The sequence below is a fragment of the Manis javanica genome, chromosome 9 (assembly GCF_040802235.1).
Source record: "Manis javanica isolate MJ-LG chromosome 9, MJ_LKY, whole genome shotgun sequence".
NCBI lineage: Eukaryota > Metazoa > Chordata > Mammalia > Pholidota > Manidae > Manis > Manis javanica.
The window spans coordinates 62525955-62814312 of NC_133164.1; the positions used below are offsets into that span (position 1 = coordinate 62525955).

Consider the following 288358-nt stretch of genomic DNA (forward strand, 5'->3'; position numbering starts at 1 on the left):
TGTCCATGGCTCCTTTATCAAATATTAATTGACCATATATGTTTGGGTTAATTTCTGGGGTCTCTAATCTGTTCCACTGGTCTGTGGCTCTGTTCTTGTGCCAGTACCAAATTGTCTTGATTACTATGGCTTTGTAGTAGAGCTTGAAGTTGGGGAGTGAGATCCCCCCTACTTTATTCTTCTTTTTCAGGATTGCTTTGGCTATTCGGGGTCTTTGGTGTTTCCATATGAATTTTTGAATTATTTGTTCCAATTCATTGAAGAATGTTGCTGGTAATTTGAGAGGGATTGCATCAAATTTGTATATTGCTTTCGGCAGGATGGCCATTTTGACGATATTAATTCTTCCTAGCCATGAGCATGGGATGAGTTTCCATTTATTAGTGTCCCCTTTAATTTCTCTTAAGAGTGACTTGTAGTTTTCAGAGTATAAGTCTTTCACTTCCTTGGTTAGGTTTATTCCTAGGTATTTTATTCTTTTTGATGCAATGGTGAATGGAATTGTTTTCCTGATTTCTCTTTCTATTGATTCGTTGTTAGTGTATAGGAAAGCTACAGATTTCTGTGTGTTGATTTTGTATCCTGCAACTTTGCTGTATTCCGATATCAGTTCTAGTAGTTTTGGAGTGGAGTCTTTAGGGTTTTTTATGTACAGTATCATATCATCTGCAAATAGTGACAGTTTAACTTCTTCTTTACCAATCTGGATTCCTTGTATTTCTTTGTTTTGTCTGATTGCCGTGGCTAGGACCTCCAGTACTATGTTAAATAACAGTGGGGAGAGTGGGCATCCCTGTCTGGTTCCCGATCTCAGTGGAAATGCTTTCAGCTTCTCGCTGTTCAGTATAATGCTGGCTGTGGGTTTATCATATATGGCCTTTATTATGTTGAGGTACTTGCCCTCTATTCCCATTTTGCTGAGAGTTTTTATCATGAATGGATGTTGAATTTTGTCAAATGCTTTTTCAGCATCTATGGAGATGATCATGTGGTTTTTGTCTTTCTTTTTGTTGATGTGGTGGATGATGTTGATGGATTTTCGAATGTTGTACCATCCTTGCATCCCTGGGATGAACCCCACTTGGTCATGGTGTATGATCCTTTTGATATACTGTTGAATTCTGTTTGCTAATATTTTATTGAGTATTTTTGCATCTACGTTCATCAGGGATATTGGTCTGTAATTTTCTTTTTTGGTGGGGTCTTTGCCTGGTTTTGGTATTAGGGTGATGTTGGCTTCATAGAATGAGTTTGGGAGTATTCCCTCTTCTTCTATTTTGTGGAACACTTTAAGGAGAATGGGTATTATGTCTTCTCTGTGTGTCTGATAAAATTCCGAGGTAAATCCGTCCGGCCCCGGGGTTTTGTTCTTGGGTAGTTTTTTGATTACTGTTTCAATTTCTTTGCTTGTAATTGGTTTGTTTAACTTTTGTGTTTCTTCCTTGGTCAGTCTTGGGAGGTTGTATTTTTCTAGGAAGTTGTCCATTTCTTCTAGGTTTTCCAGCTTGTTGGCATATAGGTTTTCATAGTAGTCTTTAATAATTCTTTGTATTTCTGTGGAGTCTGTCGTGATTTTTCCATTCTCATTTCTGATTATGTTGATTTGTGTTGACTCTCTTTTTCTCTTAATAAGTTGGGCTAGAGGCTTATCTATTTTGTTTATTTTCTCAAAGAACCAGCTCTTGGTTTCGTTGATTTTTGCTATTGTTTTATTCTTCTCAATTTTGTTTATTTCTTCTCTGATCTTTATTATGTCCCTCCTTCTGCTGACTTTAGGCCTCATTTGTTCTTCTTTTTCCAGTTTTAATAATTGTGATGTTAGACTATTCATTTGGGATTGTTCTTCCTTCTTCAAGTGTGCCTGGATTGCTATATACTTTCCTCTTAAGACTGCTTTCGCTGCATCCCACAGAAGTTGGGGCTTAGTGTTGTTGTTGTCATTTGTTTCTATATATTCCTTGATCTCTATTTTGATTTGTTCATTGATCCATTGATTATTTAGTAGCATGTTGTTAAGCCTCCATGTGTTTGTGAGCCTTTTTGTTTTCTTTGTAGAATTTATTTCTACTTTCATACCTTTGTGGTCTGAAAAATTGGTTGGTAGAATTTCAATATTGTGGAATTTACTGAGGCTCTTTTTGTGAGCTAGTATGTGGTCTATTCTAGAGAATGTTCCATGTGCACTTGAGAAGAATGTATATCCTGTTGCTTTTGGATGTAAAGTTCTATAGATGTCTATTAGGTCCATCTGTTCTAGTGTGTTGTTCAGTGCCTGTGTGTCTTTACTTATTTTCTGCCCGGTGGATCTATCCTTTGGGGTGAGTGGTGTGTTGAAGTCTCCTACAATGAATGCATTGCAGTCTATTTCCCTCTTTAGTTCTGTTAGTATTTGCTTCACATATGCTGGTGCTCCTGTATTGGGTGCATATATATTTAGAATGGTTATATCCTCTTGTTGGACTAAGCCCTTTATCATTATGTAGTGGCCTTCTTTATCTCTTGTTACTTTCTTTGTTTTGAAGTCTATTTTGTCTGATATTAGTACTGCAACCCCTGCTTTCTTCTCACTGTTGTTTGCCTGAAATATGTTTTTCCATCCCTTGACTTTTAGTCTATGCTTATCTTTGGGTTTAAGGTGAGTTTCTTGTAAGCAGCATATAGATGGGTCTTGCTTTTTTATCCATTCTATTACTCTATGTCTTTTGATTGGTGCATTAAGTCCATTTACATTTAGGGTGACTATTGAAAGATATGTACTTATTGCCATTGCAGGCTTTAGATTCGTGGTTACCAAAGGTTCAAGGTTAGCTTCTTTAGTATCTTACTGCCTAACTTAGCTCGCTTATTGAGCTGTTATATACACTGTCTGGCGAGTCTTTTCTTCTCTCCCTTCTTATTCCTCCTCCTCCCTTCTTCATATGTTGTGTGTTTTGTTCTGTGCTCTTTTTAGGGGTGCTCCCATCTAGAGCAGTCCCTGTAGGATGCCCTGTAGAGGTGGTTTGTGGGAAGCAAATTCCCTCAGCTTTTGCTTGTCTGGGAATTGTTTGATCCCACCATCATATTTAAATGATAGTCGTGCTGGATACAGTATCCTTGGTTCAAGGCCCTTCTGTTTCATTGCATTAAGTATATCATGCCATTCTCTTCTGGCCTGTAGGGTTTCTGTTGAGAAGTCTGATGTTAGCCTGATTGGTTTTCCTTTATAGGTGACCTTTTTCTCTCTAGCTGCCTTTAAAACTCTTTCCTTGTCCTTGATCCTTGCCATTTTAATTATTATGTGTCTTGGTGTTGTCCTCCTTGGATCCTTTCTGTTGGGGGTTCTGTATAATTCCATGGTCTGTTCGATTATTTCCTCCCCCAGTTTGGGGAAGTTTTCAGCAATTATTTCTTCAAAGACCCTTTCTATCCCTTTTCCTCTTTCTTCCTCTTCTGGTATCCCTATAATACGAATGTTTTTCCTTTTGTATTGGTCACATATTTCTCTTAGTGTTGTTTCATTCCTGGAGATCCTTTTATCTCTCTCTATGTCAGCTTCTATACGTTCCTGTTCTCTGGCTTCTATTCCTTCAATGGCCTCTTGCATCTTATCCATTCTGCTTATAAATCCTTCCAGGGATTGTTTCACTTCTGTGATCTCTTTCCTGACATCTGTGATCTCCTTCCGGACTTCATCCCACTGCTCTTGCATTTTTCTCTGCATCTCATCCCACTGCTCTTGCATTTTTCTCTGCATCTCATCCCATTGCTCTTGCATTTTTTTCTGCATCTCTGTCAGCATGTTCATGATTTTTATTTTGAATTCTTTTTCAGGGGGACTAGTTAGGTCTGTCTCCTTCTCAGGTGTTGTCTCTGTGATCTTTGTCTGCCTGTAGTTTTGCCTTTTCATGGTGATAGAGATAGTCTGCAGAGCTGGTACAAGTGACCGCTGGAAGAGCTTCCCTTCTTGTTGGTTTGTAGCCTTTTCCTGGGAGAATAGCGACCTCTAGTGGCTTGTGCTGGGCAGCTGTGCGCAGACAGGGCTTCTGCTTCCTGCCCAGTTGCTTTGGGGTTTATCTCCACTGTTGCTGTGGGCTTGGCCTGGCTGGGGCTGTTCCTCCAAAATGGTGGAGCCCCGTTAGAGGGGGAGCAGCCAGGAGACTATTTATCTCCGTAAGGGGCCTCTGTGCTCCCTGCTGCCCAGGGGGTTAGAGTGCCCAGAGATCCCCAGATTCCCTGCTTCTGGTCTAAGTGACCTGTCCTGCCCCTTTAAGATTTCCAAAAAGCACTCTCCAAACCAAAACAACAACAGCAACAATGAGAGAGGGAACAGAAAGGAAAAAAAAAGAAAAAACACGCGATTTTTTTTTTTTTTCCTCAGGTGCCGGTCCCAGGCACCCGCGCACTGGTCCTGCTGCCCTGTCTCCCTAGCACCAGGGTCCCTGTCCTTTCAAGGCTTCCAAAAAGCACCCACCCACCGGTCCCGCAGGGAAGGAACGCTCAATATTCTTTGTCCTCAGGCACTGGTCCCACGCACCCGCTCACCAGTCCTGCCGCCCTGCCTCCCTAGCACCGGGGTCCCTGTCCCTTCAAGGCTTCCAAAAAGCACTTGGCAAAAAGAGAGAAAAAAAAGGGGAAAAACGCGCGATTTCTTCCGTCCTCAGGTGCTGGTCTCAGGCACCCACCCACCGGTCCCACAGGGAAAAATGCGGGATATTCTTTGTCCTCAGGTGCCGGTCCCAGGCACCCGCTCACCAGTCCCGCCGCCCTGCCTCCCTAGCACCGGGGTCCCTGTCCCTTTTAGGCTTCCAAAAAGCACTCTCAGAAAAGAGAGAAAAAAAAAAGGGGAAAAACGCGCGATTTCCTCTGTCCTCAAGTGCCGGTCTCAGGCACCCGCCCACCGGTCCCGCAGGGAAAAACGGGGGATATTCTTTGTCCTCAGGCGCCGGTCCCAGCCACCCGCTCACCAGTCCCGCCACCGTGCCTCCCTAGCACTGGGGTCCCCGTCCCTTCAAGGCTTCCAAAAAGCGCTTGCCAAAAAGAGGAAAAAAAAAAAAGGGGAAAAACGCGCGACCTCCTCCGTCCTCAGGCACCGGTCTCAGGCACCCGCCCCCAGGTCTCGCAGGGAGAAACGCGGGATATTCTTTGTCCTCCGGCGCTGTTCCCAGGCACCTCCTCACCGGTCCCGCCACCCTGCCTCCCCAGCAACGGGGGCCCGTCCCTCTAAGGCTTCCAAAAAGCGCTCGCCAAAAAAAAAACTGCTCCGGTTTCTCTCCACCCGCCGGGAGCCGGGGGGAGGGGCGCTCGGGTCCCGCCGGGCTGGGGCTTGTATCTTACCCCCTTCACAAGGCGCTGGGTTCTTGCAGGTGTGGATGTGGTCTGGATGTTGTCCTGTGTCCTGTGGTCTCTATTTTAGGAAGATTTTTCTTTGTTATATTTTCATAGCTCTATGTGTTTTTGGGAGGAGATTTCCACTGCTCTACTCACGCCGCCATCTTGGCTCCCAGCCTTGTAATGTCATTTTAACTTGATCTCACCTGATATGATAAAAAGGGATACTAATTTATAGTGTGGCAGTGTAAGGACCATCATATCGCAGTAAGTATCTAGGTAACTGTGGTCACACCTGCCCAGGGAGAGAGTAGCCCAGGAACAGTTAATTTCCAGGTTACGCATACCTGTGGAGGCCGAGAAGCTTGCTGTGTTTATTAGCGTTGCCTGGCGCTCCTGACGCCCTAGACCCTGAGGTCTTTACCCTGAGAATGCGAATGTCCGCATAGGAACTACAGGTGAGTGGTGGATCCTGGTTCCTGGGATTCCTGGAGTACCAGCCCATATTGGATCAGGTGAAAGATGTTCTCTGCAACTAAAAGAAAAAAACATATAAATACATATGAAATTTAAATATATATTATGCATGCATGCACAGGAGTCATTTTATTCCCATCCTAATCCCAACTTCAGGGAAAAAGATTTTCTCTCAAAATCCAAATCTCTGATCCCCAGAGTTGATATCCAACTGCTCTCCTTTCCAAAGAGGCCAAACTCCTTACCCTGGCTTATAAAACCTTCCATGATAAAACCCTAAATTTTAATACAGGTCATCTAACGCTTTCCCTGTATGCATCATAATCCTGGTCAAACTGAACTATTCAGGCTCCAGAGGAAACCAAGATGCTCCGGATGCTTACAAGTCATATGCACCACCTGTAATATCCTAGCTTCTAACTTTCCCTGTTAAAATCCTACACAGTGTTTAAGATGAAATTCAAATACACTTACTTGGGGAGGTATTCCCCAATTCCCCGACCAGGAGGTTTCTAAATTCCCATAGTAATGGAAACATCTTTCTCAAATACACCTCCTCCTCTTCCTTCAAGGTCAGAGAAAAGCAAACTTTAACGTTCAGATGAAGAAAGCCATAAACTATAGCCCTGGTAGTTGCCCCACAACTATCTCACTTACTTCTCACACAATCACACAAGACAGGTATTATCCTCATTTAATAGGCGATGAAATTGAGGCTCAAAGAATTTCTTTTTTTCCAGCTTTATTGAAGTATGGTTGACAAAAAAAATGTATATATTCAAGGTATACAACATGATATTTATATATATATATACATATTGTGTAATGATTACCACAATCAAGCTACGTAATATACCCATTACCTTACTTGTTTACCATTTTGTGTGTGTGGTGACAACTCTTCAGATCTATTTTCTTAGCAAATCTCAAGTATGTATTATTATTAACTACAGTCACCATGCTGTACATTAGGTCCCCAGAAGTTATTAATCTTATCTGAAAGTTTGTACTGTTGGACCATCTCCCCCTTTCCCCTACCCCCCAGCCTCTAGTAACCACCATTCATTCTACTCTCTGGTTCTATGAGTTCCATTTCTAAGATTGCACATGAAGTCAGATCACACAGTACTTATCTTTCTGCGTCTGGCTTATTTCACTTAGCATAACATCTTCCAGGTTCATCTATTTTGCTGCAAATGGCAGGATTTGATTCTTAAAGGCTGAATAATATTCTCTTACATATATACATCACATCTTCTTCATCCATTCATTCATTTATGGACACTTAAGTGGTGTATCATATCCTGGCTATTGTGAATAAAGATGCAGTGCACATAGGGGCTCAGATATCTCTTTGGAAGAGTGGCTTCATTTCTCTCAGCTGCATACCCAGAAGGGACGTACCCACTGTTTTCCACGGTGGCTGCACCGGTTCACATTCCCACCAACAGTGCCTGAGAGTCCTTCTTTAGAGAACGTCTTTGAATGAAGCTGTTGTCTGTCAGACTTTAAAGTGCACGTTTTCCTACAAGCAACTATATATGCCACATTCTTGTATTATACACCTTTTAAGAATGTTGATATCACATATTGCCTTGAATCTGGTTCTTCCCAAACATTTTTTTCTCCCTTACTGAATCAGACATTGTGTCATTGTTATAATCATTGCTGAGAGAAGAAGCCAGCTTTATTTCCCCTCTGCTCCCCTGCCCCTTGCACAGTAAATTTCTTGCTCAAATGTTTGTTTAATTAATACACAGTTTTTCAGAGGGAAAATTTTTCAAAAGAAAAGGATAAAGAGAAATATCTCAAGTACACTGAAAAGAAAGTAATAAATCTTTCTTAGAAATTTGGCTATTTTGAAATTACAAGAAGAGAGCAATTATTTTTGGAAATAACAGCAGCTTCTGTTTTTTAAACGCTGATTATGTGCCAGACACCAGACAAGCATTCTTACACTGATGGTGAAGTAGATGGCCTGATTTTCATCCTACAAACCAGGACCCAGAGAGAGAGAGAGATTAGTGAGTAGAACCAGGATTTAAACACAGAAGCTTAAGGTGACTATAGTTAATAATAATACATACTTGAAATTTGCTAAGAAAATAGATCTCGAGTGTTATCACCACACACACAAAATGGTAAAAAAGTAAGGTAATGGATATATTATGTAGCTTGATTGTGGTAATCATTACACAATGTATATATATATATATCAAAATATCATGTTGTATACCTTGAATATCTTGCTGTCTCCCCTTGGCTTCTACTGGCCTATTTACTATTCACCCTCAGGCAGGACCCCATTTCCTCCCTGCCTCCCTTCAAGAAAAGGTTTTGCTCTCCAATGACATCTTTCTCAGACCTGTTCTTGTGATTCCTCAAATAATGTCCTCTTTGAAGGACAGAAGCCGTGACACTGAGTGAGGAACAACAGTGCTACCTTCTTCCTCTATACAGTAATGTGAATGCAAATAACCCACGGGAATCCTCAATCCTCCCCACACTACAATCAGGACTTGCCCCGTGTCAGCAGCATGCCTCCTAGTGGACACCGGTGGTAAGTATCTAGGTGTTTGCATCGATACAAACCAAGCACAGTGGTTTGTTTTAATAGGTGGAGAGAAATATAAGCCAAAATGCTATACTTACAGCTCTATTAATTAAGGGCTTCACATATTTTTGTTGACTATAAAACATGAAGCAGAGGGAAAAGTAACAAAATACAAAATGTATTTTATGTGTTTAAATTATTAATGGAATTTATCAATAGATTAAATACGTCAACACAATACCTTACCAGATAATATCCAGGAACCAATTCTAAAGTGGGTTTTATGTTTTCTTTCATTTACAACCTTTGGCTTCTAGAGCTCTTAATTAAATTCTTTCCATCTCCGACAATATTTCTTCAACAAAGATAACTTGTGCAAGAACGCTTTCAAGAAAGGATTAAAAATAGTGAGGTTGGGACATTTTCAGTTTGTCTAGATAAAATACTCTCGTGAATCCATCATTTTAAAACATCCCCATCCACACTCAATGTTACTTGTAATTTCACTGATGTTTAATTTATTTTACTACGTAGTACAGTTTAATTAACCACCAGACAGGAGCTTCCCTGGGGTAGTTCCTTCTTCCCACCCAGCAGCGCTGAGGTCTTGTACCTGGCAGGCTACACAAAAAGGGATAGTTAAACGAAGAGTGACCTCCATTTCATTTCAATATCGTCATATTTATTTCCTTTTTATTACCAACAATCTCTATGAGTCCCGCATCTCTCAACTTTTTTTCTAAAAAAAGTAAAAAGTAATTCTTATTAACGGTGGTGGCACCTGCACTGGGCTAGGCAAATCTGGTCACCAGCAGGCCCCCCTGCTGTTTTACTCGACTGGCAACATGCTCCCAACCCTGCCAGCTGCTCCCGCTTTGTTTTTCCCTCCCAGGCAAATAAGAACTTCGTGGATGTTTAGAAATTCTTTCTTCTGAACTAAAACTTTGGTTTCAGAAAGTAGCAATGAAATTCACAACAGATGATAAATATTTATATATGTATCTAATTACACAAGAAATACATGAACACGCTGCCATAAAAATGCACACATTACAACAGTGTCTAACCCCTGAAGACCTTTTTATATCCCACCTCCTGCCCCTCCCACTTCTCTCCCTACAAAGCCTCCAAGGTGGGGACATCCTCTGCAGAGAAGTGTACAACCAACAACTTTATTAAAAACAACCATTTGGGATCCCTGGAAAATTACCAAAGAAAATCAACTCACAACATTAGTTACCCTTCCCTCCCATCCTTCATTATAAACACGAAAAACAGCTTCAGTTTTTTTCCACTTTACAAACAAGGAACCTTCTAAATACATTGCATTACAATTGTTCTCTTGCTGAATGTTACGCACTGACAAGAGTTCCATGTGGGTACCGTGCATCCCTCTCGTCTTTTTTAATTGTGCAGCATGAAACAATTGGATGCATCACCATTTACTGGGTCCTTTCCCTGTTGATTTAAGGTTGTTTTTAACATTTTCTTATCACAGACAATAAGGCAATGAACACCTTGAACTATCTGGTTGGACATATGAAGTATTTCTGTTGGCCGGATAACTGAAACTAAAACTCCTGTGCCAAAGGATGGGCTAATACTAAATTTTGGACGACAGTGCCACATTATGTCAAAAAGGCAGAAATATTTAAGAAGTTACGAGGATTACAAATTACTAAAGCTTATGCAATGGCTGTGACTAGTCCGAGATCATGCAACCAGACTCCAGCCCAGGTTTTCTGGTTTCCCAGCCAACTTGCTTTGCTACAAGGTATCTTATGGAGCAAAAATGAGACTTGAATTTTGGAGTAATACTTCCCAGCAAAATAGAGACATTTTACAAATAATTAGAAACACGTTTTCTTCCATTGGATTTTTCAGTAGTATTGAGAACAATTAGGGTTTGTGTTATAAATCAAACATTCACAGTGGAAATATAACTGTTCAAAGCAGTCAAACAAGTAGATTCTACATTGGATACGGTGCTAGAAGTGAAACATGCAAACGGAATCTGATTTCCTTATTAAATGATGTTAGGAAAGGAGGCTGCAGTTCTATCTTCAGACGTCCACTATTCATGAAAAGTATTCCAATTGCCATGCTCAGCTTCTTAAATTACCTGCTGTTCATAACAAATCACCTCAGACTTCGTGGCAAAACAAAGACCATTTTATTATTTCCCTAATTCCATGGATCAGGAGTTTGGGAAGCGGACAGCAGGTTTCTTGTCCTCGCTATGCTGTGTCTGGGGCATTCATGCCCACGTCTGCAGGTGGGTGGGCGCTGGCTGCCATCATCTGGGATCCCAGCTGGGGCTGCTGGCCAGAGCCCCTACACATGGCCTCTCCATATGGCCCCTGTGCTTCTTGACAGCATAGTGACTGCGTTCCAGGGGCAAATGTCCCAAGACTCGCTTTCCAGAAGAGCAGGAGAGCACTTGGCAGAGAAATAAGTATAAAACTAAGCAACCTTATCAGAAACAACCAGTTCAGGTCACTGCAAAATAATCAAAAACAGACAAAGACTTGAGAAGTGTTTACTCATGGAAACAGCCACTACATTGGGTAAGTTTGGGGACTCTGTGGCTTTCTTGCCTAGGGGTATCCCCAGCTCAGGCGATAAAATCCAGCTTTACCTGCTGCAGATGTTGGTCTGGGTTCAAGATGGGCAGCGGACTGTCTAGAATGAGGCAATACTGGAAGTGAAAGGAGGCAGAGAGAAAATCTTTGCACACCACCAGCTGACTGCAGATGCACATATGCTCAAAGGAAGCACCAGAGACCCTCACTAAAACCACAAGTCCAAGGGCCGTGTATGGGTAGGGTGGGAACTTAGAGGCCATCAGCACATCCCTCACTAAAGGAACAGGTAAATAAATACACTGTGTACATGCAACAAAATGGATAAACCTTAAAAGTATATTGGAAGGATAATCATAATTCTACTAACAATATCAACTAACACATGGAAGCTACTAGGGACTTTTCTAATGTATTTCTATATATTAACTCATTTCTTGTCACAACCTTAAAAGGCAGTGTATCAGCCAGAGCTCAATGAATGAAGTGTAACCAATAAGAGATATAGATACCAAAAGATATATTCTAAGGAAATGACTGACACAAATGTGGGGGCTGGTGTAGCAAGTCTGAAATACGTAGCAGGAGCACCAGGAAGGGAGGATCATAGACAGGCTCAAATTCACACATGAGAAGAAGTTCTCATCACCTGGAAGCTGGAAGGAAGGGTCAGAAGCATCACAAACAGAAAGGAACCCCATGGATGGGCTGAAGCTGTCACTCATAGGCAGAATTTCTTCTGCAAGAGTGTGGTAGGCAGAATTCTGAGAATGACCCCCAGTGACCTTCATCCTTGCACAGTCACCCCTCTTCTGAAGGTGGAGGAAATACATGAATGTGGCGATATCGCTCCTGTGATGATGTCATGTTGCCTTATATGGCAAAGGGGAGATTCTCTGGGTGGGCCTGATCTAAGCACATGAGGTCTTTAGAAGCAGAGTTTTCTTTCGCTAGTAATAGAAGATGAAATAAGAAATTTGAAGATGAAAATGAAGTCCAAGATGACTGCTGACTTTGACTGCAGAGGAGACCACCTGTCAAGGAATACGGGTGTTCTTTAGGAGCTGAGAAATGCTCTCCTGCAACAGCCAGAAAGAGAGTAAAGCCCTCGGTCCTTCAGCCACAAGGATCTGAATTTAGCCAGCAAATTGAATGAGCTTAGAAACAGATCCTTCCCCACAGCCTCCAGACAAGAGGCCAGCCCAGACAACACCTTGACTTCAGCCTCGTGAGACCCTAAGCACAGAATCCAGCCTGTGCTGTTCACCTGAAGGACTGCGAGATAATAGATGCGGAGGTTTTAAACTGCAAAGTTGTGACTATTTATTTGGCAGCATTATGGACTGGGTGTTTGTGTCCATAATGTGTCCATTCTCTCCCAAAACAGAAGTTGAAGCATGAACCCCCAGTGTAGCTGTATTTGGGAAAGGAAGTGATGAAGGCTAAATGAGGTCATGAGGGTAGAGCCCATTAGTGGCCTTGTAAACCACCAGAAAGCAAATGCTGGTTCTCCTTCTCTCCCTGTCTCTCTCCCTGTCTCTCTCCCTCTCTCCACCCCCTTCCCCGTGAAGACACAGCAAGCCAGCAGGCTGCAAGCCGGGAAGAAACCTCTATGATGGCTCATTTTATGTGCCAACCACAGGGTGCCCAGATATTTGGTTAAATTCATTCTGGTTAAACACCTGTGAGGGTGTTCCTGGAAGAGATTAACATTTTAATCAGTAGACTAAGTAGATTGCCCTGCCCAATGCAAATGAGCCTCATTCAACGCACTAGAAGCTTGAATGAAGCAAAAAAGCTGAGTGAGGGAGAATTTACTCTCTGCCTAATCTCTGAGCTGGAACATCGGCCTTCTCCTGCCTTCAGGCTCAGACTCAGAATAGAACTGACACGTCAGCTTTGCTATTTCTCAGATCTTCAGACTGGACCTATAGCACTGGCCCTCCTGAGCCTCCAGCTTGCTGGCTGCAGATCTTGGAACTTCTCAGCCTCCATAATCATGTGAGCCGATCCTTTATAGTAATATCTAGATATAGATATAGACATAGATTCAGATTTCCTAAATGTATATATGTCACTCTTTAATCAAAATGGCAAAGCAGACATCCTTGTCTTTTTCCTGATCTTAGAAAGAAAGCATTCGGTCCTTTATCATTAAATATGATGTTACTTTTAAGTGTTTCATATATACTCTTTATTAGGTGGAACAAGTTCCCTATATCAATCTTCTTATTTATCATTTGTAGTTCTTGTCATTTATTCCTGTTTATTTGAGTTACCATATGGTGTCATTTTACACCAATACAACTTTGCTCTCACCCACCTTCTTTGTGCTATTATTGCCAAATATATATTACATTTTTCTATGTTATAAGCCTAGTAGTACAATTATATATATATATTATCTATTATCTATTATATATTATATATACATATATAGTTTATACCATTGCTTTTAAATAAATTAAGTGAATTAAGGAGAAGAAATACACTTACAGTGTCTTTCATAATTACCGACATAGCTACTTTACCTATTTCAGGACACTATCTTTTCGTGCAGATTTGAAGTACTGGCTGGTGTCACTTGCTTTCAACCCTAACCACTTCCTTTAACATTGCTTTTAAAATGTGCCTACCACAATCGGATTTTTGTTTATTTGGAAATATCTTTATTTCACCTTCATTTTTGAAAATGTTCCAGAATTTTTTTTGTTTTTTTGGTTGACTGCTTTTCTTTCATACATAGGGAGTATGTCATCTCACTGCTAACTGGCTTCCATTGCTTCTGATGAGAAAGTAGCTATAAATCTTATTGGGGCTCCCTTGAACATGACACATCATCCTTCTCTTGCTGTTTTCAAAATTTTCTCTTTGTCTTCATCTTTCAACATTTTTACTATTATGTGCATTGATTGGAATCTCTATGTTTATCCTACTTGGAGCTCATTGAGATTTGTTAATGTGTAGCTTGATCTTTTTCATCAAATTTGGGAAGCTTTCAGCCATTGTTTTTTGTTTGTTTTGTTTTTTGTTGGTTGGTTGGTTTTGTTTATTATATTTTACTGAAATGTAGTTGACATACAGTGTTATATTAGTTTCGGGTATACAAGATAGTGATTCAATATTTATATACATAAGAAAGTGTTCACCTTGATAAATCTAGTTGCCATCTGTCATACAAAGTTGCTACAATATTATTAACTATATTCTCTAGGCTGTTCATTGCATCCCCATGTCTTCTTTATTTTATCACTGGAAATCTGTACCTTTTAATCCCCTTCCCCTATTTCACTCATCCCACATCCCCCTTATTTTGATTGTTTTCTGCCCTTTTCCCTTTTGCCTCTCCTGTAGCGCTGCCATGTTAGTGTGCTTAATGATGTTCACATTTCTCAGAGGCTCAGTTCAGTATTATTTGTTCTTTTTTCTGTTCTTCTGTTCATTGATTCTTTCTTCTGCCATCTCATGTCTACTATTGAGCCCCTTTGGTGAATTTTTCATTGTAGTTATTATACTTTTCAACTCCAGAATTTCCATTTGGTTATTTTTATGTAATTTCTATTACTATTGAAATTTCCTATTTAATAAATCCTTGTTATTATACCTTCATTACTTCATTAAGTACCAGTGCCTTTAGTTCCTTAAACATATTGATAATAGTTGATTTGAAGTCTTTGCAAGTCCAATATCTGGGTCCTCTCAAAGGATATTTCTGTCTCCTGCTCTTTTTCCTCCATAGAAATCACACTTTCTTGTTGCTTTGCATGCTCCATCATTTTTTGTTGGAAACTAGACATTTTAGATTATAAACTGCTGTATTTTCACACATTGATTCCCCACAAACACCTCCCTGCGTCTTGTTTTTATTGCTGTTGCTCATTTATTTGTTTAGTAACTTGATTGGACTATTTCTAGGAAGTTTATTCTCCCCACAATGTGCAGTCTCTAATGTCACTTCTCAAAAGGCACAGTGTTAGACTCACTTACAGTGAATCTGAAGTGACAATTGTTTTACCAAGACTCTCTTTCATTGTCTCATTCCTTGATCTCCCTTCTTGCTTCCTGTCCATCTGCCTCTATTGATAGCACACCTAGCTATGAGCCTCCACAAATTGCTGGCTGATTTTCAACAAAGCTCTGTGCCACTAATTGCTGTACAGTCCAGTCTAATTAAATTCAGACCTCTTTGTAGGGACAGTCCTTGTAGGGCCAGTCTTTGAAGCTTATTCCAATCCTAGGAGAGCTCTTCTTAGTTGTCATATTTTTTCAGTTATACTTCAAGTTGTTCTATAGTTTAGCTTGTTGCTGTCATGGAGTTGTCAGTCTCCTCATAAGTGTTTACTACCAAAATCCCCATTGTTTTTCACAACACTGTTAGGTCTTAACTATACTTATTCTCTATTCCAAATAAAGGCAATGCCCTTAGGGAGAGCCATGGCGCTCTCTGTCCTTACAGCCCGCCTCTGTCTGGCAAAGCCTCCGGGCCACTGCTCCAGGGCTGCTTCTCCTGGAGTGGCGTCCCTGCTGTGTGAGCTGGGCTTTGGGAGAGAACAAGAGACTTGGGCCTCACGGCTTGCTTTTCCTGAATCTTAACCTCATGAATGAGCAGGTCTGAATGCCCCAGTATTTTAAACAAGCCTGGCATAGATCTTCAGTCTGAAGCTGGAAAAGGCAAATGAGAAATTCTGGCAGCTTGCTCCTCCAAGAAGAAACTGTACCCTTAGACTGGGAATCGGAGGGAGTGGGGGCCCTTCTCGGCCACACCCACCTGGGATAAGCTTCTGTCACACTGAGTTGGCAGGAGGTATGATGGCCTATGGCCCAAATGTCCCAGACTCATGGTTCTTATAGAGATTTGGTAGGTTTTCTTAAATAAATGTTTCTACATTTGCTCTAAACCCTTAAGACAATTTATGGAAATTTTAAATATGTTTAAATTTTTCATGAGTTAGAGTTCTATAACTGAGATCAGTGGAATGCCTCAAACTGCCATTTTAAAAGTGTTCTTTCTATAGTTCTTTAACAGATAAGGTTTTCCTAAGGCCAAGGCCCAGGAGAGAAACTTAGAAGAAATCTGCCAAAACAGAAGATTCAAAGAGGAACCCAAAGTTGGAAGCCACCAGGAATGACCTGCAGAGTTGTGAAGACTGTGTAGTCTGCTCACCACACTATGTTCCCATGGACCTGTGTCAACCCAGAAGTAGCACATTTTTCTAACACATGCAGGCAGAGAGACATGTTTTTCTAATTCACACAAAAGCTCCGATGTACTTGCACAGCCACAGAAGCCACAGAGACTCCAGCTGACGGGTTATGTAGGATGAGTCAACCATCCAGAGCAGTAGTTCCCAATTTTGGCTGCTCATTAGGATCACTTTGGGAGCTTTTGCAAAATACCAATGCGAGGGTCCCACCTAGACCGATTAAATCAGACTCTCCAAGGATGGGGCCCAGCCATCAGGATGGTTAATAGCCCCTCGAGGTACTCTAATGTACAGTCAGGATTGACAACCACTGATCTAGAGCCTGGAGCCAAGGGAATGGGATTCTCTGTGCCCAAATACCTCAAGAGGATGTAGGCTGATGATGGAGTTCCAGGGCTGGCAGCCATAAAATGCTCTAAGCAAATAGGTTTAAATTGGCAGAGCAAAGTAAGTCAAATTACAGTAATTTCTGTCCTAAAAGAAATCACTAAAGTTATCCCCAAGTAACAAAAACAGACAGTGACACTGTATACAGGGTTTCTACACCCCCCACTATCAGTCTCAACTGGCAGGGCTCACCCGAGCCAGGTTGCGACCTTGTGCCATGATGTCTACAGTGCAGACTTTACCCACTCCTCTGGCCAGACTCTACCCCATGCTGTTCCTGGCACAGAAAGGATCAGAGGCTGTCTCTAAAGAGGCATTAATTCCCAAATGCCAATAAATACAGTACCTTTCCCCCAGGGATAGGCTGTCCTGCTTTAACAAAAGGGACTCTACTTAGGTCCCAGAATGTTCCGCCCAAAAAATACTCACTACTGCACAGAAACAAATAACTTTAAAAAAAAGAGAGACAGAATTTATGAAATGTTGGGGGGATTCTCTAGGTCATTTGTGACCCTGCCTTCTAATCTTGGATATGCAGGCTTTAAGGAGTCCTCTTTGTGCTCCATAAATGTTTTGTGGCCCCCTTCTTTCCTGCAGAGACCCACAACTCACCCAAAAAGGACCATAGGACAGCAAAAGTGGAAAGCTTGGTTGGAGAGATCTTCTAAAGGGAAGGCATACACATGGTTTATGTGACCCACTCCCCCATCCTTTACTGCTTCAAATATCAACAGTTGGCTCACCACAAACAGCCACTCTGGAGTTGGAACACGAGTAGAAACTTCTTTGCTGTGTCTGAATCAAACCAAAGACAACTGGGTACAGTGGGAAGAGTTTGACCTAGAATCAGACTTGTGTTCAAATTCTAGCCTAACTACTCCAAACTGTAGACTCTAACAAGTTACTCTCTCTCTCTGAATCTTGTCAGTGATATGGGAGAACTATTGTCTACCTGGGTTATTGGATTAAATCATCTCAAAGACCCACCTCAAAGTGCGCCTGGCTTACATGTGGTATTGATCCCCACCTGCACACACACACACACACACACACACATGCACACACATACACACACATGCACACAAGCTCCTTCGCAGGAGAAGAAAATGAATGCAGCCCTAGGGATGAAGCGACTTATTAGTTAGGGACACACTAGTCAATGACAGTTTACTAGGATTCAAGGAAAGGGACTCAACTAATGAAAAATGACCACCTCCACTCAGGATAAATAGCTTTTAAATGTTACCTGGACTTGTCTAATGAAAAATACGCTCTTCCAATGTGCCCATATCATTTTTAATGCCCTGGTACATCCCACACAACTGCGCATTCAGAGAATCACACTAGAGGCCATTGTGTGGGAAGAGCCTGGACTGTGCGGGCATTGCTTGTACAATACAGAGTGTGCACTGGATGTCTGGGCCTGGCAACAAAGCTTCTGGGAAGGAATGTGGCACTCTTCAAACAATTAAAAAAGACATCTCTCTCAGCGGCCTTTGCTGGGCCTCCTCTCTTATCTTTCAGAGCGCCTGGTACATAAGGCAGTGCCCCCAGGAATCCTAAAGTCACCAGGAGACCCGCACAGATCTGAGAGCAGCCTTCCCACCCTCGTCCCCTGCCTTACCCCCTGCATTTTTCCAACTCCCCAGCCCTCCTGTTTTCTGCATTTCTTAAAACTTCTTCATATTTATTCTAGCAGTAATCTGCCATACGATAAAAGAATGGGGGGGGTCTCATTAAAATTATATCAAAAGGAAAAAGATGGAGTAGAGCTTGAAATTCCTGCAATCTACACACAATAACCTAATCACCTAGAACACACAGGTTAAATGCAGTCCCCCTGATGGTGAGCCTGGATGATTAAGCCCCCTCCCAGGGAATTGCTACCTTAGGGTACCTAGTGCTAAGCCATATTAAAATGCAGCCATGAAAATACCTCACATTTTAGATCACTTCTAACCCTACCACTCACTTTCACAACTATTTATCTTCCTGACTTTCTGCACAAGGGCCCTGGGATGCAAGAAAAGCCGTTTCTGTTATCCCATTTTGATAGTTAAGGCAAAGGAGTCAATAAGGGTTCTCTGAAGTCACCTAGTCAGTGATGCAGAGGCCAGGCTGAGAGTTCAGTCTTGGTTAAAATGGGCCCCGGCCAAAAGAGATCAGATGACTGACCTCAAAACTGTGCTAGCATCTTCCTGTCCCCCACTTCTTGTGTGAATTTGACACTGGCCTGAGCAAGAAGCAGAACACAGTGTTTGCTCAAACGGAAGGTCAGGGGCCTTAAATCCATCTTATCCTGGAAACACAGGGCTAACAGCAAGATCAGAGATCCATATTACAGCGCCACTGTCAGTAAACTGAATAAATACACGTTTTACTAAATTTGTACTGACTCTGCTCAAAGTTAATTCATCCTAGTTTTGATCAGGGCATTTTTTCCCAATCAAAGAATAATTAAAAGTAGAATGTGTGGGGTGGTAGGGAGGCTTGAAATTTTTTTTACATTAAAAAGAGGCCCAGATCCTAAAGGGTTGGAAATCACCACTTTAGGCTATTTCTTTGCCAACCCTCCACTCAAAATTCACCAACTCTGGTTTCCATTTCTTCAGGGGCCTGATCTCTGCTTTAATGATAATAAGTTAATATGTTAATATAATACATATTAATAATTTAATTCTTACCCTTCCTCAGTAATATATGTGCATTTTTAAATGAGCCTTTTTAGACAACACACTTTAATCCAAAGTAAACTTTCAAACCAACAGTTCTCTAGCTCTGACCTCGCACCTGAGTTCCTACATGTTTTCAGCTTACCAAATATCTCCACTTGAACTTCCTGGAGGCCTCAAAACTCAATATGTTCAAAACTGATGCTCCACTTCTATTTCTTCTTTCAGTCAAGGACAGCACATTTATCAAAGTTACTCTAGGTTCTATCTCACCCCACCCCCAGCCAGTAGCTGGGTCAATCTACCTAACTCAGCATTTCCCATATTGGGGTCTATGAATGTCTTGCCCATAGACAAAATAGTTTCCTTCATCAAAACAATTTTGAAAACACTAGGTCAGAAAAAAATTAAACCTTTATTATAGGACTTAACAGAGTTTCGAAAAGTTGCCTTGCATTATAAATGTCCAAAAGGAAGATAGACCACCTTGTGTTTCCCAAACTCACTTGCCCAGGGACCACTTATTTTCTTTCAGGACCTAAGTATTATAGAACGTACTTCAATAAAGGACATAAGATATATTTGAAATAAGTTTTACGATCATGAACTCATGCTATAAACAAGCTCAGGCAATTTCTGTGATACAGATGAGTAGTGTCGTACCCATGTCCACATTAAAAAGGAAAAAAAAGGAAAATGCATTACATGATTTGAAAGCCAAAAATGTATAAGAAAATATGTCTTTCAACTATTTTTTGAGAAATCCTAGTCAAGCTATCATTGATATTTTGGGGACACTTCCTCATGAAATGTGTTCATGCATAAAGAATAGCACAAAGTCCCAAAGAATGGATGCTCAACAGAGAGCTAAGAGGAGTGACTTCTGCGACGTGTTGTCAAAGGAAGAGGGGGAAGTTGTGAAGCCTTATTTTCCACCTGTCTGTATTTGACTTTGTTATAGTAAGCACATGTTACTTTTGTAACTTCCTGAAAAATCAATACAGAAATAAACAAATAAACAAAGTGCCTGGTATAGTATTATTTTTAAAAATCAATCTGAAAGATTAAAAATGCAAGAAGAGCCAAGACATTCCTTAAAAAGAATAATGTGTGAGACCTTGTCTTCCTGATTATTATAATGCCCTTAAACCACAGTCATTTTTTAAATGAGATGGTGGCACAGGTATTAGATGAGTGAAATCAAATACAAATTCCACAAATAAAATCAAGGTGATATGAAAATTTCATGTAGGATTAAGGTGGTATGTCAAAGCCGTAAAGAAAGATAAACTCAGTAGATTTTATTAAACCAATAGATTAGCAAAATAGCTAATGCTAATATTAATTTCATGCTTGTATTTTAATGCCTGTATTCCTAACTTACTTTTATACCAAAATAAATTCAGTGTGGATCAAAGATTTTAAAGTTATCTATGAAGCCATGAATATGATAGAGAAAAATATGGAAAACTCTGTTCATAATCCTTGATTGAAGGAAGGCTCATTAAACTTATATAAAAGCCAGAAATGATAAATATCAGAAGATTTTATTTACAATCAAAACATTATACATCTGACAACAGAAAAATTCTCCAAAGCAAAAATCGTTGCAAAGTTAAAATATGAATACATAAGGGAAATGTTTGCAACATATATGAGAGAGGGCTAACATCTGAATGGGTAAAGCCCTCTTGTAAACACTGAGAAAATGTTGATTACCGGTAGATTCCAAAAATTATAAGCCCTGATTTCTTAAACCTAGCCTTAATTAAAACTGAAGTTAAAATCAGAGATCACATGTTTTTTACAGCAAGAATGGTGAGAGAATATTGAGAAAACAAATCTAGAGCAAACCTTTAACATTTTATTATAAAGATAAGGAAAAAACTGCAGGATATTTAAAACTCAGGTACTTACATTTAAAACTCAGATAAAGATAAGGAAGAAACTGCAGGATATTTAAAATCCAGATACTTATGTTCAAAACTCAGATACTTATATTTAAAACTCAGGTAAATTTATATTTAAAACTCAATTGTTTATATTTAAAACTCAGATAAAGACAAAGAATAAACTGTGGTATATTTAAAACACAAAGAAATAAAAGAATATAAATGCCATCCAGATAGGAATGAAGGTTCTTTCTTCTTTATACTTAAACAGTGTCATGTTATTATAAAATTGAACCCTGGAGAGGCTGTTTATAAGAAGCTTTCCTGTGAGGTTCTAGTTTATAAATAATATTTTATTGTTATGTAACTTTTAATCTTGAGATTAATAAGTATATTTATTTGCTTATTATAGGAAACTTTACTCACGTTCCTTTGCTATAAGAAAATTAATTTAGATTAATTCAACAATATTTATCTAACCCACTGATTTTGGCTTTACTGACATTATTTTAAACACAGTTGACCCTTGAGCAACATGGGATTGAACTGCACAGCTACACTTACACAAGGACTTTTTTCAATAAATATATTGAAAAAATTTTTGGAGATTTGTGACAATTTAAAAAACTCACAGATGAACAGGGTAGCCTGGAAATATAGACAAATTTTAGAAAAAGGTATGTCATGAATGCATAAAATATACCCAGATACTAATATATTTTTTCACTTCCTGGTATAAAATATACATCCATCCACCAGAGGCAAGACTACTTCATGCCACTGTAAGCCTCAGGGGGCTTCTCATCACTGCTTGGCTCCAAGATGGTGGGTCCGGGGGGATGGGGCCCCTGGCTCAGTCTGCTCCCTTCCTGCTCAGCTGAGGCAGGGTGGGTGCTGGTACAGGAGGCGAAGAAACTCTCACGTGGATTCTTGAGTCTCATAAGTCAAGAAGCCAAGAGTCAAGAGTCAGGATCAGAATCCATCTCCTTTGCCAAGACCCACTCAATTGCTCCTCAGTTTTGATATGCCAGCTATGGTCCTCCACCATCTGCCATGAAGAACACACTTTGTTTTCCTATAAGAAAAAGAAAAAGAGGGGAATTTGTATCCCCATATTCTTGGAACTATATTTAAGATACTGCCCTTCCAAGGCTGGGCGGCACTTCTTCCACAGACCCTTCTGCCCCAAGGCACATCCTCCCGGCTGACAGGCCCCCAGGCCTCTGCGGGAAGGTGTGTGTCTGCTTAGGTGTGCATGCTGGGCCAGGTCTGGGGAAGGAGGATTCTACCTGCCTTCCCGACAAGTCTGAGATGTGTCATTTGAGGCTTGCCTGTCAGGAACTGAGCTAGAGCTACATTCACTTCTCCCTCCCTGTCTAGAAAACTCTGCTAGGAATCAAATAATTTAACATTTTCTGTGGATCCTGACAAGACACCCTCCTTCTACTTTCTACCCACCACAACCCTAACTCCCCTTCCTCCCTCTGCTACCTCTCCTGGGTCTGCCCCTGAGGGCTAAAGCAGTCTGTGACACTCTTTCTTAAACTCGGTTTCTTCACAGTCCCCCTGTACTTCCAAACTGCATCTTTACTTCCAGGGTCCACCTCATGTCCGTCCACCAACCCCCTACCAGGTCAATTCCCTCCTTGCTTCAAAATTATTGTCCTCCAGGCTGGGGCTTTATAATCAGACTCCCACACTAAGCTCTTTGGAGGCATAGAAATCCTGGATCTGGCACCACTCATGGAAGTACAAATTCTGGTTTATAACTCTATTTTTATAAACTATTTATTTTTATATTAACTCACTTAATTTCTGTATTGATACAACATTCTTCCAGGGTAGTAGAAACTCAGTCCCACTCAATTTGGAATCCACCCTCTTTCCCCAGGGCTGCAATTAAATTCTAAGGAGGCCTCAGACAATGCTCACACGTTTGGTCCACACGGGAAGCCAGAAGTGTCTGGTCTTCATCCCTCTGTGCCTCAACCAGCGCTCTCCACAGCTGCCCCAGCACTGGCTGGGGTGCAGGAACCCTTTGCTCTTCAGGCGCCGCCTTGTGGCTCAGGAATTTCTGTAAAGCTGTGCGCAGTCTCTGAGGGCTGGCAGTCAGGCCACCTCACCCAAGAAGCAGGGCACAAAGTCCTCCCCCCAGCACCCCCAACAGCTCTATTCTCACCTCTCCCCCAGCCCTCTCCTCCACTCCCTGATCCAAGGGAATCTCTCTTCAGCTGAAGGGAAAGCCCAATTTCCTCACAGCCTATTCTGCCAGCTCTACCTATATCCCAGTCTTCTCCATTCTTCCCAGGGCTTAGATTTTAGAAACCAGAGCCACTTCCTTTTTATGTTTTTGACACCTTGTCCTCCCTTGAGGCAATGACTTTAGAGGACTTACTTAATTGGGTGGGGCAGAAGAGGGAAAGGTGAGAAAAATAGCCCGAAAGCCAGGAATTCCACTGCTAGGAATTTATCCTAAGAATGCAGGATCCCAGTTTCAAAAAGACATATGCAGCACTATTTACAATAGTCAAGAAATGGAAGCAACCTAAGTGTCCATCAGTAGATAAATGGATAAAGAATATGTGGTACATATACACAATGGAATATTATTCAAATCCTACCATTTGTGACAACATGGATGGAGCTAGAGGGTATTAAGCTCAATGAAATAAGCCAGGCAGAGAAAAACAAGTACCACTCATCTGTGGAGCATAAGAACAAAGCAAAAACTGAAGGAACAAAACAACAGCAGAATTACAGAACCCAAGAATGGACTAACAGTTGCCAAAGGGAAAGGAACTGGGGAGGGTGAGTAGGAAGGGAGGGAGAAGGGGAATAAGGGACATTATGATTAGCAACATAAGGTAGGTGGGGGGATGTGGAAAAGGCAGTATAGCACAGAGAAGACAAGCAGTGACTCTATAGCATCTTACTACACTAATGGACAGTGACTGTAATGCGGTATATAGTGGGGATTTGATAATGGGGGGAATCTAGTAATCACAATGTTGCCCATGTGACTGTATATTAATGACACCAAAATAAAAAAAAAAGAAAGAAGAAAATATTATGGAAAAAAAAATAGCAGGACAGGAAGAAAGAAAAACACCAGTATTTTAAAATGCCATCACATTTGCATCTGTTATTACCTGATTCAGAACAGTCATGCTCTTAAATCTCAGAAGACATTTGTGATTGACAGATGCCTCCCTTGCAGGCTATTTTCTTAAGTTTTCAGATTATGAGCCTTGCTCTTTGCTATTCTCCATCCTGGAAGTACATCTTGCACCATCACCGACAAGCCTGGACCCAGTTTTTATAGCAACCACCTCTGCCTCCATTATTCCACGTAGGCATTCTTCTGCCTACCGCTCCTGAACCACTTCACATTTCATTAGGTGCTTCCTCTGTAAGGAAAGAAAGAAGTGGGGTAGCTCAAAATGACGGCCTTCATTTGCTGATTTCTTTGTTTTGCACCAGAAAGCATTTCTGCGTCTCAGTTGGAGAATTCAAGCACAGTCCAGAAAAACCCCTCCTGTCTGTTCCAATTCCACTCTGCTTACTGGTACAACACAGTTGAATGAGCTGTTTAAGTGGGGTTGTAACGAAATGAAATGAATTTTGAATTTGCATTATATATTCTTTCAATTATTTATGGGTTGGGGCAACCCATATCGATGACTTTTCCCCTCTACCCTCCTGAATCATAAAGAGAAAGCAGAAAGGAAAGTAACAGCACTTTTTGCAAGGCCTGAAGGTGATTACTGCTTACTGTGTGGAACGAATCTTCATTAAAGGCCCGTCCTGGGCCTCCTACACTGCAGGCTTTCAGACCTTTGAAGATCTCTGGGTCCAGGGCCACCACCCCATGGAGCTAGAGGAGATTGTAAGTGATTTGTAAGGCCCCACCAGGTTCCAGGTATCCTACTCTCCTGAAATCCCCATTCTTAAAGTTGTTTTTTAGGCTGCTTTTAGAAAAAGTCATAATTCATCACTGTTTGAGTGACTCTTTGGGGATTGGAGGCATGGTCCCCTTAAAGGTCACTCACTGTTAGAATGTGTATTTGTAGCCTTCCTGCCATGGAGAATCTTCCCTAATTTTCTCTCATTATCAGTTTAGCTAACCATCACGTAGGAAGGCTCAGAGAATCTGGCCCTGCAAGGGAGAGTTCTTGTGAATAATCTCAGGACTATACTCTCGATGAGAGTAGAGGGGTTGACTCTCCGTTATTTGGTCACCTATTAAAGTTGATGCACAGACTTTCGAGAATATATAAAACAGGCCCTTACTGTAGAAAACAAACAAATTGTCTGCTCTTCAGTTAAACCTAGGAGGCTAAGAACAAAGGGGTCATGGTATTTACCCCCCATTCCCATGGCTGAAGCCAGTTCCCAAACCCATTTTCCAAAGCCATGCCTCTCCTGATTTCATTCATTCTCATATCACTTGCTTCCACTGAAGTTTATGCACCCTTTTGTGATTCTCTTAGTTTGGCTTTTGGGTGTTTGTGCGTGTGTGTGTGTGCGTGTGTGTGTGTGTGTGTTTAAATAAAGAAATATATTGAAAAACTGGGGTGCCATATCATTAAAAAACAAATATAAATTTATAAAGAACTGATATGGTAACTAGAAGTAGATTACAGAATAAAAGCCCAGGGAATATTGTTTTAAAAAAAAATACCACTGAGTCACTTTTAAACTGACTTTTTCAGCCATTCGTGAGTTGGTCAGCATCCCATCTAGCAGGTGGAAAGGAGTTCTGGGGAGCTGTACACAATGGAAGGCTTTTATAGGCAGAAGGCGGTTGGTTGTGGCAAGATCACCTTTCTTTAGGGGATGGTGTGGGCTGGGGGTGGGGAGGGTTCCATAGGGCAGATTACCTCACTAGTACTTACCAGTAATTCCTGATTAACTAGTTTAAACTTCCATTCCTGGGAGAAGCCAAAACTGTAATTAAGATGAGTATTAAGTCTGGGTTTGGTGACATGAGACTTAGCATCAGAAACTCCATTTTGGGCCTGTTGTCTTGCTTCTAACAAATGAACATAAACAAAACTAAAGGGCAGCATTTGTAGATCCTTTAATTGCATGGTAATTGGGAGTTAAAGCAGAATCTATTTAGAATCCACAAAGCCTATTAGGAGTCCAGAGGACCAATAGCAAGTCAACTGAAATTAAGAAAAGAAATCAGACTTTAATTGTAAACAGAAGACTAATCATTAGCTGCTCCCTTTCCCAGGAGAAAGTCATGGATAGTTGCCTGACATTTTACATTTTACTTTAAGTAAAAAAAATTACACAAGTGGCCAACTCATTACCAGGTTTTTCTGTGTCAGTGACTATCAGAAATGCAGCTAAAATCCAAGATTTAAAAAATATCTTCCTACTTACTGTACCCTAACATACTCTCCAAATTCTCCTGTATCCATTTCAGGTTGACAATTGCCAACAAAGAACCTCCCTTTGCATATGCACTTGACAGCTCGCCTGTGGCTTCAAACCCAGTCACACCTGCCATGCAGACCAATTACACGTGCACTGAAAATAGAGTTAGCCCAAAGACTTTTAGAACTGTGCTTCACAGCTAATAGCAAAGAATTCTGTTCCATAGCTGCTACATTCATATGATAGAGGTAAACAAGGTCAGCAGAAGCCATAGTTACATACATACTGACACAGGATCAGATGATCCTGAAATTGGTGACACCTTTTAATAACCATGCTTGTTATATAACAATCAAATATGATTTCTTGGTACTGAAATTCAACTGCCACGATGCCTTTAACTGCATGAGGGCTCCCCTAGCCCAGTGCATTCAACCAACCTGTTGCTGAGTGAGAAAAGTAATTATGACAGACACGGTTGAAATGGCCAATTATGCTGAAAATTGCCAACTGCTAATTAATAGATACCCCAATCTCTTAACCTTATTTGATTTTACTTTAAGACCCTACAACCCCTTTGTCAGATCCATATACAAACCTGCTCCATGTAGATTCTAGAAACATTTCTATGGTGTTAAAAAAAAGAGAAAAGAAAGGAAACATATACTTGTTAATTTTAGTTTACTAAATATTAAATTACTCATTAAGTAAGGTTTTCAACCCTTTTACTTGGACATAGAGTTCATATCCCAAGAGCTTCATGTTACACAGCTTAAAAATGACAGCATTAAGCCTTTCATCCATTTAATGAGCACACAGTTGGCATAAGGTGTGGTGATGGGCGTTGGAAAGACTACAAAATGTAGAAAGTGGCACAGGACTAATTCAATAAAACAGATGTCACAGGAGCACAAGGGAGGAGAGATGACTTCCAGGGAAAGGATCAGGAAAGACTTCACACAGGTGACAGGACAAGAACTAGGCAGAGAAGAGCGAGAATCGTTTTTGAGAGCAAGCAGACACTCCATTCATTTAATTCATGTGTGCTTGTTGAGCCCTAATTGTTCTGGAAATGCCCTGGGTGACAATGTAGAGGCAGGTGCCCTCAAGAACACTGACGTAGGGGACTGGCTAGTTACATGCAGTAAGTTTAGGGCTGTGAGGAGAGACCCAGCTCTCAAAACTGGATGGATGACTCATGAAAGGCCTTGAGGGTGGCCAGAGGAGTCTGGGCTTCCATTTTGGGCAACAGGAAGCCCTGAGATGTTTACAACCAGGAGACGAACATCTGCTGCTGATGTAGCTTGAGAGATACTGGAGTCAAAGAGAAACAAGGCAGAAGCCTCCTGGGATTGCCTCTGGGCACCAAGGCACATCAGAACTAGTGTTACCGATTTGGATGTTGTTCGAAGCCACATTTGCAAGAGATTATCTAGAGAGGAAGATCAGATCACAGAGACTAGAGTAACAAGAGAGTAAGATCAAGAGACCACACTGAACAATACAAAACTGAAGCAGTAAGACAGCAGTCAGAAACAGGAGGCCAGAAGGAAAGGGGGTCTCGGGCACCCAGAAGGCAGTTGCATGAAATGGAGTGGACAATGCAGCTTACGTCTCAGAGGCCTCACAGGATGGAAACTGAAATGAGCAGTTAGGAGCACTTGGTGAACCAAATGTGAGCAGTTCAGTGGTTTTGTGGGGGCAGAAGCCAGAATATTGTGAATTTTGAAAAGTGAGTTCAAGACAGCAAGAGACAGAAGCCAGACACAATACTCTTCCAAGAAATAGAGTGTCTTGCCAATGGGTTTCAGCCCTAAGCAAGTTCGTTATGGATTCAACGTGACCAAAGAAATTGACAGCAAAACATTCTTGGGGTGGAAGGGTTATACCCAACTTTATTTCCAGGTGGCAGGTCAGTCACTAAAATCCCATTCACTCGAAGCGAGTCTGCATGCAGCAAGCCCATCTCTACCTCTGGGCTCCTCTGCCTGCACAGCCATCCTCTGGCCCTCTCTGCACAGCCGTCCCGCACAGTAACCCTCTGGGCCTCTATCCTCAGCGGTGCCACCACTCTAGCCTCTGCTCTCCTCTCCTGCAGCCTTGCAGCTGTGCCAGCATGTCACGCCCAGAGCACTGGGCGGAGCCCTTTATGTAGAGTCAACAGCCATGTGTTGCCCACAGGTGTACAGTGAGCTAGTCAACCACAGCCAGGTGAGAATCCTGGCCACAGGAGCTCTCATTTTATCCACATAGGGCTATAATGGGCTCTAGCAAGGGAGCGCAGTATCTTGGCCAAGGAAAGAATCACTCAAGATACAGGATATCTGGGAGCATTTACACATTTTAGGGAAGGAGCCTGAGAAAAGGAAAAATTAAAGATACAGAGAAAAAATAAAAGAATCAACTGAAATGGTAAGAATGTAAGAATGTATTACATTCTTACTAGGAAGTACTCTCTAAGAAGTCGTAAGGAGAGGACAGGTCTGTGGCTTTCCAGGACCAGTACAGCCCACAGCCAGAGTCAGGCCAGATGAAGCAAACAAAAACAGGGAATTCCAATCAGGGTCAGGAATATAAGAAACGAAACACAGCATGTCCAGCATGAGAAACCTCACTGACAGTGGCCTGAAGAACAATTCAAAAGGATGTCTCTAGGCACACCGATTGCCTCTCCTGCCAAGGCCCCATGGATATTCCTGACAATGAGCTGAAATGGACATTAGCCTGTGTTTTCAAAGACTGGCCCTTGTACATTCCCCTTGAAAAAGGGCAGGAGGAGTTTCCTGGCTGTGGGGTGGCAGATTCGGCCAGGTCTGTGGAACTCATAGGAAGAATGAGGAAGGGGGCGTGTACACCAAAAAAGCGATAAAAGGTAGGCTGCCTGGGTTTGGCTACACTTGGCCTACAGTGGTGTATTTCATGATGGCATTTAAATTAAGCAGAGGAGAATTAGAAAGAGCAAGTAAAATTTAGCACATTACGCAAATGACTTCTAGGAAATTCAACAAGTACCCAGAAATATTTCACTGAGAGAGATGCAGATCTCTCTATCAAAGGAAGTATCTGTTGAATATCTAGGGTGAATGCTTTGAGGAGAACACTGGCCCCTAGGAAACCTCCAGTTGCTGCCACTCTCCGAAGGGGCATCTCCCCGCAGACCACTGAGCAAGGTTATGTTGTCAAAGACTCAGGCTGAGGAGGGGCCTACAGAGAGAGCTACAGGCACTCTCAATTATCACAGGGCCTCTTGGCTTTGCCTATTAGAAGGTTAATCCTAATTCCTGTAAACGAGCCAGATTGGAAAATAGGTGTTTAGGAACAGAAGCGGCCCCAATGCCACGGCTCACAAAGCAGCCGGGCAAGTAGAATGTTCAGCCCACCGTTCAATGATAATAGGTTTACCAAGCAAAATAAACGCTAAAGTGGGGATAGGGGAGAGCATTTTACCCTATTTGACCTCTTAGGAAAGTCACCTAGGGTGTCCTGGGGGAAGCAGAGCAGACAGGAGGGAAATGCAGACTGCCCTCCTCTGAGTTGATGATCCCTTATTACAGAATTGAAATAGAAAAAACAAAGTTTCCAGTCATTTTTACAATTATTTTATTTGTTTCTGTTTTATGTATTGCAATGAGTCAGTGTTCGTCAAGTTCTCCAGCCCAGTCTCCACTATTTGGACACAGGGCTGTGCAGCGGAGCCCACAAACACTGTAGGGTAGCATCAGCTCCCCCAGATCTCTCCCATCTCCCAGAAGCCATCCTCTGTCCCCACAGACCAGAGATACACACAGACACACTGAGAATCCTGCCAGCTATTCTCAGCAAGATGCTTGGTGGGAAGGATGTGGCTGGAATAAGTCATAACACAGAAGGTTAAGGGGTTCCACATGACATTGTATTGTTTACTTCACCCCCCCCCCAAATTCTACTTATAAAAAATGTTTGCATCAATCTGCCTATGGAAAGAGAATTATATGGATTATTAATTCTGTTTATGCCTTTTTGCATAAAAAATCACTGGGTTTTCAGGCCACTGGTTCTGCGCAAGCATACACACATCACATTTTAGCAGGCTGCATGCATTCCTTTGCACATGCTAATGTCTCTTTGTTAATGGGAATTCTTAGAGTGGGTGTATATACATACACTATATAGTTTCATAGCAATTTTTGCCTTCGTGATTTCATCATTCTCTAAAATAATATTTTCCCTACTTGCAAATGAACGCATGTTTATTATAGAAAATTTAGAAAGGAAAGGAAAGCACAAAGAAAAAAATAAAAAATCATTCATAAGCCTCTGCCAAGGGATAAACACTCATCATTTTGGTGCATAAACTTTTAAGCTGGTATTCAAGGCATTAATATACATTCTTTCCTCCATAATAGTATTACACTATAGACTATTTTATAAATAGCTTTTTTAACTTAATATGTCACATATGTTTTTATTCTCCCAAGCATAATTTTTAAAGGATACATAATATACCACACAATACATATACCTAAAGTTATTCAACCATCCCCTATTGTTGGATATTTAAGTTGTTGCCAATATTTTGTTATCATTAGCCAAATTATGTTGAACATCCTTTTATCCTTGCTTAAATCCAGAAATATTTCCTGAGGGTAAAATCTTATAAATTGAGTTGCTTAGTCATTGAGATTAGGCAATTATTAAGGCTTTCTATAGATTGTACAATTGCTTTTCAGAAAGATTTTACCAATTTACATTCCTACTAGCAGTATACCAAAGGGCATTGTTCCCCATTTTCCAACATTCGGTTTCCTGTTATTTTGACATTCTGTCTTTTTGGAATAGAAGTTGTACTGACCATTGTCTCTAAACCAACCAATGAACGGCACGATATGAGCTAAACATGTTCCCAGGATGTCTTTCATGAACCTGTCAGGGAAAACTGATCAACCTATTAAATGTGACCACTGAACACTGTCCCAATATGGCACCCATATCCTCACTTTCTATGGCTAATCTGTTCTTTCTCATTCACACAAAACATTTCTGATCAGATATCTAAATGCTCTTAAGTAAAAATAAAAGCAATTTCAAACAGTTGAGGATAGAGATTCCAAATATGGTTCCATAACATGTAATGAGGTTTTGAATTGTAGAGCTCTCAGTTGAGGAGAGAGTCACAATGACTGTGATACTAAACAGGAAGATCTAAAGAGTAAACAACCCAGATCCCTGGACGGACCTGTGAGGAATGAAAGCTGGGGAGCAGCTAGCAGGAGTGAATGGAACAATATGAGAGTAAATAGACTGTACCGATTGCAAGTGATAAGGCTGATGAAATCCAGTGTAGCGCTAATATATCCCACCCATATAGCTATATAAATAGGATTGTGGAAGAGAGCTTATGGAAATGTGTGCCCTGAAAAGAAGAAAAAAGAAAGAAAAAGAAAAAAGAAAATAAAATAAGGCTATGCCAGCCCATGGCGTGGTCTTGCTTTATATAATGAACAATCTCCCCAAAGAATCCCCCTAAAACTGGGTATGAGCCTAGAAGGGTGATATAAAATGAGACTGACTGAAAAAAATTTTTTGAACTGCTAATGCTAATACATATGAAGTTAGGGTCAACATCCTATTTCTCATCTAAAACAGTTTGGAACTCAATAATTAGGGTGAAAGGTAACTTCTTGAAACATGTGACAGCGAAAGCCATTATTTCTGTGTGGGGCTGCCACCTGGCCTCCACGTCCAGCAAAGAAGTAAATGAGTCCTAGAATGCTTAGGAAAAGCTGACACACTGAACTGGGCTTTAATTTACTGATTTGCTACCTCATGGAAGAAAGTAGTATATCAATAATTGACTTTAGTTAAGAAGTTAAGGTCCAAGAAGAAATGGTGAGCACTGGCTAGACTACATTGAGCACACCAAGGTTTACAGAGAATAAAATAGGAGCTTCTGGGAGAAAACTGATGACACAAGAGCATCAAACAACATAAACTTTAAGATCAACAAACTGAAGATCTATTTTATAATGTCCGTCCTTTTTTTTCTGCTTTCTTATTTGTACAAAATAAAAAACAACAGCAATAAACTGGAAATTTTCAGATAAACTAATCTAAAAACAGTAAGTGGAATAAATAATTTAGAATTCTAGGATCCAGCAAAATATGACTTTGTAACTTATGGCTTTGCTTAATTATAATGATCAATTAAAGAAATCTCTGTATGAAAATTAAAAATAGGGAATCCTAAAATGATAAAACTAAAAAGGAAAGTAAAAGAGAAAAGGCAATGATGTAAAATTAAAATAATCCTTAATTCTGAAGATGAAAATGGTCCCTGAACATATTTAAATTACTTCTTGCTCTTGGAGTCTTACATTACTCTTTCCTAAGAAATTGTACAATTTTCCTTTATACCAAGAGAAAATGTTGCAGAAACACATTTTCTGAGTGTCTATAATATGACATATTAGTTACTTGGAGATGTGCAAAATTATTATTTCTTCATAATAAACATGAAAGTTAATTGTGAATGCAATTCTAAGTGAATTGTACAAATATACATGTGGTATGATATTTGAGAGCTTCGATTAAAAAAGAGCAGACTGACCGGTGGTGTCATTCCTAGCACAATGATTAAAATTTCTGTATATTCCTCTCTAACATTTTTTATTCAAATTAATGTTTGTTATACAGTAGTTATCATAGGGTACATAAAACTGTGTATCCCTTTTTCATTTAACAGCACTTCAGAAGCATTTTTAATGTTTCTGCATGACAGCTACTAAGAAGTCCTCCCAATGTGTCATAGTTTTTCATTGTTGGACATTTGAATCATGTGTATGTATCATTACGTTATAAAAACCACTGTGATGAACATGTTAATTCATACTGTTCTAACTGCCCATGCAGACTGGTTGCAAAAATGCCAGCAGTCCTTCCCCTTCCAATGTCCTTGCACGCCTGCCTTATAGCTGTGAGTGCACTCCGCTCTGACGCTGATTGGTCATGTGTCTTGCTTGACTAACAAGATATTAGCGACCCTGATGCACTCAAGTGCTTGCACATTGGAGGGAGCCCCCTTGATTTCCTGGGAACTCTGTCACCACATCAATAAGCCCAGCTAGCTTGCTGGATGCTGAGACACATGGCTCAATTGCTCCCGTCCCTTCTGCAGACCTACCAACCACCAGACATGTGAGTGAAGCCATACTAGATCACCCAGCCACCAGCAAACTCACCAACTGAACAGAGATATGAGCAAGCCTTGCTGAAACCAGCAGAGCTGACCCAGACAAGACAAAACACTAGCAACTCATAGAACTATAAGCCAAAGAGATGGTTATTATTTCAAGCCACTTTGTTTTAGAGTGGTTTGTTATACAGCAAAAGCTAACTAATACAGACTGTTCTGTATTTCCTTATGCCACTTTCCCAGAAATGAATTTCCTAGGTGAAGGAGCAAGCACATTCTTCAGTTATCACATTCAGTGATAACAAATTATGATAAATAGTCTACCTTATCAACATTCAGTAGCCTCCAGAATGGATCAGCCATTATTTATTTAACTATTATCTGAGTGGTTGCTATAGTCTCTAAAGACTCTTTCCTTCAGTGAGCCAGAATGGGATATTTGAGATGTCAGTGGGCTAGAGGAGAGGGCTTTGCCACGATTTCTTCAAACCCAGAATTTGAACCTCTAACCCTGGAAAAAGATACATGTCCCAGGTCCCAAATGCACTAGTAATATGGGAGTTTACTGTCCTTGGCCATCCTCTCAGGCCTGATGGGGTTTACTCTGAAAGAGTGAAGCCATTCTAGGTCTTATTTTCTTTTATGCATTCATTCAAAACAAATTTACTTAGTTTATTAGCTAATGAATCAGGTGTTGGGAGGCAGCAAGAACATGGTGCCTACCTTCAGGATGCTTATTTTTCTAGAGAAGGGGGGAAATGTCTAGCTACACAGATCCTGGCAGCAATCTCTGAAGTTTCTTTGAAAATATATCCTGAAACACACTCTGTTTATATCCACCCAGCTCTTTCCTTGATCCTTATTTCTTTTCTCTTGGCTTTGGTAGTAAAGTAGAAGTGATTTAGAATAAAAATAACTTTTATATTGATTACATGTTGAAATGATAAGATCTGGGATATATCAAATTAAATAAAATACATTATTAAAATTAATGTCACCCATTTCTCCTTATTTTTTAATGTTAATTTTAACATGTTAGAGAAAATTTTAATGTATGGTTCACATTTGTGGCTTACATAATATTTCTATTGGACAATGTTGTTTCAGTTTTTTTTAATGCCTGGATGAAAAGTATGCTGATTTAAACTGAACAGTAAAGAAATTAATTGAATGCAGTTAACTGCAATTTGGACAGAGCCAAAGATACATAAAATAACAGGGTTGGGTCAAGGTATGGATTTGAATTTCTCCCCCTGAGAGCTCACCCACTAGAGAGAATCTTCTAATGGGTATATTTTCCATATTGGGAAAGGCTAGGATGAAATATAAATATAATGAAATAAACAAAATGCATAGAATTAACAATTTTATATTATATTCAGGAAAAAGTTTTATCATTAGGACAACTAGTATGTATCTTATATTAAAGTATTTTTAAGAGAATCTGGCATTTTAGGGGTTCTGACAGGTTATTAAGCTTTGTGATTCCAACATAAAATGTATAAATAAAGTTAGAATTGCTTTGAAAGCATTAAGAGAATTTTTACAAAACATAGTAAATAATATTGATCTGATTCAGAGACTTTGTTTATGCTTATCATTTGTTTTACTATGGCTGCAAACTTAATATCATAGATTTTCAAGCTTTTAAAGTGCCTGGAAGTTTCCCCTTGTTAGAGTCAATAATTTGCCCTGTCAGACAGTCAAAGTTCTATGAAAGAAAATAAAATCTATTAAATATATTGGTGTGCTTTTAAATGCTTAAGGAATTTAATTAAATTAGATCTGTAAATAGGACTGGTTGTTTAAGGACTTCTGATCTTTTCAACTTAAGTTAATTAAATAACTAGTCTAAGAAAAAGTGGAGTTGTTTGTTATTTTAATCAGTCTTTATACAGAATACAAGATTTTTAAGTTAAAATGAAAAGCTTAATAAAATAGATTTAATATTTCCAAAATTTTATAAATTGTTCATTTAAAACTCAAGTATTATAAATGGTTCTTTCTATGCACAAAAGCCCCACTCAGGACAGGAAAAAATCATGCACAACCACAAAGGAAGGTATCCAAAATTCTGGGGGGAAATCCAAGTCCATCCTTGTGTTGAAATTATACATGCTTCTTTGGTAATGTTTCTGTTAGAGAGTTAAAAGGTAGTCTTGTATGAGGTAAGAAAGTTGTGACTGACTGTCACTTCAGACTAGAAATCCCCTTGGAAGTACTTGCCTGATCATGCCCAAGAAAGGCAGCTGGGGGTTGTGGGAGAGCCCTCTGTGGGCACCCCTTCAACCAAGGGGTCATGTTGGCTCATCCTGGGAGGCATTGCCTCTTCCACAGGGTCTCAAACAGAACCCTCATATTACCTCCAACTGGAATTAAGGAGACAGCAAAAACCAAGTGAGGGGTCTCTTGAGCCCTGAAATTTCTGTCTCATTATTATTAAAAGAACCACAGTTGGGCCTATCCCAGAAAGAGACCTCATTCCTAACTCTGGCAGTTCCTAAAATACCTTCCGCATGCCCACACTGGCAGCCATGTGGAAGTGCTGGCCCAGTCACACATTGTACTTGGAGACCCCATACTTCCCTTTCAGAGAGAAGGAGAAAGTAAGGCTGAAAACATGGTGTGGGGCCAAACAGTGGAAAGTCTTAAACAAAGACCAAAGGGCATTTACTGTACTTAAAAGGCAGTAATGAATTAGCCAAGATTTTAAAGCAGATGAGTAAATTTATCAAAAAAAAGTACTTTGAACAGATTAATCTTTTCTAGTAGATTAGAAAAGGAGAGCCTAGAGGTAAGAGACCAGTTAGGAGGAATTTCAAGAGTCATGCGTTATGTGAACTAGTGTTGTGTTAGTTGTAGGGTGACTATGTAAGTTCTGGTCCTAACCAGGACATTTTGTGAGTGAAAGAAGGTGTTACCAGAATGGGGTGCTAGGTGTAAATCCCACCTGTCTGAGCCAACTGGGGTATATGGTCACTTTAGCTGGTGGGAAGGCAAAGGAAGGAAAATGAAAGAGAAATGTGAAGGAAAAAAGCTGACATATCAAAAACTTTAGAGTCTGAGAGCTCTCAGAAATAAAAGGGTTTATTGAGTCTTTGCAGATGGTACCAGAAAAACGATGGAGTCCTGGGACAGGAAGTTTCTGTTTTGCCAGCAGACTCAAGAAATAGGGCACATTAATGAGGGTCTGTGGGGAAAACTGAAGTTCCTATGGCCAGGATCCTCACGTGATCCTAAACTACTTCATGATATAACTGGTCCACTGCTAAGCTACTGCTTCCACAGCCATAGGCAATAAACTATTATTGACTGAATCACTATGTAAAGAGCTCTGTCCAGTTCTCTGGGCAGAAGCAGAGATGAAGGAGAATTAAACAAGACCTGCAGACTGTTGGATGCAGACGTGATTCTAGTCTTCAACCTATCACTGGGAGAAGAAACCAGGTAATAAACCCTTTTACCCCAAGAACTTTCTCCATTGTCATTCCTAGGTCTCACTGAATCCATAGCTAACTTGCCCAGGGCTGAAACCCATTGGCAAGACAATTAGCAACTGAGGAACAGAACAGGCTGCCCTTGTGGGAGGGGTACTTCAGCGGGCTGCCTCTATGAATGAGGAGAGAGTCGATTGTCCCCCAGTGGTTATGTGATCTGAGGTGGCTTGCCTCCTAGAGGGCTGGGCTCCACCCCAGCACTGGAGGCAAGTGGAGGTGACACCTGAGGCACTAGAGGTGGCCCTTGGTATAATGAGGTCCTTTGAGAAAAAGAGTGCCTGTGAGGCAGCAGGAACTGTAGGATGGTGTTTTCTTACAGTATTAAAAAGTCTACAGATGGGAACATGCTCCTGAAAGAGACACAAGAAATGGCAGCACAAGAACATGAGCCATGAACTGCTGTGGATTCATTCAAGAATGAAATGGCATTGAAACAAGAGGAGGCAGCCCAAGAACACTGGCTGTGAGGTGCCATTGAGGAGGTAAAAAATTTGTTGATAACTGAAATGCATCACTATGGTACTGTGGAAGAAGTAAATGCCATGAAGAAGGACAGACCCCTGCAAAAAGCACAAGAAGAGGCAGTGAGAGAACATGAGCTGAGAGGTATTGAGGTGAAGGTAAGAGAGCTGCTGAAGACTGAGGTAGCACTGCTGTGAGGCACTGTAGAAAAGGTAAAGGGTATAGCAGAGCAGGCACTCGGGGGAGTGGAGAGAAAGTGCCATCAGCCCCAGAAATGAGGAGCTGGGAAAGGATGAAAGCATGCCCAGCAGTTGTAAAGAAAATAAAGACATAACAACAGAGGGTTCCTCTGTGAGTGGTGCAGCCCTCTCCCCAGGTCATGGAGCACGGTATGCTCCACCCCTATACTCAAGCTGAGCTGGTGGATTTGGGCTCCCGGTTTGGGCAGAAACCCTCAGAGTCAGTATCAGCTTGGCTCCTGCATCTTTGGGATTTAGGGGTGGGTGGAATGGCTCTGTCGGGATCAGAGATGGGAAAGCTGGCTTCCCTGACAGTTCATCCTGCCTTGAGGCAGCAATTACAAAATGCACATCAGACCCCAAGAAATCACTTCCTCCTTGATTGGCTTATGGCTGCACTTCATGTTGTGTGGCCCAATCAGGGTGATCTACCATCCTCCCTTGTTAGATGGAAGACATATGCTGAGCTCCAACAAGTTTTATGGGAGCTAGGCATGAAAAATGCCATCTATACTCCAGAGAATGATGGCCCAAATGAGGAGCATTTTACTGCAGGGATGAGAAATGTTGTGCTTCAAATGGCTTCCACACTCCTCTTTGGGTTTCTAGTAGCCGTTCCTGCCCCTCACTTAGGGCAGCCCATAAGTGAGGTTACCCATACAGTAGCAGACTTGGGAGAGGCTGAAGCAATGAGAGCATGGAAAGAAATAAGGTCTGCTACTCAGAGGAAGAATTTAAAGGGCCATGTAAGGGTTACAAGGATCCAATGTAGGTTGATTTAATACAGGCAGGAGTAGACAGAAGGAAATTAGATGGCAAGTAAAATAGAATATTACTGGAGCTGTGGCAACAACTGAAACCAAAGCAGGTCCAGCCACTAAGAATGAAGAGACAGAGGCCAGAGACAGAGCCACAAGTCTGGCCTGTATATTTGCAAGACTACCTGCTGGAGAGTGAGCCAACCTCACCTGGACCCACACAGAAAGATGATTGGGGGACACGGTTTGATTGAGGGGAAGGTCAAGGTACCTGCCCTAAGGGACTAGGGGGAAACTGGAGGCCATATGTTGAAATAGGTACCCATTGGTCCCCAGTGAACATACAAAGTGTCCCTGCACCAGTATACACAAGGGCTGAATGTTCACTGATTTGTGGCACCCCTGAGCAGTTTCCTGGGAGCCCCAACATTATAGATGGATATGAGGGTAAGGCTATCAGAGTGAAACAAGCCCAAATCCTTTTGGGAATAGGGTGTCTACCCCCAAAGGAGTATACTGTGTATGTCTCTCCCATCCCTGAGTATATTTTGAGGATTAATATCCTGCAGGACCTATGGTTGCAGACCACTGCAGGTGAGTTCACCCTGAGGATACATGTGGTGAAGGCAGTTCTGAAGGGCCATGCTAGGCACCCACCCACAGCTTTGCCTGTGCCTTGGTGGGTGACTAATACCAAATAATACAAACTGCTTGGAGGGCATGAAGAAATTAGAGAAACCCTCCAGGAACTAGAAAAGGTGGGTATTATAAAGCCCACCCATAGTCCTTTCAATTCCCTAGTGTGGCTAGTAAAAAAGCTGGATGGCTCCTGGCTGTGGATTCCAGAGAACTGAATAACCCCTATGCATGCTGCCATCCCCTCTATTGCAGACCTGATAGATACCTTCAGTCACAAACTAGGAACATATTATGTTGTAGATCTTGCTAATGCCTTCTTTTCCTTTGACACAGAGCAGGAAAGTCAGGAACAGTTTGCTTTCATGTGGGAAGGATGGCAATGGACTTTCACTATCCTCCCACAGGTATACCTCTACAGCCCACCACAAGCTGGGCCATCTATCAGGGCTTAACCCTGTGGCTACTGACATAGTACCATGCCAACTGGATGGTTGGTCACCCACCCCTTTGGGGGCAAGAATTGTGGCAAGACTTATGGGCCTGTGGTCAGACTAAAACAGTTACAGTATATCATGTGACAGGCCATTTGCCAGTGGCATCCCCAGGAAATGATGGAGCAGCTGAATTGGCCCAGGTACGCTGGCTAGAAGCAAAGCCTGCCTCTGATGTAGCCCAATGATTTGTTGCATGCAGGGCAAAAGACACTGTGGACTTGACCTTCCCTTCTCTCTCCCTCATTCTCTGGCCCTTATGTCACTTAATTTAGGACATTTCAGAATTTTTGCCTTGTCAAAGCAAGGACAGTTACTGCTTTACCAGATTCTAGAGGTTAAGAGGAAGGAGAGAGCTGAATACAAGGCTGAGCTCTGGATAACTTGAAGAATTCTGGTACCATTAATAGAAACAGGGCACACCTGGATGCCAGGTAGGGGGAGGGCATGGAGATGTCGTGCAAATAACAAATGCTGGATTAAAGCCTGACCAGGTCACAGTCTATAAATACAGAATTTAATCTCCATAAGGAGGGAGGGAAAAGAAAACATAAAGACCATCTTGGAAAGACATTCATTGTAGACACTCATTGTAGGGGGAGAAGGGAAAGGATAGTCAGTGAAGGTCAACACGAGGTTCAGTTACACACAGGAAGAAAATCAGGCATTATCACCAAAACAAAGTCATTCAGGTGAGTTTGAAGAAGACAGGAGAGCAATGGTACCAGACACTGCAGAAAACACCAGGTGGAGATAAATTGTGTCCAAGTTACTGGATTAGCATCAGGGAGTTACCAGGGAACATCAAGAACATCTCCCTGGAGTTGGGAGCTGAAGCTGTGTGTCTCGCAAGGAGATAACTAGTGAGTGGAGGTGAGAAAATAGAAACGCAAAGTCTAGACTATTCTTTAAACATTTGATAGTGAAAGGAAGGAAAAAGATGGAAGGGTGCTGGGGAATCACCCAACCTTGTACGGAAAATGTGTTTCCAACAGCAAAATTCTAAAACTAAATTCCAGTCCTACCCAAGAGAGAAGTAGGTGAAAACCACCCGATTCTCTTGGGCTCTGTCTATTCATTTTGGAGAGAACCCGACAAAGCCCATATAATAACCTACCGCGTGTTAACTTTTGTCTGAAGTCTCTCACTGACTGTAAATTCGGAAACAATTGCTTTGGCTGAATTCAAGTTAAGTAGTTCTTTGTGTTATTGGAATTTTTTCAAACATCTCTTTTCTCATTCTAATTTCCATCTTAGTATTATTTAGAAAACAGTCAATTTAGGTATATTCCATCTTAGAAATAATTTTAATTTGTAAGTCACTCAAATAAAGGTTTACTTTCACCTTAAAAAGGTGGAGCGAGGATAAAGAGAGATGGGGTGGGAAGAAAATAGAATATCTTCATTGTATTTTATTAATAGGTAGATAGATAATAGAGATGAAAGTAAATAAAGCTCGTTTGAAGACTTGGTCATTACTCAATACTCCAACAAAACTGAAATGCGTTTACATTATTTATCATCCTGTATCCCGCTCCCTCACCCTCAATCTCTAACCCCCACTCACAGTCCCTTTGCAGCCACAGCTGAACCCCTTTCCCGCCACTGCCCTTCAAGCTGGGTTAGGATAACGTGTCATGTGTGACTTTCATAATCCTTGACATCCTTTATTGCACTTCTTTGTTTACTGATGGCCCTCCCTACCAACCGACAGTCTAAGATGTTGGGGGCCATGGCTGTCTGTGCACAGCTGCATCAGCTGGTTGTGTAGTGCCTAGCACAGTGTAGGTGCCCAATAATGCTGAATAAATAAATAAGCACATAAAGCTATGAAAAATGTGATCATCTACCAATCCACCTAACCAATCCTAAAGCATTAGTTTTTTAATTCATAGAATCAAAGGTCATAGCACTTCAGGAGAACAGTGACACTTAAAGATGATCAGGTTTAAACACTTATTTTTAGCAACAGGTCCTTTTTTTTCCCCAAAAAAACACAATCTTATAAAGGCTCTAATGTCCAAGTGAGGGTACAGGAGAGATGCTGCAGTCAAGAACCAGAGCCCTGGCCGTTCTGCCTCTCATTTTTAGGGAAGTGCAGCCACCACCTCACACAGCTCCACAAAAGCCTGGGGCTCCAGAGATGACAGTTTGAAAACCATGGGACTGAATTAATATGCACAACTGTATAGAAAATGAAAGTTCCTATGTCCAGGATTGTCCACTTGCTCACTGCACACGTGTGGGCAATATTATGTTATTATTGACTCTATATAAAGAGCTCCGCCCAGTGCTCTGGGCTGCATGGCTACGGGGGAGAGCAGAGGCTGGAGCGGTGGCAGCGCCCTCGCCCTGAGGCAGACAGGATTCTAGTGCTTGACCTGCCACTGTGGGAATAAGGTTGGGTATACACCATTTACCCCAAGTATGTTCCATTGTCATTATTCGGTCTCACCAAATCAAGAGTGAACTTGCCTGGGGCTGAAACTCACTGGCAAAACACAAATATATTAAAAGCACCTGGAGATCAATAAGAAAAGATATTGTTATTATCAAGAAGATGAGAAAACACTGTTGTAGAAGTGGAAATTGAGCCACAATTCCAATTTTAAATTGAATTTGCCCTTTGATCCAGAAATATTCTAAGAATCTATTCTGCAGAAATTCTAAACATGTGTATAAAGAGAAACATCTTTGAACATACCTTTGTGCGCTATTTTTAATTAAGAGAAATTGGAAACAAACTCAGTGACCATCAGTAGAAGAAGATTTAAAGAAATTATAACATTCATACTATGGAACGCTATGAGGTAGCATAACAACATCACAATGATAAACAACATCACAAATGATAAAAGTAATAGCTAATGTAACAGAATGTCAAACTGGATGCTTTAACTGAGGCACCAAGATGCTGCATATCAAAACCAGACACCGGTTGAATTCTCAATGAAAATAATCCCAAAACCTATTGCTGAACTCTGAAACATCTCTCCCTATTCCAAGATATAGAAGGATCAGTTTGTGAGAAATTAAGAAGATTTGAAGAATACTTTGCTGAAACCGTTGATGTACAATGAGCACCACCAGGGGGAAGGACGTGAGGTGGTCTGTGTGTATCCCAGGCTCAGAGAGAAGGACTCCAAAGACTCAGAGGAAACAGGCCCTGGAGGTAAGGGGAGGGGGAATATGACGCAGTGCGGTCTGATCCCATCTGAGAAACGGAAAAGGAGAGGCAAGCTGTTGATCACTGATGGATGCATGGTGGAGAGGCAGCTCAGTGATACCCAGGAGCCCAGTGGGGGCTGTTGGGGAGAAACAACCAGTCTGATGTCTTCTTGGGGCCCACTTGGGGCAGGCAGACTGGACTCAGCAAAGAGAAGCTGAACGTAGCAATGTATTTCTAGGGAGTGCACAGTGAGAAAGCAGCCTATTGGAAGGCAGTTCGTCATTCTTGTCAAGAGAAATACAGGCGGGAAGTCCCAGTGGCTGACGATATCCCAAAAGAAACATCCATGGAAGGAAGCGTCCATTGTTAAAAGCTTCTGGGTTCAGAAAGCGCAGAATCACCCAGCCATGAAGTTGTTCCCCTTGCTACTGTTCCTTTCTGCTTCAGCCCCAGGAGGGCCAGAGACCACAGAAGTTGCCAGAAGTGGGTGCGAGCATAACAGAAAAAGAGCAGGGAGAAAGACCTTGAACTCCATCCACCTTTCCCAGGAGAAAGCTCCCCATCTACAGCCGATTTAGCTGAATAAGGGAAGAGGCCTAAGGTTTAATTGTAAACCATGCTCAGAGTCCGATTTCTTAGATGGTCCTGGACATTCTAATTTCTGAATTGATGATGTGTCTACAACTTAAGGTGACTTTAGGAACTTCTGTTACCCGAGGATGATCAGAAATGTTGTGGGACTCCCAGAGCTTTCACCCAGAAGCAAGGGAAAAAAACAACACCCACTGGATAAACTTTAATGGTCAGGAGATAATAAACAACAGCTTTCTGATGGTAGTCCTGCATGTTCCATGTATGATGCATTAACATTTATCAGGTGTTAATTTTGCCAAGTAGGGCACTGAATACTTCGTTGCATTTTATCAGTTAAACTGTAGATACTTTCGTGTCAAGTGAATGGATACACCACTGTCATTCAGAAAACACCAATACAGTAAACTGCAGAGCAATAGAATCCCATTTAAGTGAAAAACAAATAAATAGAACAAAGTGTGCATGTGTGTGTATTTATGAATATTTGAAAACATTCAGGAAAATGATGAGAATGTGTATTAGAAATACACATTGGTTGGTTCTCCAGAAAAACAGAGCCAACAAGATGTGTGAATGCAGAGAGATTTATTCAAGGAATTGGCTCATGCTATCGTGTAGGCTGGTAAGAGCAACATCAGATGGGGAGCTGGCAGAATGGAGAATCGGGGAAGAGCTGCCATCTGAATCCAAAGGCCGTCTGCGGGCAGAATTCCTTCTTGACTGAAGATGTCAGTTTTGTCCTATTAAGGCCCTCAACTGACTGAATGAGGCCCATCCACATTGTAAAGTGTTACCTGCTTTACTCAAAGTCCACCAATGTAAAGAAATATCTTCACAGAAAACATCCCAAATAATACTTGACCAAATATCTGGACACCATGGTCCAGCCAAGTTGCCATACAAAATAAACCATTAAGGAAGGAATAAGAATCATACCAAACTACTGATAGTGAGTAGGTACCTCTGGGGTAAGGAGTGAAAGTGAAAAGAAATCAGCCAGGATTTTCACTTGTTTCTCTATGTATCTGGGCACACTATTCACCCTTAGACCCAGGGAAGGAGGGAAGCATACTGCTCCTGCACTGTAGGCAAGCCCACTCTGCCCCTTCTCTGGCTGTGCCCCTCCAGGGCTAGGAGCATTCAGGGACAAAGGTATATGCCTACCCAGAGTCCTTGCCCACAATACTGGGCTGGGTGCTGGGCACCTGGGGCTCTGGAACGCCCCATCCAGGGGCCGGAGCCTGTGCAGGGCTCTCTCCGAAGACTATCCTCTCCAGGGCTACACTACCCACCTCGTGCACCCCCAGCCCTGAGAGGCAGCGAGGGGAGGATGTTTGTAGAGCTGGAGGATGGGGACTGAGGATGGAGCTAAATGTTCCCACACATATGCACGTGGGCCCTTGCAGTGGGAAGAGAAGGAGAGGGGGTTGGGCCAGGGCCAGTTCCCACCATGCTGTGCTTGGACAGAGAAGTCTCAAGGGTCTGAGGTTTCTTAATTGACACTCGTCTTCCAATTAGTTACGGTGGTGTACGTGTCAAAGGGAAACAATTTAAAACAAAATCTTCTCCCAACCAAGAAAGCCTTTCTGAAAGGTAGTAAAGAAAGAAAACACTTAAGTTACTGAGTAGGTATTAAACCAGAATGTGATGTGCATCACAGGCAATGTGCTATGAGATTGAAAAGATGGAAAGAAATGTCGCCATTTTACACAGCCAGGCAGGTACAATACACGCCCACATGTTCTCAAGGCAAACAGTAGCTAGTCCTCCAGTGAGAGGAATGGACAGCACCATTTATTACACATATTTCATCCTAATCTCAGCAGGTCATGGGGGTAGCCATTTGTGTTGACTAACAAACTCCTCCTATGTTTATGACATAAGATAGCTTTGCAACTGGCCACAGGTGCCCACTAAACTCAGGCTCCCACCCTCCCACAGAAACTGGGAGACGGGGCGCTGTCTTCCTTCATGACTGCACTTCAAAGAAATGACTCCCGGGTCCGTAAGGAAGACACTCCTGGGTCATAAAAAGACTCACAAGAGTCTTACTTCACTTCTAAAAAGATGTATGTACATCTCAATGAAACAGAGAAAGAATTTGAATCAAAAATTCTCTAAAATAAATGCTCTAAGAAAAAATGAGGGGAGGAAAACTTCGTCTCATTTTTTTTTTTGAGGGCATCTCTCATATTTATTGATCAGACGGTTGTTAACAACAATAAAATTCTGTATAGGGGAGTTAATGCTCAATGCACAATCATTAATCCACCCGCAGCCTAATTCTTGTCAGTCTCCAATCTTCTGAAGCATAACGAACAAGTTCTTACATGGTGAACAAATTCTTGCATAGTGAATAAGTTCTTACATGGTGAACAGTACAACGGCAGTCATCACAGAAACTTTTGGTTTTGATCACTCATTATGAACTATAAAGAATTAGGTCAAATAGGAATATTCATTTGATTTTTCTACTTGATTTATATGTGAATCCCACATTTCTCCCTTTATTTTTATTATTATTATTATTTTAAATAAAATGCTGAAGTAGTAGGTAGATGCAAGATAAAGGTAGAAAACATAGTTTAGTGTTGTAAGAGAGCAAATGTAGATGATCAGGTGTGTGCCTGTAGACTATGTGTTAATCCAAGCTAGACAAGGGCAATAATACATCCACGGATGCAGAAGATTTCTCTGAAAACAGGGGTGGTGAGGTTCTAAGCCTCACCTCTGTTGATCCCCAATATCTCACCTGATGGCCCCCCTGCGACTGTGCCTGTCTTAGGTTGTTCCTCCCTTGAGGAATCTTACCCGTCTCTGGCTAACCAGTCATCTTCCAGGGCCATACAGGGAAATGTTAAGTTGGTAAGTGAGACAGAAGCCATATTGTTTGAAAAGGTTAGCTTTTTACTTTTTTGCAGATTTATGCCCTGTGGCTTCTATGCCCAGCATTTGTCTTGAGGTATCTTTACCACTTGGAGGAGTTATGATACTTGGTGAATTCTATATGAGGCACAAATTCTATTTAAGGGCTGTAATTAGGAAGGAAGAAGAAAAGCTATAGAGGTAGCAGATGGAAGAAAACATGGGAAGATTGATTATTTCTTTGACATATCTTCTTGTAGAGTAACTTAGGCATGTATAGGTTTTAAACTACTAATTAAATTGCACGCACACATTAACATAATAGGAATACAGTTACATAACCAAAGCAGATCTATAATAACCAGCCATCTCCAGTGAAGCCAAGAAAACCAGTTAGGCACCCTAGGCATTTTTGAAAATTTGTCTATGATATAATGGATATTGTCCAACTGTACTTGAACAGTCTGAGAGAAATCAGACAAATTAAAACAACCCATTCCTGGGAACTGTTCACATCCCATATGTTCTCTTACCAGTAGATAGTCTGTAGTTGTAAGATTTTGGAGCACTATAACTTGCACTTCTCCTAATTCTTGGTTGAGTTCCAACAGTATAGATCCAGTCAAATTTGTTGTTTTACTGTATGCACAGGCCAGCTTAGATATCTCCTTCTTCATTCCAATGGCAAGTCCAGAGAACCGGTGGGATGGATGCAGCTACAACTGCAGCATCGCCTGGATCTTTGTTGAGGTTTTTTGATGATCATCTTCTGGTATGTCTCTTCCAGAGAGTGCTGATGTTGGAAGTTCTTCTTCATATCATATCTTAGTTCATTTTCTAGGTAACCAAATTAGGCTTTGATCCTCTGTATAAACACGAACAGACCCTTTGCCCACACTTTGATATACCCTTTATACCATAGTGTAAAACTCATTGGAGGTCACCACACCGGAACTGCTTTTTTTTTTTTTAAGAGAAAGGAATATTATCAGAAAAGTGTACATCTATAGCTGATCATCTGACACCCTTTAAGTGATCAAAATTGAGGATATTTAAAGCATGCATTAATCATTGATTTACAGTTAGTTTTATCCTATCAGGGCGTAATCCCCCTTCTCTTTCTTTTTTTTTGTTATCTTTAATCTACACTTACATGAAGAATATTATGTTTACTAGGCTCTCCCCTATACCAGGTCCCCCCTAAAAACCCCTTTACAGTCACTGTCCATCAGCATAGCAAAATGTTGTAGAATCACTATTTGTCTTCTCTGTCTTGTACAGCCCTCCCCTTTCTCCCACCCCCCAATGCATGCTAATATTAATACCCCTCTTCTTCTCCCCCCCCTTACCCTCCCTACCCACCCATCCTCCCCAGTCCCTTTCCCTTTGGTACCTGTTAGTCCATTCTTGGGTTCTGTGATTCCACTGCTGTTTTGTTCCTTCAGTTTTTCCTTTGTTCTTATACTCCACAGATGAGTGAAATCATTTGGTATTTCTCTTTCTCTGCTTGGCTTATTTCACTGAGCATAATACCCTCCAGCTCCATCCATGTTGCTGCAAATGGTAGGATTTTCCCTCTTCTTATGGCTGAGTAGTATTCCATTGTGTATATGTACCACATCTTCTTTATCCATTTATCTACCGATGGACATTTAGGTTGCTTCCAATTCTTGGCTATTGTAAATAGTGCTGCGATAAACATAGGGGTGCATCTGTCTTTCTCAAACTTGATTGCTGCGTTCTTAGGGTAAATTCCTAGGAGTGGAATTCCTGGGTCAAATGGTAGGTCTGTTTTGAGCATTTTGATGAACCTCCATACTGCTTTCCACAATGTTTGAACTAATTTACATTCCCACCAGCAGTGTAGGAGGGTTCCCCTTTCTCCACAGCCTCGCCAACATTTGTTGTTGTTTGTCTTTTGGATGGCAGCCATCCTTACTGGTGTGAGGTGATATTTCATTGTAGTTTTAATTTACATTTCTCTGATAATTAGTGATGTGCAGCATCTTTTCATGTGTCTGTTGGCCATCTGTATTTCTTTTTTGGAGAACTGTCTGTTCAGTTCCTCTGCCCATTTTTTAATTGGATTATTTGATTTTTGTTTGTTGAGGCATGTGGGCTCTTTATATATTTTGGACATCAAGCCTTTATCGGATGTGTCATTTACAAATATATTCTCCCATACTGTAGGGTTCCTTTTTTTTCTATTTATGGTGTCTTTTCCTGTACAGAAGCTTTTCAGCTTGATATAGTCCCACTTGTTCATTTTTGCTGTTGTTTTCCTTGCCCGGGGAGATATGTTCAAGAAGAGGTTACTCATGTTTATGTCTAAGAGGTTTTTGCCTATGTTTTTTTCCATGAGTTTAATGGTCTCATGACTTACATTCAGGTCTTTGATCCACTTTGAATTTACTTTTGTGTATGGGGTTAGACAATGGTCCAGTTTCATTCTCCTACATGTAGCTGTCCAGTTTTGCCAGCACCATCTGTTGAAGAGACTGTCATTTTGCCATTGTATGTCCATGGCTCCTTTATCAAATATTAATTGACCATTATGTTTGGGTTAATGTCTGGAGTCTCTAGTCTGTTCCACTGGTCTGTGGCTCTGTTCTTGTGCCAGTACCAAATTGACTTGATTACTATGTCTTTGTAGTAGAGCTTGAAGTTGGGGAGTGAGATCCCCCCTACTTTATTCTTCTTTCTCAGGATTGCTTTGGCTATTCGGGGTCTTTGGTGTTTCCATATGAATTTTTGAATTATTTTTTCCAGTTCATTGAAGAATGTTGCTGGTAATTTGATAGGGATTGCATCAAATCTGTATATTGCTTTGGGTAGGATGGCCATTTTGAGAATATTGATTCTTCTTAGCCATGAGCATGGGATGAGTTTCCATTTGTTAGTGTCCCCTTTAATTTCTCTTAAGAGTGACTTGTAGTTTTCACAGTATAGGTCATTCACTTCTTTGGTTAGATTTATTAATAGGTATTTTATTCTTTTTGATGTAATTGTGAATGGAATTGTTTTCCTGATTCCTCTTTCTATTGGTTCATTGTTAGTGTATAGGAAAGCTACAGATTTCTGTGTGTTAATTTTGTATCCTGCAATTTTGCTGTATTCTGATATCAGTTCTAGTAGTTTTGGGGTGGAGTCTTTAGGGTTTTTTATGTACAATATCATGTCATCTGCAAATAGTGACAGTTTAACTTCTCCTTTACCAATCTGGATTCCTTGTATTTCTTTGTTTTGTGGCTAGGACCTCCAGTACTATGTTAAATAGCAGTGGGGAGAGTGGGCATCCCTGTCTAGTTGCTGTTCAGTATAATGTTGGGTGTGGTTTTAAGATATATGGCCTTTATTATGTTGAGGAACTTGCCCTCTATTCCCATTTTACTGAGAGTTTTTATCATGAATGGATGTTGAATTTTGTCGAATGCTTTTTCAGCATCTATGGAGATGATCATGTGGTTTTTGTCTTTCTTTGTGTTTATGTGTTGGATGATGTTGACGGATTTTCGAATGTTGTACCATCCTTGCATCCCTGGGATGAATCCCTCTTGGTCATGGTGTATGATCCTTTTGATATACTCTTGAATTTGGTTTGCTAATATTTTATTGAGTATTTTTGCATCTACATTCATCATGGATACTGGTCTGTAATTTTCTTTTTTGGTGGGGTCTTTGCCTGGTTTTGGGATTAGGGTGATGTTGGCTTCATAGAATGAGTTTGGGAGTATTCCCTCTTCTTCTATTTTTTGGAACACTTTAAGGAGAATGGGTATTATGTCTTCTCTGTGTGTCTGATAAAATTCCGAGGTAAATCTGTCCGGCCCGGGTGCTTTGTTCTTGGGTAGTTTTTTGATTACCGTTTCAGTTTCTTTGTTCGTAATTGGTGGTTTAACTTTTGTGTTTATTCTTTGTTCAGTCTTGGAAGGTTGTATTTTTCTAGGAAGCTGTCCATTTCTTCTAGGTTTTCCAGCTTGTTGGCATATAGGTTTTCATAGTAGTCTTTAATAATTCTTTGTATTTCTGTGGAGTCTGTTATGATTTTTCCATTCTCATTTCTGATTCTGTTGATTTGTGTTGACTCTTCTTCTTAATAAGTCTGGCTAGAGGCTTATCTATTTTGTTTATTTTCTCAAAGAACCAGCTCTTGGTTTCATTGATTTTTGCTATTGTTTTATTCTTCTCAATTTTGTTTATTTCTTCTCTGATCTTTATTATGTCCCTTCTTCTGCTGACTTTAGGCCTCATTTGTTCTTCTTTTTCCAATTTCGATAATTGTGATGTTAGACTATTCATTTGGGATTGTTCTTCCTTCTTCAAGTGTGCCTGGATCGCTTTCGCTGCATCCCACAGAAGTTGGGGCTTTGTGTTGTTGTTGTCATTTGTTTCTATATATTCCTTGATCTCTATTTTAATTTGTTTGTTGATCCATTGATTATTTAGGAGCATGTTGTTAAGCCTCCATGTGTTTGTGAGCCTTTTTGTTTTCTTTGTAGAATTTATTTCTACTTTTATACCTTTGAGGTCTGAAATTTGGTTGGTAGAATTTCAATATTTTGGATTTTGCTGAGGCACTTTTTGTGGGCTAGTATGTAGTCTATTCTGGAGAATGTTCCATGTGCACTTGAGAAAAATGTATATCCTGTTGCTTTTGGATGTAGAGTTCTATACATGTCTATTAGGTCCATCTGCTTTACTGTGTTGTTCAGTGCTTCCGTGTCCTTACTTATTTTCTTCCCGGTGGATCTATCTTTTGGGGTGAGTGGTGTGTTGAAGTCTCCTAAAATGAATGCACTGCAGTCTATTTCCCCCTTTAGTTCTGTTAGTATTTGTTTCACATATGCTGGTGCTCCTGTGTTGGGTACATATATATTTAGAATGGTTATATCCTCTTGTTGGACTGAGCCCTTTATCATTATGTAGTGTCCTTCTTTATCTCTTGTTGCTTTCTTTGTTTTGAAGTCTATTTTGTCTGATATTAGTACTGCAACCCCTGCTTTCTTCTCGCTGTTGTTTGCCTGAAATATGTTTTTCCATCCCTTGACTTTTAGTCTGTACATGTCTTTGGGTTTGAGGTGAGTTTCTTGTAAGCAGCATATAGATGGGTCTTGCTTTTTTATGCATTCTATTACTCTGTATCTTTTGATTTGTGCATTCAGTGCATTTACATTTAGGGTGACTATTGAAAGATATGTACTTATTGCCATTGCAGGCTTTAAATTCGTGGTTACCAAAGGTTCAAGGTTAGCCTCTTTAGTATCTTACCACCTAACTTAGCTCGCTTATTGAGCTGTTATATACACTATCTAGAGATTCTTTTCTTCTTTCCCTTCTTATTCCTCCTCCTTCATTCTTCATATGTTGGGTGTTTTGTTCTTTCTAGGAGTGTTCCCGTCTAGAGCAGTCCCTGTAAGATGCCCTGTAGAGGTGGTTTGTGGGAAGCAAATTCCCTCAGCTTTTGCTTGTCTGGGAATTATTTAATCCCGCCATCATATTTAAACGATAGTCATGCGGGATACAGTATCCTTGGTTCAAGGCCCTTCTGTTTCAGCACATTAAATACATCATACCATTCTCTTCTGACCTGTAAGATTTCTGTTGAGAAGTCTGATGGTAGCCTGATGGGTTTTCCTCTGTAGGTGACCTTTTTTTCCTCTCTGGCTGCCTTTAATACTCTCTCCTTGTCTTTGATCTTTGCCATTTTAATTATTATGTGTCTTGGTGTTGTCCTCCTTGGATCCTTTCTGTTGGGGGTTCTGTGTATTTCCATGGTCTGTTCAATTATTTCCCCCCAGTTTGGGGAACTTTGCCGCAATTATTTCTTCCAAGATACTTTTCGTCCCTTTTCCTCTCTTCTTCTTCTGGTACCCCTATAATATGGATATTGTTCCTTTTGGATTGGTCACACAGTTCTCTTAATATTGTTTCATTCCTGGAGTCCCTCTTATCTCTCTCTATGTCGGCTTCTATGTGTTCCTGTTCTCTGGTTTCAATTCCATCAATGTCCTCTTGCATCTTATCCATTCTGCTTATAAATCCTTTCAGATTGTTTCATTTCTGTAATCTCCTTTCTGGCATCTGTGATCTCCCTCCAGACTCCATCCCATTTCTCTTGCATATTTCTCTGCATCTGTCAGCATGTTTATGATTTTTATTTTGAATTCTTTGTCAGGAAGACTGGTTAGGTCTGTCTCCTTCTCTGGTGTCTCTGTGATCTTGGTTTGCCTGTAATTTTGTCTTTTCATGGTGATAGGAATAGTTTGCGAGCTGGGACTAGTGACAGCTGGAAGAACTTCCCTTCTAGTTGGTTTGTGGCCTTCCTCTCCTGGGAGAATAGCGACCTCTAGTGGCTTGTGCTGGGTAACTGCATGCAGACAGGGCTTCTGCTTCCTGCCTGGCTGCTATGGAGTTTATCTCCACTTTTGCAGTGGGCGTGGCCTGGCTCGGGCTGCTGCTCCAAAGTGGTGGAGTTGCGTTGGAGGGGGAGTGGCCGGGAGGCTATTTATCCCCGTAAGGGGCCTCCGTGCTCCCTGCAGCTCAGGGGATTAGAGTGCCCAGAGATCCCAGGATTCCCTATCTCTGGACTAAGTGTCCTGCCCTGCCCCTTTAAGACTTCCAAAAAGCACCCGCCAAAACAAAACGACCACAAAAAAAAAAAAAAAAAATGGCCGCTTGTTTTCTTTATTCCCCGGCACCAGCCTCAGGCACCCGCTCACCAGACCTGCTGCCCTGTTTCCCTAGTATTGGGGTCCCTATCCCTTTAAGACTTCCAAAACGCGTTCGCCAAAACAAAACAAAAAAAAAAAATAAGAAAAAAGAAAAGAGAAAAAAAGGTGGCCGCTCGCGTTTTTTTGTTCTCTGGTGCTGGTCTCTGATACCCGCTCACTGGTCTTGCTGCCCTGTTTCCCTAGTATTGGGGTCCCTGTCCCTTTAAGACTTCCAAAAAGCACTCACCACAACAAAACAACAAGAAGAAGAAAAAAAAAAGTTGGCTGCTCACTTTTCTTTTGTCCTCTGGCGCTGGCCTCTGGTACCCACTCACTGTTCTTGCTGCCCTGTTTCCCTAGTATCCAGGGCCCGTGCATGCACTGTGTCTGCGCTCTGGTCCGGATGGCTGGGGCTGGGTGTTCAGCAGTCCTGGGCTCTTTCTCCCTCCCACTCAGACCTCTCTCCTCCCGCCGGGAGCTGGAGGGAGGGGTGCTCGGGACCTGCCAGGCCGGGGCTTGTATCTTACCCCCTTTGCGAGGCACTGGATTCTCACAGGTGTGAATGTGGTCTGGATGTTGTCCTGTGTCCTGTGGTCTCTATTCTAGGAAGAGTTGTCTTTGTTATATTTTCACAGATATATGTGGTTTTGGGAGGAGATTTCTGCTGCTCTACTCACACCGCCATCCTGGCTCCGCCCCCTCGTCTCATTTTTAACAGGAAGAATTAAGCCTTTTGTTTTAAATTTTCATTTGTCCTTACAGATAGAACATATTTTAATCAGTTAGTTTATAACTTTTAGATATTTAGACGTATCACATGTAGACCTCTATTTGTTTGCTTGTCAGGACCTACCAGTGTTACAGGCAAGTCTGCCAGTATGTGGCTTGTTTATTTTTTCTAACAACAATGAATTCCTTTGGTCATCTAGCCAGTCTCCCAGTACAGCTCAGCTCTTTCCACTGAATCATGTTACTTCGCATACATAGACTGTTCGTTGTGATGCCCGTCATGCTACTTCATGCATGCAGACTGTTCTCCATGACGCCCAGCTCTCTGGATGTATCTTAAAATGTCTTGATGTGGCCTAAGAGCTGGACAGCAACAAGGACAGAAGAAAACTGTACATTGAATTTGAATACTTTAAACTTGGAAAAAACATGTTGTTGGCACATCATTGCTGTCTAAGAAGCTAGTCTTCAATCAGTACATCAGAAGAGGTCATTTTGTACCTCTAGAATCAAAGATTTTTTTTAAAAAGGATGTGTCTGCTTCCTACTCCCCACGCCAGCTCCAAGGTTCCTGTGAATCCCCCAGGCTCACTCCCCCCAGCTGCCCCAGGCCCCAACCCCCTCTTCCTCTAGCTCCCCTTTTCCCTCACCCTGAACTGCCTCTGCTTCCCTCTGCCCCACACCAACTCAGCCTGGAGCTCATCTTCTCTTCAGTGAAGGCTTCGTGCTACCCGACTTTACTGAGGGTCACCTTCTCCTTGAGATCCAGCTTCCCCTCCTATTTCTTAGACCCCTGCTCACACATGGACACATGTGTAGGCTCAAGTCTCCCATCCTCCCTCCTTGATTCTCTGTTCTCTGGCCCTCTTCTCTCAAAACTCAGATCCTCTCATTTCATTTTGCAGAGCCACATAGGTGCTCAGCGGCCACCTTCACATATCCAAGAATCTGGAGGGACTCTCTACTCTGGGACCCCAGCTGAACAGCACAAAAGAAAGAGAAGAGACTTTGTAATGTTAAGTTTTTCTTTGTCAATGGAAAGTAGTAGTCAGTATTAATTAGGATGATTTCTGCTATACATAAGAGAAAACCCACTTCAAACTGATTTAAACAGAAGGGGTTTATTATATCACATAACCAGAAGTCTAGAGTATGGGAGGTTTCAGGACTGACTTCAAGGTCACAGCCTCCTCTATCTTTTGGACACGGTCACCCTCAGCTAACTGGCTTGGTCCTTAGAGCAGTCTCCTTACGGTCACAACATAGCTGCCATAGTTCCACGAGTCAAATGCCAACACAACGTCAGACTGAAAGCGTACACACATTTCTTCCCACAAATCTATTATTACATGTCAAACCATCTAAAAACTTGGTGGCTTAAAACAACAATATACTATTATCTCTCATAATTTTATTAGTTGACTGGATTCAGCTGGCCGTTTCTGGGGCTCCCGTGTGGCTGTAATAAGATGACTGGGGCTGGAGTCTTCTCAAGGCTCCATGGGGATGGACGTTCCCTAAGGCGAGCCCCTTGCTCACGTGTGGTCCTTCAGGATCCTCCATATGGCTTCTCTCTGGCAGGGCAGCCTGAACTTCTTACATGGAAGCCACAAAAGACAGGAAGCAGAAACCGCTGGTCCTTTTTAATGCTAAGTCTGAAACTAGCCATATTCTACTATGTCACATCCTTCTGCCATATGCTGTGGGTCAAACCAGTCCAGCCAGATTGTAGAGCCTCCACCCCTCAACAGGGGAGTGGCTTGCATGGACAGGGAGGGAAGGAATTCACAGGAGCCACCTGTGGGGTCACATGATCACAGGGCTTCTGACCAGCATTCTGATTAGATAGGGACTGTGTTGACAAGGGAAAAGTGAGAAAACAGTTGTTCAGTAGGCAACCACTTCAGTGTTGTTTATTTGGACTAAATCATCTCTGAGGAGAAGAGGTGCATTTTTAATCCAGCTTAACATGCTGCTCCATTAAGGGTCTCAGACCACATGGCCATTTGTGTAAGAGCTACAGGGGCCCCTTTAATGTGTTCAGTCACTCACTCATTCAGCTACCAGGATTTTCTTTAAGTCAGAAGACAGTTTATGGAAATTCAGAGATCATTTTATCCAACAAACCATTTTACAGATTTAGAAGCAGGGATTTACTGAAATTATATGCCATATGCAAGACAACAGTTAATGGCACAGCTGGGAGAGTGACCGCTAAGCCTCCGCCATTTCTCAGGCCCTCCTTCTGTCTTCACAATCTTCAGTTGTGCAGTAGAGTTAAAAGAGAGCTGGATTCAGAGCCAGAGACCAAGTTCTGTGTCTAGCTTTGTGCAACACAGATCATTAGTGGCCCCTCAACATTCAGCCTCACCTTTTCCATAGTAAGTATTTAGGGCACATGTGTAACTAAAATACTGCATTTCCCAAACTTCCTGGTAGATAGATACAGCCATGTGACAAAGTTCTGCCCAAGAAGATTTAAGCACAGGTGTGTGCCTTCCAGGAAACCTTTTTACAGGTTGGCCTCCACCCATGGCTTCTTTCTTCCCCCTTCTCGCCCTTCCTCCATACGGAGGCCTGACTGCACACAGTGGCCTGAGCTCTGGCAGCCACTTTGGGCCACATAGAAAAGAGTCACACCCTGAAGAGGTGGAAGGAAACTAGGCTCCTGATTTTTTCACAACCACCCACAAATGATTTTATTTATTTCCCCCAAATTTGCCTCCTCTTGGCTTCCCCAGTCCCCAGGCACTGGGTTAACACCCTCCCAGACAAAAAGCTAATCATAACTGTGGCATCAACTTCAGCTCCCTTGTTCCTGTCATCAGCCAGCAAATCCTTCACCATGTCTGTGATTCCTTCATCACCACCTGATTTGGCTCTTGCCTCCTAGTCTGGCTCTGCCTGAGCAGCTACCTGCTTGCTGGTGACCATGACAACAGTAGCTAAAGTTCTTTGCCAATCTCATGAAAGGACACTCTGCTCACTGTCTTGGCTACAACCTCTGTTTTTGTCAGCCCCTGTCCACTGAGTCATTGTGTCTTCTTTGTATAATGCGTCTTACAGGGAAGGAAAGAAATGGCAGGGGGAGGCCCTTCCTCCAGTGAATGTACAGTCCTACCAAAGAGACAGTATGCCATTCATTCATTCACTCAGTCAACTTTTCTGTATTTGTTTTGTGCTGCTGCCAAAGATAGTTAAGATGACTGAGATGTGGCCTCTGCCCTCAAGGACTGCCCCTTCTAGCATGTTTAAATAGAAATGGTCATGTTTAAATAGAAACCAGAAACAAATAGCTAGGTGAACATTTATTTTCAAGAAGAAAATCCCAAAGTCAAGTTCTGTTTGGCATTCAAAAAAGAACAATGCAAACACCACCCAGAGCCTCGGGGCCAGTCTGCACATTGGGAAGAGAGACCCACAGAGCCAGTGTAATAACCAGAGTATGTAACTTCTGATGTCATCTCTCAGTAGTTGCAAAATGCCCATCTTATTGTTTTAGCTAAATGGGATTTGGGTGATTACATTCCTTCCAGCTCTAAGTTTCTGTTTTGTGAAATACATAACCAATGACAGTTATGGTTACCCAGGCACATATACGTGAGTACTCAGAGGTGCTTAGACCGATAGGAGCGTCTGGAGATCAGCAAGCTAATCCAGGAGGGTTTACCATAGGAATGACCCGCCCAGCACTGTGCAGAGCGAGAGTGGTTCCCCGCCACTCGCACCCCCACCTGAATGACCACGACCACCAGAACCCTGACTTGTGCTATGACAAAAGAGTTTCCACATGTTTCATTAGAAGAGAAAGCAATACCATTTAACAAAATGTCATGGTTTCATTGCATATGTTTATTTTCTATACTAAAAGTGGATTTGAAATCACTTACAATGAAAAACAGGAGGATTTTGTAAAAGATAAGACAACAGACTTATAACAGAAAACTAAATTAGAATGGCTGAATCAATCAGAATATTTACTTCTGAGCTTCCAAGTAGCAGCTAAGGTTAAATGTAAGACATCCTAGATTACATAGTTCTCATTCACTGATATCAAGGTCTCTTTTTTTTCTTTCCCACTCCCACACACCCACCACCCCCATCACTTCTGACAACCACCAATCTGTTGTCTGTATCCATGAGCTTGATTTTTCTTTTTTTAGGTTTCACATATAAAAGAGATCATGAGGTATTTGTCTTTCTATGTCTGGCTTATTTCACTTAGCATAATGTCTTTGAGGTCCATCCTTGTCAAAAATAGCAGGGTTTTTCTTTTTTATGGCCAAATAATATTCCATTGTGTATATGTACCACCTGTTCTCTATCCATTCATCTATCAATGAACACTAGGGTTGTATCTATATCTTGTTTATTATAAATAATGCTGCAATGAACATGCATATATCTTTCTGAATCAGTGATTTTGTTTTCTTCAGATAAATACCTGGAAGTCAAATTGCTGGATCATATGGTAGTAATATTTTAACTTTTTGAGGAAGTCCATAGTGGCTACACCTATTCACATTCCCACCAACAATGGCCAAGGGTTCTTCACTCCACATCCTCACCAACACTTGTTATTTCCTGTCTTTTTAATAATAGCCATTCTAACAGGTATGAGGTGATATCTCATTATGGTTTTGATATGCATTTCCCTGTGATTAGTGATGTTGAGCATCTTTTCATGCACCTATTGGCCATCTGAATATCCTCCTCAGAAAAAATGTCTACTCAGATCTTCTGTCCATATAATAAGCATCTCATTTTAAATTTTTAGGAGGATTTATTGTACAGATCTTTATGAAAGGGACACTGAACAATTGAAAAGAAATGTTTAAGAGCAGATTTACAGTACCATAAATCAATGCTTTATAAGACATCAAAACATAGATGCAGAACTGAGTTATAGTCTAGGTAGGATGACCTAACATAATGCTGCTGTCAACTACAGACACCTGTTTTTAGAAGGAATGAAAATCCTGTCCTAGAGACTCTTTTGTAAAAGTGAATATCCCACGTTCAGCTGCCCTCCCAACTGAGCTGCTTTTGCACAGCCATGCTTCTGTGTGACCTGGTGTCTTGCAACAGAACAGTGAGGGGCTCTCTGAATTCTCAGTCAGCACTTGCTGACCACTTGCCAGAATTAAGACCAACAATCCCCCAAATACTAGTACACAAGGTCACAAAGAACAGCCTTCCTTCTCCACTGGCTCATCCTGAACTTCTGGTGCCCCAAACTCTACTGAGAGCCATTGGCAGCACTGGAGAACCTTCCCAGATAGACCAGGTGCATTTCTACAAGGCCAGGTGACAGACCAGGGCTGCTGATGACAGACATTTTCACTCCGTAAGTGCAAGAGCAGAGATTCCTCTAGACCCCAGACAGATGCTGGTTTGGCCCTTCCACATCTCAGGCTTGGGCTAGCCCTGATCACCAAACGTCTGTCCTGGAGCCACCTGGCTTCTCCTCCCTGAGATAGGAGCAGTGGTGCTCAGCACCCAATGTCATTCCAATAGGGACTCCGAAGACCAAAAGTGTACCTTCCAAAGTAAAAAGGGATTCCAACCTGCTCCAAGCTTGGTTTCCCAAGAGTTTAATGGAGGATTTAGAGCCTACTTCTTACTCCAAAATCTCCAGGCTCCCCTAGGTTCACAGAACAAATGCAGAGAGTTCCAGAGGGCTTTTGAATTTCTTTCCCTAAATCACTCTCGGTCTCAAAGATGCAAAGGACAGCCAGCAGAGGAGCGCAGGATAAAAGGCTGGGGCAGGTCTCTCTATCTCTGCATGTGCCCCTTCCAATAATATGGACCTGCCTCTCTCTCATTCATCTGTCAAAATCCTATTCATTTTTCAAAAGCAAGGTCAGGCATTCTCTGGCTGGAAACAGTTCCCTGACAATTCTCTCTCCATGAGAATAAATTGTTCCCAAGTCTGTACTACTTCTTTACTTGTGTAGACGTTATTATTGCTTATATCTTTTCATGTACTTATCTCTCATGTTAGACTCTAAACTCCATGAAGGCAGAGATTTTTACTCCTCTTTGTAATCCTCAATATTAGCAGAGAGCTTGCTATTTAACTAGGAGTTGTTGAACTATCTGATCAAGAATTTTAAGTATGCTTAAAAATTGCAAGTGTTACCTTAGGGTCTGACCAGGCTGCCAGCTGGCCTGGTAAGGTCTTCAGGCGTCCCCTGCCGTCTACCGTATTTCAAACTAGGCTCTTAAGAGTTGTTAGAATTAATCTTTTAGAATTCAAAACGTACACTAGTGACAAGTTTGGATAAGGAAGTATTTGTGTGTTCGGGAAGTTAGAGACCATGCGGAAGGAAATGCTTTGAAGTATTCCTTTGTTGCTCCCATTTCTCCCCTTCCCTCCCAGGCTCACTGAATTCTTCTACTTATATACTTACTGAGGAGCCTCTATTCTCAGCTTTTGCTCAACAAAAGTCTCTCCCAAGAACTGATCAAGACTCTTTGCTTGACCAAACTGTAGTCATACTCCTGAGCCTTTTCCCAGGTCCATCCGTGCACATCTTTGTAAAATCTAGTATAAGCAAGTATCCTTCTAAGTCAGTCTAACTAGAACCCCCACCCTCAGTATCTGATCATCTTCAATATCAGATTGAGTTCCTCACCCTCCTCCATCCCGCGGGTGATGTCAGATCACCTTGGCCTGCCCTCAGCAAGAATCCTGTAGATAGGTTTAGCCAGAATCTGCTGTAGCCCTGATGTTTCCTCTTAGTAACTTTCCATCACTGACCTCCGCAACACCCCTTGGCTGTAAGTTCCACTTACCCAACTGTCTTCCGGGTTGAGCTCAATCTCCCTCCCATCGGGTAAATCCACCGCAAAGGTCCTGAGCTTCTCCTGATGACCCTGAATAAAATCTGCCTCATTATCTCTTCCAAGTGTCATTGAATCTTTTTTTCTTTCATAGAACCAGAAGGAAAAGCTTTAGGCACCTAACTCTTTTGGGACACAAGAAAATCTACTAACTTAAAGCCAAGGAAAAAGATTTAAATGACTATTTGCAAAGTGAGTTTTCCTATTCTTAGAAATAAGAAAATGTTCCCTCTCAGCTGGGAATAGGGGAAAAGGAGCAGCAGTCACCCTGGGCAGGCACGTTAGGGAAGAGAAACGCAGGAGCCCAGCACGCGGAGAGTCACTCCTGTGTGTGAGGTTCCCCAGCTGACAGCAGCCGACGGGTGGCCCAGGCCTCCCCTGGATCAGAGCGACTCTGGTAAGGGCACCACAACTTTGCCTGCCCTCCGTCCCCACCCCTGCTCTCACACAAAACCCTCATCCCATGAATTCCCAGGATGTTGGTAAGCTCCTTGCAGAATGGAGAGTGAATATGAGTCACTACCTGCAGGGTGATGCAGGAAAGGAAAGGGACCATATGGAATCGTCTGGAAATTCGCCACCCATCAGCACAGCAGTGGGACATATCATCCCCATTACAACAGCCTTATAATTGTGACATGTTCTGAAACATAGAACCTGACCATGTCAGGCAGCAGATGGCTCAGGGCTGAGGCTCCACTGGCCCCAGGGACTCCAGGTAAATGGTCTCTGGCTTGAGGAGGCAGCCACAGTCCATCTCCAGGTGACACGGTCACCCCTATTTTTCTGACTGAGAGGAGTCTTTTAGATCCTAACATCCCATCCGGCTTCCAGCTAATACTCTAAGCGCTAACATTTTTAGCACTGGGAGCTCACTTCAAAAATGTGCTTTAAGTTAAAACCTATCCTAAAATATACATTTTCCTACTTGGTGACTGAGGTGTGAAATGGAGTCATATGGGATAAGGAAGTGGCAGAGTAGAACAAAGAAACAATACCAACAACACAGAAATTAGTGTTTTCTGAGCTCTGGGAAACATGTTTGAGAAAGTTAATTCCCTGGGAAGTACTGGCTTCTCTGTTGCAGGTTTTTTCTGTTCTACCCCACCACTTCCTTATCCCATGTGATTCTGTTTCATGGCTCAGTCACTGAAAAGAAAATGTATATTTTAATTTTGAAGTGCGAATTCTGAAACATCTTTGAAGTGTGCATCGGTGCAACAAAGCTGAATCCCTAGGCCTGACAGATCAGCAACAGAGGTGAGATGATTGAAAAGAAAGTTGAGAGTGCAAAAAGTTGATTCAGCAAGAAAATTTTGGATGACATTAGGCGGCCAGAAGTAAGTGGTTGCTCAAAAATCAGGTAAATATTAAGACCACCAAAAATAATAATAATTCAGGCACCTCTAGCAGGCAGGCAGGTGACAGCAATCAGCAGAACAAAAGGGGGGGGGTTTGCATTGATTTTTTCTGGGATACAGGCACTGCAATGTTCAAGCCCAATTAAAAGCACCCTAATATTAATCTCTTCACTGGTAAAGATGAATACATCCAAAAGATAGGTGCGTACAATAGGTTATTGTTTTTCTAATCAGACGTACAGTGTTTTAAATATCCAGTCACATCTTTTAATGGCGAAGAGGGCTACAATTGTTTTTCCAAGACAGTTATTCAATAAGTCTTACAGTAATTGTTTGCTGTTGCAGAGAAAATCTTTGGAGAGACGGAACTGATGGTCATAGAGGCCCACAACCTGCAGAAGTTCCAACAGAAAAATGCTGCTTACTGCAACTGCTTTTTGACAGTCCTGCCCAAGTCAGTGGGCATATGGGGCTTGAATGTCACTGGCTATTTGTGTTTCTAAATTTATTTATCACCCTCCGTTTCTGCCTTTCTAAATCTTTTTATTTTTATTTTATTATACTGGGAGGTAAATTTTAGCAGCTCTGGGCTCCTATGTTATTCTGACAAAAACAACATTTGTGTTACCCAAGCAGGCCCCTCCTCCGCTCTACAATAAACTCTATTGTTCAAGCAGAGGCACGATTCCTGAGATGGTTGTCATGCTTCTGTTTGTTTATGGCAGGAGAGGAAGAAAAACTTTGACCTCTCAAGCCATCCTTGCAGAAAGTCATGTTTCTTTACTTAACAGTCCTGAATGTTATAGACTCACCTAAGTGAAGGCATGACTGGAGAAGAGAAGTCTTGGAATAAAGAGACAAAAGAATTCCTAGATAGCAATGGGCCAGCTGCCCCTCAAAAAAGGCCTTCAGTTGATAATGTATCCTTTTGAACTTTTTCAATAAACTAGCTCATGTATATATTAAACCATCCTGAACATTTCAGTAGAAAGTTTTCATTTACATCTGTTACTTAAGACAAAGTGAGACAAATAGCCTACACAGGAAAGAAAAAAAATTCTATAGCAATGCTTACTAAAATCAAGAACTTAGAGCTTTTCCCTTAAAAGTGAATATAAATTTTCAAATCATGACTTTGGCCACTTGTTTTTATTTAAGAACAGAGTACATAGCATCTGAAGAATGTACACACACAGGCAAATGGCTCAGGAACCGTGTGTATAAATTCTGGGATTAAATCCCTTCAGTGTTTCATGTATCTGAGCTCATAAACTTTGAAGTTATAGGTTTCTAGAGCAATCAGAATTTTCTGACTTCAACATAGTGAATATTTTATACTTTTAAAAATATATAAGAAAACCCAAATTGAGAGACATTCTAGAAAACAACCAATTTGCCCTCTTCAAAAATGTCTAGGTCACAAAACAGCCACACTGGAAACTCTTCCAGATTGAAGGAGACCAATGGGCCTTAACAGTTGAATGCAATGTACCACTTGGCATTTTCTCCTCCTATAAAGGAAATTACTGGGGAAACCAGCAATTTGACTAAGGTAGATAAGGTAACAGTATTATATCAATGCTAATTTTCTGATTTTGATGATTGACTATGGTTATGAAAGAGAATGTCCTTTAGGAAACATACATTAAAGTACTTAAAGGTATAGAGGCATCATGTCTGAACTTACTCTCCAAAAAGCAGTTCAGAAAAAAACTAATACAATGCATATACATGTGTACATATCCATTATACATACATATACATGGAGTGGGGGAGGTGTAAAGCAAATGTGGTACAATATACAAATCGGGAGAATCTAAAGGAAGGCTATATGGGAATTTTTTGGACTATGCTTGTAAGGTCTCTGTAAATCTGAAACAACAGAAACTATGTCAAAATAAAGATCAAGTAAAACATTTTTAAATAAAAATATATAAGATAAAAATTTTTATTACTTGAACTCTTACATGGCCTTTAGCAATATTTAATACAAAGACCATATTAAAGGGTCAAGACTCTTATATATATGAGGGAGCACTAGTTCAAGAAGGAAAGGTCTAACAAAAAGAAGTTAAAAACATTGCAGAGGTCCTGAAGAGACATTTTTCCAGAGATAACATGAAAATGGTCAACAGGCACATAAAGAGATGCCTGACATCACTAAGCATCAGGGAAACATAAATCAAAACCCCAGTAAGATATAATCTCACACCAGTCAGAATGGCCACTACCCAAAAGACAAGAAATAGTAAGTGATGGTGAGGATATGAAGAAAAGGGAACCCTCCTACACCGTTGGTGGGAATGTAAATTGGTGCATCCACTGTGGAAAGCAGTATGGAGATTCCTCAAAAAAATAAAATTAGAAGTACCATAAAAACCAGCAATTCCACTTCTAGGAAATTACTCAAAGAAAACAAAATCCCTGATTTAAAAAGATACATACATCCCTATGTTTCTTGCTGCATTATTTACAATAGTCAAAATATGGAAGCAATCAAAGTATCCATCAATGGATGAATGGATAACAAAGACTGGTACATATACACAATGGAATATAACTCAGCTATAAAAAAGAAAGAAATCTTGCCATTTGCAACAACATGAATGGATTTAGAGGGTAAGTGGAATAAGCCAAGCAAAGAAAGACAAATACCATATGATTTCACTTATTTGTGGAATCTAAAAACAAAACAGAACAAATGAACAGAACAGCAATAAACTCATGGACACTGAGAAGAGACTGCTGGCTGCCATGGGGGAGAGGTTGGAGTGGAGGGATGAAATAGGTGAAGGAGATAAGGAGGCACAAAATATCAATTATAATATAAATTAGTCATGGGAATGAAGGTACAGCATGGAGAATAGTCAACAATACTGTGATATCTTCCTATGTTGACAGATAGTAACTGCCGTTATTGAGGGTGAGCATTTAAAAATGTAGAAAGAAAGAAGCCAAAACACAAACAAACAAGAATCATTATATTCACAGCCTGGTATTGGGAAAGAGGTCTGAAAATGTGAATGGGTTTCCTATGAGTTAGCAATAAATGTACTGTATTTCAAAAGCTGAGGTTTGCTTATTTCAGAAAAAGGAAAAAATTATGTTATTTTCCCCCTCAAAATACAGTACATTCTAAAAAAGAGCAAGATTTCTCCCTACCCCCTACTATGCCAAACCTAGAGGAAGTTTGAGAGAGGAAGTTGATGGGAACGGAAGTGGCAGTGCTTATTGCTGATAGAAGTCTCAGTGCAAAAATGCACCAAACTGGGTCCTGGGCTTGGGTGCCCCGGGTGACTGCTTTCATAAATGGTTTCCTAGGAGTGGTAAGACCCTTCAACCTCCTTTACATCAATCACTGGACTCTCCCTTTTATCTTAACTCCAAACCACAGAACACAGAAAAACATGAGTGCAGATGAATGTATCTGGAACAAAGAAGTCAGGTGATGCCCTAGACAGTCTGCACAACCCAGTGGCAAAACCAAGAGGAGCATATACCTCCTGAGCTGTTTTATGTGTTTAATATTAGTAATTTGGTCAGAAACTTAATAACATGGCTGTTTTTTAATATCCCTCACTTTTACATTAATATCCTGGTGAATGGATTGGTTTCTTCACCCTCTTTGATGAAATTCTCCAGATTCAAACAAGAAGGATTCATCATAATACCTGAATAATATGACCACATTACCAATTCTTTTCTTTTTTTCAATTTCAGTAAAATTTCAAACAAAAATGCTTCTCATTTTTCAATCTAAGCATTTTATTAACATTTATATTTGCATTTAATTCTATGAATAGGGAAACTCCTCAGCAGAGAACAAAGCAAAGATAAAATTTGATGTGAATGGTGCCTTGTTTCAGCTTTACTAGTAGCTCTCAAAAGTCATGTAAATTGTCATGAATTGTCTAAATGTTTGGACACAGGCTTAAATTTTTAATAGTCCCATGTAAAAAATACATAAAGCCATCTTTCTTCTAATTCAACTTCATTTTCTTTGTCAATGAGAACTCCATTCACATTCGGGTTGAAGTTTCTGGCTTCAGCTAAGCCCCAAAAGGTCAGAGCACTTTTGTCAGGGAAGAAAGTATGTTTTTCCACCTCACATGACTTAAATACGACTAAAGTGACCCAGCAGAAGCTTTAAAAAGACTCACCAGGTGGTTTAGAAAGATTTAACCTGAGAGATGTAATGTAACCTGTAATGTAAAAGGAGACGTTTCAGTAGCATGTTCTCAAATTACCTTGATTACATGTTTATAGTAAAATATGTAACCATTTATTAAACTTAAGTCAAACTCACAAGGTTTAAGAATTTAACATGATTATTATTTGGTTTTTCAACACTCTTTTTAGAAGCAAAAACAAAAACAAAAAAAGGATCTATCAATGTATTAATAAATTAATTACTTTAAGTAAAACCATACATTTGAATAGGACCAGTAGTCATAAAGCACTTATATTTGTTTCCCACTGACCTTTAAATCAACCCTGCCTGGACCTAGTTTTTCCCACCTTCCTGGATGGAAATGTTACTGGCTGAGATGCTGTTTCCAAGGATCATGCCTCAGAGGCAATGAAGAATAAAGCCAACAGACAAGAGTGAGGGGCAACGAGCTTTTAAGGAGGAGTGAAAAGAAAATGGCTCCTGCTAATCAGGAGGGGCTCCAAGGGAGGACGCCCCCAGGGCTCAGTATCTAGGGTTTACAAGCACGGAGAAATAGACAGGACTGGCGGGTAGAGGAGAGCTTGTTGCTAGGGCCAAACTGGGATCAAAAGAAAAATCTCCCTTGTTTTTCAGGCTGAATTTTCCAGATGTCCATGTTGTGGCTTCTTGTTTATTGCAAAGCCTTGACCCTAGGTCCCTCCTGACTGCAACTTACTGGGGCCTTGAGGATTCCAGAGGCCTCGAACTCTATCTGCCCGCCTCCCATTAACACCTACCTTGAAAATCAGGGCAGGTTCTACAGCTTTTCAGGATGCTGTTGGATATCAAAAGTTCCTCTGGTGATTCTAGTTCCACAAACAGTCTCAGTTCATTAATAAAATGTTCAATTCTTGATTCTTGTAAATTTTCCAACTACTCTTCAAGTTATTTTTGTAACTGAAGTATCGTTGATGTACAATCTTACATTGGTTTCATGTATACAACACAGTGGTTCAACAGTTACCCACATTATTAAATCCTCACCACCACTAGTGAAGTTACTGTAAACATAGGAAGACATTACGGAATCATTGCTTTCCCTCCTGCTATAAGGCCTGACTCCAGCTGGTGGCAAAGATCTGCTGACTGGCTCCTTCCTTCACTCCACCTGCCCTGGCCCTCCCGTGTAAGCATTCAACTTACACCCTGCCCCACTCCACCTTAGCTGCAGCCTCAGCTCTCTCAGGCTTGGAGCAAGTGGGAGAAGGTGAGGCAAGAGCATCAGCCTGGCATGAGACTATCTCTGGCCGACTTGAGAAGCTCACTCTTTCTCTCCTGGGCTTTTCGTTGACATCATGGATAGAGGACTTCTTACCTGCAATTCCCGTATCTTAGAGGAAGCATCGTCTTAGGCAGGGGGCTTACACTCCCTCCCTCAGTCTCTGCCATGTGGCTGTACGCTGGCATCTTCCTGCCCAATCTCCTTACCTATCCAGCTCACCTTCAGGGCAGAACTGGGATAATCCCACACCAGTTCTCTCTCTTATGCAGCCCACTCTGGTTCCAGAAAAACCATAAGGCATTTGTTGCTCCACAAATCCTGTGTGCAGGCTGTCCCTTACTCAAAAACCAAAATCCCCCTCTGTCAAAGCAAGCGACCAGGATCAAGCGCCTGTGGAAGTAACCTTGCTTGGGCATGAGATGGGGTAGATGTCCCTTCCTCCTCTCCCTTTGGGATTGTAGAATATTTCCTATCCTTGCCCCAAATCCCTTGTCTCATTTCCAACTCTTCTCTTAGCTCTTATATGTTGGAGTTGGGTGATCAGCTAAGAGTTACAAAATCAGTTCTCAGACACGCCCTTTATATGTCCCACCTTGGTGGTCTGGAACTCAGAAGTGGTGGGTGCCTACTATCTTATGACCTGAACCAGAACTAAGCACATTTTTTGACATCCTGTTCTTAATTCTTTTGCCCTATCTGTTGAGACCATTAAAAATGCATGGAATGTAACAAAGACAGGATTGGAAAATGTGGCTTTAAACATTAAGCTTACACTGTTTTAATACACTATTTTAAATGTAATATTATATGTACAAGTAAATCTACAAGGAGGGAAAAATACTTATTACACTTCATACTAATATGCATGTACCTGACAGTTCCTATGATAACACAAAATTCTAGTAAAACTATGGAAAGTATCATATCCAGGTGTATGATTTCCATCCACAATTACCTCAGTGACCAAATGAATTCACATACCTCCACATAGCTCCACAGGACCACTACAAAGGATTCACAGGCCCCAACATGGCACTAAATGAAGAATTTCCTTGCCACTAGAGATTCGGGGAATGAGCACAGACCTCTGAAAACTTCTCTACTCTACATTGTCTTCTCACCCATCTAGAATATACGCAACAGAATATATTACAGTTTGCCTAGAAGCTGCCAAATGTAGTCTGAGTATTGCAAATAAAGTTGGCAATATGATTAATTACTGTAGCATAGCACAATTTGGTTCTCTATAAAGCTAGCTAATATAAACCTATTTGTTCCCTTCCATAGGTACCTTTATGTTTGTAATATTTACTTTCCTTCACTCCTATGATAGGGGAAAAATCTACTCTGTTCAAATTACTGCATGGAAATATTTATCCCTTAATTTCTCTCCATCTTACAAAGCAAATTATATGTTCTAATACTTTAAGAATAAAACAAACTTTAAGAATAATTTGTTCCAAACTTCCTGTATAAATCTCCTACTGCTGTTGTAACAAATTAGCACAAACTCAGTGGTTTAAGATAAAAGAACTGCTTTCTCTCACAGTCCTGGAGTCTGTAAATCTGAGATTAGTATCACTGGGCCGAAATCTAGGTGTCTCTGCTAGTCTGTGCTCCCTGCAGAGGCCCCAGGCGAGAATTTTCCCTTGTCTCTTCCAGCCTTTGCTGGCTGCCAGCATGCCTCAGCTTATGGCTGCATCACTCCGGTCTCTGTCTCCATGGGCACAGGCCCTCTTCCTCTTCTGTGGGAAATCCTTCTCTGCCTCCCTCTGAGAAAGACTCTTGGGATGACATTTAGGATAATCCAGGATAATCTCCCCATCTCAAAATATTTAATTTAATCACAATTATCAAGACATGTTTCCACTTAAGGTTTACAGGTTCCATGGGTTAGGACTTGATATGTTTGGGGGGCCATTATTCAACTTACTGCTCATTTTAGAAATGAAGAAATTGAGACCAAGAGAAGAGATTTTGCCCCAAAATCATGCAACATAAGAACATAAATGTCCTGATTCCCAGCTGAGTGCCCCCTTCATTACAATGACTCTGTTATTTCTTTCTTTTTTACTTTGTAAAATTACAAAATACATGTACACATGTTTTTCAAAACTGGCCACATATTGTATACACTGCTTTTGCATAAGGTTCTTCCCATACCAATGACTATTCTTTCACTTCATTTTTAATCACTATGTAGTGTTCTATTGTACCACTTCAGCAAAATATATATAGGACCATCCTCACATTGTTGAAAACTTAGCTGTTTCAAGTTTAGCTATGTGCTTTCACAATGAGTACTGTAATGAATATGCCTTGATGTCTTTGCAGTACATTTTTCTGATTGATTTCCAAAGGCAAAAGCCTAGAAACAATTGTACAGTGACAGACAATGCATATTTTTAAGTTGCAAAGGAAACTGTCTTCTAGAAAGAACAAACACCAGGAGTTTAGGAGTATCTTTTCCCCAACACTCTTAGCAACAAGAACAATGGTCATTCTTTAATTTTACTTAACTGAAAAATTAAAAATGGTTTCCTACTGTCATTTTACTTGGAGGTTGATGAAAAAAAAAATCTTTATCCACTTGTGTTTATTATTTGATGTATTGCCTACTATCTTTCGGCTTATTTTTCTATTGGGATTTATCTTTTTGATTGTGACTTATGAAACTCTTTAAGTAAGTATATTAACCCTTGATCATATAAATTGCAAGGTTTTTATTCCAGTTTATCAGTTTGCTTTCTAATGTTATTTATTATATTGCATTTTCTTCTGACATAAGGAAATCTAAAATTGTTTCTTGGTCAAAAGTATCATTCTTCCCCTTAAGGTGTCCACAGTTCTACAAGGTGCCCACATGATAGTGGGAGATAGCAACATGATGTATCTGGGGGCAAAGGGAGGTCCTGGCTCCAGCACAACCAGTTATTCACGAGTGGCCAGACACTTAGGCATTTGGAGAATGTTAAAGCTGGCAGGGTCAGAGGTTAGTGTAGACATCATGAAGTTCAATATTTTTCAAACTTTGGAAACATGGAATTCCAAAGACATGCCCACCATGGAAAAGGGGGACACTGAACACAAAGCTCAGAACTTTTCACTTCAGCTTAAAGCAGAACAGCTCAAAATTTACCTGTTTCTTATTGGGCTTCCACAGAATGTTTCATTTTTTTTAAAGAGTTCCTTTGGGAAACAAACCCTAATTGAAAACAGTTACATTTATGTACAAAAGCCTGACCAGGTGGGCTTCACTGTCTTAGCGCCTTCAATGTCTGGGTCTGTAGTAGGCACTCCATAAATGTTGGCTGAAGACACAGGTGGCTAGCGCTAAACAGGGACTAGAACCTAGAGATCTTCAGATTTCCAGCCCAGTGTAATTAATGCCATTGTCACACTGCTTACACTTATGGCCCTACATTTAATAAATATCTGCTGAATAACTATGCTAACCTTCTGTTCCATGAAAAACAGGTGAACACTTAGAGGAAAATATACTTATTTCCATCACTATGGTCAGCTGTGGCTGGCTATGGTGGCTTTCCCAAGACTTGGCTTCGAGCTGAGATAGGATAGAGGACCCTTGAAGTGGTGGAACTTGGACAGGAGTAGCTATGACAACACCTAAGAAAACCCAATTTCTGAAAGTCTTTTTATAGAGATACTGTTTATCACATATTTTTGTTTGTAAGTACAAAATTTTGCATCACCAGAAGCTCCTTTTTCTAAGGCAAGTGCTCCTGGGTTGGCCAATTTGTTCATTCATTAAAACCTCCAAGATGAATTAGAACAGTACTTCAGAAAATTGTCTGCATAGCTTTTTTCTCGGGCTGTTGCTACAAAGCACCTTCTGATTCAGTAGCTCTGGGGTGGGGCCTGAGTCTCTGCATTTCAAACAAGCTCTCATGTGCTGTAGTTCTACTAAGCTGAGGACCACTGCTCTGAGGGGTCAGCCTAAAATCAGCAAACACGTCTCCAGAAAATACCTAGAAGGAATAAAAGAGAGGCATAAATCTGGTGGCAATGAGGCTTCAGCATGAGCTCTAGATTCAGAAAGGCCATGCCTTGGGGGTCACCTAGGATGGGAGGTTCTGAATGCCGTAGGAAGGGCCTGAATGTGGTCATGAGGCACAGAAAAGGTAGGGCACCAAAAACTGTTTTTTTGCTGGAAGCTGCTTGGTTTGAGAAAGAAGAAAAAAAACCACCTCAAAGCTGGGTTCAGGCAAGGGGAATGGGTGGGGCTTAAAATGAGCCATCTATATGCCAGCACCCACCTGGGCATCGATGAGAGCCTAGAGCCCCGGATTGTTTAATCAGACCCACTTTCCGGGCTCCCTTGACTTTGAAGTTGACACCTCGCCAGGGTGACTAAGTGGTAAGTACGCACTGGAGTCACACCTGGCTCCACCGTGGCAGCAATATTATCTGGGCAGAGAGGATCTTCATAAAGGCTGGGGGACAGGAGCGTTTGCTAAGCTGGTTTCAGTGAGACTTTCACAAGGCTCCTTAAGCAGTTTGCCTCATAGCAGGCAATATTCTGTCTTCCTCCCTCTGTGGCATTAGGCAGGGGCTTGGAGCTTCATTAGCCCCAGCTTAATTTTTACCAGATCCCTGCTGAGCATACACAGAAACAATTTTTTTAATTGGCTGTTTTTTTTTATATTTTGTACTTTTCTTTCATCTTTTTTTTTAATTTACACAAATACTGTTGCACAAGGGAGATGAGTCATTGGTGAAGTCTAAAGTTTTGTTGGTTAGGACGTATTTTTTTTTTTTTTTTACTGATGGGGAAAATCTTTGTATAACAAAATGAAGAAAAACTACCTCCAAGCTATTTTCCAAACTATATTGTGTATGTAAAATGATACCATTCATTACTTTGCTAAATAAGTATAAATTTCATTTCTAGAAATGATAGTTATGCATTTTGTGCTCATCTTGAAAATGTCGTCTCGCTTACTGGACAAAAATATTATTTTAATTATTCTTCATCAAGTCCCAAACTTGAGACGAATCAGAGCTAAACTCATTTTTAACTTTCAGAGTTTGTTGACAGTAGTATGCATTTCTATCACCTATTTGGGAGACTTAGTGTTGAGTAATGGGGGTATTTCAGTTAGTCTGCAGTTAGTCCTCATCTTCACCAAAAAAAAGAAAAAAGAAAATTTGTTGGCATTCACTACATTCTGCAGAGTTTTTTCTAGCTCTGATCACTTTCCATGTTGAGAAGTCTTCCTACTTCTTTTCTATCACTGAAAAGTTAATGTTATTTTAAAATGTCCCCTGTTGCAGCCTAGATTCTCCCGAGGAGCATATTCCTTTCCATAGAATGGGCATTTTTGCAACTTAATATCTTACATTTGATTACCATTGGTGCATATTTAAGTGTTTTCTTGCTCATCTTGTTTATTACATATATGTATTAAAAACTAATAAAAGCAAAATAATACAAAAAATGAGCACTTTACTTTGGCACCGTCCCTACTACAAAACCCTACAGATGTTTAGCTGCCTGTGATGCATTTCAGAGGATGGAATTTGCAACTGTTATAATTAAGCAATACCATTAAGTCACCCGAGAGTAAATTAGAAGCTAAACTGGTGCTGTGCGCTCAGGAACCCAAGATTATGGGCTGAGATCTCTATTCAACGTATGAAGTCAGCTCCCTTCAAATTGATTTTGAAATAAAAGGTGTTATTTCTATTCCCCACCCCCCAAATACATAAGGGCATTGAACGTGTCCCTAATATTGATTTGGCATGCCAGCTATAATCTTAAATTGTAGGGGGAGAATGTTTTAGTAAACAGAGCTATTTCTATTTTGCTACTACTGATTCTGTTGTAATGGGCAAGAGAAATGTGTAGGTCTGGATTATTTCCAGGGATTTGGCTGAGATCCATGGACACAGTAGTGGTTCAAAAGAAAAAAACGAAGAGAAAGAAAGGGGAAGAAAGGAGTCCTAATCCATCCTGTGGCAGTGAGAATTAGGCAAAGGTAATGTCACGTCTCAGAGTTTTCCCTGTATAATACCATCTGGAGAGAGAAGATCGAATCTCAACAACCAAAAATACAAATTGTCAGTCATTTGAATAGGACATTGAAACTATAGTTGGCACAAAAGACAGCTTAAGCAAACTAATTGCCTCACGAAACGAAAAAATATGATCTTGAACATACCTCCACGCCAAACTCCTCTATGATGACAGTTTAAGTTGACTGAACTTAAAACATAACGGTCCTTACTACTCACTGCACAGTAAGGCCTTTGGAGCCTTCTCATTGCTATTCAGGATGTGGTCTTTTAAGCAGTACTAGGAGCATTGTTCAAGTGTAGAATCTTGGCCCCACCCAAGGCCTACTGAATCAGAATCTACATTTTTAACAAAATCCCCAGCTTATTCACTCACATCGGTAAGTCTGACAAACATTAATCCACACCCTTTGCGTCCTACCTGTTTTCAGGCAACCAGGGTGGCCCACACTCACAAAGCCTTTTAGTCACAGGGCAGTTGCATCCTTTCTCCACTTTCTCCGCTTGTCAATCACTTCCTTGACTCTCACAATGTGGCTGATCTCCCAAAAGTCACACTCCATTTTGGCAGCTTCCAAGAATTCTTTACAAATATCACCAGGCTGGTAGATTGAATCCCTTCCCTTCTGCTCAGACTTGCTTTCCATGACCTCCTCACAGAAACATTGACAAGACATTGACACTATACATTTTCAGTTTAGTCCATAGATTGATCTTTCTGCACCTGAATTGCTGTTTGGATGGATGGCTTTTCTCCCCATATGTGACCTCTGTCTCCCCTGATGTCACACTCTGATGCAACTTGGCAGCCAAGGTGTGTGAAGTTTTCTGTTCTTCTTCCAGCTTTTCTTCTACAGATACTACTCTGCTTTTCTTCTTCTTCATTTGTCTGGTTTTAATTGGTTTAGATCTGATAACCTTCATGCAAAAGGAAACTCTTTGTAAAGTGACATTTTTCCTTTATATACATGGCCAGTCAGGACAGTCAATGTGACCTCCCTAGGATGATTCCAAAGCCTCCCTCCATGGCCTTCCAAGACTCCCACTTTTTCACCCTTCCCTCTCAACAGATGGAACAGTGTTTCCCACTCTATGTGATTTTGTTGCAAGGTTGCAAAGGACACTGAAACATGGGAGCATACACCCTCTAGGGATCTTTAAGGAAAAGGAAAAACAAACCTAGCCACCTGAGATCCACTGCATCATGTTCATACAGATACACAAAGATTTAATTATGGCAAAGTTCGATTGCTCAGTCACTACGGTAACTCATTTATCAGCCCAAGGCCAGGGTCTGCTTTGTACTCCAGGCAGCCTCTCTAGATTCTTCTCCTCTGCCAAAATATACTTGCCTGTCAGCTGCCTCCATGATCATGTTCAATCCAAGATTTTACTACATAGAGATTGCTTTTATTTCTACTTGGCAATTCAGGATTGCTATAACTTCCACAATCTCAAGATCATAAATCACTTGACCAAATAACGAGCCAGAGAAAGTTCTACAAAGCTGTCTTTTAACTTTATTTTTACACAGAGCGAAGTGTTTCTTGTCATGGGACAATAATCTGAGCGACAACATCTGGCTAGATCCACTACTTGGTTTCAAAGAGCATATGGTTTTAACATGTTTGAATAAACATTCCTTTATTCCATCAATACCTATTCAGTGCCTACTATATGTAAGGAACAAAAGAACTGAGGGACAACTCTTACAGCGAAATTATTTTTTTCTCCTTTCGTCAAGCCTGTCCTTCCCAAATCCGTTCACAAGGACCTCCCAGCTAACTGAAGGGTCTCTGCGGTTCTCCCTGCTCCTAAACTCTTCACATCAGCCCGGGGAGCACTATCAGTTCAGGAGAGGCCTTGAGCACCTTTCAGCTTCCCATGGAGGCGCTCTCCCAAGCATCCATAAGAGGGAGCTCTTGATGGCAAATCAAACATAATTTTAGTTAATATGTTTCTTAGTTATCTCAGTTTAATTTTTGTCTTCCCCCCAAACGGACCATTTTTCATACTACCTCCAATGGTAACAATTTCCCAGCCTCTTGAAACTCTATGTGCTTAGCACTGTGGGACCTAATCAGGTTTTATGAGCAACTCCACGCTGTGCTCTCGGCACTTGGGGACAGTGGAAGACAACTCCAAAATAAACTGTGGGGAGATATGTTTTTCCTTCCCTATTCCCAGGTATGTTGTTGGTTCTCAATAAGTTCGCTTCTGATATAGTAGCCGGGCAGAAACCCTTATCATCATACTGAGAATCACTGCCCCCAAGATGTACCCAAAGGCACGAAGAGACTTCTTGATACCAGATGGTGGTTTGCACAAGACCAAGGCGTGGAGGTGCTCAAGAGGGCAAGTCTCCACAGGACACCCTGGATTTGTCATCATTGGCTGAGGAGAGAGATGGACATGCGCAAATACAACCTCATTTTGATGGGAGCCCACCTGGTTGGAGCCACTTGCTCCGACTCGGTTTGTTTTCCAACTGAGATGTCTGTGACTTGGAAGAACTCGCCACTCTATTTCCTTATATGTGCCCTCGTAAATTCTTCTCTTTTGCATCTGGTAAGTTTTCTGTTTTCAGAGCCTTTCCTTCTAAGTTTCTCTGGAGCTTCACACAACCTCGTTTTAGGAGATGCCATGAGAGAGACTGAATGCAAACAGAATTACAAAGTGTAAACAAATGCTGCCTGGATTCTAAAACAAAAAGCAAATAAGATTCAGCCATCACCATCTAGAAAAACAAACTCTATTAATAACAAGGTGCTGCTTCAGATACATCCCCTACTTTATACTTTGTAAATTAGTTGGCCGTTCTCATCAGTCACCCCTCAGGGTTGGCGAGAAGAGCACTAGCACCCCAGGTAATATTTTTTGGCAACCCCTTTCCAAAACAACAAAGCCAGTCCGTCACTGCTCTCTCCTCTCCATTCCTCAGGTCGCCCCATCTCTCTACTTGGTATTCATCCAAACAGGAACAGTAGCTATCAGCGCTTGATGATTAACAGCCTTGGGAGACCTTGTGCTAGCAGCAAGAGTTGGCTCTTGTATCCACCATTTAAAAGGGACGCCTGAATGTGAGACTCTTGTTTCAAAGAGGTACAGATGGATGGCATTGTGTTCCTACCATCTGAATTGGTCACAGGAGCAAGGGCTGTGCGGTGGGGGATGTACACTGAAATCCCTCTGCAGTGTCCCTCCCGATATTGCTTTATACTGGGGAGCTTTTAAAGCTTGATCTCATTCTACATCACTAGAACAGTAATAGTTTCCCTGATCGTTCAGTGCTCAGATTCCCCTTTGTATTTCAAAGGGCCTTATGATCTCCACTCACTTTTCTTCCCCACCTTGATTTTGTGCAATCCAGTCGCTTTCACCCCAACAAACCCCAAGTTCAGGATGCCTGACTCCCCAGCTTGCACCAACTTCACCGAGTCAAAGGAAATTGGCTGGCATCTGAATTAATAGACTTACTAGAGAGTAACCTAGAGTTGCATGCAAAATTCAACTTCTATTCTGAATGATCTTAAAGGTCTCTAGTTATAAAGAATTTTTTATGTTAAGATTATGATCCCACCATATGGGGCTCTTTGCTTTGTGCTGGAGTTGGGCACAGGATTTCAGAAACATGTTTCGGGTCTCATGGAACTACCAAGTATGTTTGCATTGCACCAGATTTTATAAGCCATGGAGCAAATGTAAATACTTTTGGATGCTGGTACACATTTTATAAATAATTCTGGCAGAGTTTTAATTCTTTAGGACTTTGGGGGTTTGTTATATTCCATTTTTCATTATTTGTTCATTTTCATGTGGCCTTATGTGTGCAAACATGGTTTTTTGAAAAATGGAATTAGGTCCAGATTTAGCAAATACAAAAGGATGATTTGTAACATTTCTCTCATAAACTAGTTCTGAGCAAAGACAAAATGAACTCATTTATGGTTAGTGAAACATAATTGTCAATTTATGCATAAAACTTGGAAGGGAAAGTTGACAGTTTAGTGTCACTGGTCTCTGTAGTTGCTATCCCGGCCTCTTCAGGGTGACCAGGCCTCTCCCTTCTGGTCAGCGTCAGGCCCCGAATCCCACAGGGACCATGCATGCACTTGGCTAGAGGAAGCAGTGGCTGAGTGGCCCCAGGGACAAGCTCCTCTCAGCAGAACTATTTCTCTTTAGGCTTCATACTCACGCTCTGCTTGGTTCTGCAGGAGGAAGGAAATGACTAATGTGGGAAAAAAAATAAAAACCTCTGAGCTGTTCATATGATTATGTTCCCTCCACCTAAAATACTCTCCAAAAAGATGTGATAGCTCACCCCTTGCCTCTTCCAGGTCGTCAGTTGCCATCCTCTCGGGGATGACTTCCCTGACCGCCTGTGTAAAACTGTAACCCTCCAGCATGCACGCGTGTACGCGCACACACACTACTCTTTGAGCCTTAACTTTCTCAAATATAAAATAGGGACATTTGTCATCTACTAACAATACTTATCTTTAAGAATTACCATAAGGGCTCACTCAGTCACTTTACAGAAAGAAATGTATCAGGTATTATGCTAGGCACTAGGGTTCAACCCCGAACAGACTCTATTCTCTGGAGCACATGCTCTACTAGACTAGGAGTTCCCCATGTTAGCATCCTATGCTTACTCTAACAGAGTCCAGAATACAGTAGTTGCTCAATAAACTGAAACTATTTTCATTATTATTCCAGTCACTAAGATCTATTCTATCCACCCTATCAATGCCTATTAAATCCATACCAACCTTCTTCCTCCCCACCCCAGTTCAGATTCTCCATTACTTCTTGTCTGAATTATTTATTGGGATTTCTCTCCTTCTGCCACAGACAGTTTGTGTCACCCCACAAATTCATACACTGAAAGCAGACCCCCCAGTGTGATGGTGCTGGGAAGTGGGGCCATTTGTGGGGAGAGTAGGTCACAAGGGTGGAGACTTTCTTCATTCTTAATCACTTTTGAAACTGCCTAAGGATGAAGTTCAAACTCTTCACCAAAAAATAACACATGCTTCTATTGCTAGTGGGCCCAGCTCCTGTCCTGTCGCTTCCCAAGGTGCTCAATTCATCCCACCATAGCAACTCACCAGAAATCCCCCAAAGGCACCCTGTGCTCTCAGCAACCTGGGCTTTTGCTCGTAACCAGAGCAAGCCCTTCTTGAAGCCTGCTCTCAGCCAAACATTACACCAGGCACTTTTACTATATTAGCTCATGCGCTCCTCAAAACAACCAATCTGAGTCAGAACTTTTGTTTTTATGGCAAGGAACAGAAACTGGCTTAAATGAAGGAGATCTGATGCATAACAGAAAAAACCAGGAGTTTAGCTGGTGTCAGGCTTGGTCTCGCTGGGCTAAGAGCAAGGCCACCTTGGGACCCAGTTCTACTTTTCCCACTTCTGAGCTCTGCTCTCCTTAGATTTGCATTTTTGTGGGATTCAGATGGCTGTAGAAGTTCCAGCCCAATAAAATTCTAGGCTCAAGCCTTTCCAGAAAACAGACAGAAATCAGTCTCAAAATTGACTCTTGCTGGCCCTGTGCTCACCCTCAGGGTGCCTCCTGAACCAACTACTGCCTTGGGGAGAATCCAAGGTGCTGAGCGTCCTGGGCCAAGACACATGCCTCCCATCCAAGCTGGGAGTGACCTCACGAGGCTTACCCAAACACAAGAGGTGGGCAGTTTACCCGAAGCAAAATTAGATGCAGTTATAAGACAGGGAGAGGGAAAATAACTAACACCCAATATATAACCCCATAAACTTAAATAATGACCTCACCTTTTTTTTTTTTTTAACACTTTTGACAAGAAAAGCTCAGAGAGCCCCTGGCAAGGATCACAGGGACCAGCTCTCTCTGACATGACCAATGCTTTTTTGAACACCGCTCTGCTCCTTTTGCCTAGGTTCTTTTTTTTTTTATTTTCTATTAAGTTATGATTGATATACTCTCTTACGAAGGTTTCACATGAAAAAACAATGTGGTTACTACATTTACCCATATTATCAAGTCCCCACCCATACCCCAATGCAGTCACTGTCCATCAGTTGCGCAAGATCCACTATGTGCCTTCTCTGTGCTACTGTTCTCCCCATGACCCCCCACACCATGTGTACTAAACATAATACCCCTCAGTCCCCTTTGCCCTCCCTCCCCACCGCCCTCCCACACCCCTCCCCTTTGGTAACCACTAGCTTATTCTTGGAGTCTCTGAGTCTGCTGCCATTTTGTTCCTTCAGTTTTGCCTCATTGTTATACTCCACAAATGAGGGAAATCATTTGGCATTTGTCTTTCTCCGCCTGGCTTATTTCACTGAGCATAATGTCCTCCAGCTCCATCCATGTTGTTGCAAATGGTAGGATTTGTTTCTTTCTTATGGCTGAATAGTATTCCATTGTATATATGTACCACATCTTGCCTAGAAGTTTCTTATCCTATTTTCCCAGCTGGCTAACTCCAAAATGTGCTTTGAAACTCAGCTCAAGTGTGACTCTCTTTTGGAAGCCTTCTCTCCTACCCAAGCTCATCTACTGATAGTGCGCTGAGCAATCCCCATACTACGATAACTTCCTCTTTCCCTCCACAAGCCTTCACTTCTTGTTTGTCTTCATCAGAAAACTACAACTTACTCATCTGCAGACACCAGTGCCCAAAGCAATGCTTAGTAAGTTTGTTGAATAAAACTCAGCTAGCATGGTACGTTAATGTCACAAAACCATATGAGATAGATCATCAGCTCCATTATAATCACATGGAAACCTGAGGCTCTGAGAAGTCCTGTGTGACTCCCACCACCCTCACAGAGTCTTAGGTGAGTTAGAGTGGGAACCAGGTCACCAAGGGATGGTGCCATGGCTGAACGACTTCGTTAAAAGAGGCTAAGAGTAAAGTGAGCTTGAATCTAGGTTTTAGAGAATGCTGGGAGTTAAGAGAGGAGCAGACAGAAAAATGGGATTCTTGGGAGCATGTGGACATTAAACCAAGCAAGGAGGAGTCTGGATAACTGCCATAAAATAGTAGATCTGTTCACATAGCCAAGATTTATATTTACTGGCTGTTGGGTGGATTGGTCTGCAAATGCTGAGGCTAGGACTCAAGCCACGGTCCCCTCTTCAGAGTCAAATGCTTTAACATTGCTTTTCGTGGTATAAAGCTCTTGATTTCCTTAATCCATTTTATGAGTTGTAGATGTCATACTCATCTAACAGTTTAATTAATACCTTCCCTTGTATAGCTGGGAAGATGATTAGGAATCAAGAATGCTTACTGAAATAATTTACCTCCATTTTTGTGTTTGTAGCAAAAGGGCAAGGAAGAGGTCAGGGGGTAGATGGCTTCAAATATCATTGCTAACGGAGCAACCTGTGTTCTCTGGACTTCAACAGGGCCATCTGCTGTGGCTCATCTTGCCAGGGACAAAGGCTCCCCATTCCGGAAGGGCACCTGAGGACCTAACTGCTCAAGTGCACTGCTTTTGAGTGTACTCCCAAGAAGGCACTGATGCAGTGGGCAAGAAAACTGCCTTCCAGAAAGGGCAAGTTAGGGGCAGAAATGACCCTGGGTTTCCTGGGAGAAGGTAAAAATTACTCACAAGAGGGTAAACACAAGTAAATATGACACAATGACAATGTTTAAGCCTACTAATAATGTGATTTGAAGGACTTTTTTTTAGTGATTCTTGTTCTGGGAGATCTTTTTAAAAATTTTTCCCTGGCCAAAGCAGACCTGGTATTGGTAGCTAGACTGATTAATTTTACATCTGTTCTAACACAAACAGCCAATAGGTATATTATTTCCAGATTCCTAAAGGTTGGTGAAGAGTAGTGGAATAACTTCTTCAGTATATATGAGAACACCCTCTCCCCCCTGCATACACCCTATTGTGGTTTTTTTCTTTAGATAACAGTCAAGCACAGCTTCCACTCAGTCCCTGATTTCTTACTAAGGCAACCTGATCCTTTTGAAAACTGGAACTAAAAGGTTTGGAGTTTCTATTCTATGAATGTTACAAAAACTGAAATTCACCAAAAATGTAATCTTGGATTTGGTTTAGATAAGCTCCTAACAACAGAACTATTATAACAGACTATTTGTCAACGTTTGTGTTTCCTCATGGGGTTTACTGAGACTAGATTCTCTATCCAAATCTAACACAACTGGTGGAAGGCAGTATATATTTTAGGTATAACATTTCATTCATTACTTAGCATTGCATTGAACACTATTGAAATAGTAAGAATAGAAGGATATTACTGGAATCCTAGGCCTTCAGAGAATATGAAGATGAATTAACTATAATCCTCGCCCCCAAGAAGTTTAGTGTCTAATAGGAGGATAAGACAGTAGGCTTATAAAAGACAGCTTCAAACAAACTATAATGCGGATTCAAAGGAAAAGACAGGTTAAGAGTTAGATGTTGTTACATTTAAGGTTCTGGAAGGATTTTTAACAGGAATATACATATCAAGGGAAGACAGAAAAATAGGAAGTTTTTGGAGGACATCTCAGAGGGCAGGAAAGATTAAGACACTCCCATCCGTGCCTATCATCCTGAACATTGATCTACAACAACTGCATGAACTACCCTTTTCTGAAAAACCAAACTGATTATTAAAACTTTTCCACAGACTTCTTAAAATTTTGTTTTGTTTTAATCATCACTGCTATTGATCTCCAATTAGTAAGCAAAATTTAATGTTATCTTGACATAACAATCAAAAGAACCTGAATAAACCTAGCTAATTTAATGGCTAGTTTGAATATACTGGATTTTATATTCATGATTCACTTTGTCACTTTTCAGTTGACCCCAAAGTTGTGGTATAGGAATAGACAACATAAAAGGAGAGGTCAACTTGCCCCTCAGCCCATGTAAACATGCTGTTACATAAGACTACTGCCACACCTTTACCAACTGATGACCCAGGGACCGCTCCCTTGACACATTTGGAGTGGCCATTTATTTGTTAAGTCTTATCAAGGTTCATCTTTCCTTTCCCACTGATATATCTTTCCTTCAGAAATGTGCAGAGAAAAAGCAAACATAATATAATACACATGATAATAACCCAACAGAAGTAACTAACCAAGGAGAAGGGTATCAACTCATACAAGAGATGCAAGGGCTTTACACTTGAACTCTTGACATCCTCAAGTGATGGCTTGCTATGTATCTCTGTGCTGACCTGCCCATAAAATGGGGCTGATTCAACTCACCTAGATAACTCATAGACATAGTGGGAAGATTAATCATTCAGGGTTCATTGAGTGCTTTCAATAGGAAAAGCACGATGTATGTCACAAACAGAGGGCTTTGACTTCTGGGAAGACAATAAACAGCAGGCACAGATGAACTTTTAAAAAACAAAGGCCCTATTCTCATGTAAACACTCAAAAATAAAAGCTATGGAAAGAAATCCACAGGAAATATAAAATCTAAACAGAATATTTTCCATGAGGAGTCAGCAGATTTTATCAAGTTAATAAATTATTACAATAGAGTATATAAAATCAAACTCATGCAGAATCAGAGCAGAGAATATAATGTGTGGCTGCTGGGATTGTCTGGTGGGGAAGATCTCATTGATTTTTGTAGCACATTGGATCTGGGAGATTTTTAAATTAGGTAAGGATGATGACGCAGTTTGGGTGGGAAAAGCTTAAAGATTCCGAAGGAAGAATACAGACCAAGAAGAAATCTCTGAAGGGACAGTTATTTTTAACCTTTCAAACCTGCATCATGTGAAGACAATTCTAAAAACTGAATGCAAAAAGGAAACATTTTAAGAATTTCAGTATCCATTTCTCATCGTCTGACCCCAAGCAAAGAATTTAAAAGGACAGGCAAAGTTCATTTACAATTAAACAGGACTTCAGGAAAATAAAGTTGAGCTTGCTTTTTTATATTTACCATTACATGAGGGAACCATTACACAGTCTGCTGGACTATGATTTGACTAAGAATCCCTTGTACAAAATAAAGACCATAAGCATCAAATATACAACATATTAGAGGTAAGTATGCCAAATTAAAAAATCAGTGAAAACATTGTAAGAGCACAAGAACTTAAAAAAATAATTGTGTATCAGTTAGCTATTGCCAAAACCATACTGCATAACAATCACAAAAACTCATGCCATACAAAAATAAGCACTTGTTCTCATAGTTTGTGATTCATATGGGGTGTTTCTGCTTCACATACACAAATTCTGCTCCACAGGTCTCTCATCCTCCTTGAACACATGGCATAGCCAGGACATGTTCACCTCATGATTCTGGACTCAAAACTAAAACTTCCACTTCATTCTAATAGCCAAAGCAAAGAATATCATATCACCAAGCCCAAAGTCAAGAAGCAAGGACGTGCACTCCGCCTATGTTATGATGATCCAGCAAAGAGGTGAATTCAAGAAGGAGTAAAGAACTGAGGCCCAAATTTGAAACTGCATTTTGTTCCAAAGTTCATATCAAAAAGTTCTGGGAAAAAAAGAAAAAATGGTCCAGAGACAGAGATCAAGATAAACCCAAGATATAGAAAAGCAAACATTTAACAACATATTTGTAATAATGATGTTTTATATTTCCTTACCATCTATAAATATATTTTCACTTGTGTATACGATGATTCTAATGGCTGACATTAATCCATTCTGTTCTTACTGATAAAAAAAATCTAAGGTGATTTTCTTCTTATAGAACTTTCTAATGGCTCTATATTGGACAGCTTAACTTCTTCAAGAAGCATTCCCCACACTGAAGGGTTTTGATTCTGTCATTCCTGCATATCACAAGTAAACTCTTCAAAAGGGTTCTACCAAGGTACTGTATGCAACCATAGAAGTGAATCCCATTTCCAAGAATTTTAAGAGATTTTCAAAGTAATGAGGAGTGGAGGCAGCAGCCCCAGGGTATCTGTACTGTCTTCCTCAACTCAAGAGAACTTAGAACAGACTTAACTACTAGACACACTTTTGAGCTAACTACCAGAGAGTATTTTCCATCTTCAATATAAACTGTCCTGGCAGAAGTTTTCATTTTTTATCACTAGGATTATTAAAAATAGCTTCTTAAAATATAACTTTAACCAATCAGATAAAAATATTGATAATACTCTATGTTGGTAAAGAAACAAGACTCTTCTCTACTGTTGACTGGGGTGTAAATTTATGCAAATTTTTAGAAGGCAGTCTGGCAATCTATGAAAAAAGGAAAAACTAATCATGTTAAAGTACCCAAGATAGAATACTGACTAAAAAGTAGCAGGTTAAAAAACAATATTTTGTATGAATTTTTGTGTATATTCATATAAACATGTAAAGTCCATATGCGTGCATGTAATACTATATATCAAATTGTTAACAGTGATTATCTCCTGGAACAGTTTTTTGGTAGAATAGGGTGATGGTTACTTTTGATTTTTCTTCATACACTCCTACACAATTTGAATTATTTATAAAGAATATCTATTACTTTGATAATTTCTTTCAACTAAAAAATACCTTTTTAACTGTTTTCATTCTCTGACTTCCATACCACCTATACACAATAAAACCCCATTAAAATCCCAAATATGCAGAAACCAAACTATCCCACTGAGTGAATTAATGGAAATTCTGTGGAACCTACACATTTAGCCACCAGTAGTTCTGGGTCAGGGGCTGGACCCAAATGTGGTTTGGCTGAGGTCTGGTTTGTCTACCAGTGCCAGTGTCTACTCTGTTTAAATATCAATAGGTACAATTCTGGGCTCATGGCTGGCTGGGATTTCAAAGACGGGGCCAACAATCCCAGTTATCTCCTGGTTCATTGGTGTCAATTTCATAGCCATGGACATAAACATAAGAGGCTACTGGGATGTGGTGACATACTCTGCCTCCCAGCTTCTAAGGATGGCATTACCTGCTACGCCCCTGGCCAAGTCTCCATCCCAAACAGTTGCCACTGTCTTGCCCCCCGTATAAGGAAATGGCCTTGCAACTGACTCACAAAATTCCTGACAATTTACCAACTGGCTCTCATGAGCTGGGAAAGGCGGGCTGTGGCACATCCCTGGCTTAAATAAAGCGAGGTGGAGAGGTCAGGCCAGGACAGAGCATATAGGTACAAGTCAGACCAGTGATATGGAAAAAATTCCCACAGGAAAAATATATTTAATCAAAAGGTAAGAGAAGGTAGTAAGGATGAAACCACCCTGAAAAAGACCAACATTTAAAGGGCAGGCAGTAAAAAGTGTACTTGGAGAGATGAGAAATAACCAGTGAAGAAAGGGTTAGGGGCCAAGGGAAGAGTGACATAAGCAAAAGGGAGTAGTAACAGTATGAAATGATACCAAGAGGTGATCACAGGAATGAAAATTATCCATTCCTTTATGAGTCACTTGTTCATTCATTCAACATTTATTGACAATTCATTCTTTGTTGGGCCCTCTCAAGTACCTGGAAACCTAGTGTATTAAAGTGGGACCTTTTAGCCTAACTTCAGGCTGAAATTCAAAACACATGCCAAATAAGGTTCTAGCTCACTTCTATAGGATTTTGCTAAGGAAGTGGCTAAGACTTTTTTCCCAACACCCACTTAAGGGCATAAAAAGAGTAAAGTTAAAGTGAAGCAAGCATGGAAATTTCTCTTAAGAGAGCTTTCAGTGGGCTGTGAGTGGTATGCCATGTAGATTCCTCTCAACTTAGAGCCTAGGGTGCCATTCAGAACTACTTTGGAGTATATCACCAGAGGTTCCTGGAGTTTGGGAGACAGAGTAGCCTGGCAGCTGCCTCATTCCACAAGAAAGTACACACGTGAGGGGCAGGCTGAAGTGGTCAACAGCCAGAGTAGGAAGCTATGCTTAAGAAGTACAGCCTCTAATGGGAAATTCCACTCAAGGAATTTTGAATATATCCTAAGAGGGTTTTGCCAGAAGGCTCACTAGCCTCTGCAGAAAGGTTGGAGGTATAGGTTTTGATACAGACCTGCACACTGTATAAAATTTTCTTCCCTGAATTTCTGTGACTTTTTTTTTTCTGGTTCTCCTACCTCTTGATTGCTCCCATTGTCTCACTAGTCCTCTTTAGCTACCCACTCCCCCAAAAGCTTATGTCTCCAGGTCAGTGCTCCTTGTATTTATGAACTCCTCAGATTATCTCATCCACTCCCATAGCTTCAACTAACACCCCCATGCTTTATGACTCATGACTCTCTGGCTCCAGCCCCATCCTCTTTCCTTGGTTCTATATCAAAGGACTACAAGCAGCTCCAAAGTAGCTCATAAAACTTGAATACTTTACCATCCCTCTCAAATCTCCACCCATGTTCAGAAGTTTCTTAAAAACTTATACAGTTACCATAAAACCCAGAAATTCCACTTCTACTTACCCAAGATAAACGAAACTATGCGGATATACAAAGACTTCAGAAACAAATGCACATAGCGGAATTAGTCATAAACACCTACAACTTGGAATCACATAAATGTTAATTAATTGGTGAATTGGTATATCCATAGAGTGGACTACTACTCAGCAATGAAAAGAGAAAAACTACAGCACAACATGGATGACTTTCAAAATCATCATGCCAATTGAAAAAATTCAGAAATAAAAGACAACATACTGTATGAATACAGATACATGAGATTTCAAAAGGCAAAACCTTAGCAGTAGAAAGCAGATCAGTGGTTGCCTGGTCAAAGATAGGTACTGTCCGCAAATGGGCATGAGGAAATGTTCTTGAGTGAAAGAAGTGTTCTGAAACTGGATTGTAGTAATGGCTCCCCAAATGCATGAATTTATTAAAACTATTGAGTAGCATACCCATACATTTCACTGTTAATATTTCACTATTTAAAAGAGCAGTATACTTACACTGAATGAATGTTATGGTATATTAAGTATACACCAATAAAGCCATTTAAAAAAAGTTGCAGCATAATCTGCAATGTGCAAAATTCAATTCAAAAATAAACAAAAATGTAGTATTTCTACATCTTTATGAGCCCAGAGAAAACTGTAAAAGGATATGCATCAACCCATTAATACTGGTTTTTCTCAGGGGACAGAAGGGAAAATTATTTTCTTCATATACATCTTTAAAGATACTTAACGATATAAATAATAACATATAACAATATAAATATTTTCTGCTTTGGAATTTATAGAAATAAAGGGAAACTGAAAATCCAAAAAAAAAAAAAAAAAAAACAACCAAAGAGCAGCAAGCAGTGTTAGACATTTACACATGCTCTAGCAGTGATCAACTGAAAAAGTGCACTGAATTAAAGAAAAAAAAATTTAACACAAAAGCTCAGATACCACTCTTTTAAAAATTAGAGAAAAATACCAGAGGAATTCAAGTGAACACGAGTAGAATTAGAGACTGTTGCCACTACTATAAGAAATGAATTGGTAGAAAGGCATATTTCTGTGTTAAGTTGCAAAGCTTTCTCAAAGTCTTGAAAAACCAAAAACTGATGGGCAGAATCATTGGCTAACCTAAAATAAATAAGCAAAGTCAAAATGAGAGTAAAAGTGGGGATTTGCCCTGCTCCTTCATTTGTTCATTTATTCATGGTCTCAATAAATACTCATTGAGTACTTGCATATGCCAAGCACAGACTGTCACTGTACAGAAAGGAAAGCAAAAATTCCTGTCCTCACCTCACAAAGATTACATTTCAGTGGAGAAAAACAGGCAAAATACCAAACACAATAGATGTATACACATATACACACAAACATATATATTATATATCATAAGTTTATACATAAATAGTATATGAGAAGATGATAAAAACTAGGTGTTATTTTTAAACGGGTGGTCAGGGAAGACCATACAAATATGGTGACATTGTGCAGAGACCTGAAGAGATGAGAATGGCGTGAGCCATGTGGGTATCTGAGGGAAAACAAAAGCAAAGGCCTTGAGACAGAAGTGCAATTGGCATGTTCAAGATCACAAGGAAATGAGGGTGACCTGCTTACATTAAAACAGACTTTAAATCTAAGACCGTTCAAGTTGGGGGTTTAGGGCAAGAATAGAGAGCAATGAAACAAGATAGTCCAGAAAAAGGCTTTTCTGTACAAAAAAGGAAACGACAACAAAAACAAAATTAAATCGGAAAAAAGGAGGGAAGAACTCAAAAATGCAAATAATGGTTATTGCTAATTGTAGAACTATAGACAATTTTAGTTTTTTTCATTATGCTTTTCTATATTTTCTAATTGTTCTAAAATTAGCGTATATTATTTTAAAAAACATTTTCAGAAGAATGAGTTAGTAATTGGTAGGGAAACTGGTAACTAAGGAAAAATGTTTTTAAAGCATCACAGATTAACTAAAGTTATAAGTAAAATATAAATCTACACAACATAAAACAAAGAAAAAGGACTGCACAACCTTTCAAGCAACAAAATAAACTATTTTCATACATTTAAAAAATCCAACTTATATACATATAAAGGGCCAAAATGAAAAAACCATCTAGTAAAAATGAATAACTCACTACATAATTACTTACCCAATTAGATTATAAAAGTTTAACTTATTATTGAACTTAATCCAAATATGTAAGAAACCCTTTAAAACCATTTAGACAGATTTTTTAAAAATTAGGAAATACAAATAGCTTACAATAAAATATTCGATTCAACCATACTAATAACCAAAGAACTAAATATTATAATAAATTTCCACTTTTTTCTATGAGATTAATAAAGAATTTATCCTAAAAAATTTTTAAATTGGCAAAGGTGGGATAACATATACTCAATCTGTTTCCAGAAGTATAAATTACTGTGATCTAAATGGAAAGAAAAGTTGCAGTGTTTATCCAAGCCTTAGAAAATGTTTACAGAGATCATCAGGAAAAGACTGAATATGAGATTATAGGAAAACAAAACAGAAGCCATGTTTTGAAGACCTACTTACAGGACTTCATCAGTTTGTAAGACATGAGTCTGAAATAGCTAACAGCTTGGTCCTTGAAGATCCCTGAATCATGTGTAGTTACCTGGGCCGAGACAGGTGGAAGGAAAAAAGCCATATTTTCTCCAGCACCAAATGAGATGTGGCAATCAGGGAAAAGTGAAGAACAGCAAATGGGCGGTATCAGTCATAGGACAATATGGCACAGAATTTCAGTATATTCCCACCAAACCTCAGAAATGTGGCATATCAGTAGGTGAAAAGGGGGTCTTGAATTTATGTAGAAGGGAAAATAGATTATGGTGAATACATGGATAAAAATAATGTGAGGCGACAAGCAACAACCAGACAAAAGAGAAGGCAAAGGGTGGATGATTCTTCTCTGGCCATTGTTCGGTACGATCTGATCTCAAAATCATGTATAGTCTATAGTTTCTAAGGACAAGAATTAAATATTCTTTTATATATTTAAGAAAAGACAATGTGACAATGTATATATCATTTGACAAGATAATCCCACTTCTGGGAATCTGTCCTAAAGAAATAACCCCAAATAATAAGAGTTTACACTTATGTAGCACTTATTATGTTCCAGGCACTACCCTAATATATTAGCACATAATCACATTGGGAAGTTTGAGTAATATATGTATACTAACTCATTTAATCCTTACCACCCTGAAGTAGGTAAGTGTATTATTATCTTAGTTAAGGGATGCAGCACCTGTGGAATAAAGAGAGTTAGTTATTCCCCAAGGTTTCATAACTAGTAAGTGAATGAACCAACTTTCAAATTTAGACAGTCTGACTCCAAATTCTGTGTGCTTAACCACTCTGCTATATCGCCCCTCTGTACATTAAGTATACAAACACAGATTATTCACCTCAGCATTATTGATAATAGTAATTTCCATAAGAAAATCCAAATATTCTACAGGAGAAATGATTAAGCAAAAGATAATAAAGATAATACAATATGCTTATTTTTTAAATATATGTTTTTTTCTATTTTAGGCTTTTTATTTAGGTTATTACAGGTTCCAAGCACTTTTATTAAGGAAATGAAAGGGATGAAAATAATGTGGCATACTTGAAAAATGTACAATGTAATTCATCTAGTCTAAAGCACCATTAATTGTAAGAGAAAGACACATCAGAATTTTATGTATTTTTAAGAAAGGGGTAAAAATCCCAATTTCAGAGATAATAAAATGTGAACTAAATGGGTGTTAGATTAGATGAAATAAAGTATATTCAGTTCAAACTAAGAGGTAGGATTTCTTTCTGAAGATAATTTTAGATCTGAGTTTCCAAATATGAAGTGATATAATATGGATTATCCTTTTCAGCCTGAATTTTCACACATCTTCTTTCTCTCTTGTGGCAAACTTATTGATGTGTCAGCCCAAATATGAGTGTACAGATCCCACACATAATTACCAAAGTGCTCTAGCTATGCATTTTTCATAGGAGAAATTATTCCTAAAAATTACTCATACCAGGCAGAAGCCCATCACCCCTCAAGTAAGGGAACTGTCTACTAGAGGAACTTGGAAATGCTTAGAAGCCATAAAATGTTAATAAAGGAAACAGGTTTAACAGCAGCTTGATTGAACATGGTTGACTGAATATTATGCAGTAAGGAAAGCCACTTGGAATGTAACAGAATGGGGAGAGTAAGAGAGAGAGAGAAACGCTGGGAAATAGAAGAGGTATTGTTAAGGTAGAATGGGCATGCGGCCAAAGCTCTGAGCGTTATGTGAAGAGGGGAAGCAGAAGTTCATGATGGTAAGATCATTATACATACCATATAGTTGGCTGTATTTGTGAAGGAGCAAAAAGAGCACATGTTTTCCTAGCAAGCTGTAGAATCCTAATGGTTTAGCTGGGGGCTCAGAAGAGCGGAGAGAGACCAAAATAAAGAGAGGAATGCTGTCATCAGTGCCATCATTCTTCCAACTCCATTCCCACAAATACATACTCCCCAGAGGAGACTTCCATTATTATCAAGGGAAAACAGGACAAAGTCAGCTATGTTTACCATTTTATAACCATAAAATTATTGCAGTGCTATAATTCATTAATAAATCACCATTGTGACTAGGCAACTACCCTTGGCCCACATAACATTGAAATGTTTGCTTCCATTACACAGTGTAGTATAGACATTTACCCAGTTCACAATCCCTTACCTGAAATTCCTAGGTCCAGATGTGTGCATACACAGTATGTTGCACGGCACCTCCAAGGGACTCTGAGTCAGACAGACAGACTATAAATGACCTCACCCTAGGCCAGGCCAGGTTTTGCAGTCAGATGACCTCAGGAAGGGTCAGGATTGGGGACTGTGGAGAAGGCATTGTAGACCTATGTTAAGGCCCTGACTTTTACCTTTACCAAGATATTTTATTACTTCATTTATAATACATGAATCCTAAATTTCTGCATACATCCTAATTCATTACCACCATTCCCACTACTCCCTTTCAACCAGTATTTACAGAGCTCCCATTACATATTAGGCATTATTCTAGGCACACACACAGAAAACAGTCTCTGCCTTAAAGGAGCTGACAGTGACCCCCTTTGGACAATGGGAAAATCCATAAATGAGCTATAGGTGATGAAAGAATTCTGTTTGATTCCTAAGTCTAGTCACAGTTTCTTAAAGGGCCAGACACCACATCTTACATCACATCTACTTACATTTTGTGGTATTAGTGTCAAATATAAGAAGCTATAATCAGGCTTGCTATACAGATCCTTCATGGTATACTTTCAGTAAATATTTGGAATAGATAGCACAAGTGTAGTCTTACTGCTCTTTCTCTTCCTAAAACTGCTTCCTTGTACCTTAACATTTTTTGTCAATTTATAGCTTTTATTTATTTTTGAAAACAGATTTGGTTCTTTTTGGTGATTATCTATTATTTTATTAATTTATGCCCTGATCTTTATTATTCCCTTCAAAATCCTTATACTTATGTTGTTTTATTTTATATTTAGTTTTGGCTTCCTCACCTATATTCCTGGTTTGAGAATCCTTATTTTCAAATGTTTTTGTTTTTACATTAAGGCATTTAAAGCAATCAATTTAGTTCTAAGAACTCTGGCATCAGCATCTCACAAGTTTTTATACTGACAGCTTTTGTGGTAGCTCAGTTCTAATCTTTTTAAATTTCCACTGTGATTTTCCCTTAAACCACAAGCTGCTTTTTAACAGCTTGTGAAAGTTCTTAGCACATGTACTGTTGTCAGAGAAAGTGATTTATATAATATCGATTCTTTAAAATTTGACCAGACTTCTGTTAATCAGCATAAAGTCAATTTTTGTAAATATTACATGTAGTCGAAAATAATGTATACTCTGTCAGGTACAATATTCCATATTTGTTAGATTTTCTGTGTCAAGACTGCCCGATTATGGTAGGCACTGACCAGATGAAGCTGCTGAGCACTTGTAATGTAACTGGTGAGGTACTGCAAGTATGAAATACAAACTAGATTTTTAAGATTCACTATGAAAAAAATGCAGATTGTCTCATGAATTTTATGTATGTTGAAATATCACTTTGCATATACTGGGTTAGATAAAATTTGTATTATTAAAAGTTTCAATTTCTGTTTTCAATGTAGCTACCAGAAAAATTTAAATTACCCATGGGACTGACATATTTCTATTAGAACTGTTCAAGCTGAGTCTACAAGAATTAAATTGAAATCCTTCCACTATGGCTTTGGAGTTTCAAATTTTTGCTTGTAACTCTGTTTTTGTTGTATATATTCCAAAGTTGTTCTATCTTAAATGGTTTTTTCCATTTATTACTACTTACGATCCTTTTTTATTCCTTTTAATGATTATGCTTTAAATTACACTTTTATATTAATGCCTGTATCTATTTTCTACCAGTTATGTTTTTAGTAGTATCTCTTAATAATAATAATATAGTTGGCCAATTAACATATGATGAAGGAGCCAGGGCTATACAATGGGGAAATGACAGCCTCTTCAACAACTGGTGTTGGCAAAACTGGACAGGTTACATGTCTAACTCCATACATAAAAGTAAACTCAAAGTAGATAAAAGACCTGAATGTAAGTCATGAAACCATAAAACTCTTAGAAGAAAACATAGGCAAAAATCTCGAATATAAGCATGAGCAACTTTTTCCTGAACGCCATCTCCTCAGGCACAGGAAACAAAAGCAAAACTGAACAAATGGGACTACATCAAGCTAAAAAGCCTCTGTACAGCAAAGGACACCATCAGTAGAACAAAAAGGCATCCTACAGTATGGGAGAATATGTTCGTAAATGACATATCTGACAAGGGATTAAAATCCAAAACATACAAAGAACTCACATGCCTCAACAACCAAAAAGCAAATAACCCGATTAAAAAATGGGTGGAGGATATGAACAGATACTTCTCCAAAGAAGAATTCAGATGGCCAACAGGCACATGAAAAGATGCTCCACATGGCTAGTCATCAGAGAAATGCAAATTAAAACTACAGTGAGATATCACCTCACACCAGTCAGGATGGCCAACATCCAAAGGAAGAAGAAATGCTGGCGAGGATGCAGAGAAAGTAGAACCCTCCTACACTGCTGGGGGAATGTAAATTAGTTCAACCATTGTGGAAAGCAATATGGAGGCTCCTCAAAAAAATCAAAATAGAAATACCATTTGACTCAGGAATTCCACTCCTAGGAATTTACCCAAAGGAAACAAGATCTCAGAGTCAAAAAGACATATGTATCCCTATGTTTATCAAAGCACTATTTCCAGTAGCCAAGATATGGAAGCAACCTAAGTGTTCCTCAGTAGATGAATGGATAAAGAAGAAGTGGTATATATACACAATGAAATATTACTCAGCCATAGAAGAAAACAAATCCTATCATTTGCAGCAACATGGATGGAGCTGGAGGGTATTATGCTCAGTGAAATAAGCCAGGCAGAGAAAGACAAGTAACAAATGATTTCTCCCATTTGTGGAATATAAGAACGAAGCAAAACTGACTGAACAAAATAGCAGCAGACTCAGACTCCAAGAAGGAACTAATGGTTATCCAGGGGAGGAGAAGGGTGCACTGGGAGGGAGGGAGAAGGGGATTGAGGGGTATTATGATTGGGACACGTGGTGTGGAGGGAATCATGGGAAAGAGTGTAGCAAAGAGAAGACAAGTACTGACTCTGTGGCATCTTACTATGATGATAGTGACTTCAACGGGGCATGCGGGGGACTTGATAATATGGGTGAATGTAGTAACCACATGGTTTTTAATGTGAAACCTTCGTATCAGTGATACCTTAATAAAAATAAATAATAATAATGAACTGAAGTAAAAAGTAAAATAAAACATGTTTAAATGACAGTTTATGTTCATAAAAAAACAAGATAGTTGGATTACCAACTTAATGTTTTAGTAGACAAGTTAAATGTTTATATTTATTGTGACTACTACAGATGTATTTAAATACAATTTTATCATATTCTTTGGTGATTTTTTTTGCCTTTTCCCTTTTTTTTTTTCATTCCTCCCTTCCATTGGATTAGTACATTTTCTCCATTTCTCCTCCCTGTTCCTCTCCTTCCCTCTTTTCTGGTTCTTAAATTTCTTAACTGTACTTGTCTTTCAAAAATGATGACTCTTACATATTTTATACTAATACTTTTAACATTATTCTTACAATTTTACCTGAATATTTTCAAAGTCTAAAGTTTTTCAGCCTTTTCATTCTGTACATAAAAGCCCCTTAGCATGCTATATCCATTCATCATGGTTCCTATCACGTGTCTTGCTAGTCTATCAAGTCTCTACTGCTACAATAATGCTGTGTAACAAAGGACCACACACACCAATCAGTAGCATACAACTGTGTTTCTTTAGCTGAGGAGCCTGAAAGTCCAACTGTTGTGGGCTAGACTTGCTTACGCATCTGTGGTCAGCTGGCTGGGTGGCTGCAGGGACCATGGTTGGTAGTGCCCTGGTGTCAGCCGTGCGGCCTTGGCTTTGCCTCCTACGTCCCACACTCCTTCAGCAGGTTAGCCTGGGCAGATTTCTGTAGCAAAGGCAGAGACACAGGGCAGATTCAGAACTGTGCCAGTGCTTTTGTATGGCCCCATCTGCTAATGCCACACTGGCTGAATCAAGTCAAACAGCTGAACTTGGAGTGAAGGGGCAAGAAAATTAACTCTGACTCTTCAGTAAGAACTGCAAAATCATATGGCAAAGAGGCATGAAAACAGAAAAGGGTAAAGAACTGAGGTCATGAATGCAATCAACCTATCACATTTAACTACCTTTGCATCCAAAACAGAAGTGGTCAGTTTCCTGTGAATAATTACATTTGATAAATCTTACGTAATTTCTATTCTTTTCTGCATCCTACACGTTCTGGATTTTCTTTCTTAAGAACAACTTCTACAGATGATAAAACTCTTGGTCTTTGTAATTCTGAAAATCTTTTATTTTGCTCTCATTACAGAATTAGTTTAGCTGGGTCTATCATTTAGGCTGACTTATTTTCCCTCAGTACCTGACTCCCTGTATCTTTTGATTGCTGTAGGAAATACTCCTGTCTAAATTTTATTTCTTTTTAAGTAATGTGCCTTTTCCTCAGGTGATTTTGATTTTTCTTTCTGAACACCATCATAATGTATCTGGATGTGGATTCATTTTTCTTTCCCTTGATTGGACTTCAGATGAATTTGCAATTTGGGTATTTACAGATTCAATGGTGGAAGACTGTCAGTCTCTTTTTTTTATGTATTACTTTTCTACCAATCCTTCTATTTCTTTCTTCTGGAGCTGCCTTATTAAAACTTTATTCATTTTCATCTCTCTTAAATGTTCTTCAAATATATATATGAATACTTAACTATGTATGCATTTTTAAATATTTTTAAATGTTTGCTTCTTTGTACTCTGGTATGAGACAATTTCTCACATTATCATCTAATTCAGACTTCTTCTTTGACTGAATCCAGCCTATAGTTTATACCGATTGAGCTTGTTTCAGTAACTGCATTTTTTTACTTGTAAGATTTCTCAAGTTTTTTTACACACCTTTTTCTTTTCTCTATGCGTTTAACAATTTCATATGTTTGAGGACCTGTGTGAATGGATTTATTTCCTTGAGCATATTAAACGTTCATATTTTAGAACTTCAGACTTACTATAAAATTAATTTTGTGATGGGAATACATGTTCTGCCAAGTGATTTTGTTGACATACTCTAGAATTTTAGTACATGGGCTTATTTAAAGTAGTGTTGTCTTTTTCTTCTCTTCCCCACCTTTCCTCCTTTGTTTTGTACTTCCACTTGCACCCAAGATCCCTACTTCAAGTCCATAACCAAACCTTTGAGAACTTATTCCCTAAAGATTATTTTAGGAATATTTTAGACCTAATTACCAAGTTGCAGAATATCTTGGTTCAGCTCCAGATCAAGAGGCTAAATTTTCTAGCAACATTATGCTGCCTTAAGCCATAGGTAGCGGTCAGCAGCAGCAAGCTTTTCTTTTAAGCCTTCTTTTTTTTAAGTGGGAACAGTTGGGGAGAGTCACATTCCAGCCTCTGACAACATGCAGTAAACCTGGCTCTGGTATCCAATCTTCTGTAATCTTTCTCCATCACTGCAAAGGAGCCAGTTTGTCAAGTACCACTATGAGCTTCTAGACTCAGGACCCAGGAGGCCCATGGTTTCACCCTCATTCACCATTTTACATTTTTTGTTCCACAGAGATGCTTAGCTTGTTTGAGCCTGGATATCTCTGGGTTCGTTCATTTTTTTGTTTTATCTAATAGCAGCAGTAATAGTAGGTGTTTGGAGAGGGTACATTCATTAAAGCATGAAATGACCACTTGACCAGAAGTCTAATATGGAATGTTCAAACACACACACACACTCACACCAACACAACCAACCAAAAAACCCATACACATTCTTTCTGGCTTAAGTTACTGACCTTTCTGTTCATTTTCTATTTCCAAATAAACGCTTATGTCAAAGTGACACATTTTATGGCATTAGTGACTAAACATAAACTGTTTTCTCCCAACAGACAATTGCAAGTTATGGTTCAAAGCCATTTAATCATTGGAACATTTAGGTAGATTTTATTTCAAAGAGCCAAAGAATTAAGTACCACTGCTTTGCAGCTTGGAATTGAATTCCTTATGAAAACCCAGTTCTAACTTATTAAAACTCAAAATGTTTTTGGTGGGGTGGGGAGTTACGGAGGATGAATGACTTTCAGAATAGCCTGAGAGTCGTGAATAAAGAAAAACATTGCTGTGTTTATTTAGAAAGTATTACCCCTTGGAGCCAGCATTTGCACTAATGCATTTTACATTAGCATACCACATCAGGAAATCCTGACTTTTTGGTGCCAAGGGGGTAATTAATATCAGTTCACGTTTTCAAAATGGTTGTGTTTATGTGGGAATGAGGACTGAGCACTAACATGTTGAGCTTTAAGTATGAAAGCTTGCTGTGAAGCAAGATCTTGGGAAAGAATAGAATACTGAAATAAACAAACAAGAAACAGGATTTCTATGGATAGATCATTAGTACTCAAAAGAAAGCCACAGCCACACTTCCTTGCTCTTAATATATTAAGCATTAAAAAAATGATTCCCCAGTACAGTCTAGAAGTATGTCCTCATATATTGATAGAAGATAAAATCCTTTACAGGTATAAACAGTATTTTGATCCAGTGATATCAGGAGTCCTAAAAGTTTCACAAGTTGATGATGTGTATGAAACAGTATATCAAAAACAATCATTGTTTCAAAATATCCTTCATAGCTAATATATAGTTACATCTCCTACAGATACAAAATTCTTTATATTTGACCTAAGCTGAATAATCAGAGCCACTGTAAGGGTAAAATCAAAATGCTTTTAGTACATCTTTTCTTCATTTAACCAAAAGAAAAGTTAGCGAGAAACTACAATCAAAGCACACACTTCGTACAGTAAAAGTAAGAAAACTAAGAAAACATTACCGAAAAAATCTCAAAGAACAAACTAAAGTGGTAGAGCCAAAAGGAAGTTCAAAAATCTAAGAGCTTTTATGAAACACCACCTAACAGAACTCTCAAAGTACTTAACACTTACAAAATTTATAACTATATAGATGTCAAAGAGGATAAATACATTTTTACTAATACTTTAAATTGTTACTAAATATAGTAATTCATTCAAGTGACGGAAAGCAGAGGATCATCTTAAAGGAAATACAAAGAATTTTGTCCTACCTCATTAGTCAAGTATATTAACTGAATGATTATGAAGCATGCTATACAAACAATATACTAACTTGCCATTCCTAAAAATTATGATTCCAAATAGACTATGTTAGAGGGTGTTATGAACTGGCTCTCCACTACATGACCTTACATTAGAATACAGGCTTTGCTGCTATAACAAATAGCTTATTAAGAAAAAGTGTTATTTTTCTCAAGTCAAAGTCCAAGCAGATAGGCAGTAGAGGAAAGGACTTCGTGAAGCTGTTCAGGGAACTTTTGATTTTATCTAGTTAAACTGCCATTCCCTAGAGTATTTTTCTAATCTGTAAGGCCAGGCTCCCTACTAATATGTCATGTTCTGGCCCTTGGGAAATGAAAGAGAGAAAATGGAGCACTCTCTTAAGGATGTGATCTAGAAGCTGCACACACCCCAATTCACATACCAGTGGATGAACTTAAAAGTCACATACCCATACCTACTTGTACAGGAGGCTGTTAAATGTAGTCACTAGGTAGGCAACCATGTGCCCACTCAAACCTTGGGGATTGTTTTTTAAAGAACAGACAAGAATATTGGGGAATAATCAATACTCCCTAACAGAGACCAAAAATGATGAAAACCTCTCAGAGTAATCAGGGTTTTTTATTCACCTATTTTAAAATTAAATAATTATTTTTAATGTATGGTTTCATGAAAAACCTTTGTAGGTTATAACAGTTAAAGATTCAGCCTAAACATAAATCCATCACTCAAATCCCTAAGTTCTTACACTACGGATCTCTATCAGGAAGAAGATAAAATATATATACATTTTTATCCACATATACACAAGTATATAACACACATATATATGCACATGTGTATGCATGTTTGTGTGTATATGATACTCACCTTTCACTCTCAAAAGCTTCCCAGATTGAACAATAAATTTCATGATCACCCTATTTATAGATCTTTACTGAATGAATGAAAATTATGTTGCATTGTCTACTTCTGAGGCTTGGAGTTTTAAACAATGAAAGATTTGTATTGGTATCTTAATTTCTTTTGTAGTTATCAAACTGAAATACTTTGGGGCAGCTATGGAGATAATTTATTAGAAGGGTACAAAAAAATCAAAGAGGTTGAAACCTCAATAAGTGAAAATCTAAGACTTCTAGTCATTCCATATAAAAACACATTTCAGTAATTTCTTAATGAAGCTATTCATTGTTTATACCTCTGCAGTTAACTCTTACCAATAAAAAACATTGCTAAGGTGAAAAAAAACTCACAACTTTATGCCAATTAAATGAAGTTATACTTAAATGAATCATGAATCTACTAGTCTTTGAAATGGCATAAATCAAACATGCCTTAACTATAAGTTAGCATTTTAAATAAACAGAATATGGTGACATCTCAAATCAGTTGATTTACTCAATAAATGATATTGAAACAACTGGTTATCACATAGGAAAAAAAGTGAATTCTCTAAATCATGCCATGTATGATAAGTTTTAGAAAAATGGAATCAAGCATGGGAGAAATTTTTATAAATTTGGAAGATAGGGCTCTAAGAATCTATAAAACTGAGTATGTAAAATCTTAAACTTTAATACAGTGAAAGACATCATAACCAAAGTTAAAAAAAATGAACAGACTGAAGAGATGTGCAATACACAGGAGACAAAAGATTAGTATTTGCATGTAGAGATACATATATATATATATATATATATATATATATACCTATACCTATTGTGCTTATATATTTATATAATTTCCTCCCTCTTACACAACAAACATCCCAAGAGAAGAATGGACAAAGGACATTACAAGACATTTCTGGGCAAAAAATAATAAAGTACCATTAAACATTTGAAAAGATACTCAAACTTAAAAAATAAATGTAATTCGAACTACTTTCTCAGATAGCATCTTTTAGAGCCTACTAGAACTGAAAATTAATGAGGTAAAAATCTGGTTTGGTAAGAACATACCTCATAGGGGACACTTTTTAAAATGTACATAGCCTTACCCCTAACATGTTAAAAATTTGCTCTGTGGAAATACCCTCAGAAAAGCATACAAAAACAAACTTTGTGAAAACTTTGTTTCTGCAATAGTAAAAAAATTAGGAATAATACAGCAATAGGACACATTCAAAATAATTTCTAACTTAAAGTTGTTAAACAGTATATGGCTTGTATAATCCCATTTTTCTTTGAAAAGACAAAAAAATAACATACATTGGCTTGTGTATGAAAAATCAGTTGGGAGACATGTATCAAACCTTATAATTGTTACCTTTAAGAGATGAAATTATGGAGAATGTGCACTTTCTGCATAATCTATTTTTGCTAATGTTTAAATTATTTAACATGAATAACTTTTTTAAATGACAGAATAGGCAGTGATTCATTTATACAAATTCTGAGATGGTTTCTAATTCATTAACATTAAAAAAACAAAATGTCAAGAGCACAGAGTCCTAGTACCAAGGTGTTTTTTTTTTTAAAGAGTACTTACCTGTAAGAGATACTTATTGAAATATTAAAGGACATACTCTGTCAATTTGTAGGTCAGTATACAGACAACACAAGATTGGCCATGAACTACTAAGTGGATAATTTAGGTTACTTATGGTACAGGGGACTCATTATACTGTTCTCTCCACTTTGATGTATGTTTGAAAATTCCATTAGAAATATTAAAAACCAAACCAAAATCAATGTGCCCCCAACACCTATAGAATAATACTAACATACTCTCAAACTAATCTGGTAGAGTTAAACATTTTTAAATGTTGATCAATAATCACCCTGCTGTTTTCTTAATAGCATTTTACTTCTGGAATTTCATGGGATGGGATGTTATTTCCTCATTTTTACTACATTTTGATAAAATAAAAATTTCAGTTTTAGAATATACAGTCTCCACAGGAATGTCAATTTGGTAGAGAACTGCTGGTAAACTTCTTCTTCTTACTAAATATCAAAGGAGTAAGGTAATTTTTGTCACCACAAATTAAAAACTTTTACGAAATAGGACTGTTATAAAACAATTAAACCTTGCAAATGCACTAGTCTCCAGGAAGAAAGTCCTGGAGGAAATTCTGCTTATTAAAATTGCAATTTTAGTTTCCATTAAAAGGAGAATAAGACAGCAGAAGATGGGTTGGCAAGACAAATTATTTCTTAATGTCAGTTGAGCTTATTTCAAATGAGATAACATATCTATACCAGGTTGGGTTCAGTACAATTTTGTCTCCTCAACTCATTTATCTAATTCAGTCATCTGATTGTAGCCTCATGGACTTCATTTTCAGGGAAAGAATTCTGTAACAAACAGCCCACACAACATGCTGATTACTGAACAGTTAATTCTAATTAACTTGGGCATGGCAAGAGAATTTTGATAAAGTCCTAGAATACAAATATAGTCGGCTTATACTAACTTATATAAAAAACCCACAGCATAGTCTCCAGACAAAACAAGAGCGTCAGAGAGATCTAATTTAAAGAAACAAATGAGAAAATTAAAATCACAAATAATTTATTCTTCCATTAGAGCTGATACAGTTTTAAATAGCAACAAAGTACACATCAGTGGAATATTGGCACAGAACCTATAATCATTTCAATCATAATAAGCCTGCCCATGCTTTATCTGGTCAGACTTGATGTCCATTTTCTACTGACCAAGTTAAAAAAAAAAAAACCTATTCTGACCTTAAGACACACATTTGCTCTCATACACACACAGAGACTCGGTGAAATTCTGCCTCTTGATTATAGCATGTTGAAATCAGTACATTTCACTTATTCAAATTTATGGCACCCCTTTTGTTTTGTTTCCAATTAGAAGTGGGAAAAACCAATTCAGTTATAAAGAATACATCTTATTCTCTGGTTATAGGCAACTACGATGAAAACAGCCACTTACCTTTGGACTAGATGTTTTCAGGTTATACTTAAACAATTGTGGTTATAAACTTCTCAATGCATGATTTCCTGCCCAATGCAAAATCCCTGAATTTGTCTAAAATAATCAGGCACAGGACAGTCTCAAATATGATTAAATATGCCACGCTAATAAACAAAGTGATCTAGAATGCAACGTCTATGCTTTTAATAGAGATCAGAATAAACCTCATCAGTAAGCATTTTACTAAACATGTTTTATTAACCAATATAAAAAAGGGTAAAACGTAAAAGTGCCTCTTTATAAATGGCATTATTTCCAGTTAAGAAAGTTGAAATAAAGGTTTGTAAAGACTCCTGAAATATATATTATATAAACCAATTATCCTTCTGTTAAAAAATAAAATGACTGGATCAATGTTGACTCTTCTTTGCTATCATTTATAAAATGCTGTGATATTTAGTAAGTTCCCTGATTACTCAAGCAAGGTAAAATTAACACTCCCATTTTCAGTTATTGCTATTTTAGGAGAGGGTGACCACTTCATTTACATGAAACTCTTACCAAGATTCTTCAGATCCAACATGAATTCTTATTGCCTCACATTTTAAAACTATATTATAAATGATCTTTATAAAAAGGCTTTAATTCACAAAACCAGAAAGCTTTTTAAAAATGTCTTTTTACTCAAAACTGTATCACAGTGCCCTTGGTTATCTGACAGACAAAAGGATCTGAGTTTCCTGTAAAGAACGTAACAGTGGCCGCGTGGTGTGCTTTCCCCTCTCCTTTATCTTTACCGTACACCATTTTGAGACCAACACAATCAAGCATCCACCATGCTCCAATCCACATTACCAGAGGATTTCTGATTCTGTCCAGGGCGTAGTGTACCGTCTTGCATATATTCACCATATGAAATAAACATAATATACAAAATATTGCTGCTGTAAAAATTGTACATTTCCCTCTTCCCCTTACAAAAGAATATGTGGAAAAGTACTAAATTCCCTTAACCTTCATAAACATACAAAGCTGTTCACACCTTTCAGTCTGTAACAGTCCGTTTGAAACACAGTTCCAAAATCGTTGCAAATTGGTTATGTTACTGTATTTTCTGTCCAATGTCGCCACCTAGGGTAGAAATGTGAAATCAAGAGTATTTTTGAACTAATAAAGCCTTTTACAACTAAGCCACGAAGGCCGCTTACTGATGAAACAGCCACTTATCCACAAGGTTTTTCCAAAAACTAGATGGAATGGAAGGATCTCTTCATAGGGAGGCATCCACAGTGCTGAGGTGACAATATGGCTGCTAACAGTTACTGGCTATTGGAATGTAAGTACTTTTTCACTGCTGGTAATTTCCATACTGTCCCTAAAAGATAAATTTAAAAATATAATTAGGTAACAGCTTGAGCATCATTTGACCGTAAGAGTTTGGCATAGAAAATAACAAATAAGTCTTAACCATTATCACACTACAAAAGCAACTGCATCTATGATAAAAACTGTTATCCATTTAAGTACACAGCATCTCTAATTTCTTCTGCTATTATGCAAATGCAAATGGCTCCAGAATCTTTGAGCTTAGAATAGTACCTGTCACAGTGGAAACTTAAACTTTGGTGAATTTTGTTGAACTCAATTAAGCAAGGGTGAGTGAGGAGTTCTGGTTCTAAATTCTGGTGTGGGTAGATTATATGACAGTATAACAACACTGTGACTATTTAGCTTATTATAATTACTACTATGAATTAACAGCGAGGGTTTGAGGATAAGTGGCAACCAAGTAGAGATATCTGGAAGATAAAGAGAAAAAGAACCTTCTAGTAATAGATACTAAAGAATTTGGGTCTTTCTCTGAGAACAATGAAGTGTCAGCAGTTGTCTTCAGACAGGCAGCTGGTACATAAAATCATAGGAGTTTGTTTTATTACTTTTTTTTGCTTTTAATAAGGTAGACCTCATGAAGGCCTCTAGGCTGACAGGGAGGAGAGGAAAAGAGTACAGATATATATAAGAGATGGTAAATGAAGCAGGAAAATTCTACAAGGAGATAATAATGTCCAGTGTACAATTACTAAGATTAGCTTTTGGAGAAGAGAAGGAATATCTTTTCCTCTAAAACAGAAGAAAAAGGTAGAAGAAAATAGACACACACTAGAAAACAGATTTTTTAATAAAAATTTTTAAATGTGTTTAAAGCAGATGCTCATGAGAGCACCTATTTTCCAAAAACAGAACCTATCACAGTGGAAGAACATAATCAGCTCACTGTTTCCTTTGCTAAATTTCCCCTCCAAGTCACACAAACTATTTTGTGTCAGGAAAGTTGTCCAGAGTTGAAATACTTCTATAGTAAGAACTTCTATAGTAAGAAATAAGAACCAGGATCCTAAAAGTTATAATTCCATAGAAATAGAGATGCTTGATAATCTATTGAATGCCACTGTATTTCTAATGGAATAATGCACTACAAATCCCAAGAAAACTCCTAAAACTTATAAGCAAGATTTCAGGCAAGGTTAACATAAAAAATCACTTTCCTATATACAAGCAATGCCTGAGTAGAATTTCAAACTAAAAACAAAATACTAAATGGTATTAGCACTCCCAAAGATGAAATAACTTAGGTATAAATTTAACAAAATGTGTCAAATCTGTATGGGAAAACTAAAACACTGATGAAAGAAATCAAATAAGTAAATAAATGTAAAGATGTTCTATCTTCAAGGATAGGAAAATCAGAATTGTCAAGGTGACAGTTCTTCCCAACTCGATTTAAAAACTCAACACAAACCCAGTCAAAATCCCAGCAAGTTATTTGGATATTGACAAACTGATTCTGAAAGTTTATATGGAGAGGCAGAAGACCTAGAATAACCACACAATATAGAAGAACAAAGCCAGAGACTGACAATATCTGACTTCAAGACTTACTATAAAGCTACAGCAATCAAGACAGCGTGATTTTGGCAAAAGGACAGGAAAATCAATTGAATAGAACAGACATGAACAGTCAATTGACTTTTGACAAAGCAGCAAAGGTAGTATTATGGAGCAAAGACAGTCTGCTCAACAAATGGTGGAACAATGGGACAGCCACATGCAAAAAAAAAAAAAAAAAACAATCTAGACACAGATCTTACACCCTTCACAAAAACTGACTCAAAATAAATCACAGATCTAAATGCAAAATACAAAACTATGAAATGCCTGTAAGATAGGAGAAAACCTAGATGGCCTTGAGTTTGGCAATGACTTTTTAGATACAACATCAAAAGTATGAGAACCAGGAGAGAAGTAACACAATATCAAAAGTATGAGATTCATGAAAGAAGTAACTGATATGCAGGATTTCATTAAAATTATAATTTTCTACTCTGCAAAAGACAATGCGAAATGAAGCCAAGAAGACAAGATTTGCAATAGACATGTCTGATAATACCAAAATATACAAGGTGCCTTTTTCAGTAAATGAATGGATAAACAAACTACGGTAAATCCAGAAAATGGACTATTTTAGCACTAAAAAGAAATGCCCTTATCAAGCCAAGAGAAAAGTTTAAATGCATATTATTAAGTGAAAAGCTGGTCTGAAAAGGCTACATACCATGTGATTCCAAGTATATAACATTCTGCAAAAGGCAAAAGTATAGAGACAGTAAAAAAGATCAGTGGTTGCCAGGGGTTGGGGAGCAAAGAGAGATGAACAGGGGGAACACTAGAGGATTTTCAGGGCAATGAAACTATTCTGAATGACACTGTTAGAGTGGATACATGTCATTATACATTTCTCAAACCCACAGAAAGTACACCACCAAGAGTGAACCCTAATATAAACTATGGACTTCAGGTGACAATATCAATGTAGGCTGACTAATGATAACAAATGGATCACTATAGTGTGAGATACTGAAAGTGGGGGACACTGCAGCAGGGGGAGCAGAGGGTAAATGGGAAGTCTCTATACTTTCTGCTCAGTTTTGCTGTGAACCTAAACCTGCTCAAATTCATAAAGTCTATTAAAAAAATTACAGCATGTTTCTAGTCAAGATAGATTAACGCTCCAGTCTGAAAGAATCAAAAACTATACAAAACAAATGAAATTACCATATTCAGGACACACAACAGAAGGTAACAAAGGACAGTGGTTCATGAGAAGTGGGAAACAAAGGAGGTGAACTCTGATTTCAACATCTCACTGCATATACTGAGAGTTCCACACTGCAGGGCATAGAGGCAAAGTGAGGCTGAATCTGAATTAAGGAGATAAAGCAGAGTCTGGAGAGAAAAAAGGAGCTAGATTTCATAGGACACAGTACCAGAGAGGAAATAAATGCACAGAGAGAGAACTCCTATAGAGGAAACCTCCTGAGTACTCCGCACAGTACTAATATGTAAATATGTGCAAAGAAAATATCCAAGTCTGAGGAAAGAAATCCCCAAAAGGATTAGAGGAAACAATACTTGGCCTTCACAGAGGAACAGAAATAGTGTTTATTCCCACTAGCCAAAGTGAAAACCTCAGAATTCAAAGGTACTGGTTTGAGTACTCAAAAAGGTTTCATCTTAGTAGTGGGAATATTTAGCCTAGGACAAAACAGTGCTCTAGTCCTAACAAATCTTAAGCAATCCCCAAAAGAGCTTTTTCTAAACAGTTTAACTGCATCCCAAAATGAAGTCCAAGAATATTTCTAGGAATACAAATATATCCATCATCTGACAAAGTAAAAGTGATACTCGCAATTTCTGGCAGCCAATCAAAGACTATGATGCATTCCAAAGATGAAGAAAGTAAGATCCATAGTGAGGAGAAAAAACCTAACTTAACAAAACTGGTCAAGATGTTAGTATTACCAGAAAAGGATATTAAAAGTTTGATCACACTTACATTTGAGATGTCCAAATATTTAAGCAAAGACATGGAAGAAAAAAAAAAAAGACCCAGAGATGAACTTTTAGAGATGTAAAATACAATGTCCATTATGAGAAATACCTGGGAATGGAGTAGAAGAAGATAAGACAATGAACAAGAAAAGATTAGTGAACTTCCAAGACATAGGAAACAGAGAAACAGAAACTACTCAAAATGAAAAAGACATAAAGAATCAAAAAATAAACAGAAGACCAATGAACTATGGCACAACTTTAAGCAGCCAAATACACACGTAATTGGAGTCTGGAGAAGAGAAGAAAGTGGTCTAAGGGTAGACAGACAAAAAAATTTGGTCAGAATTTTTACAGATTAGATAAAAACCAAAAAGTCACAAACCAAGGAGCTATACAAACCTCAAGCATAAAAAACAAATAGTTTTTTAGAGGGAAAAGGTGACACCTGGCAGATAATATAAGCAAGAAGACTCTGGAACCACATCTTTAAAGTGCTAAAAGAAAACAACTATTCCCAGGAAAAATACTTTTCAAAAATGAAATGAATACTTTTCAGACATATAAAAGTTGACAGACTCTACCTTCAGAAGATGTGCTAGTTTTACAAGAAATGTTAAAATGAAGTCCTTCAGTCAAAGGAAAATGGTATTAGATGGAAATACGGATCTACATAGGAATGAAGAGCACCAGAAATAGTAACTACTTGAATAAATATATAAGATTTTTGCTATTATTTAAATATTTTTAAAGAATAAATGATTTTTTAAACAAAACAAATTCCACATATGGGGTTTAAAACATAAAACTTAATCTGTTGAGCATAAGTATGAGTAATATTTTTCTGGACACGTCTCCCCAAGCAATGAAAACAAATGCAAAAAACAAACAAGTGAGACTATATCAAACTAAAAAGCTTCTGTACAGCAAAGGAAACCATCAGCAAAACAAAAAGGCAGCCTATAGTATGGGAGAATATGTTTGTAAAGGATATATCCAATATCCAATAAGAAATTAACATTCAAAATATAAAAGAACTCATATGACTCAACACTAAAAAAAAAAAAAACCCAGTAAGAAAATGGGCAGAAGACCTGAACATTTTTCAAAAGAAAAAATACAGATGGCCAATAGGCACATGAAGATGTTTGACATAGCTAATCACCAGGGAAATGCAAATCAAAACCACAATGAGATAATCACCTCACACAAGTCAGAATGGCCACAATCCAAAAGAAAAGAAGTAAAGGTACTAGCAAGGATGTAGAGAAAAGAGAACCCTCCTACACTCTTGGTGGGAATGTCAATTGGTGTAGCCACTGTGCAAAGCACTATGGAGGTTCCTCCAAAACATAAAAATAGAAATACCATAAGACCAAGTAATTCCACTTCTAGGATTTTGCCTAAAGAAAACAAAATCTTTGATTCAAATAGATATATACACCCCTCTCTTTACTGCCACCTTATTTACCACAGCCAAGAGATATGGAAGCAATCAGAGCATTCATCAATAGATGAATGGATAAAGAATGTGTGGTACATACATACCATGGAATATTATTCAGCCATAAAAAAGAATGCAAGCCTGCCATTTGCGACAATATGGATGGACTTTGAGGGTATTACACTAAGTGAAATACACCAGGTGGAGAAAATAAAATACCATATAATTTTACTTACATGTGGAATCTTAAAACAAAACAAAATGAACAAAATAGGAATAGACTCACAGACACTGAAAAATAACTGGTGGTTACCATTGGGGAAGGACTGGGGTAGGTGGGTGGGTGAAATAGTTGATGGGGATAGAGAGACACATTTTAACCATCATAATAATTAATGACAGGGATGAAAGTATAGCATAAAGAATATAGTCAATAGTTCTATAACAATTTCCTATGCTGACAGGTAGAAACTATACTATTTGGGATGGATATTTAATAATGTAAGTAATTGTTGAATCATGATGTTGTATACTTGAAGTAATATAATACTGTGTATCTATACTTCAATAAAAAATTTATATGTATAAAGTTATTAACAATAACACAAAGTATGAAATGAAAGTGAACTACCAGGAGGTTCTTTTACTATACATAAAGTGGTATCACTTAAAGGTACTGATACATGCTACAGCATGCATGTACCTTGACAGCATTATGCTAAGTGAAAGAAGCAATCACAAAATCATATCCTGCATGAGTCCCTTTATCTTCAATGTCTAGAATAGGAAAATCTATACAGATAACAATGTAAACAAGCTATTTCCTAGGGCTAGATGTTTGGAGGAAATGAATATACTAAAAAAAAATCCCATTGAATGTTACGTTTTTAAATAATGAATTGAATGGTATGTAAATTTTATCTTAAAGATGATTTTTTTTAAGAACTAAAAAATTAAAAATAAGACAGAAAAAGAGAAAAAGGAGGACAAAGAACAGGAAGGACTAACAACAAAAAAATCAAGGTGACAAACTCAACCACATCAATAATCACATTAACCATATGTTTAAAACACCTCCATTGTATCAGAGATTGTATCAGATTGGATAAAAAAGTAAGAACTAACTACATGCTGCCTTCACGAGATAAAATTTAGACATATAAACATAAATACATTAAAAATAAAAGGATAGAGTATTTATCTTTCTAGAACTAATCCCAAGAAAAGTTGGTGCAGATATATAAATATCGGACAGACAGATTTCAGAGCAAAGAATGTTACTGAGGATAAAAAAAAGTTACTTCATAATGGTAAAGGAGTAAATTAAGACATAAAAATCCTAAGAACACAAATAGATTAAAAAACATAGCATTAAAACACATGAAGGAAAAATCATTTGCCATATTCCAACACTGATTTCTGATAAAAATTCTCAGCAAACCAGGAATCCAGAAAACAAACCATACCTAAAAAGGACATCTTCCAAAACCCTGCAACATTTTATGTAAGGTATCCATCCCCCTAAGAACAGGAATAAGACAAAAAGTGTCCACTCTCATTATTTCTCTTCCACACTGTAGTGGAGGTTCTAGCAGGGGGACAGATACGGTGGAGGAGGTGAGAGCACTCAGGATGGAAAGGAAGCTAATGGTCTTTTATTCACCAACAACATGATTTCTATGTAGAAATTTTGAAGGAATCTACAAAAAAGCTATTAGAAATAACAAGTTAGTTAAGTTTGATAAAATATCAATAAAAATAAACTATTTCTTTATAATCAGGAACTAACAAGTGAAAATTTAAATTTAAAAAAAATTTGCAATACTATCAAAAAATGTAAAACAATAACAGGTAAATCTGACAAAAGCTGTGTTATTTAAAACAGCACACTGAAAACTGTAACACTTCTAAAAGAAATCAAAGGGACAGATATGCCATGTTCAGAGGTTGGAAGATTCACTGACATAATGTAAAGATATGAATTCTCTCAAAACGGATCTACAGATTCAAGGCAATTCTAATCAAAATCTCAGCAGGGTTTTTGTAGACATTCACAAGCTGGTTCTAAAATTTATATGGAAATGCAAAGGACCTAAAATTTACTGAAAAAGAACAAAGTTGGAATACTGACAACATATGTTTTCAAGACTTACTATAAAGCTCTGGCAATAAAAACATCCCTGGTGTAAGGATAGATAGATTGGTGTAACAAAGAGAGTCCAGAAATAGACACATTGATGGGTAACTGATTTTCAGCAAAGGTTCAAAGGCAATTCAGTAGAGAAAAGATAGTCTTTTCAAAAAATAGTGCTGAGAAAATTAGCTATCCATTTAAAAGAAAAAAAAGATACAAATTCCAATTCCTACTTCACACCACATATAAAATTAACTGAAAATGGATCAGAGACTTATACGTAAATCCTAAATATATAAGACTTCAAGACAAAATCATAGGAGAAAATCTGTGACCTTGAGTTAGGCAAAGACTTCTTACCGAAAGCATTATCCATAAAAGAAACAACTGATAAACTAGATTTTCAAATCATATATTTGATAATTATATCTATAATATATAAAGACCCCTCAGTATTCAACAGCAATAAAATAACCAAATTTTTAAATGAACCAAAGACTTTAACAGTCATTTCAGGTAAGATACATACTTGAAAAATAACCACATAAGAAGATGGTCATCATGATTAGTCTTTTGGGACATACAAACTAAAAGTACAATGAGTTATCACTACACATATATTAGAACAGGCAAAATTAAAAGACTAACCATACTGAGTGCTGGCAAAGATGGAGACAAGTGGAACTCTCATACACTGCCAGTGGGAATGTACCGGTGGTATCACACTGGAAAACAGTTTAGCAGTATCTTAACTAGTTAAACATACACTAACTAACCATATGAACCAGCCATTCCTGTCCTAGATATTTTTCTAAGAAAAATGAAAGCATATGTCCAGTCTTGTACATGAATGGCCATAGCACTTTATCTCTAAGAGCCCCAAATTGGAAACCCAAATGCCCATCTATAATTCAAAGGATAAACAAATTGTGGCACTTACATATAATGGAATATTGTTTGGCAATAAAGAGGAATTAATTGTTAATATATACAATACAAATACACATCAAAATAATTATGCTGTGTCAATGAGGCCAGACCAAAAAAGAACATACTATATGATTCCATTTATATAAAATTCTGAAAAATGGAAACAAATCTATAGTGACATAAAGTAAATCAGTAGTTGTCTAGGGAAGGGCTGATGGTAAGGGAAGGGATTTTGAAGGAGCACGGGGCAACTTTTAGGAAGAACAGATATTTCATTACTTTGATTATGATGATGCTTCACAGATACATAAACATCAAAATGTACCAAATTGTACACTTTTAGTATGTGCAGTTAATAGTATAATTTTACTTCAGTAAAGCTTTTTAGATAAAGAGGGGTGGGGAAATATAAGCAGTCCCCTCTTATCCAGTTTCATTTTCCAAGCTTTCAGTTACCGTGGTCTGGAAGTAGATGATCCTCCTTTTGATGTATCATCAAAAGGTCAATCAACAGTAGTCTAACACTATGCCACAGTACCTGAGTCATTCACCTCACTTCATCTCATCACGGGACAATTTGCCATCTCACATAATTACAAGGAGGTGGGCGAGCTCAGCACAGTAAGATATGTTCAGAGACAGACCCCATCATATAACTTTATTACAGCATATTATTGTAACTTCTATTTTAATACTAGTTATTAATGTTAATCTCTCACTGCCTAATTTATAAATTAAGCTTTATCACATCTGTGATTCAGGCATAAATGTGGGGAGGTCTGGGAGAGTCTTGGACCATATCCCCCACAGATAAGAGGGATGACTATACAGTGAGGCAATGGAGTCCCTATTTTAGACAGGCAGACAGTGAAAGGCCCCTTGCTACGACATGGTGGCATGGCACCACAGAGCTCTCATGTGAGGGAGCAAGCATGCAGGACCAGGAGCAGGGCTCCCGGCAGAAAAGGGGCAGCAAACACAAAGGTTCTGAGCTAGAAACCTGCCAGCAAACAGGCCAATCTGACTGAGGCCAAGTGGAAGAGGGCTACAAACAGAGGTGAGGTTATGGAGTAGTGGCTGGGACACAAGTTCTATAGGGCCCTGCTGGCCAGTGTGACATCTGGCTTTTACTCTACATGAGACTGTAGCCACCACAAGGTTATGTGCAGAGAGGTGGCACAAGCTGGCTGACGTTTCTGAGAGTCGCTCTGGGTCCTACATGAGCATGTCCTGTAGAGGAGGAAGCAAGGCCTGAAGGAGACGGCAACAGCCCACCTGAGGGATGGCTGTGACCTCATGGGTAAGAGCAGGAGGCTGTAAAAAATGGCTAGATACTGGATGCATTTTGAAGGAAAAGGTGATGAGAGTTTGCTGGTTGGCTAGGTATTTGACTTGCAAAAAAGAGAGGAGTCAGGGTGACTCCAAATTTTTAGCTTGAGGAGCTGGAAGAACAGAGGAGAGACTGACCCAGGAATAGCAGCCCACTAACAAGAATTTCCCTCTCAATTTTTCCCCCTTTGATTCATGTTGTATGTTGCTATGGATTCCATCTGCCCAAACCATCACTATGATTGTATTAGTACTGGGTGTAAGAATCTGTATTGATTTTCCATCGCCTTTAACTATCTAGAAGAGGTGAAGTACTTCTTCCTACTTTTTCTAAAATGAAGAGACCAATGGATGTCTGGTTTGGGACAGAGAGAGCAGGTGAAACAGAAGATAAATGTGGGGAGCTACTAACACTAGAATAGCTAAAATGGCCCCCTACTCATGACCTTTTTGGTGGGGAAGGAGATGTGGCTGAAAGCTACCCAAACATCATGGGTCTTTATCCACAGTAAGTCCAAAATTCCTGAGAATATTAGGGGGCGGAACAATTATGATGAAAAAGAAAGCATATCTCATATTTACATATTATCTATCACACATGATATCATATAGCATGTTTACTAAGTACCAGCCACTGCTAAATGCATTCTATACATAATTTAAATCCCTTCAAAGGCTCCACACCGATGTCAGGATAAAGTCCAAGTCCCCTAATAAGGCCTATAAAAGTCTTCCTAATCCAACTCCCACTCACCTCTCCAGTCTTGCCTCTTCTTCCCCATGCTTCTGCATTACTGAACCACACATCTTAACACTAGCGCTTTGTGAATGCACTTCTTTCTGACTAGAATACCCTTCCCTCCTCTACATCTACCCGGCTAATACCTACTCACCCTTGGGCCCTCATGCTTACACTGCTCAAGGAACATTCTCTCTATATCTGGGTTAGGAGATTCCTTCACAAAAATCTTGCCTCTCCTCATCCAAGTACTTCTCACACTCTATTACATCATCTACTTACTTAAGTTCCACCTAGACTTAAATTCACAAAGGTAGAGTTCATGTCTTTTTTTTTTTTAAGGTATCATTGATATACAATCTCAATGCTCAGGTTTCACATGAGTAACATTGTGGTTACTACATTCCCCCCTATTATCAAGTCCCCCACTACATACCCCATTACAGACACTGTCCATCCCCATAATAAAGTGCTATAGAGTCACTACTTGTCTTCTCTGTGCTATACTGCCCTCCCTGTGCCCCCCCCATATTATGTGTACTAATCATAATGCCCCCTGAATCCCCTTATCCCACCCTCCCCATCCTTTCCCTTTGGTAACCGTTAGTTCATTCTTGGGTTCTGTGAGTCTGCTGCTATTTGTTCCTTCAGTTTTTGTCTTTTTATTATACTCCACATATGAGTGAAATCATTTGGAGTACATGTCTATCTAACTTTCCAACATACCTCAACCTTAGGTACTCATCATATAAATGTTGCCCAAGAAACATTTACTTAATGAACAATGTTAAGTTTAGGGTATTTAGGAATATGAGATTTAAAGAGAAAATGATTTACAACATGGTTAAGTCAGAGGAAATGACAAGACATCCAGAGAGAGAAGTTCTGTACACAGTTGGAAAAGTGAAACTCAAAGTTGGGTTGAGAAGGGTGGGCTAAGGATACTGAAAATATATAAGACAGGGTGAATGCAGAGACTGAGAAGAACACTGAGCGAAGGGCTGATATTTGGATAAAGGAAAGATAAGAAACAAGTAAAAAAAGGCATGAAGGAATCACTAGAAATCTAAGAAGAACTAGCTAGCACAGTAATAGATAGAAGATAAAAAAGACCATTTAAGAATGAAAAGAGGAGCATGTTAAACGCTAAAATCAAAGAAGATCAAGAGGGTCAGTTGCTCTGCTAGCCACAGGGGCTGTGACTCTTTTACGCACGCAGGACCTAATACTGCGTCTAGCACACATGAAGAATTAACAAATATTTGTTGAATGAGGGCATAAATTACCAGAATCTCACTTTTTAGAAAATTAACTGATTAATTAGAATGAGCCTAAATTTTATCTGCTCAGGACTCTTGCCCTTGAATACTTATTAGCCAACACTTATTTTACTTTTAAAATCTAGACAGAACTTCTGCCTAATCCTTTATTTAGTTAGTTGTAGTGCATTAAAAAAAGAAAATCACTAGTTTGTCCTAACCCTTAGTTTAGGTTTCTTGTGACTCTTACTTTATCACTTAAACAGGAAGTGTTAGTACAAGGGATGAAATAGCAGTGACAAAAGAACTATTCATGCCTCAAGTCCTAATTAGTACTCATGTAAGCTGTTCTCAAATTACATCATCTACTCTGACCCTGGAACCCTAACTTACAAAAACTACAGTGTAGCTGAACAGACCAGATTATCCTCTCTAGGAAGTCATTAGACAAACCTGAAATCAACCTACAGAAATTGCCAACATAATAAATCATTTCCATATAAAGTACATATGAGAATATTCACAAAACAATGATTGTGGCACTGATTATAAAGTCCAAGAAGTTTACTGATGAAAAGAAGGAACCTAAATAAATACCAGGTTCAAGAGAACACAGTCATCTGAAGATGAGATATACCTTCAAACATTTCAAGACAGAAGAAGAGATAACAAGAGAGAAATGTTATGACTACTTGAGACAATGTGTGTATGTATGGAAGGCAGTAAGTATGAACTGAAAGAGAAGAGAAATGGATGTGAAGGAAGTGTGGTACATATGCTTTGGTGAAGATGAGACCTAATAAAAGCACTGACACCGATGGACTCCACATCTTGGCAAGCCAATGTACTGTCTTCAACAATAAACAGGAGGGAGATCAGAGAAATTACAACAGGGAATGATGTTTGGAATATGCCTCGGGATAAAGACAAGAGAAGGGAGAGAGAGAGAGAGAGAGAGAATATGAGTGGTGCCTGGAGATTAAACACACTTTACATGTTACAGTAATTATGACAGACTGTGCCAGCATTCTAAGAAAAGACTAAAAAGTAACACACACACACACACACACACACACACACATGTATATATATATATATATATATATATATATACACACACTTTTTCTATTAACTGATGTTATGAAAATGAGCCTTTGAGTAAAAAATGTTTGACCTAATCAAGAGTGAACAAACAATAGGCAATGACTTAGTTGGCCTGATAACTTACCTGGTCATATCCATAAGGCCTCTGCTGTGGTGGCTGTGGTGGCCCAGGCTGTGCTGGCCTGTAACCCCCATACTGCTGACCTTGCCCTTGTGGGTAATTAGGGTACTGTGGTCCTGGAGCACCCTGGGAAGGACCTGCAAAGTAAGTAACACAGACAAAAGCCAGATAAGAATCTAAGTTTCTAAGAACCCTGGAAAAGGTTTAGAACTAGATGTTATTATATTTTTACACCTGAACTAAAAAGGACAGTTTGGTGTCTTGATTTTCTCAAATCCTCTTTGACATAGTATCACAAGTTTATAATAAAAGTGAAAAATATACCATTGTGTACTAGATGCTTTGATTCAGTGTAATTACTGTGCTGTCCATTAGCTTTTAAAAATTTCTATGTCAAAATGAATAAAGAGCCTCAGAAATTGTAAAGAAGGGTAACTCCAAGACATTAAGAAAATTCAACCATACCCCTAAATTGAAAGTTAACCAGTATAAGCAAGAGGCAAAAGAAAAAGCAAGAAGAAGATTCAAATTAAAATAATGTAAGAACTTCTAAATCAAGTTTGGAAAACAGTATTTTCAGCTACATGACTCTAGATTTATGCTTGTAATTACCAAAAGAATCACAAAGAATAGCTTTACATGTAAATTCTAAATTTATATTTCCAATCACTAAAAATGGTTTATCGCAAACTTACCACAATATTTGCAAACAAACTAAAGGAGACTTGAAAAGCCACTTGCATATAAAAAAATTGAATTGAAACTTATACTGTGGACTAATCACTTTTATTACTTAACCCATGAAAACAAGTGATTTCAAACTTCAGAGATAACAAGGGACTAATCTGGCTTGCAAATAACTATTTCTATTTCATACATTCTACTATTGTCTATTGTAAACAATGCTTTATAAAGCATAAGCTGAAAAATTTAACACTTATATGTTCTCTATCACAGCCACTTGAAACCAGGCACAAAAAACTGATGGCAGACAAAAGTGTCAAAAGAGAACAATAAATTTCAAAATTAAAGAAATTTGATCAAAGGACATCATCAACTAAACAAAAAGGGATCCTACAGTATGGAAGAATATATTTGTAAATGACATATCCGACAAGGGGTTAACATCCAAAACATATAAAGAACTTACACACCTCAACACCCAAAAAGCAAATAACTCGGGCGGAGCCAAGATGGCGGCGTGAGTAGTACGCTGGGAACCTCCTCCCAAAAACATATATATTTTTGAAAACACAACAAATACAACTAATCCTAAAAGAGAGACCAGAAGACACAGGACAATAGCCAGACTACATCCACATGTGCAAGAGCCCAGCGCCTGGTGAAAGGGGTAAGATACAAGCCCCAGCCTGGTGGGACCCGAGCATCCCTCACCCCAGCTCCCGGCGGGAGGAGAGGAGTCGGTGCAGGGAGGGAGAGGGAGCCCAGGACTGCTGAACACCTAGCCCTAGCCATCCGCAAAAGAGCACAGACACAGTACATGCGTGGAGGGCTGGAAACTAGGGAAACAGGGCAGCAAGACCTCTGAGCAGGTCCCGAAGCTGATGCCCCTGTGACAAAGAAAAGCGAGTGCTTTTTGAAAGTCTTAAACGAACAGGGACGCAACAGCTGGACGGAAATAACCCAGGTCAGAGTCCAGAAGCTGAAAATTCCAGGGAAATCCAGGCACACTAAACCCCTGGGCAAGAGCTCTGTGACCCCACACAGAGGTAAACAGCCAAAGAGCCCCCCGTCCATTACCCCTCTGGGGTGTGGCCATAGCAGAGAAGCAGCCAGAGACTGGCCATACCCTCAGCAAGGGAGCTTCCTCCATACCAGCCAGGCAAGACACAAAGACCCAGTCTACATGCAATTGCCCAACACAATCCACTAGGGGTCGCAGTTGTCCCAGTAAAGAAAGGCCAGTAGCAAGTGGAAAGTATGGCTCTCCCAGCTGACAGTCCATAGCACCTATCAACATGAAAAGGCAAAAAAACTTGATCCAGACGAGACTAACCCAGACAGCTTCGGCATCTGCTACATCTTCCCCTGAGAAGGAACCTGGGGACATAGATTTAACCAGTCTTCCTGAAAAAGAATTCAAAACAAAAGTCATATCCATGCTGATGGACTTGCAGGGAAATATGCAAGAACTAAGGAAGGAGAATACAGAAATAAAACAAGCACCAGAAGGACTTCAAAACAGAATGGACGAGATGCAAGAGACCATTAATGGACTAGAAAACAGAGAACAGGAATGCAGAGAAGCTGATGCAGAAAGAGATAAAAGGATCTCCAGGAATGAAAGAATTCTAAGAGAGCTGAGTGACCAATCGAAACAGAACAATATTTGCATTACGGGGGTACCAGAAGGAAAAGAGAGAGAAAAAGAGATAGAAAGTGTCTTTAAAGAAATAATTGCTGAAAACTTCTCCAAACTAGGGGAGGAAATGGCCTCTCAGACCACAGAGGTACACAGAACTCCCATGACAAGGGATCCAAGGAGGGCAACACCAAGACACATAATAATTAAAATGGCAAAGATCAAAGACAAGGACAAAGTATTAAAGGCAGCCAAAGAGAAAAAAAAGGTCACCTACAAAGTAAAACCCATCAGGCTATCATCAGACTTTTCAACAGAAACCCTACAGGCCAGAAGAGAATGGCATTATATACTTAATGCAATGAAACAGAAGGGCCTCGAACCAAGACTACTGTATCCAGCACGATCCTCATTTAAATATAAAGGAGGGATTAAACAATTCAGAGACAAGCAAAAGTTGAGGGAATTTGTCTCCCACAAACCACCTCTACAGGGCATCATACAGGGACTGCTCTAGACGGGAGCACTCCTAAAAAGAGCACAGAACAGAACACCCAACATATGAAGAAGGGAGGAGGAGGAATAAGAAGGGAGAGAAATAAAGAATGTTCAGATCGTGTTTATAATAGCTCAACAAGCGAGATAAGTTAGACAGTAAGATAGTAAAGAACCTAACCCTGAACCTTTGGTAACCACAAACTTAAACCCTGCAATGGTAATAAGTACATACCTTTCAATAATCACCCTAAATGTAAATGGACTGAATGCACCAATCAAAAGACACAGAGCACCAGAATAGATAAAAAAGCAAGATCCATCCATATGCTGCTTACAAGACACTCACCTCAAACCCAAAGACATGCACAGACTTAAAGTCAAAGGATGGAAAAAGATATTTCATGCAAACGACAGACAGAAAAAAGCAGGTGTTGCAATACTAGTATCAGACAAAACAGACTTCAAAATAAAGAAAGTAACAAAGATAAAGAACATTACATAATGATAAAGGGCTCAGTCCAACAAGAGGATATAACCATTATATATATGCACCCAATACAGGAGCACCAAAATATCTGAAACAAATAAAAACAGAACTAAAGGAGGAAATAGAATGCAATGCACTCATTCTGGGAGACTTTAACACACCACTCACTCCAAAGCACAGATCCACCAGACAGAAAATAAGTAAGGACACAGAGGCACTGAACAACACACTAGAACAGATGGACCTAATAGACATCTACAGAACTCTACATAAAAAAGCAAGAGGATACACATTCTTCTCAAGTGCACATGGAACATTCTCCAGAATAGACCACATACCAGGCCACAAAAAGAGCCTCAGTAAATTCCAAAAGATTGAAATCCTACCAACCAACTTTTCAGACCACAAAGGCATAAAACTAGAAATAAACTGTACAAAGAAAGCAAAAAGGCTCACAAACACATGGAGGCTTAACAACACACTCCTACATAATCACTGGATCAATGACCAAATTAAATTGGAGATCCAGCAATATATGGAAACAAATGACAACAACAACACAAAGCCCCAACTACTGTGGGATACAGCAAAAGCAGTCTTAAGAGGAAAGTATATAGCAATGCAGGCATACTTAACAAAAGAAGAACAATCCCAAATGAATGGTTTAATGTCACAATTATCGTAATTGGAAAAAGAAGAACAAATGAGGCCTAAAGTGAGCAGAAGGAGGGACATAATAAAGACCAGAGAAGAAATAAATACAATTGAGAAGAATAAAACAATAGAAAAATCAGTGAAACCAAGAGCTGGTTCTTTGAGAAAATAAACAAAATAGATAAGCCTCTAGCCAGACTTATTACCAGGAAAAGAGAGTCAACACAAATCAACAGAATCAGAAATGAAAAAGGAAAAATCACGATGGACTCCACAGAAATACGAAGAATTATTAGACAGTACTATGAAAACCTATATGCTAACAAGGTGGAAAACCTAGGACAAATGGACAACTTCCTAGAAAAATACAACCTTCCAAGACTGACCCAGAAAGAAACAGAAAATCTAAACAGACCAATTACCAGCGACGAAATTGAAGCGGTAATCTAAAAACTACCCAAGAACAAAACCCCGGGGCCGGACGGATTTACTTCGGAATTTTATCAGACACACAGAGAAGACATAATACCCACTCTCCTTACAGTGTTCCAAAAAATAGAAGAAGAGGGAATACTCCCGAACTCATTCTATGAAGCCAACATCACCCTAATACCAAAACCAGGCAAAGAACCCAACAAAAAAGAAAACTACAGACCAATATCCCTGATGAATGTAGATGCAAGAATACTCAATGAAATATTAGCAAACAGAATTCAACTGTGTATCAAAAGGATCATACACCATAAACAAGTGGGATTCATCCCAGGGATGCAAGGATGGTACAACATTCGAAAATCCGTCAACATCATCCACATCAACAAAAAGAAAGACAAAAACCACATGATCATCTCCATAGATGCTGAAAAAGCTTCTGACAAAATTCAACATCCATTCATGATAAAAACTCTCAGCAAAATGAGAATAGAGGGCACATACCACAACATAATAAAGGCCATATGTGATAAACCCACAGCCAGCATTATACTGAACAGCGAGAAGCTGAAAGCATTTCCTCTGAGATCAGGAACCAGACAGGGATGCCCACTCCCCCCACTGTTATTTAACATAGTACTGGAGGTCCTAGCCACGGCAATCAGACAAAACAAAGAAATACAAGGAATCCAGATTGGTAAAGAAGAAGTTAAACTGTCACTATTTGCAGATGATATGATAGTGTACATAAAAAACCCTACAGACTCCACTCCAAAACTACTAGAACTGATATCAGAATACAGCAAAGTTGCAGGATACAAAATTAACACACAGAAATCTGAAGCTTTCCTGTACACAAACAATGAATCAATAGAAAGAGAAATCAGGAAAACAGTTCCATTCACCATTGCATCAAAAAGAATAAAATACCTAGGAATAAACCTAACCAAAGAAGTGAAAGACTTATACTCTGAAAACTACAAGTCACTCTTAAGAGAAATTAAAGGGGACACTAATAAATGGAAACTCATCCCATGCTCATGGCTAGGAAGATTTAATATCGTCAAAATGGCCATCCTGCCCAAAGCAATATACAGATTTGATGCAATCCCTCTCAAATTACCAGCAACATTCTTCAATGAATTGGAACAAATAATTCAAAAATTCATACGGAAACACCAAAGACCCCGAATAGCCAAAGCAATCCTGAGAAAGAAGAATAAAGTAGGGGGGATCTCACTCCCCAACTTCAAGCTCTACTACAAAGCCATAGTAATCAAGACAATTTGGTACTGGCACAAGAACAGAGCCACAGACCAGTGGAACAGATTAGAGACTCCAGACATTAACCCAAACATATATGGTGAATCAATATTTGATAAAGGAGCCATGGACATACAATGGCAAAATGACAGTCTCTTCAACAGATGATGCTGGCAAAACTGGACAGCTACATGTAGGAGAATGAAACTGGACCATTCTCTAACCCCATATACAAAGGTAAACTCAAAATGGATCAAAGACCTAAATGTGAGTCATGAAACCATTAAACTCTTGGAAAAAAACATAGGCAAAAACCTCTTAGACATAAACATGATTGACCTCTTCTTGAACTTATCTCCTCGGGCAAGGAAAACAACAGCAAAAATGAGCAAGTGGGACTACATTAAGCTGAAAAGCTTCTGTACAGCGAAAGACACCATCAGTAGAACAAAAAGGAACCCTACAGTATGGGAGAATATATTTGAAAATGACACATCCGATAAAGGCTTGACATCCAGAATATATAGAGTTCACACGACTCAACAAACAAAAAACAAATAACCCAATTAAAAAATGGGCAGAGGAACTGAACAGACAGTTCTCTAAAAAAGAAATACAGATGGCCAAGAGACACCTGAAAAGATGCTCCACATCGCTAATTATCAGAGAAATGCAAATTAAAACTACAATGAGGTATCACCTCACACCAGTAAGGATAGCTGCATCCAAAGACAAACAACAACAAATGTTGGCGAGGCTGTGGAGAAAGGGGAACCCTGCTACACTGCTGGTGGGAATGCAAATTAGTTCAACCATTGTGGAAAGCAGTATAGAGGTTCATCAAAATGCTCAAAACAGACCTACCATTTGACCCAGGAATTCCACTCCTAGGAATTTACCCTAAGAACGCAGCAATCAAGTTTGAGAAAGACAGATGCACCCCTATGTTTATCGCAGCACTATTTACAATAGCCAAGAATTGGAAGCAACCTAAATGTCCATCGGTAGATGAATGGATAAAGAACATGTAGTACATATACACAATGGAATACTACTCAGCCATAAGAAGTGGAAAAATCTAACCATTTGCAGCAACATGGATGGAGCTGGAGAGTATTATGCTCAGTGAAATAAGCCAAGCGGAGAAAGAGAAATACCAAATGATTTCACTCATCCGAGGAGTATAGGAACAAAGGAAAAACTGAAGGAACAAAACAGCAGCGGAATTACAGAACCCAAAAATGGACTAACAGGTACCAAAGGGAAAGGAACTTGGGAGGATGGGTGGACAGGGAGGGATAAGGGGGGGGGGGGAGAAGAAGGGGGGTATTAAGATTAGCATGCATGTGGGGAGGGAGAAAGGGGAGGGTGGGCTGCACAACACAGAGAGGACAAGTAGTGACTCTACAACATTTTGCTAAGCTGATGGACAGTAACCGTAATGTGGTTGTTTGGGGGGACCTGAGTCATAATATACATAGGGGAGAGCATAGTATACATAGTATTCTTCATGTAAGTGTAGATTAAAAATTAAAAAAAAAAAAAGAAAGAAAGAAAGAAAAGGGGGATTACTCCTTGATAGGATAAAACTATTGGTAAATCAAAGATCAACGCATGCTTTAAATATCCTTAATGTTCATCACTTAAAGGGTGTCAGATGATCAGCTATGGAGGTACTCTTTTCTGATAATATTCCTTTCTCTTGATTAAAAAAAAAAAAAAGCAGTTACTGTGTGCTGACCTCCAATGAGTTCTGCACAGTGGTATAGAGGGCATGTCAAAGTGTGGGCAAAGGGTCTGTTTGTTTCTACGCAGAAGATCAAGGCCTAGCTTGGATACCCAGAAAATGAACTAAGATACGATACGAGGAGGAGCTTCCGGCATCAGCACTCTCTGGAGGACTTGTGCCGGGGGATGATCATCAAAAAGCCTCCACAGTGATCCGGACGATGCTGCAGTTGTGGCTGCATCCAGCCCACCGTCTCCTGGACTTGCCATAGGAATGAGGAAGGAGATGTCTAGGCTGGCATGTGCATACAGTGAGACAACGAATTTGACCGGATCTGTACTGTTGGAACTCAACCAGGAGTTGGGAGGGGTGCAAGTTGTAGCACTCCAAAATCTCATGACTATAGACTATCTATGGTTAAAAGAACATATGGGATGTGAACAGATCCCAGAAATGGGCTGCTTTAATTTGTCTGATTTCTCTCAGACTGTTCAAGTACAGTTGGACAATATCCATCATATCATAGACAAATTTTCACAAATGCCTAGGGTGCCTAAATGGTTTTCAAATTAGTTAGTAGTTTAAAACCTATACATACTTAAGGTACTCTACAAGAAGATATGTCAAATAAATAATCAATCCTCCCATGTTTCCTTCCATATGCTACATCTGTAGCTTTTCTTCTTTCTTCCTAATTACAACCCTTAAATAGAATTCGTGCCTCATATCGAATTTACCGAGTATCATAATTCCTCCAGGTGGTAAAGATTCCTCAAGACAAGTGCTGGGCATAGAAGCCACAGGGGATAAATCTGCAAAGAAGTAAAAAGCTAACCTTTTTGGCTTCACTGATCATCTGAGATGGATGGTAATTATAGATTTGCTGGAAGAGTCATACCAGAAGATGATCATTAAAAAACCTCAACAAAGATCCAGGTGCTGCTACAGTTGTAGCTGCATTCATCCCACCGGTTCCCTGGACTTGCCATGGGAATGGAGAATGAGATATCTAAGCTGGCCTGTGCTTTCAGTAAAACAACAAATTTGACTGGATCTATACTGTCAGAACTTTGTTTATGCCTAACTGGTTTTCTTGGTTTCACTGGAGATGGCTGGTAATTATAGGTCTGCTTTGGTTATGTAACTGTGTTCCTATTATGTTAATGTGTGTGCACAATTTAATTAGTAGTTTAAAACCTATACATGCCGAAGTTACTCTACAAGAAAATATGTCAAAGAAATAATCAATCCTCCCATGTTTCCTTCCATATGCTACATCTGTAGCTTTTCTTCTTTCTTCCTAATTACAACCCTTGAATAGAATTCGTGCCTCATATCGAATTTACCGAGTATCATAATTCCTCCAGGTGGTAAAGATACCTCGAGACAAGTGCTGGGCATAGAAGGCACAGGGCATAAATCTGCAAAGAAGTAAAAAGCTAACCTTTTCAAACATTATGGCTTCTCTCTCACTTACCAACTTTACATTTCCCTGTATGGCCCCGGAAGATGACTGCTTAGCCAGAGACGGGTAAGATTCCTCAAGGGAGGAACAACCTAAGACAGGCACAGTCACAGGGGGGCCATCAGGTGAGAAATTGGGGATCAACAGAGGTGAGGCTCAGAACCTCACCCCCCCTGTTTTGAGAGAAATCTTCTGCATCCGTGGATGTTTTATTGCCCTTGTCTAGCTTGGATTAACCCATAGTCTACAGGCACACACCTGATCATCTACATTTGCTCTCTTACAACACTAAACTATGTTTTCTACCTTTATCTTGCATCTACCTACCACTTCAGCATTTTATTAAAAAAAAAAATAATAATAATAATAATAATAATAATAAGGGAGAAATGTGGGATTCACATATAAGTCAAGTATAACAATCAAACAAATATTCATATTTGACCTGATTGTTTATAGTTCATAATGCGTGATCAAAACCGAAAGTTTCTGTGATGACTGCCCTTGTACTGTTCACCATGTAAGAACTTATTCACTATGGAAGAATTTGTTCACCATGTAAGAACTTGTTCATTATGCTTCAGAAGATTGGAGACTGACGAGAAAAAAACAAAACAAAAAAAAAAAGTAAATAACTCGATTAACAAATGGGCAAAGGATATGAAGAGACAGTTCTCCAAAGAAGAAATTCAGATGGCCAACAGACACATGAAAAGATGCTCCACATAGCTAATCATCAGGGAAATGCAAATTAAAACTGCAATGAGATATCACCTCACACCAGTCAGGATGGCCAGCATTGAAAAGACAAAAAACAACAAATGTTGGTGAGGATTCAGAGAAAGGGGAACCCTCCTACACTGTTGGTGGGAATGTAAGCTAGTTCAACCATTGTGGAAAGCAATATGGAGGTTTCTCAAAAAACTAAAAATAGAAATACCATTTGCCCTGGGAATCCCACTTCTTGGAATTTATCCAAAGAATACAAGTTCTTGGATTCAAAAAGACATATGCACCCTTATGTTTATCGCAGCACTATTTACAATAGCCAAGATGTGGAAGCAACCTAAGTGTCCATCAGTAGATGAATGGATAAAGAAGATGTGGTACATATACACAATGGAATACTATTCAGCCATAAGAAAGAAACAAATCCTACCATTTGCAACAACATGGATGGAGCTGGAGGACATTATGCTCAGTGAAATAAGCCAGGTGGAGAAAGACAAATGCCAAATGATTTCCCTCATTTGTTGAGTATGACAATGAGGCAAAACTGAAGGAACAAAATGGCAGGAGACTCACAGACTCCAAGAAGGAACTAGTGGTTACCAAAGGGGAGGGGTGTGCGAGGGCGGGTGGGGAGGGAGGGAGAAGGGGACTGATGGGAATTATGTTTAGTACACATGGTGTGGGGGATAACGGGGAGAACAGTGTAGCACAGAGAAGGGACAAATTGGATCTCTGGCAACTTGCTGCACTGATGGACATTGACTGCATTGGGGTATGGGTTGGGACTTGATAATATGGGTAAATGTAGTGACCACATTGTTTTTTCATGTGAAACCTTCATAAGAGTGTATATCAATCATACCTTAATAAAAAAATTTTAAAGAAGGAATTCCATCAGTGTATTATTTTATTTAATTATTACACATTCAAATATTAAAACTCCAAATTTTTTATTAGAAGAAAGTCTGACAATGGAAGCCAATGGGGTAAGCAAAACGGGAACTTTTCTTTTAGAAGTCCCAATATCTAACAAAGCAGTATTTAACTACTTAAATCAAAAATATTAAATTTCTCATACATCTCTGAAAATAATACTTCTCTTAATGAATTTACCTGATTTAGGCACATTACATTTGTTTTCATGCAAACACAATAAAACCAGAATACTCTATTTATTCAAAGTAGAAATATTCAATGGTCATGAAATGGAAATGCCACTGAGAAGAGCAAGAAAATCCCTTTGTAAAAATAAGAAACCCATGGAATATTCATTTCGAAAGTCTTATCTGGAATTAGGGAACCAGAACTTACCATTTTTGGGAAAATGCCTGACTACCAATACCTGAGTGAATTTCAATGTATATGTTGAAAGCACAAGAGAATTTCAGCCTGATCCTGGTTCTTAGATTTGCTATCACAGGTAGAAAGAAGTACCCACAGTAACAGAAGAGTTTAAACCAATGAATAAAAATAATATGACATTATTTATGTAAAAAAGAGACCATGTCAGTAAGAGGTGATGTCAGATTAATAACCAGCTACTTCTCTGTCACTAGCACCGTATTAGGACAGGGACTGCTGGTTTGGGCAGATCAGGGTGAGGGCCTCTGGAAAAAAGGCAATGCGAGATAATTACAGACAGAACAATGTAACGATGTGCAAAGAAGTCCCTACTGAAACTCTGTGTTAAGCATTATGCAAAGTCAGAGTCACATTGATTCTCTAGGGTAAAGATACCAGACTAGGAACACAGACATTCTTCAGTGAAATCAGTTACAGCTCAAAAGGCCAGGAGCACCTTGGCCTGGAATGTTTGACTGTTCTGCAGATAAAGAGAAGTATCTCAGCATAACCCATGACTTTATTGTATCAATCAGATCATGACACTGTAAAATTTATCTTAGCCTGCTAAAAGGCCCAGCTTATTTTTAACTGTACCTATATGCTGAGTTCCTTCCCTAATCCTAATCAAGTAATCTGCAACCTAGGCAAAAGACTAATTTGATAAGCAAGCCCAGCTATAAACATCCCAAAAAGTTAAGAAGTTAAGATTTTTAACAGACTCTTTAGCAAACAAGGCAACAGCCCAGCCCACCTTGAGGGCAGGGCTGGCAGTCTTAACTGATATGCTCCCAAAGGGAAACTGCTATCCTGAGAAAAATCAGAACAGCAAATTTCTTCTACTCATCAAAAATGAGCACTCTACAAGTCTGCACCCCTAGCCCTTTACTCATTCCTGAAAATCTTCAACCGCCTAGACAGCTCACCACCACGGACTCTCTTGTCCCCCTCCTGGCGTAGGAGCTCTGTCCTCTCACTTTATCTCTAAATAAAAGACTCTACCTAGCTCTCCTACCTTGAGTGTTTGTGAAGTTCATTCTTCTGCTCCGTGTACAAGAACCTCGGTATCAGTATTTGCCTATACGTAAAGTAGTTAAAGTATCCTGAAATTTAACTTAGATATCAGATCTTTATCATTCCCCTTATCAAATAAAATTATTTAGAGTCAGATTTCCAGCAAGTAGGTTATTATAGTGAATATATAATAACAAAATATGGCTCCACTTACCCCAAACTCTCTAAGATACATAACTGCAACAAATACACCCTTATAGAGGTGTATATTGCTATTTAACTAGAGAATGACAAAAAAAAATCTTCTCTATGCATTCCAAATAGATCTCATTTGTAATCTAAATATCAGTATTATTTTTCATAGTAACAGTTAACAGTTTTAAAAACAAATTTGCTAAGCAGATTATGTAGATATGGTTACTTATCACCAAATTCATCCATTTTCCAAAAACATACAAAGGTCCTAGCTTGTCATGAATGCCAATTAGGATTAAAAATTCATTTAAGAAATCTCTTTAAATGACTACATACCTTACCTCTGGTCAATGAACCATCTCTAGTTTATGTTTCTTTCAAAATGAATTATTAATTTATCTAAGAACATTTAAAATAAATATTCCAGTAATTGCCTGAACTAAAACTGTTAATTTTCAAAAACAACAGTTCTTAGAAAAATAGACAGTAGGTGTCCACATTTCACAAGTGACCGTCCTCTCCTGCTGACAAAAGTGAAGGGCAGAAGCGCCTTACCGTAGCCCTGTGGCTGCCCTGCATACTGCTGCCCTGCATACTGCTGCGGCGCATACCCTTGCTGGGGAGGTGGGCCTTGGTAAGCATCCTGCTGTTGGCCGTACTGTGAATTTCCTACAGGGTAATTGGAGAAAAGGAAAAAAAAAAGCTGAAAAGTTTGCTTAATTAACTTTTTTCCTCTAAGATGCATAGCCAACAACACAAGAACAAAATGAAATGCTATATTGATTTTTAAAAGTTAACAAAACAAAGAAAAAACTCAAACCAAACAGAAGGATTTCGGCCAAACAAACTGCAGTTAAAGCCAATTTTGCAAGGTTGAACTGCAGCATTTTCAGCGTCTCTGCCATACGAGCATTACATTTACTGGAACATCACAGTCATAAGATCATGACTATGCTAAATAAAATAAAAAAGACAAAATTAAAGACAGCTACAAGAGCACAGACTAGCTACACAAGATCAGCAAGCTGTTTCCTAAAGGCACTATACTTATATGTAAAATTATACATATGTAAACACACAAGAAAAAAAATTGGATTGATGGATTTATGTTCAAATAGAAAATTTCCACTGAGGAAAAGATTATTTTTAAATGTTTTAGTCTTTTTATGGTTGTTAGAAATGGCAAGTCACGGTTACACATTTTAACTATTTGTAAGGAAATTATTTTAATTGTTCTGGACTCCCTGTAACTTTCAAGACAGCCAGCAACTAGTATTCTACAAGAGCTTTGCATGGATAGAAGTTGTCTTATGCAAGAATTATCGTTCCTGTAGAAGGGGATATATATGTGTATGTGCATGAAGGTATATAGATACCTCCTTCGTAGTAATGTTGTGAGGAATCCTCATAAGGCCTATCGTAGCCTTGTTCAGGATACGACGGTTGCTGATAACCGTAATCATTATGACCTACATCAATTCGACAAGAGACAGGAAGAAACGTTAATGGCCACTGAGTGAAAACCCTAAATATATTTAAACTTTCAGATAAAATTGAAAAAAAGAAAAAGAAATGGAAATACATAAAAAATAATTTCAACTGCATTAGCCAATATTTACCAATGTGATTATTTCATACTGAAATAACGTGCAAAATTTTTTTAAGCAAAAAACAGTAGTTTTAGAGACATTACACTTAGTCTTAACTCTGATAATCTTCAACAAGGAGGGGAAAATAACCTTCATCTTTCATTTTTTTAAAAAAGAGAAAATGAAAGCATTTAGGCCTTTCACATGTAAATAACTTAAATTAGAATGAACAAAGGAAGCAATTATCATATTTTGTCAAACACCTGTTCTGCTAGTCGCCAATTCCACAGAATATGCTAAAACAATGCAAAATATAAAAGCGCTCCATAGTTTTTTCCCTGAAAGAAACTGAAATTTTTCACATCTTATTTACTTGCATAAAGTAAATGTATCTTATATAGTATTTTCAGATGCAAAAATATACTGTTCAATGTTGCCATTATAGAAGCCTTTATAAAGTATTTGTAGAGTATCATAAACGTAAGTGTTCATAAAATTAATATTGCATTAAGTGCTAGAATAGATCTTTAGTTTTAAAGCTCAATAAATTTCACCTGTAAGATGACTGGACTTTAATGAAAATCAATAGACCTTTTAACTAAGTTGTACTAAGAAAATGCAGGAGATAATGTTTCAGGTAGCTAAAATCTGAACTAAATTTTAGAAGAATGTCTAATTTAGAATGAATATAGTTATGAATAAATCTTATACTCAGTGCTCTAGTATTCCAATATTCCCAAACCACTTCATCAATATCCACATTAGGGGTTGACAAACTATGGCTTGCATTATAAATACAGCCAGTAGCCTGTGAGTAGAACACAGTTATGCCCATTCACATTTTCTGTAGCTGTTTTCATGGTACAAGAGTTCAGTAGTTGAGACTAAGACTATATATATTATATAATATATATGGCCTGGAAAAACTGAAATATTTCTTCTCTGGCCCTTTACAGAGAAAAATCTGCCAACTCTTAATCTACATATTTACAGGCATAAATATCTGAACACAGTAAGAAAATATCCAATGTTGTTTTAAAAAATTGCTATAAACAGAATAGTCTTTGTAAATGTCAGATAAAAATATTACACACCTATGCAAAAATGATACATTTAAATTTTAAAATCCCCTGATGTAATAAACTGAAAGTTCTGATATTTATAAAAATAACATAAATTCTGAATAGAAAGTTCTTATTCATAAAAATACAAATTTCATATTTCAGGAAATAGTACCAAAATAATGGTGACAAAGTCAACTCAATTACTTAAAATACATTTTAAAAATTAAATAATCATTTATTTTCAGCAGACTTCCTACTGCATAAAACCACCACCTAGATTTAACCTCTTTAGAATATCTATAGTATATAAACATACTAAAGTTTTTCACTAAAAAAAATCAAGTGTACACATGAAAGGAAAAAGAAAAAAAAACCAATATTCTGAATAATTCAGAGCAAGAAAACCTGAGATAAAAAATCTGTCGTTTTCTCACCAGAATTATCCATCCATGTCATCACTATCACTCACAATAATTTACTGCATGTGAAGTACTACAAAGGTTTGCTTTGCCTCTACAGGCAGAGCCTGTGCAGTAAAAACCACAGCCCTCATATCGATGGACCTTTATGTTTTATACAGTGACAAAAAACATGGGCAAAATGGCTTATTAAACACAACAAATTATATCTTCTTGTTAGTTTACATTAGCTTCTAGTTAATAGTCCCAGCACTTTCACTGTGAAGTCTTAGTCTTCCCAGTTATCTCTGTTAAGCAGTTTACCTTAAATGCACCAAGGGAGCTTACTATAAATGAAGACCAGCAAATCCTTTCATAAGACAAATCATTTTATAATGTGAACTGTAAATTCGTCAGTTTTATATGTTTGAATTATTTTTTTCTTCAACGTTTTATCATAAAATTTTCAAACATACAGAAAAACTGGAAGGACAGTACAATGAAAGCCTACTGGTGTGCTTGGATTATTACTAAGTGCAGCACACCTTTAGTGACGACTTTTTCACTACCCACCTTCCCACTTAAAAAGTAAATAAATAAATAAACAAATATATATATATATATATATATATATATGCCACCATTAAATTAACTAAAATTAAGTTTCCAAATGCCTTTGCTATTCTACTAAATCTACATACAGCTATATTACAGATATAATTTAGCCTCCAAAATATTTTTCAAATGTAAATTCTAATGTATGTAAACCACAGTTCTTTGAGAAGTATGCAACATTAAAATAATGAAACTTAGAAAAAAACTTGAGAACTATATTCTCTATGTATTTATACAATGCGTAAAAGTAAACCAATGGGTGAACTTTATGGTATATGAATTTTTTCAAAAAAGCTGTTATTCAAAAACGTAAATCAGTAACATTTGCTTTGGTTCAAAACAAACAATTCCAAATATAAAAGGATCCTCTTTTATATAAGAAAGGATTCCAACGACAGAAGTGATTCCTGATGGTACTAATACGGAATATCTAAACAAAATATACTTTGAAATATATAATTAATAAACAAATGCTGTCATTGGTGTTTTAAATTATTAAAGTGTTTCTAAATTTAGAAGAAACATATTGTTAGTTTCTTCTTTCTCAGTAAAATGCTTTGAATACCTATCTATATTAATATTGGGCAGGGACAGAAAAATGGGAAAGTTAACATTAGGAGAGATTACCATCAGGGTAATACTGCTGGTTCATGCCTTCTGGAGGACCTTGTCCACCATGACTGTATTGGTCCCCATAATAGTCTTCCTGGCCTGAGTACTGCTGTGGTGGGCCTGAAAAACCACAACCGGTCAAGATGTAAATAATATGTTCTCTATGTCATCAAAGGCTTTCTTTCTAATATGATGTTATGAGGATTATTTCCCAGCTGTAGATTTCCCCTCCCATGCTTTGGCATTTCAGATACTTTTAACTATTCTTATACACATACATACATAAACACACAGCAACACCACAAACCACATTTCACAAAGATTCTTAAGACCATACATGCAATATCAAATAATACCAACTCAAAAAACAAAACACTAAGTTTTTAAAAGGAGGTTCAAACTGGTAAAAATTAATTTCCTTTGTATTTGGATATGAGATCAGTTTGAAATAAATTAGTGTTTGTTTCTAACCATGTATTTAGTTAAGCTTTCAAAATCAAAACAGTACTTTCTGCTATAAATCAGTGAGCTTTTGATATAAAATTTTATAATGTAACCTTTTTCCCAGGCAAGAATAAATAAAAGTAAGCTATATACCTAGAAGTTCCTACCCATTTCATGACCCTTTGAACATACTATACCACTACCTTGTAGGAAAGAAATAACATGTAGTCTTTTAAAAATCAAGAAACAAAACATCCTAACTTTGCCTAGATGAAAAATTCATTGAAATGTAAAGCCTTTCACCTACTATTATTTGTATTAAGCAGGAAATTTTCCAAATGAAATCATACCCTGCTGAGGTGGTCTGTAGGGAGGAATCTGTCTCTGCCCCATCATATGACTGCCTTGGTTAACCTGACCCATAATTGCCATGGGTGGCTGCTGGCCTTGGTAATGCTGCCCGCCTCCCTGTGGTATACTGTATTGTTGAGAAGGAGGCTGCTGATGCATCATTGGACCTGAAAAAAACACAAAACATTATGCACATCGTTTTTCTGCATGTAATTTTAACATCTTAAGAGAAATACAAAAATATTCATTGTATAGTCCTCCAAATATATAACTTACTATAATAAAAACTGACTTCAAGTAATAAAAACAAAAATCTTTGAATTCAAGTTCACAATGCCTTAAAAAATCTAACAAGGAAAAACAACCAATCATTGTAGCTGATTTGAAATCCACAGAATTCTAGTAATTTTTTTAAAAAAGTAGATACAACATATAAATATCCTGAATGTATATATTTTTCACATATGAAAAATATTTATTAAATATTAAGCTATTATATGAAAATACATACTACATAATATTTAACTATGCAATCTATCTAGAAAGATAGACTCCTATGCTACACAAGTAATACACCAAAACAGCAAATTAGTAATCAAACCAAGGGAAAGAAATCTCATTTCTGTATAACTGTTTTTCCCCTTTTTCAAAGCCCACTTATTATATAAAGGTAGGTAGAGAAACTACACAAACATTTATATACTTTTATCAGTGGAATTTCATAAACTTTAACTTTAGGACAAAATTTTAAAGAGTCTTCTTTCCCTTTTCCAACTCTAGGATTTATAAACTAAAAAAAATCTTCCTGAAATCAACGGACTGTAGTGCTTTTAATAAGCTGTAATACACACAAACTACCAAAAACAACTACAAGAAGCCACAGACTCAAAGAAATCAGAACTACGCAGTTTGCAAAATAAGCAATACCACGGTAGTCATTACCACCACTTCCTTAGCGTCACATTAGCAACAGTAAAAATGTATCGCATGACACAATCAACAAGGACCATGAAGTTCTGTACTGCCATCCAACACTGTAAGCAGTTCCTCAGAGGTTCACTGGGCCAAATTATCATATGGGGAGTTCATCATTCTACTATTACAATCATTACTATCTCAGAAATATGTAGGAGTCAACCCCCCAGTTTACTGCTTAAATAGCTACAAACTTCCCCTTTACTGACTTGGGGGGAATTTAAGAAGAAAGTACAGAAGGCAAAGGACTAGAGAGCCTAGAGAAGTTTCACAGGCAAAATCTCCCAGAAGAGGTTTAAAACTCACAGTTTAATCATTTAAATAGAAATTTAAAACAAAGCACCCTTATCCTAATATGTTACTGACCTATAATTGCAGCAACAATGCAGCCTTTCAAAGGTTACTCTGGGACTTTTCTTTCAATAAGTAAATAAACTCTTAGGAATAAGGTAGCTGGGTGGAGAATGGAGAAGAGAACTTAACACTGTATTTATCACTGTCAGACACACTACACATTTATTTCATGTAAACTACTAAGAACTACCAGCGGTAAGGATCCTAATTTTCAATTTTTTAGCCAAGGAACCAAAAGATCAAAGTTATATAGCTATCAACTGGGAATCAGACAAAACTCAAGTTTGATTTCAAAGCATATATTTATTCCACTATTTATTTACTGCCTCTACTCAAGGTATAGCATATTTAGTGGTTCAAAAGCAAACTATGCAATAAAAAAAGTTCCAAAACACAAATCTGAGGCTACGATTTTTAAAATATATTGTGTATATAATACTGGATACCAGCATTCATTAATTTAATAGGCAGCATAATTAAGCATTTATGTAATTAATTTTCAGTAAACAAAGGTTTTAACTTGTCTTTCTTCTCCAACACTGATTAAAGGCTTGTCTTAACAGAGGTAACTACAAAACTAAAGCAAATACTATGCATTTGGAACCAAAATTAAAGGAAGAAGAAGGCAAAACCATAATAGCTATGGGAAAATCCAAAAGGATATAATAACAAAACTCTAGCCGTGCTCTAAAGGAGCAAAGTAATTGTACCTTAAGCCCTAGACAGAAAGACCACACCACTGTGCTTTATCTTCTGGGACCGTCAACAGTTCCAACCTGAAGAGCTCAATTACCACCCTTCTTTTATTCTGACATTTCCCTCCCTCTGAGGCTCCTTGACACCACTCACAGAGCCTAAGCCACAGAGAATGGGGAAGGACAGCACTGCTAAAAACACGGTGCTTTTCATCTTTTTCCTTGAAGCCCAATCCATTAAAAAATTAAGTGTGACTTCAGTTCTGGCTGTTTGGGAAGCATAGTATTTTCCTTATGATAATGAAATATGCTACACTGGCAAGTGTGTATTATCCCTTGAGATACTAAAGGAGTTGAGAGAGCTAAATCTCAAAAGATTATCCAAAACAAGTCTAAAAATTTGTACTACAGAGTAAAGTAAGATTACAAAATGAGTCTATTATAACCATTGTCTACAAACCATGACAACACACATACTATATGTTTAAAGATCATTCTTCATAAGCTTGTACATAAATCTCTGATGCTAAGATATACTCCAAAGTGTGATGTTACACACTCAAAGACCCTAATGTCTTAATTATCTATAATATGCTTTTATAAAAGTATTTTTAATAAGGACATAACAAATGTTCATCACCACATTATTTCTATTTTGAGTTCTATACCCTAACAGATAATCTATGGAACAGTGTCTTATATATTAAACACATATAAAATATACCCAAATCACTGTATTTTATATTGAAATTCTCTACTCCAGTGAGTTAATACTTAGTTGTATATTAAGTCACTGGTCAAAAAGAAGGGTTTTTTAACAATTATAAAGGTAACTTCTCAATCCATGAAGAACTTAAGAATTACATAATTTTTTAAATGTATACACATACACACATAAATGCACATACACATTCATATCTTCAGATCAAAACCATCTAAAGATGATTTATAACTCATATCATTCATCTATGAATTATTTTAAATAAAGTTAAAAATGACAGCTAATAGTTAATGACCACTTATGGGCAGGCACGAAGCTAAGAGCTTTATGTCTATTTTTTATCCTCCTTAAACCCTATGAAACAACTTCACTTTAGAGGTAAGAAAATTTAAGCCTTACAAGCATTAAGAATCTTACCTAGAGCTGCACAGCTAGTAAATGGTGAGAAATCTAAAGCTGTACTCTTAACAACTGTATGTACCTTCTCTCCAAAGTCAAATCATACTTCTCCCAAGTAATATCTCCCACCATAACAGTTCTATGTAACATCACTATAATATAAAAATTGTCAAGTACAAGAAATTTTCTCAACCCACATATATCTATGTGGTATAATAAAAATTAGTCTATGAAACTGGATAGACGATTACCCTCCCCCAAGCTTATTTTCTCATTCCTATTTCATTACCATCTACTGCTCACATTTTACTACTTGTTCCTTAACCATTCAATTTCAAACTAAACTATTTGTAAATCTCCTTGAACTATCATTAATAGTTTATTTGCAAGAAAAAAAAATCCCTATATTCCAGAAAACTCATTAGCTAACCCACTACCTATTAAACAGGCATCTAAACTAAACAGGATTCGTTACTTACCTAAATGGTGCACCTCTCCCTCATTAAGCTTACAAGTCATTGCAACTAGTACAAACTTAGCTGAGTTTCTCAGCAACCAATGAGAAAACAGAATCATGACAGACTTTAGCTAGTAAAAAGAACAGTTCATTAAGGGATACAAACTTTCTCATAACATGAAATTTTTAGAGTCATTCTCATGAAAGTAGTAAAAAATATTAAAACATAATAGTATCAATAACTATTGCTACTATCTTTTGTTTCCTTAGTAACACAGACAATCCTTTTATGTAGTTCCTTCCATTAATCATTTCTCAAAGCTGTGAACTTCAACTGTGGGTGATTTTATCACAAGGGACATTTAGCAAAGTCTAGAGACATTTCTGGTTGTCATATAACTGGCATTGGGAGTAAAGGGGTAGCTATTACAACCTAGTGGGTACAGAGAAGAAATACTGCTAATATCTCAGAATGCACACGAAGGGCCCCACAGGAAAGAATTACACAGCTCAAAATGTCAATAGTGCTGAATTAAGATATCCTGGATTCTCAAGGGCATAATTTTAAATCATGAGCATCGCTACAAACTAGTCTTGGAATTATATCATATATTTAGCATTCTGGTGATTGAAAATTGGAAAAGGGATATGTGTGGCTTAATAAATCCAGCAAATAAAAGGCCAAGCAATTTCTTAAATGGTTTCAACTATACTATATAATATTAGTTCAAAAACAAAGTTACTCCTGTTCTGAGAGAAATCTGCTGCATCCATGGATGTTTTATTGCCCTTGTCTAGCTTGGATTAACACTTAGTCTACAGGCACACACCTGATCATCTACAGTTGCTCTCTTACAACACTAAACTATGTTTTCTACCTTTATCTTGCATCTACCTACCACTTCAGCATTTTATTAAAAATAATAATAATAAAGAGAAATGTGGTAACCACATATAAATCAAGTATAAAAATCAAACGAATATTCATATTTGACCTGATTGTTTATAGTTCATAATGCATGATCAAAACCAACTTTCTGTGATGACTGTCCTTGTACTGTTCACCATGTAACTTATTCACTATGTAAGAATTTGTTCTCCATGTAACAACTTGTTCGTTATGCTTCAGAAGATTGGAAACTGCCGAAAATTAGGCTTGGGGTGGATTAAGGATTAAACATTGAGCACTGAGTCCCCTATACAGAATTTTATTGTTGTTAACAACCATTTGATCAAAAAAAATACGAGAGATGCCCTCACAAAAAAATTAAAATAAATAAAATAAATAAAGTACACACTTTCAATTGTAAAATAAGTAAGTAACTGGGATGTAATGGATAGCATAAGGAATATAGTCAAAATATTGTGACTTGGTATGGTGATAGCTGGTACCTAGAATTATCATGTATATAAATGTTCAATCACTGTGTTGTACACCTGAAACTAATGTAATACTGTATGTCAACTACCCTTCAATAAAAAGTAATTATCTAAAAAAAAAAAAACAAAGTTACTGCTAAACAGCTATAGACTGTAGACTAAAAGAACTCCAAAAGCTCCAGATTTATATGCGCAAGTGATAAATCATCTTACACAAGCAGAAAGCCATGGAGATGGACTACCTTAACCTTAGAACATGAGCTTTGTGTCACTGGGCATAAAAACTGAAAACTTATGAGCCATATGGCAGAAAAGAGATTATCCTCACTAGAAAAATTTTGAGGGAATGGATGGCAAATAAACATGATTTGGAATATATGTTAAAATGTAATTTCTAATTTAACACTAGAGATTCTGGTTTAGCAGGTATGGGGTGGGTGGGGCAGACATTCCAAATTTTAGCCAGTACCCCAGATGATTCTGATCCAGGTAGTCCTAGGATCACATACTGGGATAGAGTTCTAGGGAAAGAGTAACCAATCATCCTATTTTACCACTAAAGAAGCCAGATTATGGTTCACATAAATGTTTAAACTGGAGTAGGACTGCATCCCGTAAGGGCCCCTAGGATGTTAGGATAAAATGAATCATAAGGGGTTTGTGTTACAAATACACCAAAACTCAATGAATTAATACACATAAGGATTTGTACATTTCATTGTATGTATTTGTTCACTAAAGAAAAAAGAAAAAATTTTAAATGCTGAACTCTATTGATATGCAATCTAAAGTATTTATGGAAAAAGTGTACTGATACCTGAACAGTACTCTGAAGTGTTTTCTGAAATATAAGATGCATTAAACTGAAGTAATAGAACAGCAGCAGACTCACAGACTCCATGAAGGGACTGGCGGTTACCAAAGGGAAGGGCTGGAGGGGCGGGAGGGAAGGGGATTAAGGGGCATTATAATTAGCAATAACAATATAGGTAGGTCGCCAGGAAGGCAGTACAGCATGGGGAAAACAAGTAATGACTCTATAGCATTGTGCTATATTGATGGACAGTGACTGCAATGGAGGTGGTGGTGAGGACTTTATAATATTGGTGCATGTTGAAACCACAACGTTCTTCATGTGAAACCTTCATAAGACTGTATATCAATGATACCTTAATTTTAAAAAATAAAGAAAAAAAATTACATGCATTGATGGATGAATACATGAAGGGACACATGGATGACAAACAATTTAGTAAAATACTAATTGGAGAATAAAGATGGCAACTATAAAGGTACAATACCTTCAAATTTTCTCTAGGTTTTAAATTTTACATAATAAAATGTTGGGAGAAAAATTAATAATGAATCCTAGAAAAATCCTTCTCAAAACTCAACAGTAATGAAACAATCCAACTGGTATACACACAATTCTTACTCGTTCAGATCCACTACACGGGTCAAACATGACATTTCTAAGATAAAATATCTTAAATACTTCCTTCCTTTGTAATTTTCTATATTGTACTTGGAGAAAAATTCAGTATAGTATCACATTTTTTTTTAATATAAAAGGTTTACTGGATAGGGAGACAAGATGGCACCGTGAGTAGAGCAGCAGAAATATCCTCGCAAAACCATATATATTTTTGAAAACACAACAAATACAACTCTTCCTAAAAGAGAGACCAGAAGACACAGGACAACAGACAGACTACATCCACAACTGCAAGAACCCAGCGCCTCGCAAAGGGGGTAAGATACAAGCCGTGGCCCAGCGGGACCCGAGCGACCCTCACCCCAGCTCCCGGCGGAAGGAGAGGAGTCGGAGCGGGGAGGGAGAGGGAGCCCAGGACTGCTGAACACCCAGCCCCAGCCATCCACACCAGAGCGCAGACACAGTGCATGCGTCGAGTCCCGGATACTAGGGAAACAGGACAGTAAGACCTGTGCACCTGGAACAAAGAAAAGTGAGGGCTTTTTGAAAGTCTTAAGTGGACAGTGACCCCACAGCTGGATGGAAGCGTTCCGGGACATTTAGTCCAGCAGTTGGGAATCCCAGGGAACTCTGGGTGCCCTAACCCCCTGGGCAGCAGCGCAGCTCGGAGACCCCTCACGGAGATAAACAGCCTCCCAGCCGTTTCCCCTCTGACGCGGCTCCACAATATCAGAGCAGCAGCCTGAAGCAGGCCACAGCCACAGCAGTCGCGGAGCTAAAATCCACAGTGGCCGGGCAAGAATCAGAGGCACTGTCTGCATGCAGCTGCCCAGCACAAGCCGCTAGAGATCACTGTTCTCCCAGGAGAGGAAGGCCACAAACCACCAAGAAGGGACGCTCCCTAGCCGACACACGTACCAACTTTGAACAACTATCTCTATTGCCATGAAAAGGCAGAAGAATTTGATACAGACCAAAACCACAGAGTAAACCCCTGAGGAGACAGACCTAACGAATTTTCCTGAGAAAGAATTCAAAATAAAGGTCATAACCATGTTGACGGAGTTACAGAGAAATAAGCAAGAACTAAGGGATGACATCTGGAGGGAGTTTACAGAAATGAAACAATCTCTGGAAAAATTTATAAGCAGAATGGATAAGATGCAAGAGGCCATTGATGGAAGAGAAACCAGAGAACAGGAACGCATAGAAGCTGACACACAGACAAATAAAAGGATCTCAAGGAATGAAACAATATTAAGAGAACTGTGTGACCAATCCAAAAGGAACAATATCTGCATTATAGGGGTACCAGGAGAAGAAGACAGAGAAACAGGGATAGAAAGTTGTCTTTAAAGAAATAACTGCTGAAAACTTCCCCAAACTGGTGGAGGAAATAATCTATCAGATCACTGAAGTAAACAGAACTCCCAACAGAAGGGACCCAAGGAGGATAACACCAAGACACATAATAATTAATATGGCAAAGATCAAGGACAAGGACAGAGTTAAAGGCAGCTAGAGAGAGGAAAAAGGTCACCTACAAAGGAAAACCCATCAGGATATCATCAGACTTCTCAACAGGAACCTTACAGGACAGAAGAAAATGGCATGATATATTCAATGCAATGAAACAGAAGGGCCTTTAACCAAGAATACTGTATACAGCACTATTACCATTTACATATGAAGGAGGGATTAAACAATTCCCAGAGAAGCAAAACTTGAGGAATTTGCCTCCCACAAACCACCTCTACAGGCTATTCTAGAGGGACTGTACTAAATGGGAACACTCCTAAAAAGACCACAGAACAAAACACCCAACATATGAAGAATGGAGGAGGAGGAATACGAAGGGAGAGAAATAAAGAATCACCAGACACTGTTTATAACAGCTCAATAAATGAGTTAAGTTACACAGGAAGATACTAAAGAAGCTAACCTTGAAGCTTTGGTAACCACGAATCTAAAGCCTGCAATGGCAATAAGTACATATCTTTCAATAATCACCCTAAATGTAAATAGACTGAATACACCAATCAAAAGACACAGAGTAACAGAATGGATAAAAAAGCAAGACCCATCTATATGCTGCCTAAAAGAAACTCACATCAAACCCAAAGACATGCACAGACTAAAAGTCAAGAGATGGAAAAAGATATTTCATGCAAACAACAGGGAGAAAAAAGCAGGTGTTGCAGTACCAGGATCAGACAAAATAGACTTCAAAACAAAGAAAGTAACAAGAGATAAAGAAGGACATTACATAATGATAAAGGGGTGAGTCCAACAAGAGGACATAACCATTATAAATATATATGTACCCAACACAGGAGCACCAGCATATGTGGAAAATAATACTAACAGAACTAAAGAAGGAAATAGAATGCAATGCATTCATTTTAGGAGACTGCAACACGCCACTCACCCCAAAGGATAGATCCACTGGACAGAAAATAAGTAAGGACACAGAGGCACTGAACAACACATAGAACAGATGGACCTAATAGACTTCTATAGAACTCTACATCCAAAAGCAACAGGATATACATTCTTCACAAGTGCACATGGAACATTCTCCAGAATAGACCACATACTAGGCCACAAAAAGAACCTCAGGAAATTCAAAAAGATTGAAATTCTACCAACCAACTTTTCAGACCAGAAAGGTATAAAACTAGAAATAAATTCTACAAAGAAAACAAAAAGGCTCACAAACACATGGAGGCTTAACAACACGCTCCTAAATAATCAATGGATCAATGAACAAATTAAAATAGAGATCAAGGAATATATGGAAATAAATGACAACAACAACACACAGCCCCAACTTCTGTGGGACGCAGCAAAAGCAGTCTTAAGAGGAAAGTACATTGCAATCCAGGCATACTTAAAGAAGGAAGACCAATCCCAAATGAATAGTCTAACGTCACAATTATCGAAACTGGAAAAAGAAGAACAAATGAGGCCTAAAGGCAGAAGAAGGAGGGACATAATAAACATCAGAGAAGAAATAAACAAAATTGGCAAGAATAAAACAATAGAAAAAAATCAACGAAACCAAGAGCTGGTTCTTTGAGAAAATAAACAAAATAGATTTGCCTCTGGCCAAACTAATTAAGAGAAAAAGAGAATCAATACACATCAACAGAATCAGAAACGAGAATGGAAAAATCACGACAGACTCTACTGAAATACAAAGATTTATTAAAGACTACTATGAAAACCTGTATGCTAACAAGCTGGAAAACCTAGAAGAAATGGACAACTTCCTAGAAATATACAACCTTTCAAGACTGACCCAGAAAGAAACAGAAAATCTAAACAGACCAATTACCAGCGACGAAATTGAAGCGGTAATCGAAAAACTACCCAAGAACAAAACCCCCAGGCCAGATGGATTTACCTCACAATTTTATCAGACATACAGAGAAGACATAATACCCATTCTCCTTCAAGTTTTCCAAAAAATAGAAGAAGAGGGAATACTCCCAAACTCATTCTATGAAGCCAACATCACCCTAATACCAAAACCAGGCAAAGACCCCAACAAAAAAGAAAATTAGAGACCAATATCCCTGATGAACGTAGATGCAAAAATATACAAAAAAATATTATCAAACCAAATTCAAAAACACATCAAAAGGATCATACACCACAACCAAGTGGGATTCATCCCAGGGATGCAAGGATGGTACAACATTAGAAAATCCATCAACATCATCCACCACATCAACAAATAGAAGGACAAAAACCACATGATCATTCTCCATAGATGCTGAAAAAGCATTCAATAAAATTCAACATCCATTCATGATAAAAACTCTCAGCAAAATGGGTATAGAGAACAAGTACCTCAACATAATAAAGGCCATATATGATAAACCCACAGCTAATATCATACTGAACAGCGTGAAGTTGAAAGCTTTTCCTCTGAGATTGGAAACAAGACAGGGATGCCCACTCTCCCCACTGTTATTCAACATAGTACTGTAGGTCCTCACCATGGCAATCAGACAAAACAAAGAAATACAACCAATCCCAATTGGTAAAGAAGAAGTTAAACTGTCACTATTTGCAGATGACATGATATTGTACATAAAAAACCCTAAAGACTCCACTCCAAAACTACTAGAACTGATATCAGAATACAGCAAAGTTGCAGGATACAAAATTAACACACAGAAATCTGTGGCTTTCCTATACACTAACAATGAACTAGTAGAAAGAGAAATCAGGAAAATAATTCCATTCACAATAGCATCTAAAAGAATAAAATACCTAGGAATAAACCTAACCAAGGAAGTGAAAGACCTATACCCTGAAAACCACAAGACACTCTTAAGAGAAATTAAAGAGGACACTAACAAATGGAAACTCATCCCATGCTCTTGGCTAGGAAGAATCAATATCGTCAAAATGGCCATCCTGCCCAAAGCAATACACAGCTTTGATGCAATCCCTATCAAATTACCAACAACATTCTTCAACAAACTGGAACAAATCGTTCAAAAATTCATATGGAAACACCAAAGACCCCAAAAAGCCAAAGCAATCCTGAGAAAGAATAAAGTGGGGGGATCTTATTCCCCAATTTCAAGCTCTACTACAAAGCCACAGTAATCAACACAATTTGGTACTGGCACAAGAACAGAGCCACAGTGGAACAGAATAGAGACTCCAGACATTAACCCAAACATATATGGTCAACTAATATACGATAAAGGAGCCATGGACATACAATGGGGAAAACAGTCTGTTCAACAGATGGTGCTGGCAAAACTGGATAGCAACATGAAAGAGAATGAAACTGGATCACTGTCTAACCCCATACACAAAAGTAAATTTGAAATGGATCAAAGACTTGAATGTAAGTCATGAAACCATAAAACTCTTAGAAAAAAACATAGGCAGAAATCTCTTGGACATAAACATGAGTGACTTCTTCATGAACATATCTACCCGGGTAAGGGAAAAAAAGCAAAAATGAACAAGGGGATTACATCAAGCTGAAAAGCTTCTGTACAGCACAGGACACCATCAATAGAACAAAAAGGTACCTTACAGTATGGGAGAATATGTTTGTAAACTACAGATCCTATAAAGGATTGACATCCAAAACATATAAAGAGCTCACACACCTCAGCAAACAAAATGCAAATAATCCAATTAAAAAATGGGCAGAGGAGCTGAACAGACAGTTCTCCAAAGAAGAAATTCAGATGGCCAACAGACACATGAAAAGATCCTCCACATCACTAGTTATCAGAGAAATGCAAATTAAAACCACAATGAGGTATCACCTCACACCAGTAAGGATGGCTACCGTCCAAAAGACAAACAACAACAAATGTTGGCAAGGTTGTGGAGAAAGGGGAACCCTCCTACACTGCTGGTGGGAATGCAAATTAGTTCAACCATTGTGGAAAACAGTACAGACGTTCCTCAAAATGCTCAAAATAGACATACCATTTGACCTAGGAATTCCACTCCTAGGAATTTACCCTAAGAATGCAGCAGCCCAGTTTGAAAAAGACAGATGCACCCCTGTTTATTGCAGCACTATTTACAATAGCCAAGAAATGGAAGCGACCTAAGTGTCCATCAGTAGATGAATGGGTAAAGAAGATGTGGTACATATACACAATGGAATATTATTCAGCCGTAAGAAGAAAACAAATCCTACCATTTGCAACAGCATGGATGGAGCTAAAGGGTATTATGCTCAGTGAAATAAGCCAGGCAGAGAAAGACAAATACCAAATGATTTCACTCATTTGTGGAGTGTAAGAACAATGACAAACTGAAGGAACAAAACAGCAACAGACTCACAGAACCCAAGAATGGACTAACAGTTACCAAAGGGAAAGGGACTGGGGAGAATGGGAGGGTGTGGAGGAATAAGGGCAGGGAAGAAAAAAGGGGGTATTATGATTAGCATGTATAATGTGGGGGTGGAGGAAAGGAGAGGGCTGTGCAACACAGAGATGACAAGTAGTGATTCTAGAACATCTTACTACGCTGATGGACAGTGACTAATGAGGTTTGTGGGGGGGACTTGGTGAAGGGGAGAGCCTAGTAAACATGATGTTCTTCATGTAATTGTAGATTAATGATAACAAAATAGAAAAAAAAAGTTTACTGAATTTATTAAATTGAGGATTCCAGGCTCCTTGAACTTGGAAGTGTCTTTTGCTCATGCCCAGGGGGACTGCAGACTGGAGACTGAGATTAATAACATGGGCAATCAATTAACCAGTCAAACCTCCATGATGGAGCCCCAATATAAACTGTAAACACTAAGCCTCAGGTGAATACCCTTGGTGGGCAATACTCTGTACATAATGCCACACACAAGCACCAGGCAAGCAGTGCCTCCTGATCCCATGGGGAGAGGAACTGTATTCTGTACTTCTGCGCTTTCCCTATGCATTTTTTCCCTTGGCTGATATTAATCTATATCCTTGCACTGTAGTACATCATAACTATGAGTCTTTCCAGCAAATTACTGAACCAGGCAGTTTAGTGAACCCCAGAACAACTAATTGGTGTCAGAAATGAGGTCAGCCCTGGGACTCACTCCCCACAACTTTGAAGTTAGCTAACTTTTCACAGCTGCAATCAGAAATGAGGGTACTCCTGGGTACTGTGCCCTTGAATTCCTTGCAAAAACTCAAACACATTGCTCCTACAACTGTCCCTTTCCTTTCTCTTGCAGTAACAATTTCCCCCTCTCTAATGGATCATTCCTGTCAGTATATAAACATGATTTAGTTCTTCCCATCTTTAAGTCTCTCTAAACCTTACATCTTCCTCCAGCTATTAACACATTTTTATTTTCCCGCATCAAAAAAAGTTGAAAACAATTATCTTTACTCACTATTACCACTTCTCTTCCCATTTTTCTCTTGATCACACTGTAGTAAGGCTTTTGCCCCTGTATTTCCAACAAAACTATCTGCTGCAATAATAAAATCAAATGGTTAATTTTCAATCCTTATTTTACTTGAATTATCTGCAGAATTTGACATGTTTAATAATTCCCTTGTTTTTAAACACTTTTTCACTTAGCTTCTAAGATACTACACTCTTAGCTTCTTTCCCAACTCACTGGCTACTCCTGCTTAGTCTTCTGGGTCTCCCTGGAAGGAATCCATAATCTTCCCAATGTTGAAATGTTGCAGTGCTCAAGGACTGAATCTTCAGACCTCTCCTCTTCAATACTTCTTTTCAGGCCCTAAATGATCCCTTCTAATTCCATGGCCTTTAATACCTTGACCTCTCCCTTCAACTCCAGACTGACATATCCAACTGCTACCCAAATATATCCACTTAGCCATCAATGGGTCATTCAAATTTCACATATGCCAAACTAAACTTTTATTATTCTCCTAAATCTGTTCTTCCAGTATCTTCATCTTAGTATGTGAGTTTGTGAAGTCATGCTTAACTCTGTCCTCTTTTGCTGCACATCCAATCCATTAACAAATCCTAGCAAATCATGGCAGGTCTACCTCAAAATACATGGTAAATGTCCCTAAACTGATTACTTCTCATTACTTCCACAGTATCACTCTATTCATTCAAAGCCACCATTTTCTCTTAACCAAACACATGAAGAGCCTTTTACTAGGCCTCCCTGCTTGCACACTTGACCAACACAGTCTATTTCCCACACAGCCAAAGGTTATCTTTTAAAAACGTACATGGAACATAATGTTATTTCTTTGCTCAAAGCTTTCCAGCAGTATCCCCATCCTGTCAGAACAAAATATAAAATCCTTATGGACTACAGTACAAGGCCTTTCATAGCCTGGCTTTCAACTGTAGTGTACGGCTGTCCACCTTCACTCTTCCATATCCAGCGAGACTGGTCTCCTGGCTCCACCTCCGACACTCCAACCACGCCGCAGCCTCAGGGCCCATCCCTGCTGCTACTTCTGCCTGTGCAACGCTCCAAGGTACCTGCTCACCACCTACAAATGAACACATCATCTTCCCCTGCACTCCGTTTATTTTACTTCATAGCACTTACCCGACATACTTGTATCTTACAGGAGTCTTTAGATAAAATAGGAAGCTCTTCACCTGACAACATCTGTATACAGTGGGAAAATTAATAGCCTTTCGCAAAGTATATTGGTTTTTTTTTGGTATCATTAATGTATAATTACATGAGCAACATTGTTGTTACTAGACTCCCCCTATAACCAAGTCTCCACCACATACCCCATTAGAGTCACTGTCCATCAGTGAAGTAAGATGCTATAGAATCACTACTTGTCTTCTCTGTGTTATTAGGCCTTTGCTGTGCCCCCCCTACATTATGTGTGCTAATCGTTAATGCCCCTTTTCCCCCTCTTATCCCTCCCTTCCCACCCATCCTCCCCAGTCCCTTTCCCTTTGGTAACTGTTAGTCTATTCTTGGGTTCTGTGAGTCTGCTGCTGTTCTGTTCCTTCAGTTTTTGCTTGGTTCTTATACTCCATGGATGAGTGAAATCATTTCATACTTGTCTTTCTCTGCCTGGCTTATTTCACTGAGCATAATACCCTCCAGCTCCATCCATGTTGTTGCAAATGGTAGGATCTGTTTTCTTCTTATGGCTGAATAATATTCCATTGTGTATATGTACCACATCTCCTTTATCCATTCATCTACTGATGAACACTTGGGTTGCTTCCATTTCTTGGCTTTTGTAAATAGTGCTGCAATAAACATAGGGGTGCATATGTCTTTTTCAAACTGGGCTCCTGCATTCTTAGGGTAAATTCCTAGGAGTGGAATTCCTGGGTCAAATGGTATTTCAATTTTTAGTTTTTTGAGGAACCTACATACTGCTTTCCACAATGGTTGAACTAATTTACGTTCCCACCAGCAGTGTAGGAGGGTTCCCCTTTCTCCACATCCTCACCAACATTTGTTGTTGTTGTTTTTCTACAAAGTATATTCCATAAAACTTTATCATTCTCACTTTGCACAGCGGTATGGGCTTTATAAATGACCTTGCAAGGTGAAATCATGCAAAATGATCTTAATGATTAATGGGAAAGTAAAATTATTTCACGGGCTTTAAAAATTTGTCAAAAACACTAAAAACTCTATTAAATGTCAGTTACAAATGCATAAGGAAATGAAACAAATATTTATTTAGTACACCTAATAAAGTTTGGTGACCTTAAACATTAGAAACACTGAGAATTGTATTTTATTTCTGTAAAAATCTTATCAAGAGTAGTTTTAATAGTGTGTTTCCCTTCTCCTCATGGCATAACAAATGATTTGGAGCTGGCATCTCTTCTATTTGTTGGCAAACTGTCATATTCCTTTTTAAGTATATATCAGCCCCTAACATTTTACTCTTTATATTTTCAATGGTATGAAATGTCTCCAAGAATTCCTTTAATACGAAGTATTTTCCAGTCTCACTTTCCCTGGGACACCTTCGTTCTTTTCATCAGAGCCAGTGTTCTTATTTATGTTGATGAGTTTGCCAACTAAGGACCTGCAATGCATAACTAGAGTCCCTCAAATGGCAGCAGTGTCAACAATCCACATCAGCCTCCCTTCTACAGCTCATTTACAAAGAATCTGCATTTCATTTCCAGCAGTATCACTTTGCATTTCTTTGCTACACTTATACCTTTGTTAGGTAAGTCCCTTTCTGAGTTATCCATTTTTGTCAAGTATCACAGAGATTTATCACTGGGAGCCAAGGAAGCAATGTAACTATATGCTTTGTTGTGCGTGCAGATGCACAGTGACCTATCACTGGCAGAATCTGAAAGTAACATGAATGGTCACTGATCCCAACAGGCATCTGTTATTTATACAGTGACCTGTGGACTGAAGAGATAGCAGCTAAGTTTGTATGTTATGCAACTACTCACAGTTAATATACCATGGTAACTGAAATTTGAACCACGTGCTGGGGAAAAAGTGCTATTTAACTAAATTGTGTTAACTGAAATTCACGCTTATCAAAACTGGGGCAAAATGAAGCCTGCCTGTATTTCCACAGAATGTGTTTCCTCTTGTATGGAATGAAGCATATGAAGTACATACTACCTCAAAGATGTTGCGGATTAAAGAAGACATAAAGTACTTCATCATAGTACCTGGCACTAAAGAGCACTCAATGCATATTACCTCATATTTTTGATATGTATGTAACATGACATCCCCCTCATCCCCCCCCCCCAAAAAGGTGGGGGACAGAAAGGGAAGAGCTCCACAGTAATATACTTGTGTCGGCCATAATCAAATCGGTTTCTTTAACGTAGCACTTCTATACCTTTTAATATACTGGTAAACACGCTGACTCCTCCAAAGTATTTTACCGATAATTATTATTAAGTCTATCTGGACCATAATTTAACAAAATGGCTTGACATATTAAGAAGTAACTACACTTCCTCGTAAGACTAACATGACCATTTCAGAATACTACCACTAGAACAAACCATTTTAAAAAGTTAAATTCCTATCTCTTAAAATTTACAAAATGTTTTCACATGTTAGATAGAGTGAATTGCCTTAGTCTATAATAAAGAACTCTTTCAAATTAATAAAAAACAGACAAACCACAGAATATAGAACACCAACAAGAAATTCATAGGAAAAAATGCAAATGACAAATGCCACGGTCTCAATGTTTATGCCTTCCCAAAATTCATAAATTGAAATCCTAATGCTCAACGGGATGGTATCAGAAGGTAGGGCCTTTGGGAGTGACAAGGTCATGAGAGCAGAGCCCTCATGAATGGGATTAATGCCCTTATAAGAGAGAACAAGAAGGCTCCCTTGCCTTGTCTGCCAACTAATGACCCAAGAGGTCTGTAACCAGGAAGAGGGCTGGCAACCCTGTGGGCATCCTGATCTCAGACTTCCAGACTTCAGAACCGTGAAAAATATATTTCTGTTGTTTATAGATAGACCAGTCTGTGGTAGTTTGTTAAAGAAACTCGAATGGATAAGAAAGAAAATAAACATATGAGTTACACAACCTCGCAAATGAAGAAATGAAAATTTAGACAAGATTATATTTTTCCTATTTTTCCCTTAAAATCTTTCCTTTTTAAATCTTCCCATTAGCAAAGATTAAGAATGAGTGCCACTGGGTATGTACTAAATCATGTTCTGTTTGGGACATGTCACACAACATTTGTGGAAAACACCTTGGCAATATCTCTCAAATATTTTAAGTGTTCATATAGTTTACCTAGCAGTTCTACAAAATTCTTGTACATGTACTCAAAGATATATATATATATACACAAAGATGTTTGCTTCTGACATGTTTGTAAAAGACTAGAAACATTTATCAAAAGGGGGTATAGTTTTCTTCAATTATGCTACATCCCATATGACTGCTATCACTTAAAAAATGAGGTATGATCTATATGGTCATTATAAAGAATGAAGCAGATCTATAAATACTAACAGCAAAGGGGCAAAAAGAAACACACTACTACAATACACATGTACCATTAAATGCTAGGCTTACCTGAAGCACATCTGCCTGCTAGAGCTCTTACCAAGAAATAACCCATTGTAAAATAACAAGAGTAAATCTAACATTCCTGGCTATGGTAATATATATTCTTTGCCCTTCCTTTTTAAACAATAAAGTTACTAAAATTTCTCACAACTCTGTTCAAGCCTCTAAATCAGACCATTATCATTTGCAACTTATTAGCTAAATGAATCAGGACTTTCTTAGCACTATTCAAACAAAACAAAATTAAAAATAAACGAGATGTTAAGGTCAAAAAAAAGCTGAAAAACCAATCTCGATTTTTTTGTTACTTAAAAAAAGGTTCGGATCCCTACATAGTCATTGCACGGTCTACTTTCTACTAAGAAATTCATAAATTATGAGAGCAAAGAAAAAAGCAATGTAACTACTATAGTAAGAAGAAAAACTATACACTAATATGACATTTTTTAAAAGTTGGCCCCTAAGTTTAGAACAAAAATTCCTATAAACACCTAAATTCCTTTCTCCAAACAGTTTTTTGGAAAAAACTATTTTTTACATGCACATTGCTGCATGCATTATTTTTTTCTTTCTGCCTTATGATTTCGTATCAAACCATGCTGTAACAACATCCACTTCTGTGCACACCCTACCTTTTCTTAACCATAGTTCCTAAAAAGTATGCTATCATTACTGAAGCTACTATTAGAACCATTACCAATTTTCTTGCCCTCTCTCTCCTGGCAACCAAACTATATGGACAACTATATGAACTCCCCTTTTGATCTTACACTGACAGAATCGTGCTGTTGTTTTGAACCTTTAATTCACATCACCTAAAAAAAGAAAATATTCCATCAAAGGTACTAAATTTGAAGAAAAAATGGAGTAAGTGCAGTTTTCTGAAGGCATTTGGTTAGGTCCTTTGAAGAAAAGTGTTTAGAACCAAAATATGAAATAATTCATTGACAATTATTATCTCTATTTGTTTTCAGTGTATCTTGTCAAAATTATAGAAAATTTCTTTATTAATATTTTTATAAAACTAATATTTTTATAAAAGAGAATATATTATTTCTTCATAATTATCACCAGATTAACATTAACTTCCTTTATCTGGGTCACTTTGGTGATTTTGTTTTTCATAATCAAAATCTAGAAAATTTTATTGCAAATACATTTAATTCTATCTTATACTCTTAACCTCATCACATTTTGTAACTGAAATAGCTTTAGGCTGGCAATATGCCAAATATTTTAACAATTAGCAGAACAGAGCGCCACTTACTGGTTTTTAGTTGTTATTCACAAAAATACTTATGCATAATTTCTGAGATGAGTAATAAGCTTTAATAGGCTTTATATCACTGTAAAAGAATACAGCAACACCTCTGGTGAATATTCTAATAATAAATTACACTAAAATTACTTTTAATACTAAAACATTGCATAGAGAACATCCATATAAATCAAGGGGAATCCATATGAATTATTATATAACTTCACAAATAAAATGAACCATAGTGTAGATGTTCTTTAAGGGGTTTTATTTATATTTGGCTCTAAGCCAAATGTTTTTTTATTCATTAGCTTTAAGAAAAAAATCCAAATATACAGAATCACGAATATACTGTCCAAAGTACAAAAAAATAAATAACCTTAACAAGTTAAACAATTTAATTTCTAAATGTAAATATATATATATATATTTTTTTTTTTGATTGGATTTCAAACTCAATGTCCCTTTTTTATGAGGATGATTATTACTGAATTCAAACTTGTATTTTTATGAATCAGCTAACAACTTGAAAAAACTGTTTCATTTTCACATGCTAATGTAGCATTCTAATCAGGAATGACATAAAGGTATTTACCTTGGTTTGGCTGCATATTCATATTTGGTCTGGGGCCATAGTTTCCCATGGGCTGCCCTTGACTCATTGTCATCTGATTCTGTACTGGCATGCTCTGTGATGATGGCACGGAATGGCTGTAACCTCCCATGGATCCATGGCTACTTGAAGGCATGTTTATGGAACTGTTTGTCATATTAAGTTGATTGGGTCCAGGTCCCTGCATAGGCATATGGTTAGGCCCTTTGAAGAAAAATTATCAGAACCAAAATATGGTTAAACAGACAGTCTATACAAAAGTACCTTAAAACTTTCTAATTTTTTTTACACTGCCATATTTTTTTTACACTGCCAATTTTTTTACACTGCCATAATAATAATAAGAATAAGAATAATTATACCTAACAATAATTTTCAGTATTTAATCAATAGCAAGCAAATTAAATGCTTTACATGAATGATAGCAAATACTGTCATGTGGATGTTATTACTCCCATATTAAGAAACTTATGCTTTTGAAAAGCCAGGAACATCCTGAAAAAGAAGAGTAATGAAGGAGGACTAGTTTTGATGAGAGCAAAACATACAAAGCTGAAATAAACATGTATAGCACTAGCATATAAGTGAGTAACAGAACAATGGACTCAAACACTTAAGTGAGTAAATGACAACATACTAAATATCAGTGGGCAAAAGAAAACTAAGTCAATAAATGGTGCTGGGTACAACCAAACAGCCATCTAGAAAAAACCAAGTTGGCTCCTATCACATTCCTTCCACCAAAACTAATTCCAGATTTTAAAAAGGTTAACATTAAAATAAAAAAAAAAAAAGGAAAGAAGCCGTAAGAAAGAATTTCAAAAAGGAGAATTTTTAAAACATTCTTGGGGTGAAAGGGCTTTTCTGAGTATGCCAGAAAACCCTGAGTTATAAAAGATTGATAAACTAGACTACATAAATGTAAAAAATTTGAACATGACCAAAAAAAAAAAAATCAAATAACAAAAAGATAAACTGGGAAAAAGTTATTTCCAAGACATACCATAGACCAAACTAAAAGTAAGTAAAAGACCAACAGCAGTAAAAAAAAGGGCAAAGGACATGTATGACATGTTCACACAACAGGTACAAGAGGTACAAACGTGATAGGACTGCCTGCTTCACTTATGAGACAAATTAACTGAGACCCACTTTTCATCTTTCAGACTTGCAAAGATCAAAACTAGTAGAATAAAAGAATTCAGGAAAGTCACAAGATACTAAATTAAAATACAGAAATCTGTTGTTTCTATTCACTATTCAGAATAGAATATTGGCAGAAAAAGAAATTGAGGAAACAATCCCATTTATAACTGCATGAAAAAGAATAAAATACCTAGGGATAAATTTAACCCATGAGGTTAAAGAAAGGTACTCTGAAAACTATAAGACATTGATGAAAGAAACTGAAAATGGCACAAATAAATAGAAAGATATACCATGCTCATAAAAAAGGCAACCTAGTGAAAGGGAAAACATATTTACAAATGATATCCATTAAGGGACTAATATCTAAAGTATATAAAGAACTCACACAACTCAACACCAAAAATAACCAAATAATCCAAATAAAAAATGGATTCAGAGCACCTGAATAGACATTTTTCCAAAGACATACAGATACCAACAGACATGTGAAAAGATGCTCAACTTCACTAATTGTTAGGGAAATGTAAATTAAAACCACAACAAGATTATCACCTTACACTAGTCAGAATGGCTAGTATCAAACAAATAAGAAATAACAAATGTTGGCAAGGAGGTAGAGAAAAGGGAACCCTCGTGCACTGTTGGTGGGAATGTAAACTGATGTAGCCATTATGGAAAACAGAATAGAGGTTGCTCATAAAATTAAAAACATAAATACCTATGATCCAATAACTCCACTTCTGGATATTTACCCAAAAAAAACAACACTAATTTGAAAGGATATATGCACCCCTGTGTTCTTTGTAGCATTATTAACAATAGCTAAGACACAGAAGCAATGTTAAGTAGTCCCTGAATAGATGAATGGATAAAAAAGATGTGATACATGTATATAATGTACTACTCAGCCATAAAAAAGAATGAAATCTTGCCATTTACAACAACATGGGTGGACTTAGAGGGTACTGGGTTAAGTGAAATAAGTCAGAGAAGAACAAATACCATATGATTTCACTTACACATGGAATATTAAAACTAAGAAAACAACACAGAAACAGACTGATAAATACAGAGAACAATGTGGTTGCCAGAGAGCAGGGAGGTGGGGAATAGGTGAAATTGGTGAATGGGGATTAAGAGGTACAAACTTCCAGTTATAAGATAAATGATTCATGGACATGAAAAGTACAGGGAATATAGTCAATAATATTGTATTAAATATGTATGGTGACAGATGGTAACTAGACTTATCAATGATTACTATGTAATGTACATAAATGTCAAACTCTATGTTGTACACCTGAAAGTAACATAACAGTGCATATCACCTACACTTAATTTTAAAAAAAGAAAGTTTTTGCTCCAACTATATTTGAACTATATTTAGAAATTACTTTCATATGCTGTTGAGGGAATATAAATACAAAAATAAGTACTATTTTTACACAGAGCAATTTGGCAGTAAGTTTCATATTTTAAAATATATATACCTTTAATCCAGCAATTTCAGTTGTAGGGATTTATCCTATAAATGTACAAGTTTTTGTGTGCATATGTGTATGAATGCAAAATTGTGTTTACTTTTTCACTTATTTACTTATATATTTTACAGGCATATTCACAGCAGCATAATTAATATCAAAAGGTTAGAAATAACCTATATTCCTATCATAAGTAAACTGTTTAAATAAATTACAAGCACATTTAATGAAATACAGTCACCAAAAAGAATGAGGCAGCTCCTTATGTACTGTGTGGGCTCTAAAATAAATCTGTATGAACTCTTAGTCTCCAAAATATATATCTTTAAAAGGAAAAAAAATTATATATAATATTACCTAATATATGCTACCATTTGTATTTTTTCTTAAATAAAAAAAAACTGTATATATGTATATGTTCGAAGGCTAACTAGACACCGATGACTCTCTGGAATGAAGTATCTGGAGAGGCAGGGGCTATGTACCTCTTGCTACCTTTTGATTTTGGTACCACGGGCATGTATGTATTACCTAGTTTTTTTTTTAAGTCAGTTAGGCTTTTTTAAAAAGGAACCTGAGACTGAGAAATTACATGACCAACATCAAACAGCACATAACTAGCTCCGCAACTTAGATTATAAAGTATTAAAAACAAAACAAAAATAGGAAAGTAAAGTCTAGACAGAAATGTGTGTGCATAAAAAGGTTGACTACATGCTGTAAGGAACTTATTTAAATGAGGATATTTTAGTAACTGGACTTATAACTTCTCCTAAACTTAACTTCAACTATCTAACTATAAATTGTTTTTGGAAGCTCTCAGTATTCTGGACAATCTGGATCCTTACTGAATGAAAATCCCTGGCTTATAAAGACTGTAACTACTCCAGATGGCCTTACATGAAAACCAAATTGCCATGTTAACAATATTTATATTGCAACTCAACTGTTTCTTCAGCCTTCAGCTTGAATGTTATATGAAGAAGTCAAAATCCTAATTAAAGGTACTACATAAAAAGTCACAAACTCCTAACTTGCTAACCTGCTTTAGCACTACCATCCCAGTTCTGGAAAATGTGTCCTGATGAGCCAACATGAATTCATCAAGAACCTTCCTCCTGACTACAACCTGACAAGTAGATACATCTTTATTCCTACCTTCACAGTGGGTGTGGGCCATGGGGGCCAATCACTGTAGCAAGCTTCAGCAAGAAACAGAGAATAACCACTGAAACCCCACCAACCTTCTCCATGAGCAATCTATAAACGACTCTATCTGTCTTCTTTTGCTTCATTTTGTTTACCCATCATACCTGGGCATCAATACTACCAACTAACCAATATAATCAGCTATGACAACACTATCCTAGGATATTATTTACCAATTTTAAAAATAAATTGCTATTATTTTAATTTACTTTCATTATTGCTATCTCTATAGTACATTTTTTTAATGAAAGTACTCTCATATTAAATGTAGAACACACCCTACCAAAAATTACAGGTATAGGTTGTGGCTATTGCTACAAAAACAAAATAGTTTAAAGATACTTTTCAGCTTAAAAAATCAAACCAGAAAAAGCTAACTAAATGAGCCTTCAATGGCCTGAAAGATATGCTAAGTTGCACGAAACTGAAAATGGATACAGAGTAAAAGGACTGGCTCATTATGTAAGAGAGCTGACATTACTTTTCAGCTCTTAATTTTGCTTTAATATGAATTTGCATATATATACTATGCTATATAAACATATATTCATAAAAATCTATACTCAACTTCAATACTATCAATGAGGAAATACTAAATACATTACCACTTTAGAGGCTGTTTTCTTTTCCCCATGTATTTTTTTCCAGCAATACTGTTTCTGAGACCAATAAATTTTTAAGTAAACACAGGACTCTGGGAAATGTTCTAATACCTTTTTATAAACAGATTTTAATTCTTAAGCCATGGCACAATGCCTTTTTTCCCCCAAAAGCTTCTAAAGCCAGCTGTATTGCATAGTTTCAGACAGACTAAATTTAGCCAGTTCTGTTCATCAGAGGAATGCTGTGTGTCAGCTACATCAAAGCCCAAGGGCAGCCTGATAAACACTGAATACAGGTCACGTAGCTCTGTAGCTAACAAACTCTAAGAGAGCTTGTACTCGGGGGCATTCAAAGCAGTTTTGTCATCAACAATCTAGTATCCCTTGAGCCCCCATGTCGTTTCAGTTGCTAAGCAACTCTGGTGTTAATGTCTTAGAGGAGAAAACTTACCAGGCATCTGGCCGTTCATCTGGTTCTGCATGTGTGGTGCAGGAGGCCCCCCACCTACCATTCCATCTGAGGGCATGTTGTGAGAGCGCGGAGGTGGGGGAGGGCCGCTTTGATTCAGCCCGCCAGGACCCATAGGCATATTCTGTGTGGGTGGCTGAAAGAAGACAGTTTAGTAAAACAAGAGAAACAGTTAGACTAATGCATTAAAGATGCATACGGTATAACAGTTGCCTATATGATTAAACTGAATAGAAAAAAAAATGCTTATTTCAGTGTCTTCTAATATATTTTAATCATGGACTTATTAATATCTTATTTAACATGGCCCCAAAAAAACTCCCTCAGACCACCTCAGACCAAAAGACCACAATTACAGTATATTCTACCATACTCAACAATGAAATTTTAATGTTCTATATTTAAAAGCATCTGATTTATTTACATATAAGGATTTCTAATGTTTATTGTTATTTGAATTGTTTTAAAATTAAGTATCCTGGGCTCTCTTGTTCCCTCCTGGCATGAGCCAGGAGCTCTGTCCTCTCACTGTATCTCTCAATAAAAGCCTCTCCCTGGCTCTCCAAAAAAAAAAAAACTTAAGTATTCTTCATTATTACGTTTGGATATATTTACTATTAATGATGGATTTTATCTGAAAAGATACAGTAACAAAAAACTATAAAATAACCAGAAGCCCCAAAATATGATATATTTCATACCACTGAGGGGTTAAAAAAAGAAAAGTGCTTTTGGCAGGGCAATGTTTTAAACCACAAAGACGCAGGTCAGCCCAACATTTCTGTGCTGACTACTCCTATAGATTGGAAACATTACTGATGGCCTCCAAGGGTACAGAGACAGCTGCCTCCAAAGGAAGCTTTGGCAAACTTCCTAATGCAAGTGTGAAGAAAATCACTGACTAACCTTGAGAGTTCACAAAAAGGCGAAAGGAAAACCACAGATACAAGGTGGTCTGCAACACCTGGCTCCCTTCTTAGGGACATTTTGGTGGAGAAAGCAAATGGTTAGTTTCTTTCCAAACCCCCATTTTTTAAGCCTGGAGGAAGACAGGGAAGTATTATTCTTTACAGAACTATTTCTGTCCTCTTTCTCTTTCTCCTGGTCTATGCATCAGATCCACCCTGTAACTTCAGGCATTCTTTTCCTCCCACATTTCTAAATGGCTAGTTAATTACTGTGCCTGCAGCATCCAGATTCTGTGAACATATTGAACAGATACACACTGTTCTTTAGCCATCCTATGTAAACTCAAATCATTTACCATTTAATATTCTCCAACACTTACTAAAAAACCAAGTGCTACTCTAATAGCACCCTAAATTCACCACCTCAATTTCTTTACTAAAAAATCCAAATAACTGCTTTTCCTTAAACATTTTCTACTCAGCTCTCAATTTAAATTCCTAATCCAATTTGTGTTCTTTAGTGACTCTGTAGTTTTCAAAAAATTTACCAAAAATCAACTCAGTGTCACATATCTTACTTTTAAATTATCCTTTATCATCTTTTAAACATAGCTGACCTTTACCCTCTTGTTTGAAAATAAAAATTCTTCTTCCTATATTCTTGTCCAAATTTTGTTGAAAATTCAAGATCTCTAGTTACCAGTTTTCATTTTCTTGTGATTCAATTCACAAAACATCAATATTCAAGGTTCCCATCATAAGAGAGTAGCCTGTATCAAACTAACCCTCCTGCTGATAAAACTTACAAAATCTAGACAAATGTGAAAACTGTTTAAGGCACTGAAGAGCAACACACAGAGAGGAACAAGGAAGGGCCACAACTCTTGAAGGAGAAAGCAGAGAAGATCACCTCCTCAGTCACCCTGGCTTTCTCCTTGACTTTGCTGTGTACCAGGAAAATAATGCTCAAGTAGAAAGTGGCAATCTTACTGCACTAAGGAGAAGATAAGAGTTTTTGGCTACCAGACAGGAAAATTTAAGAAACCAGCAGAAAACAGCAGACAGGGTGCTAAAGTACTGAGCAGAAGTCTCAGCTTCTACCCAGCACTAGAGAGACAAAGACTGGAGTGTGGTCACACCACATTAGAAAGGCATTCATGAACAACTCAATCTCTGTTGAGACTTCGAAAAAAGCCTCTCCTTAGATTAAGCTCAAAATTTAAATAGATCAGCCCAAACAAGTCTTAAAATCAACCCTCAACAGACTCAATGTGATCTAGTATTTTCCCCACCAAAGGAAAACTTACCTCTCTTTGGAGGAATATAACACAAAGTAAAGCCTCTATAATTTTTCATTCCTAATGTCTGGCATTCAATTAAAAATTACAGTACATTCTAAAAAGCAAGAATAAATGGCCAATATCCATTATGATGGCTATTATAATTTAAAAAAAAAAACAGAAAGTAACAAGAATTTGCAAGAATATGGAGAAAATGAAACTCCCATACATGCTGGTGAAATGGGAAAGGATGTAGTAGCTACTGTGGAAAACAATTTGGCAGTTCCTCAGAAAGTTCAACAGAGAGATGTCATATGACGTAGGAATTCACTCCTGGTACAGACTCAGAAGAACTGAAGAAATACATTCACACTAAAACTGTACATAAATGTACACAATGCATTATTTATAACAGTCAAAAAACAGAAGAAAGTAAACAAATGTCCATCAACTGATGAATCGATAAACAAAATGTGGTATATAGCCAACCAATGGAATATGAGTCAGTCACAAAAATTGAATTAAACACTAATCCATACTACAACACAGATGAACCTTGAAAATGCTATACTAAGTGAAAGGAGTCAGACTCAAAAGGCCAGACAATGTGTATTCCATTTCTATAAAATGTCCAGAATAAGTAAATCCAGACAGAAAATAGACTGATTGGCAAGGGCTGGGCAGAAGGGAGAATTGGGATTGACTGTCAACAGTTAGGAGTTTTCTTGTTGGGGTGGTGGAAATATTTTGGAATTAGTATTAATGGCTACACAGCACTGTGAATATACTAAAAACCACCGAATTACATGCTTCAACAGGATAAAATGGTGAATTTCATATTATTAGAATTTTATCTAAAAAGAATAGAGGAACAACAAAGAGAAATAACAGAAAACAGAAAAAGACACACAGGTCATTCATATACTGAAGTTATCTGAGACTAAAATAACTGTGACTGACGAATTCAAGAAAAAAACAGGACAGATGGAGAATTTCTGCAAAGCCCTAGAATTCTCAAGAGTTAAATGGAAATTCCAGAACTGAAAAATACAATCACTGAAATTAAGAACTTAGTAGTTTGGAAACAGCAAAACAGAGGATTGGTGAACTGTAAGAAATGTATAGCGCATATCATACAAAGAGAGAGAAAATACCAAAAAACAAAAAAGAGTGTAAAGACATGTACAACACAGTAAAAAGTTCTAACATGCATCTAACTGTAGTTATAAAAGTACAGGAGAGAAAATGAAATATAAGCATTATCTGAAAATTACTGGTCCAGAGTTTTCCAAAGCTAACAAAAGACAGGAGTCTATGAAGCTCTACAAACTCCAGCAGGATATGAAGAAAACTATACCCTATACACATCAGAGTCAAAGTCCTAAAAGCCAAAGTCAAAGAGAAAAAAACCTTAGAAGTAGCCATAGAAAATAAGACACATTACCTTTAAGGGATTAGCAGCAAGATTAGTAACCAATTTTTTTTATCAGAAACAATGGAAATTGAAGACAATAAAAATGACATCTTTAAAGAGCTAAGACAAAAAAAAAGAAAAGAAAATCAACCAACCAACCTAGAGTTCTACATTAAGAGAAAATATCCTCCAAACATAACAATGAAATAATTAGTTTCAAAAGAACAAAAACTGAGAGAACTTGTTACAACTGAAGGGAATTCATCAAGCTAAAAGACAATGACCCCAGATGGAAGCACAGAACTTGAGGAATAGATAGGACTGGAAACATAAATATGCAGATAAATATAAATTACTATAGACATTTAAAATAACAGTCACAATGACTTGTATGGTTTAAACATATGTAAAAGTATGAAATATATGACAGACTAACAAGACAGGATAAATAAAATGAAATTATTACTTATCTTGAGTTTTTCAGCAAGCATTAAAATTACAAATTTAGATTGTAATCTTATAAACCAAGAATACACACTGTAATCTGTCAGGCAACTACTTAAAAATGCATATGCATATATAAAAAAAATGCATAGTTAAAAAACTAGTAGAAAGGAAAAAATAATGCTTTATTAGTTCAAAGAAAGGCAAGAAACAAACAAACAGAAAACTAATGAAAGAATCATAGACTTAAATCCTACAACATGTTCCACATTTAACTGGATAGGTACCCATCATCCCAATTCAATAACAAATATTATTAGATCAGATTTTTAAAACCCCCAATTATATTCTGTTTATAAGAGATCTACTTGAAATGTAACGACACATATATGTTAAAAGAAAAAGAAAAATATGTAATACACAAAAACTAATCAAAAGTATAGTGATGTCACTATATTTTTATCAGGCAGCTGACTTAAAAAGTACTACTAGAAATACTAGAGGGATACCTTATTATGATAAAAGGATCAGTTCAATGGGACTATGTAACAATCAAATCTGTATAGCATCTCAATACAGTTTCAAAGTTGATGGAACCAAACCAAAAGGAAAAGCAGAAAAATCTGTAATAATAGTCAGATTTTAATAAACTTCTGGTAACTGACAGAAAAAAGGATAAAAAAGAACAAAAAACAAAACAAACACTAAGAATTTAAAAGATATGACATCACTATTAACAACTCAATGTATTTAGTATGTTTAAAATACCATACACAAGTGAAAGACCTATACCCTGAAAACTATAAGACACTCTTAAAAGAAATTAAAGAGGACACTAACAAATGGAAACTCATCCCATGCTCTTGGCTAGGAAGAATTAATATCGTCAAAATGGCCATCCTGCCCAAAGCAATCTACAGATTTGATGCAATCACTAGCAAATCGCCAACAGCATTCTTCAACGAACTGGAACAAATAGTTCAAAAATTCATATGGAAACACCAAAGACTCCAAATAGCCAAAGCAATCCTGAGAAGGAAGAATAAAGTGGGGGGATCTCATTCCCCAACTTCAAGCTATACTACAAAGCCACAGTAATCAAGACAGTTTGCTACTGGCACAAGAACAGAGCCACAGACCAGTGGAACAGAATAGAGACTCCAGACATTAACCCAAACATATATGATCAATTAATATATGATAACGGAGCCATGGACATACAATGGGAAAAGGACAGTCTCTTCAACAGATGGTGCTGGCAAAACTGGACAGCTACATGTAAGAGAATGAAACTGGATCACTGTCTAACCCCATACACAAAAGTAAATTCTAAATGAATCAAAGACCTGAATGTAAGTCATGAAACCATAAAACTCTTAGGAAAAAACATAGGCAAAAATCTCTTGGACATAAACATGAGTGACTTCTTCATGAACATATCTCCCCGGGCAAGGGAAACAAAAGCAAAAATGAACAAGTGGGACTACATCAAGCTGGAAAGCTTCTGTACAGCAAAGGACACCATCAATAGAACAAAAAGGTGCCCTACAGTATGGGAGAATACATTCGTAAATGACAGACCCGATAAAGGATTGACATCCAAAATATATAAAGACCTCATGCACCTCAACAAACAAAAAGCAAATAATCCAATTAAAAAATGGGCAGAGGAGCTGAACAGACAGTTCTCCGAAGAAGAATTCAGATGGCCAACATACACATGAAAAGATGCTCCACATTGCTAGTAATCAGAGAAATGCAAATTAAAACCACAATGAGATATCTCACACCAGTAAGGATCGCCACCATCCAAAAGACAAACAACAACAAATGTTGGCGAGGTTGCGGAGAAAAGGGAACCCTCCTACACTGCTGGTGGGAATGTAAATTAGTTCAACCATTGTGGAAAGTAGCATGGAGGTTCCTCAAAATTAAAAATAAGAATACCAGTTGACCCAGGAATTCCACTTCTAGGAATTTACCCTAAGAATGCAGCAGCCCATTTTGAAAAAGACAGATGCACCCCTATGTTTATCGCAGCCCTATTTACAATAGCCAAGAAATGGAAGCAACCTAAGTGTCCATCAGTAGATGAATGGATAAAGATGTGGTACATATACACAATGGAATACTATTCAGCCATAAGAAGAAAACAAATCCTACAATTTGCAACAACATGGATGGAGCTAGAGGGTATTATGCTCAGTGACATAAGCCAGGCGGAGAAAGATAAGTAGCAAATGATTTCACTCATATGTGGAGTATAAGAACAAAGAAAAACTGAAGGAACAAAACAGCAGCAGAACCCAAGAATGGACTAACAGTTACAAAGGAAAAGGGACTGGGGAGGATGGGTGGGAAGGGAGGGATAAGGGCAGGGAAAAAGAAAGGGGGCATTATGATTAGCATGTATAATGTTTGGGGAGGCAATGGGGAGGGCTGTACAACACAGAGAAGATAAGTAGTGAATCTACAGCATCTTACTATACTGATGGACAGTGACTGCAATGGGGATTGTGGGGGGGACTTGGTGAAGGGGGGAGCCTAGTAAACATAATGTTCTGCATGTAATTGTAGATTAATGATAACAAAACAAAACAAAAAAATATCATACACAATTGCATAATACACATTTTTTCAAGTACTCAAGGTATACAGGCCAAACTAGACCACATACTGGGCCACAGAGCAAGTCAATAAATAATAAAAGATTGAAATCATATGGAACATGTTTTCTGAAAACAGTGGAATTAAATCAAAGAAGTCACAATGGAAATTAGTCAACAAAGAAGTAACAATGGAAATTAGAAAAAATTTCTAACTGAATGATAATGAAAATGTAGCATCAAAGTGTGTGAGATGCAGCTAAAACTATGCTAAAAGGACAATTTATGACTTTAAAATGCTTATTAAAAAGGATGTTTAAGAAAAGTTTGAAAATTAATGAAATAAGCTTCTATCTGCAATAGCTAGGAAAAGACAGCAAATCAAACCCAAAGTAATACAATGAAGGAAATAATATAGATAAATATAGAACTCAATCATATGCAATCTTCCAGAGAACACAAATAAGGGGACAACTCCCAATTCTTTATGAGGTCGCTGAAACTCCAATACCACCTGACAAGAAAATGGAAAAGGTCAATATTTTTCATGAGCATAGACACAAAGATCCTAAACAAAATTGTGGCAAATCAAATCCAGACTATATTAAAAAGATGATGCATTATATAATCAATGGAATTTATACCAGGAATGCAGGCTGATTTAACTTTGGAAATTAATCATTTTAACTCACCAAATTCCCAAAATAAAATCCATATAATCATTTCCATATAGACAAATGAAAATTATTTTATGAAATTCAATACCCATTCAATTAAAATTTAACATTTAAGAATGGAAGGAGCATCCTTAATCTAATCTAATTTACAATAAAACTTACAGCCAAAATCCTCTTACTGATGAAATATTGGACTCTTTCTCCTTGAATTCAGGAATAAGACAAGAATATCCATTAACACCATGTCTATTCAACAAAATAAATAAACCAACAAACAAGCCAAGAGTATAAAGAAAAAAAGTTAAGCAGAAGAAATGCAAAAAGGAATGAAGATTGGGAAAGAAGACACATACTACCATTATTTGCAGATAACATGATTGAGTGCATAGAAAACCCAAGAGAATCTCTAACAAGTAAGTAGAATAAATAAGGTAACTAGATACACGGTCAATAAATACAATCACTTGTATTTCTATATATTTCCAAAAAACAACTAGAACATTAAATTTTTTTAATGATAGGGTATACAATAGTATTGCAAAAATGAATAGATAGCTAGGACTAAATCTAAAAGGAGATTTCAAGTACCTCTATACTGCACATTGTTGAGAAAATTAGAGTTTATCAAATGGACGGGTATGACACCTTCATTAAATGGAAGACTCAATATTGTGAAAATACCAGTTTCACCAATGTTGACCTAGAGAGTCTATGCAATCTCAGTCAAAATCCCAGTAGGCTTTTTGCAGAAATTCACAAGCTGATTCTAAAATTTAAACAGAAATACAAAAAGACTTACAATAGCCAGAACACTCTTTAAGATCACCACCACCTGCTACAATAATTAAGGTATGTGATTGGTACAAGGATAGAAAAAGAGACTGACAGAACAGAACACAATTGAGAAACAGAGTCACACATACCTTCTTTACAACAAAGCAACGGACATTCAATGGGTATAAATGATCTTTCCAACAAACGGTACTATCAATTATGTATCACACAAACAAAAAAATGAATCTTAACTTCAAGCTCAGATCATACACAACTTTAATTTGCAATGCATCATAAATAAACTTTTAGAAGAAAACACTGCATATTTTCATCACCTTGATACAAGATATTTCTTAAACAAGATACAGAAGTAAAAAAATGATAAAACTCTTACGCAATGATAGCATTGCTCTATAGCTGGACTGTTAGCGGTACTTAGAAGAATTGGTCAAAATTCACCCATTTATACAATTGAATAAATTTTATTATATGTGATTTATACCTAAAATGTCACTTCCACAAGATATCTCTGGCCACCAGAACAACCAGGCCCATTATCTGCTCCCACATTTCTAGATGCCCTTCCTTTTAGCATTTACTACAACTGCCATTTGAGATGTTTGTGTAATTAATCAATGTCTGGGTCCATGATTGTTATTTGCTTATCACTACAGACCCCAATCATCTAGTATATAGATGATATAAATATAAACACATTTCAAAATTAAATTAGGGACCAGTATCTTTGTGGTAACTTTCATAATGTTTTTAAATGTCAAAATTGCCTAAACTATCTCTACATTAACATTTAGAAGTCTATAGGACATCTCAAATTTAAAATCTACAACACCGAATCCTGTATGCCCACCTCCCTGCTCAAATCCATTTATCCAACAGTCTCAGTTGATGGCAATTCCATCTTTCTAGTTGCTCTGCTGAAAACCATGGGGTCATCCCTGACACCTCTCTTCTTCTCATGTTCCGCCCCACCACTTTCAGTTTTCAGTATATCCCTTGGGCTCTACCTTTAAATATACCCTCTATTTGACCACTTCTACTACCACCTCCTCTGCTACCAGTCTAGTAACAAGCCACCATCACATATCTCTTATGCTGATTACTCCAGTAGCCTACTTGATTCCCTGCTTCAAACCATGCTCCTCTATAATGATTCTCTGCAACAGTAATTAAAATGAGTTTGTTAAAAATGTATCAATTATTCTGAACAAAATCCTCTAAAAGATTCCAATTTCAGAGTGAAAATCAAGGTCCTTGCAAGAGTCTACACGTAAGATCTGTCCACACAAATTCATTACTTTATTGTTCCAGCCACAACCCCCTTCATGTTCCTTGATGAAGTCAGGCAGAGTTTCACTCCAGGACCTTTCCACTGCTTGCTTCCTGCCTAAAACACTCTTCCTCGAATCTGCGCAAATACCACCTTCTCAATGAGGTCTGCCCTGACCACTCTATTTCATATTGTAAATTCCATCCCCCTGCCTCCAGCATTCCCAGTACATATTTTCATGCTCTGGTTTTTTTTCCCCTTTTTCATAGCTCTTATCATCTTCTAACAAACTACATGATTTAATCATTTATATGCCTGCCTTGCTTGGTAGAACATAAAACCCAAGAGAGCAAAAATATGTGTCTGTTTTGTTCACTGATGTTTCAAAAAGTAGCTAAGCACAGCCTGACACATAGTAGGCATTTAATATTTAGTAAATAAATGAACTCTCAAATTTAAATGAATTACTGTGAAACTAAATTTTGACTATAAGACTATTCAGTGTTTCTTTAAAATATAAGAATATCACAGCAAAATTTAATTTTTAGTTTAATAACTTTTCATCTACACAACCTTTGTTGGTATAACTAGCATTAATATAGTTCCCCACAAGGAGGCACTAAAATGACACACAGAAATAGATTTAAAAATAATTATTACTCAAAAAGGAGATATATATTTACATAAAATGTGATGAAAAGTTAATGGCTCACTTACATCTATTCTATATGTATTAAGTCATCTATGTGTAGATGACTACACATACAAATGAAAGAGCTTTGATTAGGTAACTCAGAATGGATCCAAAAGCCCCTTCAGTATCATGTTTGCCTTACTTCCGAGTCCTAAGTCAGTCTTTCAAAAATAAATTCTACACATATCTGAAACCATTTAAGAAGATCTCCTTGATTTTTCACTCATTACTATGAAAAATTCCAGAATGCCACCATGGGTAGCCTTAAATTTATGCAGGCATTTGACCTTACCACTCCATTTCCTCAATTTGATAATCTCAATTGTTATTATGTCATCTTGTTCCAAAAAAGATAGCTAATACAGAATTCAATCTTACTATAAAACCTGACCAGTTGAACTTTCATAACCAGTATCTCCCACCTACTTCACAACACAATGGCTCTCCAGACTTCCTAAGAAATAGGCCCGAGAGTGATTCACATACTAACAATACTCTCCAGTTTTAGTAAAAAGTTCCCCATTAAATTTGACCTTTATTTTATGAAAAAGGAAACACTCCCACCGTAACAAATCCAACATTAGATTATCTCAGCTCTTAAAGACTAAGTCTACCTGACCCTGATGACGTTTATTACTACACAGTCACTCCAGATCCCTATAATCTCAAAGAATAAAAAGTAAATGCTTTCCAGACCAGAATTCTCGGGAATATACTTAAAAAATAAACCCAATTAAATCCCCTTCTGAAACATAGAGAGATAGGACTCTAAGCCTTTCTTAGGTTGTATTAATACCATCTGTTAGGAAACAGAAAGATGTATTTGTTTCATCTTGAATTTATTTTTAAATTATTTTTAAATCTATACCAATCTGACTATATTACAAAGTAATTTGTAATCATTATAAAAATAGAAACAATGCAAATGGGAACCACTGCTAAAAGCCTGATACACATACCTCTAGAAACTTTTTAAAAACTCATCTACAGGTATATATATATATAGCTTGTTAAGTACAGTCACGCTATCCTGTGATATCTTTTATTCTACTGTAGGCATTATCCTTTATATATATATATATATAAAATTCAACCTCATTCAAAAGTATAGAATTCAACCATTTAAGCTATAGCAGTTTGAACCTACCCTCAATACTGATTTGTTCAGTTTGTTTTGCTAATATAAAAAATCTTTTAGAGCCTTGTAAAAATACTCTGTATTTATTACATGTAAGACTGGTTACGTAATTTCCAACACTTGGTTTCTTTTCTTTCTTAGATACATAGCAAAGAAATTCTCCTTGCAGAGGTGAGCTAGATATATTATTTTCAATTAATGACAAAGGAACAATATTTAGATTCTCTAGTACATCTGGAAGCTACATTCACTCATTTGACATAGTTCAGCAAAATAATTTACACACATACAAAAACACTTATAATATATTAATATATATATTAATATATAAGAGTAATTGCAATAAGCTATATCCAATCTCTTTACATATCTGGAATATATTAGTAGTCTTCTGGATTTTATATATACTATCCAGCGAACAACATGATTTTTTCTAGGACTCTGAAAAGACAAGACAGACAACAATACATGTAAAATGCTCCCTATACAGAGAAATGTGCCCCCATTAATCAGTTCTCTACAAAATACTGGGTTACCTCCTTTGAACTCCCTAGTACTCAAGAGCAGAACTAATCACTTGTTCAGAACACTGTCTTTCAAATACACTTTAAATATATAGTACTTCCAAAATGGCGTGTATTAGACTGTAGAATTATCATCTATTATCTTTAATCTCAATTATATAATTTTTGCCATATGTAGGTTTTATTTTACATTTCAAAAATTAAAATCAACAAAAGACCCTGAATAGCCAAAGCAATCCTGAGAAGGAAGAATAAAGCTCAGGGAATTATGCTCCCTGATTTCAAGCTCTACTACAAAGCCACAGTAATCAAGACAATTTGGTAACGGCACATGAACAGACCCACAACCAATGGAACAGACTAGAGAGCCCAGATATAAACTCAACCATATATGGTCAATTAGTATATGATAAAGGAGCCATGGACATACAATGAGGAAATGTCAGCCTCTTAACAATCACCTAAGGTAATAGAAAGCAAGGACATTCAAACAACCCTCTACAAAAAAAGCTGGACTAAATATATTTAAAATATGCTTAAAGATTTGGAAGAACAGACAAAGTAGTAAAAAATGATCAGGCCAAGATCCAGGAAAAGAAAAAAATACACTGAGAAGTAGGCCTAAACTTGTGGGGTACAGCTGCTGTGGGCATATTAGACAACCTAAAACACCAGTTGAGAATTCTCAAAGCTGATGAAAGACATCAATCCACAGATTTCAGAAATTTCAACAAACATCAACAAGGATAAATAAAAAGAAATCCACATCTAAGACATCATAGTAAAAATGTAGAAAACTCTAGACAATGCAAAAAAACTTCAACACAAAGAAAACAGATTACCTTCAAAATAGTAAGATTCACAATGACAACTGAATTTGCAATAGATACAAGCCAGAAAATAATAGAATGATTAATTTAATGTGCTAACATGTCAACCTAGACTCTCCCCTAGTAAAAACATCCTTTAAGAATGATGGTGAAATAAAGGCGTTTTCAGATCACCAGAACAACATAAAAACCCATGGGTATTTGTCACCAGCAAACTGGTACCAAAAGGAAATGCTGAAAAACATTCTTCAAGGAGAAAGAAAAAAATTATCAGAGATGAATGGTTGTAAATGAATGAAGGAATGAGAAACTTTAGAAATGGTAACAATGACACCAACTCTAGTGAATACTAGCTTTAAAAAAAAGTTATAACTGTCATTTTTGAGTAAACATATAGAAATTTAAAATGCATAACAACTAAGTCACTAAAGGAATGAATGTGAATAAAGTATCTGAAGATCCTTGAATTTTCTGGGCTATGTATTATAAGCTGCACAATAAGAATACTAAGAATATAGAAAAATAGTAAATATGTAAGTATATAATAACCAAACTAGCACAGAAAAAAAAAGGAATAAAAAAATAATTAATTATAAGGAAGACAAAAAAACAGAAAAAAGGAATGTACAACAAATGAGACAAACAGAAAGTGCACTTACTTACAATGGTAGGTTTAAACTCATACATGAGTGATTAGTTCAATATAAATGGATTTGATGTTCCAATTAAGACAAAGATTGCTAGCCTGGATTTTTTAAAAAATCTACTTGCTGCTCATAAAACATATATCTCTAACACAAGGAAACAGGTTGATACACCATGCAAACACTACAGAAAGCTGACTGATTTACACTAATATCAGAATAAGTAGACATTATGGTAAAAAACATTATTAAAAAGGGATACTTCATAATGACAAATATAAAGAATCTGAACGCTATAACATTTCAAAAATATCATGCACCTAATACTGCTTCAAAATGTATTAACTAAAAGTTTTAAAAGAGTTAATTCCACTATTATACATGTACATTTTAAATATACATCTCTCAGTAACTGATAGAAAAAGATCAGAAAGGTTTAAAAAAATCGGTAATGCTAAAAAAGATTAAAACAAAATGACCAAACAGTGACTGTAATGGGGTTTCTGGGGGGGACTTGGTGAAGGGGGGAGCCTAGTAAACATAATGTTCCTCATGTTATTGTAGATTAATGATACCAAAATTTTAAAAATAAATAAATAAGTAAACAAGATGACCAGATTTGACCTAATAAACATATATAGGACACTGCACTCAGGAATTAAATACATTCTTTTTAAATATACATGGAACATTTGTAAAAACTGACCATATGCTGCACCATAAAACAAATCTCCAATAATTCCAAAGAACTGAAATCATATAAAATGTTATCTAAATACAATGAAGCCAGAAATAACTAAGAAAAATAAAATGATAAAATTCCCATGTTTGGAAACTAAAACATGTATTTATTAACCCATGTGTAAAGAAGAAATAATAATGAAAATTAGACAATATTTTGAACTGAATAAATATAGATATACTCCATATAAGAACTATGATTATAGAAAAATTTATTACATTTATTAGTAAGGTAGCCCTTTAGTACATTTATTAGTAAGGTAGGATGAAAACTGATGAAGCAAGCATTCATCCCAAAATTCAGAAAATGAACAGCAAAATAAAAGAGAAACAGAGAAATAATAAACATAAGAACTTAAAACAAAAACCATACAAAAGAGAAGGGTTCACAAAGTATGGTTCTCAAAACTCTTTTAAGGAGGTCCAAAAGGTCAAAACTATTTCTATAATAATACTAAAATGATATACTGTAAATCATTGTATTATGACTGTCAGACTAGCAGTTAAAAAGGAGAAAAAATCATTTTTACTTAAGGGTGTCACTGATGAAGCAGTAAAAATCAATCATTTAATAAATTCTCCATATCAGATAAACATCCTGTGTGAAAAAAATGAGGGAATAATAAACATATCTGTTGCAAATCAAAGAGAAAAGGCACTTTGTGACTGAGTTGCTCACAGGTCTAGATAAAACCCATTTTTGCTTGAAATAACAATTGCTAGACAAACAGTACTTATGCAGGCTTGGGAATTTGGCAGACACTTTCTCAAAAATGAACACAGTGAGCCTAAAAAACAAATGACAGCGTTTGCTGCCAATGATCAAATTTGACTTTTCAAGCAAGAACTGATAATTTGACAAACTTTTCTCTATTCTCTTCGGTTTGACAGTATCCCAATACTTAGAGACTTTTCTGATGAGATTGGTGGGGATTTCAACAAATGTGGGTTTCAGTATCTTAAAATGAACTATGTCAACATGTGGAAGATGTGCATCACTCAGTGGATCTGCATCTTCTGAAAGACCAAAATATGATGTTACAAAACCATGCATGATCCATCCAAAATGCAAGACTGATCAATTGAACCTTAGTATACCAAAATAAGAAAAATATACTAAAATACGGTTTTAGATTCTGTACTGCAACTAATCTTTAAAAAAACACCTGTTACAATCAGCTGTACTACCAAAGAAGATTATCCACAACTATCTGAAAAGGCTATTAAGATGTTTTTTCATTTTCCAATTCCGTATCTGTGTGAGACTGGATTTTATTCTGTCAACCAATGCATTAAGTTAGATTGAATTCAGAAGAAGACACGAGAATACAGTTGTTTTCAATTAAACAAGACTTTAAAAGAAATTTGCAAATTTTGAACACTTCCATTCATGTCACTAAATTTGTTCAAAAGATATTTTTCCTTTGAATATTATTCATATTAACATGCAATGGATTTATCACTTTATCTTAAACTACTAAACACTTTTTAATTTTTCTCAGCTGTACTGTAAAAACTGAGAAAATTTCCAAATATATTAATATATATAATCCACATAAAGTTCATCAGTCTTCAATCATTCCTAAGTATAACGGGGTTCTGGGAACAAATAGTTTGAGAAATGCTTTAACAGAGAAAGATCAAAGCCAAAAATCGACTCGCTGAAGACTAAAAAGAAGTAAAATACACATCTGGCAACACAAATGAAAAAAATATCTTAAAGAAAAGTCACAAATAAAGTATGTTAAAAAGAAAAAAGAGGGGCGGAGCCAATATGGCAGCGTGAGTAGAGCAGCAGAAATCTCCTCACGAAACAACATATATCTATGAAAATATAGCACAGACAACTCTTCCTAAAATAGAGACCAGAGGACACAGGACAACATCCACAACATCCACACCTGCGAGAACTCAGCACCTCATGAAGGGGGTAAGATACAAACCCCGAACCAGCAGGACCCGAGCGCCCCTCCCCGCAGCTCGGGGCGGGTGGAGAGGAGTCACCAGGGAGGGAGAATGAACCCAGGACTGTTGAACACCCATCCCCAGCCATCCAGACCAGAGCACAAACACAGTGCATGTGTGGGGTGCCGGACACTAGGGAAACACGGTGGGAGGACCGGTGAGCGGATGCCTGGAGCCGACACCAGAGAACAAAGAAACGGGAGCGGCCATTTTATTTTTCCTCTTTTTTTTTCTTTTTTATTCTAGTGCTTTTTGAGAGTGTTAAAGGGAAAGGGACCCCAATACTAGGGAAACAGGGCAGCAAGACCGGTGAGCGAGTGCCTGAGACTGGCACCTGAGGACAAAAAATATCGTGCGTTTTTCTTGTTTTTAATTGTTTACTTAATTTTTTTTGTTGTTGTTGCTGTTGTTGTTTTGGTTTGGAGTGTGCTTTTTGGAAGTCTTAAAGGGGCAGAGCAGGACACTTAGTCCAGAGGCAGGGAATCTGAGGATCTCTGGGCACTCTAACCCCCTGGGCAGCAGGGAGCACGGAGGCCCCTTACGGAGATAAATAGCCTCACGGGTGCTCCCCCACCAATGGGGCTCCACCATCTTGGAGCACCAGCCGGAGACAGGCCACGCCCAAAGCAACAGTGGAGATAAACTCCATAGGAGCTGGGCAGGAAGCAGAAGCCCTGTCTGCGTACAGCTGCCCAGCACAAGCCACTAAAGGTCGCTATTCTCCCAGGAGAGGAAGGCCACAAACCAACAAGAAGGAAAGCTCTTCCAGCCGTCACTCACATCAGCTCTGCAAACTATCTCTATCACCATGAAAAGGCAAAATTACAGGCAAAGCAAGATCACAGAGTCAACACCTGAACAGACAGACCTAACCAGTCCTCCTGACAAAGAATTCAAAATAAAAATCATGAACATGCTGACGGAGATGCAGAGAAAAATGCAAGAGCAATGGGATGAAGTTCGGAGGGAGATCACAGATGTCAGGAAAGAGATCACAGAAGTGAAACAAACCCTGGAAGGATTTATAAGCAGAATGGATAAGATGCAAGAGGCCACTGAAGGAATAGAAACCAAAGAACAGGAACGTACAGAAGCTGACATAGAGACACATAAAAGAATCTCCAGGAACGAAAAAATAGTAAGAGAACTATGTAACCAATCCAAAAGGAACAATATCCGTGTTATAGGGGTACCAGAAGAAGAACAGAAAGGAAAAGGGATAGAAAGTGTGTTTAAAGAAATAATTGCTGAAAACTTCCCCAAACTGGGGGAGGAAATAATCGAACAGACCACAGAAATACAGAGAACCCCAACAGAAAGGATCCAAGGAGGACAACACCAACACACATAATAATTAAAATCACAAGGATCAAGGACAAGGAAAGAGTTTCAAAGGCAGCTAGACAGAAAAATGTCACTTATAAAGGAAAACCCATCAGGCTATCATCAGACTTCTCAACAGAAACCCTACAGGCCGGAAGAGAATGGTATGATATATTTAATATAATGAAACAGAAGGGCGCCTTGAACCAAGCATACTGTATCCAGCACGACTATCATTTAAATATGATGGCGGGATTAAACAATTCACACACAAGCAAAAGCTGAGGGAATTTGCTTCCCACAAACCACCTCTACAGGGCATCCTACAGGGACTGCTCTAAATGGGAGCACCCCTAAAAAGAGCACAGAACAAAACACACAACATATGAAGAATGGAGGAGGAGGAATAAGAAAGGAGAGAAGAAAAGAATCTCCAGACAGTGTATATAACAGCTCAATAAGCGAGCTAAGTTAGGCAGTAAGATACTAAAGAAGCTAACCTTGAACCTTTGGTAACCACGAATCTAAAGCCTGCAATGGCAATAAGTACATATCTCTCAATAGTCACCCTGAATGTAAATGGACTTAATGCACCAATCAAACGACACAGAGTAAGAGAATGGATAAAAAAGCAACACCCATCTATATGCTGCTTACAAGAAACTCACCTGAAACCCAACGACATGCACAGACTAAAAGTCAGGGGATGGAAAAACATATTTCAGGCAAACAACAGCAAGAAGAAAACAGGGGTCGCAGTACTAATATCAGACAAAATAGACTTCAAAACAAAGAAAGTAACAAGAGATAAAGAAGGACACTACATAATGATAAAAGTCTCAGTTCAACAAGAGAATATTACTATTCTAAATATATATGCACCCAACACAGGAGCACCAGCATATGTGAAACAAATACTAACACAACTAAAGAGGGAAACAGATAGCAATGCATTCATTTTAGGAGACTTCAACACACCACTCACCCCCAAAGGATAGATCCACCGAGCAGAAAATACGTAAGGACACAGAGGCACTGAACAACACACTAGAACAGGTGGACCTAATAGACATCTACAGAACTCTACATCCAAAAGCAACAGGATATACTTTTTTCTCAAGTGCACATGGAACATTCTCCAGAATAGACCACATACTAGCTCACAAAAAGAGCCTCAGCAAACTCCAAAATACTGAAATTCTACCAACCAATTTTTCAGACCACAAAGGCATACAAGTCAAAATAAATTCTATAACGAAAATAAAAAGGCTCACAAACACATGGAGGCTTAACAACATGCTTCTAAATAATCAATGGATCAACAAACAAACCAAATAGAGATCAAGGAATATATAGAAACAAGTGACAACAACAACACAAAGCCCCAACTTCTGTGGGATGCAGCAAAGGCAGTCTTAAGAGGAAAGTATATAGCGATTCAGGCACACTTGAAGAAGGAAGAACAATCCCAAATGAATAGTCTAACATCACAATTATCGAAATTGGACAAAGAAGAACAAATGAAGCCTAAAGTCAGCAGAAGGAGGGACATAATCAAGATCAGAGAAGAAATAAACAAAATTGAGAAGAATAAAGCAATAGCAAAAATCAACGAAACCAAGAGCTGGTTCTTTGAGAAAATATACAAAATAGATAAGCCTCTAGCCAAACCTATTAAGAGAAAAAGAGAATCAACACAAATCAACATAATCAGAAATGAGAATGGAAAAATCATGACAGACTCCACAGAAATACAAAGAATTATTAAAGACTGCTATGAAAACCTATATGCCAACAAGCTGGAAAACCTAGAAGAAATGGACAACTTCCTAGAAAAATACAACCTCCCAAGACTGACCAAGGAAGAAACACAAAAGTTAAACAAACCAATTACAAGCAAAGAAATTGAAACGCTAATCAAAAAACTACCCAAGAACAATACCCCGGGGCCGGACGGATTTACCTTGGAATTTTATCAGACACACAGAGAAGACATAATACCCATTCTCCTTAAAGTGTTCCAAAAAATAGAAGAAGAGGGAATACTCCCAAACTCACTCTATGAAGCCAACATCACCCTAATACCAGAACCAGGCAAAGACCCCACCAAAAAACAAAATTACAGACCAATATCCCTGATGAATGTAGATGAAAGAATACTCAATAAAATATTAGCAAACAGAATTCAACAGTATATCAAGAGGATCATACACCATGACCAAGTGGGATTCATCCCAGGGATGCAAGGATAGTACAACATTCAAAAATCCATCACCATCATCCACAACATCAACAAAAAGAAAGACAAAAACCACATGATCATCTCCATAGATGCTGAAAAAGCTTCTGACAAAATTCAACATCCATTCATGATAAAAACTCTCAGTAAAATGGGAATAGACGGCAAGTTCCTGAACATAATAAAGGCCATATATCATAAACCCACAGCCAACATTATACTGAACAGCGAGAAGCTGAAAGCTTTTCCTCTGAGATCGGGAACTAGACAGGGATGCCCACTCTCCCCACTGTTATTTAACATAGTACTGGAGGTCCTAGCCATGGCAATCAGACAAAACAAAGAAATACAAGGAATCCAGATTGGTAAAGAAGAAGTTAAACTGTCACTATTTGCAGATGATATGATATTGTACATAAAAAACCCTAAAGACTCCACTCCGAAACTACTAGAACTGATATCGGAATACAGCAAAGTTGCAGGATACAAAATTAACACACAGAAATCTGTAGCTTTCCTATACACTAACAACGAATCAATAGAAAGAGAAATCAGGAAAACAATTCCATTCACAACTGCATCAAAAAGAATAAAATACCTAGGAATAAACCTAACCAAAGAAGTGAAAGACCTATACCCTGAAAACTACAAGTCACTCTTAAGAGAAATTAAAGGGGACACTAACAAATGGAAACTCATCCCATGCTCTTGGCTAGAAAGAATTTATACCGTCAAAATGGCCATCCTGCCCAAAGCAATATACAGATTTGATGCAATCCCTATCACATTACCAGCAACATTCTTCAATGAACTGGAACAAATAATTCAAAAATTCATATGGAAACACCAAAGACCCCAAATAGCCAAAGCAATCCTGAGAAAGAAGAATAAAGTAGGGGAGTTCTTACTCCCCAACTTCAAGCTCTACTACAAAGCCATAGTAATCAAGACAATTTGGTACTGGCACAAGAACAGAGCCACAGACCAGTGGAACAGACTAGAGACTCCAGACATTAACCCAAACATATATGGTCAATTAATATTTGATAAAGGAGCCATGGACATACAATGGCAAAATGACAGTCTTTTCAACAGATGGTGCTGGCAAAACTGGACAGCTACATGTAGGAGAATGAAACTGGACCATTGTCTAACCCCATAAACAAAAGTAAATTCAAAATGGATCAAAGACCAGAATGTAAGTCATGAAACCATAAAACTCTTGGAAAAAAACGTAGGCAAAAACCTTTTAGACATAAACATGAGTGACCTCTTCTTGAACATTATCTCCCCGGGCAAGGAAAACAACAGCAAAAATGAACAAGTGGGACTATATTAAGCTGAAAAGCTTCTGTACATCAAAAGACACCATCAATAGAACAAAAAGGAACCCTACAGTATGGGAGAATATATTTGTAAATGACAGATCCGATAGAGGCTTGACGTCCAAAATATATAAAGGGCTCACACGCCACAACAAACAAAAAACAAATAATCCAATTAAAAAATGGGCAGAGGAACTGAACAGACAGTTCTCCAAAAGAGAAATACAGATGGCCAAGAGACACATGAAAAGATGCTCCACATCGCTAATTATCAGAGAAATGCAAATTAAAACTACAATGAGGTATCACCTCACATCAGTAAGGATGGCTGCCATTCAAAAGACAAACAGCAACAAATGTTGGCGAGGCTGTGGACAAAAGGGAACCCTCCTACACTGCTGGTGGGAATGCAAATTAGTTCAACCATTGTGGAAAGCAGTATGGAGGTTCATCAAAATGCTCAAAACAGACTTACCATTTGACCCAGGAATTCCACTCCTAGGAATTTACCCTAAGAACGCAGCAATCAAGTTTGAGAAAGACAGATGCACCCCTATGTTTATCGCAGCACTATTTACAATAGCCAAGAATTGGAAGCTACCTAAATGTCCATCGGTAGATGAATGGATAAAGAAGATGTGGTACATATACACAATGGAATACTACTCAGCCATAAGAAGAAGGCAAATCCTACCATTTGCAGCAACATGGATGGAGCTGGAAGGTATTATGCTCAGTGAAATAAGCCAAGCGGAGAAAGAGAAATACCAAATGATTTCACTCATTTGTGGAGTATAAGAACAAAGGAAAAACTGAAGGAACAAAACAGCAGCGGAATTACAGAACCCAAAAATGGACTAACGGGTACCAAAGGGAAAGGGATTGGGGAGGATGGGTGGGTAGGGAGGCATAAGGCGGGGGGAAGAAGAGAGTGGGTATTAAGATTAGCATGCATGGGGGGGGAGGGAGAAAGGGGAGGGCTGTACAACACAGAGAAGACAAGTAGTGATTCTACAACATTTTGCTATGCTGATGGACAGTGACTGTAAAGGGGTTTATAGGGGGTCCTGGTATAGGGGAGAGCCTAGTAAACAGAATATTCTTCATGTAAGTGTAGATTAAAGAGAAAAAAAAAAGAAAGAAATAAAAGGGGGATTACTCCTTGATAGGATAAAACTAACTGTATATCAACAATTAATGCATGCTTTAAATATCCTTAATTTTGCTCACTTAAAGGGTGTCAGATGATCGGCTATGGAGGTACAGTTTTCTGGTAATATTCCTTTCTCTTTTAAAAAAAAAAAAAAAAGCAATTCCTGTGTGGTGACCTCCAATGAGTTCTACACAATGGTATAAAGGGCATATCAAAGTGTGGGCAAAGGGTCTGTTTGTGTTTATACAGAGGATCAAAGCCTAATTTGGCTACCCAGAAAATGAACTAAGATACAATATGAAGAAGAACTTCCAACATCAGCACTCTCTGAAGAGTCATACCAGAAGATGATCATCAAAAAACCTCAACAAAGATCCAGGAGATGCTGCAGTTGTAGCTGCATCCATCCCACCGGTTCCCTGGACTTGCCATTGGAATGAAGAAGGAGATATCTAAGCTGGCCTGTGCTTTCAGTAAAACAACAAATTTGACTGGATCTATACTGTTGGAACTCAACCAAGAATTAGGTGAAGTGCAAGTTGTACCGCTCCAAAATCTTACAACTACAGACTATCTACTGTTAAAAGAACAAATGGGATGTGAACAGTTCCCAGGAATGGGTTGTTTTAATTTGTCTGATTTCTCTCAGACTGTTCAAGTACAGTTGGACAATATCCATCATATCACTGACAAATTTTCACAAATGCCTAGGGTGCCTAACTGGTTTTCTTGGCTTCACTGGAGATGGCTGGTAATTATAGATCTGCTTTGGTTATGTAACTATATTCCTATTATGTTAATGTGTGTGCGCAATTTAATTAGTAGTTTAAAACCTATACATGCTTAAGTTACTCTACAAGAAGATATGTCAAAGAAATAATCAATCCTCCCATGTTTTCTTCCGCCTGCTACCTCTATAGCTTTTCTTCTTCCTTCCTAATTACAACCCTTAAATAGAATTCGTGCCTCATATCGAATTTACCAAGTATCATAATTCCTCCAAGTGGTAAAGATACCTCAAGACAAATGCTGGGCATAGAAGCCACAGGGCATAAATCTGCAAAGAAGTAAAAAGCTAACCTTTTCAAACAATATGGCTTCTCTCTCACTTACCAACTTTACATCTCCCTGTATGGCCCCGGAAGATGACTGGTTAGCCAGAGACGGGTAAGATTCCTCAAGGGAGGAACAACCTAAGACAGGCACAGTCGCAGGGGGGCCATCAGGTGAGAAATTGGGGATCAACGGTGGTGAGGCTTAGAACCTCACCCCCCCTGTTTTGAGAGAAATCTTCTGCATCCGTGGATGTTTTAATGCCCTTGTCTAGCTTGGATTAACACATAGTCTACGGGCACACACTTGATCATCTACATTTGCTCTCTTACAACACTAAACTATGTTTTCTTCCTTTATCTTGCATCTACCTACCACGTCAGCATTTTATTAAAAATAATAATGATAATAATAATAAAGGGAGAAATGTGGGATCCACATATAAATCAAGTATAAAAATCAAACGAATATACATATTTGACCTGATTGTTTATAGTTCATAATGCCTGATCAAAACCGAAAGTTTCTGTGATGACTGCCGTTGTACTGTTCACCATGTAAGAACTTATTCACTATGTAAGAATTTGTTCTCCATGTAAGAACTTGTTCGTTATGCTTCACAAGATTGGAGACTGATGAGAATTAGGCTTGGGGTGGATTAATGATTGTGCATTGAGCATTGACTCCCCTATACAGAATTTTATTGTTGTTAACAACCATTTGATCAATAAATATGAGAGATGCCCTCTCAAAGAAAAATAAAATAAAATAAAATAAAAGGCAACCTCATTGCTGTGGGGATGAAACAATGAAAAAAAGAAAAAAGAAAATACCACCTCAGATCCTGAGGACATTAAAAAGATATAATTATTTCATGAATTTTATGCCAATAAATTTGAAAATTCAAATAAAATACAAAAGAGCACAATTTTCCAAAACAGGCAACTCATAAAATATAGAAAAATATAGAAAAAATAAAAGGTGTCCTATGAAATTGAGTAAGTAAACAAAAGCCTTCTTAAGAAGAAAACTCCAGGCGCAAATGGCTTTTCTAAAAAATTACACCAATCTTTTAAGAAATAGCAGCTCTACTATGTAAATTCTTCCAGATAAGAAAAATCAGGAAAAATTTTCCAGCTCATTTTATAAAGCCAGCATAACTTCAAAATAAAAACTAGACAAAGGCATTATAAGAAATGAAAATTAAGGGTCAATTACACTCATGAACACAGACATAAAACACTTGACCAAAATTTTAACAAACTGAATACAGCAATTTTTTTTAAGTATTATGACCCAATAGGGTCATGAAAAAGTAGGCAAAACTGAGCATTAAAAAGTAAATCAATGTAATTTACCACATTAACAGATTAAAGAAGAAAAAACTTATGATCATCTCATTAGATGCAATGAAGGTATTTAATAAACTTTAATATCCAATATCCATTCAAGACATAAACCCTTAACACAACAGAAATAGATGGAAACTTCCTTAATCTGATAAAAAAGCATTTACATAAAAAACTACAAGAAACATCATACTTAAGGGTCAAACAGTGAAAGCTTTCCCTTTGTGATCAGGAACAAGACAAGGATGTCCTCTCTCACCACTTCTAATCAGCAATGTACTGGAGGTCTTAGCCAGAGAAGTAAGGCAAGAGAAAGAAATAAAAGGTGTAAGGATTGGCAAGAAAAAGCAAAACTCACTATTCACAAATATGTTCGTGAATATAGAAAACTGGAAGTACCTACAGAGAAATTTTTAGAAATAGGAGTTGGAACAAGACTGTGAAATTAAAAATCAATTGTATTTCCCTGTAAACAGCAACTGCAGTTAGAAAATAAAACTAAAAAAACAAAAACTCCATTTAAAATTGTCTCAAAAAATAGTAAGTACTTAGCAGTAAGTCCCATGAGAGGTGTGTAAATCCTCTGCAGGGAAAAATCATAAAAGTTCACTGGCAGATATTACAGGACTAAATAAACAAAAATATACGCAATGAACATGATTTGAAATACTCAATATTGTAAAGATATCGATTCTTCCCAAACTTATTTAAAAGCAAGTTAACCTCAGTAAAAATCACAAGATTATGCAGGACATGCCAATGTTTACATGTATACAGAAATGCAAAGGACTAATAGCCAAGATATTCTTGAAATAATTAGGAATAAGAATTTCTCTAATATGTATCAAGATTTATTAGACTATGACAAGGGTGACAAGTTCATGGAATTTATAAATAATAGACTAATGGAACAGAACAGAGATCAGACACAGACCCACACATACATGGACATTTGATAAGTGATACAGGTGGTAATGATAAAATAGAGAAAAGACATTTTGCTTTTCCGATAAATAAAGCTGAACTTTCCATATGAAAACAAATCAAATTTAACTTACTCCTCACACTATTCACAAAAATAAATTCTACCTAGCTGGTAATCAAGTTCATGGCAATAATCTTACATAAAATATTATTTCAGATTCAAAACAAAATTTATTGATTATATAGGCCTACTAGGATGTATCTTGAAGACAAGCATGTTACTGTTAGTGGTAATCTTGGTATTTTTACATTAACATTACTTTATGTAAGTAGTAATATAAAGCAAATAAGCAACTATAATAATGTCAGTAAGGTACTAAGATTTTTAGAGTAATACAGAAGAGATACTAACACATAAAATCAAATCTAAGTAAAAACCCTTTCCTGAAATAGAAGTATGACTAATTCAGCATTTTACTTCTTTTTCTAAAAAATGTCTTTACTAGTTCTATCCACTGAAACTACCTAGAAACGATGAAAACACAGTATTAATGAATCCTCCAAAAACACAAATTGTGTTCTCTAAATACCTATTTCCACTGAAAAAGTACTGCTTAAAGAAATAGCTTGGCCAGAAGAGTTCTGGACATAAAATATAACCACCCTGTGGACAGTGACTGCAATGGGGTATGGGGAGGGACTAAATAATAACAGTCAATGTAATAACACTGTTTTTCTTGTGAAGCCTTCATAAGAGTATATATCAATGATACCTTAATAAAAAAAAATTTTAAGTAAAAAAATATATATATATATATTTTGAAGTTTGTATATATGTATGTATGTATATAATCAGTCTGATCTCTCAAATCCAGAAAGCAAAGAAGCTTGGAATCATGCCAGAAGGACACAGAAACCAAATGAAGAGGCTCCCACTGACCAAAGACAAGCTAACTTAAGAATGTCCAAAAGAATAACTGCAACAGATTTTAACCCACTAAAAATATAAAAATCTATAAGTTTGGATGATGATAAAATAAAAAGCACTGGTCACCTTTGCAGGTTGCTGAGAACCAACTCATTATTCTGAAAACTGATGAAAGGATAGAATCAAGCCTTTATCATAACTTTCATATAGGAACTCTCCATTTCAATATAACCCAGTATTTGATGGAAGACTTTCTTTTTAAAAGAAATATAACAGCAGCAGATGCACAGACTCCAAGAAGGGACTAGCGGTTACCAAAGGGAAGGGTGTGGGGAGGAAGATCAAAGGGCATTATGATTAGCACACATAATGTAGAGGGGCACGGGGAAGGCAGCATAGCACAGAGAAGACAAGTGGTGACTCTACAGCATCTTACTACACTGATCAACAGTGACTGCAGTGGGGTGTGGTAAGATTGTGTTATCAATGATATCAATTTTTTTAAAAAGAAATATAACTAATAACATGCTGGAGGAACTGTAAAATGAGAAATTCATTATTCCATGATTCTAAAATGAAATACAGGCCTGGTCAACAAGCATCAATGATTGCTAAACCCACTATGTGGATGGTTGGGGAACTTTCTAATAGATTGATCAGCCTGGTGTCTACTGTACCCACTGAGCAATCTTAATATTACTAAAAATGGAACAACCAAACATGTTCCTCTTCATGAGATACCATAGGCAATACACAGCACCAAGAATGGAAAGACTCTAACACAAAATCAAACCTAACTCCAATCAAGACCACTAGTTATCGATTTATAGGAAATAAGAGAGATGAGATGGAAGAACATGTTAAAGGACCGTGAGGATACAATCAGCCAAATCCAGAATGTGAGAAATTCTGTAAGGTAACCACCCAGTTTCTTCAACAAATAAATGGAGAATAAAAAAGATGAACTCATATAGATTAAAAGAGACTTAAAACACATTATCAACCAATGCAACACGTGGACTTTGTGTGCATTCTGTGGCAAACCATCATTAAAACACTTGCAATTTTTTAAATAATCAGTGAAAATTGAAAATGCCTGGATATTATAAGACATTAAGAAATTTGGTTAATTTTGTTCAGTGAGTGGTAGTCCTTGTCTGCTACAGATGCATACTGAAGTATTTACTGATGAAATTATATGATGCCTGGGATTTGCTTTGACATATTACAAATTTATTTACAAATTGTGCAGTAGCAAATTAAATAAATAAGGAGGTATGTGGGTGGATAGATGGATACAACTTCCTCAAGGAAGGAGTCAATTATAGGTGAATTCTTTCAAATCACATAAGGCAAAACAATAAAGTTTTAAGACCATATAGGAAAATACCTTCATGTTCTCAGAGGAAGGCAGGATTTACTAAACAAAATTAAAAAAACACTCAACAAAAATGTGTTATACCATACATAACTATAAAGATTGTCTACTTCACACTATTTTAAAGGTACTTACTGCTGGTAAAAGAGACTGCATATTTTGATTAGAATCTGCTATTGTAGCAAGGTAGACCAAGTTTGTATGCAACATCTGCTGATACCTATTGGAACGAAACAAACATCCACATTAAAAATAATTTTCTTCCTATTTGCTTAAAAACAAACAGCATTCTAGTTATTTCTCAAGTTTAATAAAATATTTGTTAACTAAACATCAATAGCACTTCAAATTTTTCCTAGTTCCTCTGAAAAATGATTCCCAAAACATTCGAAGAGAATAAACAAATATCTTACCATGTGCTAGCCATCACTGTAATTGTTTTATATACTTATATATCTCATTTAATCCTCAAAACAACACTATGAGGTAAAATCTTATTTTCTTCATGTTACAGATGACTAAAGTTTAGGAAAGTTAACTCACACAAGATTGCATAGCTTAGTAATGAAGTAACAGACATACACTGGCATACATTTTCTCCACTTTACAGATGACTGAAGTTTAGGAAAGTTAACTCACACAAGATTGCATAGCTTAGTAATGAAATAACAGACATACACTGGCTCCATACACAGTACATATAAGCTTTTTCAAAGATTTAGAATGAGGGAATTCAAAGTACTGGTAAGTTTCCCTCTGTCATTTTCATGTTGCCAAAAACTTTAAACCCAGGAACAGTCAACATACTACACTAAAATGTCAGAAAGAAGGGGGAACCACACATTTTTTTTCCTCCTCACTCCTGCAGCAGTGACTGAGAATTCATTTCCACTGTGGTTACACTGCCCATCTATTAGGACTCAACAGATAAGAGAAGACAATAAATAGGTGTTTCCAATTACAAAAAAATTACATTCTAAAGCACAGAGATAGAGGAAATAATAAGATACCAAGACTATTAAGGATTAACTTTAAAAGTTATGCAGGTTCTCAATAGTACACTGAAGTGGTTAAAACATGTTTACTGTGATCTTACTTATGGAATTAATTTGCTAAACCTCTCTTCATAATTTTAGAAACTGAGGCAAAACCAGATTAAAATTAGTAGTTATCCAATTACCAGTGTTCGTTAACCCCCAAAATAAAAACTTAAATCCTGCATCAAATTGTTAGTTTTAGAATTTTATTTACTAATAAATACTAGACACAAATTAAAATAATGAAAGTAAGTCAAAAGAACTTTATTCAGCTAAATAAAGTCTTCTAATATAGCTCCCTGGTGAAGTAGTTCTCTAAAACAGACACCATGAAAGGAATTCTAATAAAATATTTGCTGCATTATTTTTTTCCTATTAGAAACAAATTGTTTCACTCCTTTTTTTTGACTGGGGAAAAAAGTCTTCTTTCTCACCTTAGTTTCCTACTTAACAAGTTTATGCTCTTTTCTGGTTTACTTTTTACAGACATATTGAGTATATACATACAGATATAACATACAAAGAACCACACATATTTAATGTGTGCAATGCGATGAGTCTGGACGAATATAAAACCTGTAATACCATCACCACAATCAAGGGAAGGGACATACCTAACACCTTGTGTCCTTGGGACATACCTAACACCAAAGTGTCCTTGTGTCCCTTTTTGTTTTTGGCTTAAAACTAAGTCTATGCTCTTAATACTCCTGCTCACATATACACTATTGCTCAATCGACATGATATATTGTTATAGTGATCCTTATATAAACAAGGACCACAAATTATTACCTCGAATTGAGTTCTTCATAATGATTAATTTGTTATTCAAATTCTTCAAACAGCACTATAAGCACCACTAGCTGGAACCATTTCACAGTTCCACAGAAATGTTGAATGAAATTTAAGACAGGGTTCCACAATCTTGCATTTTTTTAAAACCAACCAGCCATTTTTAATTAGAAGACATAATCCACTTCATCTACTCCACTCCTTCAAGTTTTCCTTTTCTTCTCTGAGTATTTATTGTACGGCTTCACTACACTCACGTATGAGATTTGCTGGCCACCCTAACAAAAATAAAAATACTAAACCTTACTGAGACTATGGTTTACTCATGACCCTTTAAGATTTTAGTAATGCTGCTTAGGACTAAAGAAGCCAATGTTAAAATACAGTTTAATCTGCCTCGCTCTTAAGGCCTCATTTGTACAGTAATGGGAGTTAGAGTGTATCTCTAACATCCCTTGGGAGTTCTAAAAATCTATAAATACACCATCTTTTAAGGAGTGCTTTAAGACATTTCCCCTATCATCAATCAAATCTTTTAACTTTTAGTTCTGAAATAATTTCAAACTTACAGTTTCAAGAATAGTTTCAAGAACTCTGCAGTATCTTTCTTCCATATTACCATCATTAGCATTTTGTGTATCTTGTTCCATCTCTAAACACACATGCCAACACACACATGCAAGCACACACGTGAGTCATTGTACAGAACCAACATCAGTGTCAACTTTCCAAAAACAAAAACATTCCCCTATATAATCACAGTACAATGATCATTATGAGGACATTAACACTGATACAGTATTACCTTCTAATCCACAGAACCCATTCAAATTTCTCTAATTGCCCTAATAGCCCCAAATCTTTTTACTTAATGTAAGGTAGTAAGTAAAAATGATTATTTTTAACTGGACTTTTCTAACTTCAGTAGGTTTTCTTTTCTGTAAAATTGCAGTATTTTCACAGAATTCATCAAATTAGCTTATTCTAAGATCATTCAAGGCTCAAAAAGAACATTAATGAAAAGATAGTATATACTCATATTCTTTTAAAGTTTGTTTATATGTCACCTAGAAAGCAATAGGCAAATATTGTAGAATAATCTAGCTTCAGCTAAGACTATTAAAATGACAGTAGATTCTTCTATAAATATTAAAGAAAATATTTTCCTGAGAAAATTTTTATTTATTTATTCTATAAATACTACTAGAGTTTTACACTGAAGCAGTTTACTTTGTTAATGTATATGCTTTACTTTTAAACTACTATAGTTTAATAAAGAAAACCAACTATATATAAGCTAAGGGCAGATGTAAAACATACTCAGTATTTTATGTCTGGTGACAGGAACTTCCTACTACTAGTAAATATTCCAAAACATCCATAATTAGTGGTTTAGTAAATGGGAGGCAGTTCACTTCCTAGGAATTCCACTAAGAGCCACTACATCAATTACTTTGAATAAGGTAATAACCGCTATTAAATTTACTGACATAATTAAAAAACAAATCTGAAAAGTCACATTTCATTCCAATACACAATAAGGAGATGATCATATACATACAAAAACTTGAGAATATAAAGAATAAAACGGTATAAACTTTTGACTGGAGTTGGAAAAGTTAGTTCTAGATCTAAACATTTCCTATCCATGTCATGTACTTCTGGGTCCTTTAAGAGACCAAACCAGTCCTATGCCACAGAATCCCTTGGCTCTAACTGGTATTTTAAAAAGCTATAGGTGAAAATGATTATTCTAATCAGAGCCTCTTAACTTTTATCCCATGGGCGCCTTGAGGTAGTGCTCTCTTTTAACACTGCTGACTGACCATCCATAGTTAATCAAGGAAAGCAGATCAGCTTGTTAACTTTTTTAAAAGAATATTTTCAAACATAAACAGACAAGATTCATCAAAGAAACAATATTTAAAAGAAATGGAAATGGTCATATAAGATGTAATGTACTAGCACTCACACCTTTTTAGGGATGAGTTTAGGTTTAGTTTTTAGCATTCACCAAAAAAAGAATCAAGATTTAAGAAAACAGGTGATTCCAAACTGGGGTAGAAAAATGTTCAAGATGAGCCTAGAACATTCTGTTTGCAATAAGAAAATGCTCATAAAATAATCGGGACATATCAAAAAGTCAGCTTGATGAGCTTCCAGTGGACAACTGGGACAATTTGAGAAAGAACGTAAGTAATACAGCAACAGTACTGTAACATAAAGAATACAAGAATTCATTAAGTCCATTCAGATATATATATATATATGAATGAATGAATGGGGGGCAGGGGATGGGAAATGTCCTCCTTACAGTATGATTCTAAGTAAATGTAAAGGAAATAATAGACTCAGTCACCATCTGACAAGCACCACAGTAATAACTGTTTCAGCCAAGAGTTATTGGTGGACGCTCTAATTACTGTATGGAAGCTAGCATGTCTGTCTCAAGTTATCTCCCCAGCAAGGTACAGGTGAATTATAAAGAAAAAAAATAGTGATTTTACAGTAGAGAAAGTCACATGCACTACTTTAACTAAGTGATCAAAGTCACAACTTTTGGGACAAATCCTTCTTGGGAGCTAGTTAAGGATGCACTGAGGACACAACATCACAGCTGTGATACTCCTGCCAAAAGGGCCTGATGTGACCCTAATCAAGAGGGAACACCAGTCAAGACCCCAAAATGAAGGACATTCCACAAAGCAACTGCTTTGTACTCTCAACAATGACATCATGAAAGGTTACAGAAACACTGAAGACAAGTTCCAGGTTTAAGTGTACTCAAAAGACATATGACAACTAAATGCAACATCTGACCCTGCACTGGACCTTGAACCTAAAAAATACACTATTGGGACAGCTGGCAAAATTTTAAAAAAGGTCTGAAGCTTAGGTAATAGTATTGCATTCTTTATTTTAGCAATTATATTGATTACTTATGAATGTGTTCTTGTTTTTATATAATATATACCAAAGTTACTGAAGATAAGAGAGAATCATGTCTGCAACTCACACTCAAATGTTTAAAAAAAACAGTATGGAGAAGAAATGAATTATAAAGCAGGGTAACTATCAAGTGAACATTTGAGGTATTTCAGAGAAAGGCATATAGAATTTCCTATACATTCCTATATATTTCCTATAGAGATTTCCTAATATCTTTGTAATTTCTCTTAAGCATGGAATTATTTCAAAATAAAGTTTTAGAAAAAGGTAACACTTTTCACCAACCAGATGTGCCAAAATTTTTTAAAGATGGCTGGCAGAGATTGCTGAAAAGCAAGGCTCTGAAGCCTGGTTGGAAGAAAGCAATACAATTTTTCTGCAGGGTGATTTGGCAATTCTGCATGGTCACTGACACAGCCATTCCATTTATAAAATTCTAACCTGTTAAAAACAAAACATCTATCTCAATGTCTTTATACAGATATAAGTGCCTATGTGTAAGGGCTCTGAAAAACGTTGGAAGGATAGGTACTAAACCACTAAAAGTAGTTTCCCCTGTGGAGAAGAGATGCAAGTGAGAAGTAAAAGGTGACTTCCTCCTATTTCTACAAACTTTTTTACTTTATGATTTTCTTTTTACCATGACCAAAACTTTTTCAATTCAAAAGTAATTTTAAATAAAGGTGAAAAATAAAAAGTAATGGAGAGAGACTCAAAATTAGATAAAGGGAGAATCAAGTGAGAGCAAGAGACCACCACAGCATGAAAGCCTAGCAGAGCAAGAGACAGTGTTGCTGGGAAAATCTTCTTGAGAGCAGAACAGAGATGTCTAGTAAAGACACATGTGTCTCAAAGCAATGATGAAAATAAAATATTCTAGAGCTGTGTGGTATGATACGGTAGTTACATGACCCACTGAAATGTGGCTGATCCAAAATGATGTGTAAGACACACAATGGATTTCAAAGCTTAGTATGAGACAAAGAATGCAAACTATCCGATTAATATTTTTATATTGATTCTATGTTATAGTAATATTATTTTAGAAGTAATGGGTTAAATAAAGTATATTACTAAAATTCTGTTTCTTTTTACTTCTTTAATGTGCCTATTAACAAATGTAAAATTACATATGTGGCTCGTAATATATTTCTCTGGGACAGTGCTGCTATAGAGACACTTGAGAAAATATTTAACTTGCTCCACTACATTGGATTTTATTAGGGGATACAGTTTACTTCAGACACATCACTCCAAAATAATAACTTTAGCTATTATCAATGATAACCAATTCTCTCTTACATACAAGTTTTGCTTTCTTAACCACACCCACAGATATAACTAAATATCCTACATATGAGAAAATCTAACTTTTCCACAAATCAAACTATACACAAATTTGAAATCATTATTTTACAATGTGGGATAAGGAGTATAAGAAAAAACTGATACTTGATTATAAATTGGTCATGGGGATAAAAGTACAACCTAAGGAATACAGTGAGTAATACTGTAGCTTCCTTGTATATAGATATATGGTAACTACACTTATCCTGATAAGCATTTAGGAACGTATATAATTGTCAAGTCACTGTGTTGCATATCTGAAACCAATAAAATACAGTATATCAACTATATCGCAATAAAAAATCTTCAGAAAAAGGAAATGATACCCACTCCATCCCAAAGAACAATTTTTTAAAAAACAAGAGAAGTTACACAAGTTGTACAACTTATGTTCACATATATATATATAGTAGCATTATTTGTAATAGCCAAAAAGTGTAAACAACTCAAATGCCTATCAATAATGGGTAAACAAAATGTGACACAGCTGCATAATGGAAGATTATTGAACAATAAAAAGTAAAGAAATTAAAAGATGGTGGTGTGAGAGGAGAAACAGAGGCTTCCTCCTAAAACTGGATACAATTAGAAAATATAGTTGGCGCAACTAATCCTGAGAGACCAACAGGAAAGAGGATGGCGTCGGACTGCACACACCCAGAGAAAAGAGCAGACCTCACCGAATGGGGTAACGTACCAGAGCTGTGGCTCCGCAGGACCCGAGCCCCTCCCCTACCCCAGCTCACCAGCAGGAGGAAGAGAAAATGAGCAGGGAGGGAGTGGAAGGCTTGGGACAGCTGAATACCTAGCTCCAGAGATCTGCTCTGGGAGCACAAACCTACACTTCATGGTGCTTTCATGAGACTCGCATGACTACCAGATTGGAAAGTTAATGCAGGCAGAGTTCCTGGGGAGACTTGGATTCCGGCTGCTTGTGGAAAGCAGGGATCCATATCCGGCTGCTCTCAGACAAAAACTTATACCTATCTGTCCAGTCCACTGGCTCAGGCAGTGGAGACAGGCACAGCAGTGGGGAAGCGGGGAACAGCACTTTCCTCCCCCCAGGGACCAGTACCGTGCCCCTGCAACCCCCGACATTGCTTCAGGGGCTCAGCAGCTCGAGAATAGAGCTTTTGGACACTACAGGGCACCACATAATAACATCAAACGCCAAAGGAACGTTGTCCAGAGTAAAATTATTAATACAACTCCCGAGAAAGATTTAAATGATATGGACCTCACGACTCTTCACAAAAGAGAGTTCAAAATAAAAATCATCAACATTCTAATGGAGATACGGAAAGACATCCAAGAACTCAGGAATGAATTCAGGTCGGAGATCCAATCGTTGAACAGCACGATGGAGGGTATTAAAAGCAGGTTGGATACGGTGGAGGAGACAATAAATGAAATAGAAACTAGAGAAAAGGAATACAAAGAAGCTGAGGCACAGACAGAAAAAAGGATCTCTAAGAATGACTGTGTGACCAATCCAAATGGAACAATATTTGCATTACAGGGATACCAGAATAAGAAGAGAGAGAGAAAGGGATAGAAAGTGTCTTTGAGGAGGTAGTTGATGAAAAGTTCCCTAATCTGGGGAAGGAGATACTCTCAGGCAATGGACATTCACAGATCTGCAAAGACAAGGGACCCAAGGAAGACAACACCAAAACACAAAGTAATTAAAAGGCAGAGATTAAGGATAAGGAAGACTATTAAAAGCAGCCAGAGAGAGAAATAAGATCACATACAAAGGAAAGCCCATCAGGCTAACATCAGACTTCTCAGCAGAAACCTTACAGGCCAGAAGGGAGTGGCATGATGCATTTATTGCCATGAAGCAAAAGGGCCTGGAACCAAGATTACTTTATCTGGAAAGATTATCATTTCAATTTGAAGGAGGGATTAAATAATCTCCAGATAAGCAAAACCTGAGAGAATTTATCTCCCACAAAGCATCTCTACAGTCTATTTTGGAGGGACTGCTGTAGATGGAAGTGTTCCTGAGGTTGAATAGCTGTTAGCAGAGGTAATAAAACCACAGTAAAGGAAGTAGAACAGCTAATTACAAAGCAAATGCAAAATTAAATTAACTATCCCCAAAGTCAATCAAGGGATAGACAAAAAGTACAGAATTTGATACCTAATATATAAAGAAAGAAGGAGGAAGAAAAAGGAGGAGAAATAGAAAAGAATCTTTAGACTGTGTTTATAACAGCATACTAACTGACTTAAGTTAGAGTCTTAGATAGTAAGGAAAGAAACCTGGAACCTTTGGTAACCACAAATCTAAAGTCTGAAATGGAAATAAGTACATACCTATCAAAAATCACCCTAAATGTAAATGGACTGAATGCACGAATCAAAATACATAGAGTCACTGAATGGATAAAAAACGAGACCCATCTATATGCTGTTTAGAAGAGACTCACCTCAAACCCAAAGACATGTACAGACTAAAAATAAAGAGATGGAAAAAGATATTTCATGCAAACAATAGGGAGAAAAAAGCAGGTGTTGCAGTACTAGTATCAGACAAAATATACTTCAAAAGAAACTAACAAGAGATAAAGAAGGACATGACATAATGATAAAGGGCTCAGTCCAACAAAAGGATATAACCATTATAAATATATATGCACCCAACACAGGAGCATCAGCATATGTGAAACAAATACTAACAGAACTAAAGGAGGAAATAGAATGCAATGCATTCATTTTAGGAGACATCAACACACCATTCACCCCGAAAAAGGAAACATCACAACAGACCCAACAGAAAAACAAAGAATTATTAGAGACTACTATGAAAATCTATATGCTAAGAAGCTGGAAAACCTAGAAGAAACGGACAACTTCCTAGAAAAATACAACCTTCCAAGACTGACCAAGGAAGAAACACAAATCTAAACAAACCAATTACCAGCAAAGATATTGAAGTAGTAATCGAAAAACTACCCAAGAAAAAAAACCCCGGGCCACTTGGTTTTACCATGGAATTTTATCAGACATACAGAGAGGAATATAATACCCATTATCCTTACAGTTTTCCAAAAAACATAAGAGGAGGGAATACTCCCAAACTCATTCTATGAAGCCAACATCACCCTAATACAAAAACCAGACAAACACCACAACAAAAAAGAAAATTACAGACCAATATCCCTGATGAAAGTAGATGCAAAAATACACAATAAAATATTAGCAAAACGAATTCAAAAATACATCAAAAGGACCATACACCACGACCAAGTGGGATTCATCCCAGGGATGCAAGGATGGTACAACATCCAAAAATCCATCAACATCATCCACCACATAAACAAAAAGAAAGACAAAAACCACATGATCATCTCCATAGATGCTGAAAAAGCATTCGACAAAATTCAACATCCATTCATGAGAAAAACTCTCAACAAAATGGGTATAGAGGGGAAGTACCTCAACATAATAAAGGCCATATATGATTAACCCAAAGCCAACATTATACTGAACAGTGAAAAGCTGAAAGCTTTTCCTCTGAGAACAGGAACAAGAGAGGGATGCCCACTCTCCCCACTGTTATTCAACACAGTACTGGAGGTCCTAAGCACGGCAATTACATTAAACAAAGAATTACAAGGAATCCAAATTGGTAAAGAAGTTAAACTGTCACTATTTGCAGATGACATGATATTGTACATAAAAAACCCTAAAGACTCCACTCCAAACCTACAAGAACTGATATTAGAATACAGCAAAGTTGCAGGATACAAAACTGACACACAGAAATCTGAGCCTTTCCTATACACTAACAATGAACTAATAGAAAGAGAAATCAGGAAAACAATTGAATTCACAATTGCATCAAAAAGAATAAAATACTTAGGAATAAACCTTACCAAGAAAGTGGAAGACCTATACCCTGAAAACTATAAGACACTCTTAAGAGAAATTAAAGAGGACACTAACAAATGGAAACTCATCCCATACTCTTGGCTAGGAAGAATTAATATCGTCAAAGTGCCCATCCTGCCCAAAGCAATATACAGATTTGATGCAATCCCTAGCAAATAACCAACAACATCCTTTAACAAACTAGAACAAATAGTTCAAAAATTCATATGGAACCACCAAAGACCCGAACAGCCAATGCAATCCTGAGAAGAAAGAATAAAGTGGGGGGGGATCTTGTTCCCCAACTTCAAGCTATACTAGAAAGCCACAGTAATCAAGACAGTTTGCTACTGGCTCAAGAACAGAGCCACAGACCAGTGGAACAGATTAGAGACTCCAGACATTAACCCAAAATATACGGTCAATTAATATATGATAAAGGAGCCATGGACATACAATGGGGAAATGACAGTCTCTTCAACAGATGGTGCTGGCAAAACTGGACAGCTACATGTAAGAGAATGAAACTAAATCACTGTCTAACCCCATACACAAAAGTAAATTCAAAATGGATCAAAGACCTGAATGTAAGTCATGAAACCATAAAACTCTTAGAAAAAAACACACAAAAATCTATTGGACATAAACATGAGCGACTTCTTCATGAACATATCTCCCTGGGCAAGGGAAACAAAAGCAAAAATGAACAAGTGGGACTATATCAAGCTGAAAAGCTTCTGTACAGCCAGGAAACCATCAATAAAACAAAAAGGTACCCTACAGTATGGGAGACTACATCCATAAATGACACATCTGATAAAGGGTTGACATCCAAAATATATAAAGCCCCCATGCACCTCAACAAACAAAAAGCAAATAATCCACTTAAAAATTGTGCAGAGGAGCTGAACAGACAGTTCTCTGAAGAAGAAATTCAGATGGCCAACAGACACATGAAAAGATGCTCCACATCGACTGCCATCAGAGAAATGCACATTAATACCACAATGAGATATCACCTCACACCAGTAAGGATCGCACCCATCCAAAAGACAAACAACAACAAATGTTGGCGAGGTTGTGGAGAAAGGGGAACCCTCCTACACTGCTGGTGGGAATGTAAATTAGTTCAACCATTGTGGAAAGCAGTATGGAGGTTCCTCAAAAACCTCAAAATAGAAATACCATTTGACCCAGGAATTCCATTTTTAGGAATTTACCGTAAGAATGCAGCACTCCAGTTTGAAAAAGACATATGCACCCCTATGTTTATCACAGCACTATTTACAATAGCCAAGAAATGGAAGCAACCTAAGTGTCCATCAATAGATGAATGGATGAAGAAGATGTGGTACATATACACAATTGAATATTATTCAGCCATTAGAAGAAAACAAATCCTACCATTTGCAACAACATGGATGGAGCTAGAGGGTATTATGTTCAGTGAAATAAGCCAGGCAGAGAAAGACAAGTACCAAATGATTTCACTCATACATGGAGTATAAGAACAAAGGAAATCTGAAGGAACAAAACAGCAGCAGAATCACAGAACCCAACAATGGACTAAAGGTTACCAAAGGGAAAGGGACTGGGCAGGAGAGGAGGGAAGGGAGGGATAAAGGCAGGGAAAAAGAAAGTGGGCCTTACGATTAGCATGTATAATGTGGGGGGGGGCATGGGGAGGGATGTGCAACACAGAGAAGACAAGTAGTGATTCTACAGCATCTTACTATGCTGATGGACAGTGACTGTAAGGGTGTTTGTGAGGGGGGACTTGGTGGACAGGGGGAGTCTAGTAACCATAATGTTCTTCATGTAACTGTAGATTAATGATAACTAAAAAAAAAGTAAAGAAATACTAATACATGCTTCAACATGGATGAATATTGAAAATATTACACTAAGTGAAATAAGTCAGTCAAAAAAGATCCCTTATTAAGGGGCCTCACAGCTGGACCTAAGCGTCCCAGCACACTCAGCTGAGCAGCTAGGAATCCCGGGGAAGTCCAGTTGCCCTAACCCCCTGGGAGGCAGCACAGCTATGAGGCCCCTCGCAGTGATAAACACCCTCCCGTCCATTCCTCCTGCGGCGTGGCCCCACCATAGCAGGGGAGCAGCCTGGGAGCGGCCGCACCCACAGCAACCGCCCAGAGACTCCTCCGTAGCCGCCCGGGCCAGACTCAGAGGACCCGTTGATGCGCAGCTGCCCAGCACAAGCAGACAAGGGTCACCGTTCTCGCAGAAGAGGAAAGTGACCAGCAAGAAGGGACTTTGTTCTCCCCACTGACACACATGCCAACTGCCCATGACTACCTCTATCGCTATGAAAAGGCAGAAGAATTTGATCCAGACAACCTCCAAGAGGGAGCCTGGGGAGACAGATTTAACCAAGCATTCTGAAAAAGTATTCAAAATAAAGGTCATAACCATGCTGATGGAACTGCATAGAAATATGCAAGAGCTAATGGATAAAGTTGGGAGGGAGAATACAGATATAAAACAATCTCTGAAAGGACTGAAGAGCAGACTGGATGAGGTACAAGAGGCCGTTAATGGAACAGAAATCAGAGAACAGGAATACTGAGAAGCTGAGGCAGAGAGAGATACAAGGATCCCCAGGATTGAAAGAATATTAAGAAAACTATCTGACCAATCCAAACAGAACAATATCCACATTATAGGGTTACCAGAAGAAGAAGACAGAGAAAAGGAGATACAAAGTGTATTTGAAGAAATTATGGCTGAAAACTTCCCCAAACTGGGGGAGGAAATAGTCTCTCAGACCATGGAAGCACACAGAACTCCCAACACAAGGAGGAAAACACCAAGACACATAATAATTAAAATGGCAAAGATCAGGGACAAGGACAGAGTATTAATGACAGCCAAAGGAAGAAAAAAGTTCACCTACAAAGGAAAAGCCATCAGGATATCATCAGACTTCTCAACAGAAACCTTACAGGCCAGAAGAGAATGGCATGATATATTTAATGCAATGAAACAGAAGGGCCTTGAACCAAGGATACTGTATCCAGCAGGACTATCATTTAAATACGAAACAGGGATTAAACAATTCACCGACAAGCAAAAGTTGAGGGAACTTGCCTCCCACAAACCACCTCTACAGGGTATTTTAGAGGGACTGCTATAAATGGAAGCACTTCTAAGGCTAAATAGTTGTCACCACAGAAAATAAAATCACAGCAGAGAAAGCAGACCAACCAACTACTAGCTAAAGGCAAAAAATAAAATCAACTACTCACAAAAGCAGTCAAAGGAAACACAAAAGAGCACAAAATGAAACACCTAACATATGAATAATGGAGGAGTAGGGCTAAGAAGGGAGAGAAATAAAAAATCATCCGACTCTGTTTATATAACAGCTCAATTAATGAGTTAAGTTAGATGGTTAGATAGTAAATAAACTACCCTTAAACCTTTGGTAACCACGAATCTAAAGCCTGCAATGGCAATAACTACATACCTTTCAATAATCACGCTAAATGTAAATGGACTGAATGCACCAATCAAAAGACACATTGTAAAAGAATGGATAAAAAAGTAGGACCCATCTATATGCTGCTTACAAGAGACTCACCTCATATCCAAAGACATGCACAGACTAAGTCAAGGGATGGAAAAAGATACTTCACACAAACAACAGGGAGAAAAAAGCAGGTGTTGCAGTACTAGTATCAGACAAAATAGACTTCAAAACAAAGAAAGTAACAAGAGATAAAGAAGGACATTACATAATGATAAAGGGCTCAGTCCAACAAGAGGATGTAACCATTATAAATATATATGCACCCAATACAGGAGCACCAACATACATGAAACAAATCCTAACAGAATTAAAGGAGGAAATAGAACACAATGCATTCATTTTAGGAGACTTCAACACACCACTCACTCCAAAGGACAGATCCATCAGACAGAAAGTAAGTAAGGACACAGAGACACTGAACAACACACTAGAACAGATGGACCTAATAGACATCTACAGAACTCTACACCCAAAAGCAGCAGGATACACATTCTTCTCAAGTGCACATGGAACATTTTCCAGAATAGACCACATACTAGGCCACAAAAAGAGTCTCAGTAAATTCCAAAAGACTGAAATTCTACCAACCAACTTCACGGATCACAAAGGGATGAAACTAGAAATAAATTGTACAAAGGAAGGAAAAAGGCTCACAAACACATGGAGGCTTAACAACATGCTCCTAAATAAACAATGGATCAACAACCAAACTAAAACAGAGATCAAGCAATATATAGAGACAAATGACAACAATAACACAAAGCCCCAACTTCTGTGGGATGCAGCGAAAGCAGTTCTAAGAGGAAAGTATATAGTAATCCAGGCATATTTAAAGAAGGAAGAACAATCCGAAATGAATAGTCTAAAGTCACAATTACTGAAATTGGAAAGAAGAACAAATGAGGTCTAGAGTCAGAAGAAGGGACGTAATAAAGATAAGAGAAGAAATAAATAAAATTGAGGAGAATAAAACAATAGAAAAAAAAATCAATGAAACCAAGAGCACGTTCTTTGAGAAAATAAACAAAATAGATAAGCCCTTAGCCAGACTTATTAAGAGAAAAAGAGAATCAACACACATCAACAGAATCAGAAACAAGAAAGGAAAAATCATGACGGAACCCACAGAAATACAAAGAATTCTTAGAGAATACTACAAAAATCTATATGCTAACAAGCTGGAAAACCTAGAAGAAATGGACAACTTCCTAGAAAAATACAAACTTCCAAGACTGAACAAGGAAGAAAATCTAAACACACCAATTACCAGCAATGAAAATGAAGTGGTAATCAAAAAACTACACAAGAGCAAACCCCCGGGCCAGAAGGATTTACCTCAGAATTTTATCAGTCATACAGAGAAGACATAATACCCATTCTCCTTCAAGTTTTCCAAAAAATAGAAGAGGAGGGAATACTCCCAAACTCATTCTATGAAGCCAGCATGACCCTAATACAAAAAACAGGCAAAGACCCAACCAAAAAAGAAAATTACAGACCAATATCCCTGATGAACATAGATGCAAAAATGCACAACAAAATATTAGCAAACTCAAAATTACATCAAGAGGATCATACACCATGACCAAGTGGGATTTATCTCAGGGATGTAAGGATGGTACAACATTCAGAAATCCATCAACATCATCCACCACATAAACAAAAAGAAGGACAAAAACCACATGATCATCTCCATAGATGCTGAAAAAGCATTCGACAAAATTCAACATCCATTTAGGATAAAAACTCTCAACAAAATGGGTACAGAGGGCAAGTACGTCAACATAATACAGGCCATATATGATAAACCCACAGCCAACATCATACTTAACAGCAAGAAGCTGAAAGCTTTTCCTCTGAGATCAGGAACAAGACAGGGATGCCCACTCTCCCCACTGTTATTCCACATAGTACTGGAGGTCCTAGCCACAGCAATTAGAAAAAAAAAGGAAAATACAAAGAATCCACATTGGTAAAGAAGAAGTTAAACGCTCACTATTAGCAGATGACATGATTTTGTATATAAAAAACCCTAAAGACACCACTCCAAAACTACTAGAACTAATATCGAAATTCAGCAAAGTTGCTGGTTACAAAATTAATACACAGATATCTGTGGCTTTCCTACACACTAACAATGAACAAACAGAAAGAGAAATCAGGAAAACAATTCCATTCACAATAGCATCAAAAAGAATAAAATACCTAGGAATAAACCTAACCAAGGAAGTGAAAGACCTGTATCCTAAAAACTACAAGACACTCTTAAGAGAAATTAAAAAGGACACTAACTAATGGAAACTCATCCCATGCTCTTGGCTAGGAAGAATTAATAGTCAAAATGGCCATCCTGCCCAAAGCAATATACAGATTTGATGCAATCCCTATCAAATATAAAAAACTAACTGGAACAAATAGTTCAAAAATTCATATGGAACCACCAAAGACCCTGAATAGCCAAAGCAATCCTGAGAAGGAATAATAAAGTGGGGGGGGGGGGTCTCACTCCCCAACTTCAAGCTCTACTAGAAAGCCACAGTAATCAAGACAATTTGGTACTGGCACAAGAACAGAGCCACAGACCAGTGGAACAGATTAGAGACTCCAGACATTAACGCATACATGTATGGTTAATTAACATACGAAAAAGGAGCCATGGACATACAATGGGGAAATGACAGCCCCTTCAACAGTTGGTGTTTGCAAACCTGGACAGCTATATGTAAGAGAATGAAACTGGATCATTGTATAACCCCATACACAAAAATAAATTTGAAATGGATTAAAGACCTGAATGTAAGTCATGAAACCATAAAACTCTTAGAAAAAAACATAGGCAAAAATCTCTCGGACATAAACATGAGCGACTTCTTCATGAACATATCTCCCCAGGCAAGAGAAACAAAAGCAAAAATGAACAAGTGGGACTATATCAAGCTGAAAAGCTTCTGTACAGCAAAGAAAACCATCAATAGAACAAAAAGGCATCCTACAGTATGGGAGACTATATCCATAAATGACAGATCTGATAAAGGGTTGACATCCAAAATATATAAAGACCCCACGTACCTCAACAAACAAAAAGCAAATAATCCAATTAAAAAATGGGCAGAGGAGCTGAACAGTTCTCCAAAGAAGAAATTCAGATGGCCACCAGACACATGAAAAGATGCTCCACATCACTAGACATCAGAGAAATACAAATTAAAACCACAATGAGGTATCACCTCACACCAGTAAGGATGGCTACCATCCAAAAGACAAACAACAACAAATGTTGGCGAGGCTGTGGAGAAAGGGGAACCCTCCTACACTGCTGGTAGGAATGTAAATTAGTTCAACCATTGTGGAAAGCAGTATGGACATTCTTCAAAATGCTCAAAACAGACTTACCATTTGACCCAGGAATTCCACTCCTAGGAATTTACCCTAAGATCGCAGCAATCAAGTTTGAAAAAGACAGATACACCCCTATGTTTATCGCAGCACTATTTACAATAGCCAAGAAATGGAAACAACCTAAGTGTTCATCAGTAGATGAATGGATAAAGAAGATGTGGTACATATACACAATGGAATATTATTCAGCCATAAGAAGAAAATAAATCCTACCATTTGCAACAACACGGATGGCACTAGAGGGTATTATGCTCAGTGAAATAAGCCAGGCAGAGAAAGACAAGTACCAAATGATTTCACTCATATGTGGAGTATTAGAACAAAGAAAAAACTGAAGGAACAAAACAGCAGCAGAATCACAGAACCCAACAATGGACTAACAGTTACCAAAGAGAAAGGTACTGGCGAGGATGGGTGGGAAGGGAGCGATAAGGGGGTAGGGGTAAGAAAGGGGGCATTACAAGTAGCATGTATAATGTTTGGGGAGGCACGGGGAGGGCTGTGCAACACAAAGACAAGTAATGATTCTACAGCATCTTACTACGCTGATGGACAGTTACTGTAATGGGGTTTGTGGGGGGGACTTGGTGAAGGGGGACGTGTAGTAAACATAATGGTCCTCATTTAATTGTAGATTTATGATACCAAAATAATAAAATAAATTTTTTTTAAAAAATCCCTTATTGCATAAATCCATTTTCATGAAATGTCTACAACAGGCAAATTTACACAAACAGCAGATTAGTGTTTATCAGGGGTAAGGGATCAGAAGGTAGGAATGGGGACTGCTTGGGATTATGGTTTCTCTCTGGGGATGATGAAACTTTTAAAATTGACTAGAGTCATATATAACTTGATGATTATATCAAATATCTTGAATTGTAAACTTGAAAATTGGTGATTTGTAGGATATGTTTAGCACATCTCAATTAAGCTATTAAAAAGTAAGAAATTAACCAATACAGAAAATTAAATATAAAAAAATTTTATAGCAATCTTACTGAGAACACTCTGAAGTCTTTCCTTTATTCTGATAGTCCATTATACACTGAATAAGATGGTTATTTTCATCCAACATCTGAAATAAAATCAGAAAAAGTTTATTGTAAATCTTGTGCACCAAGTGACATTTTTAAAAATCCTTCAGATTGCTAGAAATGTTTATCTACACTGGAACTGAGTTCACTCTGGTCCTTTCTGTTAATTTACACCTCTGGAATGATATATTTCATCAACAACTTTTGAATAAAACTATTGCAATTAGTCTCCCTCTGAATTATTACCTAAAGCTGATAAGGCAAGCTGGTTCTTCTGTATTCAAACATTTAATTACCTCTGGTATCTGTAATAAATGCTTTAGCCTTTTAAGACAAAAAGCTACGAGTCCAAGCTGGCTTTGCATCATTCTTGTGCTTTGTGGTAAAGAAAAATTCTGTCCTTATCCAGAATTAAGTTAATACATAACAATGACAGCCCCGGAGGCCTGAGGAGATAGCTTGCTAGTTTCCAAGTTTCATACAGTATGGTTCATGATTCTCCAAATATGAATAAAAGCACAGTAATTTCTTTGCATGTAATGTAGAATATTTATTGCAGACTTTATGAGCTTACCTTATAATTAAGTTGTCCCAAAAGTTTAGAACAAAAAGCAAATCAATATATCATTCTGTCATCTTGTAACAATTCAAAACAATACTGGCTCTACAGGTTAAATAATTCATCTAGGCAAAGTGACCCTGAGAAAGAATACTGATGTAGCAATTAAAAGGCCAGTTCGTTTTAGTGCCAGCTTTGCTATTTTACACAGAGCACTTAAGATTTCAGGGGCTCAGATTTATCTGTAAGATCAAGGGACAGGAGTAGATGTTCCTCATGAACCTGCCCCATCCTTCCAGGATTCAATGAAAGCATGAAGTATAATAGCATAATCACTCTATCTCAGTAATTCAGTTAATGTAACTCTTAAAAAAAAAGATCCATTTAGCACTAACTGTGACTTTTCTTCTGCATATGAGTCATAATCTTCACTTGCTGGGAAAAAAAAATATTAACACGTCCTTCCAAAAAGTGCACTTACCTAAGTAGAATCATTGGATGCCAAAAAAATGTGTCCTTAAAATGCATTAGTCCCACCTAACGATTTCATAGTGTATCTTCTCCGTAGAGTCCTCAGTCTAAAATTTCACCACTTCGTGACTAACATCAATCTCTCTGTACTGTAGAATGACGCACTTTACTAAGAATCCATTTACTCTCCTCATTCTAAGGATGAAAACTAATTGAACAGCGTCTCCTGAATTAATCACCCATGATAAACATCTTAAGATTTTAAAAAAACAGAAAAAATGAAAAAGGACTTTACTACAGCCCAAAAGTTTGTTGTTGTTTTTTAAAGGGTATCCCTACAGAAGCATGTTTTTGCACGTGTGCACTTGGAGATGTCTGCCAGGCTGCAGATTTAGCCCAACGCAATATATACGAAGGCACTGCAATGAGAGTTTGTTCATAAAATAAAGCCACAGTTGGGCAAATGTCAAATGCCACACCTGACAGGCAGTAAACAGAAGTCAATAACATAATCTATTGGGCATATAATGGTGCCCTGAGTGGTACTAAAAGTTGACTTTTCTTCGATTTTCATTCTTGCTCCGGTGCTTAAAACAAAACTAATATTTAAGGTAAGCTGCTAAATTTAGCAAGGAACTTTTTAAAGTCTGGTTGACTAAAAATCAGAATATTGTCTTGCTCATAGGCAACGAGGGGTAGGGGACAATAAAGGACGTTTGTCTCCCTAACCGGCAGTAACACAGCAGCGAAAGAGGCAGCACTACCCTCTAAAAGGGGCGTAGCTCCCTGTGCACCACGACCTCTGCAGTGGGTCCATTAAGACTCTCCACCTCCAGGCTGTAGGTCCACTAATGCAGGGCCGTGGCTCTCCACTGCAGCCCCAGCGCCGGGACGGGGCGCTCTAGGAGTGCTTGCGGGCGTGTGTGAAGAGGGCTGAGCCTAGAGGGGAGCAGGGGAGTCTGAGGGTGACCCCCCGCGCCCTACCCTCAGACGGTACTTAGGTCCCCTGCAGCGCCCCCCAGGTTCTCCTAGGGGCGCCCCAACTCCCTGAGTTTGCCGCGCGCCCGAGGGCGGCCTTCCGCAGCCCGAAGTCGGTTCTGCACCGGGCAGCCAGGGCTCGCTGGGCGAGACCGCGCCAAAGTAACTTCGGGACGACGCGCGGGCCAGGGGAGGGCGCCGCCGGACCCACTGCCTTCCCCGCGCGCCGCGCACGCACCACCCCCTCCCGAGGGGAGCCGGCGGCGGGGACTCGGGCTTTGTGCCCGCAGGGAAGAGCCCCGGCGCGCGGGACTCGGCGAGCGGATAGGGTCGCCGCCCACTCAGGCGCGGCCGCGGATCGGGGTGCCTCCGCGACCGTCCCCCGCAGGCCCGCCCCCGCCCCGGCGGCCCGGGCCGGCCCCGCGTGCCTCCCGAGGGCGGGCTGGACCTGGCGCCCGGCGCCGCGAGCCTTCACCTTCTGGATCGCCGCGGGAGTGATCTCGCCCTTGCCTCGCTGCCTCGGGGCCGCGAACGCCACAGACATGCTGCCGCCGACACCACCACGGGCGAGTCCCGGGCGCTCCGGGGGAAGGGCAACCTGGGGGCGAGACGCCGGCCTCCTGGGCGGAACCACCTAGGGAGGGCAGGGGGGGCGCTCCGGCGAGGAGCGGAGATCCGGCCGGCCCGGCCGCACGCGGGCACGCTGGCCCCGAGACGTCCTCTTTCGGAGCGCCCTTGGGGCAGCGCAACCCCGCAGAACCTCGTGTCCCTGACCGACCGCTGGGACCACCACACTTCTGAGGCCCCTCCCCCCCCCGGCCCTTGGCGCTGTTGGTAGGGCTGCGCCCCGGCCGTCCCTCTGCTTCAGCGGTTCAGGAAATGGTCCCGCCGCCGCGGGAGCGGGAGGGGCGAGCCGCCCCTTTACAGGAAGTGCGCCCTCCCGCGCCGGCCCGCCCCTCCTGCGCGGGGACATCTCTGCCTCCCCGGCGCGTGGGGACGGCCTTTCGGCGGCGGTGCTGCGCTCCGCTCAGCAGCTAGTTCAGTTTTTCCAACTTTATCCTCACCGCCCGCCCCCACCCCGGGTTGTGCGGCCCGGGGATCGCGGAGGAGGAAGGTCAGGCCCCCGGGAGCCCACGCAAACCCGGGAAGCGTCTGCAGGGAGGAGCAGAGGCACGGACTGGTGAACGCGGGTTCGCTGGTGTTGGGTCCATACAATCGACCTCCAAATAACCGGGAGACGCGTGGATGCAAAAAGCAGGAGCGTTTATTGGGTAGCCAGCACGCCGGGGTCTCACACTGGCAGGTGAAGACCCCAAAGTACAAGTTCGTTCTTATTTTATACACAGGAATGGGGTCGTGTGCAGAGCTGGCCTTGCGCAGGACGGACCTAAATATGACCTGACCTTTACTGCAATTGGTCTCAGCCTGTTCACCAGCCATTTGGACCGGTTCCTTCTAGGTGGAGTGACACTCCTGACCGCCGGGTGGGCGAGCCGTCCACCTTCCACTGGCCAGGAGCATCTGGCCAGCCCTGGCAACTGTGTTGGTTAAATTTTTGTAACTCTTGTAACTTCTTCTTGATGTGACGTCTTTTACAAAATGAAGTCACTTATACAATGGAGTAGCTTATGTCAAGACTCTTTAGTCAGAACTCTTCAGCGGGTTTGAACAGCACGCTGCACCCCAAGTGCTCACCTCAGGGTCCGCGGTGTAGCCCACTCGAGGTGGTGCCTAGCAATTGGAAAGGTTGAATCCAGTACTCAAGCATTTAGCCAGCTTGTCTGGAGAGCCAGAGCAGAGAACTCCTGGGACAAATGCTTAGCAGGAATGTGGATCGATTTCATCTGACTTGGATCTTTGGAATTAAGATTTGCAATAGGCACCCTCACTCCTTTCTTACCCACTTGCATCCTTAGTGCCTTGTATAGTAGACCCAGGCTGCCACGCTTAAAAATTTTAGTGTAAGGAGAAAAAACAAGACTCAAATTATGGAAAATGGGTAAAGGGTAATATGTTGGTCATTATTCCGTAAATACAGACTTCCATATAATACGAAGGAAATACTTATATAAATGTCACCCAACATTAGTGAGGTTCAAAACTCAATCCCTCAGTATATATATAAAGTAGACAGGAAAAATAAATGCACATTTTTTAAAATTTTTGTTGCTCTTCACAAAACGGAGTTTATTCAGCAAATGAGCTAGGCGTTATGCTAGGTAACTATCGGGTACAACTGAACAACCTGGACAAGGGACCTGCTCTAATAGGGGAACAGATGATTTAGGGCTGCAGTCTTCTCTGTTATATTTAAACAGACCTAAAGGATGAAAAGCCGCAAGCCATCCTAAGAATAAAGGGAAAGAAATTTATACTCCTCGTAATAGTAGTCATTCTTATGAATTTAGTTGTTTGTCAGTATTCTTAAACCTTGAAAAAAAGAGTCTGGTATATTTAGAATAATGTAATCACATCAAATTGAAACTATATTGAATTCAGAAACAGTCTTGTCCATCACTAACACTCTATGCCCAATCATCATGTCTTACTATTTACACAGAAGTACCTTAGCAGTTAAGAACAGTAATTCAATAGGAAAAAGGAAAAATAGTACTACTACATCAGTTCTATCTACTTGGCAGATAGCACTGAAATCTTAACATGGAACAGTGGGAATAGTTGTCTGAATTTCTATAGCCCAATTTTTAAAAAAATGTGTCAAGGGGTCTTATTCCAAGGAGATATCCAGAGATAGCTACTTCCTTTAACCTACAACTCCCAACTGCATGAAAGGAAATCATCTGAAAAAGGTCAGCCCAAGATGTTCATTTCTTCAATAGCAGGGGAGGGTGGGCACCAAGAGGCCCTAGGTATGGGTAACTACTGCCTTTTCAGCAATACCATGTGTGCCATAAAAATACGGTTATTTTCTTTCTACCTGTCACATGAAATCAGTTGGCAAACTTTGGGGTGAAGGTCCAGCCACAAATACGAATGATCTCCATAAAAGAAGACACTTTAAAGGGACCCTACCTTACCCTCAAGCTTCCTTGCTGAACACAGCTTGACCTGGCAAAGTAGAAAGTCCAGAGAGTAAGAGGGAAATTTGTAACTTGGAGGAGCTTCCTTAGAATTTTGGAGCCTTCACATCTGTAAGAGCTTTGAGGCATCTAGTAAATCCTGTCTCACTTCACTTCATTTTTAAAGAGAGACCAATCCCAAAGGACAGACTGAGTGGTAGCAGAGTTGAGAGGAGAATGAGAATAAAGAGTGCCCAGTATTCAGTTAAGAAAAAAAAGAGAATGAAGATGGGAAGTTGGCCCAAGTCTGCAAAATAACTCTGGAAAGTTAAAAATGAGCAACCCAGGCAACCATCTCCCCAACCAGAATCAGTCCCATTATTTAGACTGTTCTTGGGATTGAGGTCACAATAAGAAGAGCTGAAAGGTTTTTTGGAATAATCCTAACTGAAGGACATACACAATAGCTCAGAATAAGTAAAATAATCTGCATGAACAATTAATTCTTGATTATTCATACTAATGAATGTGGACATATTTAACAAGGAAAAGGTAGTAAGAAAATTGCCTGTTTCATTTGCAAATGTTAATTTTTATGTCTTATGAGAATTTGTATTCCTTAAATGTATTTCATCAAATGGATAAAGTGAAGTGCTCTAGGAACATGCTCAATATTTAGTGAAACTATATAAGCATGGCATTAAAAATTATCTCAATCTACAGAAAACATATACATGTGCAGACAATTGAGATCATTTTTATATAAGCATTACTTTAATTCTTACTGCTTTACAATTGACAGAACATCCATACTATCAAATCTGTGATATTTTAAGTCTATGTATAGTCATAAATTCCTTGAATACACTGAAAGGCATAGACCAAGACTGTTTGCTCATAATTGGACTCAAAGCAAAACCCCTCAGGTAGTATCTTTCAAAGTGTTTCTTCTCACTTCTCCATGGCAGTTGAGTCATTTTGAGTTGTGGCTTTCCACAGATTTCAAGACTATAAAGAGAACACCATATATCAATATATATATAATCATTTCAGGCAAGAACAAATCAACTTTCATAATTCTCCATAAAAGGCTATTTTCAATACTCCAGAAGATTTCATTCAAAGTAGACCTCCTAATTCTCAGATTATGTGAATATGAGAGGTTACATGGCAAAACAGATTTAAGGTTCCAAATGTTATTAAGGTGGTTAACCAGCTGACCTTAAAACACAGAGAGTAACCTGGATTATCTGAGTGGTCCAATGTAATCACAAATATCCTTAAGTAAGGAACAGTCATAATCAGAAAGATGGCATGTTGAGAAAGACTTGGCCAACCATTGTTGGCTTTGAAGATGGGATTATGAGCCAACGAATGGGGTGGTCTCTAGAAACTGGAAAAGGCAAGGAAGCAGATTGTCCCCAGAGTCTCAAAAAGGAATACAGCCCTGCATTAAGGTGTTGTAGTCCAGTGAGGTCCATTTTGGACAGTTAAACTGCAAAACGGTAAGGTAACGCATTTGTGTTGTTTTGAGCCATTAAGTTTATGATAATTTGCTAGATCAGCAATAGGAAACTAATAACGTTTTCTTCCCATCTAACATTTATGGTTGAGTTAGGCAATGTGCATAGTAATATTGATAAGTTATTCAAGATGTTACAAACTTTTTATATTAAACTAACCTAACAATTACATTTATTATATTTTTTAAAAGAAAAATAATAGCCTAACATAATAGTGCAGTTCTGTAGACACCACACTTGCAGCTTTATGGCCTCCAGAATTATACAAATAAATTTCTGTTATTTAAAAACCACATGTTTGTGGCAATTTATTATATGATTATTAGAGAAAAAAAAACATTATTAGAGCAGCCATAGGAAACTAATACAGATGCCAAGATGATTCAAAGGAGAAAGGATTGTTTTGGAACAGGTAGATAGCTATGATTTTAAAAAATGTACTTTCACCTTTTTGCCACCTAACCAGAAAAGTTTACTGGAAACAGATTGTAGGCCTAAATGTAAAAAGTAAAACTATAAAACTTCTGCAAAAAAAATAGAAAATCTTCATGACCTTTAGTTAAGCAAATATTTTGAATATGACAAAAATCAAGAAGCATAAAAGAAAAATTGATAAGTAGGTTTCATTAAAATTACCTCTGCTCTTCAAAGATACTGTAAGAAAGTAAAAAGGCAAGCCATAGTCTGGGAGAAAACATGAATTTATGAAACATGAAAACAAATAACTTGTATCTAAACACACAAAGAACACAATAAGACAACAAATATGAGCAAAAGATTTAAAGATACTTCACAATGATAATAGGTGAGTGGCCAAGAAGTACATGAAAAGTGCTTTCTATCAATAATCATCATGGAAATGCAAATTAAACCTACACTGTGAAACCACTACATGCCTACCAAATGGCAAAAATTAAAAAGTGACATCAAGTTTTGAAGAGTATCTGGAATAAGGGAAACATTTGCACTTTACTAGTAGAGTGCAAAATGGTAGAACTCTGAAAAACACCTAGTGATTATTGTAAGTTAAACTTAACACTATCACATGACTCAGCAATTGCACTCTTGGGTCTTTACCCTTTATCCAAAAGAAGTTAAAATGTATTGCCCACACAAGACTTGTACATGAGTATTTATAGCACTTTTGGTAAAAACAGTGTAAACTTGGAAACAACTCCAATATTCAATACAGATGAATGGGTAATAAATTGTGATGTATTTATATAATAGAATATAGCTCAGGAATTTAAAAGGACTGAACTATTAACATATGCAGCAAAATGGATGAATCTCAAAAACATTAGTTGCATAAAGAGTCAGACACAGAGTACATACAGTTGATTCCATCCATATGAAGATCTAGATGAGGCAAAATGAATTTATAGTGACAGAAGTAGGTCAATGGTTAATTGGGGATGTGGATAGGAAGGATGTTGACTACAAAGCAGCACGGGAACTTTTAGTGATGATGAATATGCTCTGTTTTATTGTGGTCATGGTTACATGGGTGTACATGTTTGTAAAACTCATCCTACTATACAAATTTAAATATTAATACACTGTAAAGGACAAAGTGTTAGAATTCTTACTGGCATCACATTAATACCGAGATCAATTCGAGTTGTCTGATCCATGAATCTGATATATACCTCCCCTTACTTAGATATTCTTTAGGTTCATCCAATAATATTTTAGATTTTTCCACATACAGGTCTATATGTGCTTCCTAAAAATATACTATCACACATGATACCTTTTAAATTTCATTTTCTAATTGTTTTGGCTTGTAGAAATACAATTGATTTGCTTATATCAATCTTGTGTCCATCAGACTTCCCAAACTTTTCACTAATTCTTGTCATCTATCTGTAATTTATTTTGGACTCTCTGGTATCCATACAATTAGGTCATCAAAAAATAATATATGATTTTCATTTCGTCCTGTCCAATACTTAAGATTTTCCTTTTTTCTTGTCTTACACTGCTTAAAAGGAACTCCAGTTCAAAGTTGAATAGAAGTGATGATAGCAGAAACTCTCATGTATGTTGCTGATCTCAAATGAAAAAAGTTCCTACACTTAACCATCAAGTATGATGTTTTCTAGAGGTTTCTTGAAGAACCCCTTAGCAGATTAAGGAAACCTCCCTATTCTTAGATTATGAGTCAATAAGATTGTATAAGATGGTGAATTTTATTAAACTGCTTTTCTGCATTTATTGAGGTAATTTTCTTGAGTCATCAATTTTCTGTGAAAGACTTAATAGTACTTTTTTTTTAGGTTTTATGAGCCATCTGGTCTTGGGTGCAGTTATACAACTTTGCCATTTTAGGAGGCAATATTGATAGACAATATCAAAAAGAATGGGCCTAGTGTGTTCCAGTATAACTTTATTTACAAAAACAGGCACAACAGTGTGTTAGGTTTGGTTCCAGGGCTGTAGTTTCATAACTCCTATGGTATTTCATTAATGTGATGTTACATTGATTGTTTCCTAGAATAAATTTCAATTTGGTTGTAATGTACATGTAGTGTGTATTTTCTTGTATGTGCTTGTATCTATTAATATTTTGCATAGAATTTTTGCATACATGTTCATGAGTGAAAATGGCCTGTGATTTATCCTTTTATATAGTATCCTCAGGTTTTGTTTTTAAGGTTATGCTGCTTCATAAACAAGTATGGAAGTAGTCACTTTTTATTTTTCAGATGACTATTTAAAACTGGTGTTCTTTCTTAAAGGTTTCATAGGATTCACAAGTGATCCAAGTGTATTTTTTTGTGTGTGGTAACATTTTTTTTTATTATGGTATCATTAATATACAATCACATGAACAACATTGTGGTTACTGGATTCCCCCCATTATCAAGTCCCCACCACATACCCCATTACAGTCACTGTCCATCAGCGTAGTAAGATGCCATGGAGTCACTACTTGTCTTCTCTGTGCTATATTGCCTTCCCCGTGCCCCCCCTCCTACATTATGTGTGCTATCCATAATGCCCCTTAATCCCCTTATCCCTCCCTTCCCACCCACCCTCCCCCATCTCTGTCCCTTTGGTAACTGTTAGTCCATTCTAGGGTTCTGAGTCTGCTGCCGTTTTGTTCCTTGTGGTAGCATTTTTATTTATAGACTTAATTTCTTTAACAGATTTGGGACCAATGAGATTTCTCTTTTTTCTTATTTCAGTTTTATTCAGTTAGGTTTTTCTAAGAATTTTCCCATTTAATCTAAACTTTTTAATGTCATTAGAATCTGTGATAAGGCCCTCTTTTCATATTTAATATTGATTGTCTTTTTTCTTCATTACTCTTTCCAGTGATTTTTATCAATTTTATTAGCCTTTTCAATGGTCCAGCTTTCAGCTTTCTTTACATTCTCTGTTGCATATTTTGTATTTCATTTATTTCTATCTTTATCTTTATTTTTTCCTTCCTTCCACTTTCCTTGTAATAGCTGTTTTTTTAATGTAGCATCTTGACATTGATGCTTAGGCAATTGATTTTAGCCTTTCTCCTTTCCTAATGTGTACATTTAATGCTGTAATTTCTTTCTTAGGCACTGCTTTGGCTGCATGACATTTTAATATATTTTTGTTATGATTCATTTCAAAATATTTTCTGATTTCCATGATGAATTCTTATTTGACCCATGTTATTTAGAAACACATTTCATAATTTGTGCTTTCTAATTATTTTATGACTGATTTCTGGCTTAATTCTCTGGGGCCAGAGAATATATTCTATATGCTTTTAATACCTTGAAATTTGTAAAACTAGCTTGATGCCCTACCATATAGCCAATTTTTATAAGTGTTCCACATTTGCTCAAAATGTTTATGTAATCTAGTTGTTTGGCATTGTGTTTATATATGTTATATGTATTAGGCAAAGTTTATTACTTTTGTTCTTTGAATATTTTATATTGTTTTTAATTTGTTTATTTTATCAATTATCAAGAACAGTGTGTTAATTGTGGATTTCTCTAATTTCTTCTTTAGTACCAATTTTTACTTCATCTATCTTAAACATGTGGGTTGAACATCTCTTAATTATTAATGAATCATTTCTTGTTTTTGTTTGTGTGAAAAATACCTTAATTTTGCCTTCAATTTTGAAGGATCCTTTCACTAGATATAGAGTATCAGCTTTGCATTTATTTTCTTTTAGCATGTTGAAAGTAGCATTCCAAATGTCAATATAGAAGTCAGCTGACAGATTTATTATTGCTCCTTTTTGGTAATATGCCTTTTTTTCTCCCTTTTAGATTGCTGTAAGATTTTCTCAATATATTTGGCTTGCAGCAGATTTGTGGCTTTTCTAAGTGTGAATTGATTTTATTTATCTTGCTTGTTGTTAATAGTTTTTTCCTGAATATGTTACTTGATTCTTTTGTCAGTTTGGAAATTTCTAAACAAAATATCTTTATATGTGGTTTCTGCCCATTTTTCTACCTCCTATTGTACTGGTTCTCCAACTATACATACATTAAGTTTTACAACATAGCCAATATGTTTTAAATTCTTTTTCAGTGTTCTCTCTCTCTGCTTTGATATGGAGATAATGTATATCTAATTTTTAAAAAAACTATCTTCAGTTCCCCAACTTCTCACTTCAACTAGGTCTAATCTGATTTTAAATCCACTTATTGAGTTCTTAATTTCAAAGCAGTTTTCACTTTTACAATTTCTAATAGGTGATTTACTAATAGTTCTAGTCCCTGTTGACAATCTTGATTTTGTCTTTAATCCCTTGCATATAATTATCCTATTTGTTTTAAAAAAGTCTGCCTGTCATACCCCATTATCTGGATTTTCTATTCATCTGTTTCTATTACCTGTTGTTTTTCTTGTTCTCTAGATACATTGTTTCTTTTGTGTACACAGTTATTTTTTGAGCATAGGATATTGCATATGAGAAGCTGCAACAATTATTTGAGGTTCTGCATGATAAGATCTTTCTCTACAGGAGATTTACTTTTGCTTTGGCAGGCAGCTAATCATCTAGGGTCACAAGCAATGCTTTATCTCAATACTTCCCAACTTCTTGGCTTTAGGAACACCACCCTCAAAAATTATTGAAGACCCGACAGAAGTTTGGTTTAAGTGATTATGTTTATCAATATTTACCATATTATAAATTAAAAATAAAACATTTTATTTATTCATTCAAAAAATATTAAAATCATTACATATTGACACATTTCATATATTTCTATTTAAATATTTAAACTTAAAACATGTGTTTTCCAAAATTTTTAAAAGTTAATGAGAAGAATGAGATTGTAAATCTCTTTAACATCTGGCTTAATAGAATATAGCTGGATTCTCATATCTGCCTCTACATTCATACTGTTGCCAATGTTACTTTGATTAAAATATCAGGAAAAAAACTCTTACAAAGATATGTATTAAGAAATAGAAGAGTATTTTTATAGCCTTTTTAGATCACATCAGATCATTCTTCTGGTGATTTCAATCATCAGATAGTCTTTGATATTAGACCAATACTCATAAGGTGGTAGTTTCCTAGAGTTAGTTGAAATTTGTAATCTCAGATCATATTAATGAACTTTCAGTACTCTGTGAAATTAGACTCTCTTGATCTGCATAGCAATTTAAATGTCTTTTATTTATATATGATTGTGTATCATGCTTTAGTTGTTTGAAAATAATAGTTCACTGAGTTATGCATCTTTCCAAGTTGTCAGTTCATAGTGATGGATACAAGGTTTCCAAAATTCTAATTTTTGCTTAAAAACTTGAATTTTATCTTTAGAAATACATACTGTCTGTTGTTTTTCTTGAAGTGACAAGCTAATTTTATTCACTTGCAAGAAATGTCTTCAAATATCCAACTCTGAGTTGCCACAATGTCTCATCACTTTCCAGTATAAGTGGTGTTCCATGAGAAAGGGGGCTAGTTCAGCTAGCAACTGCAAAATTTACAAAGGTGTTTTTTTCTCAAGCTAACCATCTTACTTTGAAGGCAGCAGAAGTGCCTTATATGAACTTCACATTATGTTACTCTGAATGTTAAAAAGATAAGTACTAAAGAATCAAGATTTAATAAAACTAATGATTTATTGGTTATTCAATGATATTCTAAAATGAAATTAACCTTTTTTTTTACATGAGTGCTTAGTGGTAAAGAATACAACATATACTAGTACAGAATGGTGCTTCTGCCTTGATTCATGCTAAGTCTCCAGCAGTTTTACCCATTTCTTTTGTACTGTTTATAGGAATGTCCATACAGTGACAGGGAAAATACTGTTTTAGTATTATCACCGTAATTTTGACAGAGTGAATCCATTTAAAGGTTTTTCAGTACCTCCAAAGGTCTATGGTTCACAGTTTGAGAAACACTGCTTTATTCCAATGGATTTTGTTTTACCTTACTTTATTTTATTCCATGGATTGAGAAGACTCAAGCCTTGGTGTTAGTTCCAGTGATAACAGGTCTATTTTTCATTCACTTTACCTCTGGGTTGTGGCCCTTTGAGTTCCGAATAAAAGACATGCTCTCTATGGGCTTTGAATTCCAATTTCTATCTATCAAAGGTCTGCTTCTCATCTAGGTATTGGGAAAAGACAAATACCTCAAGGAGAAAATGCTAGGCTTACTCCTACAAGTTTTCCTTCTCTTCTGAATCTTGGTGCTACAAATCCTCATTCTTGTTCCTTACCTATTTGGAGTCAGGTAAATATTTTTTCCACTATTTATAGTTGTTCTCAATAGGGGATTTGGATCGAGCTATTAAAGCTGCCATTGCTGGAAGCCCCTACACATTAAATTGTGTCTTGCTGTTGTTTTTATTGTTTAAGGGTAAAGCTAAATTATGCTTACTGTAAAATTTTTTTAAACTTCAGATATAAAGTTTAAAATTGTAATTTCTCTTTTCTTACCATGTCTTGCCATTCTTTGTTCAATCTCTGGTCTCCTGCAAAGAAAAGCACTTTTTGTCAACATCATGTATGTTCTTTTACTCTTTTCTCTATAGATTTAGAAATATTTATTTGCACATATATACTGTTAAAAAACACATAAATGGGTCCATGTTATACTTTTACTCTTCCTACTTTCTCTCACAGAATAGCTAAACTCTTTAGTTAGGTCAATTATTAATAATAATTGTTAATATTTTTTGAGTTCTTATCTGTGTCAGGCATTGCCCTGCCTGCACTAATATATTATTTCATTTGCTCTTCACAACAACACTGTGAAGTAGGTATTTAGCTCATTTAACAGGTCAAGAAACTAGGTTTTAGTGAATTATACCTACCCAAAGCCACATTGTTAAGTATCAATGTAAATTCTGAATGTGTTCATTAATCCTTGTCAATAGTTTAATGCTATCATATTTCTGAAATACTTGCTATCATAAGTCATACTTTCAAAAATGTGAATCAAAGATATACACCTATTTTCTACCAATATCAATTTCCTGGTTCTGATATAGTTGTATAAGATGAAATAAATTAAGTAAACTAAGTAAAAGGCCACTGTACTATCATTTTAAATTCCTGTAGCTCTATAATCATTTAATATGAAAAGCCATAAAAAAGTTACACCCTCTGAGTCCATTTATATAAAATGTTTGAAATGGCAAAATCATAAAGATAGAGAACAGAATAGTGGTTTTAGGGTGGGAGGTGGATAGGTGTGATATAAGTGGGCAGCACAAAGGATCTTTGTGATGGTGGAACAGTTATCTTGATTGTGGTAGTGGTTATACCAACCTATATATGATATATTGCATAGAACCACACACACATACACAAATGAGTACAGTAAAACTAGCAAAATTTGAATGAACTCCGTGACCTATACTAATGTTGCTTTCCTGGTTTTCTTATGTAAGATACTACCATTGGAGGAAGCTGGGGGAAGGGCTACAGTGGACCTTTCGGCAAAATTTTTGAAATTTCCTCTGGTCTGTAATTATTTCAAAAGAAAAATAAAAAAGGATAATGTAACAAGAATACTAAAACACTTTGAAATAATAGCTTCTTGTAAATGCTGGTTTATCATAACATTGCAAAATTTCAGAAACTCTTGTAGTTAGAGGTTTTTTGATTAGGAATTACTGTTTTTCTCAGTAGAACCAAACTTTTTCAATAGTTTCTAATGTTAAGGGAAAAAAAATAAAAGTGTAAATACAAACTGCTTGTAATAGTCAACCAAAATTCTGGATTAAGTATTTGAGATTAAGTATATTGAGTTTTCCTCTTTTGTGGGAAATTATTCTTTCTTCCTTTCTTAGTTAAGATTGATTTCCTCCCCATTGGGAAACAACATATATTAAACAATATAAAAATAAACTTACCTGGCTGTTACTACCCACCAGGCCACATTTCAATGTTTTTATACCTAGAAACACCTTTAAACCTCTGTAGCATTTTTGCTACTGATTTTTAAATATTCCCATTTTATTCATGAAGATGAAGAAGAGTTGTTTCACATGTAATAATATACAACGTTATACGGACTTTCTACTATAGTTAAATTTGCAGATAGCCTTTAAGTTCAGGGATACCTCATTTTATTTAGAAGGTACTGATCTGCCCTTTTTTTTACAAATTTAAGGTTCAGTTGCTACTTTGTCTCAAATCTATTGGTGCCACTTTTCCAACAGCAGTGGCCCATTTCTGTCTCTATCTCTTGTTGGTAATTCTCACAATATTTTAACCTTTTTCATTATTGTATTCGTTATGGCAGTCTGTGATAAGTGATTATTATGACTTGCCAAAAGCTTAGACGATGGTTAGCATTTTTTAGAAATAAAAGTGTTCTTAAATTAAGGTATGTTAATTGTTTTTTTCAACCAAATGCTATCATACACTTTTATAGACTTAAGTGTAAACATCTTTTCTAAGGACTGGGAAACCAAAAAATTCACTTGACTTTTTGTTGAGGTATTTGCTTTATTGCCATATTGTCTGGACCTGTACACCAGTAGCTGGGAAGTATGCCTCTAGCAAGCAAACTTTCATTTTTTTAAAAAAAATGTGATTAAAATAGTATATCTTTATTCCTGTCATAGCATTAGTTTGATGCACTATTTTGCTTAATGGTCATTTGATCACACGGTAGAAAATGAAAAAAGTAACACTATCTTGATTATTTCCTTCCTTGAGTTAAAATGACATAAGAGAGGAAGTTTATAATTTGAAGGCAAAAAGAGGTTGAAATGTAATTTACCTCTAGTACTATTTGAAGTTCTCAGTTAAGCCCTAATTTTTTATGTCATTTTTATAAGCGAAGTGATCTGACACCCCGCGAGGGTTGGTACCGCGTTGGGAAACCTAGGAGATGAACGCGAACCACGAACAGGAGCTGCACACTTACCCGGCCGGCCCAGCGCGGACGGCAGCCGCTGGGACTGCGAGTGCGAAGCACTGCCGGGCGGCACTTTACAGCGCGTGCTCGAGCACTTCCGGTAGCCCGTGGCGGCAGGGGCGGCTCTTGCGCTGGCCTTAGCTGCGGGAGCTTTGGGCTCCCCGCGGGCGTGTGTGCGGGCCTGCGCGATGGCGTCCCGATATGACCGGGCAATTACTGTCTTTTCCCCAGACGGACACCTTTTCCAAGTGGAATATGACCAGGAAGCGGTGAAGAAGGGATCCACGGCGGTGAGCCATCAACTTCTGGACCACAGCCCCTTGGGCCTGGTCCCGCCCGCCTGACCCAGCGGCCCCAGCCCTCCCGCTGGGCGTACGGGGTTGGCAGAGGAGAGGCGCCCATTGGTGACAATTGCTACGTTCATTTTATTAAGGGAGATGCTCTTTCTGAAGTTCGGTTTGGTTGGGGCAGAGTTAAAGTTGGTAGAGTTCATAGGTTTCTATTGCGCAAAGGCTTTTGTTGAACAATAACTACAGACTCAGAACTGCGTGGTGTGTGTGTGCTCGCGTTAGCCCTGCCTCTACCTGCGTCTGACAAGGGGAGAAAGACTTCATCCAGCCGTTAACGAGATGCTCATGGCCCACTTCTCGGAAATGCACAGAGGCATTGAAAAGGAACATTTCCTTCACGTAGGGAGCTGTTATTTAATAATAATTATTTTAAAAATTGAAAATAGATCATGCCTGCCCCTGAAATATGGACTAAATCAATGAAATATTACATCCTTATTGGCAAGGAAACAGTTAAAAATGCTAAACCACTTGTCACTTTCTCCTGCAAAAATAATTGTCCCAGAATTTCCACCCAAATATTTAGCAGCCTTTCAGAAGCTCTAAGCCCCAAGAACATCCACTCTTTCCACTTTTGTATTTGTTCCTTAAATAATACTGGGATTCAATGAGAGGTTATACCCTACTTTTAATTTATATATTCACATCTCTGAAAAAGTTTTAGATACCCAGGGTAGCAGTAATACTCCCGCCAAGTTTTAATTATATTTAATAATCTTAGTGATTTATAAAAGTTAAAAAGGACAAAAGTGCCCTGGTGACCAAAGACCTATTACCCCAAACCTTTCAAGACCTAGCCTACGAATTCAGAAGCATTCAATTTTATTTAATCTCTCAAATTTCCTGAACGTGTTTGTTGTGTATTTTGCAAGTTGAGACACTCGTGGTGAGAATACAGTTCATTTCTAAGTCCAGAGAGTGTGTGTTTTCTTTCTCATTCCATACCGACTTGGTTATGGGAGGAAATAATTCACTTTTATTATTAATCTATCAGATGTAAAGTGATTAAAAAAAACACCAGAAAGAATATCATTTTTAAAGTATTTTTTCTATTTAATTGGGCCCAGTCATTGTGCTTGTTTTATAAGTAATATTTTTAGAATTATAAATTTAAAGAAAGTCTAATGTAGGTTAAACCAAAAGGGTACCATTTTGATAAAAACAAAAAGTTATATAATCCCCAGCATGGCATGAAGCATATGGTTAGAAAATAATGCCTAGGTTTTAGAGCCTAAAATAAAAGGAGTAATGGAGAAGACGGGTGTAATAAGAAACCACATTGGCTCATTTAAAATGTTTTAAGAATGCTATAGAACTGATTGATAGTTCCTTTGTAATGAGCTGTAAAAGGGTAAGGATATAAAATATCTGTAGTGGGCATTTTTAAAGCTACATTGGAAGGATGAGACAGTTTTGTCTCATTTCAGATTCTGAAATTATAATTTGCATCTTTGTATGGAGTTACTCATTGTGTTTCCTTGAGGGTGCTATGACCTTTTACATGGGGTAAGGTTTATAATGGCGCTTGTTTATTGAAATATGTTATAAAATGGCCTGTCTATAAACAAAAGTTGGTATGATTAGTTATAAATCAACCAATGTTGACCAGTTTTGACCAGTATGTGGATATATTACAAAGTAATACAAAAACTTACATGGGCCACAATTTGAAGCCTTGGATTCTACTTCTAGATTATTTTACAGCATGAAGTGAGGCAAGAGACCTGTTTTCTTTTTGCTTTAGCTCCCTTTCTAATAATGAAAAATACGTTTGAATAACATTTTGGAGAGTTAATACCTTTCTTATTAGGAAGAAGAATGAATCTTTCACAGTATTCCCATGAAAAAGTTCAGATTTATTATCATTCCTCATTCTGTCCTTTCCCTGACCCCAAACTGTTATTAGTTCCTTATTTCAGACTTTATCAAGTCTGGGCTCCATGGTCGGGCCATCAAAGTCTCCCATAATCCTTACCCACCCTTTTTAATTAAGAGGGCAGCTAAGGTTTTACTAAAACATACTTCTGCCCTTGTAGGTGGAGGAGGAAACACCTTTCTTTCTGCCACTCTCCATTTTTCTTATCCTCGAGGAATCTCTGCACATTTTCCTCCTTCATGAAGCCTTCGCTGGTCCACTCCAATCATCTTGAAATCTTTTCTTCCTTTGAACGTATAATCTGTACCACAGGGCATTGTACAGTATCTCCTATTTGGCCTCGTATTCTCTTTAATTCAGGCTTATTTAATAGCCTTCTCTCACCAACTGAATAGTGAGATCTTTGAGAATCTAGATGCTGTAATAATTCCTTTTGTATTTTTACCACACAATATACAGTGGAGAGATTAGGAAGAAGTGAACTAACATATAAGAAATACTTATTTTGTGCCAAGTTATTTTATGTACATTTATCTAATACTAAAAGGACAACACTTAATCCCCTTTTTTATGTGAAGAAAGTGATTTCATAGCTTGCTGAATTTACTCAACTAGAAAGTGATGGGCCCTATTCACACTTAAATTTTTCTAGTTCCAAAGCCTCTACTCCTTGCATTGTAGTATGCAGTTTATTCAGTATTATTTGTATATTAATCAGCTATCATTACTGTGAATGCGCAAGTCAGATATGTATCATGTAAGGGAATTTATTTCTTTAATAATAAAATTGACACCAAAATAGCACCTGCTTTTAATAGGGTAGTTATCAGAGTTGTATGAGGTAATAGTATGTGTTAGCATCTTGCACAGTGTCTGGTTCACAGCAAGTACTTAATGGTAGCTATTATTACTTACTGCCTTTTTGTTTTCTCTTTCTCCTTCAATTTTGTGTAAGATTCTTTCAGCACATTCATTTACTATTACGACGTTTTTGTTGAACACTTACATATGTCAAACATGTGTGGGCCCTAGGGTTTCACAATGAATTAGACTCAGTTCCTATCCTCACAGAGCCTACAACTTCACAGACCAAAAGTTCATATTTATAATGAACTTTTCCTCTTAGAGTTCATACTTTTGGTGCCAAGCCTAAGAAGTCTTTGCATAGATCCCAAAATTTTTCTCCCATTTTTTTCCTAAAAGCTTTATATTTCACATTTTTTTAGTTAATTTTTGTATATGGTATAAGGTATTGGTTGAAATTGATTTCTCAGTGGAGTATTTTTAAATAATCCCAGATTAACATTATATTTCATCTGTAAATATTTCAGTATGCATCTCTAGAAAATAAAGATGTTTCTTGAAACCATTATCACTTCTAATGAAATTAACAAAAGCTCCCTAATATTTTGTGTTAATCTACATTCTAATTTTCCTGATTGCTCACAAAATATGTTTTGCTTGAGTGTGAGTCTGAAGTCCATGAACTGCACTTAGCTGTTAGGTATCTCTATTTTATTCTTGAATAGCATCTTGTCTGTCATCCTTATTCAGTCAGGTTTTCAAATTTATTAAATTAGGGTTATAGTTTTTAAATTCCTATTTTTTCACACTTGTGTGTTTCTTTTACACTTATGCCCTCTTGGCTAGATTAATTGGGACATCTCTTTTAATTGTTCTTTAAAAAACTGTCTCTTGGTATTATCAAATTTATTGTTTTCTTCCTAATCATTAATTCTACTTTTTTCCTTTAAGCTTACCTTTAATATTTTATACCTTTTTGAACTTTTTGAATGAATTCTTAATTAATTTTTTGATTTTATAAAGTAAAACTATTAATTTTCTTCTGAGGCTAGTTTTATCCCCATCCAAAAGACGTAAACATTTCCTAGGTAGTCCATGTTGGCAGTTTTAATTTCTTTTGTAAGTCAAAAATTGTTTAGGTGAGAATTATAAAAAAGTATTGTGTTGTCTGGTAATCAGTGAATTTGATTTTTTTATATTTGGGGAAAATATTGAGATTTTCTTTGAGCCTTAATTTTTGTCAAATTGTTATGATGTCTCATGGCTTGATAAATAGACATATTCCCTTACAGTATAAAGTTGAACAACTGTCTCTTAGGTGAGGGTGAGATGTCGAGGGAGGGTTGCTGATTGTATGTAAGATAGTTAGGGAAGGCCTGTTAGATAAAGTGACAAACTTGAATAAAGTGAGGGGACAATAAGAGGAAACACCTTGATAAATTATCTAATTTAATTAAAAGATATAATTTGAACTCTAGTTGTATATTTAACCTGTTCTGTATTTTTACTTCAATAATACAGATTCAGAGCATACTTTATTCATAGTTATATTAATTAGAAGAGTACTAATATCATTGCACTTGGCCACAAGGCAATCAGTTACCTTTATCAAAATATTTATATTGCCATTGTCATACCAAATTAAAATTTTCATAGATTACTCCTGAACTTGAGAATATGGCCATGTTTTCCTTAGAAGTCCCTTTTTGAGAACTAACACCATTGTACATCACTCTTCAGACTTTTTCCCACTTCCCTCCCAAGGGAAGGAGTTAGACGGAGGAACAGTAGTGATTCTTCTTGTATTTGTGTTTGAGCTAAGGCTGTGTTTATCAGTGATACAGGATGAGGGCATTTGGTCCTTCTTTTGGCTGCTTATAGCCCCCAATTCTTCTCTCTCCAAATTGTGAGATACATTGGAGAGCTTTCAGGGTTTTTCCTACTTAACTTTCTATACTACTTCTACTACCACCAGTACTGGTATTGCCCTTTTTATAAGGAATCCATGTGAACTCCTTTTATTCTTCTTCTTTCTTTTGGTTAAGATTGTTCTCTATTTAGATAGCACTTCTTTGGGTGTATTGTCTGATATTAGGACACTCATAGTTTCATCATTGGTGGTATATTCTCCCAGTTTCTACCTATTTGTCGTCTTTGCTTTGAGTTTGGGGGTTGGATTTCAAGTAAGCACGTATCTATGCAGCTGTTTTCTTAGAAGTCTCCTGTTCTCATTTTTATTGAATGTTTAAGGAAAAGCATTTTCCTATAAGTCATGTGTTCTGATAAATTGATTTTAGTGTTAAAAATGACAGGTAACTACGTTTCTTTAATGACTTGACAGGTTGGAATTCGAGGTACTGATATAATTGTGCTTGCAGTAGAAAAAAAATCTGTTGCCAAGCTTCAAGATGAAAGAACTGTGAGGAAAATTTGTGCCCTAGATGACCACATCTGCGTGGCTTTTGCAGGTACTGACAGACCTACAATAATGATACAGAGTGCCTTAATGTTGTAGGGTAACACAACTGGATGTACACTAACTGTTGTGTTCCGTTTATACAACAGAGAGTCATACTTCATTTCTTATTAGACACAAACAATATATGTTATCTTTGCTGGAATATCACAACTCTATAAACCAGGATTTTTGATAATTAGCTTTGACAAAACATAAATGTTTAAAGATATATATTATGTAACCTTAATTATAATTTTAGGTAGCTGTTTTTTATTCAAACTTTTATTTTGAGATAATTACAATGCTCAGAAAGTTATAAAAAAACACAGGAAGGTCTCCCTTACCCTTTACCCAGTTTCCCTCAATAGTAAAATCTTCAAAAACTAGTAAATTGCCATTATTACAAGCCACAGAATCCATTCAGAGTTCACCAGTTTTACATGCACTCGCTTGTGTATGCTATGTGTAATTTCATTATACCTGTCATGTATGTAGATTCATGTTGCCATCACCACAGTCAAGATCCACAGCTCTTCTTTTACCACAAGGCCACCTCATGCTATCACTTCTTTGTCCCTAACCTCTGGCAGCCGCCTATCTCTTCTCTATTGCTATAATTTTGTCATTTTGAGAATGACATATGACTAGAATCATATGGTATATAATCTTTTCATATGGTTGTCCTTGTTCAACATAATTTCCTTGCAGTTCATCCAAGTTGTTCCATATTTTTTATTGCTGAGTAGTATTCCATGAAATGGATGTACTGCCTTTTGTTAACAACTCACCTCTTGATGAACATTTGAACTATTTTACCTTCACACCAGCAATGTATGAATGATCTGTTTCCTTTGCATCCTCAGCAGCCTTTGATGTTACCATTTTAGTTTTAGGCATTTGTATATGTAGTGATACCACATTGGGTGTCTAATTTGCATTTGCTAATAATATTGAACAGACTTAAAAGTGCTTATTTGCCTCTGTATAGCAAACAAGACATGTGTCTTGTCTTTTTTATTTGTTTTGCTCATTTCCTAATTGTGTTTTTACAAGCCAGGATTTTATATTGAAATTTAAAAACCTTATTGAGCAAAAAAAATTGCCTTTATCTTACTTTCTTAAAAAAGAAAGATATCCTGCCACAAAGCAAGTCTCAGTGAATTAAAAGACTGAAATCATACAAAGTATCCTTTCTGATCAAAATGAAATAAAACTAGAAATCAACAGCACAGGGAGAACTGAATAATCCACAAATATGTGGGAATTAAACAATACTCCTAAAAACCCATAGGTCAAAGGGAAAATGGAAAGTATCACAAGAGAAGTCTTTTGAAAATAATCTTGAGACAAATGAAAATGAAAATACTACATATAAAACTTCTGGAATACAGCAAAAGCAGTGCTACAATGAACATTTATAGCTGTAAATGCTTACTTTAAAAAAGAAAGATTTCAATTCAACAACCTGCTTTACACCTTAAGAACTAGAAAAAGAAGAACAAACTAACACAAAGTTAGCACAAGAAAGGAAATAATAAAGATTAAAGCAGAGATATATAAAATAGAGAATAGAAAAACAGTAGAGAAAAAAACAAACTCAATAGTTGATCAATAACTAAAATCAACAAAATTGGAAAACCTTTAATTAGGTGGACTAAGAATAAAAGAAGACTCAGCTGAAAGCAGAGATAAAAAAGAGACATTACCTAATGATTTAACAAAAATAAAGAGGAGTATAAGAGAACATTATGAATAATCATACACCAACAAATGAGATAAACTAGAAGAAATGGAAAATCTCAACAGATGTATAATAAGAAAAGAGTAAATCAGTAACCAAAAACTTCCAATAAAGAAAAGTTCAGGAACAGATGATTTCCCTGGTATATCCTACCAAACATTTAAAGAAGAATTGATACAAATCCTTCTCAAGCTCTTCCAAAAAGTTGAAGATACAGGAACACTTCTAAACTCATTCTATGAAGTTAGTATTACCCTGATAGCAAAAGTAGAGACAGACATTCTAAGAGAAGGACAAACTAATTATAAATATTAATGTGAAAATATGTATCAAAATACTAGCAAAACAAATTCAGCAGCATACTAAAAGGATTATAACCCATCACCAAGTGGGATTTATTCTTGGAGTATGAAGATAGTTCGACGTATGAAAATCAATCATACCACATTAACAGAATGAAGGAAAAAATTACATGATCATCTCAATTGAATTCTAAAAAAGCATTTGACAAAAATCACCCTTTCATGATAAAAACGCTCAGTAAATTAGGAATAGAAGGAAAATGTCTCAACATAATAAAGCCTAAATATGAAGTAACCACAGCAAGCATCATACTCAACTATGAAAGACTGGAAGCTTTTCTCTAAGATCAAGAGTAAGTCAAGGATGCCTGCTTTTGCTACTTCTATTTAACATTAATGAAAATCCTAGCCAGAGCAATTAGGCAAGAAAAGGGGAGAGGGGAACATCCAAATTGGAAAGGAAGAAATAAAATTATCTCTGGTCACAGACAATATGATCTCATATGTAGACAACCCAAAGGATCCAACAAAAAAAACCCATTAGAGGTAGTAAAGTTTCAGGGAACAAAATCACCACAAAAAATTAGTTGCATTTTATACAATGACAGTGAACAATCTGAAAAGAAAATTAAGAGAAATAATTCCATTTACTATAGCATCAAAAAAAATACTTAGGACTAAGCTTAACCAAGGAGTCAAAAGACTCGTACACTGAAAACTATAAAAACATTGCTAAAAGAAATTAAAGAAGACACAAATAAATGGGAAGACATCCCCTGCTAATGGATTAGAAGACTATTATTATTCAGATAACCGTATTACTCAAAGCATTCTACAGATTCAGTACAATCCCTGTCAAAACCCCAATGACATTTTTTGCAGAATTAGAAAAATCCATCCTAAAATTCATATGGAACCTCAAAACAGTCTTGACAAATAACAAATCTGGACAACTCACACTTCCTTATTTGAAAACTTACTACAGAGCTACAGTGATCAAGATGGTGTGGTACTAACATAAAGAGAGACATATAGACCAGTGGAATAGAATAGACAGCCCCAAAATAATCCTCACATATGTGGTCAAGTGCTTTTGTTTGATAAGGGTACCAAGATCAGTCAATGGAGAAAAGACAGTCTGTTCATCAGATGATCCTGGGGAAAACTGTATATCCACATGAAAAAGAAAAGTAGAACCTCACTTAACCAACATACTCAAAAATTAACTCAAAATCAGTTAAAGACCCAAACATAAGGCTAAACCTTCAAAACTCCCAGAAGAAAGTATAAGAGAAAAGCTTCATGAGATTGGGTTTGGCAGTAATTTCTTGGATATGACCACAAAAACTGAGGCATAAAAAGAAAAAGAAAATCGGACTACCTCAAAATTAAAACCTATTATGCAACAAGGAAAAAAATTAATAGAAGATAATCCAATCCATGGAATGGTAGGAAATACTTGCAAAAATGTACATCTGATAAGGGATTAATAGCCAGATATGTAAAGAATGCTTAGAACTCAACAAAAAAGCAAACAACCCAATTCAAAAAAGCAAGCAACTGAAATATTTCCCCAAAGAAGATATACAGAAAACTAATAAACCCGTGAGAAGATGCTCAACATCACTAAAAAGTAGAGAATGCACATCAAAACCACAATGAAATACCACTTCACATATATTTTATTACAAAAAAAATTTTTCATGTTAATATGTGATATGGAAATGCTTTAATTTCTAGTATATATACTTTTCTGATTTTAATATCAAAATAACTTTAATATGAAAAAAGTTTTTAGCAGAGTAAAATATACATTTACTAATATTTTCTATGATGTATTAATTGATTTTATAACTGGAAAAAACAGTGTCTATTATTGTTTATACCGTCCATAAATTGTGGATCTGTATGGTAGATTTTATTCCCTTGGTGGAGTAATTTACAGTGAGCACATATCAGAAAAAAATACATTCTTTTGTCAGTGTTGTTATATTTTGCTTTTAATGCTTGGAAAACAGCCTTTAGGTAAAAGTCAAAGAATTTGAAAAAAAATTATTTCATTTAGCATATGAAACTCCCTTTAATATAAATTTTACATTATGACAGTGTATTCAAGGTAAAGTGATATAAATTTAAAAGCATTACACTGAAGACTCATTTTGTCTATAGATTACTCATTTATAAACAAAGCAATTATAATTTTCAATGCTATCTTTAAATAGAATTTGTTCTGTTTTTCCTGACCACTTAGTATTCATTAGTGTAACTGTTTGTTATAAACAGACATGTACAACTGTGTTACTCATATAGTTTGGCAAATTTATCACTTTTCTTTTCTTGAATCAGTTATATCACTGCTTTCTAAGTATGATACTTCATGTTTCTGTAGTTTGGGATCACATTTACATTGTACAGGGGAAATATTAGATATCTCCTTTCCAATCATGTTTTCTAATTGGGTGAAGCTTTTAATCCATAGAATAGGCTAAGTCAGTTTCTTCCCATTTCTTGCTATTAGATAACATTTGCCAAACCAAGATAATCAATTTCTCTTCCTTTAACTGTCTGATTATAATCTGCCCCCTACTCATAGGCATTAAGATGTGACATATCCGACAGCTTCATTGTTGACTATTATTAAATATCTACAGGAACTGACAATTCTTCCAGTTTTGTAGAAACCCAATTTGAAATGGTATGAAAGGGTAACAAGTTTGTGACTTCAACAGACTTATGGTTATGTGAGAAATGGCTGTGTCAGAGATTTTATGAATGAATTTTTGGTTAATGTACTGTTAAGAAACTACGTTTCTTAATGTAGAGGAACAAAATGGCCATGGGAAGGTCAAATGCTGGAGAAGACTTTAATAGAAATCTCAGCAACTATTGAATCTGTTTAAGTTTTTGGTCAGTTTAGCTTTTTTTATAGGAACACGTTCTATTTGCTTATAGAAGTGTTGAGAGTTAATCACATGATGTTTTGGTTTGGCAATACCAAGACAGCGTTTTTCTTTTCTGTTTTAACATTCTTGATTTTCTAACCCTTAGTCTTAGATAAGAAGCTGAGAGGTGAAATGTCTTAGTTATATTGAATGTAGTTTGAATTCAGTGGATATATGTTTGATAATGATGTAATGCTCATTGTTTTCACAAGAGGAAATCCACCTTACTTCATAGTTTGGGTAATGGATACATTGGTTTTGGAATCAGGATAGACTATCAACCTTAGAACAGTCTGCCATGTATAGCTTCCCCAAAAGTGTTTTAAAAGGTACAACTGAGACAGGGACCGTGGGTTTAGGCAGAGTAAGGTGAGGGCCTCCAGAGAAAAAGCAGAGCAAGATAATTACAGAACAATGAGCAATGTGCAAAGAAGTCCCTAGTGAAACTCTGTGATAAGCGTTATGCAAAGTCAGAGTCACACTAATTCTCTAGGGTAAAGATACCAGACTAGGAATATAGACGTCTTCAGTGAGATAAGTTAAAACTCAAAATGCCAGACGCAACTTGGCCTGGAAGGTTTGAGTGTTCTGCAGATAAAGAAAAGTGTCTCAGCATAACCCGTGACTTTACTGTATCAATTTAAATCATGACACTGTAAAATTTACCTTAGCCTGCTAAAAGGCCCAGCTTATTTTAACCGTACCTATGTGCTGTATTTCCTTCTCTGATCCTAACCAAGTAATCTGCAACCTAGGGAAAAGACTAATTTAGTAAGCAAGCCCAACTATAAACAGCCCAAGAAGTTAAGAAGTAAGATTCTTAACTTCAGCAAACAGGCAACAACCCAGCCCACCTCGGGGGCAGGGTAGGTGGTCTTAATTGACATACTCCCAGAGGGAAAGTGCTATCTTGAGAAAGAATCAGAGCAGAAAATTTCTTCTATTACTCATCAAAAATGAGCATTCTGGGACCACTCAACAAGTCTGCACCCCTAACCCTTTACCCTCATAACTGAAAATCCTCAACTGTGCATAAAACCCCTAGACAATGAGCCAACCACAAGCTCTCTTGTCCCCTCCTGGCGTGAGCCAGGAGCTCTGTCCTCTCACTTTATCTCTAAATAAAAGCCTGTACCTTGCTCTCCTGCCTTGAGTGTTTGTGAAGCTCATTCTTCGGCTTCTTGAACAAGAACCCCAGCATCACAACTACAGAGACTTTTTAAAAAATGTTTAATAAAAGCTAATAACCAGCCCAGTTACTGTGAATTAAACCATTTTGATCTTTGAGAAATAGTTTATTTAACATTATGGCCAATATTCTTTAAAACCATTTTCTTTAAAAAGTAAATAAGAATTCATCAGGGTAAGTCTTTAAGGAAATAAACCAAAATATCAGATGAGTGATACTCTCACAAATTCCTTATAATGGACATAATTGAGAAAAACAAAGGATGTTATAAGAAAAATTTCATTGCAGCTAAAACCCTTTTGACAAGGAAAAAGATAATTCTGTTTTGTAATATATATCCTACTTTTATAGTGTTAGGGTCCAGGACTCCGGGGTTTCCCAGAGAACAAGACACACGGACACGGAGATGAAAATCCAAGCAAAGTCTTTATTCAGCCAGCAAGCTGGGGTCGACAGCACCTCCCCTGACACGCAGGCCGAGTCTGAGCTGCTGACCCTGAAGCAACTTTAGGTACTGATTATATAGGATCTTCACAGCCGTTACACCAAAGCCCGCACAGTTCTACAACCAATAGGTTTAAAACACACTCTATATTGTAACCAATGGGAAACATTGTAACCTTTTTAGGGAACGCACCAGCTGCCTGCCCTCTTCAATTGTTATCTCTTGCTTCCCAAGCATGTCTACGTGACTTATCACGGGTTACATCCCCAGGCGTTCCCAGGCTGTTTCCCACTTCTAGTTATCTAACTTAGGGTAGGTGCATTTCTCAGAAGCCTCGGGTAATTTACACAAGAAAAAAAACTGGGTGGCTCTCGCTCTAGGCAGTCAGGTTAAGTGTCATTAGTTCTTTTTCCTGACTCTAGATGCTCTCTGCACTCCGTTACATTTCCCCCCTTTTCTTGATCAGACTAAGGAATCTTCTGCAGCGGTGTCTAGGGCCTGATATTTTTGGCAAAGGACCAGGAGTTGGACGGTATCAAACTTCTCCTGCACAAACTTAAGCAGCCTGTTTATTATACACGGGCCGATGGTAAGCAAAAACAGCAGGATGACCAGTGGCCCTGCAACGGCCGAGAGGAGGGTAGCAAACCATGGCTTGTGCTTGAACCAAGACTCAAACCAGCCTTCTCTGCTGCTGCTTTCATATTCTTTATGCCGCCTGTCAAGATCTTTTTTTAGTTTGGCTAAGGAATCTCTGACTGCACCTGTCTTATCTACATAGAAACAGCATTCTTCTTTTAGGGCTGCGCATAGCCCACCTTCTTTTAAGAACAAGAGGTCCAGGCCTCTTCGGTTCTGTAGGACCACCTCTGCTAAGGAGCTGAGGGATTGCTCCAGGTCTGATATTGACTGTCGGAGTTGTTCTAGGTCCCTGTCGACTGCTAGCCTCAGGACTGTGAGCCCTTTTTCCCGCATCACAAGGGCTGCGAACCCAGTGCCTGCCCCTGCTATCCCTAGGGAGAAGAGGGTCCCAATGGTCAGGGTGGTAACAACCTCCCTCTTGCTCCGGTGGGGGCTCGGCCTTTCTTTCCAATAAGAAAGGAGAGATTCATGAGAATGATACATTAGGCGAGGTAGAATGGCCACCAGCACACAAAACTCACTGTTAGCATTGAACACAGAGGTGGATAGGGCCGGAGTGAGACCTGTCTTTGAGCAGAGCCACCAGCCCGAGGAGGGTATAATCCACTTTCCCTGCTCCCACATAGTGTTATTGTAGGAGGAGCATAACTGGCTCTGGGTCCTCGGGACTGTGCCTACACATGTACCAATGACTGAGACGAGCAATCGTAAGTCCCCACGGTCTCCCGTCCCAGTAAGTGGGATGGGATTTGTTGATAGTGTAGGAGCCATTTATCTCGATTGCCTCATAGAAGGGGGATGAACCTGGGTAGCATAGCCAACAGGGATCAGTGAGGGAGGAAGTGGTGTGGTTAAGAGTCTCTACTACTGCTTGCACCATTTCTCACATGGGATTATCTAACCCAGAGGGAGTGTGCTGGGCCCATAACCCAGAGGTCAATGGACCCAGTCTTCTCGTGGGCTCTGGAGCAGGCGTTCTGGTCGGCATTTTCTCATCTTTTTTGCTCAGGCCCTTGTCCTGGATTGAAGGTTTCTGGGGATTTATAACCGGGTTGGGACTTACAGCGGCGGTGGGAGTTGACACGGTTAATTTAATGATGAGGGTCGAGCCGGCATGCCCCCCATATTTATAATACACCACTCCCCATGTTAGTCCATTTATCCAGTGCGATACCTCAGTATTTTTGCCCGTCTCGGTGAATTGAACTCTTACCCAATCCTGGTCTGTGTTGTCACAAGCCTTGGTTTTGTAGAGGGTCATAGGCTGGTGACGAGAGATGCCCTTGTTGACATAAGTAAATTTGACAGAATCGATTTTTGTAACTGTCCATCTCCAATACCCATCGTTCGAGGTTACACAGTCCCAGCTGGCACAAAAGAAGTCATGCCCCCCCCCCACAGTGCCTTCCTTTACCTGTTCCTGGGCAAGCATAAAACCTATGGGAGCAAGCTAAATTTGGAGGGACGGATCGGTAAACGGGGTTGATCTGCCGAAAGCAGAAATACAGGTCAGGCCACCAGGTTCTGATTGGTGCACTGTGTTGTGTGGAGTTGATGACTTCCCCATTGTCGCTATCAATCAGCATCCAGGTCAGGTTCCTTGGTTGATGGGGGTTGGTGCCTCTGATCCCCACAGATGTGGCTCCCGTGAAGATCCATACTAAGGAGCTTATTAGCAGGATATCTTTCCTCTTCGGCTTAAGTGTAGTTTTAGGGGATTGGCAGGATGCTGCTGCACCTTCCACTCTTCTTTTCGGTTCCTTGGATTGTTACGAGGTAGGATCCGAACGTGGGTGTGGTGCACCCATGGAACGATACGATCAACCTTGAGAGCAGTGGGGGTGGTAAACAATACAACGTAAGGTCCTTTCCACCTGGGCTCAAGAGTCCTCACTTGGTGTCTTTTGACTCATACCATATCCCCTGGGACTATGCCATGTTCCGGGCTCGGAATTTTCCCACCCTCGTAATATGCTCTGATCAGGGGCCAGATTTCCTGCTGCACTTTAGCAAGAGCTTGCAACACATTCAGATAGTCAGGGGACGGGTCCTCTATACCGGGAAGCTGCAGTCGCCGGGTTATGGGTGGAGGGGCCCCGTACATTATCTCAAATGGAGTTAAACTATGTACATAGGGGGAGTTCCGAGCGCGGAAGATGGCTAAGGGAAGGAGGGTTACCCAGTCCCCGCCAGTCTCCAATACCAATTTAGAAAGGGTCTCCTTCAGGGTCCGATTCACTCTTTCTACCTGCCCAGAGCTTTGTGGGTTATAAGCGCAATGTTAACTTCCAATCTACTCCCAAAGCTAGGGCTAGTCCTTGCAGGATTTTGCTAATGAAAGCTGGGCCGTTATCGGAACCTATTGCTTCAGGGACCCCATATCTGGGAATGATTTCTTCAATTAATCTTTTTGCTACTACCTGGCTAGTCTCATGCTTGGTTGGAAAGGCCTCCACCAACCCAGATAAAGTACCTACCATAACCAGCAAATACTTGTATCCATACTTCCCTGGTTTTATTTCGGTGAAGTCTATTTCCCAATTCCTCCCTGGATCCCTCCCCCTTTCCTGGGTACCTGCTGGGTGCATCCCTCTTGGGGCTGGTTTTAGCATTGCACAGCTACTGCATTCTTTTGTGATCTGACAAGCTGCCTCATTCTGGTGGGGAAACACCAACTGCGCGGACTGGAAAAGGCTGAGCAGCTTTTTGCAGCCTAGATGGGTGGACTTATGCAGATTAGCAAGCATGTACTGCCCCAATGCTTCTGGCAGGATCAACCTACCTTCTTGGTCCCTACTCCCATTTCCTTCCCCAAACACTTTCCCTGAGACTTGTTTCTTAATCCACTCAAGATCCTGGGGGGAATACTCAGGTTTGGGTGGCAAAGCGGGCAGTTCAGGTATGGGTATTTCGAGGGCTGCAAGTACAAGGGAGTCCGAGAGGGCTGCCCTCTTAGCTTCCGCATCAGCATGGCCTCAGGTGTCTTCCTTGATTGGTGGCCCGGTACATGTGTAACTGCTACCGCTTTGGGTTTTTCGACAGCAGCTAGTAGTCTTGGGACTTCTTGCAGATTCCTCAGTCCTTTTCCTTCCGTGGAACGGAACCCTCTTTCTCGGTAGATGGCACCAGGGACATGGACAGTGCCAAAGGCATATCTGCTATCTGTGTAAATGTTGGCCCGCTTGCCTTCTGCTCTTTCCAGGGCCTCAGCGAGAGCAATAAGTTCCGCCTTCTGTGCTGAGGTGCCAGGGGGCAGAGCTGCACTCCAGACAACTTCCCCTTCGTGGGTTACTACTGCTGCCCCTGCTCTCCTGACCCCCTCTTGCACAAAGCTGCTCCCATCCGTATACCAATTTAGCTCACAGTTTGGTAACGGTGTGTCTTTCAGGTCTGCTCGCACCTGGATAATTTCAGAAAGGATGTCTCTACAGTCATGGATGGGGGTCATCAGATCTGGGTCCGGCAGAAAGGTGGCAGGATTTAGGGTTAGCCCTTGGTAGTGGGTGAGTCTTGCGTTCGTCATCTATTTTCCTGGAGGATGCTTGAGGATCCCCTCTACAGTATGTGGGGCTGTTACTCTCAGGTTCTGGCCAAAAGTCAGCTTGTCTGCCTCCTTTACCAGTAGAGCGATAGCTGCGAGGATACACAGACAAGGTGGCCACCCGAAGGCCACTGGGTCTAGCTGCTTGGACAAATAGGCCACAGGTCTTTTCCACAGGCCCAGCTGCTGAGCCAGGACTCTTTTAGCCACTCCCTTCTTTTCATCTATAAACAGGATAAAGGGTTTTTCTGGGTCTGGCAGAGATAGGGCGGGGGCCCGGAGGAGAGCTTCTTTTAGTCTGTCAAAAGCCTCTTGTTGTTCCTGAGTCCATTGCCAGCCGGCCCTTCTTTGGTCGCTTCATATAGCGGTCGGGCTATTTCTGTGTACCCTGGAATCCAGAGCCTGCAAAACCCGGCTGAGCCAAGAAATTCTCTCACTCCCCAGGGTGAGGAAGGGATGGGGATAGTCAGGACAGTTTGTTTCATGGCCTGCGTTAGCCACCTGGTCCCATTAGATATTTTGTACCCTAAGTAGACTACTGACCTCTGACAGATGTGGGCTTTCTTGGCGCTGGCTCAATATCCCAGTTTGCCCAGTTCAGCCAGCAAGTTCCCCGTGGCTTCTTTGCACTCTTCACGGGTTTCTGTGGCCAGCAATAGGTCATCCACATACTGCAGCAGTGTCACACGGGGGTGGCTCCTGCGAAAGGGCTCCAGGTCCTGGCTTAGGGCTTCATTGAATAAGGTGGGAGAGTTCTTGAAGCCCTGTGGTAGTCTAGTCCAGGTAAGCTGCCCTTTTCTCCCCCCCCCACCCGGCTCTTGCCACTCAAAGGCAAACAAAGGCTGACTAACTTCAGAGAGTGGGATACTAAAGAAGGCGTCTTTCAGGTGCAGAGTAGTATACCACACATGCATGGGTGGCAGGTGGCTGAGTAGGGTGTAATGGTTGGGCACTGTAGGATGGATGTCTTCTACCCTCTCATTGACTTTTCGCAAGTCCTGCACTCGTCTGTAATCTCTACTGCCAGGCTTCCTCACTGGAAGCAGGGGCGTATTCCATGCAGATTGGCAGGTTTTAAGGATTCCTGTCTCAAGCAGTCTATGGATATGGGGTGCTATCCCTTTCCTAGCCTCTTCTGGCATTGGATATTGCCAGACCTGGATGGGTAGAGCCGTGGCTTTGAGTTGAACAATGACCGGGGATAGGTGTTTAGCAAGACCAATTCCTCCGGTCTCGGCCTATGTGGAAGGGAACCTCTGCAACCAAGAGTCCATTTCTCCCCGGCCCCCCTTTTCTTGATCCACCTGAAACAGACGATGTTCGTCGGCCAGGGACAGAGTTAACACATGCGCCGGTTGTAGGAGCTGCCCTTCTTTGTCCATGATTTTTATCCCTACGGGTTCAAAATGAATGCGCGCCCCAACCTTGGTTGGTAAGTCTCTACCTAACAACGGTGCGGGGCTCTCAGGTATGACCAGAAACGAGTGAGAGATCTGATGCCTTCCTAGGTCCACTTTTCTGCTAGTGGTCCAGGAACATTTCTTGGACCCTGTCGCTCCCTGGACTATACTTGTGCATCCTGGGTTCAGGGGACCATGGGCCTGGTTGAGAACTGAATATTGTGCCCCAGTGTCTACCATGAACCCAATGGGAGTCCCCTCCACGCACAGAGTTACCCAGGACTCGGGGAGGGGTGCCGAGCCCCCGTCTCCGTCAATCCTCCTCTCCTAGGTGCAGGGTTTTAACAGGGTTTCCTCCTCCTTGTTCCCTCCTTTGGGGGCACTCCCTCTTCCAATGTCCATATCTCTTACACAGGGCACATTGATCTTGTCCTAGTCGGTATTGGTGGGGTCCTGTTCCTCGAGGTGGCCTAGGGCCCTCCTTCACCCCGGCCAGGAATATCCTGGCCATCTCCTCCCTCTGCTTCTTACACTCCCTCTTCTGAAATTCTCTGTCTTTCTAACTATTTTTCTCCTGCATTACCCATTTCTCTTTCCTCAGCCTTTCTTCTCTATTTTCCGGAGTTTCCCTAGCATTGAAGACCTTCTCAGCCTGCTGCAGCAGTTCCCTAATAGAGATCTCCCCCAGGTCCTCCCACTTGTGGAGTTTTCTCCGGATATCGGGGGCTGCCTGGTTGATGAATGAGAGGACTACAGCTGATCTGTGTTCCTCTGCTTCCGGGTTTATGGGGGTATACTGCCTATAAGCGTCAAACAGCCTTTCCAGATACGCGGCTGGGCTTTCCATTTCCCCCTGAACAATAGTTTTCACCTTAGCCAGGTTAGTGGGCCGTCTGGCGGCTGCCCGGAGACCGGTCATCAGAGTCTGGCGGTAGACCCGGAGACGCTCCCTACCTTCTGCAGTCCCGAAGTCCCAATCCAGGCGCGTAAGTGGGAACGCCTCATCGATGATGGGCTGGAGGATAGTGGGTCTTCCATTCTCTCCAAGGACATTTTTCCTGGCCTCATTGAGGATACGCTCTCGCTCTTCCATCGTGAAGAGAGTGCGGAGCAATTGCTGGCAGTCGTCCCATGTGGGACGATGGGTAAACATAATGGACTCCACTAGACCTATAAGACACTTGGGGTCCTCTGAGAAGGGAGGGTTCTGAGTCCTCCAATTATAAAGGTCACTAGATGAAAAGGGCCAGTATTGATATTGTTGAGCGATGCCTGTACCGATGGCACGCACAGGCAGAATCAGCATTGCTCCTTCTGAGGTGGAGGAGGGAGCCTCCCCTTCTTGTTCTGTGGCCCCTCCCCCCCCGAGGCCTTAGCTGCATTCCTCCTGTTCTACCTGGCGCCCAGCATGGGGCCAGGGCGGGGGAGTGTGGGGAAGCTCTTTCTGCCCTCCTGCCTCCCTCTGCTGAAGAGTCTGGGGAAGCTGCAGCTGCCTGATTCCCACTGGGTTCCTCAGCCTCGTTTTCTATCCTCCTGGCAGCTTCACCCCTCTCCTCTGCATACGGGGGTGGCTGCTCAATTGGCAGAAGGAGGTAGAGAGGAGAACTGTCAGGGAGGACAGGTGGCGCACTTGGGCACACAGGATTTCTGGCTTTAATTCTTCCTGAGCAACTAGGACGGAGGTCTTTAGTGGGTCGGTATGAGGTTTCCCCACCAAAAAGGGCCTCAGCCAGGATGGAGGATTCTCGGCTAGATTTTCCCAGACCAAGATATAGGGGAGTTGGTCAGGGTGGCCCTCAGGGTCTGGTCGGGAGATAATGGTTTTGACTTTGCCGATAAGGTCCAGGGAAAGAGACCCCTGGGTCGGCCAGCCTACTCCAAAGGAAGGCCATTCGACTGAGCAAAAGGTGTCGAGCTTACCCTTCTTGATGCCAAGGCTCATATTTAAGGCCTGTTCCTTGAACTTTGGGAAATGGGAAAGGATCAGACTCTTAGGAGTAGCCTGAGTCTGACCCATAGTGAGAAAGAAGAAGAAAAAGAATATGAGGGAGACAAAGGCGAAGGATGAAGATGCCACTTCAAACAAGATGACTGTTGTATGTACTTGTGAACGGGTGCCTGTCATTGCACAGTTTTTCTTCTGCAGGGGACGCGAATTTATCTGGGATTCGTGGCTGTGACCCCCTTATCCTGTCACGGGAGTCTTCTAGCGGCGGGTGCCCTAATGGCTCTTAATTGCCCGACCCGTGCCCTCAGGGAATGATGTAGTGGCAGAAAGGAAGAACAGAGAGAGCAGGAGAACCTTAGAACAAGGAAACTTAAAATGAGAAGCACAAAAAAAAATAAATAAACTGAAACCAAAACACAATAAAACAATCAATGATAACACCAAGCACACACACCACATCTGATCGCACTCGTTCGGACCGGTCCTTCTTTCACTCTGGTGCGCACCACCCTCACCACTTTCAGGATCCTCAAAAACTCTCGTGATTCTCCCAAAAGGCGTCCACTCAGACTGCCGCAGGGTGACGAGCTTGATCCTTTCCTCCTCGGGTGCCAGGTTCCTGCCGATTGGACTTGCTTTCCTAAGGCCGAGTCACTCAGACCCTAGGGCCAGGATTAGTCACCTGGACTTCACCCAGGGTCACTAACCCGGGGGCCGGGACTACCAACCCGGACTCTCTCACTCAGGGTCACTAACCCGAGACCATACACAGGATGGCGACTCCCGCTTTATAATGGATTTATGCAGACACGAGGGGGCGACCCTCGAATTATACTGCCCCGTCCGGACAATTAGACCTTGCCTCCAGCCGTCCTTTGTTCTCAGGGAAGCCGCACGGATCCCGGACAAGCCCCCAAATGTTAGGGTCCAGGACTCCGGGGTTTCCCAGAGAACAAGACACACGGACACGGAGATGAAAATCCAAGCAAAGTCTTTATTCAGCCAGCAAGCTGGGGTCGACAGCACCTCCCCTGACACGCAGGCCGAGTCTGAGCTGCCGACCCCGAAGCAACTTTAGGTACTGATTATATAGGATCTTCACAGCTGTTACACCAAAGCTCACGCAGTTCTACAACCAATAGGCTTAAAACACACTCTATATTGTAACCAATAGGAAACATTGTAACCTTTTTAGGGAACGCGCCAGTTGCCTGCCCACTTCAATTGTTATCTCTTGCTTACGCAAGCATGTCTACGTGACTTATCACGGGTTACATCCCCAGGCGTTCCCAGGCTGTTGCCCACTTCTAGTTATCTAACTTAGGGTAGGCGCATTTCTCAGAAGCCTCAGGTAATTTACACAAGAAAAAAACTGGGTGGCTCTCGCTCTAGGCAGTCAGGTTAAGTGTCATTAGTTCTTTTTCCTGACTCTTGATGCTCTCTGCACTCCGTTACAATAGGACTGACTGCTGATGCTACAGTAGTAATAAACAGAGCCCGTGTGGAGTGCCAGAGTCATAAGCTAACAGTTGAGGATCCAGTCACTGTAGAATGTATAACTCGCTTCATAGCAATGCTAAAGCAGGTAAGCTAATATTCCAACAGATTTCTTCTTGTTTTTTCCTTTTGCTTCATTATGCATCCTATCATGGAAATACTATAATCACTCCAATCATTTACTCTGTTAAGTCTACCAAAGTCCTTATTCTTTCTCATACTTACTTCATACCCACACTCTTACTCCAGTGGAATGGATTCATTTGATCAGTAGAAATCCCAGTCAGTATCAATTCTGGGAATTATATTAAAATTTAAAAGAACAACAAATCTCATCTTTTATGGGGATTTCTATAATCCTGGAGATACAGTAATGAAAAGCATTTTTAAAGTTCACCAAAGAAATACCCATGATTTTTTGACCTACAAACCTAAACACAACTGATCAGGTTTGTATAGGACTTCTGAATCCATGCATAGATATGTAAGTTAACATTAAGTATGATCATGATGCATGCAAGTATTTTCTTCACTTAAAATTTTATGTGTTCTTTATATATGTTAACATCGTCTTTATCTTAACTAACTAATACTGTTTCTAGGCACTCTCTGGCAATTAGATTGTTTCCAATTTCTTTCCTTTTTTCACTCTCATTCTTAATTTGCTACTTTAATAACATTACTCCATCTTTATTATAGATTTTATCTTACTTTTTTGAATTGTTTAATTAATTTTCAGTATGAGATTACCAGATTAGAGGTTCTAATTGGTTTTAAGACTCTTGTTATATGTAGCTAAATTGCTTGCTAAAAAGATTGAGCCAATTTTTATTGTGCAACTAGCACTGCATAAATGTATCCCTAAAGGATCATCAGCATTGGGTTTTTTCATTTTTCTTTTCTTTTGCAAATAAGTATAATATAGTACTACAATAGTTGTTTTCATTTGTATTTTATAATTAGTAGTGAAGTTGATTTTTTCCACATGTTGGTTCCTAGCATAAACTATCTTTTCTTTAGACAGACACTCTAGTGGTTAAGAATGTGGCCCTAGGAGCCAGAATTTTGGGGTTTGAATCCTGGCTTTGCTACTTCCTAGTTAGTGCCTTGGGCAAACTATTTTAGCCTGTTTTCCCTCACCTTTCATATTTATAAAATAAGCCCTACTATAATACCTAATTTGTTGTGGCATTATGAATTAAATGATTTAATACATTCAAAAGAACTTCAATTGTTTTCTGGCATGGATTTTACCTGTCTACATAGAGATTTTTTTATAGACTATATTCTAGATGTTAAACTTTTAAGTTATAAATTTATGAAAATTGCCTTATTTTGTTTTGTTTTTAATTTAATTAATGTTGCAAAAAAGTCAACCATTTTTATATTATTCTACTTTCCTTTTTTATTTGCTTGGATTTTTCTCAGTTGTCACAAAGGTATCCAGGAAAAACCAAAGTACAATACATTATGTATGCAAGGTTCCCAATTGTGGTTTTTAGATTGTCTTCTAGAAATGTAAAGGCTGTGTAGAGAACATAGAATATGCATTGTAAATCTGTAACAGTGGGGTTGCCACAGGGAAGAGGCCTAGGGCTCTGAGACAAAAGAGAGGGATCCTTTCCTACATCTTTTATACATTTAAATTATTTTAACCCTGTGTGGGTGTCACTTTTTCATTTAAAACATGGTTTATTAAGCAAATAAAATAAAAGGTTCTCTCCTCTAAGGTTTATTTACGAAGCATCTATTTTATACCTCAGTGTGAACTAGGCACATTAGGAAATGCAGAGTAATTACAATATAAACCCTTATTTAAGACTCTGTTGTGTAGCCCAACTATTTGCATTAAAAATTTGAAGTGGTTTTAAAAAGTACATGTATAATACAATTTAAAAGTAAAAAAGTAGATATGATAGAGACAAGTTAATGAAGAAAGCTAGTATGAAAAAACTTTCAAGCTACAAAATTATATACAGTTCCTAAAGCTTCCTAAAGATAGTCTTGAGCTTTCTGTTAAGGGCTGCCTCTTTGCATAACTTCAATGGACACCAGGCTCATAATCTATGTGAATTCCACTCCCTGGAGAACAAATTCAGTAAGTTCCAGGCAATAAAGTAAAAAGAAACACAATTGGTTTCCAGTGCTCTGTTGTTGGGGAAGAAAAAACACACTTTCTTCAAGAGAAACAAAGATTTCTTGTCTTGGGACTAAAAGAAATGTGTTAGTTGGGTCTTTTGCAGAGATAACTTAGTATGTCTGAAGAGAATGTTCTTGATAATAAGACTATCAAGTAAGAATACTTGATAATAACAGTAACAATTATACTGCTTTTCAGAGTAACAAAGGACTTGCTTCAAATGCACAGCTCACTGAATTCAGCTTTACTAGGAACAAAACTGGTAACATACACAGTTCTCTGCTATATTAAGAAGGTTATATTAAAAAGGCTATATTAAGAAGTCTAGTTATTACCAAAATGCATAACTCAACAAGAAAACAATTTTACAACCATATATAAGCAAACTTACTATTTTATTTTACAAACTGTGTACATTAATTTCTTTAAAATTTTATCATGGATTGAGGTTACTCCAAAAAGAGTCAGGGAGACAATCTTAAAGATATACAGAATAAGAATCAATCAATAAAGAAGATCATTTTGGCAGGTATACTTTATTTACCATTAGAATTTGTTATTTAATAAGTAAGAGTGTTAGCCTTTGTATGGCCTCATACAGAAAGTAGTTAAGAAAACATTTTATTTTTCAGAAATATACTCAGAGCAATGGACAAAGGCCTTTTGGTATTTCTGCCTTAATTGTAGGTTTTGATGATGATGGTATCCCAAGATTATATCAGACTGATCCCTCTGGTACTTACCATGCTTGGAAGGTGAGTAATGAATTTGTAATATGTTTTAGAAGTTGAATAAATGTTATTGTAAATATTTTATCGCTTTCAAGGTCATGACAAAAAAAATGTTGCATTAATAGAGTGATAGTGATACAAACTTTATGTACTCAGCAACTATAATGGTTTCTTTTTTTAAATTTTATTTTGGTATCATTAATCCACAATTACATGAAGGACGTTATGCTTACTAGGCTCCCCCCTTCACCGAGTCCCCCCTACATATCCCTTCACAGTCACTGTCCATCAGCGTAGTAAGATGCTGTAAAATCACTACTGTCTTCTCTCTGTTGCACAGCCCTCCCCGTGCCCCTGTCACACTATACATGCTAATCATAATGCCCTCTTTCCTTTTTCCCGCCCATATCCCTCCCTTTCCACCCATCCTCCCCAGTCCGTTTTCCTTTGGTAACTATTAGTCCATTCTTGGGTTCTGTGATTCTGCTGCTGTTTTGTTCCTTCAGTTTTCCTTTGTTCTTATACTCCACATATGAGTGAAATCATTTGGTACTTGTCCTTCTCTGCTTGGCTTATTTCACTGAGCATAATACCCTCTAGCTCCATCCATGTTGTTGCAAATGGTAGGATCTGTTTTTTTCTTATGGCTGCATAATATTACATTGTGTATATGCACCACATCTTCTTTATCCATTCATCTACTGATGGACATTTAGGTTGCTTCCATATCTTGGCTATTGTAAACAGTGCAGCGATAAACATAGGAGTGCATCTGTCTTTTTCAAACTGGAGTGCTGCATTCTTAGGGTAAATTCCTAAAAGTGGAATTCATGGGTCAAATGGTATTTCTATTTTGAGCATTTTGAGGAACCTCCATACTGCTTTTCACAATGGTTGAACTAATTTACATTCCCACCAGCAGTGTAGGAGGGTTCCCCTTTCTCCACAACCTCGCCAACATTTGTTGTTTGTCTTTTGGAGGTGGTGATCCTTACTGGTGTGAGGTGATATCTCATTGTGGTTTTCATTTGCATTTCTCTGATGACAAGCAATGTGGAGCATCTTTTCATGTGTCTGTTGGCCATCTGAATTTCTTCTTTAGAGAACTCTGCCCATTTTTTTAAATTGGATTATTTGCTTTTTTGTTTGTTGAGGTGTGTGAGCTCTCTATGTATTTTGGATGTCAAGCCTTTATCGGATCTGTCATTTATGAATATATTCTCCCATACTATACTTTTGTACTATTGATGGTGTCTTTTGCTGTACAGAAGATTTTCAGCTTGATATAGTCCCACTTGTTCATTTTTGCTTTTGTTTCCCTTGCCCGGGGAGATATGTTCAGGAAGAGGTCACTCATGTTTATGTCCATGAGATTTTTTTGCCTATGTTTTTTTCTAAGAGTTTTATGGTTTCATGACTTACATTCAAATCTTTGATCCATTTCAAATTTACTTTTGTGTATGGGGTTAGACAGTGATCCAGTTTCATTCTCTTACATGTAGCTGTCCAGTTTTGCCAGCACCATCTGTTGAAGAGACTGTCATTTTCCCATTGTACATCCATCACTCCTTTATTGAATATTAATTGACCATATATGTTTGGGTTAATGTTTGGAGTCTCTGTTCTGTTCCACTGGTCTGTGGCTCTGTTCTTGTGCCAATACCAAATTGTCTTGATTACTGTGGACTTGTAGTAGAGCTTGAAGTTGGGGAGTGAGACCCCCCCACTCTATTCTTCTTTCTCAGGATTGCTTTAGCTATTTGTGGTCTTTGGTGTTTCCATATGAATGTTTGAACTATTTGTTTCAGTTCATTTAAGAATGCTGTTGGTAATTTGATAGAGATTACATCAAATCTGTATATTGTTTTGGGCAGGATGGCCATTTTGACAATATTAATTCTTCCTAGCCTGGAGCATGGGATGAGTTTCCATTTGTTAGTGTCCTCTTTCATTTCTCTTAAGAGTGTCTTATAGTTTTCAGAGTATAGGTCTTTCACTTCCTTGGTTAGGTTTATTCCTAGGTATTTTATTATTTTTGATCCTATTGTGAATGGAATTGTTTTCCTGATTCTCTTTCTATTAGTTCATTGTTAGTGTATAGGAAAGCCACAGATTTCTGTGTGTTAATTTTGTATCCTGCAACTTTGCTGAATTCCGATATCAGTTCTAGTAGTTCTGGAGTGGAGTCTTTAGGGTTTTTTATGTACAATGTCATGTCATCTGCAAATAGTGACAGTCTGACTTCTTCTTTACCAATCTGGATTCCTTGTATTTCTTTGTTTTTTCTAATTGCCGTGGCTATGACCTCCAGTACTGTGCTGAATAACAGTGGGGAGAGTGGGCATCCCTGTCTTGTTCCCGATGTCAGAGGAAGAGCTTTCAGCTTCTTGCTGTTCAGTATGATATTGGCTGTGGGTTTATCATATATGGCCTTTATTATGCTGAGGTACTTGCCCTCTATACCCATTTTGTTGAGAATTTTTATCATGAATGGATGTTGAATTTTGTTGAATGCTTTTTCAGCATCTATGGAGATGATCATGTGGTTTTTGTCTCTTTTTGTTGATGTGGTGGATGATGTTAATGGATTTTCGAATGTTGTACCATCCTTGCATGCCTGGAATGAATCCCTCTTGGTCGTGGTGTGTGATCCTTTTGAAATATTTTTGAATTCGGTTTGCTAATATTTTTTTGAGTATTTTTGCATCTATGTTCATCAGGAATATTGGTCTGTAGTTTTCTTTTTGTTGGGATCTTTGCCTGGTTTTGGTATTAGGGTGATGTTGGCTTCATAGAATGAGTTTGGGAGTATTCCCTCCTCTTCTATTTTTTGGAAAACTTTAAGGAGTATGGGTATTATGTCTTCTCTGTCTCATAAAATTCCAAGATAAATCCCTCTGGTCCAGGGTTTTGTTCTTGGTAGTTTTTTGATTACCGCTTCAATTTCATTGCTGCTAATTGGTCTGTTTATATTTTCTGTTTCTTTCTGGGTCAGTCTTGGGAGGTTGTATTTTTCTAGGAAGTTGTCCACTTCTCCTAGGTTTCCCAGCTTGTTAGCATATAGGTTTTCATAGTACTCTCTAATAATTCTTTGTATTTCTGTGGGGTCCCTTGTGATTTTTCCTTTCTCGTTTCTGATTCTGTTGGCATGTGTTGATTCTCTTTTTCTCTTAATTAGTCTGGCTAGAGGCTTATCTATTTTGTTTATTCTCTTGAAGAACGAGCTCTCGGTTTCATTGATTTTTTCTATTGTTTTATTCTTCTCAAATTTATTTCTTCTCTGATCTTTATTATGTCCCTCCTTCTGCCAACCTTAGGCCTCATTTGTTCTTCTTTTTCCAATTTCGATAATTGTGACGTTAGCTGTTCATTTGGGATTGTTCTTCCTTCTTTAAATATGCCTGGATTGCTATATACTTTCCTCTTAAGACTGCTTTCGCTGCATCCCACAGTAGTTGGGGCTTTGTGTTGTTGTTGTCATTTGTTTTCATATATTGCTGGATCTCCATTTTAATTTGGCCATTGATCCCTTGATTATTTAGGAGCATGTTGTTAAGCCTCCATGTGTTTGTGAGCCTTTTTGCTTTCTTTGTACAATTTATTTCTAGTTTTATATCTTTGTGGTCTGAAAAGTTGGTTGGTAGGATTTTAATCTTTGGGGATTTACTGAGACTCTTTTTGTGGCCTAGTATGTGGTCTATTCTGGAGAATGTTCCATGTGCACTTGAGAAGAATGTGTATCCTGCTGCTTTTGGCTGTAGAGTTCTGTAGATGTCTATTAGGTCCGTCTGTTCTAGTGTGTTGTTCAGTGCCTCTGTGTCCTTACTTATTTTCTGTCTGGTGGATCTGTCCTTTGGGGTGAATGGTGTGTTGTAGTTTCGCAAAATGAATGCATTGCATTCTATTTCCTCCTTTACTTCTGTTAGTATTTGTTTCACATATGTTGGTGCTCCTGTATTGGGTACATATATATTTATAATGGTTATATCCTCTTCTTGTACTGAGCCCTTTATCATTATGTAATGTCCTTCTTTATCTCTTGTTACTTTCTTTGTTTTGAAGTCTATTTTGTCTGATACTAGTATTGCAACACCTGCTTTTTTCTCCCTATTGTTTGCTTGAAATATCTTTTTCCATCCCTTGACTTTTAATTTGTGCATGTCTTTGGGTTTGAGGTGAGTCTCTTGTAGGCAGCATACAGATGGATCTTGCTTTTTTATCCATCCTATTACTCTGTGTCTTTTGATTGGTGCATTCAGTCCATTTACATTTAGGGTGATTATTGAAAGGTATATACTTATTGCCATTGCAGGCTTTAAGTTTGTGGTTGCCAAAGGTTCAAGGTTAGCTTCTTTACTATCTTACTCTCTAACTTAACTCACTTATTGAGCTATGATAAATACAGTCTGATGATTCTTTATTTCTCTCCCTTCTTATTCCTCCTCCTCCCTTCTTCATATGTTGGGTGTTTTGTTCTGTGCTCTTTTTAGGGGTGCTCCCATCTAGAGCAGTCCCTGTAAGATGCCCTGTAGAGGTGGTTTGTGGGAGGCAAATTCCCTCAACTTTTGCCTGTCTGGAAATTGTTTAATCCCTCCTTCATATTTAAATGATAATCATGCTGGATACAGTAGTCTTGGTTCAAGGCCCTTCTGTTTCATTCCATTAAGTATATAATGCCATTCTCTTCTGGCCTGTAGGGTTTCTGTTGAGAAGTCTGATGATAGCCTGATGGGTTTTCCTTTGTAGGTGACCTTTTTTTTCTCTCTGGCTCCCCTTAATACTCTGTCCTTTTCTTTGATCTTTGCCATTTTAATTATTATGTGTCTTGGTGTTGCCCTCCTTGGGTCCCTTTTCCTGGGAGTTCTGTGTGCCTCTCTGGTCTGAGAGGCTATTTCGTCCCCTAGTTTGGGGAAGTTTTCAGCAATTAAATCTTCAAAGACACTTTCTATCCCTTTTTCTCTCTTCTTCTTCTTCTGGTACTCCCATGATGCAAATATTGTTCTGTTTCGATTGGTCACACAGTTCTCTTAATATTCTTTCATTCCTGGAGATCTTTTTATCTCTCTCTGCATCAGCTTCTCTGTGTTCCTCTTCTCTGATTTCTAGTCCATTAATGGTCTCTTGCATCTCGTCCATTCTGCTTTGAAGTCCTTCCAGAGATTGTTTTATTTCTCTCTTCTCCCTTCTTAGTTCTTGCATATTTCTCTGCAAGTCCATCAGCATGGTTACGAATTTTGTTTTGAATTCTTTTTCAGGAAGATTGGTTAAATCTATCTCCCCAGATTTCTTCTCAGGGGTGGATGTGGAAGATGTCTGAGTTAATCTGGTCTGGATCAAATTTTTTTGCCTTTTCATGTTGATAGGTGCAGTGATGTACTATTGACTTGTCTGTCAGCTGGGAGAGCCAAGACCCTTTCCACTTGCCCCTGGCCTTTCTTTACTGGGACAACGTCGGCCCCTAGTGGCTTTTGTTGGGCAGTTGTGCATAGACTGGGTCTCTGTTTCTTGCCTGGCTGCTATGTAGGAAGCTCCCTTGCTGTGGGCATGGCTAGCCTCAGGCTGCTGCTATGCTATGGTGGGGCCCTGGAGGGGGAACAGATGGGGGCTGTTTATCGCTGTGAGGGATCTCAGAGCTGCTGCCCAGGAGGTTAGGGCGCCCAGAGTTCCCTGGGATTCCCAGCTGCTTGGCTAAGTTTCCCAGGATGCTTCCGTCCAGCTGTGGGGTCCCTGTCCCTTTAAGACTTTCAAAAAGTCTTAGTCCCAGGGTTGCTGGCTGCAGGGACCCGCTCACAGGTCTTACTGTCCTGTTTCCCTAGTATCCAGTACCCCACGCACTGTGTGTCTACACTCTGGTGCAGATGGCTAGGGCTGGCTATTTAGCAGCCGTGGGCTCCCTCTCCCTCCCTGCTCCGACTCCTCTCCTCCTGCTGGGAGCTGGGATGAGGGACCTCGGGTCCTGCCAGGCCGTGGCTTGTATCTTACCCCCTTCGCCAGGCGCTGGGTTCTCACGGGTGTGGATGTAGTCTGGCTGTTGTCCTGTATCTTCTGGTGTCTCTTTTAGGGATAGTTGTATTTGTTGTATTTTCAAAAATATATATGTTTTTGGGAGGAGATTCCCACTGTCCTACTCTTGCTGCCATCTTGGCTCCGCCCCCAACTATAACGGCTTTTGATGGATGAAGAAACACTTGGTTATTAATACTTACTTTGAGTATAAATAGTCTGCTTTTAATTAAGAATTAAACAATCATTTAAACCCCATGTTGACCTATTTACTACATCCTCTTTTCTACAAGAGTTTCAACACCCAAATTATGAAACTGTACTTATGTATCACTCTGCTGCAGTTATTGCTACATAATTCCTGGAATATGGTTTTTCTGGATAATTGTTATTCTTATTTCAGTACCCAGATATTCACTTTGGTTAATAGTGCATTAAAATATAACACCAAAGTCTAGGGCCTACAGAAACTAGTGGCAGTTTACACAAGTGAATTTGTGTATATTCTCACATATAAAAATAAGACTGCAGGGCATTCTTAGAAGATTGTAGAATAGGAGTTTCTTGAGAGCACCTCCTCCCATGAAGACACCAAGACAGCAACTACATGCAATGTGACTCAAATTTGAAAATGACCTGAAGGCTGGAAGAAGAGATCTTCCACAGTAAAGCTGCAGGATACAAAATCAATACAGAGAAATCTGTTGTATTTCTGCATACTAATAATGAACTAGAAGAAAGAGATAGTAAGAAAACAACTCAGTTTACAGTTGCCTCAAAAAAACTAAGATGCCTAGGAATAAATTTAACCAAGGAGGTAAAAGATCTGTATTTAGAACTATAAGATATTGATGAAAGTAATTGAAGACAACACAAATAAATGGAATGATATTCCATGCTAATGGGTTGGAAGAATTAATATCATCAAAATGGCCATGCTACCAAAGCAATCTGTAGATTTGATGCAATCCTTATGGAAATACCAATGTCATTTCTCATAAAACTAGAACAAATAATCCTAAAATTAGCATGGAACCCCAAAAGACACAGAACAGGAAAAGCAGTTTTCAGAAGGAAGAACAAAGCTGGAGCTATCATTCTCCCTGATTTCAAACTACACTACAAATCTATAATAATGAAAACCATATGGTACTGGCACAAAAACAGAAACATAAATAAATGGAAAAGAGTAGAAAGCCCAGAAATAAGCCCACATTTATATGACAAATAAATCTACAACAAAGGAGGGAAGAGTATACAAATGATATTAGAAAAATTGCACCACTATATGCAAAAGAATGAAACTGAACTACTGTATTACATCATACTCAAAAGTAAACTCAAAATGGATTGAAGACACAAATGTAAGAACTGAAACCATACACTTATAAAATAAAGCATAGGCAACAGAGAAGACAAGTAGTGACTCTGTGGCATATTACTATACTAATGGACAGTGACTTCAGTGGGGTATGGGGGGACTTGATAATATGGGTGAATGTAGTAACCACAATCCTTTTATGTAAAACCTTCATAAAAGTGTGTTATCAATGATACCTTAATAAAAAAAAAGCATAGGCAGTCAACTCTTGAACAGCAGCTTTAGCAATAGTTTTCTGGCTATGTCTCCCCTGGCAAGGGCAACAAAAGCAAAAATTAAACAAGTAGAACTACATCAAAATAAAAAGCTTCTGCACCATGGAGCAAACCACTTACAAAACAAAAAGGTAACCTACTGAATGGAAGAATGTATTTGCAAATGATATATCTAAAATGGGGTTAGTACCCAAAATATATACAAAACTCATACAGCTCAACATCAAAAAACAAAATCCAGATAAAAAATGGGCAGAGGACTTGAATAGGCATTTTTCCAAAGAGAACATGCAAATAGCCAACACACGTGAAAATATACCCAGTGTCACTAATCATCAGGGACATACAAATCAAAACCACAATGGAATATCACCTCACACATGTCAGAATGGCTAGTGTCAAAAAGGCAAGAAATAACGAGAGTTGGTGAGGCGTGGAGGGAAAGGGAATCCTCGTACATTTAGTGTGAATGTAAACTGCAGCCACTATGGAAAGCAGTAAGGAGGTTCCTCAAAAAATCAAAAATAAAACTATCATATTGTCCAGTAATACCACTTCCAGGTATTTACCCAAAGAAAACAAAAACATTAATTTGAAAAGGTATGTGCACCCCTGTGTTTATTGTAACATTACTTACAGTAGCCAATAGCCTAACTGTCTATCAGTAGATGAATGGATTAAGAAGATCTGGTGTGTATACACAATGAAATAATTCTGAGCCTTAAAAAAGAATGAAATCTTGGCATTTGTGACAACGTGGATGAACCTAGAGGGTATTAATGCTAAGTGACAAAAAGACAGAGAAAGACAAATACCATATGATTTCACTCTTACAGAATCTAAAAAACAAGTGAACAACCCCCCAAAAAACAAAACCCAGAAATAGACTAAGAAATAAAGAGAAAAAATTGGTGGTCACTGCAGGGGATGATGGTGGGAGGATGGGTGAAAGCAAACTTCTAGTTATAAAATAAGTCACAAGAATGAAAAATTCATCACAGGGAATATAGCCAATAATGTAATAACTGTATGGTGACAGATAACTACACATACGTCAGCTACAGTTAAAAGTATATGTTGCTGCAGAAAAATACAGGCATGAAAAGATGTTCAGAATAGGTTTTAAAACTTAAAAAGCAGATGCAAATAGAATATAGAGTGATTTTAACAAAATACATTTTTTAAAAGGCTGGAGGAATGAATATCAAAATGTTAACAGTTAATTCTCTGGGTGGTGGAATTACAGCTGATGTTTTCTTCTCATCTATATTTTCAAAATCTCTATAATAAACATGCATTATATATATTTTTTAATTTATTTTTTTATTGAAATGTCATTTATATACAATCATATTGGTTTCAAATGTACAACAGTTTCAACACTAACCCATATTATTAAATCCTCACCCCCCCACTAGTGAGATTACTATCTATCAACATAGAAAGATGTTACCGAATCATTGACTATATTATTCATGCTGTACTGCTATCCCCATGACCAACTTATATTATGATTGGGAATTTTTGTGTCCCTTTATCCCCCTCACCCTCCCCACCTACCTATCCCAGCCCATCCCCCATTGTAACCACTAGTCACTTTTCAGTGTCTGGGGGTCTACTGATGTTTTGTTCATTCTGTTCTGCTTTGTATTCATATTTGAAAAATAAGTGCAATCATATATTTGTCTTTCTCTGCCTGGCTTATTTCACTGAGCATAATACCCTATAAGCCCATCCATATTGTTACAAATGGCAGGGATTCTTTTCTTTTTATGGCTGAATGATACTGCATTGTGTGTATATGTACCACATCTTCATTATACATTCATCTATTGATGGAACTTAGGTTGCTTCCATATCTTGGCTATTGTAAATAATGCAGTGATAAACACAGGGGTGCATATATTTTTTGATTCAAGGAATTTGTTTTCTTTGGGTAAATTAACTAGAATTACTTGTTCAAATGGTACTTCTATTTTTAGTTTTTTGAGGAATTGCCATACTGTTTTCACAGTGGTTGTACCAATTTACATTCCCACCAACAGTGTAGGAGGGTTCCCTTTTCTCCACATCCTCACCAACACAAGATAATGGCCATTCTAACTGAATGTGACCTGATATCTCATTGTGGTTTTCATTTGCATTTCCCTGGCAATTAATGATGTTGAGTATCTTTTCCTGTGCCTGTTGGCCATCTGTACTCCTTTGGAGAAATGTGTGTTCAGGTCCTTCGCCCATTTCTTAATTGGGTTAGTTGTTTTTTCAGTGTTGAGACATTTGAGTTCTTTATATATTTTGGATGTTAACCCCTTATCAGATGAGTTATTTATGAATATTTTCTATATTTCAGGTTGCCTTTTTTTTCTGCTAATGGTGTCCTTTGCTGCATGGAAGCTTTTTAGTTTGATGTAGTCCCATTTGTTCATTTTTTATTTTTTATTTTGTTTCACTTTTCCAAGGAGATGTCACCAAAAAATAATTGCTCATACTTATATTCAAGAGACCTTGCCTATGTTTTCTTCTAAAATTTTTATGGTTTCATGTCTTAAATTCAAGTTTTTAATCCATTTCAAGTTTAATTCTGTATATGGAGTTAGACAGTAATCCAGTTTCATTCTCTTGCATGTAGCTGTCCAGTTTTTCCAGCACCACTTATTGAAGAGGCTGTGTTTTCCCCATTGTGTATTCATAATTCCTTTATCATATATTAATTGACTATTCATTCATAGGCTTGTAGCTGAGCTCTGTTCTATTCCATTGATCTGAGTCTTTTCTAGTGCCAGTATCATACTGTTTTGATTATTGAATTTATAATCACTAAACCAGCATTACAGGATAGGATAAAGCAATTGCTGTACATGGAAATGCTTCTAAGACTAGTTTTCACTACTACCACAATAAAGGTAGTAGACCAGTTAATCACCAAGCAAGTATGAAATAAAACAAAAGTAGTAAAATCAACTATACACAAAATCAGTTGAATACACAAAAAGAATTTCAATAGTATTCTCTAATAATTCTTTGTATTTCTGTGGTATCCATTGTGACTATTACTTCTTTGTTTCTGATTTTGTTTGTGTACTCTTTTTTTCTTGATAAGACTAGCTAGGGGTTTATTTATTTTATTAATCTTCTCAAAGAACCAGCTCTGTTTTCATTGATTTTTTTTCTATTTTATTCTCTATTTTGTTTCTGCTCTGATCTTTATTAATAATTTCCCTACTTCTACTAACTTTGGGTCTAATTTGTTCTTATTTTTCTAGTTTCTTCAGTTGTGAACTTAGAACTGTTTATTTGGGATTGTTATTGTTTCTTGAGGTAGGCCTGTATTGCTATGTACTTCCCTCTTATAACTGCCTTTGCAGTGTCCCACAGATTTTGAGCTGTTGTGTTTTTGCTTTCATTTGTTTTTATGTATTGCTTGATTTCTGTTTTAATTTGTTCATTGATCCATTGATTATTTAGGAGCATGTTTAATTAACCTCTATGTGTTTTTTCAGCTTTTTTTTTCCTTTCTGTAATTTATCTCTAGTTTAATACCATTGTGGTGTGAGAAGCTGCTTGATACAATTTCAGTCTTTTCTAATTTATTGAGGCTCTTTTTGTGACCTAGTATGTGATCTATTCTAGAGAAAGTTCCATGTACACTTGAAAAAAATGTGTATCCTGCTGCTTTTGGGTGGAATGTTCTATAGATATCTGTTAAGTCCATCTGATCTAATGTATTGTTCAGTGCCTGTGTTTCCTTATTGATAGGTATTTACATATTGCCATTTCATTAATTGTTTTCTGGTTGTTTTTATAGTTCCTGTTGCTTTTTTCTTCTCTTATACTATTTTTTTATTTGATGGTTTTCTTTAGCCTTGTGACAGGATTCCTCTTTTTAAACTATTTGTGTATCTATTACAGGCTTTAGGTTTGTGGTTACCATAAGGTTCAAGGATAGTTTCCTGACTATATAACCATCTATATTAAGTTGATTACTCTATTTCAAACACAATCTAAAACCACTTTTTTCTTCTTCCTCTTTCATACTTTGTCTTAGATGTCATAATCTGTACTTTTTGTGTATTCCTTGCCTGATTTTGTGTATAGTTGGTTTTCTACTTTTGTTTTATTTCATACTTGCTTGGTAATTAATTGGTCTACTACCTTTATTATGGGTTTATTTTCATTAGTGAAAACTATTTAGCCTTAAAAGCATTTCCATATACAGCAATTGCTTTAACATATCCTGTAATGCTGGTTTAGTGATTATAATTTCCCTGAGCCTTTGTTTATCTGGAAATTGTTTAATCTCCACTTCAGGTTTGAATGATAATCTTGCCCAGTAGTAGATTTTTGGTTTCTGTTTCAATACATTAAATATTTCATCCACTCTCTTCTGGCCTGTAAAGTTTCTGCTGAGAAGTCTGCTGATAGCCTGATGGGGTTTTCCTTATATGAATAATCTTTTTTCTCTCTCTAGGTGCTTTAAGTACTCTCTCCTTATCTTTAATCTTTATCATTTTAATTATTATATGCCTTGGTGTTATCTTCCTAGGGTTCCTTTTGTTAGGGACTCTCTGTACTCCATGACCTGAATGTGTATTTTCTTCCCCAGATTGGGAAAGTTTTCAACAATTATTTCCTCAAAGAGACTATCTCATAGTCTCTCTCTCTTCCTTCTGGTACCTCTAGTATGCAAATATTGTTTCATTTGGTCACCCAGCTCTCCTACCATTCTTTCATTCTCGGAGATCCTTTTTTCTTTGTTCCTCAGCTTTGTTGTTTTCCTGTTCTCTAATTTCCAACTCATTGATTGTCTCCTTTACTTGCAGCAATCTATTATTCATTCCCTCCATTGTACATTTCATTTCAGTTACTGTGTTCTTCAGCTCTAAGTGGCTCTTTTTCAGTTCTTGTATCTCTTTGTGGAAATCCTCCCTGGGATCTTTAATACTTTTCTGCAGATCAGTGAGCATATTTATGACTTTTACTTTGAAATCTGTATCAAGAACATTGATAACCTCCATTTCATTTGGTCCTCTTTCTGGTATCCTATCCTGTAGTTCTGTTTGGAACATATTCCTCATTTTTTCAGTTTCTGTGTTTCTTCCTTTGTGTAAGATTGATCTGCTGTGCTTTCTGGCCTGGAGAATAATGGCTTTATGAAGAAGGTGTTTATGGTGCCCAGAAGCTCAAGACTCTTTCCTCTCCAGTACCTGGTTCTCTTTTGCTATAGAGTTACAGTTGCCCCTGGTGGGCAAGGCCTGGGGCCACCTTTCTGTGTGTCTGCCGGCAGTGATCTCAGTCCACTGTGGCTGGCAGTTGCTTCCAGCTGGCCCTTTGTGATCAGAGCAATGGTTTCCACTGGGATCATTGTGGACAGGGCTGCCTTGCCTGCCCTGCAGCGATGGTAGGGCTGCAGGGTTAACAGGGTAAGAGGGGCAGTTTCATGGCCCTGGGAGACAGCAAGGTGTGCAGCAATGGGCTTGACCACCTGACGGGGGGGTGGGGTGGAATGAGCTCTTGGGGCTGGCTCCTGCAGGCACCTTCCCACTTGAGCTGAAACAGGTCTAAGAAATCTGGGAGAGCCTCCCTCTGCCTGCCAGGCAGCAAAGTCTGACACTGCTGGGCTGAGCAGTCTGGCTTGCCAGCAATCCCCAGGGAAACACCTTAGGGCTGAGCCATTAGCCATGGGGGATGGAGCATCTGTTGGGCTGCTGAGAGTGCTTGACCTGGGGACCAAGGGGAGGGCTGGGGAGGTACTGTCCACCTGTCCTTTCTCCTGCAAAGGGAGCTCCATCCAGCCCTTACCCCTCTTCTATCCCTCCTGCTGCTGGAAAATCTTTCAAACTGCCACCTCTGCTTTGGGTCCCAGTGGGACCAGTGGAGCATGCCTGTACTCCACAAGCAGCTGTAGTCTCAGCCTCCCAGAATGGTCCTACTGTCCCTGGTGTCCAGCCCCACTAACCACCAGAATCCAGTGCAATGAGGACTCATGCTTCCAGACCAGATCTCCAGGGCCAGGTGTGCAGAGTTCCTGAGCACCTGTCCCCTCCCTGCTCCATTCCTCTTCCTCCTGCCTTTGTGTTGGGATGGAGGAAAGTCTTGCGTCCCCCTTGATTGCAGCTCTGCCATTTACCCTTTTTTGTGTGGTCCTCTCTTCTTCACCAGGTGTAGGTAGTTCGTTGTTGGTTGGTTCTGCCGTCTTCAGGTTATTTTTGGGGTTGGTTGCATTTGCTGTAGTTGCTTCTTTGGTGTGTGTGTGTGTGGGAGGAGGTTTCCGCCCTGCTTCCCTACCCTGTCATCTTTTTTTCCCATCTCAACATGCATTACATTTTAAACAGAAAAAAACTATGTTACATAATCTAAGTGATTTTTACTTTATTAAAAGTTTAAATGCCCAATCTTTAAATTATTTCATAAAGAGTTTATTTTACTGTTATTAAGAACCAAATAAATTAATGGGAACACATTGCCTTGTTTTTTATGCCTGTGTAAAACTAAAGGGTTTTATTTTGAGGTGACCATACCCAAAAGATACTGTTTTATAAATGAATTAACCAGGCCAGTAAAACAGTGGGTTATATTGTTACCACAAAGAGATGAATACTGTGTAAGCTGCACATCTTCTTTTAAGCTACCTGGACAATGTAGTCAGAAGCTATGAGTTTATCTGCTGCAGGTAACAGATTTTTTTCTGCTAGTTTAAGAAATCTTTTATATGTGCTAGATTTATTGTGCCTCCCAAATCTACACTCTAAACAAGTTGTTACATTCAATCTTTCTCTAAATATTTTGAAGTCTGCCATCTTCTGTTTGCATTTATCATTACATCATTACCCTTCATTTCAATATTATAACACAATTTCCAAGTTAATATAATTTTCCATTTTATTTGCTCCCTGGGGTCATACAGAGAAGCATTTTTGTTTTATTTTAAAGCCAATTAGGAAAATTATGGAAGTTTTGTATTGTTGGAGATTTTGTTATGGAGAATTTTATAATGTAGATTAAGTGGAATGTTTATAAGAGCAAAGACTTTAAGTAGGTACAAGTGCATGGACCCTAATGTGAAAATGGTAAAGTAGGAACATGGACAACTTTAAGGTTTACATTTAAAAGAAATAATTGTTTCAATGGAACATTTAAACATATGTAAGAACACAAAACAATAGAAATAAATGCGTGTAATCACAAAGTTTAAATAGATGTTAATGTTTTACTGTATTTGCTTCAAATCATTTTTTTACCTGAAATGTTTCAGACTTCTGAAAGTAATGTTCAAAACACCCATGTAAGCACCAGCCAGCCTGAATGTAATTGAATTTCCTATGTATGCTTCTAACCTCATTCCTCTCCTACAGCATCTCCTGCCAGCTCCAGGAAACCATTATCCTAAGTTTGATGTTTATCTTTTCCATTGATAACTTTACACTTTTACTGCACATGAATAAGAAGAAGAAGAATAGATACTATTTTGCATATTTTAAAGTTTCACATAATTGGTAACATACTCCGTATATCACTCTACACCTTGTAATTTTCTTTGTTAAGCTTGGTGTTAAGTAGAGATAAATGCAGTGATGAAGCCAAGCTGCTGGAGAATGTCCTAGAGAGCAACAGAACTCCTGCAGATTGTGTGTAGAGGGATTTTTCTCTGAGGAAGTAAGGCTAAAGCTGAGACTGAATGGAAAGAAGCCAGCCAAGTAACAGGCGGGATAGGGGTTCTTCCCAAGTGATACTGTTGAACTGCCAGATTTGGAGCCCACCATTTTAATTTTTAAAACTGCAGTGTTAGGAACTTTCAGGCAGGTCTGTGTGGAATCCATACTGTATCAGAAATATCTTGACATTATAGGTTTATGGGATTCAGCCAAATAGAGTATATAGTATAAAGCAGTATATCTTAAAATGTAGTCTACAGGCCCCTGGTCCATGAGGTTAAAACTACTTTCATAATAATACTAAGATACTACTACCCTTTTCTTCCATGTGGACATTTGAACTGAAGGTGTAAAAGCAATGGCAGGTAAAACTGCTGGTGCCCTAACACCCAACTGTATCAGTATTCACTGCATTCTTTTCATCATGCATTTGCAGTAAATTAATAAATTTGGCTTTCACGTAAGTGGCCTTTGATGAAACAGTACAAATTATTGATTTTACTAAATCTTGATTTTTTTTCTCATCACAAGAAGAAAAAATTTGTAGCTGTGTCATGATGGATTTAATTAGACTTATTGTGATCATTTTGCAATATATACAAATGTCAAATTATCATATACACTGGAAAGTAGTACCATGTTATATCTCAATTATATCTCAATAAAAGAAAATAATTTCTTAATAACCCATCCTGACTTGAGTTTGCATCTTTTAATGTTGTGTGTGATGAAATAGAAGTAGGCTTAAAGTACATCTGATGCAGGTACCATGGGTATCTTGAGGGAAAAGAGTTTGCAATTATTTGAGTTGCAAGCTGAAACAGCCCGTTTTTATGGAACTTCATTTTTACCTCAAAGAACAATGGACAGAATAACTATTGTTATTCAAACTTGGAAATTTGGCAGGACAACTTCTCAAGAATAAAGATCCAGGCCTTTTACTTTAAGGAAACAACTAACAGTATTTGTTGCCAATGGTAAAATTCAAGATTTTCAAGCAAAAATGAAAATTTTAGGATATATATATATATTTACCACAGTGGACTTGACAGTTTTTTAGTGCTTGAAGCCTTTTCTGATGACTTTGGTGTTGAAATTAATGAGCACAATTATTTGATGTTTTAGAAATCAATTGATCTATATTTGGAAGATATGTGTAATTGAGTGAAACAGTGTTTTCAAAAAATGACCAGTGGCATAGTATACAAAACTAACAGTGTTAATGCTTTTGAGGGCCTGTTTTGCTATTGCCAGTAATGCTTAAAATAGGAACAAAGTTAGTGTGTTGTATACTTCAGAGCAGTGTTTCTCAAAGTGTATTTCTTTTGATGTTAAGGTGTAAGGTAAAAAAGCTCTCTGAGTTAATCTTGGGTGATGATTGTTTAAAGAAATCTAATAAGTTTTGTCAAGTTCTGGATCTTCTAAAAAATATTATAAATCTTGTAGAGCTACTGAAAGTAGTAGGCCCCAAGATACTTGAATTTATAACCATTTTATCACAGATCCTCCCTCCACTCTGGTATTTTTTGGAAAATCCTGCCATAGAGACATAGAACCTCAGGACCCAAAAGACTTAAAAGGCTGGTGAACCGTTGTTTTTCGAAAGTGGTTTGGGGATCAGTGTTTGTTGAAGAAAAGGGAACAGAATTAGGCGAAGGAAGTAGATGGACTACAGTGCAGTCTCAGTAACAATCTCACAAACCCTGGGAAGCTCTGGATCTGTGGTAGCTCTACCAAAGTTGTTCCAAGTAGGGATGAAGACACTGGACATTAATAGCCCTTCATCAGTTCTTCATTGGATATGGGCTACCCTGGAAGAATGTGTGATATTAAGGTGAGAGAGCTCTTGTTAATCAGGGCACCTCCTAAAGAAAGTTAAGGGGGCAGAGCAAAGATGGCGGCGTGAGTAGAGCAGCAGAAATCTCCTCCCAAAACCACATATATCTATGAAAATATAACAAAGACAACTCTTCTAGAATAAAGACCAGAGGACACAGGACAACATCCAGACCAATCCACACCTGCGAGAACTCAGCGCCTCGCAAAGGGGGTAAGATACAAGCCCCGGCCTGGCAGGACCTGAGCGCCCCTCCCCCCAGCTCCCGGGGGGAGGAGAGGAGTCAGAGCGGGAGGGAGAGGGAGCCCAGGACTGCTGAACACCCACCCCAGTCATCCAGACCAGAGCGCAGACACAGTGCATGCGTGGGGCCCTGGATACTAGGGAAACAGGGCAGCAAGACTGGCGAGCGGGTATCGGAGGCCGGCGCCAGAAAACAAAAGAAAAGCAAGCGGCCATTTTTTCTTGTTGTTGTTGTTGTTGTTTTGTTTTGGCGTGCGCTTTTTGGAAGTCTTAAAGGGACAGGGACCCCAATACCAGGGAAACAGGGCAGCAAGACTGGTGAGCGGGTGCCTGAGGCTGGCGCCAGAGAATACAGAGCAAAGAGTGGCCTCTTTTTTTCTGTGTGTGTTCGTTTTGTTTTGGCAGGTGCTATTTGGAAGTTTTAAAGGGGCAGGGCAGAACCCTTAGTCCAGAGGTAGGGAATCCGGGGATCTGTGGGCACTCTAATCCCCTGATCTGCAGGGAGCATGGAGGCCCCTTACGGAGATAAACAGCCTCCCTGCCGCTCCTCCTCCAATGCAACTCCACCACTTTGGAGCAGCAGCCTGAGCCAGTCCACGCCCACAGCAAAAGCGGAGATAAACTCCATAGCAGCCAGGCAGGAAGCAGAAGCCCTGTCTGTGTGCAGCTACCCAGCACAAGCCACTAGAGTTCGATATTTTCCCAGGAGAGGAAGGCCACAAACCAACAAGAAGGGAAGTTCTTCCAGCCGTCACTTGTCCCAGCTCTGCAAACTATTCCTATCACCATGAAAAGACAAAATTACAGGCAAACCAAGATCACAGAGATACCAGAGAAGGAGACAGACCTAACCAGTCTTCCTGACAAAGAATTCAAAATAAAAATCATAAACATGCTGACAGAGATGCAGAGAAATACGCAAGAGAAATGGGATGAAGTCCGGAGGGAGATCACAGATGCCAGAAAGGAGATTACAGAAATTAAACAAACTCTGGAAGGATTTATAAGCAGAATGGATAAGATGCAAGAGGCCATTGATGGTATTGAAACCAGAGAACAGGAACGCATAGAAGCTGATGCAGAGAGAGATAAAAGGATCTCCAGGAATGAAACAATATTAAGAGAACTGTGTGACCAATCCAAAAGGAACAATATCTGTATTATAGTGGTACCAGAAGAAGAAGAGAAAGGAAAAGGGACGGAAAGTATCTTGGAAAAAATAATTGCTGAAAACTTCCCCAAACTGGGGGAGGAAATAATTCAACAGACCATGGAAATACACACAACTCCCAACAGAAAGGACCCAAAGAGGACAACACCAAGACACACATAAAAATTAAAATGGCAAAGATCAAAGACAATGACAGAGTATTAAAGGCAGCGAGAGAGAGAAAAAAGGTCACCTACAAAGGAAAAGCCATCAGGATATCATCAGACTTCTCAACAGAAACCTTACAGACCAGAAGAGAATGGCATGATATATTTAATGCAATGAAACAGAAGGGCCTTGAACCAAAGATACTGTATCCAGCACGACTATCATTTAAATACGAAACAGGGATTAAACAATTCCCAGACAAGCAAAAGCTGAGGGAACTTGCCTCCCAAAAACCACCTCTACAGGGCATCTTACAGGGACTGCTCTAGATGGGAGCACTCCTAGAAAGAGCACAGAACAAAACACACAACATATGAAGAATGGAGGAGGAGGAATAAGAAGGGAGAGAAGAAAAGAATCTCCAGACAGTATATATAACAGCTCAATAAGCGAGCTAAGTTAGGCAGTAAAATACTAAAAAGGCTAACCTTGAACCTTTGGTAACCACGAATCTAAAGCCTGCAATGGCAATAAGTACATATCTTTCAATAGTTACCCTAAATGTAAATGGACTGAATGCACCAATCAAACGACACAGAGTAATAGAATGGATAAAAAAGCAAGACCCATCTATATGCTGCTTAAAAGAAATCCACCTCAAACCCAAAAACATCTACAGACTAAAAGTCAAGGGATGGAAAAACATATTTCAGGCAAACAACAGTGAGAAGAAAGCAGGGGCTGCAGTACTAATATCAGACAAAATAGACTTCAAAACAAAGAAAGTAACAAGAGATAAAGAAGGACACTACATAATGATAAAGGGCTCAGTCCAACAAGAGGATATAACCATTCTAAATATATATGCACCCAACACAGGAGCACCAGCATTGTGAAACAAATACTAACATAACTAAAGAGGGAAAGAGACTGCAATGCATTCATTTTAGGAGACTTCAACACACCACTCACCCCAAAGGATAGATCCACCGGGCAGAAAATAAGTAAGGACACACAGGCATTGAACAACACACTAGAACAGATGGACTTAACAGACATCTATAGAACTCTACATCCAAAAGCAACAGGATATACATTCTTCTCAAGTGCACATGGAACATTCTCCAGAATAGACCACATACTAGCCCACAAAGAGTGCCTCAGCAAAATCCAAAATATTGAAATTCTACCAACCAAATTTCAGACCTCAAAGGTATAAAAGTAGAAATAAATTCTACAAAGAAAACAAAAAGGCTCACAAACATACGGAGGCTTAACAACATGCTCCTAAATAATCAATGGATCAACAAACAAATTAAAATAGAGATCAAGGAATATATAGAAACAAATGACAACAACAACACAAAGCCCAAACTTCTGTGGGATGCAGCAAAAGCGATCCAGGCACACTTGAAGAAGGAAGAACAATCCCAAATGAATAGTCTAACATCACAATTATCGAAATTGGAAAAAGAAGAACAAATGAGGCCTAACGTCAGCAGAAGAAGGGACATAATAAAGATCAGAGAAGAAATAAACAAAATTGAGAAGAATAAAACAGTAGCAAAAATCAATGAAACCAAAAGCTGGTTCTTTGAGAAAATAAACAAAATAGATAAGCCTCTAGCCAAACTTATTAAGAGAAAAAGAGAATCAACACAAATCAACATAATCAGAAATGAGAATGGAAATATCATGACAGACTCCACAGAAATACAAAGAATTATTAAAGACTTCAATGCAAGGATGGTACAACATTCGAAAATCCGTCAACATCATCCAACACATAAACAAAAAGAAAGACAAAAACCACATGATCATCTACATAGATGCTGAAAAAGCATTCGACAAAATTCAAAAACCTATATGCCAACAAGGTGGAAAACCTAGAAGAAATGGACAACTTCCTAGAAAAATACAACCTCCCAAGACTGACCAAGGAAGAAACACAAAAGTTAAACCACCAATGACGAGCAAAGAAATTGAAACGGTAATCAAAAAACTACCCAAGAACAAAGCACCTGGGCCAGACAGATTTACCTTGGAATTTTATCAGACACACAGAGAAGACATAATACCCATTCTCCTTAAAGTGTTCCAAAAAATAGAAGAGGAGGGAATACTCCCAAACTCATTCTATGAAGCCAACATCACCCTAATACCAAAACCAGGCAAAGACCCCACCAAAAAAGAAAATTACAGACCAATATCCCTGATGAACGTAGATGCAAAAATACTCAATAAAATATTAGCAAACCAAATTCAAAAGTATATCAAAAGGATCATACACCATGACCAAGAGGGATTCATCCCAGGGATGCAAGGATGGTACAACATTCGAAAATCCGTCAACATCATCCAACACATAAACAAAAAGAAAGACAAAAACCACATGATCATCTACATAGATGCTGAAAAAGCATTCGACAAAATTCAACATCCATTCATGATAAAAACTCTCAGTAAAATGGGAATAGAGGGCAAGTTCCTCAACATAATAAAGGCCATATATCATAAACCCACAACCAACATTATACTTAACAGCGAGAAGCTGAAAGCTTTTCCTCCGAGATCGGGAACTAGACAGGGATGCCCACTCTCCCCACTGCTGTTTAACATAGTACTGGAGGTCCTAGCCACGGCAATCAGACAAAACAAAGAAATACAAGGAATCCAGATTGGTAAAGAAGAAGTTATACTGTCACTATTTGCAGATGACATGATATTGTACATAAAAAACCCTAAAGACTCCATCCCAAAACTTCTAGAACTGATATCAGAATACAGCAAAGTTGCAGGATACAAAATTAACACACAGAAATCTGTGGCTTTCCTATGCACTAACAGTGAGCCAATAGAAGAGAAATCAGGAAAACAATTCCATTCACAATCGCATCAAAAAGAATAAAATACCTAGGAATAAACCTAACCAAAGAAGTGAAAGACCAATACCCTGAAAACTATAAGACACTCTTAAGAGAAATGAAAGAGGACACTAACAAATGGAAACTCATCCCATGCTCTTGGCTAGGAAGAATTTATATCGTCAAAATGGCCATCCTGCCCAAAACAATATACAGATTTGATGCAATCCCTATCAAATTACCAACAACATTCTTCAACAAACTGGAACAAATAGTTCAAAAATTCATATGGAAACACCGAAGACCCCGAATAGCCAAAGCAATCCTAAGAAAGAAGAATAAAGTGGCGGGGATCTCACTCCCCAACTTCAAGCTCTACTACAAAGCCATAGTAATCAAGACAATTTGGTACTGGCACAAGAACAGAGCCACAGACCAGTGGAACAGATTAGAGACTCCAGACATTAACCCAAACATATATGGTCAATTAATATTTGATAAAGGAGCCATGGACATACAATGGCAAAATGACAGTCTCTTCAACAGATGGTGCTGGCAAAACTGGACAGCTACATGTAGGAGAATGAAACTGGACAATTGTCTAACCCCATACACAAAAGTAAATTCAAAATGGATCAAAGACCTGAATGTAAGTCATGAAACCATAAAACTCTTCCAAAAAAACATAGGCAAAAACCTCTTAGACATAAACATGAGTGACCTCTTCTTGAACATATCTCCCTGGGCAAGGAAAACAACAGCAAAAATGAACAAGTGGGACTATATTAAGCTGAAAAGCTTCTGTAAAGCAAAAGACACTGTCAATAGAACAAAAAGGAACCCTACAGTATGGGAGAATATATTTGTAAATGACAGATCCAATAAAGGCTTGACTTCCAAAATATATAAAGAGCTCACATGCCTCAACAAACAAAAATCAAATAATCCAATTAAAAAATGGGCAGAGGAACTGAACATTTCTCCAAAAAAGAAATACACATGGCCAACAGACACATGAGAAGATGCTCCAAATCACTAATTGTCAGAGAAATGCAAATTAAAACTACAATGAGGTATCACCTCACACCAGTAAGGATAACTGCCATCCAAAAGACAAACAACAACAAATGTTGGTGAGGCTGTGGAGAAAGGGGAACCCTCCTACACTGTTGGTGGGAATGTAAATTAGTTCAACCATTGTGGAAAGCAGTATGGAAGTTCATCAAAATGCTGAAAACAGACTTACCATTTGACCCAGGAATTCCACTCCTAGGAATTTACCCTAAGAACACAGCAATCAAGTTTGAGAAAGACAGGTGCACCCCTATGTTTATCACAGCACTGTTTACAATAGCCAAGAATTGGAAGCAACCTAAATGTCCATCGGTAGATGAATGGATAAAGAAGATGTGGTACATATACACAATGGAATACTACTCAGCCATAAGAAAAGGGAAAATCCTACCATTTGCAGCAACATGAATGGAGCTGGAGGGTATTATGCTCAGTGAAATAAGCCAAGCGGAGAAAGAGGAATACCAAATGATTTCACTCATCTGTGAAGTATAAGAACAAAGGAAAAGCTGAAGGAACAAAACAGCAGTGGAATCACAGAACCCAAGAATGGACTAACAGGTACCAAAGGGAAAGGGAATGGGGAGGATGTGTGGGTAGGAAGGGATAAGGGGAGGGGGAAGAAGAAGGGGCATATTAAGATTAGCATGCATGGGGGTGTGGGAGAAAGGGGAGGGCTGTACAACACAGAGAAGACAAGTAGTGATTCTACAACATTTTGCTATGCTGATGGACAGTGACTGTAAAGGGGTTTATAGCAGGGACATGGTATAGGGCAAAGCCTAGTAAAGATAATATTCTTCATGTAAGTATAGATTAAAGATAACAAAAAAAAGAAAGAAAGAAAGAAAAGGGGAATTACTGCCTGATAGGATAAAACTAACTGTAAGTCAACAATTAATGCATGCTTTAAATATCCTTAATTTTGATCACTTAAAGGGTGTTAGATGATCGGCTATGGAGGTACACTTTTCTGATAATATTCCTTTCTCTTAAAAAAAAAAAAAGCAGTTCCTGTGTGGTGACCTCCAATGAGTTCTACACAGTGGTATAAAGGGCATATCAAAGTGTGGGCAAAGGGTCCGTTTGTGTTTATACAGAGGATCAAAGCCTAATTTGGCTACCCAGAAAATGAACTAAGATACGATATAAAGAACTTCCAACATCAACACTCTCTGGAAGAGTCATACCAGAAGATGATCATCAAAAAACCTCAACAAAGATCCAGGCGATGCTGCATTTGTAGCTGCATTCATCCCACCGGTTCCTGGACTTGCCATTGGAATGAAGAAGGAGATATCTAAGCTGGCCTGTGCATACGGTAAAACAACAAATTTGACTGGATCTATACTGTTGGAACTCAACCAAGAATTAGGAGAAGTGAAAGTTATAGTGCTCCAAAATCTTACAACTACAGACTATCTACTGTTAAAAGAACATATGGGATGTGAACAGTTCCCAGGAATGGGTTGTTTTAATTTGTCTGATTTCTCTCAGACTGTTCAAGTACACTTGAACAATATCCATCATATCATTGACAAATTTTCACAAGTGCCTAGGGTGCCTAACTGGTTTTCTTGGCTTCGCTGGAGATGGCTGGTAATTATAGATCTACTTTGGTTATGTAACTGTATTCCTATTATGTTAATGTGTGCACGCAATTTAATTAGTAGTTTAAAACCTATACATGCTTAAGGTACTCTACAAGAAGATATGTCAAATAAATAATCAATCTTCCCATGTTTTCTTCCGTCTGCTACCTCTATAGCTTTTCTTCTTCCTTCCTAATTACAACCCTTAAATAGAATTCGTGCCTCATATCGAATTTACCAAGTATCATAATTCCTCCAAGTGGTAAAGATACCTCAAGACAAATGCTGGGCATAGAAGCCACAGGGCATAAATCTGCAAAGAAGTAAAAAGCTAACCTTTTCAAACAATATGGCTTCTCTCTCACTTACCAACTTTACATTTCCCTGTATGGCCCCGGAAGATGACTGGTTAGCCAGAGATGGGTAAGATTCCTCAAGGGAGGAACAACCTAAGACAGGCACAGTCGCAGGGGGGCAATCAGGTGAGAAATTGGGGATCAACAGAGGTGAGGCTTAGAACCTCACCCCCCACCCCTGTTTTGAGAGAAATCTTCTGCATCCGTGGATGTTTGATTGCCCTTGTCTAGCTTGGATTAACACATAGTCTACAGGCACACACTTGATCATCTACATTTGCTCTCTTACAACACTAAACTATGTTTTCTACCTTTATCTTGTATCTACCTACCTCTTCAGCATTTTATTAAAAATAATAATGATAATAATAAAGGGAGAAATGTGGGATCCACATATAAATCAAGTATAAAAATCAAATGAATATTCATATTTGACCTGATTGTTTATAGTTCATAATGCGTGATCAAAACCGAAAGTTTCTGTGATGACTGCCCTTGTACTGTTTACAATGTAAGAACTTATTCACTATGTAAGAATTCGTTCACCATGTAAGAACTTGTTCGTTATGCTTCAGAAGATTGGAGACTTATGAGAATTAGTCTTGGGTGGATTAATGATTGTGCATTGAGCATTGACTCCCCTATACAGAATTTTATTGTTGTTAACAACCATTTGATCAATAAATATGAGAGATGCCCTCTCAAAAAAAAAAAAACCCTAAAAAAAAAAGTGCATGAAGCCATGATCAGGCCAGGCCCTCAGTTGATTATGTTACTTAATGGACTCAGCAGTACTTGGTTTCTAGTTTTAAAAACATTCGATAATGCTGATATGAGGTCTGAAGTGCATTAACTGTCAGCCCAATAAAGCTTTCTGAGTTCCTAAAATAAAAAAAAGAAAGAAAGTTAAGAGCTGAAGGCTCTCTGCCATTGGTACTTCCAGCAGCTGTAGAAATAGGCTTTATTTCTGAAAGGGGATGGGGCCCTATATCACAGGATCCAGTCAGAGGTGTATCTGTGAGGTATAGTTTCTGGCTCCTAACAGCAGAGATGTGATGATTCTTAACACAGAAGGTTTTATTTCTGTCATATAAATATGAGAAGTTTGAAGGTAGTTAGTTACTGGTATTTGTTTATTATCTTAGTCTTTTCTCTGCTCTCTAGGTGGGTGCTGCTAGACCTCCAGCAAAATGTCTGCATTCCTGGCAGCAAAGGTTTCTAGAAGTTCCATCCATTTACTTATACTTGAATATTCCTATCAATAACTGAGGCTAGGAAATGACATTTATTATCAGGCACATTGCCTAGCATTCTGTCACAAAGAAAGAATGGGTATTGGGGTTGCCAGTGAATGTTTTTTGCCACAGAAAATCACCATTAATCAGGATAGACAGGTGGGAAAACATTACAAAAACTATCATAGTCTATTCAAGTGGGCTGATGGATGCTGTGTTTGGAGTGTGGGGATTAGTATGGCAAGAAGAAGACTTTAGGAAACCAGTCATGTAGGTAAGAGTTAAAGAATTTTTATATCAGTGATTGAAGGAAATGGACAGGAAAGTCAGGAGTTTATAAGGCGACTTTAAGGACTGAGATTTTTGGGTAAACTCTGTCCTTACGTACTTCCTCTCTAGGGCAGCAACCAGTTACCCAAAAACAACTAGTAGAAAATAAACTCCAATGTCATACCAGGCTGAAGGCTTTGTCTTTGACCTCAGTAAAATTTGAAGGACACAAATTTTAATTTTAATTTTTGCAACCATTTATTTTAATCCTCTGAAATATAGAGGCATAGGAAAGTTCTGTGAAGTAAAACGAACCTTCTGTCAAACAGAATATACTCTCATGTGGTACAGAAGGTGTGTTTTCATACTTACTAAAATCTCTGAGATCTCTTTCCTATAATCATAATCCTAACCAGTTAAAACTGACACATTTCCTCATATAATACTGGGATCCTTCAGTGAAAAGATGGGTCTTTCTGCTTCCGGGGCCATCACAGCAAAGGGGCGCATGATGGCATAGTGAATAGAGTTCCAATCTCGATTGCTGGTTCAGACTGTACAGTTCATCCTGTGTACAGGAGCTGACACCCCTCGCAGTTGAAAATCTGAGTATAACTTGACTCCCAAATAACATAACTACTGATAGCCTACCAATTATAACATGGATCAGTTAACTCAGATGCAACAAAGAGAAGAAAAGTAGAAAAGAAATGGGAGGATTGTAGGGTCCAACAGAGAAAAGAGCAAGCAGAGGGTTAGGTTATCTGCCCTGCTGGTCCCTGCCAAGGTTGATGCTTGCCTGCTTGTTGGATCAGGCCAGGACTGGGAGGGGCGCACGGCTACGGAGCAAAAGTACACTGCCTGCTTCCTCGGTTACCCATCCAGCCTCTGCTCCTCTGCTACTCTCAAATCCTAGTGTTTCTCTCCAGTCCAGGTGGCTGCTAGTTAGCTGTTAGTTAGGGCATGGTGCTCATAACACCAAGGTTCTAGGTTTTGGCCTCTATGTACGATGTCTTTCCTTTTCCATTTCTATTGTGTTGGCCTCCTCCCTGTCTTTGACCCGCAGATAGAGGAGGCAACGCGATGAGTTGTCGAAGATCTTAGTAGGCTGGCCAGGTGACTCAAGGCATAACTAGCTCAAGAGTGGTGCTGAGAAGGCACCTCTCATATTTATTAGTCACACAGATACATCCAAGGACAGTTGGTGATCTCATGCATACAACCATTGGCTCGTTGTGATCTCAGTGCACAACTCCCTCCGCAACGTACCCCAGCACAACACAATAGGGGAGATAACTATGTTGCAGGAACTGGCCTTGGTTAACACACAACATTCATTTAAGAAACACATCACATTTCTCAAGGCACACATCACCAATTAATAGAGAAGAAAAGTTGAGTCATGAAGTTTTGAACCCACATATTGACCACATCACCTGTGGAACCTACTGCCTTCTATCCAGTTATAGATACTGTACATTTATTGAAAAAATCTGTGTAAGTGGACCTGTGCTTTTCAAACCCATTGTTCAAGGGCCAACTGCTTCTAATCTCAGCTATAGGATCTTGGGCAAGATTACTTAAGGCAGTTGTTCACAAATAGGGGATTTTGCCCCCCCAAGGGACATTTGGCAATATCTAGAGACATGTTTGATTGACACAATGGGGGTGGGGGTGTTCCTGGCATCTAGTGCTGAGCATCCTCCAGTGCATCAGACAGCCTCCCATAGCAAAGAATTGCCCCACCCCAAATATTAGTAGTGCTGAGGCTGAGAAAGCTCCTTTTAACCATTCCAGCCCTCTACTTCATCTGTGAATTGGGGTTAGTAATAGTAACTTCTAATTGTTTTTGTGATTTAATTGCTTAAGTGAGAATCCATGTAAAATGCTTGGCATAGTGCCTGGCACATAAGTACTCTGTTAAAGTAAAGTACTGTTATCATCACCATTATCATCACTAGTACTAGTCTAGATATTTAGGCTGAATTAAAAGAACACACCATATACTACCTGTAGCCACGCAGCCAGGGAAATCCATTTGCCTCTGATTCATCTGATGGAAATTTCTAAAGAACAAAGAAAAATGGGGAAGGAAAAAAAGAAGCCCTTCTTGCTTACAGAGTCAAAGGTGATAGTGATTCAATAATTAGGTGACCTTTATTTTACAAATAAGTAAATATTTTATTTATATATAAAGAAGAAGGTTTAAGAAAATGATGCACATAGTCTTATTCATATAAATAGCTTTCTTTGTGTTGGTGTCTTTTTCTTTTGTACAGTATTGTGAAGTTATACCTCCTTTTCTTTCTCTATATCTTTTGGAGTTTCAACTCTTTTGATTTTTTCTGGTTATCCAAGGACTTGGGAGCTATTAAAATAATAGAATGCACTGGCCAGGCAGAGCACTGGTATGTTTGAAAATGTCATGCCACCATTATAGATTATTCATGTAGTAACACAGTGAGCTGCTGAAATGTTGGCCAAGTTTTCAAGCCTACAATTTTTATTTGGTAGTTATGCTAAGAAATACTAAACTCTAAACCTAAGCCTCACTGAGTAACCATAAATTCATTTATATTACAATGATATTAGTAGTTGTATTTTATTTTTCAAGGCAAATGCAATAGGCCGAAGTGCTAAAACTGTCCAAGAATTTCTAGAAAAGAATTACACAGAAGATGCAATAGCAAACAACAATGAAGCTATTAAATTAGCAATAACAGCTTTGCTAGAAGTAAGTGACCTAATAAAGCATACTCAGAAATGCTTACTCTCTTCTTACTCAATTGCATATTAAAAACAAAATTTGCTGAAGGCATCCTAATATTTTAATTGTTCTACATCAGGTTGTCCAGTCTGGTGGAAAAAACATTGAACTTGCTGTAATAAGAAGAAACCAACCTTTGAAGGTAAATCATTAACCAAAGAGGAAAAAAATACCTGTAGTACAAAGTATTTTGACAAAATGTTCTGAGTCTTCTGTGAATCTTCATTATAAGCTTGAAACATCCTTTAGCATCCATTGACATTATTGTGATGACTTCTGTTGTTTCTGGAGGCTTATGTTCACTAATTTGTATGTGTTTATTCCAAGTAGTTATCTATCCCTCACCCTCTGTAAAGACTTAGAGGTGCTGATATCTAAATATAAGCTTAACCCATTTTGGTATGTTCTTCTAAGTAGGAACCTCTACTGAGTCAGTTCTGTTTGAGGTAATACAGTATATTCCCCTGGAGATTTATTCTTGGCACCATGTACAGAGAAGTTATTCTTCCTTCCTTTTTAGATCTTCTGAAATCAAGATATGCTACCAACAAGTGACATTCAGCTGCCATTTATATCACTGCTGGCCCTCCAGGCTTCTAACATAAGGGGGGTTCAGTAATTAACTATTTGCTAATGAATAGAATAAGCCTTGCATTAAAATCTTTTCAGAATGATATGCATGATAGGATATGTAACACGGTATGACATTTCACCCTGCTTTCTTAGTACGATAGTGGAAATGTCATAGAGTTCAGGTTTTGTCCATAATTGTTGAAAGTACTGTTGTTTTTGAACCTTTTGAAGTATTTCATTATACACTTGAAGTTCTAAAACAAAATTATAAATAGAAAATATTACTTGGCAAAATATAATTGGTTTCCTTCATATTGTAAATATTTATAAATTATTGATGTAATTAAAATTTGTTTAAAAAAATTTTTCTTTTCAGATGTTCAGCACCAAAGAAATTGAATTACAAGTAACAGAAATAGAAAAGGAAAAGGAAGAAGCAGAGAAGAAAAAAAAGAAGACTGCCTAATTCTTAGGATGAACACTGACAACTTTTAATGTTTTGTTGTTCTCCTTGAAATTACTTTGTGAAGTTTTAAAGGAAATAAGTTGACTTGCATCATACATTTAGTAGTTCTGTGCCATTAGGACAGTGCCACAGTTGTGGCTGTCTTCAGTCTGTAACATGGACAAACATACATAAGTATGAAGATTTTCTTTGAAAAGAGATTTCAGTAATTGTTGAAAGCAATCATAATCCCACATAAGCCTGAAACTATGCTTTATAATTTATTATCCAATGTGTTACTTTCCTTCATATATGCAAATTTAATTAGGAAAAAATGTTAAATAATGTGACATTTGCATATTGACTCAGGTAAAGAGATAGTTATTAAGGTATAAACTGAACATAATACTGAGTTGTATTTATAAATGAATAAAAACATCTTTGCATTGGCAAATTACCAAAATTTTGCCTTCTTCATTTTTTTTAATTTTGTTATCATTAATCTATGATTACATGCAGAACATTATGTTTACTAGGCTCCCCCCTTCACCAAGTCCGCCCCCACAATCCCCATTACAGTCACTGTCCATCAGAGTAGTAAGATGCTGTAGAATCACTACTTGTCTTCTCTGTGTTGCACAGCCCTCCCCATGCCGCCCCCCCGCCACATTATACATGCTAATCGTAATGCCCCCTTTCTTTTTCCCTGCCCTTATCCCTCCCTTCCCACCCATCCTCCCCAGTCCCTTTCCCTTGTATGTTAGTCCATTCTTGGGTTCTGTGATTCTACTGCTGTTTTGTTCCTTCAGTTTTTCTTTGTTAGTCTCTTGTAAGCAGCATATAGATGGGTCTTGCTTTTTTATCCATTCTATTACTCTGTGTCTTTTGATTGGTACATTCAGTCCATTTACATTTAGGGTGATTATTGAAAGATACGTACTTATTGCCATTGCAGCCTTTAGATCCATGATTACCAAAGGTTCAAGGTTAGCTTCTTTAGTATCTTTCTGTCTAACTTAACTCGCTTATTGAGCTATTATAAACACTGTCTGTTGATTCTTTATTTCTCTCCCTTCTTATTCCTCCTCCTCCATTCTTTATATGTTGGGTGTTTTATTCTGTGCTCTTTTGTGTTTCCTTTGACTGCTTTTGTTGGTAGTTGATTTTATTTTTTGCCTTTAGTTAGTATTTGGTTGGTCTGCTTTCTTTGCTGTGATTTTATTTTCTCTGGTGACATCTATTTAGCCTTAGGAGTGCTCCCATCTAGAGCAGTCCCTCTAAAATACCCTGTAGAGGTGGTTTGTGGGAGGCAAATTCCCTCAACTTTTGCTTGTTTGGGAATTGTTTAATCCCTCCATATTTAAATGATAATTTTGCTGGAAATAGTATTCTTGGTTCAAGGTCCTTCTGTTTCATTGCATTATATTATGCCATTCTCTTCTGGCCTGTAAGGTTTCCGTTGAGAAGCCTGATGGGTTTTCCTTTGTAGGTGACCTTTTTCCTCTCTCTAGCTGCCTTTAAAATTCTGTCCTTGTCCTTGAGCTTTGCCATTTTAATTATTATGTGTCTTGGTGTTGTCCTCTTTGGGTCCCGTCTCTTGGGAGTTCTGCGTACCTCGGTAGTCTGAGCAACTATTTCCTCCCCCAGTTTGGGAAGTTTTCAGCAATTATTTCTTCAAATACACTTTCTATCCCTTTTTCCCTCTCTTCTTCTTCTGGTATCCCTATAGCAGATACTGTTCCTTTTGGATTGGTCACACAGTTCTCTTAATATTGTTTCATTCCTGGAGATCCTTTTATCTCTCTCTGCATCAGCTTCTATACGTTCCTGTTCTCTGGTTTCTAATCCATCAATGGCCTCTTGCATCTCATCCATTCTGCTTTTAAATCCTTCCAGAGTTTGTTTTATTTCTGTATTCTCCCTCTTTAGCTCTTGCATATTTCTCTACAAGTCCATCAGCATGGTTATGACCTTAATTTTAAATTCTTTTTCAGGAAGATTGGTTAGGTCTGTTTCCCTAGATTCCTTTTCAGGGATATTGTCTGGGTTAATCTGGTCTGTATCAAATTCTTCTGCCTTTTCATGGTGATAGAGATAGTCGTGGGTAGTTGGCATGTGTCAGCTGAGAGAACGTCCCTTCTTGCTAGTTTGTGGCCTTCCTCTCTCCTGGGAGAATGGTGATCTCTAGCAGCTTGTGCTGGGCAGTTCTTCACAGACGGGGTTTCTGATTCTTGCCCGGCCGCTGTGAAGGAAGCTCTGTGTGTGGTTGCTATGGTGGGGCCACGCCGGACGGGAAGCGGGCAGGAAGCTGTTTATTGCCATGAGGGGCCTCAGAGCTGCGCTGCCGCCCAGGGGGTTAGGGCGCCCGGAGTTCCCCGGGTTCCCAGCTGCTTAACTGATTATTCTGGGACACCTCCATCCAGCTGTGGGGTCCCTGTCCCTTTAAGACTTTCAAAAAGCACTCGCTTTTCTTTGTCCCAGGGACGCCAGCTGTGGGGAGCCGCTTGCAGGTTTTACTGACTCGTTTCCCTAGTATCCAGCACCCCGCGTGCTGTGTGTCTGCGCTCTGGTGCAGATGGCTGGGGCTGGGTATTCAGCAGTCCTGGGCTCCCTCTCCCTCCCTGCTCCAACTCCTCTCCTCCCACTGGGTGCTGGGGTAAGGGGCATTCAGGTCCCGCCAGGCCGCAACTTGTATCTTACCCCCTTTGCCAGACACTGGGATCTTACAGGTGTAGATGTAGGCTGGCTGTTGTCCTATATCTTCTGGTCTCTCTTTTTGGAATAGTTGTATTTGTTGTATTTTCAAAAATATATATGTTTTTGGGAGGAGATTTCCGCTGCTCTCCTCATGCCACCATCTTGGCTCCTCCTCACCTTCTTCATTTTTAAATATTTTGTCATATTTATTTTCCCTTTGTCATTTTATAAATTGGAGTATATCATTTTGTTTATGGAATAGATACTAAATGCCTAATCCAAATAGGCAATTAAAATAAAGTGAAAAAAAAATAAAGTGTAGTAAGCTCTTACAAGGGCATCTGAACATGGCACTATGTGAAAATAAGGGGAAAATAGAGAAAATAGAGTAATTGTTCATTTCAATTTTTATTTTAAATATGGCCCAGTGTGTTAAGTTTTTTATATGTTCCATCAGGTGTCTGCTTACTATGTGCTTGCCACTGTGCTAGGCTTTTGGGGGTAATAAGAAAATACAAAAAGTGACCCCTGCCCACAGAGATGTTTAAATGAACACAAAAAGAATGTTCTTACTGACTGCAATGAGGTTCTATTTTTAAAAACAAAGGTATTAATAGGCATTTTTAAAAACCTATATAATTTAGAGCCTTTTTTAAAAGTTATTTTTAAAAACAGGGAGAAAGATTGACTTTTGCGCACCAATGAAAAAAGATGGGTGGATGGTAATAAAGAGAAGAATCCAGTTGGGCCTCAAGCTCTCATAGGAAGATCTAAGCCGTTAGTGTTTGTAGTGCTTCAGGCAAGGGCAAAGCGAAGAGCAGTCAGGCCCCCTCACTGGTATTCATTCATCCTGGGCGGATTTCCTGTGGCCTGCTGCTGCATTTCAGTTCCTCAGACATAAAGTCTATGGGCATTTTCTGATGCGGGATGTACAATCTGTATTCCATTCTGACGTATGCCCTTATTGCCTTTGTAGTTTCATTGAAACCGTGGGATTTTGTGCCTGCCTGTATCCTTCCTCTTTAAAACTGAGACTCAAAGCTAAAGTACTTGTTCTGTGTCATCTCTTGGCCCCACTTAGCTTGGCAGAAGCAAAGATGCTTCCTAAGAAGAAGTCCGGCTAAACAAAATTTTAACACTTGGAAAAAAAATACCCACAACGTTAATAATCAGTAATCAGCTCTCACTGAAGATAGTTCTCTCAGCACGCATATGCCCACAAGGGCAGGCTGTCCCCTTTATCCTGCTATGCTGCAGTGAGCCTGTTGATCCTTGACCCTCAGTCCATGGATCAGCGCCCTGCGTATACCTCTGGGCGCTCAACATAGTATAGTGAAATGATCTTTTAATCTATTTGGCAAACATTGAGTGCCTTATTAATAATTGTGATTATATAATTAATTATGTAGTATTTATATAAATATCAATAACATATAATTATTAATATATATGCTAAAAATTAAGTGGTTGACATTGTTAGATGCTAGGGATATATTGGTAAATAGTAGACTCAGTTTTTGTCCTCATTACTTTACAATGAGAAGGCAAGCATTAAACCGAAATAATTGTAATTACCTTGGGATTAGTGCTGTGAAGCTCTGTGTCTGTCCTGTGAGTTAACTAGAAGCTATTCAGGAAGCAGAGCTGGGACTCATATGTCTCATCTTTGTGTCCACTGCTTGCCTCTCATTCAGACTTACTACATGCTTGCTGAGTTGTGTTTACTTAGATGGTTGCAAACATCAGATCTTGAGAGGAAGGGAGACAGGAATCATCTGGTCTAGTCTCTCACTTAGTGGAGGTCAATTTCCTAATCTCTTTAGCCCTTGTTGAACATTACAGGGATGGGAAGACACTACATAGTCAATGAATATATATTTGTATGTAGGGCCCCTGAAAGTGGATTCAGACCTTGGTTAAATAAAACCGGGGGGACTTCTAGGGGGAGAAATGTCTTGTTGTGCAACAAAGTATGGCCCTGGAAACCTGAAGGTACAGTAATTTAAAGTGACATCCTTCAACTGCTCATTCCTGACTGAACATTCTTTCTTCCAGGTACCAGGTATAAACAAAATACGGTTCTTGTTTGGAAGAGGTCATAGTACCAAATAGTTGAGCCCATTCTTACATGTTATATAAATAATGAAACATATCTTTTGTCTTGTAATCTGTGAATTTGTTACATATCATGTTGCTAATGGTTTCTGGAATAATTTATTTAAATCTTCCCTAATAAATGTAGCACACAACATCAGCCCTTTTAAAAAGGAGATGAGATACTGTTTCGGAAAATCTTGGAAAACCTGGACTGGATCGCTAATGGAAGAACCACGCGGCACTCGAAGGTCTTGGAGTGTTGAGGTTTTAATCTTTCACCAGCGGGCTCAGAGGGGAGTAATCTCCCAAGGCCTGAGCCATGAACAAAGGCAAGGGGAGCAGTATATATCTTTCTGCTTCCATATCTCAACATTTCTACGTGCACAGCAAACGAGCAGGCAAGGGGGAGTAAGTTTAGGGAGTGAGGTTAGGGAGTGAGTTTAGGGAGTAAGTGCCCAGGCAGAGCAGGAGCAAAGGGGAGGGGCAAACGGGGAATTTCTGCTCTCTTTGCTAACTAGAGAAGAGAAGGGAGCCACCTGGACTAAATTGCTGTCCTTGTAAAAATTTCCCTATCAGTACATTGTGTGTGTGAAACAAAAGAGGGGTGATACTTACCTATTTGCAATTTCCACCTCTGATCTGAGGATAGGACAATCTATACCTCTGGATGGACTTGGTTATAAATAGATACAATGTTAATAACTCTTCTGAGCCATAGTTTAGCTGTGTGGATCCCATGTTTCCTATCTGGGGGGAATAGGGACACATCATCCAAAAGGCATAGTTGTAATTCCACCCCCTTATTTTTATTTAAAAAGTACTCGTACAGTACTTTCTGGATGCCAGACACTGTTTTGAGTTCTTTGGAAACATTAACTCATTTGATCCTCTTAACCACCTTGATGAGCCACACGGTTTACGCTCAGGGAGCTGATATTTAGAGTGCTTCGCCACCACAGCTGTCCACCAAAATGGGCCCATTTCTCCCTAGTCTCCCTCACAGGCTGTTTCATGAGACAAAACGGCTTTTCTATCTCAGGTTTTATTCCTATTATAGCAGGCATCCTCATGATTACTTTTGGCTTAGTTTCTTTGTTTTATTTTGGAAGTCAAAATAGTGTTTTGGCCCAGTTTCACTGATCCACACCAAGCAAATTTTAATTCAATTTGAAGTTTCAACCAAAACATAACTAAAAAAATCTTGCTATTTAAAATGCTGTTTTACTTCTTGGGGGAAAATTCACCAGTATGCAAGCATTCTGTGCTGCTTCTCCCCTGTATCCTCAAAGTAAGATAATCACAAACATTTGGTTTTAGGAATCAGCGAAACAACTATTTACATCATTCAGTTTTGTTTAACTAGATAGCCTGAAATATCTCTCGCTACAGGTGTAGAAGTGCTGGATAAAACCCAATCAACATCCTTTTAAATGCAAAACTGAGCTCACAAGAAGGGAATCCCCAGAGGCCAAAAGCAGAAAGGGATTTGAAAATCAGAGAAGGCCTTTGAGCAGATGCTGGTGCCGCCCTGTTTGTGTTGGCAGAAGGAATAAGCAACAGAGAGCTTAGAAACACTCCTATCCTCCCGGGATGCCTGGTGTAGAGCAGTTAGACTTGCACGTCACCGGGTAAGGGATAAGCTCTTTGAATGGTGACAGGACAGCTGTTTACCCACTTGGAAAGAAAGAAAATTTCGTAATACTACTTCATAATATTTTTTAAAAGGTCTATTCCAGATAAAGGCCTAAACATAAAATATAAAACTTTTAGGAAACAATACAGGAAAAGATCTTTAATACCTTGGGGTTAAGGACAGATTTCCTAAACAAGATAGAAGTGCTAATGCTTAAGAAAATGAATTCAACTGCCTGAAAAGGTAAGCTTCTCAACACCTAAAGACACCATCAAGAAAGTGAAAAGACAGGCCACAAATGAGAGAGGACATCTGTAACACAGAACTGAAGAAAGGCATGTGTCTGGAATTTATAAAGAACTGTTGGTTCAAAGGAATAAAAAATACAACAGAAAAATGAGTGGAACATTTAAGCAGGCAGATCACAGAAGAGGAAACCTGAATGAGTTTATCTTTATGAGGAACTTACTAAATGATGTTTTATCACACTACTCCAGGAAACGCATATTGTAACTATAGTGAGAGAGTATTTCACAGCTATCACGTTAGCAAAAATTAAAAGTGACTGAATAAAATGTTGGTGAGCTTTTGGAGCCCAAAGAACTCTTGTCTACTGCTGTTAGATGTGTAGACAAGGGCAACTGGTTTGAGCAGCAGGCTGATGAGATCTAGTAAAGTCAGAGGCATAGCCCTTTAGCCAGCAATCCCACTCGAGATACACAGCAGAGAGAAACTCCATTATACAGCATGAAAAGTATTACACAAAGGCATTGTTTGTGATAGCAAAAAAAATCAGAAGTAACCCAATGTTCATCAACAGAAGAATGCATAAATTATGATTTATTCATACAATACCCTACCATATATAGCAGGGGGAAAGAGTGCACCCCAGCTACAGGCATCAACACGAGCATGTCTCAGAAACATTATATTGAGCAAAACCTAAAGTTAACTGTGAGAGACTATGCACCATGTAATGCTTATAGAGAGTTTAAAAATCTACAAAGCTGAATGAAGTGTTTTAAGAATAACATTGTTCGAAGTAAAACTGAAGAAAAGCAGGGAATGATTGTTGGGAAATTCAGGATAGTGAGTATTGCTGGGAGCCAGGGAGAAGAATGCACAAGAATTGGCTATGCTTTTGTAAAGCTGGGCCATGTGTGTGTGCGTGTTCATTCTCTAAGCTGTACATGTAAGTTACTGCACTTCATTATGTATTTCACAATTATAAATCCAAAAAACACTCAGCACAGAAAGAAAAGATTAAGACAATTGAAACAAGCATACTTAGCCTTCAAGAAGCACATTTTGAGAAGATTAAAAGCATTCATAACTATAACTATAACATGTTGTTTATGAATATGTCCATATGTACTAAAAGTAAAAAGCAAATCAGGATGGTTGGGAGAGAAGGGCACACAAGGGGCTTAAGCTACATTTGACACATCATGTTTCTTAAATAGTGGCTGATAGAAGAATGTTCATTATATTCCCGTGTCTAAGAGCCAAAGAAATCTTTGCTTCATTACTAACGTTAACACTTGACCCTTTTAAAAAATTTCTTTTCCCCCCATTCGTGGTCATCTTGAGGAAGGTGACCAAGTACATGAAGGCATGAAAGACATGACAGTCTCACCACCATTTGAGGGAGAAATCGTGATTAATTCTCTTAGGAAACAGATCAGGAGTTTGCAAAGTTAATTTTAAAACACATTCAAAACCTAGTGAATTTCTACTTGATTTTTGGAAAAGGATGTGCTTGAAAGAAATACTCTCCACATTTGCAAAAAAAACCCACTTAATCTACTCATATTTCATATTTCCTTTGAGTTTTCAGTCTCAGCATTTTCACGCTTTATGTTATTTAATTGAATATATATGTATTTACATCCACTGAGATTCCTTTAGAAAGAAAGTAAGCAATTGATTTGTCATAACTCCATATAAATTTTCACTGGTTATTGAAGGGTCATAAAACTGCCTAACCTGATTAAAAACTACAAGAAGATTTTTCACTCTATTTTGACTATGTGCATTGTGCTTTCCATATCATACAGAAGAGAAAACAGATGACTGGTCTTTTTTCCCTTTAAGTTCTTAATTTCAAGAGGCATATATCAGAAACAAACAACATGAAATGCATGTCAATCTCATTGAAAAGAAAATTTATATGATTAGTGTTTAATAATACATTCACATGGAAAATAAATTTTTTAAAAACTGTATAGTCAAGTATTTCATCTCATTTTTGTCCCCCATTGATTAAGTTCCTCTTCTTGGTTGGTGCATTAAGTCCATTTACATTTAGGGTGACTATTGAGAGATATGTACTTATTGCCACTGCAGGCTTTAGATTCGTGGTTACCAAAGGTTCAAGGTTAGCTTCTTTAGCATCTTACTGCCTAACTTAGCTCGCTTATTGAGCTATTATATACACTGTCTGGAGATTCTTTTCTTCTCTCCCTTCTTATTCCTCCTCCTCCATTCTTCATATGTTGTGTGTTTTGTTCTGTGCTCTTTTTAGGGGTGCTCCCATTTAGAGCAGTCCCTGTAGGATGCCCTGTAGAGGTGGTTTGTGGGAAGCAAATTCCCTCAGCTTTTGCTTGTCTGGGAATTGTTTAATCCCGCCATCATATTTAAATGATAGTCGTGCTGGATACAGTATCCTTGGTTCAAGGCCCTTCTGTTTCATTGCATTAAGTATATCATGCCATTCTCTTCTGGCCTGTAGGGTTTCTGTCAAGAAGTCTGATGTTAGCCTGATGGGTTTTCCTTTATAGGTGACCTTTTTCTCTCTAGCTGCCTTTAAAACTCTTTCCTTGTCCTTGATCCTTGCCATTTTAATTACTATGTGTCTTGGTGTTGTTCTCCTTGGATCCTTTCTGTTGGGGGTTCTGTGTAATTCCATGGTCTGTTCGATTATTTCCTCCCCCAGTTTGGGGAAGTTTTCAGCAATTATTTCTTCAAAGAGACTTTCTATCCCTTTTCCTCTTTCTTCTTCTTCTGGTATCCCTATAATACGAATATTATTCCTTTTGGCTTGGTCACATAGTTCTCTTAGTGTTGTTTCATTCCTGGAGATCCTTTTATCTCTCTCTATGTCAGCTTCTATACGTTCCTGTTCTCTGGGTTCTATTCCTTCAATGGCCTCTTGCATCGTATCCATTCTGCTTATAAATCCTTCCAGGGATTGTTTCACTTCTGTGATCTCCTTCCTGACATCTGTGATCTCCCTCCGGAGTGGGTTTTTTTTTTTGGCAAGTGCTTTCTGGAAGCCTTAAAGGGACAGGGACCCCGGTGCTAGGGAGGCAGGGCGGCGGGACCGGTGAGTGGGTGCCTGAGACCGGCGCCTGAGGAAGGAGAAAATCACGCATTTTTCCCCTTTTTTTTTCTCTTTTTGGCGAGTGCTTTTTGGAAGCCTTAAAGGAAGAGGGACCCCGGTGCTAGGGAGGCAGAGAAGCAGGACCAGTGAGCAGGTGCCAGTTACCGGTGCCTGAGGACAAAGAACATCACACGTTTTTCCCTGCGGGACCTGTGGGTGGGTGCCTGAGACCAGCGCCTGAGGACAGAGGAAATCGAGCATTTTTCCCCTTTTTTTTTTCTCTTTTTGGTGAGTGCTTTTTGGAAGCCTTAAAGGGACAGGGACCCCAATACCAGCGAAACAGGGCAGCAAGACTGGAGAGCGGGTGCCTGAGACCGGGGCCTGGGGACAAAGAAAATCGTGCATTTTTCCCAATACTAGGGAGGCAGGGCTGAGGGACCGGTGGGCAGGTGCCTGGGGCCTGCGCCTGAGGACAAAGAAAATCGAGTGTTTCTCCCGTTTTTTTCTTTTTGGCAAGTGCTTTTTGGAGGCCTTAGGCGGACAGGGACCCCAGTGCCAGGGAGGCAGGGCAGTAGGGCGGCAGGGCCGGTGAGCAGGTGCCTGGGACTGGTGCCTGGGGACGGAGACGGTCGCGCATTTCTCCCATTTCTTTTGGCGAGTGTTTTTTGGAGGCCTTGGAGGGACGGAGACCCCAGTGCTAGGGAGGCAGGGTGGCAGGACCGGTGGGCAGGTGCCTGAGACCGGCATCTGAGGACAAACAATATCATGCGTTTTCCCTTTTTTTTTTTTTTTTGGCGGGTGCTTTTTGGAAGCCTTGAAGGGACAGGGACCCCGGTGCTAGGCAGGCAGGGCAGCAGAACCAGTGAGTGGGAGCCTGGAAATGGCGCCTGAGGACAAAAAAAAATCGCGTGTTTTATCCTTTTTTTTTTTTTTTTTTTCTGTTCCCTCTCTCATTGTTGCTGTTGTTGTTTTGGTTTGGAGAGTGCTTTTTGGAAGTCTTAAAGGGGCAGGACAGGACACTTAGACCAGAGGCAGGAAATCTGGGGATCTCTGGGCACTCCAACCCCCTGGGCAAGAGGGAGCACAAAGGCCGCTTACAGAGATAAATAGCCTACTGGCCACTCCCCCTCCAACGGGGCTCCACCATTTTGGAGGAGCAGCCCTAGCCAGACCACACCCACAGCAACAGTCGAGAAAACTCCATAGCAAACGGGCAGGTAGCAGAAGCCCTGCCTACGCACAACTGACAAGCATAAGCCACTAGAGGTCGCTATTCTCCCAGAAGAGGAAGGCCACAAACCAACAAGAAGGGAAGCTCTTCCAGCGGTCACTCATACCAGCTCTGCAAACTATCTCTATCACCATGAAAAGGCAAAACTACAGGCAGACAAAGATCACAGAGACAACACCTGAGAAGGAGACAGACCTAACCAGTCCTCCTGAAAAAGAATTCAAAATAAAAATCATGCACATGCTGACAGAGATGCAGAGAAAAATGCAAGAGCAATGGGATGAGATGCAGAGAAAAATGCAAGAGCACTGGGATGAAGTCGGGAGGGAGATCACAGATGTCAGGAAGGAGATCACAGAAGGGAAACAATCCCTGGAAGGATTTATAAGCACAATGGATAAGATGCAAGAGGCCATTGAAGGAATAGAAGCCAGAGAACAGGAACGTATAGAAGCTGAAATAGAGAGAGATAAAAGGATCTCCAGGAATGAAACAACACTAAGAGAACTATATGACCAAGCCAATGGGAATAATATTCGTATTATAGGTGTACCAGAAGAAGAAGAAAGAGGAAAAGGGATAGAAAGTCTCTTTGAAGACATAATTGCTGAAAACTTAGCCAAACTGGGGGAGAAATTAATCGAACACATCACTGATATACACAGAACCCCCAACAGAAAGGATCCAAGGAAGACAACACCAAGACACATAATAATTAAAATGCAAGGATCAAAGACAAGGAAAGAGTTTTAAAGGCAGCTAGAGAGAAAAAGTTCACCTATAAAGGAAGACCCATCAGGCTAACATCAGACTTCTCAACAGATATGTACCCTAATGTAAATGGACTTAATGCACCAATCAAAAGACACAGAGTAATAGAATGGATAAAAAAGCAAGACCCATCTACATGCTGCTTACAAGAAACTCACCTCAAACCCAAAGACAAGCACAGACTAAAAGTCAAGGGATGGAAAAACCTATTTCAGGCACACAGTGAGAAGAAAGCAGGGGCTGCAGTACTAATATCAGACAAAAAAGAGTTCAAAACAAAGAAAGTAACAAGAGATAAAGAAGGACACTACATAATGATAAAGGGCTCAGTCCAACAAGAGGATATAACCATTCTAAATATATATGCACCCAGCACAGGAGCACCAGCATTGTGAAACAAATACTAACAGAACTAAAGAGGGAAAGAGACTGCAATGCATTCATTTTAGGAGACTTCAACACACCACTCACCCCAAAGGATAGATCCACCGGGCAGAAAATAAGTAAGGACACAGAGGCACTGAACAACACCCTAGAACAGATGGACCTAATAGACATCTACATAACTCTACATCCAAAAGCAACAGGATATACTTTCTTCTCAAGTGCACATGGAACAGTCTCCAGAATAGACCACATACTAGCTCACAAAAAGAGCCTCAGTAAACTCCAAAATATTGAAATTCTACCAACCAATTTTTCAGACCACAAAGGTATAAAAGTAGAAATAAATTCTACAAAGAAAACAAAAAGGCTCACAAACACATGGAAGCTTAACAACATGCTACTAAATAATCAATGGATCAATGAACAAATCAAAATAGAGATCAAGGAATATATAGAAACAAATGACAACAACAACACAAAGCCCCAACTTCTGTGGGACGCAGCAAAAGCAGTCTTAAGAGGAAAGTATATAGCAATCCAGGCACACTTGAAGAAGGAAGAACAATCCCAAATGAATAGTCTAACATCACAATTATAGAATCTGGAAAAAGAAGAACAAATGAGGCCTAAAGTCAGCAGAAGGAGGGACATAATCAAGATCAGAGAAGAAATAAACAAAATTGAGAAGAATAAAACAATAGCAAAAATCGACGAAACCAAGAGCTGGTTCATTGAGAAAATAAACAAAATAGATAAGCCTCTAGCCAAACTTATTAAGAGAAAAAGAGTATCAACACAAATCAACATAATCAGAAATGAGAATGGAAAAATCATGACAGACTCCACAGAAATACAAAGAATTATTAAAGACTGCTATGAAAACCTATATGCCAACAAGCTGGAAAACCTAGAAGAAATGGACAACTTCCTAGAAAAATACAACCTCCCAAGACTGACCAAGGAAGAAACACAAAAGTTAAACAAACCAATTACAAGCAAAGAAATTGAAACGCTAATCAAAAAACTACCCAAGAACAATACCCCGGGGCCGGACGGATTTACCTTGGAATTTTATCAGACACACAGAGAAGACATAATACCCATTCTCCTTAAAGTGTTCCAAAAAATAGAAGAAGAGGGAATACTCCCAAACTCACTCTATGAAGCCAACATCACCCTAATACCAGAACCAGGCAAAGACCCCACCAAAAAACAAAATTACAGACCAATATCCCTGATGAATGTAGATGAAAGAATACTCAATAAAATATTAGCAAACAGAATTCAACAGTATATCAAGAGGATCATACACCATGACCAAGTGGGATTCATCCCAGGGATGCAAGGATAGTACAACATTCAAAAATCCATCACCATCATCCACAACATCAACAAAAAGAAAGACAAAAACCACATGATCATCTCCATAGATGCTGAAAAAGCTTCTGACAAAATTCAACATCCATTCATGATAAAAACTCTCAGCAAAACGGGAATAGAGGGCAAGTACCTCAACATAATAAAGGCCATATATGATAAACCCACAGCCAGCATTATACTGAACAGCGAGAAGCTGAAAGCATTTCCTCTGAGATAGGGAACAAGACAGGGATGCCCACTCTCCCCACTGTTATTTAACATCATACTGGAGGTCCTAGCCACGGCAATCAGACAAAACAAAGAAATACAAGGAATCCAGATTGGTAAAGAAGAAGTTAAACTGTCACTATTTGCAGATGATATGATAGTGTACATAAAAAACCCTACAGACTCCACTCCAAAACTACTAGAACTGATATCAGAATACAGCAAAGTTGCAGGATACAAAATTAACACACAGAAATCTGTAGCTTTCCTATACACTAACAATGAATCAATAGAAAGAGAAAACAGCAAAACAATTCCATTCACCATTGCATCAAAAAGAATAAAATACCTAGGAATAAACCTAACCAAAGAAGTGAAAGACTTATACTCTGAAAACTACAAGTCACTCTTAAGAGAAATTAAAGGGGACACTAAGAAATGGAAACTCATCTCATGCTCATGGCTAGGAAGCATTAATATTGTCAAAATGGCCATCCTGCCCAAAGCAATATACAGATTTGATGCAATCCCTCTCAAATTACCAACAACATTCTTCAATGAACTGGAACAAATAATTCAAAAATTCATATGGAAACACCAAAGACCCCGAATAGCCAGAGCAATCCTGAAAAAGAAGAATAAACTAGGGGGGATCTCACTCCCCAACTTCAAGCTCTACTACAAAGCCATAGTAATCAAGACAATTTGGTACTGGCACAAGAACAGAGCCACAGACCAGTGGAACTGATTAGAGACTCCAGAAATTAACCCAAACATATATGGTCGATTAATATTTGATAAAGGTGCCATGGACATACAATGGCAAAATGACAGTCTCTTCAACAGATGGTGCTGGCAAAACTGCACAGCTACATGTAGGAGAATGAAACTGGACCATT

The 288358-nt window shown here is 38.3% G+C and overlaps 2 protein-coding genes and 1 long non-coding RNA gene across 9 annotated transcripts; 1 reads left to right on the top strand and 2 right to left on the bottom strand.

Moving 5' to 3' along the window:
• Window positions 1-74956: 74956 nt before the first annotated feature.
• Window positions 74957-100092, bottom strand: LOC140843387 (uncharacterized). The gene is made up of 2 exons (XR_012121097.1): window positions 91585-100092; window positions 74957-76112 (listed from the first exon to the last, which is right to left on the bottom strand). It is a non-coding gene; the product is annotated as an uncharacterized lncRNA (long non-coding RNA).
• Window positions 100093-102179: 2087 nt separating this feature from the next.
• SS18 (SS18 subunit of BAF chromatin remodeling complex) lies at window positions 102180-206651 on the bottom strand. 5 transcript variants are annotated; one of them, XM_037025441.2, is made up of 11 exons: window positions 206493-206651; window positions 203974-204050; window positions 186154-186238; window positions 158402-158555; window positions 153492-153713; window positions 133724-133891; window positions 132945-133049; window positions 130028-130120; window positions 129207-129320; window positions 116522-116655; window positions 102180-103943 (listed from the first exon to the last, which is right to left on the bottom strand). In XM_037025441.2, the coding sequence occupies exons 1-11, from the start codon at window positions 206559-206561 to the stop codon at window positions 103917-103919; spliced, it is 1248 nt and encodes a 415-aa protein (XP_036881336.1). In that variant the 5' UTR covers window positions 206562-206651; the 3' UTR covers window positions 102180-103916. The 5 variants fall into 5 exon arrangements, with proteins under 5 accessions (XP_036881336.1, XP_073068810.1, XP_073068808.1 ...); XM_073212709.1 differs by lacking the exon at window positions 102180-103943 and adding an exon at window positions 111657-111761 and having other exon boundaries at window positions 206493-206650; XM_073212707.1 differs by lacking the exons at window positions 102180-103943; window positions 132945-133049 and adding an exon at window positions 111657-111761.
• A 13291-nt stretch (window positions 206652-219942) lies between these two features.
• On the top strand, window positions 219943-274179 carry PSMA8 (proteasome 20S subunit alpha 8). Of its 3 annotated transcripts, XM_037025432.2 has the most exons (7): window positions 219951-220193; window positions 225275-225401; window positions 241002-241126; window positions 243811-243933; window positions 272564-272683; window positions 272796-272858; window positions 273666-274179. In XM_037025432.2, the coding sequence occupies exons 1-7, from the start codon at window positions 220092-220094 to the stop codon at window positions 273753-273755; spliced, it is 750 nt and encodes a 249-aa protein (XP_036881327.1). In that variant the 5' UTR covers window positions 219951-220091; the 3' UTR covers window positions 273756-274179. The 3 variants fall into 3 exon arrangements, with proteins under 3 accessions (XP_073068813.1, XP_036881327.1, XP_036881331.1); XM_073212712.1 differs by lacking the exon at window positions 241002-241126 and having other exon boundaries at window positions 219943-220193; window positions 243866-243933; XM_037025436.2 differs by lacking the exon at window positions 272564-272683 and having other exon boundaries at window positions 219953-220193.
• Window positions 274180-288358: the final 14179 nt, after the last annotated feature.

Excerpts from the sequence above, each read along its gene's own strand:
- SS18 (XM_073212709.1), bottom strand. The coding sequence starts at position 206,561 with ATGTCTGTGGCGTTCGCGGCCCCGAGGCAGCGAGGCAAGGGCGAGATC. Across the intron at positions 133,050-133,723 it reads CTACAGACCACCTCAGCAGG|GCCCACCACAGCAGTACTCA; the intron begins GTATGATTTCAT and ends GTGGTTTTTCAG. Across the intron at positions 130,121-132,944 it reads CCAGCAGTATTACCCTGATG|GTCATAATGATTACGGTTAT; the intron begins GTAATCTCTCCT and ends GAATTGATGTAG.
- PSMA8 (XM_037025432.2), top strand. The coding sequence starts at position 220,092 with ATGGCGTCCCGATATGACCGGGCAATTACTGTCTTTTCCCCAGACGGA. Across the intron at positions 225,402-241,001 it reads CATCTGCGTGGCTTTTGCAG|GACTGACTGCTGATGCTACA; the intron begins GTACTGACAGAC and ends CCGTTACAATAG. Across the intron at positions 241,127-243,810 it reads TCATAGCAATGCTAAAGCAG|AAATATACTCAGAGCAATGG; the intron begins GTAAGCTAATAT and ends TTTATTTTTCAG.